The sequence below is a fragment of the Natrix helvetica genome (assembly GCF_964273705.1).
Source record: "Natrix helvetica genome assembly, chromosome: 1".
In the NCBI taxonomy this organism is placed as follows: domain Eukaryota; kingdom Metazoa; phylum Chordata; class Lepidosauria; order Squamata; family Natricidae; genus Natrix; species Natrix helvetica.
In genome coordinates this window covers 31872525-32089050 of record NC_138548.1, presented here as the reverse complement: position 1 = coordinate 32089050, position 216526 = coordinate 31872525, and the positions used below count along the sequence as shown (strand labels likewise).

Sequence of the window (216526 nt, the reverse complement as noted above, 5' to 3'; positions counted from 1 at the left end):
CTAGAGCAAGGCGGGGGTCCCTCCCCGGCCGCCGCCGATCCAGGGGATCCCCCGCGGTGCCGCTCCTCCGGCAGGAGCCTCTGCGGGGCGTCCTGTGCCCCCCAAGGAGTGGGGAGCCCACCGGGAAAGCGCGGGGCGAGCAAAGCTTGCCCGTTGCCGTCGGCCGCCGGAACCAGAAGTCCTTCTCCTTCCACTTTTGACTGCAGAACTGTAACTCTGTTTCTTGTATCCTTACTATTGATATGGTTTCCTGATGGCTTATTTGTACCCTATAACTATCATTAAGTGTTGTACCTTATGATTCTTGATGAATGTATCTTGTCTTTATATGTACATTGAGAGCATATGCACCAAAGACAAATTCCTTGTGTGTCCAATCACACCTGGACAATAAAGAATTCTATTCTATTCTATTCTATTCTATTCTATTCTATTCTATTCTATTCTATTCTATTCTAAAAGGCAGACAAGTCACCCTTGAAGGTGGGTGGCAATTTGTCTGTGTTTTGAAACAAAATGTAACCTTTTCTGATAAAATGAATGCTATCCATAATAGTAAGAGTCAAATTTAACAAATCTGCCATTGTAACTGTAGTAAAACTTACATTTAAATATGCTTTTGTATAAAAATAATGAAGGCATAGAGGTAGTCCTTGACTTACAACAGTTCGCTTAAGTGACAGTTCAAGTGACAATGGCACTAAAAAAAGTGACTTATGTTTTTCACATGACCCATTGCAGCATCCCTGTGATCAAAATTCAGCCACTTGGCAATTGAATCATATTTGTGATGGTTGCAGTGTCCTGGAGTCATGTGATCACTTTTTGCAATCTTCTGACCAGCAAAGTCAATGGGGAAATCAGATTCACTTAACAACCATATTACTAACTTAACAACTGCAGTGATTCACTTAACAATTGTGGCACAACAATTATGTTGTAAAATGGGGCAAACCTCACTTAACAAATGTCTTACTTAGCAACAAATTTTGGGCTCAATTGTGATCGTATGTTGAGTACTACCTATAATTACTATGTTGTAGGAAAGGAATAGGAAGGCTACTAAACATTTACAAAGTGGGGATAGCATGTTAAATGTATAATACTAGAAACAGGATGCATAATTAGTATTCTAGAAGTTTGTAACATTCTCTGATTTGCTTACAGTTTCATGATTAAAATGAATAAAATAATTCTGACTACAGCTGTAAAAAGTAATATCTCAATTATTGAGATTTTGCCTCAACTTCCAATATCTGGAAGATTAATTTGTCTTTTATCTCTTGGTGTATACCAGGTGATACATATTCAAGAGGATGCCATTGTTTTAGACTCTTAGCAACCACATATTCAAGATGAAGTAATATGAAATTTGTCATTGTGAGTCATACTTAGTAACTGTGAACTCAGTGCTTAAATTGATTTACAGGACTTTTAGACTGGATCAACTCATTGTATTTCTGGTGGCCAGCCAAAGATTCTTAAAGGAACCGCTGCAGGCCTGACAGGAAGATTACAAATATAGTTGTCTTTTAGAAGACATTTTAGAGAAATTATCATTTGACAGTTGCTTGTTGCCTATGCTGTACCATATTACCTTGAACTTGCAAACTGTAAATAAAGATATCAAAAAGGTAATGACTGGACATACATTAAAACAAGATTTAATTATTGTTTATTGAAGGTACAATCACTATTTATGCTAAGCCATAAACTATGATTTACAACCTACTCCAACCAAGTTGTGAACCTAGCCCAATTATGACTGGGAAATCTAGACTCAGTTCCTCACTTAGCCATGAAGCTCACTGACAAACTTAGAAGCAGTCATGTTTCATATAACATAGGAATTCATAGGAATTGTGAGGCTAATGAATTGGTAAATGATGCTAAAAGAGAAGCCTATATCACCCCAAGTTCTTTTAAGACAAATTATAAGTGGACTGAAATGGGAAGTAAAGCATAGTAGTCCATAGTGACAGGTTTTGAGATCTCAAAAATCCCAATTACCAATTCCATTTGTACAATTATGCCTGAGCATAATTATTTGCCCATCCAAGCAACAAAAACTCTCGGGGTATGTGAAGTGTCACTTTTATGCCACCAGATGTCACTTTTTCACGTGTCTCCCATTTGTATACTGTAAAATGTAGAATTTTCTAGCAAATTCTTGTGGTTTCTTATCACTAAACCCTTAGTTTATAATGCTTCTACAGGTTATTCACATTTATATTCTGGATTTAATATCATCCAGCCATTTAGGAAGGTCTTTCATGGATGCTAATAGCTATGAATCAAAGACATGTCAGCATTAGCTTTCTCGGCTGCTCTAGGAATTTCTCTACTCTTTGTGATATTACACTGTTCCTCTGTTTAGTGGCTGAGTTGATTTTGAATAAAAGATAATCTTACTATTTACAGTGCTGAAGCTCTGGAAAACATGAGAATGTGTTCCAAGCTGTCTTCTGATTCCTTTTCTCCAACCAGTTTTTCCTATACTTCAGCTGCTTTATAATTACTCATCATTAGAAGCAAACATTCATGTTGGGGAGGGGGAATTAGCAGGCAAAATACATACAACATGAATGAATGAATGAACAAGGAGACATTCTCTGAATGCCATTCTGTTCTTCTATTGGACTACTGAAATGGACAACTGATTGGCTGTGAACTTAACTTTTCAAGATCAAATAGAAGTGATATAATGGGCTTCTAAGAGCCTAGGAAACAGGATAGGAATTCATAAAAGGTTACACGTACAAAACGACTGCACATTCTCTTTGTTGAGAAAACAAGTTACTACCTCCTCAGTGAATTAGTACTTGGTTAGTAAGAGGATCAAGAATTCTCAGCCTAATGAACTCAGAAATAACTTGTGACTTTCTGTGACAGCAAATGTTGAGGTACCCTAAACAGTTCACTAGAATTGTATGCCTGCATTTTTGGCATCTCAACTTCATGCAAAAGTTGAAATTGGATTTCTTAATCATAGCCTTGCTTGTTCCAAAGAGAGCTTCTAATTTCATCTGGAGCCTCTCCACTACAGCTTTGATAATTGAGGCTGAAGCTTAATATATTCTGTATCCTGATGAGCTGCCCTCTATCTAGCTGCTGGCTGGCATTACGGTTGATTGTTCTTCCTCTGAAGCTTACATTTACATTTAAGGTTTTTTTTTTTATTGTCTTGCAGGATTGGTATTCTGAGTCATTTTGCCTCCTGTCAGAACTGATCCTAGAAATCTGTATACGACTGATTCTTTTTTTGTGTCTGGAAAAGTCTCAGGCAAATATAACCTATAGTATAGAGGTGGATTGCTCCTGGTTCAGCCCAGATTGGCCAAACTGGTAGTGGTGATGGGAGGCTCCGCCCACCTGCACAGTCGCTTCTGCACATGTGCATGTCCGAGTGAATCAGTAGCGCCGGGATTTGAAATCCACCTCTGCTATAATAATAATAATAATAATAATAATAATAATAATAATAATAATAATAATAATAATAATAATAATAATAATAATAAATAATTTGAATTTATTAGCCGCTCCCTTTCCAGGCAGGACTTGGGGCGGCGTACAATGGAGCTTATAAAACACAAAACATATGTACAAACACATAAACATACACATATACAAAGACATACATGCATGGAGGAGGTAACAAATTACATCACATTAGACAGTTAAAAATCACCATTAAAATACCCCAATTGTAAAACACAATTTAAAATTTAAAAAATTTAAAAGAACTGTCAGGAGGAGTAAGAAAAATTTACGGTTGAGCCAGGCCAGATAATTGAAAGAGGTGGGTCTTCAGCTGTACACGGAAGGTACCACCTCTGCTATAGCAGGTCCTCTTCTTGTTTTCTCTGTCTAAAACAGATGCCTCCGATATATTCTTCCTTTTTCATTTATTTCAAGGAAAGCATCTCTTCTATAGGAGAATGGAGATAAAGGATGCCAACTAAAGGCTATCCACAATGGATACACTACTGTTCCACAGTGTGAACCTGGAGACATATGCATGATTTTCAGCTCCATGTAGTAGATACTACGATAAGTCCAGTCTCTGCCATAGCTTTTTGCTGGCTCCTTATGTAACCAGGCAGGCATACCTTAAACAAAACCAGGCTGTCACAAGAGGATAGTGGACTATACGGGGCCGGGTCAAATGCTATGTTGACATTGGAAGTAAAGTTTTAAACACTGTCAGAGTGGTGCCTGGGAAGAAAAAGGTTGAAAAAAAATGAAAACATTAGAAATGGAGCGGAAGGTTTGCAGCTAAAATGGGAGCAATTGATTATTGAAGTTGAATTTGTTTTAGTAAAACCCCATAATGGGCTGGTGAACCTGAGTTGCATTAGTATGGAAACAGATAGAAGATTGCCAAAAATAATTGGGCACTGCCCTAAGAAGTCTGGTGAAGAAGAGGAAGCATCAAAGGACCTTCATAGGGCAGAAATCTATTGGTGGAGCTAAAGACTATGGAAGAGAAGAAGATAAAATTATACCCAGAGTAGTCAGAGTGAAAAGTCAGCAAATATTGAGCTGTCAGTATGATTGATGATAGCTAGTATAACCTCAAGCTCTTTCTTAATTCTGAGTTCAATAGTTTTAATATTTAACAATATGGACAGGTAGAGACATGCTAGGCATACATAATATTGTCATGACTTCTTAAGAGATTGACATTGTAAGTGGCTTTGAAACTGAAAGAGAAAGAAACTGAAATATTCCTAAAGCAGGGTCAATGAAAGAAGAGGAGAATGTAAAGCCATTAGGGAAGCCAGGAAAATTAAACTGTTCGATTGTTCTGCTAATGTTTGAAAAAAAATGGCTTCTGACTATCTCTTTATTAAATGAATAAAATCTGAAGTAGAGTCTAACAGCAACTAAAATATTCTATGGGCTCTTAGAGGCAGCATTTAAATCACAGGACCAGTTACTTCCATGTGCATTGTTTATAGAATATGGTGCATTTAAAAAAATGAGGTGCCAGCTGCTTTTGTGAGAGCGATTCAGCATCACTGAATTGGTATGAACTCAGGAGGCCATGGAGGAAAGAAGGAAGCCAAAGGAGAAAAACAATTGCTACACACTATCTTGTAGTTTTGGACATATCCAATTTCCTCCTATTTGCCCAACAAAAAATGAATGTGATGTACTCCAAAAGTTCTTGTTACAATAGTTCTGATAAGAAATAAATTACAGTACAGTTTAGTTTAGTTTATCACACCTAAAATTCCTGTCCTTCAGTATATGTATACAGAGGAAAGAAGTCAGGATCAAGGACACTGCTTATTGCTTAATCTTTTAAAGAGTATGTGGATTTTCAAAAGCTCTTTCTCCCCTTTTCTGTCATTTCAGATTTTACTCTTGGCAGGTCTGTTTTGTTTTGAGGGTTTAGAGATAGCTATTTTCACGATGGTTGGATGAATATACGGCAGTCAGCTTTTCTAGATCAAACATCCTAATCGAACTGTCTGCATAGAGAAGACGTTTCAGCCACAAACAGACTCATCTGAGGACTGACTTCCTGCAAACAAGAGATCTGGGAACACCATTTACTGTAAAAAGTTTCTACAAGTTTGTTACAAAGCAATCTTAACAATTGATTTTATTTGGCTGGGCTACAAAATCTAAATGGGTGGGGGGATGGAAGGTGCAGGAACTCGTAGTTGCTCATTAAATTGAATCAAAGTAAAATTTGAAACAACCAAACTGGGAGAAATTGGCTCTGGAAGATCCCACAATTTAATTTTCCACCAGAATTTTTCTTAGGCAATATTAAGCTGCAATTATGTATAAACACTTCTTTGAGATTTGGTACCAATTCCAGAAAAAGGGGACTGTTGCACCATTTTCAAAAATCATTGTAGTTGGCTCTCACTGATAGCAATAACACATAGACTTATATACTGCTTCACAGCCCTCTCTAAGAGGTTTACAGAATCTGCACATTGCCCCAACAATCTGGGTCCTCATTTTACCAATCTCAGAAGAATGGAAGGCCGAGTCAACTATGAGCCAGTGAGAATCGAACTGCTGGCAGACGGCAGTCAGCAGAAATAGCCTGCAATTCTTGACAGTGGAACAGCTTGCCACCTAGAGTTGTGTGTGAATCATTGCTGGAGGTTTTCAAGAAAGAAAACAGCAAAAAACCAGAAAACAGAACAGAATAACAGAGTTGGAAGGGACCTTGGAGGCCTAACCCAACCCCCTGCTTAGGCAGGAAATCCTACACCACCTTAGACAAATGGTATCTAATATCTTCTTAAAAACTTCCAGTGTTGGAGCAGGATTGAACAACCATTTGTTCAATCCTGCCATGGGCAGAGGTTGGACTAGAAGACCTTCAAGGTCCTTTCCATTCCTATGAGAAGAACTTTTGCTACTGTTCTAAGTGGAAGACCTTCCAACTGTAGTTTGGCAGATCCACCACAAATGTCTTCAAGTTCTAGAACAATAACGGTGAACCTTTTTTCCTTAGTGTGGCCAAAATTCAGAAAATGCCTAACTTGACTCTGCAGGTGTGTCACATGCTCTGAACAAAAATCAAACATTTTTTATATATTCATTTATGTTTTTAAAATACAGTCCAGCCATATGAGTGATCTGCATTCTGCCATTTATCTTCAGGTTGAAGACAATGGGGCAGGGGAGCTTTAATTAATGTTTTCAGTAACTAGAAGGTTCTTTGATGAATGTTTCTATTTCTTGAAGTAACAAAGCAAGCTGTGAATGAGACATGAATAGACCAATAAGAATTGATTCAAAGCAGCCAGACACTGACTTGACCTTTAGTGAGCTGGAAACCTACAATGGAAAAAAACACATTTCCAGACTATTTAATATAATCATTAATGAGATCATACTGTACTAAGAAACTATGGGGTGTTACCAGTGACGTGCAGTCAGGTGAGGCAGGGGAGACACAGCCTCACCACTGTCATCATGAAAAGAAAAACAAATGTAAAAGGAAAAGGGCGAGAGCTGAGGTCAGGCTGAGCTAGTTGCTGCCTCACCTTGGATGATTCTGCTTAACTGTTTAAAAAGCCTCTAAAAAAGCGCCCTCTGCTATGAGGCAGGAGAACTGCATGCCTCATCTAGTCTGACTTTAGGCGTTTTATGATCACTCGAGCAGAGTTAAGCAAGGGTTAAAAGCCTAAAAATTCCTGATGTAGGTGAGGCACACAGTTCTCCTGCCTCATAGTAGAGGGCGCTCGTTTGGGCAGGGCTTCTTCAGAGGACCCGAGGCAAGAACACAGTTGAAATCCTCTCTGAAACAGGTGGAAAAGGTAAGTGTGGGTGGGAGGGAGGGGGAGGAATTCAAACTTCATCCTCCTGGTGCGGGGCTTTGGGCAAAGGCTGGAGGGAAGGACTCTGGCTCGCTTGTGCTCTCCCTCCTCCCCCAAGTGTAGTTTGATTGCAGGCAGAGCCACGTTGCCTTTTCAAACCTGTAATCAGTGAAGCTGGGCTGGATCCTTCCGGGGCTGGGAAAAAGTGTGTGTGCTCCAGTATGGCTCTTTCACTGGCTTCCTGCCTCCTCCTGTGGTCTCCTGGCTTGTGCTCTTCCCTCCAAGCCAACTTTGTGTGTGTGTGTGTGTGTGTGTGTGTGTGTGTTTGTGTGTGTTTGTTTGTTTGGGAGAGAGTGAGTGAGTGAGAGGGAAGGGGGTAGGAGAGATAGTCCAATCCAACTTCTGTGTGTGTGTGTGTTTGAGAGAGGGGGGAGGGAGGGAGAGAGGAAGGAAGGAGGGGAAGGGAGAAGAAAAAGAAAGAAGGAAAAAGGAGAAAAACAAATGCTGTCGCTTTAAATCGGAACTGTGCATGCCTGGCTGTGGAATTCTGGGAGTTGAAGTCCACAAGTCTAAAAAACTTTGAAACCCACCACTGTGTCAGTGCCTCACCAGTCATAAACCTCACCGGTATTTTAAGGGGTATCTGTACAAACTGTATTTTTGTATAACCCACATCAGTTTGGCAGGGCAGAGAAGTTGCATTACTTCACTCAGCAAAGCAACTTCTGCACATATACAGCTTATATGTTGGTGCTCGTATTCACAAAGTGTATAAACCAAACTGAAGCCAAGTGACATGCTTTTGTAAGTTCCTTTCCCACCCTGGGGCAATGGTATATATTATTATAAACAAAGGCTCTCCTTCAGGCAGATTACAGATCTGCACACCCACAAATAAAGTATGATTAGAAGCACATTCAACATTTTCTTTATTCTAACAAGTCAAACATGATTGTTTTTGGATACTGTATTAGAAAATAGCATTCACCATATAAACCAGAATTGGCAGGTAGTACTTAGAGAGATTTGAGCCACTTTGATGGCCACAGGCTGCGTTTAACATTTAATGCAATTATACAAACTATGTGCAATCAAGTCTATTGTAGGACTTGCACTACAGTTGTAATAGGGTTCCTGTCTTGAAATGATAACAGTTTATGCCACAAGTTCTCAGAGATAATGGCCTGAGGCAACTCTGGTAGTTGCAAAAAGAGCCCTTAAGGTCCATAAGTAGCCTGAAGCTGCAGGTAACCCAATTCTGCTGCAGCTGATAAAAAATATAAGCACAATCTATTTAATAAATCTTTTCCCTCATCTATTGCTATTTAATTTAGTTTGTTTTTATTCCATGTTTTCTGCAAGATTTCTCAGACTGCTGAAGCCTAGAGTACCTCTGGTCCTGTTTTTCTGAGAAAAGTCTTAAAACCTCACTAATTTTTCATTTCCTATTCAAAAAGGTATAATCAAGCTGAATTATTAGCAAGATGTAATTGCTAGGTTAAAACCAGCAAAACAGCAACAATAAAAAAGTCTAGACAATTAATAAATGAACAAAGCAGCATCAGCATCTAGCAAGATGGTTTCCAACAGGGGGCTGTCCTTTTTGAGGCAGCTCATCCTGCATGGAATGGAACAATGCTTTGTAACAATAATTGCTGCTTAGCAGGCAGCACAAAGCCACTGTGGTAGCCAGGCCTGCTAAAAATACCAGCAGCTTGGTCCTTCTGCTTTAGTTGGGTTCAGTAGAACAGCAACACCTGTCTACTGCTGCTGGTATTATCCAAGCTCCTGAACTCCAAGCATTTTTTTATTTTAGAAGAGAATATATGCATCTTTGGATTAAAGTGTGGAGTCCTTGATGCTCTCCAAGTTTGGTGTTTGCTTGCAGACATTTCATTACCTGACAAGGTTATATTATTTAGTCAGGTAATGAAACATCTGTAAACAACCAACCAAGCTCGGAGAGCAAAAAAGGACTTCCCATTTCCCTCCAATTCTATAGAAAGTATTCAGTGCCTCTTCGTTCATTTTTTAAATGTATACATGTTTGTTTCTGTGCTTGCTTTAGTTTGCTGTTGATGTACATCTGGTGCAAAGAATACAATTATCTCCAAGGATAAAGAAAATTTTTGGTTTGAAACAATTTCATGGGCCTTGTCATGAAAAAATTTGCATACTTTAGTCATCTTTTAGTAGCCATACAGTGTGTGGTACAAAAAAAGCAGTCGTCAGAATGACCTAACACAATTCTAGCAATGGGATGATATCATGGCTCAGGAGCAGAACACTCCTTTGTTCTCTAGCATCTTCCAGGGAGACTTGGAAGGGACTGTCTGAAACCTTGTGGAGCTGCTCTTTAGCAGAACAGATTCTCTTTGGCTAGATCAGGCGTGTCCAAACTTTAGAACTTTTAAGACTTGTGGACTTCAACTCCCAGAATTCCCCAGCCAGCATGGGAGTCCTGGGAGTTGAAGTCCACAAGTCTTAAAAGTTTCCAAGTTTGGACACCCCTGGGCTAGATAGATCTCCCAGGCACCATTCTGTATCCTACCTATGAGGAATGGTTTACAAATCCATAAGTTTTCTTTTTTTTTAAAAAAAAATGCATTATTTCCTATCTGGTTTGAAATTGTTATAAAAAATTAAAGTTGTAAGTTTATGCAAATTGCTTTGAGAGTGTTTCATAAATAATAATAAAACATTAAACATGTTTAACCCTACATATTACATTTTAATTAAACTTTTAAAGACAACCTGCAAATTGGGAGTGGCTGGGTGTTTGAGCTCAACTGCTCAGTAAAATGTGAAGAGGTGGAGCTATGTGAAAAACCTGGTAGCCAGTGTACAGTGTACTACCTTTTCTATTCCTCTCTGCAACTTTCTGTTTTAAAATCCAGTCCCAGTACAACAGAATATGTTAAAGCCCATTTTTAAAAAAGGGTTTTAAATATCCAATAATCAGGAGTTTAGCTGTATGAGTGGATAAATATGCACGCGTGACCAAGTATCAAAAAACAAGCTTGAAGTATCTCTGTCAGCATAGTGCATTGAGGGTTGTGGCAATGCATGGCGGAACCTTTCACAAAGCCAGATCGTCCATCCGGGGTTTGTTTTCGTTTTTTGTTTCAGCACTCAAAAAGGAACCCGTCTAGGCCTCCTGCCACTGAGACGAAGCAGTTAAACGGGGCAGAGTTTAAAGGGGCAAGCAGCTCTTTCCCTGCTCTGTGATATGCCAGCCAGCGGGTGACGCAACGGCTGGAGACTCCAACTCAACGCCCAAGGTGCACCTGCGTAAAAGGCGCTGGCGGCGGAGGCACAGCCGTAAGAGTACTGCTCAAGCAGCCGTCTCTTCTCCAGGCAGCCGCCCAGTCTTCCCAGAGCGGCTCCTGCAGTAGCTGCCAGCAGTCACACGAACGCACGCCCCGGCGGCCGCCCTTGCCGCCGCCTTCTTTCCTCTCTTCTTTTCCCTCCCCACTCCGCATCCTCCGGTTTTGACGGCTGAGCTAATCCGCCCTGCGACCTAGCTAGAATGTCGTCGCCGCCGCCGGATCTCCAGAGCTCCGAGGAGCATCGGGCTGGTGACGGTGCGGAAGATGACAGTACAGCCGGAGCGTCTCCAAGGCGCTGGGAAGGCGAAGGCGCTCAGGCACCGCCGGCAGCGGCATTCAGAGCCGCCGAGCAACCTCCGCCCGTTGCCATGGCAACTGCATCCACAGGTAAAAGGCGAGGTACCGAAAGATGCTAAACAAAGAGCTGTACGTATCCTGCGCCCATTTCCAACGCTAAGGGCGGCGCAGAATAGGAGCCTCGGAAAGAGATGGAGAGGAAATTTGGTTTCCTTCCAAAGTTCCATAGCGCTCCTTAGAATTCATAACCATGCATTTTAGCCTTTAATACGGATTTTCAGTGCATTATCAGGTGTAATGTTTTAGTTGGAAACATTAACATTCACTCAGTTGTCCGCTGTTGAGTGTTCTGTGAATGGATAGAAGGCATTTCTGAGACGTCAATGTATAATTTATGTTTTATTTAAATCTAGTTTAAATGTGTTGAGCTTTATTTGAGAGAACTGGCTTGTACTGAGTGGTGTACTTTTTGTTCCCCTAGGATATGGCTACTTTCCCTTTGCTCAAATGATTTTTATGTTTAATTCTTTTCTCTTTGACATGGTTGACTGTGTGTGCTAGATTTCTATAGACTGCAAATAAACTCTTGGTATCTACTTCTCTTTGGGATGTTGCAGATGGCCCTCCTCCAAATCTGTAATTTAAAATTTAAAGATTTTCTCGACATTTTTCATAGTAACAGAGTTGTCTTTAACCAAAAGATACTTTGTGCCTTAAATGTTTCTTGTTGTGTTTTTAATTTTCACCTGCCAAGAAATGGTTTATGTCCCTTATGCAATCTTGCAGTACTGAACTTGTGTGAAGCAAGTTGAGCAGTGGGAGTGGCTGGGAGAAATGATAGGACCCAGTCAGGCAATGCAATATATATTTACTACCTTAGGAACTATATTCATGGGCTGAGTTTTTCTCTCCCTGACCTCATTCTGCAAAGAATGCTTAACCGTGATGGAAATGCACAACTAGCTATGTTGTGCTGAGTATCTACACATTGGGGAAGAAGCCCACAACATGATTTTATAAAAAATGATTTTCTCTTTTCATCCATTCTTTGTGCTTATTCTGAATATAATTGTGTAGTAAAACCTATGCACGGATGTGGAGAGATATTCAGCTGTTAGATGAGATGAATGGCCATGTAAGAGGCCAAATTAATTTGCTTTGAGTACAGATTTCTTTTTTTAAAAAAAATATGTTGTTTCGGAACCTCTAATTAGAAATGAGATTCTGCAATGAAGAGGAAGGGGAGGTGACACGTATATTAAAGACAAAAGAGACCTTTAGATGGATTTCATGGAAAGCTAATTGCTAGAGGGTTGGGGATGGAAAGGTCAGAGAAAAAAGCTCCAAATATCTAATGAATATTCCCTTGCATCAGGAAACCTGATACTATCAAAGCCTACAAGCTCATAGAAACTAGGGGAGGTGGTTTTGTAATCTCAGCCTCAATCTCTACAATTTTTTTTAATGCTTTAAAATGTTACAAGGTCTTGCAGTACTTTAAAGACTAATAAACATGTTTTTGGCACAAGGCTCTTTGCTATTTGTGCTGCAACAGATTAACACAACTACCTTTCATCCCAAAATGATTGCTTTCATCCCTCTGATTAAAACTTTCTAAATGGATTCTAAGGAAAGCACTTAAAAGAGACTTATCTTTCGATTCTTTTGGACATTGCTTCTTCAAAGCAATTTGTTTAGAAAATTCTTTATTATATATGAACTAAATCTGAAAACTGGAGATACAGGAGTAATCATTTCATTGCTTTTATTTAAATCAGTGTCTTTTTAAAAAGTCTACTACAGCATCATAGTTTGTTTGTTGTATTTCTCTCTTACCGAGCCATATGGTTATATGTTTACAGAAGATTGGGATGTTATTTATTGCTGTGATTTCTAGGCCTCTAGCATTTAAAACATGCATTCCATTTTTTCCTAGTACCATCAGAATGTATCAATACTTGCCTGTATTTGGAGGAATAGAATAAACCTATTTGTTCCATACTCAAATGTAGTATGTAACAAAACTATAATTTCTATTGTAAGTCCAGAACCCATTGGAGTTGCACAGATAATAAATTTAAATAAATGTGTTTAGTCTCTGGAGAAATGTTCATCTTTGTAAACAAACATTTTTTTAAACTGCTTTTTGAAAGTATTTCATATGTGAGTTATCTCATGATATGAACCATTTATTGATGTTTGGTATTATAAAATGATAGAAAGGTAATTTCTATCATTTTATAAAATCATGTCCTTACATACTTGCATGTATACATGACGACATAAGCAAAGAGTGATGGTAGTATTTCAAACATTAAACCATTTTTTAAAGTAATAGATATTGCTCTGAGCATTATAGTTTGAAATTATGCATCAATAAATGTAGTACTGTTTAAAAGTAAAGTTTCTTTCATACTGCAGCTCTAGTAAAGTAAATTATTCCATTACAGAGCTGATGATGATTACAATAATTTAGCAATTGTTGCTTAGTAATTTAGGATCAGAGTTGTATAGCTTTTACAAGCCAGTGTTTATTATTATTGCTTCACATTTATCTGGTTAAGACACTGTGAGGATTTTATTATGGTTCACATTTAAAGCAGAATATAACTTTGCAAAATAAATAATATATGCTGAGAATTTTTTTAGAGCAAATTTAGTAATCATGCAAAACTAAGTTGGCAATATACTTTTACTCTTTTGCTTTGACGTTTAAGTTGACTGTAGCATTATAATACATTTTTCTCACTCTGAAAAGCTCATTGTTGAAGAGTCTGGCTTCACCATCAGTTGCAACTTCATCATGTCCCTTGCTCTGCCTCCATTATGTTTATGGAGGACTTATCCTTTTTCATAAATATTTTATAATATTTATTTTCATAAATATTTTCATAAATATTCCATGCAGAGCTGTATCCCAAGGCCAGAGCACCTAGATTACATGCAGGAATTTCTAGTTTAAAGGCCCTGGTTAAACTCTTTCCCCCACAGTCATCAGTACCAACCCTCCAAGGGTTGATGGAATTATCCAAGGGAATGATCAATGACTGGGTGTCGAAAGGAGTTCAGTAAGTGGCTGGGCATCAATAGATGTTTAATAGTTTTGTAAGAACATTGATTGGGATCAATTAATCTGGGGGGGGCAGTCATTGTAGATCTCTATTTCAATCCCTAGTCTTGAAGATGAGTTGACGATGTTGGATAGTCAGCCACATTGAGACTGGTCTTGTTGTTGCTGTTGTTGTTAGGCACACAACAATGTAACATTACAGCTGCCAGTTGTTTAGCTGGTGTTGGGCCTTTATTGCATTAGTTCAAATTTATTGCATTAGTTCAAATAGCCTTTATACACATTGAGTCCTTCCCAAGAACCTAGGATGTTGTAATGTATTGAGGATCCAAGCAGTGTGGCCTTTGTAATTGACAAATGGACAAATGGAAATATTATTACTATTATATGGAAAATCTACAATTAGATTCACAGTCAAAGACAGGTGAAAAGTTAATAATTCAAGTCCTGGATTTTAAAGTCCCATGAGATTTTACCCTACTCATCCAAACATTTATTAAATCTAATTTTGTTTACCTTTTCAAGATTAATAAAGAACAATGAGGTACTGCCTATGTATAATATTCTCAGTATTTTGATGAGAGATTTCCCTCATCAGCTTCCCTTTTTCCTAGCCAAGTAACTGATTTTTTTTTGTTACAGACCATATCCAGAATTATGAAGAAATCTACCTTTATTTTTAAAATAACCTTCTCAAGGGGAATGCAGAATCACTAAAATAAGATGTGAAATTATAAAAAATATATTTGCTCCAGTCAGTAAGCAGGGAGTTTGTTGTCAGTGGGGCTATTGCTTGTTTTTAGAGTACTGGCTCAGCAGGTCCAAGATCTCATACTATATGATTTTTAATATTATATTTCTTGGTAATTCTTAAGTGTGACAGTATTAATGAACAGATGTGAAACACTAGAAAATATTTTAATATTTTCCAGACGTTTTCCTCAGTCTACAATTGAAAGCTTGAAGATGTATGTCTGATATTACATCTCTGGAATTACATAAATCCATAATTATGTGAGTTGTTTAGAAACGTTGCAGGAAAATTTGCTTGGAATGGATTAAATGTGTATTCCAGTTAAAACAGCATGTGTTCACTCTGATTAATATTGTTTCAACTGTGCATTTATTTCAAGAGCAGATCTCATTGCTCGAAAATAGGCATACCCTTTAGCCCTAAGCAGCATTTCATGATTTTATTTAGTGTTGCAGGAATCTCCCTCCACATTTTTTAAAATATTAATTTTAAAGAATATAAAATGATCAAACATACAATTTCACCCTAAAACTTGCATGAGCTGGCTCATTCATGAGATTTTAATCATGTTTAATTTTTAAAATTAGATTTTTTTTAGAAAAAAAATAAAGTCCTAATGCCTATGTTTTGATAATTTTGTCTGTGAAACAGGATTTCCCTAAGTTGCAATTTTATATCTAAAATCTATCTGAACAACTTTCTCCTGTGTATGTTCATATGAGAAAAATTCACCCTCAGTACAAAAGTAAAGACCATGATAAATTTGGGCAGTGTTGGGCTTCAGGGTTATTGATTATGGTCTGGACAATATATTTCCCAACATTTCTGCAGCACCTGTGCCCGACATTTTCAGAGGCAAGGTGGTCTGCTATATATAGATCACTGGCAACTGAGCAAGAATTGATTGGGCTCCTGCCTTTGTAGCCCGGTGTCCTGATTTCTGAGATGATTTCCAATTGGTGTAGGTTGGTAATTAATTGGTTCTTTGTTTGTGCCTAATCCTTAAAGGTTATTCTGATCGTGTTGGTTCCATGCCAGCTTCTGATTGGTCATTCTTGGAATGCTGATTCCTGATTAGTTTGTTGTGTGGAATTCTTGTTGATTAGTCTGAACAGATGAGTCCTGGTTGTCTTCTTGTCCAGGCATGTTTCTCATTTGCTCATTTTTGGGGAAGGATTCTGGCTGCTTCTGCTGTGGGGCAGGATCTTGGTGTGGTGAAGGACTTTGTTAACCTTCAGACTTTCTTCTTTCTTGTTGAAGTTGGGATGTTTGTGAATTTCAACCGCTTTTTGTGCAGGTATATGTAATACAGTAGTTTGATGTTCTTGACAACACTTGGGTGTATTGTTTTCTAAAATGGACCGCCATACAGTTCTTTTAAATAAAATAAATAATTTTCTGATCTCTCCCTCAGAGAAACCTTTTGTAGGTGTCCATCATTAATAGTAAAATAATTGAAAGTTAGTGACAGCCTATTTGCTTGAATGTCCCATGCTATGTATATGGGAGTATTTTCCCATGCTATGTGTATTAATGTACCCCATAATATAATTGCCTATCAGGAGCTTTTGTGGAGCAGGTATCGCCACACAAATGTAATTAATATGTGACTTGATTTATTGGACTGTGCACTGTTCTTAAATTTTAGTTAAAATTCTATGAAATGTTGAGGAACTGACATCTATTCCTTCCATATACTGTAGCTGTTACAGAATTAATAAAAAATGCATTTGCCTAATAAAACATAAAAATGTAGCAGACCAGGCGTGAAATTCAGCAGGTTCTGACAGGTTCTGTAGAACAAGTAGCAGAAATTTTGAGTAGTTTGGGGAACCGGAAAATATCACCTCTGGCTTGCCACAGAGTGGGGTGGAATGGAGATTTTGCAATATCCTTCCCCCAGGAGTGGGGAGGGAATGGAGATTTTGCAGCATCCTTTCCCTGCCACACCCACCAAGCCATGCCCACAGAACCACTAGTAAAAAAAAATTGAATTTCACCACTGAAGCAGACAATGCCACATCCCTGCTCCTAAAAGATATCTGATCCCTTTTTTTTTTAGAAAATGGAAATTTCAAGCATAGATTCATTTTCTCTCTTTTTTTTTCTTCCCTCCTCCCACCACAGTGAGCATTTGTTTATTCGAAATGAGAGACAAAAACAATAAAAAGCAGTGTCAGACTGGTCATGCAATTTCCAGAGATTCTCTGCCAGCAACACAGAGATGCAAGATAATTTTCTCTGTGTCATGTTACCCATTATACCATCTGCACTTCAACATTTTATTCAGGGATGGTAATTTTTAAAGAAACACAATACTTGTATACAGGTATTTTCATTCTTTGGAAACTGTTTTTTTAAAAAGTCCATTTATACGAGCTGCTAGTTTGAATAAATTCTATTAGTGAATTCTTACCCGATACCGAATCAAAATATGCTTTGCTTCGGGTGCCTTAATTTATTCTATGAACTAAGTCATTGTGCATTGAAAATGTAAATATCATTCCTTTTGACCAAGGGATTGGGTGTATACTGTAGCACCAATTAAGCCTTAGGCATTTGTTTGTCAGCCTAATGTCTAAACAACATGTTTGTGGGAACTTGGATAGGCATTCTGCAATTAGTGGGAACCAGCATGAGTTTGCTGCAGACAAAATACAGCAGTCTAACATTCTCTCTTTCACAATATTATTAGCTTAGTAGATTAGGGAATGCAATAAACATAATGCACCTGGATCTCAGAAAAGCCTTTAGTAGAGAGTCTCATGATATTTATAGAATGTTGGATGACAAATATATGTTGGATGATGTCATTTTAAATGGCCTCACAGTTAGCTGATGGATCCCACCCACAGATTGCTCTGAATGTCTCCACTTCAACTTGGATATAAGTATTGAGTGGAATGCCACAGGCTCGGTCATAGGTCCTGTGTGGTTCAGCATTTTTGTTAGTTACTTGAATGAGAGAGATGAAGAGACACTTGCAAAGTTTGAAAATGATACTAAGGTAGGAGGCATGACTAACACTATAGATTAAAAAATATTTGAAAAGATTTATACAAGTCAGCAGTGGTTGAAAGGAATAGGATGGAATTTAATAGGAAGAAATGTAAAGTTCTTCATTAGGATAGGAAAATTAAAAGCACATTTATAGGCTAGGGAAAGGTTGGATTGGCAGGGGTGCTGGTGAAAGGGAGTTGGATACCTTTATTTAACTATTGGAGCATGAGTTAATAGTGTGATGCATGTGCTAAAAAGAACACAGATCCCATGAAATAGTTATTTTGCTCTACTCTGATCTGGCCAGGCCTGAGGATTGTGTCCAGTTCTGGGTACTAAAGTAAGAAAAAAAGGCAGTAACAAATTTGAATGAGTTTAGAGGAGGTCTGTCAAGATGGTAAAAGTAAACCCAATGAAGAACAGTTGTAACCGAGGCCTAGTTGCCAAGTGTCAGACATGGCAAAATGGATAATATCATGATGATGATAATCATCATCATGATAGCAGCCTTCAAATATCTGAAAGGTTCTCACATAGTACTTTTATCCATTATTTCTCCAAAGGAGGAACTCACTGCACAAATTGCCAGGAAGTGGAATAAGGTACTACACAAAGTAGAATATGTTTTCTTCAACTGGAGGACTTCAAGCAGAGGTTGAGTGATAATCTGTTCAAGACAGTGTAGTGATCCTGCACATAATTAGGGGATTACACTAGATAATGTCTACAATACTTTCCACTCCTATGAATCTAGGATACTATTTTTGCTTGTACAGTTACTAAGTTTTTACAGTAATATACAGGTGAAACTCGAAAAATTAGAATATGGTGCAAAAGTTCATTTATTTCAGTAATGCAACTTAAAAGGTGAAACTGATATATGAGGTAGACTCATTACATGCAAAGCAAGATAGTTCAAGCTGTGATTTGTCATAATTGTGATGATTATGGCTTACAGCTCATGAAAACCCCAAATCCACCATCTCAGAAAATTAGAATATTACATGCAATCAATAAAACAAGGATTGTACATAGAACAATATTGGACCTCTGAAAAGTATAAGCATGCATATGTACTCAGTACTTGGTTTGGGCCCCTTTTGCAGCAATTACTGCCTCAATGCGGCGTGGCATGGAAGCTATCAGCCTGTGGCACTGCTGATGTGTTATGGAAGACCACGATGCTTCAATAGCGGCCTTCAGCTCTTCTGCATTGTTCGGTCTCATGTCTCTCATCTTTCTCTTGGCAATGCCCGATAGATTCTCTATGGGGTTCAGGTCAGGTGAGTTTGCTGGCCAATCAAGCACAGTAATCCCATGGTCATTGAACCAGGTTTTGGTGCTTTTGGCAGTGTGGGCTGGTGCCCGGTCCTGCTGGAAAATGAAGTCAGCATCCCCATAAAGCTCGGCTGTGGAAGGAAGCATGAAGTGCTCCAAAATCTCCTGGTAGATGGCTGCATTGACACTGGACTTAATGAAGCACAGTAGACCAACACCAGCGATGACATGGCTCCCCAAATCAACGCAGACTGTGGAAACTTCACACTGGACTTCAAGCATTTTGCAGTGTGTGCCTCTCCATTCTTCCTCCATACTCTGGGTCCTTGGTTTCCAAATGAGATGCAAAAGTTGCTCTCATCAGAAAAGAGGACTTTGGACTACTGAGCAACCGACCAGGTCTGTTTTTCTTTAGCTCAGGTAAGACGCTTCTGACGTTGTTTGTTGTTAAGGAGCGGCTTGACAAGAGGAATATGACATTTGAAGCCCATGTCCAGGATCCGTCTGTGTGCGGTAGCTCTTGATGCACTGACTCCAGCCTCAGTCCACTCCTTGTGAAAGTCCCCAACACATTTGAATGGCTTTTTCCTGACAATCCTCTCCAGGCTGCGGTCATCCCTGCTGCTTGTGCACCTTTTTCTTCCACACTTTCTCCTTCCACATAACTTTCTATGAATGCGCTTTGATACAGCACTTTGGGAACATCCAACTTCTTTTGCAATTACCTTTTGAGGCTTTCCCTCCTTATGGAGGGTGTCAATGATGGTTTTCTGCACAACTGTCAGGTCAGCAGTCTTTCCCATGATTGTGATTCCTACTGAACCAGACTGAGAGCCATTTAAAGGCTCAGGAACCCTTTGCAGGAGTTATGGCTTAATTAGCTGATTAGAGTGGGACACTTTGAGCCTAGAATATTGCACCTTTTCACAATATTCTAATTTTCTGAGATTGTGGATTTGGGGTTTTCATGAGCTGTAAGCCATAATCATCACAATTATGACAAATAACAGCTTGAACTATCTTGCTTTGCATGTAATGAGTCTATCTCATATATTAGTTTCACCTTTTAAGTTGCATTCCTGAAATAAATGAACTTTTTCACGATATTCTAATTTTTCGAGTTTCACCTGTATAGTGTAGTGGTCCATCTTTCATGATGTGCAACCTCCAAAGATCAGTTTACAGAGAAGAAACCAGATGTTTGTACACAAACACATATGGGCCAATGGAAGTCCTGAGGAGATATAAAGAAAATTTTAGTTCTCTGGTTCCTTAGTAGTGGTGGTCTTACTTTTTGCTTGTGTGATCTGATAGCTCTAATAAACACCCAATAAGGTGAAAAGTGTGAAATACAAGCTTAATGAACAGCAAGCAATAAAAGTATTTTAGAGCTCAGCATAATCCCCTGAGCAGTCTAGAATCAACATGTCTTCTCTTGAAACCAATAATAAAGAGGGCAGACTTATTTCCCTGGGGTGGGGGATTCAAAAGCTTTGGTGAAGAAGTGGAACAGTAAAGACTACACTACATTAGAAATCTCTTGAGTGTAAAGGCTCATCAATTTTAAATATATACATTTAAATTGCTTTAAAACAGGTTCAATAGAGTAACTTCCCCCAAAGACTCTGAATAATTAAGAGTTATTTCTACAGTGGCCACATATATCTCATCTTCATCCATTTAGTGTTTTGTGCCTGTACCATTCCCAATGGCCATAAAATGCCACCCATCACCTGAGATCATTACTGACCTTCAATATGTGTATCTGATGTTCATTAGCACCAACTTTCTGTCCTAAAGGCATTTCCAAATTTTCTTCAGAAATGAGAATAGAAATAGTAGCTTCTCAGATTCAGGCACAAGCAAGGCCTGGCAGAAAAATATTTTGCTGTCTGAGCGAGAACAGAAAATACCTTTCCTGTCTTCTATCTGGCAGAAATGCCAAGTAGCAAAGTGCTTCAAATTACTTTTTTGGCAGTAAAAAGATCACTCCTAATGAGTTAAACAAGTAATCCTTGGTTTTTGCTTTGTGACTCCTAAATGGTGAGGTTTGGAGGGAGCCAAACAACATTCTTCATTTTCAGTGAAATACCCAGGTTTAATGATGTTAAGAAATAATGTTTGCCTGATTAATACTGGGTACCAGAATATAATTTTAATTTGTTTTCATCTTTTATGCATCCTTATCTATTATGTAATTACTACAACACTGAGTTGTTGAAGTAAAAATACTAGTGCAGGGCTTAAATCATACCTACCGTCTTTTGCCATTCCTCCTGTTGAAGAGAGTTTCATTTACCACTAACAACAAAAACATTATTGTTCACTGAAACACCAAATGATCCTTTAATTCAGATTCAATAGCAAACTGCAATATTACCAGGATGGCCATCTCTATCTACAATTCACTGGTGGGTTCCTATCGGTTCAGCTGAACTGGTAGTAGCTTGGCGGTGTGGGTCACTGGAACTGGCAGCAATGCCCCCGAACTGATTCTCCCAGCGGCGGCACAGGTGGCGGCATCTTGTTTTTGGCTTCTGTGCATGCGCAGAGCAATTTTCGTTGTACTGTGAATGTGCATGCAGCACGCATGAAGTGCACGCATGTGGCACGACCCCGAGCGAACCAGCAGTAGCGGGTGCCAGAACACACCAATGCTGCAATTCAATACTAGTAGACCAAGAGACAATGTACTATTTTTCTTTGGTGATTCTCCTGCATTAATGTGTATTCTTCTTTGTAGTAGTTGAATTTAATTGTAATAAATGAGATCTGTGTGGTTTATGGAGAAAATGATTATAGATACTCCTAGAAAGATTCGTCCAACTATGGTTAAAAGAAGAAAAAATGAATGTATAAACAACAAGGAGAAAAAGAAAATATTGACAAACCCAAGGGTAATTTGCAGGATTGGGGAGGGGAGGAGTTTGAGATACATGTGAGATTGTATTTGCCAGGGAAGACATGATACATTTACTGGAGTAACTGTCTCATCTTTTAAATGTCTGGAAACAAAATCTATCCTATTACTCCTTACAATACTATATGTAGCTAGGATCTTTAGTCGTTCCCCATTGTACTTATTGGTTCAACACATTTTATTATCCATATTTAGATTTGGCATAGAAGGAAAGAAGGAAGAAAGAAGGAAAGAAAGAAAGAAAGAAAGAAAGAAAGAAGGAAAGAAAGAAGAAAGAGAAGAAAGAAAGAAAGAAAGAAAGAGAAAGAAAGAAAGAAAGAAAGAAAGAAAGAAAGGGCTTTTATTATAAAAAACGAGAGAGAAACTGAAATCTTAGGAGTTATCAATTTTCTTTTTTATATGGAAAAGTGTTTGTATATGCATGTGCAAGTGTGAGCGCACACACAAACACAAAAACAGAGAGGGAGGGAGGGAGGGAGGGAGGGAGAGAGAGAGAGCGCACTATAATACCCAAAGTTATCAAACTGGGTATTTCTTTCCAATTTCCAATTTATTTATACCAGTCAAAGGTATAAATGCAATAGTGTAAACTTGGATGTTAGGTTACAAAACTATGTCTTATATGCCTCCAGTGATATCTTGAGAGAGGATGGGAAAGCAGCAAATAGGCTAGATTTGAACAAGTGTAAAAAGTGCAGGAACCATCATGAAGTTGCACTGTCCTTTCCTATCATTTAAAAAAAATACTTTAGAGCAGTGGTTACCAACCATATTTTGACCATGCCACACCTAAGCATCTTTAAAATCCTGATGCCCCCCACCCCATGACATATAATTCTTACTTTACTCAAAAAGTGAACTCTACTCACGTGGAGGAAGCCTAAAAAGCCATTAACTTGGTTTAAACAAGGTTCAAATTGCCCCCATTAAAATCAAATCCCCCCCCTCTTGGCATGGGCCACTGCTTTATAGTCAAGGTACAGTTGATCAAACACACTTCTTACACAGGGTGCTTGCAATTTTTTTTACGTCAAAAAAATCATTTTCTATAATTCAGTAAGCCTGTACTTAATACAAAATATTTTACTTCCTTTGTTTCTTATTGAAAAACACCTAAAGATTGCAGGGGGAGGGAGAAGGGCAACTGTTTATTAGTTGGTTGTATCTTCAAAATGCCTGTTGAAACTATAAAAAATATTAAAGTAGATGTCTTTGTTTTCTATTTTAACAGTTTGTTAAAGAAGCAGAATTAATCATTTAACATTAGCCAGATCAGCAATGAAATTCCTACTATCCACCAAGATTATCTACCTGGATAATTTGTGCACAATTTCTGTGAAACAGGTACCCAATCGGACCAAAATGCCTACAGAAATAATTGTGCTCTCTTAGTCAGAATTACAGTCTGGCAGTGATTATCAAAATTATGAGCCGGAGCTTCCCAGAATGGCAACCAGGAATGAGGGAAGTTGTGTCTCTTGGAAATTTAACATTTATATATGAAAAGAGAAACAAAGGGGAACACTTTTCTTTGCAACTATAGAAATCAGTGGTGGGTTCCTACTGATTCAGACTGGTTCGGTCGAACCATTTGCGGTTTGGCGGCCTAGGTTGCTGGAACCAGTAGCGATCCAGGCCTGCCACATCCCCGAACTGGTTTTCCAGGTGGCGCCATAGGCAGCACCATCTTGTTTTTCACTTCTGCGCAAGCGCAGAACAATTCTTATTGCACTGTGCATGCACGCACAGCAAGCACACGGGGGGCGATGCGCACAAGGGTGAACTGGCAGTAGTGCCTGCTGGAACCCACCATTGATAGAAGTGGAATGTATTATTATCTATAAAATTACAAAACAATTCTAAAAATTTTAACATTTCCTATAATAACAATAAACAAATGATTATTATGATAGTAAGCATAGACCATGGTTACAGAAATGTGTGCAAAGAGATTTTTGATTTTTGATAACTTTCTTTCATCCTCCGCGGAAACATGTTACGGATAAATGCAGGATTCATTCTTGTGTGAAACTAAGTTGTACTATTCTAAATTCACTGGCCATCCTGACCATAGCAACAAAGTGAAAATGACAACGCTGTTGTTGTTACTCTGTATGAAGAAGTGATATGGGTCACATTCACTTTTCTTCCATGTTTCCTCCCATACTTTTTATTAATGTTACTTTGGAATTTATGGGTGTTGTTACTTTGCAACTCAGATAGACTGTATTGGATGTTCAATTGATACAAAAATGTTGAATAAGGTAAGGTAAGGTAAAGTAAGGTAAGATCATTTTTATTGTCTTTTTTTTTAATTGTGAGCGCACTGGTCCATCTTAAAAATGAAATTATATTGCCTGCTCTCAAGAGAAAGTATAACTACCCAAACACATACATAACACATGCTATATACATACATACCATGTTTCCCTGAAAATAAGACAGGGTCTTATTTTCTTTTGACCCCCTGAAATAAGCACTTGGCCTCATTTTTGGAGAGGTTCTTATTATTTTTGAGGTGCAGGAGGCGGCGAGCGTGGTCACCACATGGCTGCTGCTGTGTTGCAATATTTTTGGGGACGGCTTATTTTCGGGGGAGGTCTTATTTTAGTGCACGTGCTCAAAAACCCGATTGTGATTATTATCCAGGGAGGTCTTATTTTGGAGGAAATAGGGTACATACATACATAGATATAGATGATGATATAGATATAGATATAGATGATGATATAGATATAGATATAGATATAGATATAGATATAGATATAGATATAGATATAGATATAGATATAGATACCGGCGCACATGCGCGCACACGCGCACACACACACACACACACACACACACACTAATCACTGTTCTATTTTGAATACGTAGCAGGAAGAGGAAACTTGAGAGTTCACAAGGTTGATGCTGTATGGAACAGAACTGTGACTGAATCTAGATGTTCTGCTTCAGATACCATCAAGCCTCCTCCCAGAAGATAACAAAGAAAACAGGTGGTGAAGAGGATGTGTACCATCCCAAACAATGATGTGGACTCTGCTCAAGAATAGCTTATATGCTAGTATATGTGATCATCATCATTCAGAAAACAAGTTCAACCGAAAGCATTTTGCCTACATTTCAATGAGCAAAATATGCTCTAGAGTGGTGTTTGACTGAGTGAACTCATCAGCCTTCTCCACTTACTCTGAGGAGTTTTAATGGAGACTTAATGTTATCTTTGTGCTTTTTACTAAGCTTGTAAAACTAAATGGATTATGAAAATGTAAGAAGTAAAGAAATATTAGAGTACTTCCTGTTTCCATCATAGTTACATAAATGCCCACAAAGTAATTATTTTCCGTTTCTATTCCATTAACTAACTGGTTGATATGATCAGATATATTTACCCAGCAGCATGGTCCCACCAGTGCTAATGGACAGATGTATGCAACAGTGCTGTATTATCAACGCACTTAGCATCTCCTATCAACAGCAAAAGAAATGAGAAGGAAATAAGTAGAGACAGCAGAGGATGGTTTTAAGTCATTCTGTTAATACTCAAGTCTCTTACTGGGAACATTGAAAGCTACAGAACCCAAAACCAGTCTATTTAACCATTCCGCCACTATTTCCTGTCAGAGTTTGCATCTATTCAGCAAAAGCTGATAACTATTTTTGGGTGATACAAAATAGGGTTGTCAACTTCCTTCTTACTACATGAGTAAATGTCTTTAGGCAAAAGACAGTAATGTGGAAGTTAGGTGTTTGTGAGAGTGATGACATGAGGGGGAAAAAACTCTGTCCAATTGTTATGGCATGCAAAGCCCTTGTGGGAAGAAGTGTCCTTCTGGGTTCAGTTCCAAGTGGGGAGAAAGACACTGGGAACATGGTGGCTGCTTGGAAAGATGGTTTTAATGGTGGACAGGACCACATGGGTTGAGGCCCTAGGGGAAAAGGGGATCACATGCCTTGAAGATCTTGAAGGGAAAAAAAGGAAGAGATGCTGAGAGTGCCCTGGTTTTATGCCTTCTCTGGGCCCCACCTTAGAGTTTCCTGTTTCTATACAAGAAATGTATGCCATTGGCTATCAGACTCCCAGGGGGCAGGGGTCTCAGCTAACTTTGTATCCCAAGTGCCATGTGGTGATTTCTGTTGCTAGATGGGTAGAGTGCTAAACTTATCATGAGGACCGTGTCTTAAATCCCATCATCCTGGAGCTGAAGGGGGGGGGAGGCAGGGAACAGCAGGGAGCTGCTTTGTCTTTAAAAACATGTTTCTCCTTTTCTTATCCAGGGAAATATAATATTCTGCCTTTTTAATATTTCCCAGAATATTTCTTCTAGGAGGAGTGGGTGGGAGCTAACTTCCTACAGCCTATAGCGGCGTCCTGGGGAGGAGTTGAAACAGTTTATGTCCAGGATGTGAGGGATTTGTACATATTTTCTCAGCCCTCTTTCTGGTTTGTGCTACACACAGGTCCGCAATGGAAGGCAGGCTGGTTGCGGGGTTTGTTTGTTTTTTTCAATTGGGAGGTTCTATTGTAATATTTATATTGTGTAAGCTTCTGAGCTAGGGGAGTATTTTTTAACCTTAGCAACTTTTAAGCTGTGTGTAGACTTCAACTTCCAGTGAAGGTGAATCCCATCCCTGGCTGGGGAATTCTTAGAGGTGGTCTACACATCTTAAAGTTGCCAAGGTTGAGAAATACTGCTCTAGCGATAGAAAATTGTCTAAGTTCAAGTGATTTTTAAAAAAATCCTGGATCTGTTACAGAATCCTATCACATTCAGGTGGATTCTGCAGAATACAATTTGAAAACCTCTGCAACTGAGCCATAAACCATAGTTTGCAAATTACATCGGACAGAGTCACAGAATGTAGTCACCATCCCAATATTTCCAACATTCAATCACTTAATCTATTTGTTCTTTCTGCAGGTTGCAATCATAAGTGGGTAATTACAAATCAAGTACAAAAAGGAGAAAATATGCATAAATTGTAGGGTAAGGTGGAATAAACAATCTGTTTATCAAGAAAATCTTTTATCAAGAATTTGTCTGTTAAAAATCTTTAATTCAGGAATACTGCAGAAGCTGAGAAGATCTCTTAAACCACTTCCGCCTTGTAACATTATTGATTTACTCTTTACTAAATATAATCGCCTTGCTTATTTGCTCAAAATAGAATTGTTCTGAACAACATTTCCCCTTGAGGAAACCAGAGAGAGGATAAAAGTCCATTTTAATCATAAAGAAAACAAACATAATGCTGAGGATTGTAAAGATAAAATTACATAATCTTTCAGATTTAAAGGAGATATTTAAGGCATATTTTGTTCATTGACAGGAAGTACCTCAATGTTTACTGTTGAGGTACATATTTACAGTATATTAAACAGATAGATAGAATGTACCTAGGTGTAATAATACTCAGGATGTAGCCCAACAGATAAATTAAAGTGCTTTCCCTCAATCCAGAAAAATAAACTGGCATAAACTCTGCTTTTTTCATGGTGGGAATTTATTCAGCATCACTAATGAGGCCAGTGACTGAGGCTGTGCTTGCTGCTTTAGTATGAGACATTATTAGATTCCCCTCACTTGATTTTCCCCCCCGACAATTGTCACCTGTCAGGAGAAAAACAACCACCAATCTTTTTTTTTTAAAGGGTGGAGGGGCAAGAACCTGGGAGGGCTTAGAATGGCTGGTTTTGATGCCTATCAAATTGCTATTTTGGAACACGGGTGTTCCCCAAATAGACAGGTTTTCAGATTATAGGACGAGTCTGAGATGAAACAGGGGGGGTAATAGTGAATGAGCAAACTCTGCCTTGAACTAGTGCTGGAAGAGAACCAAAAATAATAAAACCAGTAAAACTACAATTGCACAAATCCCTTGACAGCAAAAGCAGCAAGCAGAATTCCTGTAATGCCGTTGTTGATGACAGCAACTGGCAGAGCCCAGCTCTTGTTCCAATTTACACTGCGGTACATGATTATTTCTCAAAAAAGTGCTAGCCTTGTATTGCAAAGGATGTCTAATGTTCTTTCAAAGGAGCACTAAACCAGTGTATATAAAAATACTGATTGCTTCAGAAGATGCTGGTCAGAGAAGTCTTTCTGCAGAAGCCAGGTGGCTAGTCTCCTCTCTAGTCCAATGCAGACTGGCCACAAAAAAGTAGTGACCAGTGATCAGAAAGGGGAGTGACAAGCACCTCACTAGGCACACACAACAAAAAAGCAAGGATTACGTAGTCTTCTTAAGAGGTCGACCCTAAGCCCCCTTACTTGTGGGGTGCCACAGGGGTCGGTCCTCTCGCCACTCCTGTTCAACACATACATGAAGCCGCTGGGTGAGATCATCCGTGGTTTCGGGGTGGGATATCATCTGTACGCTGATGATACTCAGCTGTACATTTCCACCCCGAACCACCCCAACGAGGCCATCGAAGTGATGTCCCGGTGTGTGGAAGCCGTACGGGTCTGGATGGATGACAACCGACTCAAGCTCAACCCTTCCAAGACGGAGTGGCTGTGGGTTCCGGCCTCCCGGTTCAACCAGTTAATTCCATCTCTGGCCATTGGGGGCATTCAACTCGCCCCCGTGGAGCGGGCGCGCAATTTGGGCGTCCTCCTGGATGCCAGGCTGTCCATGGATGACCATGTGACAGCCGTGGCCAGGGGGGCGTTCCACCAGGTTCGCCTGGTGTGCCAATTGCGCCCCCTATTGGACCGGGACGCCCTACGCACAGTCACCCATGCGCTGGTGACGTCTCGCCTGGACTACTGTAACGCTCTCTACATGGGGCTTCCCTTGAAATGCACTCGGAGACTGCAGTTGGTCCAGAATGCGGCCGCGCGGGTGATTATGGGGAGTACTAAGTACTCCCATGTGACACCTCTCCTGCGCGAGCTGCACTGGCTTCCTGTGGTCTATCGGGTGCGTTTCAAGGTCTTGATTACGATCTTTAAAGCGCTCCATGGCTCAGGACCTAGTTACCTGCGGGATCGTATTCTGCCCCATACATCCCTACGACCCATCCGCTCGCACAGAGAGGGACTTCTCCAGGTGCCGTCCACCAGACAGTGCCATGGGGCGGCGCCTAGGAGCAGAGCCTTCTCTGTGGCGGGCCCAGCCCTGTGGAATGACCTCCCCCCGGATATTAGGACCACTACTGACCTCCGCTCCTTCCGTGTAAAGCTCAAGACCCACCTATTCCAAATAGCCGGCCTGGCTCAATCATAACTTCATAACGCTCCTGATGGGTTTTTTAATTCAGTAATTTTATTTAATGGAATTTTAAATTGTGTTTTTTAACTGTCTTTCACTTATGAGTCTACCTCCTCCATGCACATGTATATGTCTTTGTTCTTTATGTATGTATGTTTGTCTTTATCTGTATTTTATCTGTTTTGATTGTACGCCGCCCCGAGTCCTTCGGGAGAGGGTTGCGGCTAATCAAATAAATTATTATTATTATTATTATTATTATTATTATTATTATTATTATTATTATTATTATTATTATTATTATTATTATTCTTGGTCAGTGCTTTCTAATATCAGGATTATTACAATACAATACAATACAATAGTAGAGTTGGAAGAGACCTTGGAGGTCTTCTAGTCCAACCCCCTGCCTAGGCAGGAAACCCTATACCGTTTCAGACAGATGGCTATCCAACATCTTCTTAAAGACTTCCAGTGTTGGGGCATTCACAACTTCTGGAGGCAAGCTGTTCCACTGATTAATTGTTCTAACTGTCAGGAAGTTTCTCCTCAGATTAGGGGTGAAGTACAAAATTTTGGAAACTGCACTAGAATTTAGTTGGTTGTTATTAATTGTGAAGTCATGTCTGACCCATTGTGACCCCATGGACAACATTCCTCCAGGCCTTCCTGTCCTCTACCATCCTCTGGAGTCCATTTAAACTCACACCTACTGCTTTGGTGACTCCATCCAGCCACCTCATTCTCTGTCATTCCATGCTTCTTTTGCCCTCAATCTTTCCCAGCATTAGGCTCTTCTCCAGTGAGTCCTTCCTTCTCATTAGGTGGCCAAAGTATTTGAGTTTCATCTTCAGGATATAACCTTCTAAAAAGCAGTCAGGGTTGATCTCCTCTAGGACTGACCGGTGTGATCACCTTGCATTCCAAGGGACTTGCAGGAGTTTTCTCCAGCACCATAGTTCAAAAGGCCTCAATACGCTCAGCCTTTCTTATGGTCCAACTTTCACAGCCATACATTGCAACTGGAAAAACCATAGCCTTCACTATACGTACTTTTGTTGGCAGGGTGATGTCTCTGCTTTTTAGTATGCTGTCTAGGTTTGCCATAGCTTTCCTCTCCAGGAGCAAGCGTCTTTTAATTTCTTGGCTACAGTCCCCATCTGCAGTGGTCTAGGAGCCCAGGAAAATAAAATCTGTCACTACCTCCATCTCTTCCCCATCTATTTGCCAGGAATTGAGAGGGCTGGATGCCATGATCTTAGTTTTTTTAATGTTGAGTTTCAAGCCAACTTTTGCACTCTCCTTCTTCACCCACATTAAGAGTCTTTTTAGTTCCTCTTCACTTTCTGCCATTAGGATGGTATCATCTTAATGGTATCAATTTAATTGGAGAGTTCATCAATTTAGATTTTCTTTGAATGATCTGAATGTTTTCCTGCTGGATTTTTCCCAGTTGAAACTGAGCTGCTGTTTTCTAGTGATCTTCTTCCTTATCATCTCATAGTTGTTTATGTCCAGCATTTCTTCTGTAAATCTCCCCACAATGTCATGTTTCTGTAACAGCCTACTGTGGCCTACAGGAGCTGGGCAGATCCCAAACCCTCATTGTTTCATCAACCACAGCAATGTATTTGATAATTTCACAGCAAAAGTCGTGATGGGAGAAGAGGGAAAAAGCTACTTTAAGATGGAAACTTGTGAGGTTATCTTTAAACTAGTGGAGATGAGATAAAAGCAATGTTATAGGATATAGCATATAAAAAAAGTTACCGGGCACATTTGTGCCCAATGGAGAGAAGAGGCATGGATGTCAGGTTTCAGAGGTCCAGGCAGGTATCAGTCATCAAGAGTATCTCAAGCTCAAACACACAGTCATGGGGTTGGTTAATATCATGTGAGCCCTCCTTTTGCCTTTGTTAGCCAATTTTTAACAAGAGTTTATTATTTTTGCCTCCTTAAAAAATTATACATTTAAAAAATTTTAAGTCAAAATTTTAACTCTAACATTTTAATTTATTATATACTGTTTTATATTTTGAAGTTTTATTGTATACCGCCAACAGCCCCTATTTGAGGGAGATGGGCTGTTCAGAAATGTGAAACATAAATAAATATCTGTGAACCAAGACTTTCAATGGGATTTTGAGCTGGGAGAAGCAGCAAGGAGCAGGTCAAAAAGAGAGCTTTTTGCCTGAGCCATAGGCCTTTTTCCTTTCCTCCCATTCAAAACAGATCACTCTTCACAAGAAGCATCCTTCTAAATGGTTTGATGGGTAGCAGCTGATGCCTAAGGATTACTTCTGGAACTCTACTCTACTAGCAATTTATCTATTGGCCTCTAATTCTGGCTTGCTTTCCAGACTTTCCCCAATTATATCTGTAATGCTTAATCCTGGAGTGTTTCTAGGATTTGCCAGGGGTTCTGAGCCTGGTAGATCTTTCCCTCTCTCTTTCAAAACCTGTGATGAATCTCTAATGTGACATGTGGTCTCCCTCAGAATTGGCTGACAATGCTTGCCTGTTGGGCAGCCACTTGATCAACAAGGTATAGAATTTCTGTTCTCCTAGATGCACAACGTTAGAGAACTTTCTTTGAAGTTATTTAGGGAACAAGAAAAGATACACAAGAATATTTTTTAAGAAAACCACATACCTTTTTTTTTTAGTTTTGCTTAAAATTTATGCAAGAAATTATTGCTCTGGAAAGGCTGCTATAAATGTGGTCCCAGATAATGTTTGTTCCTAATACAATTTTTTTATTTTCTAATGTTTTGGTTACAATATTATGCCATTATTATGCAGAAATGCCCCCAAAGTTAGCTTTATTTCTGTGTCTCTCAACAAAACCTGAGGAAGAGTTAGAAAAGTTTGGCTGAGAGAGACTGAAAACTGAAACTAGTTGATGAATGTTGAAAATAAGAGTCTCTCTCTTTGTAGATACATGAATACACACACACAATTTTACTGTTTTAATACATTGTAGCCTTTGCGTAAAGCCCAGGAAATCCCTTAGAGTTTGGGCATACTTTCATATATTTTCTGCTGCCTCTAATTTCTTCTTTCATGGATTCCTAGATATAAATATTTAACATATAAACCAACTATATGCTCCAACTACCATTACAAACATACTGTAGGAGATGACCAGACTGAGTTTGAGGGAGGGGTTAAACACATCACCAGTCATGAGCCCCTTCGTACCCACAAGAGATCTAAGTCCAGCCCATCTTGAATTCCTTGTCTACTGCCAAATTGCTTTGACCATTAGTGGTTCATATTCTTGTAGAAAGCTGATGCTTGCAATACATCTTTATACCCGTTTAAATTGCCTGGATCTCCTAATTTCTCTGCTGTTTTACACATACTTTGATGTCTGACCTATCATAGAAGGTCCCTATGCACAGTTATGATTGATATGTGTCCTGCTGTTTTAGACAATGCAGTCCGCTGTTCAATCCATGTTAAAATTAAACAATTATTAGAAGAGGGACTAGCAGTGAAACTGCCTGTAAATATTTACACTTGGACGCTAGGCAGAAACGTATACATAATGACAGCCACATTAAGACAACAGCAAGGATGTGGTCAACATATGGGCATCTTGAAATTGAAATGTAATTTTAGGGTGACACTTGAAGCATGTGGGTGTGAGCAGGTTCATGTCTATGATGTTTATTCTGGTGAACTTGCAGTTCTTCTGGAATACAGTTTTAATTAACTCTATTATCTATACAAGCTCTCTTATTTTCTGTGTGGATTAAGTCTGGGTAACTTGTTTTGGGTTTTAAGGAAGTTTGAGAAAAATATTTTCCCCGTTTGCTATTTTTACTTGATTAACTTAGTTTCAGCTTGACTGTCAATTATCTAGAGATCCTGATTCCTAGACCATTGTGGATACTATTAATGTTTAAGGGAAGATGGAGACAGTATAAGGAATAAAGTATATTTTGAGATAAAGCTTCCCACATGACCAAATATTAAAATTATTGTATCCAAGGTGATGTGACTTTTTTTTCTCTATGATGACCATTCACAAATTTAATGCAAGTCTAATTTCATTGAGAAGAACATGTACATGTAAATTGATCCAGAGGGGGGAAATGTTTTCTTTCCCTGTATTCTTTTTTTTCTGGAGAGGAATGTACCTAAGAGCTTAAATGAAAATCTTAAATGCAAGACATTTTAAACCAGCTATTGAAAAACATACCATCACACTTCCCAGATACTTGCTTTTGTAGAAATAGTATTTCTCCTTCATGCCTTCGCAAGAGAGCAAAGTCAACAATTTTAGAATTAACCAAGTTCTTGATTGCCAATATTTGCTAACAAGAATCAGCTGCAATATAACATCTATTTAAATTGAAAACCAACTGACCATAGCAGTAATAATAACCCTATTGAATTTTTTTCCTCAACCACAGTTAATTTATTCAGATCCCTTAAACCTGAAAAGAAAACCCCAGTAATATTTCCAAACAATGAAAAAACTAGAAACAAAGAGACTAATCTCACACTCCAGAAGTTATGATTTCCCTTTGATCTATCCAAGAAGAATTTACAATGAATGGTTACTCAAAATCCTATTTCTGAATTAAGAAGGCTCCATATGTTAGTGCCTGGTTTTCCAGTCATCGGCGAATCCAGTTTGTAAGACACAGCTTGGTGTCTACAGTTATTGTATCAAAATTTGTCCTCTAAAGCTAGAGGCATCCAAAGTCAAATTATATTTGTCAGCCTTATAAAACTCTGAATTTCTCTAGTGATTTTGCCAGAATAATTTCTTAAAGTAGAACGTGTTTTCTATAATTATAGTACAGCCCATATAATTATCTCTTTTCCCTCAGATGTTATTGTGGCAAAGTTATATAACTTAAAAGAGGGGGTATTTTCTAAGACGCATATATAAGTAGCATGAAGTTTTAAAATATTCTGTCAAGAGTTGTGTTTAAACTAGTGTAATAAATAATGGCACTTAAAGAGAGCTGATTCATTTTGTGGATGCATTGTTTTTAGCGATCCTGAAGTATGGAGCTCCAGTCAATGAAACTCTCTATAACTAAAATGACTTTAAGCAGAGTTTCCTGGTCAAGGAATGGGCACAAGTTACACAACACAGAGTTTTGCAAAAGCCCTGCTAGCTACAGCTTCTGTCTGTTCCTCAGACAGAAAATGTGAGTCCAGGAGTCCAAATTGCCACCAAGTTTGTAGGACCAAATTTGTATGGCCCATCTAGAGCAAGAGATGGAAAGTCCCCAGAACCAGGGGCCCCTAGACGTATGACCACTCACTTTTGCAATGTTGAGCTGTTGCTTTCAATCCACTCAAACACTAAGGCAGGGCCTCCAACATCCCTTTGGTGGCCAGGGTGAAGAGGTAAAGTTAAGCACCATAAGCATACTTATGGCATCTCGCCCTGTGCTGCCAGACGATGTCTCCTGGTGGTTTCGTGCAGGCGTTAAGGAGCAGATAAAGTACCAGACCTTGCTGAACGGAAGGCAGAGACTTTGCCCTTTCATCCATACTGACTGGAACTTGCCCTGGAGGAAGGGAAAGAAACAGCTAATCATAGTGCCACGATGACAAACCTATGGCACACGTGCCACAGGTGGCATGTGGAGCCATCTCTATGGGCATGCAAGCTGTCGCCCAAGTCAGCCCCACTGCGCATGCACGCACATCTCCCGCCAGCCAACTGATTTTAGGGTCTTTGATGGGAGGCACGCATGCATGCATGGGGGTGAGGGGGTCGCATGTGCAGGGGATGGGGGGGTGCGGCGTGCCCTCCATTTTGGTGGTAGCAAGCCTCCCTGAAGCCTCCTGGGACCAAAAACGAGGTGTGGGGGTGTGTGGTGCCCGCCACCCCCTGTTTTTGTCCCAGGAGGCTTAGAGAAGCCTGCTAGCACCAAAACGGGAGTTGCACATGCATGCGTGGGGGGCGGGGAGAAGCACGGGGGGCACGCACACATGCCCGGGGGGCAGGGTCTGGGGAGGCATTGCATTATGGGTGTCAGCACACACGTGTGCGCTGTTGGCACCCGAGGAAAAAAAGGTCTGCCATCACTGTCACAGTGTTACCCACTTCCATCATCCAGGGCCAATTCAGATACCATAGTTGGATTCTAATAGTTTTACTGGGATGTTGTAATAGTTTTATTGGGATATTCTACTGCTTGGGTTATAATAAAATGAATTATGCTTTCCTGTGGCTTTCTTTGTCTATAATTTAACAAAAGGCGGATCTTGCCTTCTTATGTCTATCAGAATAGGGGACACAGAAGATTTGGTTCGTTAGAAATAAATACTAAAGTAAAGCAATTGTTTTTGGGCATAGTCTTCGTCTGGCAACCATGAGAGTATTGATTTAAATACAGTATCGTCTCCTAAAGAAGAAGGATTAAGAAAGAATTCCATCTTCTCCACTTAGTAAACCCGGAAAGTCAGCTGTAAATAAATGCAAGTTTTTTCAAGTAACTGTAGAAGTCAGTCCCCTACAAACAGAAGAAACAGTTTCCAATATCCTGTTTCTCCTAAAGATGCATCACAACTGTGATTGTTCACTACAGAAGAATGCAGTCAGGACCAAGCCCAAAGACTACACAGTGAAATCCAATCGAGTCCAATTCTTTATTCGCTTACACTTTATAGCAGTGGTGGGATTCAATATTTTTTTATTACCGGTTCTGTGGGCGTGGCTTGGTGGGCGTGGCAGCAGAAAGATACTGCAACATCCCCATTCCCTCCCCACTCCAGGGCAAGGATACTGCAAAATCCCCATTCCCTGCCCACCCCACTAACCTGCTTTCCAGCTCCGTTCTCCAGTGCAGGGCAACAGAAGAAGACTCAGCTGATCAGCTAGGACTCCGATCAGCTGGGACTCGGGAGGCAGCAAATAGGTGGGGGCAGGGCCAACCCAAGATGTGGTATTTGCCTGTTCTCCGAACTACTCAAAATTTCCACTGCTGGTTCGCTAGAACCGGTCACAACTGGCTGAATACCACCTCTGCTTTATAGATAGAATCTTGCTAGACTAAAGCTATAACCTCCTAGGCTTCTAGATATATCCTGTGGCTACCCTGAACTTCTTCCTCCCTTCCTCATCCCGTACAGAACTATGCTATCTCTTCTTTTGGGCTTCTCTCTGGAATGTGCTGCCTCTTCCCTGGGAAACTGTGATGCTCTTGCTGAGATCACCTTCCTTCTCCAGGTGCACTTTCTATTACAAGCCAAAAATATAGTCCTGTGATTGGAAAAATGAGTTGTAAATATACTCTTTTCTTTCTCATGTCGCAGCATGTAGCTGTCCCCAGGTGACCTTGAGTAATTTGAGAAAAGATAAGCAAGGGTCTGACCTGATCAGGACTTGAGCAATCACCAGGAAATCCTAGGTTTGCTAGAAAGCAAACAGCATCCTAGAGGTTGACTTAAGAGAGCTTTTACATTTAATCTTTAATATCAATTGTGTTTTTTCAACTTTGTTATGACTATGGTTAAAAGAATGATACAAATTCCTATTGCATGTTTTAATTATTACAAAGAAGAGAAGGAAGCATGGAAACAGAGAGGGTGCATTCAGTGGTACAGGTAGTCCTTGACTTATTACCACAATTGAGCTCAAAATTTCTCTTGAGTGAACCATTTGTTAAGTGAGTTTTGCCCCATTTTACAAGCTTCCTTGTCATAATTGTTAAGTGAATCACTACAATTGTTAAGTTAGTAACACGGTTGTTAAGTGAATCTGGTTTCCCTATTAACTTTGCTTCTCAGAAGGTCACAAAAGGTAGTCACCTGACTCTGGGACACTGCAGTTGTCATAAATATGAGCCAGTTGCAAAGCATTTTGACCATGCGATTATAAGAATCCTGCAACCGTCGTAAGTGTGAAAAGTGATCATGTCACTTTTTTCAGTGTCGCTGCAACTTTGAACGGTCACTAAGTGAATTGTTGTAAGTCGAGGACTGCCAATACTATCATGTCTAGTACCATGTCATTATTCCATGAAGGCAGAATGAATGAATGAATAATACCAGCATTTCTGTCAGTTTCAGAAGAAAACATGCTGTTTCTTTGGAACATTGAAGAAATGCAAACTACTAGAATACTCGAGAAATCAGGAATACTAGAGATAGAAAAGAAAGCAACTGATTTTGAATGAGTTTCAGTAACAAGAGAGAAATTCAAATGCAATAGTCTTGTTGCGGCCTCCCCCAAAGTTTCCAAGATAAAGTTTTTCCGTAGGTAGAGGTGCAGTGAAGCAATCCATTTACCTGTCAAAGTGGATCATGTTGGCAGAACAATGGACTCAAGAATAATTATAGGAATGACATCTTGCCAATCAGTTATCTTTAGAGCATATGCAATATTTATGCCTCTTTTCCTATAAATGATGGAGCTTAGTATTATTACTTTTCTTTTGTCAAAGAGAATAAATACATTCCACTCTCTCTCTAATGCTCCCAGTCTGTTCTTTTATATATTTTTGTATTATTTCCTAAATAAAAACAACTGCTGTATCATTGCAGATTATATTAATTTTTAGTACAGTAGAATTAGGAAAAATTGCTGGGGAAGGGATAAAAAAAAATCTGCACAGCCATAATTGCAGTCTATGCCCTCAAACCGAGTGACTTCATAGAATAATCTCAGTTTTTACTTCTAAAGGAGTTTAATTGCTTGGGGACTTATAAGAGAACAAAAGAGTTCTGAAAAACAGCTAGCTAGATGCATGTATGTCCAATAGTAGAAAGGAGCAGAGGGGAAATAGAAAAATATGGCTAGTCAAATAATTGCCTGAATAAGATATTTAAGCCGTGTTGTCATTTTAAAAAATGATTAATTTAAATGGTCTTGGAATGACTGTATTGATGTCCAAAGTCAGTGATGGCGAACCATTTTGGCACTGAGTGGCCAAACTGGAAAGTACATGCATGCTTGTGCTCCGGAGCACCAGAAACCCAAAGATCAGCTGGCCATTGCACACATGCCTGTTTTTTGGCCGTTTTCCAGGCCGTTTTCCGGCTGTTTTTGGTCCAGAAAACAGCTCGGAAACAGCCTGGGTTTTGGCTATTTTTCAGGCCGTTTTCAGGTTGTTTTCTGGCACCCACAAAGACCAGTGGGCATGTGTGTGTCAATAACCAGAAGAGCAGTTGGCAACAGTGCGCATGCCCACAGAGAGAGCTCTATGTGCCACCTCTGGCACGCATGCCATAGGGTTGCCATCACGGTCCTAAGTTACTCCCACATTCCAGGATATGGGTTAGGGGACTGCTAGGCAGCAGTCCTAATCAGCTTTATTGTAAACTGCCTAAGATGGGCAGTTATAGAAATCAAATGAATAAATAAATAAAATCCCCCAAACATTTAAAACAAAAGTTAGATGGATCTATTTCTAAGGTAGATCATCAAGCTTGGCTCATTACCTTTATGGAAATCACAAGCAGTCTGAAGATCAGAACAAACTGCCCATAATTATATTGTCCACATCAAAGCAAGTCATACTGGCTTTCCTAGACAGATTATATTCCTAATCCAATACTGAAAATGGGTTCTTTTAGTTTGATAGAACAAAATTGTGGAGTGATGGATGCCATTGCATGATCTCACATGTATAAGAGCAATATATCATCATCATCATCATCATCATCATCATCATCATCATCATCATCAAAAACATTTTAAAATCATTCCCAAATTTCACAAGATCATGGTGTCCATGTGATTTTATAGGATCTAATGCCAATTATAAGGTAGAACTACAAGGTAGTTCTCGATTTACAACAGTTCATTTACTGACCATTCGAAGTTACAATGGCACTGAAAAAACGATTGATGATCATGTTTCACACTTATGACCATTGTGGCACATCTATCACCACATTATCAAAATTCAGATGCTTGGAAACGGACTTGTATTTATGACCATTGCAGTATCCCGGGGTCATGTGACCACCTATTGCAACCTTCTGACAAGCTAAGTCAGGGGTGTCCAAACTTGGGAACTTTAAGACTTGTGGACTTCAACTCCCAGAATTCCCCAGCCAGCATAGCTGGCTGGGGAATTCTGGGAGTTGAAGTCCACAAGTCTTAAAGTTCCCAAGTTTGGACACCCCTGAGCTAAGTCAATGGGGAAGCCAGATTCACTTAACAAACATGTTACTAATTTAACAATTCCAATGATTCACTTAACAACTGTGGCCAAAATGGGGCAAAATTCACAAATGTCTCACTTAGCAAGAGAAAATTTGGGCTCAATTGTGGTCATAAGTCGAGGACTAGTAATTGGATTTGATATCTATCAATGTTTCAGCCGTTGTTTTTTTTAAAAAAATGCAAACAACTTTTAATTTGCTTTTGGTGTTTTGTGGATACCATTTAAAGATATTGGCACTATGATTCCATTAAAGTGTTCCAATGAACAATGGCCTAAAAAGCATTCTTTTCTTAATCTGGTGCTTTTCAAACTCTAAGAATTTTGATCCCCTATTAAAAATGTAAATGTTGTACTGTCATTTCCAGCGCCTTCCCTAATTTGAAGGGGGACCAAGAGGGGAAGGGAGCATTGCCAACAAATAGCACCATACGACTTCTGGAATTCTGTGATGACTTGAAGGAAAGTCATTTTTCATACCCCATTTTTTATCATCAATTCATTCCTGTAGACATAGGCAAGCCAGTTGTATGCGTGACCTGTTTCTCGCCCTTGTGTAACAGGAAGATAACTCGGGAGCCAGAAAGCAACACTGTTTGGTACTCTGCCTGCTGCTCCCCACATCCCTTGCTAAGTGAGCATTGGTAGCATTTTCTCTTCCCTAGAGATTTGGCTCTGGTCTCCTTTTTTCCTCCCCTTTTTAATGGGGAGAGCCATTCTAAGCAAAGGAAGACACTTCTAATAATTGATCTGTCTTTTCTACTACTGCAGTGTCTATCCATACAGCTGGCGATGAGCGTCTGTGGGAAAAAGAAGCATGCAATTGGGAAAAAGTGTTTCTAGGTCAGAGAACATTGCATACTCTGTACTTCCAGGTCTGCAGGACAAGGATGAGCTTTTCACTAGATGGTACCTCTGTAGAATTTCATGGCAGGTGTTCTATAAATAGTTCCCAGGGGTTGGAAATTCATGTATTCTTTTCAGAATATAAAACTGAGTCATTTGAAAGCCACCTAGCGTAGGATGTTTAAAATATTCCTGTAATTGCTGCAAGTCTAAGATCACAGTGAAAGAAAAGGTAGGAGTTTCTGGCATTGAACTGCTGGAGAGAAAAAATTCAACCTGTAAAAATATTTTTTCTCAAACATGGCAGGGAGTTGAATGAGGAAAAGGGATACACAATTCATATGCATTAACCCTTGACTTAGTCCAATGAATAAATAGCTTAAAATAATCATTAGTTTTCTGTGCAGATTTCCAGAGTATATTTCTAAAATGCTTCCATCACCATTTTATAGTTCTCAATAAGAACATAGAACATCAAATCATAGGGCTGGAAGGGATCTCAGAGGCTTTCTCGTCCAACCCCCTTTTCAAGACAAGAGACCTTATACTATCCTGGATGATAAAGAAAAATGCACTTGAGAAATGGTGATGTGATGAATGCCAGCCACTGCAGAGGTGGTATTTTGCTGGTTCGCCCCAGTTTGGGTGAACTGGTAGTGGTGGTGATGGGAGGCTCCATCCACCCAGATGTCATCACAGATGCTCTGCACATGCGCAGAACACCATGCACACACGCCCCTGGTTCCAAACCGGTAGCGAAGATTAGAGCATTTCATGCCTGAGTCAGTGCCCTGGTTTGCAACTAGCACCGTACTAAGCCAGGGTTTATTTATCCATAGTTTATTAAGTAAAATACTATTGGATACATTCAAGCAACAAATTGTATGCTTGAGCATGCTTCTGGCTAATAGAATATTTTGACTAGGGGTCCATCTTTACCTTTAGCTTTCATGGTAAAGTAATTTTCAGTTTTATTAACATCTCTGTGTATGTTTCAAAATGTAAAAAAAGAAAAGAAATAATAAATGATGTGAGAATGTTGAAAGATGGTAAAGCTAAAGTAGGCGGCAGTTGCTTATGAAGTTATTATTACATTCATCAGATAATAGAGAGAATCTTATCTTCCTAACTTAATGGAACATTAAAGTTACATTAACGAGAAGTTGATTAAAAAAACAAACCCAAAGATTCAGATCCTCGGGATTTTAAGAAAAGGACAGAATTAGGTAGGAAGGCTGCCACAGGAAGGCTCATGCATTCTCACACACAGAAATGCACAAACAGAAACTCTGACATGTTCAGAATGGATCCACTGAGCACAACATCTATCTTCCCTCAAACCTATTTGTCTCCATTAGAGCTGGTGAGGGACATGCTTGGTATTTTGATATGCATCATTTCCACTTGGAAGCCTGAGTCAAAAAGGTTGCAGTGTGTAAATCAATGAAAATAAATGCTGGAATTTTAGCTCAGGGATTTGAAGACCATTGGTGAGTTATCAAAAAGCAGAACTACAAAAATCTGAGCATCTGTGTCCTCTCCAGCAAAAGCCATGCATCCCATCACATTTGAAGGGCACACAGGAAGAAGACAAATACAGTCTGTCAAAATCTGACCCATCTGATCACCCTGTATTGTTTGAGCTCAATTTTATCACACACGTGGAGTTGGAAATTGAGATAGAAACTAGAGTATCTTAGTCAGCATCTGCAGGTGTTTACCCATCCCATTCATCTTAGCTTGGTGCACTTGGAGGAGAAGAATACTCATTTGCAAATGCTGTTTGTTGATTTTAGTTTGGTGTTCAACACAATCATCCCTCAGCATTTGGTGAACAAATTGGGCCTATTAGGTTTTAATACTCCTTTATGTTTATTGGATTATTGATTTCCTTATTGATAGGCCCCAGTTTGTGCAAGTTGAAAGAAAAGTTTCCAACTCCATCTCCTTGAGTAGATGTCCACCACAGGGCTGTGTCTTGAGTCCACTACTGTTCACCTTGATGACCCATGACTGCTGTGCTAAATCTGCTATGAATCATATTGTGAAAGTATGCGGATGTCACGACAGTGGTGGGTTATAATCCGGGACGACAATGAAGATGCTTATTGGGAAGAGGTGAAGGCTTTTGTGGATTGGTGCAATAAAAGTAACCTGGTTCTAAATGTTAATAAAACAAAGGAGATAATTGTAGATTTTAGAAAGAGCCGGCATAGTCATACTCCACTCAGTATCAAGGATGCGTCTGTAGAGGTGGTCAACAGTATTGAGTATCTAGGGGTGCAGATAACTAACAAACTGAATTGGTCTCTCCACATGTCCTCCTTGGTGAAGCGTGCAAACCATTTCCTATATCAGATGAGGAGAGCACATCTTCTGTCCTGGCCCCTTTTTTACAGAGGCATGATTGAGAGCGTTTTAACAAACTGCATCCCTGTTTGGTTTGGTGGCAGCAGTGCCTCAGATAGAAAGTCCATACAGAGAGTGGTAAGGACAGCCGAGAAGATTATAGGAAGCTCGCTTCCTGTCATTCAGGATACTGCTTATAAGGGCTATGTGCTTAGAGCTCAAAGCATTGTTTGACCCCACACACCCACTTTATGGTCTGTTTCTGAGGTGCCCCTCTGGGAGGAGGTTTTGAAGTATTTCTAGCAGGTCTACCAGATTCTGTAACAGTTTTGTTCCATATACCATCCGTCTGGTAAACTTGCAAGATACATTTGCCTCACCCTGTACATGTATATATCCGAAATAGACTGTGTTGTTTCTCTGTGTCATATAATATGACATATATAATATGGGTATACGCATAATTTTGTATTTACTTATTTATTTATTCATTTATTCATTCATGTTTATGTAGTGTATATTGAAGGTGATCACTCTTTGAGAGCTGTATCCAACAAAATTTCACTTTACTGTATGCTTATTAGCGTCCATTCAAAGTGTCAATAAAGTTATTCTCTTAAGTCATCACAAACGAATACAACAAGCCAACCAGACGGCTACATTAACTGTTATATGTCAATGTCTATGGAGATTCTCAATCATCCAAGTCAGGGTTGTCCCCAAGATGAAAAACCTTTTGCTTCTCATCCAAGAAGCTGAAGAACTGAAGAAACTTCTTGGATGAGAAGCAAAACATTTTCAAAGAAAAAAACCAAGGGAGCCCAGTTGTCTTTTGGAAAAAGCACCTTTGGGACGTATTTCACGCTCGGTTTGCTCATTAATGCACTCAAAGCTACGTGGAGGACTTATGGGGTGGGGGCGGGGCGGCACAACATAATCCTTACTCAATTGCTCTTTCTAGCAACTGGGAACATAACAGGTTCAGATGAAAGAAGTGTTGTAATGGGAGATAACTGACCTTATCTAGGCATAAAAGGTAAGCAGATATACACCTAATTAATATTTGGAAGGGAGAATCCATTGCAGCCTGGACTGAGAAGCAGATAAAAGCAATGGTGATCAAAGCATGTTCACAACCCTTATACACACTTACTTGGGAGCATACATTGACTTAATGTATGTTGTGAAACTGCCATCCTCAATATTCTTTTATCTCCACAGCCATCCTGAACACCTCTGAGTTGTGTCTGAGGAGTTGCATTGTGAGATTTTGTTTGTAAAGATACCACTTGTCAAGAAGGGGAGCAGCTGAAAGCATGGGGGGGTTTCTGCCCGCTTTTTCCGCTTTCTTTCTTGTGAGTTGGCTTGGCAAGTGCTGAGCGAGCAGCAGGCGTTCATTACGGCAAGCCCATTTTTGATAGCACAGCGATAGCTCCCAGTGCTTGCAAAGGGGCTCATTAAAACAGTATGAAGTTGAGTCAGCAAGCATTACTAGCTGATGGTTAACAATCTCGATTTGCAAAATAAACATTGACTACTAAGCTTCGAAATCAGATCTAATAGGTATGGCGAAGTTTGTTAAACATCCAGCAGGGCAATCATTTAGCTAGACAACTTCCACAAACCTCTGCGCTGTTGCAAAAGGTAGGCGTTGGGATTATTTATATATTTACCTGCCAACATTTGTTGCTAGAATTATATAAAATAGAAAGGCCATTGAAATATTAGACATAGTCCTAATGTAAGGATTTAAAATATAAATGCTACAATTCTACACTTTGCTTACTTATGAGAAATCTAGTTGAACTCAATATATGAAAATCGATCATATACTGATTAATTATATTGATTTTAAAAGTAAACTAAAACTTTAAAAACCTCTTTAATCAACACAGTAGCATGCTTACTAACTGTAATACAGAATTTAACACAAACTAAGCCTCTGTAAGGGATACAGCTGGGGATTATGGAGTTGATCTAACACTTTTGGAAGATACTAGAACAGATAAAGTATGATGAAACATTGAATGAAAAACTGATTTAATTGGTACAAAACCACAACTGAATGTGAGTGTTTTGATTAATGTTAGTTAATTAAAGGTAAATGTAAAGGTTCCCCTCACACATATTAGACAGCATCACCACCAGATGGATTCGTTACTGGCTGACCAACCACACTCAACGTGTAGTCCTCAATGGAACTGCATCTACATGGAGGGAAGTATGCAGTGGAGTACCCCAAGGCTCTGTTTTAGGCCCAGTACTCTTCAACATCTTCATCAATGATTTGGATGAGGGAATAAATGGGGACCTCATCAAATTTGCAGATGACACCAAGCTGGCAGGAATAGCCAACACTCCAGAAGATAGGCTTAAGATACAGAAGGATCTTGACAAACTTGAACATTGGGCACTATCTAATAAAATGAAATTCAATGGTGAAAAGAGTAAGGTTCTACATTTAGGCAACAAAAACGGAATGCACAGGTACAGTATAGGTGGTACCGTGCTCAATAGTAGTAACTGTGAGAGGGATCTTGGAGTTCTAGTGGACAACCATTTAAATATGAGCCAGCAGTGTGCAGCAGCTGCCAAAAAAGCCAACACAGTTCTAGGCTGCATCAACAGAGGGATAGAATCAAGATCACGTGAAGTGTTAATACCACTTTATAATGCCTTGGTAAGGCCACACTTGGAATACTGCATTCAGTTCTGGTCGCCACGATGTAAAAAAGATGTGGAGACTCTAGAAAGAGTGCAGAGAAGAGCAACAAAGATGATTAGGGGACTGGAGACTAAAACATATGAAGAACGGTTGCAGGAACTAGGTATGTCTAGCTTAAGAGAAAGAAGGACTAGGGGAGACATGATAGCAGTGTTCCAATATCTCAGGGGTTGCCACAAAGAAGAGGGAGTCAAGCTATTCTCCAAGGCACCTGTGGCAGAACAAGAAGCAATGGGTGGAAACTAATCAAGGAGAGAAGCAACTTAGAACTGAGGAGAAACTTCCTGACAGTTAGAACAATTAATCAGTGGAACAGCTTGCCTCCAGAAGTTGTGAATGCCCCAACACTGGAAGTCTTTAAGAAGATGTTGGATAGCCATTTGTCTGGAATGGTATAGGGTTTCCTGCCTAGGCAGGGGGTTGGACTAGAAGACCTCCAAGGTCCCTTCCAACTCTACTATTGTATTGTATTATTGTATATGTGCTAGTTGTTCCCGACTCTAGGGGGTGGTGCTCATCTCCATTTCAAAGCTGAAGAGCCAGCACTGTCCAAAGACATCTCCGTAGTCATGTGGCCAGCATGACTAAATGTTAAAGGAGCACAGAACGCTGTCACCTTCCCACCAAAGGTGGCTCCAATTTTTCTACTTGCATTTTTACGTGCTTTCGAACTGCTAGGTTGGCAGAAGCTGGGAAAAAGTAACGGGAGCTCACTCTGTTACGTGGCACTACAGATTTAAACCACTAAACTGCCGACCTTTTTGATTGACAAGTTCAGCGTCTTAGCCATTGAGCCACCACATCCCTCATTAGTTAATTAGTGCTAGTTAATTAATTAATGATAATTAATTTGTGCTTCTGATTAATTTTTTTGCTGGATATCTTCAAACTACACTCATTCCAAGCGTGACTACTGTAGCATGCTATAAGTGGGGCTGCATTTGTGCCTGGTTCTGAAATTTCAGTTAGTACAGGGCTAAATGGCCAGGTTGGAATAATTCAAACAGACTGTAGTATGTCATATTTTTCTTAATGAAATAGAAAGCATTGATCTTCTTTTATGTAGTGCTGCATCCAACCCATTCTATGAGACCATCTGGAGAGAGATGCCTATTGCTGCTAAAGAATTAGGCCTCCTTTTCAGTACTCTTGAAGTTGTAAATTATTCCAAGCCTCAGTCAGGGAACTGAGTTAAAAACTACATCTCTACTTGACAGTCAGGTTTTAAAATAAAACCTTTCTGCTGGGAATAATCAACGGGAAATATACAAAGAAAATTAAGTACATATTAACACATCTGCTAACCACAGCTAGAATAGCATTTGCCCAATGCTGGAAACAAAATAATATCCCCTCGGACGAATTAGTGATACAAAAATTTAAGCGAGAGAGAGAGAGAGAGAGAGAGAGAGAGAGAGAGAGGGAGGGAGGGAGGGAGGGAGGGAGGGAGAGAGAGAGAGAGAGAGAGAGAACTGTGTATAAAGATGTGTAAACATAGAAGTGAAATAATATATACATGTACAGGTATGATGGCATAATAATGTTGATATAATGACTGTAAGGTATTGTAGAAGGGGAAAATAATGATAATAATTAAAATAAAATATTATTAAATTTGTATGCTCCTGACTGATAGCAATTAAATCCCTAGTTTGAAATGGGCCCATAATGTACTTGAAGCCAAGACCAAACAAACAGCATTTAATTACAGAGAAAATAGCTAAGACAAAAAAGAAAAAAGAAACAGTGGAGACCATTGCTTTGACTTCGTTCCTGGTTTAATTGCAACAATTACTGTACGGGAAAGGCATTTAGAGCAGAGACTTGTTTCTACTTAAGTTTCATGATTTGTTTCATCCTCTTGGACTTTAGGACAGTGATGGTGAACCTTTTCGGCACCGAGCACGCTCTCATCAGGGTTGCGCTCCGGAGAAACCAAAAATCCAGGTTCTAGCACGCATGCGCATTTGACGATCAGCTGGGCGGCTCGCATGCACAGGCCGGTTTTCAGCACTGCCGCGTGTGTGAAAGGATTGTGCTCTGAAAAAGCCAAACATCTGGATTCTGGCACGCATGCACACCTGACAATCAGCTGGATGATGCGCATGCACCCACTGTTTTTGGGCACTGCCGCATGCACGAAGAACAGCTGATCATCACGCGTGCATGTGCACCAGAAATCCAGAAGACAAGCAGAACAAGGCCACGTGTGCCAGATGACATGTCTTCGTGTGACACTTTGGGCATGCCTGCTATAGGTTCGCCATCACGGCTCGAGGAGAAACGTAAAATGTTAAGGTAAGATGTTAAGGTAAGGTACGAAAGTAGTAGCCCCCGGGCCAATTTCGGAACTATAAGGTATGTTTCAACTCCATTTTTGCTAATGTAGTTATCACTTGAGAGGCAAAAGATGGAAATGAGTGAGTAACTTCCATGGGAATAAGTTTTTAAGAGCAGATGGCATTATGTGTGGGAGGCTCTGGTCTGTTACTCCCTCACTCCCCCTTCACTGTCAACCAACAATAACAAACATTAACTAGAACTGTGCCAAGCATCATAGAGACAGTGGAAATCTAAGCAGTGATTTGCTTTGTCTGCTGCCTGTAAGAAAGGGCCCTGTGTTTGGAAATCCGCTGCCCACTTTGAGCAGCCAGTTGACACAAGGAAAAGCTTTCTTCAGAACCCTGGGATCCATTGTGCAAAGATGAATTGCAGCTCACAAGCTGCAACAAGCTTGTTCTAATGAGGAGGCTGGCATGCTGCAGTGCAGGAAGTTGCTGAGTCGATATTCACTATGCAGCTTTCTCCTCCGGAGCGACCAGACTGTGGATGCTATTTGGAGGCATCTGTGTGGGATGCTGTCACTGCCATTATACCGGGAGGACTGAAGAACATACAGAGACATCATCCAAGGCCAGAACTGAACTGGAATGCTTCTGGGTGGGGGAATGTACCTTTGTATTGTAAGAGTATGCTAATTTGGCAGGGAAGCTTTCCAAATGGTACATTCCTTCTGCAGATTAGCATACATTATATTACAAAAAAGTTAGTGTTCTTTAAAACAGCAAGGGGTTTTCTTTGGTTTCCCTAAAGTTTCTTACTGTACTAAATTTAAAATTGATATATGCCTAGAATCATGTAAGAATAACAATATTAAACCCATTAGATATTTAATTCTTCATTAAATTTATATGCCACCCGTCTCTCTATCCCAGGGGTGTCCAAACTTGGGAACTTTAAGACTTGTGGACTTCAACTCCCAGAATTCCCCAGCCAGCCATGCTGGCTGGGGAATTCTGGGAGTTGAAGTCCACAAGTCTTAAAGTTCCCAAGTTTGGACACCCCTGCTCTATCCAGAGACACATTGGGCAGCTTACAGTGACAGAAAAGCACAAATATAAAAGCATTAAAAGCATTGCAATTAACAACAATTAAATAAAAATGTTAAAAACCAAGGGTAAGGTATTAACATACTGAAAATAATAGAGTTTTTCATGAAAAAAAACCCCAACCGATAAAAAACAATAATAATAATAATCAGTATTTGGGAAATATTTTTGATTTAGCAGAGCTTGGGGTGGGTCTCGTAGGATCCCCAGGGACATCAGAACACACTTTAAGAGGAATGAATCCAGACTGGCTGCATTATTAAGCAAAATGATACTGAGGCAGGTAAGGAAATGTCAGTGAAGGTAGTTCTGGATGTGCTGTGCCACCTGTCCTGTACTAATGATTTGACATATTCTTTGTGCATTTCCTGTGCAGTTGAACATCAAGTTGGGTAACTTGATGAAGTTGGCTAACAAAAGACTAAACCCTCAAGTTGACTAACCAGATGAAACAAGTTTAAGAAACACTGTTCTGATTTATCTGTTGTGGGAAGGACTCACTAAAAATCCTACGATATGTCATTACAGGTTGTATAAATGCAGGTGGAGGGGGCAAAATGAGATCTGCAGGAAATATAAAAATTAGAACAGCATTTCTTAAATGTTTGTTTCTAAACATTTTAAAATATTTTAAATAAAGTGGTGGGGATTCAAATTTTTTTTACTACCGGTTCTGTCGGCATGGCTTGATGGGCCTGGCAGGCGAAGGATACTGTAAAATCTCCATTCCCTCCCCACTCCAGGGGAAGGTTACTGCAAAATCCCCATTCCCTCCCGATCAGATGGGACTCGGAAGGCAGAGAATAGATGGGGGTGTGACCAATCAGAGATTGTGTTTACCGGTTCTCCAAACTACTCAAAATTTCCGCTAACAATTCTCCAGAACTGGTCAGAACCTGCTGAATACCACCTCTGCATCTGAGGTCACTTCAAATTGTCTTCTTCATCATTTTGAAAAGTCACTATAAGAATTTGAGTACCTGACAACATTGTGGGAAATTTGAAGAAAACTAAATTTAAGGCAGACCGTAGCAATTTATAGTCTCAGCATTTATCTGTGCATGACGGATAATGATCCCAGCTTTGCAGTTATCCCAACACCTGCTCCAAACAGATTGTTTACTAATTAGAGAATTTATTAATAGGACAATGTTTTTATAAAGTGTATTTCATTTGTATTATGAAAAAATAAGAAAGCAAGTTTAGAGTTAGTACTGTTAGTATTCTTTGTACAGTAGTGTAGATAGATCTGGTGATTTTAAAAGGAACCTCCCATAAGCTTTTGTTTTATTAATAAGAAAATGGATTTGAAGTCTTTCTGTAAATGGTAGGCGTAACTTTTCCTGTTTGAGTACTCAATTGTTGATTTATCCTTGGCAACAAGCTTGTAAAAGCACTTGATTTGTGGCCATGTTTACTTCTCTGTGCTTTGAAAGTCAAAGAACATGTTGTTTAATCAATAAATGAGAAAATGAAAAAAGTGAGAGATCAAAAGTTATTTTGAAATGAAACATTAGTTTTGATCTCATGCCTATTTGCAATTAAGGACAATTTTGTATGAATTGTTAGAATTAAATGGAGGGAAATAGGAAAGTCTGGAGCCAAAATCTATTTTTAAGGGGATGATTTTAATGAACATTTTAATGAACAATAATGGAATTGTTTTTGGTATGATAAATCCGATAACCCTCCATTTCCAGTATTCATATTTTGAGGGCCATTGTGTATAGGCCAAAGAGAGGAAAGTGTCAGCTTACGTGGAGAAATAGGTTAAAGTTTAGGGAAAAAAATAACAACTGAAGGAAGGAAAACAAATAAAGAATATAGTGTTCAGTGAGCACAAAATGCTGACCAAGTATTGGAGAAGAAAACTTGAAAACCAAGAAATCAAGGGAATAAAATATCTCCCCAAAAGGGGAAATTGACTTGCTGGAAACCTAAATACCCTCATGTCCTTCTATTTTACTAAAGGAAAGGATTAATTTGCAGCTCCAGAGGCATTGAAAATCTCTCCTCTCCTCTTCCTTCTTAGGTAGAAGATAGCTGTTAGTTTTAAAAATTATGGATCCAGTGGAAATATTTCTAAAGTGGCAATTTTCAATTTCTAAAGAGATTGCAATGGGAGCGTGAAATGTTAATCCCACACAGATCATGTATATTAATGGGTGCATAGAGAGTGTATGAAAGTAAGAATTCCTTGCTGGTGCTATAAAGAAGTTTTCCTTGTCTTCTTAATGTGTTGGATCTGAAATCCCACCATGCATGCACATACCGTATTGAGATATACTCTGCAGTATTGGGAGGGACAAAAGTTAGAGGTTGTTCCATCTTTGAGGGTATAAAGTTTGAGAAGACTGCTATATCACATCTGGATTAATAGATTTTTGGTAGAATGACATTTTCACCATGCAACAATAGCTTCTTCTGTTGCTTCTGCTTACAAATTGATCCTGCCTGCAGTCAAGTTTGTATCAATTTTTAAGAACTACATGATGATCTACGTAAACAAAATCTCAAAAATCTTCCAAAATCTGTCTATTTAAAAACTCTTTGAATTGTAAACTGAAAGCCAGAATGAATGGAAGCCCAAGGGGAAATTGAAACCCAAAGAGAAACTCTGAATTTGTTGCTGTTTCAAATAAACTGGAGCAGAGTCAGAGGTGAATCAGTTCAAGACAGGATTCTGTGAGATCATCCGATCCACAGCCAAAAGTAGCATAAAGCAGTTGTGCAGAGGGATGATAGATTTTTCTTTTAAAGGAGGGACAATGATCAATTGTGCACAGCTGGCTGAAAGGTAGGAGACAAAAATCGCCTGAAGATTGGATTCTGCAGTTGTCTTCACCAGACTATTTCCCCATTTTGCAATTTGGACAGCAATAGGAAGGTGTGTTTCCCCTGGCCGTATTATGGCCAGTTAGCCATAATACAGCTGAGGTAGCTCACTGTCTTGGAGCCAGTATCCTTGCATCTGGAAATCCAATACTCCAGAAATAATTATCAATTATTTAATCAATAAACCTGAAAGCGCTCCAAACTGCATGTGTTTGCTTGTTCTTAACTGGGTGACAGAACAATTCAATTCTTTTTGGGGGAAAACAATTCTTGTAAAGAATTTAGAGCTCTACAGAATCTGTGCTTTTCCTGTGGAGGAGAAGGAGTGGTCACGTGTGGGTATTCTCAAAGCCTGATTGGTCCAAAGTCTGAGAGCAAACTTCTTAAATACTCCTGCCTTCCTTTCTTGCCCAGTTTCCTCTCAGCCTCTTGGTACAAGCACTGTTTGAGATTAGCATTTGGGTAGGGAAGTGTATGTTTGTTTGTTTATTTATTTGTTTTTTCCCTCCTTTTCTCTTTTCTTTCAATTGAAGTTTTTTTTTCCCCCTCCTCTATTCAGGGAGATCCTTACCAACCAGTGGGCCCGTCCATCCAATTTCTCCAATCCAGGGAGCAATGACCGCCGTTTTTACAATGTGGAGCAAACCTTTGCCCAGGCCATTCACTTGCCCGTTATTGACACCCCAGTAGCTACTCTGGTCTCTTCTTCCCCAGTGGTATCTGGGGATGCAGTGGATAAGTTAAAACCTGAGGATAAGCGCGCAGAGCTTACCTTGCGGAAAAATTTCAATGCCACTGCCTGGGCTATAAAGTCCGCGGCGGCGGCATCATACTTCAACCGCACCACGGTCATGTGGCTTTGCCAACTCCAGGATCGCATTCCGATCCAAGATGAGCGGCTCCACCAAGATCTCACTAAAATTATTTCTGCCTCGCAGTTTTCAGCGGACGCCACTCTGGACACAGTTAAGTTTGCGTCCAGTGCCCTGGCCACTTCTGTTACTTCCTGCCGCCTGTTGTGACTCCGTAACTGGCAGATGGACAACAAGGCCAAGTGGAATCTGGCGGCTGCCCCCTTTAAAGGTCCCAACCTCTTTGGGGAGGCTCTCGACCCCATTTTAGTCGAGAACAAGGATAAAAAGAAAGTTCTGCCGTCCAATGCTAAGAAATGAGAGACTCGAGCTCACCCCTATCATAGGCAATCTTATAGGGGTTCTGACTTTGACCATCATCAGCGTTTCTCTTCTTTCAGATTAGACAGGCAGTTTTCTCGATCATCCTACCAGGACCGGAACAGGTACCAGCATCAGTCCCGGCGGCCCTTTCGAGGCGGCGGCGGTCGTCCCTTCCACAGAGGGAAGTGACTCGAACCCGAGTCGTCCCATAGGCGGCCGCCTATCCCACTATGCAGATCAATGGGACAAAATCACGTCGGACCCCTGGGTCAGGTCCACGGTTCTTCCACGCCTCAGGTTAGAATTTCTTTCCAACCCCCCGGATCTCTTCAGGTCGTTCCCTCTGTTGCGGAGTCTGGAGCATCGTCGCCTGATGGATCAGGCTATTCTTCACCTGCTCGAAATTCGGGCGGTGGAGGCTGTTCCCCTGGCGGAACGAGGTCGGGACCACTACTCCCTGTTTGTGGTTCCGAAGAGCTCAAGGGGCTGGAGGGCCATTCTGGACCTCAATCGACTGAACCGCTACCTGGTGTACAGGCGCTTCAAGATGTCCTCCCTCAAGTCTATCCTTCAGGGCATCCGAAAGGGGGATTTCTTAGTGTCGGTAGACCTGTCAGAGGCCTACCTACATATTCCCATTCTCCCATCTCACCGCAAGTTCCTGAGATTCTCACACGGGGACTGCCATTACCAGTACAGGGCTCTACCTTTCGGGTTAGCTTCGGCTCCTCGGACATTTACGAAGGTGCTGGCGGCATTGGCGGCTCACCTTCGATCCATTCCAGTGAGACTCCAATGCTACCTAGATGATGTCCTGGTACAGGTGGGCTTGCTACCTCAGGCAGTCTCGGACCTGCATCTCACCATTCGGAATCTTCAATCTCTGGGGTTTTCAGTGAACTTCCCAAAGAGCCACCTCTCACCTTCCACACACATTCTTCACCTGGGGACGGTCATAGACTCAGTGTCGGGGGTGGTCCATCTCTCCCAGGACCGCCGAGCAAGTCTGTGGCAGCTGGCAGGAAAGGTACACAAAAGTCGGTTAGTTTCTGTCCTCACTTTATCTCAGTTACTCGGCAAGATGGTGTCCTATATAGGGATAGTTCCGTGGGCCAGACTTCATCTTTGGCCACTTCAGTGGGAGCTCATTCCGTTCCAGAGGGGACGGATGAGCAACTCTCTTCGGACCCTGCATCCTTCTGTGGGGGTCCAGGCCTCCCTCAGGTGGTGGATCTCCCCGGCGATCCAAAAGGGTTGCTCCTTCTGGGAGCCGGAAAGGGTGATGGTGACCACGGACACAAGCTTATTCGGTTGGGGGGCCCTAGTGGGCCCTTAGTTGGTCCAGGGCAGGTGGACGGCTTCAGATCTCTGGCACAATATAAATTGGTTGGAACTGAAGGCGGCACATCTAGCCCTGCAACATTTCCGGACCTCTGTGGAGGGCTGTCATGTGCTCCTCCGGACGGACAACGTGGCCACCAAGGCCCACATAAACCGTCAGAGGGGGACTCATTCCTGAGCCCTCTGGTTGGAGGGTCTCAGACTCAGCGCCTGGGCGGAGAGTCACCTGGCGTCCCTGGAGTCGGAGCACATCTCTGGCCTGGCAAATCATCAGGCAAACAGGTTGAGTCGGGCGACTCTGGACAACGGCGAGTGGCAACTCCATCCGCCCTTGTTCCGGGGAATCTGCCGGAGGTTTGGCACTCCTCTGGTAGATCTATTCGCCACCCCTGCGAATTCACAGCTGCCGCGTTTCTTCACCTGGTTTCAGTCCCGGTCGGCGGAAGGCACGGACGCCCTCCAGAGCAGGTGGCCGGCGAGCCTTCTCTATGTCTTCCACCCCATCCCTCTGATTCCAGGGACCCTCAGGAAGGTGATAGTGGAAAAGGCACTTGTCATCATGGTGGCTCCTTATTGGCCCAGGAGGACCTGGTTTGCGGATCTAGTCCAGTTATCTGCGGCCCCGCCGAGGTGGATCCCGCAGGAGGAAGTAGTTCTGCGGCAGGGGGTCCTACTTCACCTGGAGCCCCAGTGGCTCCATCTAGCCGTCTGGCTCTTGAACGGCACCTCTTAAGGGCAGCTAGCCTGTCTTCTGGCGTCATACGTCATAGGTACCATAGAGGCTTCTAGGCGTCCATCAACAACCAGGATTTACAACTCCACCTGGTCAGCTTTCGTCAAGTGGTGCACACCGCTTGGTGTTTCCCCTGAGGGGGCGACTATTCCAAATGTTCTGGATTTTCTGCAGAAGGGTCTGGATGGGGGTTTGGCTGTAAATACCCTGCACAGACAAGTGGCGACTTTGTCTTCGGTCTTGGGAGGTGGGGAGTCTTCTTCTCTCTCTCAGGTTCCACTGATCAAACGTTTTCTGAAGGGGGTGGCTAATCTCCGGCCTGCCCCCATTCATAGGTTCCCTACATGGGATTTGCCACTGGTGCTCCAGGCATTGACGGGTTCCCGTTCAAGCCTCTTTGGTTTGTGCATCTGAGACTTTTGTCCCTTAAAGTGGTTTTTCTAGTGGCAATTACCTCGGCCTGGCGTATTTCAGAACTAGGCGCACTTTCATCCAAGGATGACCTTTGCCATTTTCACCAGGATAGGGTGGTGCTTCGTCTTGACCCTACTTTTCTCCCTAAGGTTAACATGCCTTTTCACAGAGTGCAGGAGGTCGTCCTGCCTGACTTTTGTCCGGGCCCATCTTGTGATAGGGAGAGGCTATGGCACCGTTTGGACGTGCGTCGCGCTCTGCGCATTTACTGTATTTTTCGCCCTATAAGACGCTCCGGAATATAAGACGCACCCAATTTTAAAGGAGGAAAATCTAGAAAAAAAAAAGATTTTTGCGCTCAATTGCCACTCAATTTTGGGCTCAATTGTGGTCATAAGTTTTCTTTGTTTGTTTGTTTCTTTCATCTCTCTCTCCCACTTTCTTTTTTTTTCTTTTTTCATTTTTTCTGCCTTTCTTTCTCTTTCTCTCTCTTTCTGTTTCTCTGTGTGTCTGTCTGTCTGTCTCTCTCTCTGTGTGTAGCTCTTTGTCTCTCTCTCCCTCCCCCCTCTCTGTCTCTCTCTGTCATTCTTTCTGTGTGTCTGTCTGTCTATCACTCACTCAATCACTCACTCTCTGTGTTTGTGTGTCTCTCTCTGTGTGTGTGTCTCTGTCTGTCTGTCCCTCTCTCCGTCCCAACTGGAGAACAACCTTTTCTGTCCCCTTACCAGCCCATCCGGGAAGATGAGGAACGCGAGGGGGATCCCTCCCCCCGCGGATGGGCTCCGAACCAGCGGAGCCTCGTCCTTCTTTTTAAGCAGGCAGCTATCAGAGAGAAGAAGGCAGCGCGGCTTGTGCAGCAGCCGAAGATCGCCTGCTTAAAGATCGCCTGCTTAAAGATCGCCTGCTTAAAGATCGCCTGCTTAAAAAGAAGGACGAGGCTCCGCTAGTTCGGAGCCCAACCGCGGGGGGGATCCCCCTCGCGTTCCTCATCTTCCCGGATGGGCTGGTAAGGGGACAGAAAAGGTTGTTCTCCAGTTGGGACGGAGAGAGGGACAGACAGACAGAGACACAGAGAGAGAGAGACACACACACACACACAGAGTGAGTGATTGAGTGAGTGACAGACAGACAGACACACACACACATATACACACAGAGTGACAGACAGAGAGGAAGGGAGGAGAGAGAAACACAGAGAGATAGAGAGAGAGGGAGGGAGGGAGGGAGAGTGAGAGACAGACAGACAGAATGTGAGGGGGATCTCTCCCCCCGCGGATGGAGCCTCCTCCTTCCAATTGGGGGGATCCATGCAGAGGATTTCTCCCCCACCCCCCAATTGGAAACGAGGTGGCTGTCAAAGCAAGGCAGCCCCCCCCTGCAGAAGAAGGAACAGGAGAGGAATTCGCGCCAAACGCCTCTGCAGATGATCTTGAAAACCTGCGAGGTTGCTTTCGGAGGGGAAAGACGGGCAGCTGTGCAAAGGCTTGTTTTAAAGCTGCAGGCTCCAAGGCTGCAGGTGCCCAGGGAGGGCGGCAGGGGCAAATGCTGCCGCCTGCCCCCTCCCAAAGCAACATTGCAGGTTTTCAAGATAGTTCGGACAGGTGTTTTTTAAAAAGAAAACCCTGAAAAAGCCGCAAGATCTGGAGAGAGATCCGGCCAGCCCGAGAAGACATTTCTGAGAAGAGATCTTGCCATTTTTTGCATCGGGGCATGCTGCAAGGGGGGGGGGGAGTGAAGACCTTTTCTAGCTGGCGCAAAGGACTTCCCTTTAGTGAGTACGGGCCCACACCTCCACCACCACCAATCCGGAAAAGGTCTTTGCTCCCTCTCTCTTGCAGCAAGCCCCGATGCAAAAAAACGGCAAGGACTTGCGAGTGAGTGACAGGGGCGGGGCTTCTGGGTTCATTGATCAACCAGCAGAAACCCACCACTGCCCAGGTGGCTACATTCGGCCTATAAGACGCACCCAGATTTTCACCCTCTTTTTTGGAGTAAAAAAGTGCGTCTTATAGGGCGAAAAATACGGTACCTCCGGCGGATGCGGGGATTTGCAAGTCGGAGGCGTTGTTTGTCTCTTTCCAGTCTGGGACGCTGGGGGCCAGGGTGTCCTCAGCGACCATTGGCCGTTGGTTGCGACAGGCCATTGTGGAGGCCTATGGGGTGGCGGGCCATCCCGTTCCCTCGGGGATAACGGCCCATTCCACTAGGAGTGCCGCGACTATGGCGGCATGGGCCACTAGGGCTCCTTTTGAGGACATTTGTCGGGCAGCTATTTGGGCGTCCCTGACCCCTTTCATCTGGTGTTACTGGCTGGATTCGTTTGCCTCGGCGGAGGCGTCGTTTGGTCGGAGGGTCCTGCAGAGGGTAGTGGCAGATCCTTCCCTTGGGCTGTAGTTATTGTTTATTCCCTCCCTGGGACCGAGCTTGGGTATGTCCCACACGTGACCACTCCCTCTCCTCCACAGGAAAAAGAACGTTGGTCTTACCTGAACGTGTCTTTTCTGGGGAGGAGAGGGAGTGGTCACGACCTGCCCTGTTGAATGGGGTGGGCCCAGGGGAGGGCTGGGTTTCCCCCCCCCCCCAGGGTTGTGTTGTGTTGTTTTCAGTTCTGTAGTTTGCCTTCGAGGAAACTGGGCAAGAAAGGAAGGCAGGAGTATTTAAGAAGTTTGCTCTCAGTCTTTGGACCAATCAGGCTTTGAGAATACCCACACATGACCACTCCCTCTCCTCCCCAGAAAAGACACGTTCAGGTAAGACCAACATTCTTTTATTGAAAAATAGAGCTCCAATACTGCCTGCAGGAAATACAGTGGAGAGGTGATGTGAGCTTTAGGCTAATATAAATCTTTGTATCTAGCTTCTTAGAAAGATCAAACAAAGTTTTCCTTTCCTGATTTTTTATTCATCAGCCATTATGGAACTGTTGGAAGAATTATCCATCTGGATAATTAGAACTACTAACGACCTCCGCTCCTTCCGACAGAAGCTTAAGACCCACCTGTTCCAATTAGCTGGCTTGACTGATGTATAGTCCCATCTTTAACCTCCTGGCAAAGATCTTACTGTGTAATTTTTAAGGGAAATTTTAATTATATTTGTATTTTAATTTAAATTTGGTACAGCACATTCTACCTCCTCCGTTTATATGTTTATATATTTATGCACATTTATATTTTGTATCTATATGGTTTTTAATATGTCTGTACACCGCCCCGAGTCCTGTTTAGGAAAGGGCGCGGTTTATAAATAAAAGTTTACTTACTTACTTACTTACTTACTTACTTACTTACTTACTGGTTCAGTTCCAAGCTGGGAGAAAAGTACTGGAGACAAAATGGAGGCTGGAGGCTGAATGGAAAGAGGGTCCATTTATTGTTGAACAGGACCACATGGGTTGTGGTTCTGGTGCAACTGACCATATGAAGTTGAGAGTGGGGGGGGGTATTTATACCTTCTCTTAGGCTTTGCACTTGAGCTTCCTGTTCCTGTGCAAGAACATATATTCTATTGGCTGTTGTCAGGGGTCATGGCTGGGTCTGTAGGTTGTCTGAGCTAAGTTTGGTTGACGTTTGGACTGATGCAAAGAAGGGGCTTGTTGGGCAATTCCTATTGTGGTTGAGGGCTAATCCTACCTTTGTTCAGTTCTTGCTGCAGGGGATTTGCTTGTGAATAGAGCTATCTATCTCTTTATCTCTTAAGTACTGACATCTGCTGAGGGTTATTAAAAAAGGAGGGGGCTGCTTTCCAAGAGCATGTATCTTCATTTCTCCCTTTAGGGAAATATAATATTCTGCCTTTTTAATATTTCTCAAAACATTTAATTCTTCTGGGAGAGGGGTGGGTGCTAACTTTCTACAGAGCCATCTATGCAAAATGCAAATTCTTGTTTCCAGCAGCTCTGTTCTTCTTTGGAAAATCTAGTTTTTTGGAGTTTTTAGTCCATGTGCTCCTGACAACTACACTTTATTATTTTAAAGTATAGGTGGTCCTTGTTTAATAACAGCAACTAGGACTGGCAATTTGGCAGCTGTGCAATGCCTAAATGGAGAATCACAGAACCATGACTGTACTTATAAGTTTACTTCACCTCTCCTTTCCCCCCAATCCCCTACCTTTTGGGATGCTTTTCCTGGTGCTGGGAGAATTAACAAGAAGGGAATGTATTTACATTCATTAGCGAGGAAAAGATTACAAGAGAGTAACCAGGCACATAATGGGGAATATATATATATTGAGAGGATGTGCTAATTCCAATTGTTTGTATTAGATACTAACTTCAGTTACAGTGGTTTCCACCAAGGTCCTCTGTTCCGGCAGGGACAGAGGTTTAATCTCATTGGTCAAAGGGTCTGACAGCTCCCTATAAAAGTGCTGCTGTCAGACTCAACCTTCGCTGGATTGTACATACTTGTTCTGTTACAATAAATAGCTGTTGTTGCCTTTAGCCTCATGTGCCTTTCCATTACCCAATCTAACAGTTTGCTTATGACGAATGACTCTACGCCCCAAGTCACTAAGGATGCAATTGAAAGCTGACTATGTTAAATGATTAAAGTCTTATCGTTTACAGGCTGCTATCTAATTGTAGATCACCTCTTTCAAATTACATCCAATATCTTTTTAAAATTATATTCTTAGATTTAGTGGAAAAAAATATTTCAGAAACAGAAAAAGATCCTGCAACCTCCATCATTTTTTTTTTTTGCTTTATGATATTAACTTAATCTGACACAAGAGACACCATATTAGTTCTTTTTTAAAAAAAGTCTAAATCATCAGTTACTGAGTTTTTATTTTTTTATTCCATAAAGGTCTTGGCTTGAAAAGGTATATGGCTTCCTGTCTGAGCAGGGGGTTGGACTAGAAGACTCTGTTATTCTATTCTGTTCTATCCTATCCTTTTCTATTCTGTTCTATATGCAACTCAGCTATGTATGACAAAGAAAGTATCGTGAAGATGGCAGAGAAAAAAATATTGTGGAATAGGGGATATGAGGATATGCCTTATGCATGTTTTCTGAATTCTATTCAAACTGCCGCACCCATCTGTATATAAATATGGGTAACCCCCAGCAGAATGCTAATATTGTAAAAGAAATAGAATTCTGAAACTGCAGTAATAAAGTATTATTTAAAAGCCTACACACACATATAGTAATCTAATGCGGCATCTTCTACATTATTATCTAATACAGAGAAGCCGCATTTCATATTTCATTATGGAACTCTTCTTCCCTCTCACTGGGGTTTTTTTTTGGGGGGGAGCGGGGGAGTAGGAGGCACATGCAGAGAAACTAAATTCATGTTAGAGAGGCAGGAAATTATATTTTTCTTCCCACAGAGAACTGGGCTTTGTTTTCTAGGTCACTGATGGTGGTTTTGAACAAGACTGATTTCTCCTTCCCTTGGAAGTTGTAGAGTAGATGAGGCAGCTCCTGGCGTGTCTTCAGTGTATATCATCATCTCCTTGCCATCTGGTGAGAGAACAGGCAAAGATAATCTATTGCAGTGGGTTTCAACCATGGCAACTTTAAGATGTGTAGACTTCAAATCCCAGAGTTCTCCAGCCATTATGAGGGCTTGGGAATTCAGGGAATTGAAGTCCACACATCTTAAAGATGCCAAGGTTAAAAAATACTGTTTTATTACATGAGATTCCTGGCCTTCTAGCCTGACAGAGGAAAGAGAGCCTTTGTGAAAAAGAATCTCAGAGAGGCTTATAACAGCAGAACAAAAGGAAAGGATATCTAGCAAAATCTAATTTAACTAGCTCAGTTCCCTGTATTTCTTGCATATCTTCCTATCCTTGCAAATCATTGTTTCAAACCTTGCATACATTAAACAAATTGCACAGCTGCTCCATAAGCAGATTATATCCATATTTTAACTATTATGCCATTCACATCTGCAGATATTGCATTTTAATATTCATTATGATTTCCTTTTCATCATGGGGGGGGGGGGAGATTGACATTTTATTGCACTCTTCAACACATCACTGTCATTCCTGTGTCCCTTTCTAAAATATTCTTTCAAGCATCCTCTCACTTCAGTTTTACTTTAGATCCTTTCATTATTATTTTAATCCCATTAATATATTTGGTGGTTCCTTGTTTTGTCTCTTCATATCCAAAACGTTATAGCATTTCTACTATGTTACTTTGCTTTTATTTAATCTTAACCATTCCTTGTACTTACTGATTATTTCTTTACAACTACATACAACTCTACATACTGTTTATTATACAGTATTTTTGGATAATTTCTTAGAGGCAGTTTTTCTTATTCCCCAGGCTCTTTCAATTTATCATTCCTCCAAGCATCTTTTTTCATGCTTCTGATAACTGCAACACCTCCCATTTCTATGTCATTTTGCAACATAATTCTTTCCCATCTGTTCCAAGCAACTGTCACATCCTCTTTCCTTATATTCATTTTGTATTATCTTGCATTTATTTCACATACAACAGGAGTCCCCAACCCCTAGGCCCACTACCAGGCCTTGAGCCCTTTGGAACCGGGCTGTGGAACTGGTGGGAGAGCGTACATGCATGCCCATCCCCACTTGTGTGAGCATTAGGTAAGCGCAGATGCACGCATGCCCATTGCTCACACAAATGGAGCTGTGTGTGCTTGTGCACGTTTGCCTGCTGTTCGCACAGAACCAGGGGTGGTTTCCTGCCAGTTCTAACCTCTTCTATAGAAGAGGTTCCACAAATCTACAGTGCCGTTTAGAACCGGTTCCAGCTCCTTCCCCCTGCCCGCCTGCACATCATCAAGATGAAGAGTGAGAGTAGGAATTCTGGGAGTTGAAGTCCACAAGTCTTAAAGCTGTCAAGTTGAACACCCCTGGGGTTTTTTTTCTAAAGGGTTAGGGGTGCAAGGGTCTTGTAACTTGACAGCTTTAAGACTTGGGTGCTTCAAATGCCAGAGTTTCTGAGCCAACATTTTGGTTGCTAAGCAAGAGCATTGTTAAGTGAGTTTCACCACATTTTACAAGTTGGCCCACGCCCACCAGTCACATGGCCGGCAAGCCACGCCTGCCCAGTCACATGGCCAGCAAGCCACTCCCACAAAGCAGGCCACACCCACAGAAAAGGTTCTAAAAATTTTGAAACCCACCACTGCACAGAACCATCCCCTCCCCCTTTCCTGGCCAGTCCACAAAGACAGAAAGGTTGGGGAACTCTGACATACAGAATCCACTCAGGGTTTAAATGTTTGTAGATAGTATTTGTGGAAACTCGCCAAGTATTTTGGGAAAGAAATCATAAAGGAAGAGAATAAAAACAATCCAAGAAGGATTGTACATGTTTGATGACATATATACCCTCTTTGCCCCGGACAAAAATCTGGAAAAAGAGTACCAAATGAGGGATTTCAACCTGACAAGCATCATTTCATTAGAGGTTCCACTTGCATCTGCTAATGTTACATTAATTACCCTGTTTATGTTACTTATAGGGAAGGAGAATGAATTCCAAGAAAATCATACAATATCTCTGTAATATAAACAATATACAAATGTTGGAGCACATTGGCATCTTCCAAAAGGTCTATTAGAAGCACATGTCTAATAACTCCTGTCATTAACCAAATTTGCCAAAATTCAGTATAGGTAGTCCTCAACTTACAACCAGAAGCGGGACCAAAATTTCGATTGCTAAGCAATGCAATTGTTAAGTCCTGCCTAACTTTACAACATTTTTTTTGCCACGGTTGTTAAGCAAATCACTGCAATAGTTCAGTGAATCATGCGATCATTAAGGGGATCCAGCGTACCCCATTCACTTTGGTCTGGTACATGCCTGTTTCCAAGCACCTGAATTTTGATCACACACTCATGGGAATGCTGCAACATTTATAAGTCATTCCCCCCACCCCACCCTACCATTGTATCTTTGAATGGTAACTAAACAAATGGTTGTAAGTCAGGGGTGTCCAAACTTGGGAACTTTAAGACTTGTGGACTTCAACTCCCAGAATTCCCCAGCCAGCCATGCTGGCTGGGGAATTCTGGGAGTTGAAGTCCACAAGTCTTAAAGTTCCCAAGTTTGGACACCCCTGTTGTAAGTGGACAATTAGCAGTTAGTAGAACTATAAACAATTAGGCACCCACTAAACGTACATATGTCTCAACTAAAATTAATCCCAATGTGTTTTTTTTCCCTAAAGAGAAAATAAAAAAAGTGTAGTTAACACCAATAGGCTAATTTTCTTGATGGACGATAGGTGGCCTGATATTACTACTGCTGTACCCAATTCATTTTTTAAAAAACAGTTGTGAATTGTGAGCTTCTTCTGGAATGATATTAGTTGCCAGCTGGTGGGTTGCCTTTAAGTGAGGTTAGACACAAGTGATCTTTCAAAATTCTCCAACCAAATTTGAGTGGGTGATTTCTGTGAATATTTCCAAGGCAAGAAGAAACAGTATTTTCTGAATGACAGGCTGTCTGAGAGGTGACAGCAGCTTTACAACTAAAAAAGCCCGTTAAAGGGAAGTTTTCCATGTTGTCTCCTTCCTTGTATTTAATTCAAGCTTGAAATCTATAAACAACTGAAGAAATGGAATTTTCTAGGAATAAAAACCAGGACATTGATATATCTATTTTGGCCATTTTATAAGCAAGCACAAAAATGCACAATCCATGAAAAATTCACTGAAACGTTCTTCTCTGCATATTTTTCTAAAGTAAATTATTCATTCATCAAAAATGAACGAGGAGTCCTGATAGGATAAAAAATGCAAGAGAATTTCTCTGCTGGCCTATATTTTAACTATACAGTTGATTAGATAACTCTGATGCAGTGTAGTGTTGACAGGATGAAAATAGGAATCCCAAGAGGCCATGGGGAATTTAGTACGTAAGTCAGAAATGGTTGCCAGCTGGTTCAAGTTTTAATTGTCTTCTCTCATATTGTTGTGGGCCACTTGGTGTTGTGTTGCAATCAGTTTTGTGCCTGACACTCTTCCACAGAGTTTGTTTTGCACGCAGAAAAAAATATTCCTTCTTTTTCTAATGCAAATTTTAGCTATTCTCTCTACTAGCCACCAGTAGTCATTCAACTTCAGGCAGACCATATATGCTAACCCTATTCCTCCTCCTATGCTTATTACTCATATATTTTTCCCTTTAAGTAAGAAGAAAATGTTGAAGCAGATTGAATTTTGGGCACATTTATTGATTTATTGATTTATTGGGTGCACTCATCAAATACCTGATATGGAGGATTTTCCTATTCCTAGTGAGACTGCCATTAACTGTTACAAAATACCCATTTATAACTAACATTTAGGATGCTCTGTTCTAATGCAACTTTTGTGGCGTTAGTAGATAGTGTTGTAAGTCGAGTGCTAGAGACAGAGGTATTTTTCCAATATGCTAGCTTCATCATTATTAATATTTAGTAAAACAATACTTTAAAACGTCAGGTAGAACAGAATTTCATGCATCCCAAGGATACAGTTGGCACCCACACATAGGCAGGTAAAGACATTCTCAGTGTCTTGTTACATACTCACAATGTCTTAAAGACATACCCAGTGCAACCTACTTTATGATGTCTGCAAGTCCTGAAGGCATTTATAAATTGGTTAGTAAAGTAACAAAATAAGAAGAATACACTTTATTCGCAATGGTACAATACATTCTGCCATTTCATTTTCTTATACTCTATGTGTGGAAAACAAATATTGAGCTATAGTGACCAAAGTCCTCAAAAATGAAATTCTGCAACAATTTAACTTGTTAATATTTAAATTAATGTGGGCTACTCAGCACCTCCTTTAGTTACACAACTCTTTCTCCCTGAGGCTCCTTCAGACACATTGTCTCTTGCCCATCTGCTGTCTTCTACATAGACTTCCAAATTGCTGTCCTACTCCACTTCTTTTTTAAGTGTTTCGTTTTTCAATTCTCTCCCTTCCTAAAATTAAGTGTTTTCTAAATGATTGTCTGTTTTGTTCTGCTTACATGAACCCTTGGGATATGTGCTCTTAGACCCTCAGCCTTCTGATTATCTCTTTTTGAACCTGGTGATGACCCATCCTTTCATGTGGGAAGGATTGGGGACATAGAGGAGAGAATGGCAACAGCTATAGCCACTTTCAAGTATTCACACTATTCATCCGGTGCCAGAAAAGACTGACAGATGGTATATATCATCTATTAAGCTACCATCATTTATACATAGTGAAGTCATTATTAATGTGCTGCATGTGTTTGTCTTCTCTATTCCTCCTTTATTAGTAAAGAGAAAGATGACATCTCCTATTCTTCTCCAGCACCAGTGGAATAGTAATTCCCCGTGTTCTCCAGCTGCATGTAAATGCTCTCTCCCTTTCTAAAAGTCTTATCAATTCCTCACAAGGTCCAGAACAACCTTATAATCTGATGCTCTTAGCTGTATTTAGCTAATTCCGGCTAACACAGCAGCAAATTGAGGAAGGGTGATCCAGAGTTTCTCAGATGTTGATGTTTTCTGGGTCCTGTGTTGTTTTTATTTTTGCAACGTGTTATCTTTGCCATGTAGCCCTGCTGAGGCTTCTGACAATGTGAGTCTTAACTATTGCAACACACTCTACATGGGGCTGCCCTCGAAAAGCATCTGGAAGCTCCAGTTGGTGCAAAATGCAGCAGCCTGCATGGCTTTCTGCAGACCTCTCCTGCAGGAGCTGTGTCACCTCTCCTGCAGGAGCTGTATTGGTTGCCAATTTTCTTCTGGGTGCAATTCAAGGTGCTGGTTATCATCTTTAAAGCCCTTCATGGCTTGGGACCAGGTTATCTGAGGAACCATCTCTTGCCGGTCACATCCACCTAACCCACTAGAGCAGGGAGGCAAGAAATGTTGTATGTCCTGTACCCTAAGGAGATACATCTTGAGGGACGCAGAAGAAAACCCTTCTCCGTAGTGACTCCTCCCTCTGGAACATCATCTTTCTGGAAATTAGACTGGACCCCACTCTGACACTGTTTCGGAAGACCCTGAAGATGTGGCTCTGCCAGTGAGCTTGGGGAACCCAGAGAAGGATGGAGCCCATTAAATGGGTGGTATGAATGTGTGTTGTTGCCAAGGGGGAGTTTTATTATTTTTATTTTGTATTATTTTATTTCTTTTATCTTGTGTTTTTATTTCCTGTCCACGAGCAGGTAGGCAGCAATATAAATTTTATTTTTTTAAAAAATTGTGACTTTCCAGATGTTGTCTGGCCACCCTTCCTATTATCCCTAGCCATTAAACTTATCCCCTGCTCCTGATAAAGTATATGATGTTGGAGCTTTGCCAGAATTCAAGCATCTTCTTCCAGTGGAGCTTCAAGTTCCTGCTCACTTACCCTTAATTTAAATGCTGGCCCAGTCAAGCAGAAGCCACTCTCATGAATACATATTCTATGCAGAGTTCTCTGAAGAACATTTAAAGGGCATTTTTATCCCTGGGAAATGTAGACGTTTCAATAAACGTTCTATGAAATAATAACCCAGCCAGTGTGTAGAAAGCTATCGACAAGCAGGCATTAAGCAGCACTTGGTTTTGATTTATGGCAGTGTTTCTGAATCTCAGCAGCTTTAAATTGCAAGGACTTCAACTCCCAGGATTCCTCAGTCAGGATGCGGCTGGGGAATTCTGAGAGGCTAAAGTCCATATATCTTAAAGATGCTGAGGTTGAGAAACACTGGTTTATCTTGTTGCATGTTGACTTTCCACTTTACAAGAACCATTTTTGTAGGCAAGAGTAATGGGCCAGATTCTCTTGTTAACTTCAAAGCTATAGCTCCATCTAACTCTTTTGCCTTTGATTAGTAACTAAAGATCATAGCAATACTACTTAAATGTTTTAGGCTGCCAACTGATGATCCTCAAGGGATTAGATCACATTGAAATCAATGAAACATAGACACATTTAGATTTCTTGGAAAATGTTTGCTTCCTTCACTTGTCATTTATTTATTTATTATTGATTGATTGATTGATTGATTGATTGATTGATTGAATTTATATTGCTGCCTATTCGCCCATGGTGAGTCAAGGTGGCTTACAGAGTATAAAATCACATTTAAAACAATAAAACTAATAAAAAGAATCAAATTAATATAGGTAGCATAATATAATAAAATCACCCCCACCCTGGTGACAGCAGATCACACGAGCCATTTAATGGGCTTCATCCCGCTCTGGTTCCCCAGGCCCGCTGGCAGAACCAGGTATTCAGTGGGGGCCGTTCTAATCTCTGGGGGAATGATGTTCCAGAAAGAGGGAGCCACCATGGAGAAGGCCCTTCTTCTGGGTCCCACCAGGTGTATCTCCCTCAGGGATGGGATCTGCAGTAATCTCTGCCTCCCTGCTCTGATGGGTTGGGTAGATGTGACTGGCAAGAGATGGTCCCTCATATAACCTGGTCCCAAGCTATGAAGGGCTTTAAAGGTGATAACCAGCATCTTGAACTGCACCTGGAAGCAAATCAGCAACCAATGCAGCTCCCGCAGGAGAGGTAATATATGTGAGCACCGGGGTCTACACAAAACCATGCAGGGTGCATTTTGCACCCGGATGCTCTTCAAGGGCAGCCCCATGTAGAGTATGTTGCAATAGTCAAACTGGGAAGTGGGACTAGGGCATGAGTGACTGTGACTATGTTGGTTCAGGAAAGGACATAACTGGCACACAACCCGCAGCTGTTCAAAGGCCCTCCTAGCCATGACCTCCACCTGCTCTTCGAGCAAGTGTCGTATGTCCAGGAGAACCCTCAGATTACGCGCAGGGTCTTTCTGGGGTAGTGCTACCTCATCCAAGACCAAAGATGGCAATTCTCCCTGAGCCAACGAACCCGAAACCCAGAGCCACTTGGTCTTGCCAGGGTTTAGTTTCAATCCGTTGCTCCCCATCCAGCCCCTAACAGCCTCCAGGCACTGCGAGAGGGAGGACACAGCATCACTTAACTCACCATGGGCTGAGACATACAGCGTTTTTCCTCTCCATATTTTTTACTCTCTCTCTGCTGATTGACTTCATTATTTATCTCTTCCTACCGAGTTGGCATGTCTGGTATGCTACCTCTGAGACTGTGGTGGGTTTCTACCGGTTCGGACCGGTTCGGCCAAACCAGTAGTAGCTTGGTGGCCTGGATCACTGGAATGCCCCAAATCCGGTTCTCCCAGTGGTGCCATAGGCGCTGCCATCTTGTTTTTTTGCTTCTGCACAGAGTAATTTTAGTTGTATTGTGCATGCGTGCATGCGCGGCACTCCCCTGAGCAAACAAGCAGTAGTCTCTGCCAGAACCCACCACTGCTCTCAAATATGGCCAGTGAACATAAACAATGTAGTTTACTGGGCCACAGCAGTGGTGGGTTGCAGGCAGTACGCCTCGGTATGGGCATACCAGAGCCTGCCCGGAGTACTGGGTAACGTTCCGTTCCAGTGCTCTGGATGGCCTACCTGCCCGCCCGAGCTCCTTACCTGTCCTTTAAAGCCTTCAGCACTTCCATGCAGGCGCATGGCATACAGAGCCTGCGCGATACTCCGCCAAGCAGCTGGAGCGTTGCGGAGGCTTGTGGAAGCGTCGCTGGCAGCTACGATGTACGCACGTGCCACACGCGTCCATGTGGGCGACTCCGACCCTGTTCAAACCGTACCGGTTGGAACGGGATCCGGAATCCACCACTGTAACCCATCACAGATACCTGACCGATTCTTCTCTCTATTGCCACTCGGGATCACAGCCTGCTGTGAATGTTTTCTTATAAGGACACTACTCCAAGCAAATGGTCATTATCCTGGTGGCCTTGTGGACCAAATGAATTATGTTTATACTAGCCTTCTCTCTAGCTTGGTAACCATTGATTTCACTCTCACCATAGTTAGATTTAGATCTTTTGCAGGGCTTCTGATAGTAACATTTCTGATCCCAGCTAATTGGTGTGGCAATTCTGAATGTTGATTCGAGCGTTCCGGGAAGAGCTGTATGCAAACAAATTAGTATGATTTTTATAAAAAGAAAACCATAGAAATTGATTTTGCCTGCACCTCATACTTCAATTAGCTTTATTCTACTTTACCTGGCATAGCTTTCCCAAAGTAATTATAATTGAACCTAGAATTTGATGAAGACACTGAATGTTTCCCCTTAGAATTTTCTAGTCCTAAGAAAACTATAATATCCAGAATGACCTAGAACAGGGGTGTCCAAACTTGGGAACTTTAAGACTTGTGGACTTCAACTCCCAGAATTCCCCAGCCAGCCGGCTGGGGAATTCTGGGAGTTGAAGTCCACAAGTCTTAAAGTTCCCAAGTTTGGACACCCCTGACCTAGAAGGTAGAACGATGGTTGTTTTATATTTCATAGATTCATCTTTTATTTATTTTCATCAAGAGAAAAGCTGTAAAACATTTTCTTATGCATGCAGACAACCATAGGTTAACAAAATCTAACCAAATCACTAGATTTGATAAGATTTTTCTGGCGATACTGGCAAAAAAAAATTAGTTTCATCATTGCTTGCAAATAAAAGAGAAATAGCGAACATTTTTTCAGACTGTTTTCTGTAAAAGAACGGCTAGTGAGATGGAATGGCCTTGGGACGTGCAGAGCCCCTGCTGCTGAGATGACAAATAGCTTACAATTATTCCATTTTTCAGAATTGCTAAGTCACTCCCACTTCTTGAGCTTCTCCCCATGTCAGTTTGACAGATATTTTGGGTCATATTTATCTGGGAATCCTGCTTCATTATCATTGGGATAATATTTTTTTCTAAGTCTGCATAAAGCTCCTGGGAAATGTGACTGTAATTTAAAAACACCAACAAGCCATAATGCTTTTCTAGGGTTGTGTTATGCAACAGCTGTGATTTTCTTGTTGTTAGCTGCGAAAGAGCTTTAGTTGCAAATGCTGTGCTGGTTTGTAGTTTATATCTCCAGCTCTTAGGATTGGAAATAAGAATTAAAGAGCTGAGAGTAGCATTTGCTGAAGAAGGCACACACTCACTAAGATTCACTAGGATTTGAGAAGCATATTGGGTACTGTTCTATCTTTTGCAGTTATTCTTTTCCAAACAACATTGTTCTTTGGATGCAGTCGTTTTTTTTCCCTCTCCCACCTCAAGCTTTTAAAGGTTTTTAGCCCATACCATTCTGACCTCTTCACCGAGCATGGGAAATCCGTCTCCAGTTATACCTGGGATGTTATGTTTAACTGGGCCATTTGGAAATTTTACTTGGGAAATTGAGATGAATCATTTTAGCTGCTGGAGAATTCGTAACTGCAGTTTTGGGCAGCAGATATGCTGAAGATTTTCCTGGGACAGTACGGCATTATTGTAAGTAGAGCAGAGAATTAGGGGTCAAAATGGATCTCAAAGCTCATGGAATGTAGAGATGTTTATTTTAAACCTTATTAAATTATGTAGCAATTTTTTAAAACAAAGATATATGAAAAATGAAAGATGTGGAAGCAAATTAAGAAACACTCGATGATGGTTATTTCTCAATAAATGTTTGCAACTTGATAGAGCCAAATGTATATTCGGCTCTTAATTGGAGGGAGGGTGGAGAGGAAAAAAGAGGAGAACATGAGACTGTTCAATTATTGTTGACAGGGCAGAAACAGATAGGCAGAAAGTTAATCTAGTTAATCTGAAAATTAACTGGGAATTTCCCTTGCTTCTTGATTTACCTCTCTGTCTGATTTTGTTTCTCCATTTCTTGTTCTATCCCTTCTCATGTGGATAATTCTCTTCTGATCTCCTGTCTTCTTCCTTGCTGTTGCTGCTGGAAGGTTGAAGAGAAAAGTATTTGCTTTTAGGTGTTCCTGTGCGTAAGAATGGTTTTTACATATGAGCCTGATTTTGTAAATAGGCCTTATTTTATAGGAAATTTAAAAATAGTTATTACCGTAATCAGCTTTTTTTCTTCCTACTCTAATTTTAGAACATGGATTCCAAATGGTATAATATAATGGGGTACAAATGGTACAATTGCATACATGGAGATGCCAGCACATATGGACTGTTTGATCCACACCCACTCATACAGATATGCATGTACCTATATACATATATGCTCATGGAAATTATATTTATTAAAAGAAGGAATTGGTTTCAGCTCGTATAGGCAATCTGTTGATATGTGGGGAAGTTGATCATTGTACAGGAGGATTGTATAGATTAAGCAGCATCAAATCAATGTCAACTCTTTGTAACCATAAGATAGATTTTTCACCATGGTGATCTATCCCTAACCTGGTCTACCCATGTTTTCTAAAGGTGCACCCATGGCTACTATAATTGAGTCAATCTACCTTGTTGATGGTCATCTTTTTCTTCTCTTTCCTTCCAACTTCCTCAGCATCAGAGCTTCTGCAGAGAACGAACTCTTCACATAATGTGTGCAAAATAGGATATTTTTCATTTTTAATGAAGATAGTTTATATTTTTATAATTATTGCTTTTATATTATTGCTTTATTTGGCTTTTGTATGTCTCCCACAATCACCTTTTGTGAGATGGGAAGCCATTTAAATTTGATCAATAAATAAAATAATTTTTCCCTGGTCAGTTGTGCCTCAAGTCTGAGTTGATTTGTCAGGAGTAAAAGTGTTTGAGTGCGTCTTTCTTTAACTTTGGTTTCTATTTGATTTTACTACTACTGGTATAATCAAAATTATTTCATATAGACTCCCAGCAAGTCTTTACCTTCTCAGGGCCAAGTTAAAATGTATTATTTTGCTTCTGAGTGGCATCAGTGGCTTTGTTAAACAGCCTCTGGCTAAAACTAGGCTAGCTCCTACTTCAGGTACCTTCTGGAAATAGTTGAAAAAGAAACTTTCCTGGAGGATGTCTGGGACCTGATGATCATGGTTTCTTTTATATGTTTTTAAGACTATTATCACTTTAAGGCTCATGTATGACCTTGACCAGTAATCTAGAATTATTTGTAGATTTTTATTCTGGATGGGGGTAGCTACCCACATAGAAAGAGGCACTCTGTCAAAACTTCCTTCACTTTTGGTTACAACTGTGGCATTTGCTGACTAGAATCTATTTGGCATCTTGGTTCGTAAAGGGGAAATATGAGGATTCTAGGATATGAAAAATGAAAATCAAGAATGGGCAATGTTTTTGCAGTCAGAAGCTGCATTTTTAGTTGTTGTTTTTTTCCCTCAGGCAGGCTCCAACTTGTGGGCAGCACACTAATGAAACACTAACATCACCCATAGAGCAGGGTGGATTTTTTTGTCCCCTTTTCGTGTTTGCTTTTTGGAGACATGTGGGTTTTCCCCATCAATAAAGTAGATGTCTTATAATCATTACTCTCTCTTCTCCCAAGCTGCATTGAAGGCTGATAAGTACTAGAAAGAGGAGCTAAAGGCACCGAACATATTTTTAGCATCAGACAGATAAAATATGCACAGACAAATAAAACCTGCAGATTTTAAAATTCTGTTTTATGCTGATGCATTTGTTGCTATGCCTCTTCAGGCTGTGTGGCTCCTGTTTTATAGCTCTGAATAGCCTTTGTTTTGAGACGTTTTTCTCCATTGAAACCAAGATGTTACAAACTGAGAATATGTAATATAAAATGAACAAAACGAACACTTCCCAAAGTGATTCGAAGACCAAGTTGGATGTTCTAATCCTCGGAGATTTCAGAACAGGGAGAATGCTTCGTATGTATTTTTCCCTGCAGCACAAAGAGTTGCTTTGTGCAATTTTAGCTGTGAAAAAAGTTGTGGAGGAAAGTGATACTTTTCCATTTCCCCATTATACCCTTTTCAGGGATGGGATGCTGAGAGTATCCGCCTCCTCAGTATATGAAGTGAAGAGGTCAATGGACTGAGTCGTCCGTTTCTATGTGTTTAAGAAGATGTTGGATAGCCATCTGTCTGAAACAGTATAGGGTTTCCTGCCTAGGCAGGGGGTTGGACTAGAAGACCTCCAAGGTCCCTTCCAACTCTACTATTGTATTGTATTGTATTGTATGTTTTGCATTTTTTCTTCTTATAAGGAGGCACTTAGGGAGGCACTTAAGATCATCCTGAGTTGTAGACCACACAGTATGGGTGCTAATGCTGACAGGATTGCCTTAATATTGATTTTTAATCTAGGGTATTATTTGTATTTATGCTTTATTCATGGAGATTTATGTATTATCTTGTGTAGCATTTCAGTCTGTTTTGAATTCTGTGGAGTATCAGTATCAGCAGGTTCTTGAGCTTACCGATTCCCACATGAAATCTGATTGCACCCTAAATCACCATATCTTGCCTCAGCCATGAAAGCAACTTGGTGACTTTGGGCCTGACACGGTCTCTCAGCCCAACAGATTTCACAGGGATGTTGCTGTGGGGAAAATAGGAGGAGGAAGGTGAATTGGATATGTTCACTGCCTTGAGATTTAATAAAAATAAAAAATAAAAATCTTTGGAAATGGTCTGTAAGGGCAGCAATTTTTCGCCATTTATACCTCATGCCCTCCATTCTGTTCTTCAAAAGCTTCAGTTCAGACTAAGGTCCAACTGTGATACTTATTCTATTTACATATCTCATTAGATCAGGGGTGTCCAAACTTGGGAACTTTAAGACTTGTGGACTTCAACTCCCAGAATTCCCCAGCCAGCCATGCTGGCTGGGGAATTCTGGGAGTTGAAGTCCACAAGTCTTAAAGTTCCCAAGTTTGGACACCCCTGCATTAGATGGTTAAAATGTCATTGTGGCTCCTTAATTGTAATTGGCTACAAGATTTCACTTAACATTCAGTCAGGTGCAGAGAAAGTATGCATGGTGCTGCTTTTCCTTCAAGCCAAGAAACAATACTAAGAGCACCATCTACTGGAATATAATAACATGGGATCGTTTCACATTTTTTTCTCTTTAACTTGGAAGTAGAGTGAAGTTATTTTAATTGCTCAAGCATTCTGAGATACGCTCTCATAGCAGCTGTAATTGGTAAGAATACTTTTGATTATGAACTCTTGAGGATGAAATTAATTTTAGGTCATACTCAAAACAGACGAGGCACTAATACAAGAGAATATATTAGTTCAGGGTTGAAAAGTGGGATCTTTGGTGCTCTCTCAGCTCGGTTGTTTTCTTGCAGATGTTTAATTGCCCAAAATAAGATAACATCATCAGTGCATAGGCACAGAGCAGGATGAGGCACTCCTGCTGTATCAGGATGCCAGGCTGCTGCTGCTGCTATTTCAGCTCATGGGGTATGTTTTTTGTACTAAAATGCTACTGACTGAGTCATAAATGCACAGCACTTCACAGATTTATAAGGAGAAAGGGGAGACATACCTGATTTCAGTTTCAAGAAGTTGAGAGATAATAGAAAAGGAATCATAATAGCTTTGCTGGGTCAGACTCAAAGCCTGCCTAGAACACTTTCCAGATCACCCAAAATGTAATATATGCATGTAGTGTGGAACTTTAGAGTGGGGTATCAGGAAAGCTAAAGTTCAAAATAAGCAGTTGGTGGTGGAGGAATTTCAAAACTGTAGAAATGACTTCATTAGGCATGCTCAGAATGGGGGCAAAAGAAAGAATAAGAATACCAGCTGTTCAGTGAAGTTAGCAAAACAAACAGATAATAAAAGATAAATCTATTCAGTTTCTATTTTGGTGCGATGTTGCTGGAGAAGGCTGTACATCAGGGGTGTCCAAACTTGGGAACTTTAAGACTTGTGGACTTCAACTCCCGGCTGGGGAATTCTGGGAGTTGAAGTCCACAAGTCTTAAAGTTCCCAAGTTTGGACACCCCTGATGTACACGTTCCATGTTTGTCAGGTAAAGGTAAAGGTTCCCCTTGCACATAAGTGCTAGTCATTCCCAACTCTAGGGGGCAGTGCTCATATCTCCGTTTCAAAGCTGAAGAGCCAGCGCTGTCAGAAGACATCTCCGTGGTCATGTGGCCGACATGATTAAACGCCAAAGGCGCACGGAACGCTGTTATCTTCCCACCAAAGGTGGTCCCTATTTTTCTACTTGCATTTCTACAATGTTGGCAGAAACTGTAACAAGTAACGGGAGCTCATTCCGTTACGTGGAGTTAGGGATTCGAACCGCCAAACTGCCGACCTTTCTGATCGGCAAGCTTAGCATCTTAGCCACTGAGCCCCCCCCCATCCCTGTTTCTTACAATAATTTAACGTTCATCATAGCATTTCACAAAATGCTTCATAACTGTCTTTCAAACTAGTTAAATGTGGACAAGAACATGATAGTTAAGCTCATCCCTTTTTTAGATTGGCAGACCTTTCAGAAACTCATTCATGCCCAGTAGCCTCATGGCTTGACTACTGCAATGAATATGAGACTTGAAGACTACCTGGAAACTTCAACTGGTCAGCAGTGCAGCAACATAGGCAGTGAGGAGCATGCCTTGGTATGCCTATGAAGTACCTGTTTCATGAGCTACGCTGGTTGCCAGTTTGCTTTTGGGTGAGATTCAAGATGTTGGTGGTTACTTATAAACCCCTACATGATATATGGCCCAGTTACCTGAGGGACTGCCTTTCTCATATGGTGTCAACCTGGCCATCTATCAGGATCAGAAACATGTCTTCTCTATTGAGGTCTTTGTCCTCTGAAATGAAGTTCCTCCTAAGATCCAAGTGGCTCCTGTTAAGTAATTAAGCTCCCCGTTAGGAGAGCGAGTATGCAGAGAAGCGTAATGAGAGTGGTATGGAAGAACACGCATAAACCAGCATACAGGGACACTGAATAGTATAAAAATATAGTAGTTTACTATGTAGAAATATAGAGGTATTCAGAGTCCGGTTAACAGTCCAAGTCATACACGGTTCAGTAATTTAGTTATCAAAATAGTCAGTCTAGCACACAAAATATAGCTAACAGTTACAAACCACAATACCTCACAATACACCGATCAGCGTCTAACAAAACAGAGAGCTAACAGCCATTCTGGCTCTCTCTTATGGCTGCTTGAGGTAACAAACCAATTACATCTCTTAAGCATTTAAAGTAGCAGATACATTTGTTACAATCATAGCTTATATACATTGCCAAGCCAAGCCTAGTGTTACATCCCTAACAGCTCCCCTCCTGATGGTGATTCAGAGGGCCTTAGAAACCTAGTTCTTCCAGGTTTTAGGGTAGAATGATTGAATTCCCTTAGAGGATGCATGCATATTGATCTTGGATGGATTCACCATCTTATTCCTTGGTTTTATTTCGATTGTACATTGTTTGTTTTTATTTGTTGAGCTGCTTAAAGTCAGTTGGAATTGGATGGTGTCCAAGTCAAAGTAACAACAATAACAAAATTAGATATATAGCTAGCTCAGAAATCTTATTTAGCTATATCACTATGTGAGATGGGCAGCTGTACAATGTGATAAATAAAATTTAAAGAGAGCTCATCAGGGTGTTGATGCAAAGTTTGATCCTATCTTATATTCTTTAATATTTTTATTAATAATTTTGATAAAGATGAGGATGGAGTGCTTATCAGATTTGTCATATTCTTTTCCTAGACAAAAAGAAATGAAATTCAGAGCAGTATGATCTTAAATCATATTTTATTTATTTATTTATTTGAATTTATCAAACAAAAATGAGAACAAGAATAAAGGGAAAAATACAATAACAGGATGATAGGCACCTTAGTGCACTTATGCAGAGTCCACAGGAAGAGGACTAAGACATTATAGTTTGGGTATTGTCAGTGAAAGCCTGATGTGGAGCAGTTATACCTATGCCAATGCCTTTTAGTGATTAAAGAGAATAAGATATAAAACTACCAAACAGACTAATGTTCAAATATCTTCAGCCAGGGAATTTCATTGAGTGATTTTAGCCTGATCAGACTAAGTAACATCATGGGAATAATACTAGAGAAGAAAATGCTGGGAGGAGGAACTGACGTCGCGACGACACAACATGTGATCTTGGAGCTCCAAGATTGCAGTCGATATTTCTGCCGCTGGACGGTTCTTTTGGACCTAAACCGTCCTGTAGAGGTGGTGATAGAGAAAAGTACGTCCTGTTGATCTCAGGGACATATCCAAAGTCCCTGATTGATCCAGGAGAAGCTCTTATTTCCGACGACAGAAACGCAGCCATTGAAGCTGCTGAAGTTGGGACAGTTCCGGAATGGAAAGAAAGTGGAAAGAGAAAGGGTGTCGAATTGGTGAGGAAATTTTATTATTAGAAAAGAGACTACCCCCACCCAAATCAAAGCTAAATTAACATTGAAGACAGAAGAGAGTAAGCGGCGAAATTAAGCTACATTAAACTTAGTGTGTTATCTTTTTTTTAATTTTTCTTTTTGTTCCCTATTTTTTAAACTGAATGGATTAGTTTTTCTTCTTCTACTTTTTATTCTTTCTTATATCTATGGATTAAATTTTTTCTTTTTTTTTACAATGCTTGATTGGATTGTTTTCTCTCTCCATTTAAGAATTTTTTTCTTTAAGTTTGGAACATAAAAAAGATATAAAGAGGAATATAAAGAAGGCTGTAACAACAGAGGGAAAAAAGTAACACTGCCATTTAGAGGCTGGAGGCTTGGAAACATTGTTTTTTCTTTTTTCTCTTTGATCATTTGACACTTCAAGGCTTCTCAACTTGTTTACTGAAAGTGATAGTAGGAAGAGCACAGGTTGTTTACACATGTGTTCTTCGGGAGTTCTATCACCAGCTGGATTGCAGGGAATACAAAGCCTTGACTTGAAAGATTATAATGAACTTGCTTGAAATGTAACAAAAAGCCTTGAATGCTATAGTGGCAATGTTTACAAGTTGGAAGAATGGCGCAACAGGAAAAATAAAATTTAACATTGCAAATGATTATGTTTGAAATAAAAAAAAATATTAATAGTAACAGAGAAATTTGAGAAGAGGTTGGAGAATATAGAACACAAAACAGAAAGATTTGATGGAAAATTTGAGGATGTTTATCAAATGAAGAAAGTGGAAGACAGAGTTCTAAAAATTGAAGAAAAAAATGAGCAAAGAGATAAGAAAATTGTGGATACTGACAACAAACTGAGCGTGTTTGGAAATGGCAAGAGCGGAATATGGAAAGGGGAGATAGATGGACTGGAACTTTACCCCACATTTCAAAGTATAGAAGAAGAAAAGAGAGAAAAATTGATGGAGGTAAGGAGAGAAATCTTGATAACCAAAGACAAACTGATGGAAGGAGCAGATGGAGGGTTACAAGACTTACCAAGAAAGTAATCAGAATACTAATGCTACAAATGGCAAGAGACATAAGACTGCACTATTACTGGAAAGATACAGGTTGATGTAATGAAAGTGTATAATAAAAATTAAGTTAAACTTAGTTAAATTTAGAGTATTATGTATAAAATGAAGTGATAATAGTTATAGTCAAATAAATGATTAATAATGATAATAATGGATATATGTTTTCGTAGATTTTCACAGTGTTACTCACAAATGTATTAATTTCCAACTGATTCCAAAGAAACACAATTACCAACCTAATCCAAAAGGAGACACCCCCCAAGAACCAAGACACAGAACAGGACAACAGCATCGCCCTCCTCCCTTACATCAAAGGCACCACAGATAAAATCAGCAAAATTCTCCACAAACACAATATCAAGACAGCCTTCAGCACTCACCAAAAAGTAGCCAACATCTTAAGAAACCCCAAAGATAAGATCCAGCTAGAAAACCAAGGAGTCTATGAAATACCATGCAAAATCTGCCCAGCCATTGGACAAACTAATAGGAGAATAAATGCACGCATTGCAGAACACAAGAACGCAGTCAGAAAAGAAGATAAAACTTCCTCCCTCTTCCAGCACCTTAAAGCAACAGGACATGAAATTGATTTTGAAAGAACCAAATTAATCTCCAAAACTGAACACGTCAACAAGAGAATAATTATGGAAGCCATCGAAATAGAGAAACACCCTCACAACATGAATAAACATGATGATACCTCCCACCTACCAGACATCTGGAAACTAGCCCTAGTCAACAAACGAGTCCTAGCCACGAAAACTGACACCGGACCCAGAACAACACAGGACGCAACCACCAATTACCCTCACCAGATTCAAACCCAAACCCAACCCATAGACCAAATGCAACCACCATCTAGAAGCCAAACCACGGCAGCATCACTAACTGCTGCACCCCCTCCGACCTCCACACAAAGCAAACTGACACACACCATGAACACATGGCCAGACCGCAAACTCGGAGCCAAACCAAAGCCCGGGATGTTACACCTCAGCCATCTGCTCAGGACTTTACATCACATAACTCAGTAGGTTACAACACAAAGGCTCAGGATGTTACAACGCAGCCAACCCCCCAGGAGGTTGCAGCACAGGACTCAGGATATCACTACAATAGAGCTCAGGATGCCATCACACAGCCCATTACCCAGGTCGTTACAACACAAAAGAACAATAGGAACACAGCCAGTACCTCAGCCACACAGGATGTTACGAAACAGCCGACTAATCTGCAAACATCAACTCCATCAACTAATCAAGATGTTACAACACAGACAGCCAATCCGCTTACAGCAACAAATCCAGCACTCCACACCCTCGCCCATCAATATTTATAGAAAGACGGCAGCTCCAATCACGCTTTGCTCGCACAAGCACAAAGCCAAAGATTCGCCATCTTCAGGCAAATAGGAGGAGGAAGATGGTTGGATATGTTTGCCATCTTGAGTTATTTGTAAAAATAATAAAGGCAAGATTCAAATAAATAAAAATAAAATAAAATAATAATTACTAGAGTTTGTGTATTGTTTGCCTTTTCAGCTATTTTTGTTACGTCATCAGCATAGCATAAGTTGTTGATGCTTCCTCCTCCAGTTTTGAAACCATGCTCATCTTCTTCCAATCCAAGTTCCCTCAATATATACTTAACATAAAGGTTGAAGAAATAAGGGGACAGTCTACAACAGGGGCTCCCAAACTTGGCAACTTTAAGATTTGTGGACCAACTCCCAGAATTCTCCAGCCAGCTGGCTGGAGAATTCTGGGAGTTGAAGTCCACAAGTCTTAAAGTTGCCAAGTTTGAAGACCTCTGGTCTACAGTCTTGTTTTACTCTTTTTCCAACCTAGAACCAGTCTGATTGCCATGTTTCATCAGATCATGGCTTTTTGACCTATGTATAGGCTTTGTATGAGGACGAGATGCACTAATGAGGATCCCCCTTTTTCTAAGCACATACCACAACTCAACATGATCAACGCAATCAAAGGCTTTTCTATTAATACATAGGGAATTCTTTTTTTATATTCTTTGGCTTTCTCAATTATCTCAGTAATATCTCTTATTCTTTGGCCTCTTCTAAAACCAGCTTAAACATGTGGCATCTCCCTTTCTATGTAGGTCTCTAATCTGTCTTGGATATCCTTTTGGCTAGCATGTGAAATTAAGGATTCTGCATAATGATTTGCTTACACTTATAAATAATATAAATGTAATAAATAGATAAATGATAGAGATCATGGGGAAGCAACATGCTTCCTTGAACAGGTATGAATAGTGATGGGACCATACTTTGTTAGACAATATTGACAAATAATATTGTCCTCCTCTTTCACCAGTGAGCAGCTTCAAATGATTCTTCAGAAGAACCATTTCACAGAATAAAATCCTCTTTGATCATTGGTGACATTTCTTGTTTAATTGTCTTGGAATAGGTTCATGAATTTCATTCAGAGAGCAAAGGCACCGCGTTTGAATTTTCTCTCAGATCTGTATGAAGTTTATTGCAGGGAATTATAGCAGGGGTGGGTTTCGGCAGGCACTACTGCTGGTTCACTCGTGGGTGCGCTGCGCATGTGCATGCTTGATATGCGCTTTGAGTGCATGCACAGTGCAATAAAAAGTGTTCTGCGTATGCGCAGAAGCGAAAAACAAGATGGCAGCGCCTATGGCACGGCCCAGAGAAACAGTTCAGGGGTGTGGTAGGCCTGGGTTGCTGCTGGTTCCAGCAACCCAGGCCGCCAAACCACTACCAGTTCGGTCAAACCAGTACGAACTGGTAGGAACTCACCACTGAATTACAGACTCTTGCTGATTCAAGTTAGGCATAAAGTATCAGCCTAACTGCTGTACTGTTATTTCCCCAAAGGGATGCAGAACATTTTGCAGCACAGGAGCTTTAAATATTTGCATTTCTTGTTGAAATAGGCTGAGTGGGAGAGAGTTCCCCTCTCCCACTCAGCACTCTTGTTCTTAAATAGTCAAAAGTCTCTTGGGAAGATTATGTCTTGCTGTTTGTTTCCAACTTCAAATAATCAGACCTTTGTTACTGTGGGCCATGCTTTGCACACAGTAATCTTTCTATCTATTATATATTTTTTATCTTCAACCCATCACTGTATTGAACTAGTTACCAAATGTTTTGCAAAGCTTTGTCTCATGCAAGTGATGCTGCATCCAGGAAGGGAATACATATTTTGTTAAGCACTACCTGCAAGAATTAAAATTCTATGGAATATAGGAGGAAAGAGAGTTATTCATATAAACGACCATGTTGTACTGAATGAAGATTTTACCTTTAGCTTTATGAGAGTTACTGGGATAACGTCTTGCAAACATTGCTCTCAATGCAATGCATTCGATCTGTTGTGTTTTAGGGATTGATGAATTATTAGTAGCTGATTAATATTAGTGCTCTTTTTTATTCCCTTTCTTCCATGAGTTGCAGGCAACACCCATGGAAACCCAAGCAAGCAAAGATTATATTGATTAGGGACTGGAAGTTTCCATCAGTTCCAAAGAAGTTTCAAAAGTGGGTGCAGAAGTAGATGGTAGAGAGCAACAAGTCCAGTTAAGTAACTTCTTCAAAAAAGAGTTGCACTCTGAAGGAAAATTAGATCTCTCCTGGTATGGGAATAAGATGAGTCTCTTAGTGATCAAATAATATAATGACTGTTGCAAATATTTTATATTTATTCTTATCCCTTATTTTTTCTCTGGGCAAGGATTTTTTGTTCTGAAAGAGACTGAATCTTGCTATAGCAACAATCTTGAAAGTTTGAATAAATGAGTCGAAATAAATGCTAGAAAATTATTTTCTTTCCTTTTCTTTCTCCCGATGATACTTAGGTAAAGTTCAGAGCAGGCAGATGTTACTGATCTGATTGCAAAGTTCTGATTGGCTGATAATTACTTTCAGGCATTAGATTTATAAACTTGCCCATGAACCCATGACTCTTGCATTCTGATAATCAAAATGGTCGGAATACCCTGGATCAGTTTCAGATGTATTTTAAAATAAAATTAGAGAAGTTGAAAAGCAGAAAAGCTGTTTGTCTGGAAGTGCCTTAGATAAACTGGCTGACGAGTGTATGTGTGTACATTCACACTCATTCACTAATATAGCTTTGTAACTACACTAAATTCTCAAACAAAATGCCTGTAGACAAAGTGTTTCACCCACCTACCACCATGTGATAATATGGATCTTTTTTTTCATATAATAGAATTTTCTTTTGGATTAAATTTTATTTCTTTATCTATTTTTAGGAGGAATGACTTCCTCTCACTTCTATGATTATGGTAGTTCCAAGACATCAGACAGAAGCAATGGCTCCCTTTACACCTCTCTGTTTTCTGATGAACTCTATACAGCACCTCAAGATTCCTCTTATTTCACCGGAAATCTTTCCAGGGAGGACAGTCATGTTACCCCTTCAGAGAGCACGGAGGGAATTCATGCCCAAAGCGGGCTGTTTAGCTCTGATTCAGGAATAGAGATGACCCCAGCAGAATCCACTGATGTCAACAAGATTTTAGCCGATCCAGCGGAACAGATGAAATCAGAATCCTACAAGTACATGGACATCAGTAGATCAGAAGAGATCAAATATCAAGAGAGCTGTGATACAGTCAAGGAAGAGGTGAGTCCTCTCAGCTTGATTAATAAAGGAGTGGAGGACAAGATTGGAGCAAAAGGGATATCTTTTGATGAAAAATACGAGTCTAAAGAGGGCTCATCTTTTCTACTGGACCACCAGTATAGCCCCTCAGAAACATCACCAGTCAAGATTACACTGACGGAAATAGAAACTATGGAGGTGCCTGTATCAAAGGAGAAAACTCCTGAAAAACAAGAAGCTGGTCTCAAACCAAGTCATGAAATAGTTCCTACAGTGACAGTATCTGAGCCAGAAGATGACAGCCCTGGCTCAATTACACCACCATCTTCAGGAACAGGTAAAAATGATTACATACCAGAGTACAAAAAAAAATAATTTAGGGGATGAGGAAGATTTGCAGATAACATACATTAAAAAAGCCCCTCCCTTTTTACAACCCTTAATTTGGGATAGAGTCAGAGTGATGGAACTGAGAATTTACTGGCTGGATGCCCTTCCTGATGCCACATGGAGTTCTCAGCAGATAGCATACACAGTTAAATTTTCTAACAAGAGGACTTTACAGGTGGATGGAATTGGAACTCCTAAATTGTTAGTGATGGCCATGATGGTTGGAGAATTCTGGGTATTGAAGACATATATCTGAGGGTTACTCAAATAATTCATAAATTATACATTGCTCCCTATGATATAGAGAAACCTCAATCCACAGCAACACTCAACTTTTTGTTCCTCCTGCAGATGCCCTGGGTGTGTAGGGGGAAGGTTGGCTGATAACCCACAACTATTTCCTTCCTTTAAAGTATCCAATTTTATATTCTGTGAGGGCCACTACAATGAGTAGTTTTATTGCCATGGTACAATAAAGATAAGTGGTACCGGCAGTGCTTTTAGTATCTAAACCCTTTCTTCTAAATTTAAGGACATTGTTATGTAGAAAAGTTCTATGCCAGGGTGTTCAACCTTTGCAACTTTAAGACTTGTGGACTTTAATTCCCAAAATTCCCCAGCTGGCCATCTTTAACTTTGGCTTATTAAACAGCAGTGGAGATCTTTTTCTCCACTGGTTTGAAAAGATGCTGGAGCTCTAGAAACCATTAAAAGGGGAAGTGAAATTAAAACCAAAATCTGTCCGAAGGGAACATCTCATGATAGATTGTAGAATTGTTTTGTCTCCTTTGGCCATTGGGCCATTGGCCATGGACATTTTTTTCCTGGAAAAGTTAGCCATCCTCATTTAGCAAGCAAGAGAGCGGAAGTAATTGGCAACTGCCCACAAAGTTGACACATTTATTTCATGGAATATAAAATATTAACCTATATGGAATATGACACTTAGCAGCAAAGCCTATACTCAAAAAAGAGAGAGAGAGATGTCTTATGCTTTGTTATGTGTCACATATACAAATTACAGTCCCATTTTATACCAGCTTTCCCCATCTTCAAAGCTTTTATGAGTCATGCCACCTCTATTCTGTTTTCAGCAATATGTTTTCACACATTAAAACACCCACTGTTATATTTTGTACAAACCGTGTATTTTTAAAACTTGCTTATTATCTGCAAATTGTTAAGAGTGAAGTCATGCCTCCTTATGAGGAGAAACATCAGCACTAGACATGAAAAAACAATCTAGAAATAATACAGAAAGCCCATTGTGTTTGCTCTAGAGCTTGTGGGTTGGAGGTACTGTACATGCATAAGTAGATTATGTGATTGCTTCCTAAAGAGATAAAATTGGATTTTTGCTAACCAGAATTTTTATCCTTCTCTTTCCCTCATGTTTATGTTTTCTTTTTATTGCGTTCTTTCTTCTTTCCAACTTGGAACTATCTCCTTGAAATCCCAGAACCTTCTGGTTCTGAATCTCAAGGCAAGGGCAGCCTTTCTGAAGATGAACTTATTAATGCCATTAAAGAAGCAAAGGGCTTCCCATTTAAGCATCCTGAAGGCCAAGGATCACAAACTGTTGCACCAGAGAAACAAGATAAGAAAAACAAGTTGACAGAATTCCCAGCAGGAAGTGCTCCCTTGGATAATGAAGCAAGCAGTGCTGAATCAGGTGATTCTGAAATAGAATTGGTATCAGAAGACCCCCTAGCTGCTGAAGAGGTTCTCCATTCCAACTACATGACCTTCAGCCATGCTGGAGGTCCTCCACCTTCCCCAGCCTCTCCTTCAATACAGTACAGCATCCTGAGGGAAGAACGTGAAGCTGAACTGGACAGTGAGCTCATAATTGAATCTTGTGATGCTTCATCAGCCTCTGAGGAGAGCCCTAAACGGGAGCATGACTCTCCCTTAATGAAGCCCATTATTATGGACATTATCGAAGAAGAAAATCACACTAGGAATGAAGGCACCAGGGCTTCGGATTACAATTTAAGTGGCTCCAAGGAAAGCAGAATGAACAGGGAAAATCTAGCAGACTCAGCCTCCTACTTGAAGTGCTCTTTTGCCGCCTCTAAAGTCCATGCTGATACCGTGTCTCCGTCTACCATCAGCAGTGAAGAAGTAAAGGACAAAGTAGCTCAGAAGAAATCAGCTGAAGTGGCAGCGACTGCTAGTGGAAAGAAATCACCTTCCAAGGATTCATTGACAAGAAGTCCCTGGTCTTCACCACCACTGCCATTTTTAAATAAACAAAAAGGTAATGCTGACTATTTTTATTGCCAAAAATATGGGCACTTTAGCTATGTGGGAATAGATGATGAAAATAGTGGAAGAATCAGGAATAGCAAAGGTCTGCCTCCTCATAGATAGGATTTCAAAGCAAACCATTTATCTGGGGGCCAGGAATATTGTTAAGAGTTGATTAAGACATGGGGTGAATATTGGAAATGGCTATTTGCAATGCAGATATTGCCCAAGTTCAATTTATTGTTGCTTTGGTAGCATGAAACATCACAATAACAGTTTGGTTTTATGCAAGTGAAAATACCTTCATTCACCACATTTGAAAGAAACTCACTTTTGTTATTGGGGAACTTAATATGGAACAGAATGGTTATCTTCACTAATTAAAAATTCAATTTACATCTTATTTTGCACCCTTCCCCATTAGTTAGTTCAAGGAGACTTACTACTGCATTTGTTTAAAAGTTTTAAATACCTATTTAAAGAAGTCTAATAATTATTTTAAAATATATTGGGTAGAATTAAAAAATACAGTGTAGAGAAGTGATAGAAGAATGAATAACCTTAATACAGAGAGAAAATGATTATCTTTAATCAGCATTCCGAATGGGCCAGTAAAAATAATCTTTAAGCACAAAAGGAGTAGATTGAATTATATCTCATTAGATCTGGGCCATAGAAAAGACACATCTAAGAATACAACAATGAAATAGGTAACGCACATAAATGATGTAGAAAAGAGGTCCCCAATCATCAGGCTGTGGCCCAATACTTAGCCGCGGCCTGTTTGGAAATGGACCACATAAGTGGCAGGTGAGCATGTGAAGCTCTACTCGTGTGAGCAGTGGGCACTCGACTCACATGATTGGCGGGTGCTTGGGCTCACATATGAAGCTCCATTCACACTAGCAGTGGGGGCGTGCTCCTACCACTCACAAATAGAGCTGTGCACGCTTGCACGTGCATACCTACCACTCACACAGACCCCCCCCCCCCCGCCCCAATGCAGGGCCAGAAATGTTGAGGAATGCTTATGTACACCCTTATATCAATTACTGGATTTTACTTGGGAAGTACATGTTCAATCTGCATAATTCAAACGTTTCATGCGTTATGGGAGACTTCAAACAAGCCAGAGCACAAAGTGATTTATAAAGCACAGAATGGGGGGGAAAGCTGTTTTGTCTTTCATAGCAACAATGATTAAGTCTGCCGTGTTATGTGGCAAGCGAATGTCTGTTTAAATTCTAAAGTTCCAGAGGACTTTAGTTTTTTTCCTTTTCTACTACTTGTCTATTTTATGACCCCCACCAGTTCTTGCTTGCAGGCAAATAAATGGTATTTCTTGCAGAACGTCCAATGCATCACTGTGGCTGTTTTGTCATGCTGCTTATAGTCAGTCTGTGCAATCCTCTTCTGTCTGTGCTTTTCAATTCCATTTACCATTTGATGTTCCATGGCAATCAAAGCTCAGTAGCAATGCATTGAAGAAATATGTAAAAAATAAAATTCTAGCTTCCTTCCAAAGGGATCAGAAATCACCCTGATTAAATGGGGGGGGGGGAAACCAGATTTGTAAAGCTTTTCTAATGGACTTCAAAAACTGGGCCAAATGGATGTGGGGAATGGTATTCGAAAGTATATCAAAAATAGATCAGCCACGAACAGGCAATAGATATTACCTTCCTCCCCAACAAGAATCAAATAACCTCAAACAGGGCCACTGAAGCCTTTTTAATTTAATTTAATTCACGAGTCAGTTTGAACAAATTTATTTCTAATTTTAGAAGGCTGTGTTATCACAGATATTATTTATTTATTTTTGCTATGTTACAAGACTATTATTTATTTATTTATTTATTTGTTTGTTTGTTTGTTTATTTATTATTTATTTCTGCAATTTTTATGCTCTTTGGTCCAAAAAACCTCTTGACAATAAATAATGCAAACCTAAAACAGGATAATTTTTTTAAAAAAACCCAAACCCAGTACCACCCAGTTTCCTAATTGTGTATCGATTAATTTATATTTAAAAGGCCACCCAACCCCCAATTGACTTTGGGTGACTTACATAATTAAAAGGAAGGAGGAAATGAAGACAAAAAAAATGGGTGAACCTAAACAGAACAGGATGCATGACAAACAATGCACATGGAGCTGAACAGCCAACTTAACTCAGACATGGCTGGTGTGCAGCCATGTTTTAAAAGACTTGTAGGGTGAGAGCTGTTCAGATAGCTCTGAGGGGATGCTATTTCACAGGACAGGCATTTTTAGGGTCCCACTAGATGACATTACTTGATAGAATGGGCCCGGAGTATCCCTACTCATTCCAAACTTATTGGACAGGCAGAAACCATTGGAAAAGGCGCTTAGAATAAAATAACAGAGTTGGAAGGGACCTTGGAGGTCTTCTAGTCCAACCCGCTGCTTAGACAGGAGATCCTATACCACTTTAGACAAATGGCTGTCCAATCTCTTCCTAAAAACTTTCAGTGCATTCACATTCTGGAGGCACGTTGCTTCACTGATTAACCATTCTAACTGTCAGGAAATTTCTTCTCAGTTTTAAGTTGCTTGTCTCCTTGATTAGTTTCCACCCATTACTTCTTGTCCCACCTTCAGGTACTTTGGGAATAGCTTGACTCCCTCTTCTTTGTGGCAATCCCTGAGATACCAGAACTGTTATCATGTCATTCCTAATTATTCTTTTCATTGAATTAGACATACCCAATACCAGTACTTCAAGTAATCAGTCAAAATGGCAGCCGCGACCATGGGTTTAAATTCATCTTTTAAATTTTTTTTTGCCAGTGGTGTGACTTTTTGACCTTCCCTGTAAGGAAAACACCAAGTGCCACCATTCCCAAAGATTTTATAGAAAAGCCAAGAATTGGCTTCTTTCTGGAGTGCCAACATAATTGGTGCTCATCTGACTTTGGATGAAGCACTATTAAATGATAGCAACAGAAAGTTTCTGAAGTCCTGGGTTGATGTACCCATAGTCAGCGTAGGGAATCCGTGGTCCTCCATAAGTTGTTGAACTACAAATTCCAGCAATCTTTACTATTGCCCATGCTAGCTGATAGGATTTCTAGTTTAGCAGTACAGTATCTGAAGGGCCTCCTTCATTTTGTTGCTATTCAAAATAGATCAGGAGCACTCAGGGGTATCCACAGGAAGGGGACAAAAAGTCAAGATGGCAGCCATAACTGGTCAAAACCCTACTCTTTCTTATGTGCATCTATGTAGTTGTGGTAAACATCTTGATTTTGGACTCCCTTCTTGTGGACAACCCTGCCTTATTGCAAAAATGCTACTGTGATCTTCCAGCCATCATATGGTGCCTGTCACCCTATGTTTATCTTGGCTTTTTTTTTTCCTGGGCAAGTAAGTATCTGCCATTTTTATGTATTTTCTAAGAATGCCATATGGAGCCCACATAAGCCGGTGCAATTGTTGAAAATAAAGATGATTTCTCAGGTTGATGCTTTCTTCAGAATCATGCTGACTTCTTATTTTTTAAGTAAATGGTTGGTGTTCCCTTGGTGTTAAGGATTTTGAAATTATGAATTAAGCAAGAGCAAAGCCAAAGGAATTGGAGGTGATGGTTAATAGAAAATATTTGCAAATAATTGTATTTCAAATGCAGCTTTTGTTGTACAATTGTCCTGCTACAAAATACAGGATTTTACCAACAAAACCAAATATTGTAATATGGTATTTGGAAATTTCTTTTCTTTTCTTTATGCAAAATGAATATATTCACAGTGCCTATTAATTGATAATTTTAGAAGCACCCTTAATGTAGATTTTGCTCATAATTTTTGAAATTATGGTTCCCACATATTTATTATTAAGTGTGTGTAATATGGCTTTGTTTAAAACACACACACACACACACACACATTCTTACAGGATTGTCTGTTCTTGGCACTCCTGTTCTTGGCTTTTAAATAAACTACATTAAATTCAGATTACACATAAAACTGAAAGCAGGATACAAAATATACAGGTGAAACTCAAAAAATTAGAATATGTGCAAAAGTTCATTTATTTCAGTAATGCAACTTAAAAGGTGAAACTAATATATGAGATAAGACTCATTACATGCAAAGCAAGATAGTTCAAGCCGTGATTTATCATAATTGTGATGATTATGGCGTACAGCTCATGAAAACCCCAAATCCACCATCTCAGAAAATTATTACATGCAATCAATAAAACAAGGATTGTACATAGAACAATATCGGACCTCTGAAAAGTATAAGCATGCATATGTACTCAGTATTTGGTTTGGGCCCCTTTTGCAGCAATTACTGCCTCAATGTGGCGTGGCATGGAAGCTATCAGCCTGTGGCACTGCTGAGGTGTTATGGAAGACCAGGATGTTTCAATAGTGGCCTTCAGCTCTTCTACATTGTTTGGTCTCATGTCTCTCATCTTTCTCTTGGCAATGCCCCATAGATTCTCTATGGGGTTCAGGTCAGGCGAGTTTGCTGGCCAATCAAACACAGTAATCCAACAGTCATTGAACCAGGTTTTTGGTACTTTTGGCAGTGTGGGCAGCTGGAAAATGAAGTCAGCATCCCCATAAATCTCTTCTGCAGAAGGAAGCATGAAGTGCTCCAAAATCTCCTGGTAGATGGCTGCGTTGACCCTGCTCTTAATGAAGCACAGTGGTCCAAAGTCCGGTTGCTCAGTGGTCCAAAGTCCTCTTTTCTGATGAGAGCAACTTTTGCATCTCATTTGGAAACCAAGGACCCAGAGTATGGAGGAAGAATGGAGAGGCCAATCAAGCACAGTAATCCCGCGGTCATTGAACCAGGTTTTGGTCATTTTGGCAAAACTGTAATCATTTTTACTTATACAACAAAAATTTTTCTCTACTTAACATAAGTTGCCATGTAAGAGGCAACTATCGCTGAATTATTATTTGCTTTTTATTTAATTATCGGAATTAATAATAAATGAATATTTGAAGTATTTATTTCTTTTACTATCGAATCAACTATAAATGGAAGTCTAAAGAATGTGCTTCACAGTAAACAGAACCTTGAAATACCTTGACATCTGATGATAATTCTGGGGGTGCCAAATAACTAATTTACAGATTTAGACAGGTATTTTGTCTTACAACCAGCATTTAGCAACCATTTGAAGTTACAACTGCACTGAAAAAAGTGACTAACCACTGGTACTGCCACTTACAATCATTGCAGCCTCCCTACATGAAGAAAATTTGGGCGCTTGGCAACCATTTTGTATTTATGACGGTTGTAGTATCCCAGGTCATGTGATCACCATTTGTGACTTTCTCAGCTGGACAAGCACCGTCAAAGGAGGAAACTGGACTCTGCAATTCACTTAGCAACCACAGTGATTTGCTTACCAGCCATGGCAAAAAATAGTTGTAAAATCAGGCACACCTCGTTTAAGTACCTTGCTTAGCAATGGAAATTCTGGTCCCAATTGTGCTTGTATGTCAAGGACTACCTGTACTAAAGTTCCACATATATGGGACTGAATTAGATGTAACAGCTAAATCATGGTTTGCCATTAAACACAACATGAAAATGGAAAGATTGTTCAACTAGAAGAGCCCAATACTTTGGACATTTAACACATCAGACAGAAATTCAATAGATTCATCCTTTCTCAGAATTGAGATAGGAATGCTGCATCTGATAAATAAATGTCTGTATCAAGCAATGGTTGAAAGCATATCTCTCATTCAGATTACAAAAACAATAACTCTGTCTATCTGAACTTTGCTGATCTGTTTGTAAACAAACGACACCACAACATACCACATACAACAAACAAACTCTAATTCAAAAAGTTTGACTTCACACTGTTTTGGGGGGGAAGTTTCTACTTTTGAACTGTTAATTTGAGTCATCAAAACATTATTTTCCTTTATCTCCACTATCAAAGATTTTCAGGGAGAGGGGAAAAATATGTACAAAAAAAATTCAGTTTGAATTTAGTAAAAGCAACAATATTGGAGTGTTTGAATTTTTCCTCTTGTTTAAAAGTGTACATGGAATAGTTGCTCAAATTCAAATGTATAATCTGGAATTTGGAGGGATGAGGAATGGGGTTTGCTTGTTACACTATTAAAATGAGATCTGTCATCCTGTACATATTTTGGTATAAGCTTGAATAATGGAACACAATGAATAAAGTATCTTATCCCTTGGGGTAGGGTATCCATTTTACTCCTTGCAAAGCCCAGATTTACCTTTCTCCTGTTAAATCATGCCTATGTTCATGTATATAAACTCAGCAGAAGATGCTACAAAAAGAAGATACTAGGAATATACTAGTATACTAGAAAAACCTTTGCTACCACTGTGTAGTCATGTTGCTATGGAGAAAAAATGCTGCAGCATCATAGTCGGCTTTATTTCAGAGGTTGCCTAAGAGATAAGTTTATTTGGAGTGGATTTTTGTTGTTGTTGTTGCTGCAGTGATGTTGGAATAATACCAGAATCCCTTTCCTGTTAAAAAAAATATATATGGATGGGTTATTTTTGAGAGGGGGAATAGCATGTATTGTTAGAATATTTGGGAAGTGCCAGAGGCTGACTTGTTCAGCTACATCTTTCTAAGCATGACAGCAAAACTCTAATGGAGTCTGAAGCCAAGATCTGTTAGCTTAATTTCATACTGCCATCTGCTGTGAGTGCTCCCTCATTTTGCCCCACCTACCTCCATCTGCCTTATTTCTTTATCATCACCTAATAAACAGCAAAGAGGACCCAATTTCTCAAAAAAGGTATTCAGAATCTCTTTCTTCAGAAGGAGTTCTTTTCTCATTCATGTTTGTATGAGGCCAGTATTAGACCACGCAGGCTGGGGAATTCTGGGAATTGAAGACCACTCATTATCAAGCTGCCAAGGTTGCAATACACTGTACTACAATATAAGGGTGGTCGTAAGTCCTACTTTAACAGAGAACAGGTCTCAGTTTTAGAAATCTATCAATTGCAGTGCATAAAGTTGGTAGACCAGGCCCATCAATGTATCATGGACATTTAGCTTCTAAATCAGCAAATTGAGCAGAGATGTACATGCCATTGGTATATAAACCATTTTGTTTTGAGAGTGAAACTGTAAAATTTTCTTTTGCTAGGGCAAGACAGCTGTCTCAAGTGAAAGACCACACATTGTGAAAAATTCCCAGATGCTCACAATAACCATTCTGTATTTGAGATGGTAATTTTCCCCACACAAAGCAGAATGTTTTGTAGGTCAACACTCTAATTAATTCAAAACAAAATATTGTCTAGATCCCTAGCTCATATGCTTTATAATTGCAGTCTTTTCCTCCATACTCAGATATGATTGTTTCCTATGGTAATTAATGAGTTTGAATGGATTGGCAGACAGGCTGTCCCCAAGTGTTCTATATCTAAAGGCAGTGCTTTCCATTTTTAATTAGCTTTTGTAAATTTCAATAGCAAAATAATCAAATATTTGTTTTAGTCTTTGGAGCAACAGGCAGTAGATTTCTTTTATATGGCAGGTCTTTGAGATGTTGAAGATAGCTGTGCCTTCACTTCTCCAGGCTAAATATCCACCTTTTCCAGCCAACCCTCAAGCACATTCTTGGGTCTTACAATTCCTTGACTGCCATTCTGTGAACATGTTTCAATATGCATCTGTCAGGATTCCAAGTAACGGACCCAATACAATCAAAGCCCCGAGGACAAGGCTCTCCTCAAAGCCCAAATTTATTAGGCATGTCATATTGGCACATCTGATGAAAACTCGACTCTGAAGGTCCCGAGGTTTTCCCCACCCAAATTAAAAATCAAAGTTCTTCCCCCCCAGTTCACATGTCCATCACATGGTCCAACCGGGTCACAGTCCCAACTCCAGTTGGTTTCAGTTCACGCTTTCCCATCACCTGGTGAGGACATCCTTGGTTCCCAGGAGAAAGGATTTTTATTTTGGCTACAAGTCCCCAGCTATCTCTACTCCCCCTTCCCATTCCCACACTCGAACCAGCCTTGCTGTGGCAGCCCTGAAGACGGTCCAAAATGGCTTCTGGCTTGACAGCATCTTGAAAATATAGGACCTATACGCCAGTTGCAGCCTGACCAATGAAGAATCTAGAGTTCTGGACATGATTTGGATGCTGTGCTTCTATTATTTTTATCTTTCAGCAGCATTTTTGGTGCAAAAGGCAGTAAGGTCAGTCCAAAGGCAACACAGGAATCTTGGAGATGCATTATTGTAGTCCTCACTCTCAAATTCTTTCAAACAACTGCTCCTAATTGGATTGTTTTGAGGAGCGACCAGAAATAATTCATAAAGACAGCATCAGTATGCTTGTAAAATAATCAATACTAATGCGGTACTTCTGGTAGCCAATAATTTTAGATGAAGTGAGAGTAGCTCAGTCACCCACTTTCATAATGAATAGGATGTCTGGATGAATAGGTCTAATACTGTAACCCTTTTGTATTGTATGTTTACTCATTTCAAGTCATTGAAAGGCTCTTTTATACATTTTCTGAACTTGTAGAGAAGAGTTCTAACTGATTCAGGCAGAATTTATGCCTAAACACCCATGAATGTATAATCTCTGTATGTAGGCCAAGACTCATTTTTTGTTGAATCTTAATTTGTGCAAGTTGCCAATGTTTGTATAATTTAATCATGTTTATTTAATTAATGATTAATACAATCATAATTGATAGGATAATTCATAGTGATTGGTTTCATATTGAACATTAAGGCAAATCAAACAAACCTCATTATAGTTTAGAGTGATGTGTCAATTCAATCTCAGTATATATATATCAAAAATTGAAGTAGTGTGCTGGATCTTCAAAATTCAAACCCTCTACGTATTTACTGAATATATTAAAAGTTTACAAATTTATTTCAAAAAATTGAAGAAGAAAGGGAGTTCTGTTAGGTAGTCCCAGGTTGATTCTAGTTTCCAGCATTTAAAATGCATCATTTCTCTGATATTGATGCTGAAAAGATACATTAAGACTTTTTCATGCTGTTATTGTTCACTCTGCAAATTCTCAGAAAAACCTGAAAGTGATCTATATCTTAAATTCTGCCAACTTGAAATACTAAAAAATTGCCTGAAAAGATAAAAAGCAAACTAGTGTACCCCAAATTCAATTTTGTAGGTATTTCATTTATATGGAATTATATGGAGCTATTTCATTATATAGTAAAAGGTAAATGTTCCCCTCACACAGATGTGCTACTCGTTCCCGACTCTAGGGGGTGGTGCTCATCTCCGTTTCAAAGCCAAAGAGCCAACGCTGTTCGAAGATGTCTCCGTGGTCATGTGGCCATCATGACTAAACCCCTAAAGTGCACAAAACGCTGTTAACTTCCCACCAAGGTGGTTCCTATTTTTCTACTTGCATTTTTACATGCTTTCGAACTGCTAGTTTGGCAGAAGTTGGTACAAGTAATGGGAGCTCACTCCGTTACGTGGCACTAGGGATTCAAACCACCGAACTGCCAACCTTTTTGATCGACAAGCTCAGCAACTTACTCACTGAGCCACTGCATTCCTCTCATTATATATTAAGTTGAGCTTAAAATAACTCCAGTGCTATTAGAACATTGGAACATATCCTGTGTCATCTTTCCTGAGTCTTCCCTGAGTGGTGCTCAGGACCCTAGACAGCACCCTGAAGTTCGGGGGAGCTGGTAGAGTTCTTTAGAAGAGATTTGGGTTAATGTCAGGGTTCCAAGTAACACCCCTAACAAAAGAAGACTCCGAGGCTTGAGTTTCCTCAAAATTCCATTTTATTAGAGATATCATATTGGCACATCTGGGAAAACCCGAATCTGAAAGCTTTCAAGTTTTCCCACACAGTTGAAAGTTCAAGACCCTGTCCCAACACCCACAAGTCTATCACATGGTCCAATCAATCATTGCCACGAAGGAAGATTTCTCCCATCCACATCCATCCAGGTGCAGGGACAAGGCGACCTTGACTTTCTGAGAAGGAATGTTGTTATGGCTGCATATGACCCATACTCTGTATAATCCCCCCTCCCACTTTTCCACAGTAGAAAATGTGGCAGGCCTGTATTCTAAAAGGTAAAAGATGGCTTCCAGGTCTGACATCCTGAATAAGAGAGAGGTAAATTAGCTATGTACCCTTATCCAAAATATCACATGTATGTGCCATGTTAGCAGCAAGAATCAACTACACCTCTAGCAGGCTTTACCATTTAAAACCTTGCCTTTTAGCAAATCTCAATGTTCTCAAAAATATTTAAAGAAGTTTGAGATAATTTCTAAATACAGAGCTTTATTAAGCTGTTTTTTGTTACAATAGGCATCTTGAACATATTTCCAACTTTCTAAAGGGAAATACACTAAGTCGTTTCTTATAGTTCGGTAGACATATCATATCTCATTAATTGAGCAGAATTCAAATTTTGGAGTCAATACTGTTATAACTATTTTAAAGAAAGATGGAACAAGTTTTTATTAGCATTTTTCCCTCTAATTCAAGGATAGTAAGCCACACTTTAACTCAGAGGTAGAGGAAGACCCAAAGTCATTCTTATATAGCAGAAGATGCAAAGATGTGTCTCTTGATATTAGAGCAACAGGTCTTCTTTTCTTATTAGTTTTCTTCCCTACAAATACAAGCACTGTTGAATTGGTTTTGCTTTGCTTTTCTTTTTTACTTATTGTCTCCCTACTGCATTGCAGTGAGTAGGTTCTTGCCAACTGTTCTCATTTGTCATGGTTAGGGCTAGGGTTTCTCATTCCAAGAAAACAACCCCCCATTTTATTGCCAGAAAGAATGTTATGATATATATACCCACGTTATAGGCATTACAGCTTGAGAAAAATTTATTGTCATTGACTGCCAAAATTATAAAGTTGAGACAGAGAGAGAGCAATTGCTGCAGCCCTTGGTAAGCCAAAAGAAAATTAAAAAAAAAACCACTCCCAAAATACTCTTAGCATAGTTTGCAGCTATAAATAGGATAGCAAATGTGTGAAGGGGAATTTTTTTTCAGCCTCAAAATAAATAAAAGCTAGTCCTCAGTTAATGATGGTAATTGGAACTTAAAGGTCCTGGAACTGGATGTGAATTGGATATTTAAGATTCTGCTTGCTATCATGAGCTTGTCTTCTGGGGTATTGGCTATTCCTGTCAGTTTAGTGTCATCTGCAAATTTGATGAGTTCCCCTTCTATTCCATCATCTAAGTCATTTATGAAGATATTGAATACTACTGGGCCTAAGACGGAGCCTCTGGTACCCCACTACTTATTTCTCTCCATGGGGATGTAGCACTATTAAGGACTATTCATTTTGTACGGTTTGTCATCCAGCTACAAATCCATCTGGTGGTGATGTTGTCTATTTTCTAGCTTACCAAGAAGAAGGTTGTGGTCTACTTTGTCAAATGCCTTACTGAAATCTAAGTATACTATGTTCACAGCATTTCGCTGGTCTACTAATTTAGTCACTTTATCAAAGTATGAAATAACATTGGTTTGGCATGATCTGTTTTTAACAAACCCATGCTGGCTACTAGTTATAACTTTATTTGTTTCTAGATGTTTGCAGGTCTGTTTTTTATTATCTTTTCCAAGGTCTTCCAAGGTATTGATGTTAGACTGATTGGTCTGTAGTTTCCTGGTCTGTTTTTTTCCTTTCTTAAAGATGGGACCTACATCAGATGCTTTCCAATCCTCAGGTACTTCCCCAGTACTCCGGATTTTTTGAAAGATATGATACAATGGTTCTGAGATAACATCTGCCAGCTCCTTCAGACTTCAGGGATGTAATCTGTCCCGATGATTTATATTTGTCAAGGTCAGATAAGATCATGCCAAAATTCTAAGAGCTTTCTGTATCATTGCATCTGTTGCATTACCAGCAGTAGAACTTGTCAAAATCCTAAGAAGAGGCTATTTGTAAAACAAAGAGGGAGATATTCATAAAACAAAAATTCCAGACAACCTCTATATCTCAGTGATGATTTTTTAAAAAGGTGTCCCATTAAGCTACAACCTTTTTGGAATTCGACAATAAAAACATCATAATGCAAAGTCAAGCTGTCCATAAGAGTCATTGTCTACAATGACTGTTTTCCATGCAGAACAAATCATGGTACATTTTGAATAATCTTATTCCAAATGCCAATTGCAATCACTGCATCCAATCAGTAGTTAAGACTACTGCATGATGATAGAGTAACTTCTCTAAGTTGCTGAACGCATCCAGCTTATTCTAGCATTTCCTTTGATCTTGGAAAGCAGCATTCTCATCTACACATTGGGTGGCTAATATAGACATTGTTGCTGTGTCACTGCAGAGATAATAATAATAATAATAATAATAATAATAATAATAATAATAATAATGAGTCATGAGTTTTATGCTGGCAAAGATATGTATTTCCATGTTTCCCCATCTAGCATTTTTACTTCTGCGCCGTACAGAATAAATAGGTAAATTAGTCCTTAGTCTGGTCTGTATCATTTTTGAGTATAATCATAAATTCAATATGCACCTTGTTTACTTTAGTCAACATTTTTTTTAAAAAATCAACTTTTTAAAATTGCATTTGCAAACAGTGGAACATTAGAATAACTATACAATTGCCCATGCTATTTTTTTAAAAAAAATTGTTCTACATATCAAAATGGTCACTGCATTAATCCCAAGAGCATTTTTCTTATTTGTTTATTGTCTCTCAGTAATCAAAGAAAAATCATGTGAATATTGAATACCTCTGAATGAGTCATGCCTGTCTTCTTTTATTCATTAGGGCTACTTTTCCCAAGAGAGTGGCTTTTCAGAACCATATGAGTTTATATAAAATTTCTGATGACATGGCTCTTTGTAGGCCATAAAATAAAAATATTAAGTATCTATGTTATGTGTTGAAGTACCTTTACTCTTCTAGATAATATATCATTAAATTCATGTAAGCAAAATTGTCGTAAGTTCATTGTTGAGTAGATCTTTCAGAGCCTGCATTTTTAACAATGTCATGGTCAACATCTCTTACTGAGATGCTGATTCAGTGGCTGAGATCCCTGCATGCCCTTCTGGCTTAATACAATATAAACTAGCGAATGGAATTTGAGACAGCCCTAACAGTGGCAGTCCAAGTCATTACTTAGCATTGCACTTATTATGTGCCCTTCCTGGGCCTGTTGCAGCTGCTTAAACCTTTGTTTTCTCTTAATGAGGTGGCTCCATGTGACAAATTGGGGGGAGGGAGGACAAGTTTTGAAAAGCACTTCACTCAATTCAGTTATTCATTGTGGCTTAGATTTACGTCTCAGAAATTATAAGAGTCAAAGTTACCTGTATCATGTATTTGCCAGTATACACTTATACTGACAAATTGGAAGATTGGAAGACCAGGTGCTCAGTCCAGCCCAAAGATGCTTTGTCTATCCTACCCAGCATGGATTTGAATGTCCAATATCTCTCCATTAGTCAGCACCAAAGACATTTCCTTCTGAGGAATTAGAATCAGGCCTGTCAAACTGGCGACCTGCAAACCGTCACACGCAGGCCATATCCATCCCGGCTCTGTAAAGGCAAAAATTACATCACAATACGTCACGTGACGTGATCGAGTTTGTCCCTATGAATTAGATGCAAGCTAAATAATGTCCACTAAAATAACCAAAAAAAAAAAAGTTGAGACAACTTGTTCCCCAGGTATACTTGAGTAGTTGAATACTATGCATGAAAAACCAATGGGACTTACTGCCAGGGTGGCTCTTTTGTATTCTCACTTTTTGAATGTGGGTGTTAAATAACAAACCACAAAATCATCAGAATTCTTCCCAGAATATGCTAAAACACCATTAACAAATGATAATTTTAAAGCCAGCCCTAGCAGCCAAATTACGTCTTAGCAGTTTGTGTAAAATAGCCCTGCAAACTATAACGTGACCTGTTTGACTTAACATATTACGTGTATTAAATTATTATGATTCGGTAATGACCACAATGTTAGACCGATTGTATAAACACAGCTATAGAAATGTAAATTTAATTAATTTGATTTTGATGCTGCAAATGATTCTGTGTAGTTCACAATACAATGTATGACACCTCCCCCCCAAAAAACAAAAACAAAAACAAAACCCACCACCCAAAACCAAATAAGAAGTAAGAACAAGATAACCAGGTCAACTGAATATAAGGAATTTTAGCATTCTGGTCTTACAACATTGGGAAAATCCTTAGTAGGTTATGCTAAAATAATACTTCTAATTGCATATATACAGTACTGTATGTCAAAATCTGTTGTGCTAGCTAGAGAGATCTGTTCAGCAAGCCAGAGGTGAGCAAATAAGCAAGCCCTGCTATATCAAGAGATAAATCTCTCTGATCTCACTGCATCCTACACTAACAACTTTCAGATCCAGCCCATCTGGTTTCCCAGGACACCATTTAAATCTCCACTGCTATCTCTAGAATAATTGCAACACACACACAAAAAAAAAACCCCTTGCCAGCTGTCTAACTCCCACCAGTTGCTTTATCCACCCTTCTCTTCTTACTGTGGCAAAATTCATTTTCAACTATTACAGGCAGGGGATGTTGATGTTGATAATGGACAAAAGAATCTGGGAATTCAGCAGTCAACCCCAATCTGCTCTAAGAACAGTTATTAAATTGTCCCATTCCTTTTCATAGAAACAATATGTAAATCTTCACCGGTTAGTAGCCCCCTCCAGGACAAGAGAATATAATGAGCCAATTCTGAGGTGCATAGTGATGCTCCATTTCCACATCTAAGAATGTGGTCATTACAGTCTCCTTCCCCTTTCCTTTCTCAATCCTTCATCTAACCTCCCTTCCCATCTGCTGAGTCACAGAAGAGAGGAGGGAGAGTGGGGAAGAGAACAGGCCCAGATCAAGAGTGTCATACAGTATTCTATAATGTTTGTCAGTATCACAGTGTGCTTGAAAGAGGAGAATGTGGTATTCAGAGATCAATGGGTTACTTCTCAGCCAATCTCAGTTAGGATGGCTAGTAGGCAGGAATACAGAAATGATACTCCAGAAATGCAGATTCCCAACTTTTGAATTAATTGCATAAGTACAAAATCTATGTGAGGCTAGGATCTCGTGCATGTATGAATCAATTCTTTGTATGGGCAAGTTTGTTTCTTTGTTACCTTAAAAGTGGCTGCCTAGAGTTACAATACTGCTAGATCAGGGGTGGGTTCCTGTACCGGTTAGTACTGGTTCGCTTTGTGTGTGTTATTGTGCATCTGCAGTTGACTGTAACTTGTTCTGCGCATGTGCGGAAACATGCCAACAATGCAGGGGTGGGTTCCTGCCAGTTCTAACCTCTTCTATAGAAGAGGTTCCAGAAATCTACAGTGCCATTTAGAACCGGTTCCAGCTCCATCCCCCCGCCCATCCTCACATCATCAAGATGAAGAGCAAGAGGAGGAATTCTGGGAGTTGAAGTCCACAAGTCTTAAAGCTGTCAGGTTTGAACACTCCTGGAGGTTTTTTTCTAAAGGGTTAGGAGAGCAAGGGTCTTGTAACTTGACAGCTTTAAGACTTGCGTGCTTCAATGCCAGAGTTCCTGAGCCAACATGACTGGAGGAGGAATTCTGGGGATTGAAGTCCACAAGTCTTAAAGCTGTCAAGTTTGAACAACCCTGGGGTTTTCCTTTCTAAAGATTTAGGGGTGCAAGGGTCTTGTAACTTCACAGCTTTAAGACTTGCGTAGTTCAAATGCCAGAGTTTCTGAGCCAACATTTTGGTTGCTAAGCAAGAGCTTTGTTAAGTGAGTTTCACCACATTTTACAAATTGGCCACACCCACCCAGTCACATGACTGCCAAGCCACTCCCACTCAGTCACATGGCTGGCAAGCCACTTCCACCTGGTCTCATGGCCGGCAAGCCACTCCCACCCGGTCACATGGCCGGCAAGCCACTCCCACAAAGCAGGCCACACCTACAGAAGAGGTTCTAAAAAAATTTGAAACCCACCACTGCAACAATGGCAGAAGACATTGGGGAACCGGTTCTGCGACCCAGGCCAAATTACCGCTACTGGTTCGCCTGAACCGGTGCAAACCAGTAGAAACCCAACTCTGTGCTAGATACCATGAAATAACTGTGGGAAGTATCTTATGTATTAATTCTAGCTGAATTAGATAAATTTCAGGCTATCTGAAAGAAATTCTGATATTGAGCCAGTAAGCCTAAGACTTATTACTATGGGAAAATACTTTCACATAGAGTATGTAAAGTGTGTTTATATATAGGGCTGTGTGTCGTATACAATAGTAAGGTATATACCTTGGCAATGAACATTACAAAATAGAATAGATTTAATATATGTCAATATGTTATCTGAAGTAACCAAACCGATGTGATGCATGTATAGTGCATAAATGCATTTCCCCCCCATGTTTCTTTACATGCCAGGCCAGAAATAGATTCAAACTATACAGGACACAACCACAGCATGAAAATTTTGAAATTTCTTAATCTCCCAGGGTTTTTTTCCCCATGCCAAAATAAGGTTTGATAGGAATTGTTGTTTTGGTCTTGCTTTTATAAATGAAGCTGTTCAAAACCTGGTAGTCCCCAGGATTCGTTCATTTAATATTAATCAAGTATCACTTGCTTTTTGTGTGATTTTCATATTTCCCTCATTCAAAGGGATGCTCATAAAGTGCATAAAGTTCATATTGTGGTAATCATAATTGTGTTTTTTAAAACCTTTCTCTGGTTCAGGTGAAAGATTTCAATATGGTCCTTCTAATAAATTATGCTAACCTGAAGATATGCATGCCTTGTGGAAAGTACTTTGTACTACCGTTCATCATAGCTACATTCACTCAGTTTCTTTCCTTCCTTCCCAATAGCCTGAAAATAAATGAGAAGTAGCTCAGAATTTTTTAAAAAATGCATATTTGACAGTAAAATTAAGGCCTTGGTGAGTTCCTACCCGTTCAGACAAGTTCGGCCAAACCGGTAGTGGTTTGGTGGCCTGGGTGGCTGGAACCGGCAGTGAATCAGGCCTGCTATGCCCCTAAACCGGTTTTCCAGGTGGCGGTGTAGGCACCACCATCTTTTTTTCCTCTTCTGCGCATGCGCAGAACAATTTTAATTGCACTGTGCATGTGTGCACAGTGTGCATCAAGCATTGTGTGCAAAATGCACACAAGTGAAGTGCACATGAGAGAACTGGAAGTAGTGCCTGCTGGAACCCACCCCTGAATTCATGCCCTCCCCATAACTTAAGGATGGAAAGCATTCAAAAGCAGAACAGCAATAAAGGGCAGAAATTGCAACCCAGTCATGATAGAGCAATGTTTCTCAAACTTGGCAATTTTAAGATGTAGGGACTTCAACTCCCAGAATTTCCTATCCAGCCATGCCAAGTTTGAGAAGCACTGTGGTAGAGACACAAAAAGCTCCTGCAAAAGAAATATTTTTAAGGTTTGGGCAGACAGACTTTCTTGTAAGGCAACTCCAGAAATAAGATAGCTCTGCTAGGAAGGCTTGTTAGTATGTTTTAGTATTACAAACTGGAAGGAGGACAATACAGTCTCTAGCAGAAAAGGGAAGTCTACAACAAAAATAACTAAAATATTCTTTAAAGGTACCCAGGACTGATTATTTGAAGGATGCCTCAACTCACGTGAGCCTTGGAAGATTGGAACTATGAAATTTTCAATGTTTTTTCAATCTCAGCAACTTTTATGATATGTGGACTTGAACTCCCAGAATTCCCCAACCAGCCATACCAAGTTTGAGATGCATTGTGGTAAGACACAAAAGCTGGCTAGGGGATTCTAGGAGTCCAGGTCCACACATCTTTAACTTGCTGAAGTAGAGAAATACTATATTAAATTGTTTCATTGCAATATCCAGCAAATGAACCCGTTTCTAGATTGATTGAATCCTGTTTCTAGGATTAATTGAATCGTACCCTCAGCCCAATAGGAAGCAAACTACACCCATTTTTGTTGAGCCACACATCAAAACTAGTATTTTCTGACTTGTGCCAACTCAGGTAGTGCTGTCCAGTTTGTTTGTTGTGGTACTTTTCACTATTGACTAAGGCCTGTGCTCCAATGGGCTACTCTGCATTATGGCAGAAACACACCCTCCTGTCTGGTTGTTGGTCGCTATCTTCCATAACCATTTGGTTTGCAAGTTTAGCAGTAGAAGGGTGAAAAACTAGACTGTAAAAATAAAACCCCAGTGAAACCATGCCACTTCTTTTTTTTCTAAAACCATGTGCAACTGAAAAGAATTTTACCTAAATGACTGGGAAAATTACAAAACTGTGATTGATTAATAGATTGACTGATTGGACTGGGGGAGGTAAGAAAGTAGATAATCCATCAACAAGGGCCACTGGGAACCTATGCCATACAAACATCAGATTATCACAATGTCCAAAGCAGAGGAAGAGACAGAAATCCAAAAAGGGATTTCTTAAGCTGATTTCATTTCCAGATGGTTTAAGCACAAAAGTCAAGTTTCTTAAAGGGGCAATGCAGAAAAGCATCGAGAAAGCCTACATGTCACTTATTCAACAGCCTTTAATTGTACTCACACATTGTATTAAACAAAAAATTACATCATATTACATGTTCTCACAAGTGGGTACAAATAATAAGCTGGTCATGGCTTGGTCAGTTATGCTTAGTGTGCTACAGTTGTAGACTCTGGCTTTTTCTTCCAGGAAGAAATGGGAGAACAGAACTATGATTTATTTTTTGCTTTTTAATGACTACTTCTGGGAGGGTCAAATTCAGAGCCCCATGTTCATGTCAACCTAAGCTTGGCTAATTAAGTTAGGAGTGGCTCATTAGATGTGCTTACACAGTGCAAGCCAATTAATACTAAAAATATGATTGCATGCTGGAACTATCAGGTTTAGGTGCTTTGTTACTATGGTTTTAAATTTAAGTTGTGATGAAGAGGTTTAGATTTGCATTGATACATAGACCTCTTTTTATAATTCTTGGTATTTTAAGCAAGCCAGACTAATTTCTGTTGTGCTCACAAATAAGCAGAGGTAAAGTTGTCATATTTGGTCCCCTTTTAAATGATGGACAATTGACCATTTTAGCTCAAACCAGGTAGTGAATCCTAGATATGATGTGTTGTGATGGTACTTTAAGAATCTAGATCAGATACACTCTTGCTTTATTGACTTAAGAAGTGGTAAAGTGGTAAGGTGAAAATATGCTGCATGATGTCAGTATCTTTGGTTTAACCTATTTTCATGGATTATGCTGAAAGAAGATGAAACGGTAACAGGTGTATAATTTAATGATAAAAACAAAATCACACTTTAGGAAAAATTGATTAGTATGGTTCCAGATCTGATGTTGAATTTGCTCTGTATTTGCTCCTCTGCCATTCAGTCTTGTATGCTGCAAATATGATAGAAAGGAGAAGCAGAGACAGATAAGCAGGAGAGCAATAGTGAAATCGCAGCCTTGACAAATACCGCAGAAACACTCCATCTTTAAAAATTTATCCCCCCCCCCAAAAAAAGAGTCTGATAGAATCACATCTTTTCCAGCTAACCAATTAATAAAAACAAATAATTTCATGCCTATTGATAAAAACTGTTGGTCAGAAAAGGGGCTTCCCAAACCCTGATTTTGTTGTAACCCTTGATTAACGCAACTCTCTCCTAAATTTATCAAGAAATCTCTGGGAGAAAAACAGTCCCTGTTGAATAAACACGGAGGAAGCCACACCCATCTCCCCACTGCACTTGTCCCTGCTTACCCTCCCCCCATTCCACACCCTATTTGTTTTTTCTTCTTCTACTGTCTGCATTAGTTCGGTCTTTTGATAGCTCAAAAACCTTCAATCAGCACTATTATTATTGTTGTTGTTGTTGATGATGTTGTTGTCGTTATTGGTTTGCAAAGCAGCTGCTGCATCTTTCTCTCCCTCCCCCCTTTAACAAAAGAGACGGGTCCCCAGAGCAATCGCAGCATCCTTTTGCTGATTTGCTGCAGTGGAGACCGCAGCGCTTACAATATGCCCTCCCCCACCCTCGCCTGCTCTGCTTAACAGCATCTCTCCATAGCCAGTATAAGGGGGTGAAAAGCAGCAGCTTGAGAGACCCGGTCAGTCACCCTTTCTATGTTTTGGAATGCTGGAGTGAAGTGGGGGAAAAGGAGAGTGCCCAAGCAGAAGACACAGAGCCGGCCGTTCTTTCTTTGCCGCTTGCAAGATGCAAGCCAGTGCTGATTCTACGAAGATGGATTGTCTCTGGAGCAACTGGAGAGGCCAGGGTAGTTTTTTTTCTGCTCTAATTCTGCATGCATAGAAATATTTGCAAAGGGGATGGCAGAAACACCTCAGAAGGGCTAGTTTTGGTATCATCATCATCATCATCATCATCATCATCATCATCATCATCATCATCATCATTTTTATAACATTTCTGGAGTTTGTTCCTTTTCTGCACATTTTTATTTGGGCTGTTTTCTTCCCCATTTAAAGCAAAAAAAAAAGGTGTGTGTGTGTGGGGGGGAGAAAACTCAACCCAACTCAACCCTCTTTGCATCCTTTTGCTTTCTTTTCCCCATACATCTTTTTTTTTTTTTTACAAATGCTACGTTGCTTCTATCTCTGAGTCAGCCAGCCAGCCTATTGCTGATCTCTTAAGTACCCCCATCGGCAATTTAGGAGATCACCCATCTGAGTGGCTGGGAGGCAGCCATGGAGGTTGGGGTTTTGTTTCTGGTGTCGGCTGTACTGTAGTTTTGTCAGTTTTGGAGTGAGCTTCAGTGTGTTGCGATGGGGGGCAGTGAGACACACCCATTCTGAAATCCCTGCTTGTTGTTCTCCAAAGACCATTGTAACAGTGTGAGAACTCCTCTTGATGCTAAAGCTCACAGGTCTAGCTGTCTTACCTCCTTTTTTTATTCTGTACTTTTGCCTTCATTATTGCCAGTCATTTAGACTATTGTAGATGTGGGGGGGGGGGGAAGAAACAACATATCAAAATATATTGTGATAATTTACAGGGGGAAAAACCAGAAGCAAACAATAATACCTTTCCCTTTTTGTCATACAAGATTTTATTTTGAACACTTCGCATTGGGTGTGGCTGGCTACCTTCTTTTTGCCTAATACAGCTTTTCAGCCATTTTTATGCAGACTTCATTGCTACCAATAACCTCCCTTTGTTTTGGTAATAGAAAAATGCTGTGTGATCTTCTCAGTAATCCTATATGCAGTCTGCTAATGTTTTTAGATCTTACTTTATTTTATGACATTTTATTATTTGGAAAGGCCCTCCTTGTCATTTTAACATAAAGTTCTAATAGCTACTGTTTGTAATGCCTCCCTATTACCAGAATAAAATTTATATTTGGGTTACATGGGATAAATAAGGGCCTTTGTGTATATATTGGCTAAAAATGTCATAACTGCAGAGATAGCAGGGGAAAGATATCACATTATTGACAAGACTATTATTCTCCAATGTATGGTTAAATTGGGTTGTCCTTAGTATAGATATATAAAGAATTCAATTTGGATGTTGCACCTATGGTTTTTAAAAAGTACATTTATTAACTAATGTGTCTCAAGGCAACAAAAGCATGTCCAGAAAATGCTTCATTACTGAATATATATTAATGCCATCTGTTTATAAAGGAATGTATATTTAATATTTGTTTTTATAATATGGGGGTATATTTGAAAAAATATGAATGCACGTGATGTTACATACTGATGCTTTCCCTTTACATATAAGATACTCTTTACTAACGTTTTCCTTAGATTGTCCATAGGGAAGCACGTAGTTATTAAATAAACTGTTGAATTACAGTAACCTTGACTCATAGTATAATACTATGTTTATCTATTCAGAAGTAATCCCTGTTGAGTTTCTACAGGAATTTATGTAGCGCTAGATCTTTTAAATCAAATTTTGCGCAATTTGCTATTGTGAGTGTAAGCCATTTATTTGCAATAGCTAATACTGCTCAAAATAGATTGGATTGCTACAGACTATTCTCTGACTGAAATTGATGAAGTTGGAATAAACTTTTAATACCAAACAAACAAATGTAACAAAAACAGCTGTTTGTATTTTCAAATAGAGCTATAATTTCCTAACATCCCTAGTGATAAATATTAAATTTAACAAAGCAGAATGTTTTAAAACTCAGAGTGAACAAAAAATATATATTTGTTTAGATTTATCGTATAGACATTTTTACAGTCTTTTAAAATATAAATATAAAATATTGGTGGACAATCACATACAATAATAGATTAAAATACAGGATTAAGAGAAATTGGAATTGTGTCTAGAGAGATGCTTAGACAAATGGATAGAGCAAAGAATATATATAACAAAAGACAAACACATGAAGCAAACCAACATTTCAGGATACGTTTTCATCCAAACTGCTCATCTGTTGAAATTTCAGTCTTACACCTGAAAGGATTGAAATAGATTCAATAGCATCCTGGTAGAAATTCTGGTTACATTGAAGTTTGATAGACAGTTTGAGGTCATGAAAAACCTGAATGTGTTATTGCATCACTGAAAAGATTTGATTTAGGATATTCAAGAACTGGATTCAAATGAAAACATCTTTCCAAACATCATTTTTTGTCAGACATCTATATTATGTTTTCAACTATAAGCAAGTTTTAGAATTTTAAGGATCTATAGAAACAAAATGGAGAAGAGATATTTATCTGCAATCAATAAGGACATACTCTATCGCTACATGTACAAATGAAATGAAGTATCTTCAGGCTATTTATGGCACCAGTAAATGTTATAACACACATCTGTCCCGCTTTTCCTTCTACCTTTGTTATATTGAATAGCTTGGGACAATGATTATAATCAGAAGATATCCAAACAGTTCCAAGTTTGCCAAGGCTAGATTAAGTAATTGTTAATGGATGGATTGGTTATTGAAACAACCAATCTTGTAGTTAGCAGATTTTAAAAAATCATTTGCAATTTTCCAAATAATTTCAAAGTGTTCGAAGGAATTGAGAATTTAAAATTAAATAAAAACAGTCATCTATTTTTTTAACAAGTTTCATCCTCCCCAGCCAGATATCATTAATATAATGAAGCCAAAATAATGTCAGTAGATAAAAACCTTAATTCTCAGTCTACAATCACAGCTATTAAAATAGTTTTTCTATAATTAATCTTCCATTGACTAATCCATTCAAATTTAAATGATTAAAGTTCATTTATTGATAGTTCCAAATTTCTACCTTTCAGTGTACATTCAGTGTGTTCTATTTTTATATCAAATTCATATAGTACTGGTTTCCATTTCAGCAGCATGTTATGCAAATTCTCCATATAATGTGATTTTGCAGTCATTATAGGAGGAGAACTGTTAGCTTCTGAAAACCAAAAATCATAACTCTGGGAGCACTTTTCCCAATTAACATTTCTAACTAACTGATTAATATTTGCTGACTAAGTTTTAAGAATATTTGTTAGGAAATGGGTTATCAGTCTCTTTCTGATCATGATTTTATAGTAGCTTTGATTAAACATCTTGGAACCAGTAAGGTAAAAGATAGGATTTTGCCCAAAGTTTGCATAATTGCAGTCCTGTCTTTGCTGAATCCTGTAGACATTAATTTATTCATGCATTGTTAATAGATTTCATAAACTTTTCCAAATATAGGATTTCCAGAATATTACATATTACAATAAAATAGTTAAAACATTAACATTAAAACATTAACATTCTAAACATTAGTAATGAATAACAAGCAATGAATAGAAACAACAAATATCTACTGTTTAAATTCTGAGAAAATCCTTTTTGCTTTTTAAAGTTAATATAATTCTGATTGATCTGAAGACAATTTGTGTGTCTACAATGTTCCAGGCAGTTCTAAAGTATCATAAACAGTAAATCAAACAAAAACCATAAATTTAAGGCTTTATGGCAAATAGGGATGATTGTACCAAAATTGCAATCCATAGAGCCTACAGTTACAATCCATAGAGCCTATGGATACAGAATCTATGACCCATTGGGTGATTCTTTGTCAATATCTATTTACCTAAAGAGGTAAACAAAATGACCACAGATGAAGAAGAAAGCAGTGGGAATGACTTCCAATTTCCTGCTGGCATCCCCATTGACTTTTCAGAGTTGCGCCCCTTCCTGGATCGGGATGCTCTGTGCACAGTCACTCATGCCCTTGTCCTTTCTCGCTTGGACTACTGCAATGCTCTCTACATGGGGCTGCCCTTGAAGAGCACCCGGAGGCTTCAGCTGGTCCAGAATGCGGCCGCGCGGGTTGTCATGGGGGTACCTAGGTGCTCCCATGTTACACCCCTTTTAAGTGGCCTGCACTGGTTGCCGGTTGTTTTCCGGGTGCGATTCAAGGTATTAATTATGACCTTTAAAGCGCTCCATGGCTTAGGCCCAGGGTACCTGCGAGACCACCTACTGCCACCAGTAGCCTCCCACCGTCCAGTACGATCCCACAGAGTTGGCCTCCTCAGGGTGCCGTCGGCCAGACAGTGTCGGCTGGTGACCCCCAAGGGGAGAGCCGTCTCTGTGGGAGCGCCTTCCCTCTGGAATTAGCTGCCCCCGGAGCTTCGCATAATCCCTGACCTCCGGTCCTTCCGACACGCCCTAAAAAGTTGGCTTTTCCAGCAAGCCGGCCTGGCCTGTTAATTTTAACTTACTTTAAATGTATTGTCTTTTAAATTCGGTTTGTTTTTTTGGATATGTATTTAATTTTTTTTTAACTTTTGGGGCGTGTGTCTTTTTTAATGTTGTACGCCGCCCTGAGTCCTTTTGGAGAAGGGCGGCATATAAATCCAAGCAAACAAACAAACAAACAAGGAACATTAGAAATTACAGTGATGTCACTGTGCCTGCCCATGTGGATGCTACAGTAGCAACAACTTTGCAAATATAACTGGTTTGAAGATCCTTGAAATTTCAATTCAGTGGTAATAAGAGGTCCCAGATTTTGTACATATTCTTTAACATAGCAGATTGGAGGTCATTTGATTCAGAAACTGTTGCATTATAATACATTGTTCGGGCTAACTGAAAATTTATTTATTTGTTTAATTTTCACATTTTTGAACCACCCATCTCTCTCAGAAGGGGAGTCAGGGTAGTGTACAATAAAATATGAAAATATAAAAACAGTATATAAAAGTTAAAAAAATTAGAAACAGGCAAGGTTGAATAAATACTGTTAAAATTAATTGAAAGTGAAGGAAGGGTTTTCAGGTTACAAACAGACACACAGCGGAGCTTTAGTAGCAATAGATAAGGATAGATTACTTTAAAAAAGAATTTTACGTCTTGGAGGAAAATCAGAATACAGAGGTAACATAATAGTAATTGCCTAATTATTTTAGCATCTTCTCCAAATACATAAACAGCACTTACTAGATGACCTAAGATTTTCTAAAGCACAGAGACTTTGTAATGATTTCATGTGATGTTCAGACATCGTTACTAGAGTGATTTTAAAATAACCACAGGTAGAATCAATGCATCATCCTTTGAAACTGTTAGCAAATACATTGCTCAATGAGGCATGATTAGGAAAGGATATTTTAATTCAGTTCTTACATTCTTTTCTTAGAAAAATGCATATCTTCTCAATGGTTTCCTCAGCAAGGCAGTAATAGTTTGCTGGTCATTTGTGGGTTCCAATCTTACATGGTTACACTATGTTGCTTTTCTGGAAACCTTTTTGCCTACCAGGATGTACAATAACATTTCACAATGGGTTCTGATGGCAAGTAACTGCCCATAGAGTCACCACAAGTCAAATTCAACTTGATGATACCCTTCTTCCTCCCCAAATAAGAAACAGCTATTTGTACCTTGCTGACCAGCCAACATTACAAATTAATTAATAATACCAGTTATTAATTACTGCTCTCTAGCTCAGTCATAGTTATATTTTGTGCTAGGTATAAGTAAAAATCCATCGTCCATCCGTCCATCTGTCTGTCTCTCTCTAGTAATTTTCAGAGCAGTTTGCTTGTTGGTGTTTTCTGTCTACGCAGCCTCATAAGTTCAGCCTTGTCTCCATGGTACACAGGCTCATAAGAGAGATGAACTTTGTCTGTGTTGTACAGAAGCCTCATGAAGTCCTCTTCATTTCTTCAAATTCATGAATTCACACATCAGAAATGAGACTTGCTGGTATGGCAGGCCTTTTCTCCTCAATTCTGCTGTATGCTGAATGTCGCTTACTGTTAGAGAGAAGGGGAAAAGACCTCTGAGAGCTATTCAACTAGCCCCTCGTTTCTGCTCCAGAAACACTTCCATATGCAGTAGATAACCAATATTAATCTTCTGGTATAGATCTGGAATAAGCTTTTCTTGCTGTGTGTCAAATTTCTGGTAAAGGTACATAAGCTAAAGTGGTAAATAACAATTCTCGTGGTTCCTTTTAATGAGAGTCAGATGCCAAGCTCACTTGCAATGATGTTTTCAAAATATTATCTGTAGTGTAGTGCATCGTATTTGGATCAGGAAAGACCTGATTCAAATCCTTGCTTGACTGTAGAACTCCGTGGATAATTTGAAACTCTTCCTTGTGGCACAGCCAAGATTATGTCATAGAATTGTTACAGGAAAGGATGGGGACACCACATGCACAATGAACTCTCAGAAGGGGGAAAAAGGCTATAAACAAAATAAATAAATTAGTGCCACTTGTTGGACATTGGGGAAGGTTTGACAAAGAAGAGTTAGATGGTAATTCTATGCACTCTTGAATCATTTGAAGAACATAGAACATACATGTACCCACTTTGAGATCTTGACACATTATATAAACAAGCACATGACAAAATCTGAAAAAAAGATATAATATAGACAAATGATTCCGAAATTTTAATGTCATGGAGGTTCAGCTCATGAAAACCCCAAATCCACAATCTCAGAAAATTAGAATATTACATGAAATCAATAAAACAAGGATTGTACATAAAACAATATCAGACCTCTGAAAAGTATAAGCATGCATATGTATTCAGTACTTGGTTTGGGCCCCTTTTGCAGCAATTACTGCCTCAATGCGGCGTGGCATGGAAGCTATCAGCCTGTGGCACTGCTGAGGTGTTATGGAAGACCAGGATGCTTCAATAGCGGCCTTCAGCTCTTCTGCATTGTTTGGTCTCATGTCTTTCATCTTTCTCTTGGCAATGCCCCATAGATTCTCTATGGGGTTCAGGTCAGGCGAGTTTGCTGGCCAATCAAGCACAGTAATCCAACAGTCATTGATCCAGTTTTTGGTGCTTTGGGCAGCGTGGGCAGGTGCCAGGTCCTGCTGGAAAATGAAGTCAGCATCCCCATAAAGCTTGTCTGTGGAAGGAAGCATGAAGTGCTCCAAAATCTCCTGGTAGACAGCTCCGTTGACCCTGGACTTAATGAAGCACAGTGGACCAACAACAGCAGATGACATGGCTCCCCAAATCAACACAGACTGTGTAAACTTCACACTGGACTTCAAGCATCTTGCAGTGTGTGCCTCTCCATTCTTCCTCCATACTCTGGGTCCTTGATTTCCAAATGAGATGCAAAAGTTGCTCTCATCAGAAAAGAGGACTTTGGACCACTGTGCAACAGACCAGGTCTGTTTTTCTTTAGCCCAGGTAAGACGCTTCTGACATTGTTTGTTGTTCAGGAGCGGCTTGACAAGAGGACTATGACATTTGAAGCCGATATCCAGGATCTATCTGTGTATGGTGGCTCTTGATGCACTGACTCCAGCCTCAGTCCACTCCTTGTGAAAGTCCCCAACACTTTTGAATGGCCTTTTCCTGACAATCCTCTCCAGGCTGCGGTCATCCCTGCTGCTTGTGCACCTTTTTCTTCCACACTTTTTCCTTCCACATAACTTTCTATTAATGTGCTTTGATACAGCACTTTGGGAACATCCAACTTCTTTGCAATTACCTTTTGAGGTTTTTCCTCCTTATGGAGGGTGTCAATGATTGTTTTCTGCACAAATGTCAGGTCAGCAGTCTTTCCCATGATTGTGATTCCTACTGAACCAGACTGAGAGCCATTTAAAGGCTCAGGAACCCTTTGCAGGAGTTATGGCTTAATTAGCTGATTAGAGTGGGACACTTTGAGCCTAGAATATTGCACCTTTTCACAATATTCTAATTTTCTGAGATTGTGGATTTGGGGTTTTCATGAGCTGTAAGCCATAATCATCACAATTATGACAAATCACAGCTTGAACTATCTTGCTTTGCATGTAATGAGTATATCTCATATATTAGTTTCACCTTTTAAGTTGCATTCCTGAAATAAATGAACTTTTTCACGATATTCTAATTTTTCAAGTTTCACCTGTAGTTTACTAACATATTAGGAATAGTTAGAATATATTATAGAGAGTCCTCCTATTTCCTGATGTAACATTTTAATGTCCATTTACTCCTGGTTCCTACCATCTGTGTCAGTCCCACCAAATAGACCGACCAAGAATCACCTCCATAGGAAGGCTAAAACTACTTTTATTGAGAATTTTCAAGTCTGATTGCGATGTACTTCCTCCCCTTTTTATACCCTTGTGAATTAAGGAGGTGTCTCAGAACTACATTGCACATATTTGCTACTTAATTTGGACTTAAGCTATATTGTTCTCCTTGGTCTATTTCTGTCCTTGCCCACTGCAATCTGTCTCCATAACAGCTCCTTGGAGTAGCCAAGACAAGAAGCATAAACCATGACTATTAACACTATATTTATTCTAAAGTTACAGTATTAGAATCTTACAAGTCTAAAAGCACTTCTCTGCTCCTTTACTTTCACTTTCTCAAAAAATAGGAAGGACCATTCTGAGATGCTTTCCACCCTTCTTTTCCTTCTGAGGACTGAGATGCCTTTTGCATGATGATTGTCAACCAAGTTGCAGCTCTTCCTCCTATCTCCTGAGGACATTCCCATAGACCAGGGGTGTCCAAACTCTGGAACTTTTAAGACTTGTGGACTTCAACTCCCAGAATTCCCCAGCCAGCCATGCTGGCTGGGGAATTCTGGGAGTTGAAGTCCACAAGTCTTAAAGTTCCAGAGTTTGGACACCCCTGCCATAGACCATTACATTCCTACCTTATTAAAATATAACTTCTAATCTTACTCAAAATTTTGAGCGGAAGATTTTTGTCAAAAGCCTTTTCAAAGTCTAAATATATGTTGTCAACTGGATCATCGCTAATATCATGCCTCTTCGCACTCCCAAATAACATCCACTCTTCCTTGGCTCATTCATTCTCTCTATGCATGCTAAGCAGCCAGTGACTCAGGAGGGGACATGTCTGGTTTGGTGGTGCTGCCTACTACAGGTGGTCCTCGACTTATGACCACATTCAAACCCAACATTTCTGTTGTTAAGTGAAACATTTGTTTTGCCCCATTTTATGACCTTTGTTGCCACAGTTGTTAAGTGAATCACTGCAGTTGTTAAGTTAGTAACACGATTGTGAAATGAATCTGGCTTCCCCATTGACTTTGCTTGTCAGGTCGCAAAAGGTGATCACATGGCCCCAGGACATTGGAACTGTCATAAACATGAGTCAGTTACCAAGCATTTTGATCACATGACCATGAAGATATGGCAATGGTTGTCCTTGTGAAAAGCGGTCATTTTCTCAGTGCCATTGTAATTTGAAATGGTCACTAAATGAACTGTTGTAAGTTGAGGACTACCGGTAGTGGTAGATACCTGTCCGAACCCAGAAAAATGACACTGGCAAGGGGGTCCAGAGTGCAGGCCAGACTAGGCAATCTTCTTGGTCCCTACTCAATCTAGATTCTAGGCAGACAGATGAGTCCGGGATCACAGCAGCAAATAATCTTTAAAATGCCTTGTTTATGAAGATTCTCAGTTATCCAAGTCATGGTTGTCCCAAAGGTGCTTTTTCAAGAGGCAACTGGACTTCCTTTTTTTTCTTTGTAGACATTTCACTTCTCATCCAAGAAGCTGAAGAAGCTTCTTGGATGAGAAATGAAACAATCTTAAAAAAAAAACCCAAGAAAGTCCAGTTGCCTCTTGAAAAAGCACCTTTGGGACATTCAAATGCCTTGTCCTCTGCTTTCTCAGAATTGTTTGCAGTTCTGATAATTTCCAAGGTAGTTCTAACGACTCATTTAGCGTCTTACATATTCCAGATCATTTCCTTGCTTAGGTCAGAATATTTCTCCAACATGATTCTGCTCATTCTCTCAGACCTTCTAGAGTGGACTTCCTCAAGTTCTAACCACCTTGGTGTGTGTGTGTGTGTGAGAGAGAGAGAGAGGAATGTAGATCAGAAAGCAGGGCTTTTCTGTGGTAGCTTCAGCAGTTTGGAATACCTTGCCCTAATGATGCTCTTGATGCCCTCGTTTCTGACATTGCTATGGAAACAATTTTACTCAGGTGACTTTTGAAGTATAATGGTAATTGCCTGCCATTTTTTTCTTTCACGTCTTCCTATGTGATATCTATGTTAGATGTGGATTGGTTATATTTTATATTTATATTTTTATAAATATATTTTATTGTATGAGTTATTTTTATGTTTTTTGTACACCACATCAATCTGATCATATGGATAGTATAGTAGTACATCAATAAATCGATCTAGACAAAATAGTTGGCAGCCTGCCTACCTACCTACCTACCTATCAAAATGGCTGTGTGTGTCTGTGTATATTCCAGCATACCTCTGGAATGCCTTGAGCAATTTCAACCAAACTTGGTACACAGATGACTTACCCTCTGGAAACAAATACTGTGGGGGGTAAGATACCCCAAACACCCCTCGGAGTGTGTGTTCTGTTAAAAGCCTGTTGTGCCTTAAAACAGCTTCTACCGTACTGCCTTAAAATGGATTCTACTGTACAGCACTATGGAGTTGCCATGGTAATGGCTTCCCAGTACTCCATAAGGGGGGTTCCTCTGGTAAGGGGGGAAATTCAACATTAGAAATTGCGGCGACATTCATGGAAGGAGGGTTGGGATAAATAAATACCCAGGGAGCACTAGGTTAACAGCTAGTCATAAATAAATAAATGCACACAATCCCATGTATTTTGTTGTTCAGAGATAGCAGGTCTCTATGTCTTGAAGTAATATTTTGCATGATCACTCGGTATATTGGACAAGACCTTCTCAGGGACACACTAGATTTTCCTTTTGATGCCTTTAGGCGTTAACTAAAAACCTATCATTCTTGAGTAATGAGGAAACCATACAACTATCATACCCTATTGCCCATTATTAACCAGCTCTGTTGCTTATTTCATCTCACTGCTGGTCATCTGATTTATCTCCAAATTAGTGGGTAAAAAAGTCTACCTCATTAAGAGGGGGAAATTCTTATGTATCAGAGCAACTATGGGTAGCTTAAATATGTCCCACTTGTGAGCTTAGGACAGAGTGAAAGCAACATTACTGAGATATGACAGAAAAAGGTTGTTCATAGGACATATTTGTGCCATGCTTAGAACAGATGGAGAAGGGTGGTCATTTAGAGGTATCTTTTGAGGGGACAGTTATCTATTCTTACTGCTGTTGGTAATTGCTGCATTCTGTTCTTTTATTATTCCTTTTGATTATGCTCATGAGGTACTTTGAAGCCCGCGCGAGAGAGAGAGATACTTGCATTTGTGATCCACAAAGTGGATGATTCATGAACATCCTAAAGTATGGTTAGATTTCCTCTAACCAATTTATGGCTCCAGACAATAGGCACCTGCAGTCTTAGTTTCAAGAAATGGCTGGGATGATAAATGTCAGGATGAGCATGAGTGATGTATTCCCTTTGGGTTAATTTTTTTGTAATTCAAATAGCTTTTAATCACAGTAAATCATCCTGACCCACTTTTGCAAATTTAATTCACTGCCATGTGTAATTGTTAGTTGAATTGTGACAGGTAGACAAAACTGCAGACAGTTCATCAGGATTCCTAAGTTAATAGAATTGTTTAAAGAAGGATATGTACCCCCAAAAGTAAGATAATACTTTGCATAAAATGTATATCAAGAAACAATGGCTATGATTTCAATAGAAATCTAATACCATACTGATGCAAATTATGCGTAGTGTTTGCAAAGGTTTTGTAAAGTTATCCCTGCTTCCCCCCTCCCTCTAAATTATTGAATTCCGAGGGATTCACAAAACTTGTTCTGATCATCATAGACTAATCTAATCCAAAATCTGCAACTTCATTAATTGGTTAGTGATCTTTTAAGAGCACAATGCCTCCTTAATGGCTGGCTGGGGAATTCTGGGCGTTGAAGTCCACAAGTCTTAAAGTTCCCAAGTTTGGACACCCCTGCTGTATTGGAACATAGGCTCTGACTGTTTTTTTGATTCAATAATCTCACTTTCAAGGTGCTCTGTCCAGTTAAGTTGAAGAACATCTCTACTCTCTATATTGTTGTTGTTAGTGTACTGGGTCTCCTGCTTTATTCATGTAGACAATGCATTTTCCAACATCCACAAGTTTGACAATTTCATGGTAATTTGATCTCCTCTTATCCATAAGCAGCCAAGAGTTTCCTGTATAAACTTCCCTGAAAGTGTGTCTTGAATTTAATGGTTAAATTTGTATCTTCAATAAAACTATTTCTGGAAAAGCCCCAATCTTTCTTTATTGTTTTCCTGTTATTTTTCCTGGATATTTTCGACCTTAATTAAACAATCTAAATTTACTCCCATAGTTCTTTTTTGGAAAATATGCTAATTTCTAGAACAAAGCAAGTAAATAGCATATTTAAATAGCATATTTAAATAAATCCCTCTAGTTCTTTGTGTTCCTGAATGATTATTGTTTGAAAGCACAGAAATAGTTTGCCAATGTGCATGAGGATTAATGTTCTAAGCAAGCAGAATTTACACTTTTTAAATAATCTTATGCAATAAAGCAGGGATGTCAAACAGGGATGTCTTGTGGGGACACCCTGCAAATAGTGAAGGACTGGTCCATGGTGCCTCTGACAGTGAAAATGGACCCCAGGAGGGCTGTGCGTGGCACTCCTGGGCTCCATTTTCACTGGCAGAGGGCTGCAGGAGGCCATTGTGCCCAAAAATGGAACCTGGGAGGACCACACGCAGCCCTTCCGGGCTCTGTTTTTGCTGGCAGAGGGCTGCAGGGGGATGCCCACAGCCTTGCCTGGGCCATCACAGGTGTTTCCTGACACTAGTGATGTCAAGCTAGCCATGTCCATCTGGCCCTGATGTGGCCCTCAATGAAATCAAGTTTGGCACTCCTGCATTAAAGCATAGGAAAAGAAGAATGCACAAAAAGGTATTAAAATCTTGGTTACCTTACCAATGAAATAACACAAATTAATTTCAGTCGACACAGCATAGGTTTGGACTGCTGGGCATTCGTTATACTTCTATAATCATTTAATCGGGCATGAATTTTTGATCGAAGTCTCTGATGATACGATTGGAAAATTTATTGTTTGCCTTTCATTCTCCAGCTATTGATCTCTTATACTGGCGTGACATCAAGCAGACTGGGATCATGTTTGGAAGCATCCTGCTGTTATTATTCTCCCTAACCCAGTTCAGTGTTGTCAGTGTAATTGCTTACTTGGCATTAGCAGCTCTCTCTGCCACTATCAGCTTCAGAATCTACAAATCAGTGCTACAGGCTGTGCAAAAAACGGATGAAGGACACCCATTCAAGTGAGTGATCTCTGGTTGTTTCTAAGTGCAACAATTGGTAAAAACTTTAAAGTATTTTTAGAGAAATAAATTCCCACTTTGGTCATTACCCATTTCATTCCTTGAATTGACTGAATATAATTGAATTGTTTGCCAACTCAATTAGCAACCACTAGTTTTTCACATTAACCTTTGAGCTAAATATCTATATGTGAGTGTTTAAGATTTAACTGGCCAACTGTTGAGCTTGGTTGGGTGGGATCAGTCAAGTCAAAAGGCAAAAAAGCCTCCAGACTGGTTTTCCTGCCTCATTTATAGACAGCCAAAATCTAAACATTAAATTTGACTGCTTTCATCCAAACAAAAATCGTTAAGGAGGAAAAGCTGCCCAGTATCATTGATGATAAATCTTAAGATCCATCCTTCTTCAAGCTTTTATCAACTTCAGGTGGACAACAATCATATACAATATATAAAATTTGTTGGCAGTATGGATCAGGAATCAGATACTGTACCAGCCCTGTGAATAGCTAGTAAAAATAGTAATTATTTTTATTGCCCCAGGCTTTTCTGGGTCCAATTATATTGCATTTGCCCCTGAAATTATCCTTTATCCTCTTTACTTTTTTGTCCAGTTGAAAACTATTTTCACTAAACAGAATATATGGTATATAAAAAAGAGGGAAATGAATTTAAACAAATAAATGAAATATGATCAAAGAGGCTGGCTGTCCCTATCGTTGGCATGTTTCAGTCTGCAACCTAGGGGTGAAATTCAGCAGGTTCTGAGAACCGGTAGCAGAAATTTTGAGTAGGTCACAGCACCGGCAAATACTACCTCTGGCTGGCCCTAGAGAGGGGTGGGAATGGGGATTTTGCAATATCCTTCCCCCAGGAGTGGGAAGGGAATGGGGATTTTGCAGTATCCTTCCCCTGCTCGTGCCTGCCCAGCCACACCCACAGAACCAGTAGTAAAAGAATCAAATTTCACCACTGCTGCAACCCAAAGATTCTGTATAAGAAAGAAGAATTCAGCTAGTGAAATCTGAGTTAGACTTTTTCTTTTTCAACAGAAACTACTTGGAAATGGAAATGTCTCTCTCCCAGGAACAGATTCAGAAATACACAGATTGCCTCCAGTTCTATGTGAACAGCACAGTCAAAGAGCTTAGGCGGCTTTTTCTGGTCCAGGATCTGGTAGATTCCTTAAAGGTAGGTGAACCACCAAACAAGCATGGGGATTTAGAGAAGGGAAAATTTCAGGTTTGTGATGGAAGAGCTACATTGCCAGAGTTCTCAAATTAATTCCTTTAAGGTTTTCAAAGGATACCATCATGGCTGGTACTGGAGAGGTAAATAAAATATTTATTTTAAGAAAATCAATATATAATTAACAAGTAGGATTTAATGCCATGAGGTATCATAGTGATCAGATTGATGCTTAAAAATAAGATCAGTTTGAAATTATAACAAGTTCTTATTGCAATCAGCTTGAATTGAATCTTTTTTTCCTGCACTGTTTCTTGTTAGCTCTCAGAATGTGTCATAATGTGCTTTAAAAACCTCAGTTCTATAAACTCTGTCATGTAGCAGATACTGACCATTAATTTTGCCAAACTCATTCTTCTTCTACAGAATTTCAGGTAAAAAAAAAGGCTGCAAATCTCCCTTTCCAAACACTGAAAATCTGGCTCAACATACTCTAGGATTTGAGAACCCAGAGTTCACGTCGTTTTTCATTCATGTTCATTTTATTTATGCATGAATAAATAGAACATGAATAAGCAGCATTCCATTTTTTTAAAAAAGTAGCTCAAGGCAGTTCTTAGAGAGTGTCTCCCCCCCCTCTATTCAGGAGATTCTGACCAGTTCTGGAGAACTGGTAAATACCACCTCTGACTGGCCCCACCCACATCTATTCTTTGCCTCCCAAGTCCCAGCTGATCAGGAGGGAATGGGGATTTTGCAGTAACCTTCCCCTGGAGTGGGGAGGGAATGGAGATTTTACAGTATCCTTCCCCTGCCACACCCACCAAGCCACGCTCACAGAACTGGTAGTAAAAAAAATTGAATCCCGCCACTGGCGTGGGAGTCCTAGTCCATACCCACTAGAGCACACTAGCTTTCAGTTAAAAGGAATAAAATTTAGGGCTTTTTAATACAATACAATAGCAGAGTTGGAAAGGACCTTGGAGGTCTTCTAGTCCAACCCCCTGTCTAGGCAGGAAACCCTATACCAGTGATGGCGAACCTATGGCACGCGTGCCACAGGTGGCACGCGGAGCCATTTGTCAGGGCACGTGAGGCGGTGCCCTGTTAGCTGGCCAGCGCGCATGCGTGCGCTGGCCAGCTAAGTTCACCCTTTTTTAAAGCCATTTTTTGCCCTCCCCAGGCTCCAGAGGCTTTATAGGAGCCTGGGGAGGACGAAAAGAGCCTTCCCCGCCCCCCCCCGAGGCTTCAGGGACCATTCGGAACGCTTAAAATGACCCTCCGAGCAAACCGGAAGTCACTTCCGGTTTGCTTGAAGGGTCGTTTTGAGCGCTCCGAAAGTGTCAGGGAAGCCTCCGGACGGTCCCTGAAGGCTTCGGAGTGCTCAAAAAGACCCTCCGAGCAAACCGGAAGTCACTTCCGGTTTGCTCAGAGGGTCGTTTTAAGCGTTCTGAAGCCTTCAGGGAAGCCTCCGGATAGTCCCTGTAGACACTGGAGGGCCTCCGGGGGGTGGCGGGGCTCTTTTTGCCCTCCCCAGGCTCCTATAAAGCATCTGGAGCCTGGGGAGGGCGAAAAAAGCATGTAAAAATAGGGGGTCGCGCCTGTAGTGCACGCATGCGCACTGGAGGGGTCGTGCATTGTATTATGGGTGCGGCACGCCCACACACAACCCCCCTGCGCTCCCCCCACTTGTGGCACGGGAGCCAAAAAAGGTTCGCCATCGCTGCCCTATACCATTCCAGACAAATGGCTGTCCAACATCTTCTTAAAGACTTCCAGTGTTGGGGCATTCACAACTTCTGGAGGCAAGCTGTTCCACTGATTAATTTTTCTAACTGTCAGGAAATTTCTCCTCAGTTCTAAGTTGCTTCTCTCCTTGATTAGTTTCCACCTATTGCTTCTTGTTCTACCCTCAGGTGCCTTGGAGAATAGTTTGAATCCCTCTTCTTTGTGGCAACCCCTGAGATATTTAAAGTGGAAGTTTAAATTTTAGGGTATAATAATAGTAGAGTATTAAACTAATTATTTTTTAGAAATTGGATGAACATTTAACATTATTTAAAAGCAAGCAAGAATTTAAAATATCTGATTTAGAATGCAATCCCAGGGTCAGTTAAATATGTACAAATGGCCATATTATTTCTTGAGATACCATGCTCAAGATAAGCTAACCCACCACCACATCTTCTTGCAATAACACAGAAATGCCAATTTACTTAGTAACACGATAGTTTCATTTCTTCCTTAGCTTGCAAGGGAGAGAAAAATGTGAGGGAAGTATATAGCTCTAATGATTCAGAAAGATAGGAAATGCCTTCCATCCTTCCTTCCTCCCTCCCTCCCTGTGATTCCCAATGTGGATCCCATGCCCCATAGGGGGGCAATTTGATTTTTAATGGGGGCAATTTGAACCTTGTTTAAACCACGTTAATGGCCTTTTATGCTTCCTCCCTGACTAGAGTTCACTTTTTGCATAAAGTAAGAATTATATATCCGGGGGGGGGGGGGGGGGTTGGGGCGGGAGGCATCAGGATTTTAAAGATGCTTAGGTGGGGCATGGCCCAAAAAGGTTGGGAACCACTGTTCTAGACATTCAAGACAAGATTTAGATTTATTCCCTATTAACTACTGACCACAAAGCTTTGGTTACACCAGAATGTTCATCTAAAAATTGAATTAAATGTATTTAATTAAATAATAATGGACAAACTGAAGTATTACATCTAAACTTTCCAATATCACTTACTATTATGTTGGTAGTCTAGTGTGATTGTGGAATTTTAATTATTGTATTATTTCCAATTCAGTTTGCAGTACTAATGTGGTTGTTGACTTACGTTGGAGCTCTCTTCAATGGCCTAACTCTCCTGATAATGGGTAAAATTAATCATTTCTTTTAATTTGTATCACAATAGCTTTGTGGTCAAAATAGATCGAACAGCTTCAGTGAAATATGTCCCTCTCGTCATTTTTTTTTTTAGTAATTTCTTGAAAGTACATGTTTGTTGTTTAACATTTCTGCTACTTTCAAATTTATTTTCATGGCTGATATACCCACAATGACGATAAAAGATTCAGGAGACTCAGATTTTATTCTTATATTATATTTCCAATCTCTTTTTTTCCTCAGTTCCTTTAATCTCAATTTCTAAGATTCACTTATTAAAGTAATTATAATGGTACGAGTCCCTTTTTGGGAGAGGGGGCGGTTTAGAAATGTGAATAAATAAATAAATAGTAAAGTAATTATCATGTTATCACATCCTCTGTACTTGCTCTGTATATTGTTATATTGGATTATTGTACATCTTCATACTTCATACACCACATTGTTTCAATACAGTGATTATTTGTTCAGTATTGATTGAAGATCATTAGCAGTCTAATATTTAGGTAACTTAGACTATTCATTGAAAAAGAGGCATTACATCAATATTAATTGCAGCTTAGGATGTCTATGTTAATTAGCGTAATTTACCATTTTTTACAATAATGTAGCAAGGAAGGGACCTGTCAAATCCTGTGAATTCAGGAAAAAATAACTACTTTTAGATTTTTAGAAATAACTCAGTTACCAAAATAGATAGTAGAATCTTGAAAAGGGATAGTAATCATTCTTCAGCTTTGTTATGCCTTTTAATGGTGAGCACAAGTGTGCACTATACTTGCAAATATGCTTAAAGGTGTTTTTTTTCCTCCTGTCTAGCTGTGGTCTCAATGTTTACTCTACCTGTTGTATATGACAAGTATCAGGTATGTAAGAAAGTTTAATTTATGGATTTCATTTTGGTTAGTAGTACCTATATAAATAGATAAGGAGCTAGGCTAGGGGCAGGATCAGTAGTAGCCATTATCAGTTTGTAATATGCCTATTTGTCCCACTGATACCTTTGTATATGCATAGGTTATTCAAGTTCCTGTGTGGTTTGAAGAGTTGTAAAATCTGTTTAGGATTACAAGGAGAAAAGTGTAAAAAGTGACAACAGACTCATGATGGTGGTTGAGATAGGCCCATAAAAGCCCTGTCATATATATGCATGAGGGAACATGCATAGCCCCAGAGGTAGACTTTGATTGCATTGATAAAATTGCCATCTTCTCTCCCCCCCACCACCAATACATACCTGGTAGATTCCAGGAAATATTATGATAATCTGCTGTAGCAAAAATAGTTTTGTGTCATTTTAAATGTTTCCAGGTTTTTGTTTTGTATCAGCTTTTGTGGACTGAAGTTCACTTGAAAAATACAGCATGATACCTTAAATTGTTGGTTCATGTTTGCATGTGTATTTGTTTATACACACTTCATTGTTGGAAAACATATCTGTATGTCTCTTGTGTTCTTGAAAAAAAGAGAGAAATTAAATGTGAAGATATAAACTATGATAATTATCTTAATGCATGTAAAAAAAATCTCAATTACCATTCACGAAGTAATGAATTAATAGCACAAGCATCCTGGTGTGTGGACGGATAATGGGATAAAATCGTGCTAGTTCATTTTGGTTCATATATGAACTTCCAGATGATTCATATATCAGTAGTTTGATACTGAATGTTTCCTTGAAGTTGCAATTCAGCAATAGTTACCATAATAAGACTATCTGGGAGATTGAAATCTTCTCCCATTAGCTTCTGTATATTGCCATTTTAAGTGTCAATTTGTGAGTTCAGTCTATTTTCTCCCAAGTAAATGATTACAAGATTGCAGCTTCAGATACCAGTTTTTTTTACATTTGTTTATTACCTGCCACCTGGTTCCAGTTTATCCCTGATGCATAATTAATAATTAATTCATTAATAATAATATAATCCATAGGATTGGAAAATAATTTATACTTGATACTGAGTATATTTTTCCCAATTTGATTGATTGTAACAATATTTTCATAAAGGTTATTGCAAATTTTAACTGCCTTGGAGAGTATGCCAGACAAACATGTTAAGAGCTTGGTAAAACCACCTCTATAAAATATAATAATGCATACATCAATATAGTTGATCCCATTGATTTCTTTCTTCTTTCTTTTTCAGGCACAGATTGATCAATACTTAGGGCTTATGAGGACCCAGATAAATACAGTTGTGGCAAAGTGAGTGTTGTAGTCCAGTTATTTAATACCAGGATGAATAGAATGCTATTGCTAGATTTCTATATGATTAGTATTAGGGACACAGAAGTCTGTGTCCTATAGTTAGTTAGGGTAGCAAATGCTTAGCAACAAGAAAATTACTCCTCCCCCCAAAAAAGACAACTAATATAAAGAAAGGTTTTGGATAGCGACTTCTTCCTTACCGCAGCTGAGGTTAGGTATTAAAAAATGTGTATTTTAATTTGAAGTCAGTTTCGCATCTGGCTCCAATTTGCAGTTTGAGTAATGTGTAGAGTACTTCTTGAGGATTTAAAATGTATTCTGTCCTGATTTAGGACATAATGACAATATTACATTAAGTTGGCTATTGAAGGAGTGATATCTATAGCTCTATGGTTGATCATATGCTCCTGCATTGTTCCAGATCACTCCATTATTTTTAATGCCCCAAATTTCCCCAAAAATTTTTGTGATTCACCTTCTTTACAATTATTAGAGATAAGACCTCCTTAAAAAATTCCTTATACATCTATAGCAAAATGTTTCGTATAATAAATAATTAAAATTAAATTAAAATATAATTATTCCTCTAAATTTCATCTGTTGATGTACTTTCTTTTAGGGGTGTGCGATGCTCCAGAAATAATTCAAAAAAAGATTCCTCAGATATTGTGAAACCATCTAGGTTTTAAATAGAAAAGAAGCTCTTTCCATTTATGATGAGTGTAGTTCACAACTAATGCTTCTGAGTGAAAGAAATACTATCTGAGGATTAGGATCAAGCAGAGAAAATTAATTATGTAGTGAAATAGCTATTTTGCGTATGTAATTTTTGTTTTGTTTTTTGCAATCCTATTTTTCAACCTCCAGAATCCAAGCAAAAATCCCAGGCGCTAAGAGGAAGGCTGAGTAAAAGTAGCAGGAAGAATCTATCAACTACAGGAGTGAATGATAAGAGAGTCTGGGATGAAAACAGCTCTGTTCTTTTTACTTATAATTTATTATTCATCTCTCTTTTTCTCGCTTGCTCTCTCTTTCTCTCTCTCTCTCTCCCTCTCTCTCCCTCTCTCTCTCTCTCTCTCTCTCTCTCTATCTCTCTCTCTCTCTCTCTCTGGGTGAAGGCAGATGTAAAATAGAAAAACTCAGTGTTGCAGCATGCCCCACAACCCTAGGTTGAGCCTGGCTTTTTCTGAAATTCACAACCAAAACAACAGGCATAAATGCCACGAAAATGGGCTCAGCCACCTGCCTTTAGTTTCTTCTTCCCTATTCTTCTGGCTGGCTTTCCAGCTATCCAAAATAATGAGAGCACTGCAAAAATGTTCATGATTTTTTGTTCATTACTTTTTTATATAGCTAGCTAGCTATATATCCACACAACATACCACTTCTTTGAAAATGTAAAGTTATTTTAGGGATTGCAAAGAGAACATTTAGGTAACATCATGAGAAAGCAGCCAATCAGCACTGTGCACAGCCAGCTTCTGCTTCAAATTTGCAGAACTATTTTTTTTTCTTTTCCAGTTCCATCCTGGGGGTGGGGGGGAAGGATGTTTGGATTCAATGTAGTGAGGGTGCTGCTGGAATGACACCATTGCTTTGAACATGTTATATTTGTCTTCACTCTTCTTCCTTTCAAACACCATGATCTCAGAGATGTGAAAGAATGAAACAGCTTCTCTCCCCCACACTTCTCCTGCTGTTTCTGTACTATCTTAGACTATTTGCAATCATGTGTGTCAAGCACTAAAGTATAGTAAAGAGAAAAGTGTTTTAGGTGTGGTTCTTGTGTTGCTTCTTAAGTGCATGATGGTGAGAACCTAAAGTTACTATTGAACTTTCTATTTTTTATTATCTAGTGCTTCTACTATTATTTCTTCTATCAGCATCGCTTAAATAACTCTGAATGTTACATGTGGCTAGGGCTTTCCTGCTTAGTGCACTGATGCAGTTTTGCTTCTATGTCCACTGGGTTTGCTGGTTGGCTTTATCTTGACTATTTAGAACAGGGGTGTCCAAACTTGGCAACTTTAAGACTTGTGGACTTCAACTCCCAGAATTCCCCAGCCAGTTCTGGCTGGGGAATTCTGGGAGTTGAAGTCCACAAGTCTTAAAGTTGCCAAGTTTGGACACCCCTGATTTAGAATCATAGACTGAGTCTTCAAGTGTCATTGTTTCTCTTTTGGCACATCTAACTAAAAAAAAAACAAGCCAAGGAGCAATCACTACTTAAACGGCATAATTCACTTTGTATTACTCTCTTACGAAATTGAAAATAAAACCTACACACCCAGTACCTTTCGTTTTGTTTTCTTTTTGGTTTTTTTTTAAATTTGCTCTTCAAGGATCAGTGGTCTGATTACATGTATGGGAAAATTAAAACTTCCAGCTTGTAATGCGTATCACAAATTTGTATGACGTTCTCTGTAGGATTTAATTATGGATTCTTAAATATTTGCACTTATGTACTTGATACTGAATGCAGAAATAAATGTTACTAAATGTTAAAAGGAAGCTCTTCTTGCCATTTTGCTCACACTCATCACATAAATACTGTGAATGTATATATTGTACTGCTTTCTGCCTATCACATCATTGCTAATAGCTCTTGGATTCTGTTGAGGAATTTGACAGGTAACATTTTCTGAGCAGCTCTGGGACTAGATAATATCTTTCACAAATCCAGTTTTATTGATTCCAGTTGCCAAGGGAGCCTGTTCATAACTGGAGCTGGAGATTGCTATTTCAAATGAGATTTTCAGACATACATGCCAGTACAATAGACATGCCCACTTTTATCACATTGGTGTTTTGTGACTCAGTGAGCCCCTGAGAGAAACATAGAATTGCAGTCTCAAGAATATGTTAAATGTTTTTGGAATCATGTCTTTTTAATAAATTGGACAATTTCGTATGTTTATCAAGAAAAAGATCCCATCTTGTAAAATAGGAACATGAAAAATTGCCTTATAAGCCAGACCATGGGTGTGTCTAATTCAGAATTGTTTACATTGACTGGAAGTAGGTTAAAGGATCACTTTTTCCCGATGTTACCTGAAGAAACTGGGGATTAAACTTGGAGTTTTGGAGGGAAAGGATGTAAATCCATTGAATACTGTAAATTCTGTAAACATTTTCCCCAAGTTTCTTCAACTGTATAATATAACATGGTTTAACTTTCAGCCCATGCCCTGGATCACTGGTCCCCAATCTTTCTGGCACCAGACGGGTTTCATGGAAGACAGTTTTTTCATGGCCCGACTGGTCGTGGTTTCGCAAGCAACCTAGATCTTGCAGATACGCAAATGCAGCTTTGTTCACTTGATGCCACTTGTGTGGCCCAGTATCTAATAGGATACAGATCAATCCACTTGTCAGAGGTTGGGGGCCTCTGCTCTAGATTACACACGTCTTGACAATATGGTTACATTTTCTTTACTGGTTATCAACTTCCTTTCTTATCCCTTTGGTTCTTTCCCTTTGGTGGGGAGGGAGAGGGGAACAAAGTTTTCCTGGCAACCAAAAGATCTTCCTATTCTTCTTTCCCTCCATAACCTTCCCTCTATTGGTTGACAAATGGAAGAGATGACAATTTGGTACAGTGGGGAAAGCCCTGATCCTCCTACTTCCAATAGGCAAACAACTCCCCAAAATCATTCTGGAACCAGAACTGGGTCTACTGCGTCCTTAGACGGCCAACAGAAACAGGGCAACTCATCACCAGCAAACGTACCTCCATGCCATTCAGCAGAGATGGCATTAAACGTGTCAACCAGTATAAGGGAGCATCACTGCAGAAACAAAACAGGAAGGCATGTGCAAAAGTTACATCCACGGTAGGATGTAAGTCAGCTGAAGGTAATAAGAAATGTTCATGTCCTTTGTTTCTTGAAGCATCAGCAGTCTTTAGTTAGCAGTTGGTAAAAGAGTCCTGAAGATGTCATGTTGTCTGCATCTGATTTGATATAACCACCAAAGAGGGTGTATTGTGGGTTCCCCCTCCACTGGAGGTACATGAGCTACAGGAATATCCAGAGAGAAATGAAAAAACCAAGATGGCAGCTGTGCCTGCACAACTGGAGCTCACCCCCTTTTAACATGTGTTGCATGCAAAGGAATAAATTACATGACTAGACAGCTTCTTGATCTTTTTGCTACACCCTCACCCATCCCAGGGATGGTAATAGATAATAGACCATCTGAGCCCCAGCCCCAGCCCCATTCTTTCTCTCCCTAGAAGTACTGAAATACAATATCCTACTGACATTCCATAAAGTAGTCAAAGTTATGTTGTTTTGGCAAGCTTTTGGCCCATCAGGTAATTTTAGCTATTATTTTTACCGAGTCTTTTAATAATTTATATTGTTTGTGTTTGACTTTAGGCACACTACCTAAAGATCCTGTTGATCATATTCATTTATCCTGAAGGGCCCCTCGAATAAATTTCTCAAATAAGGTGCCTAGGTGAACCACTGAAGTAACTGTCATTTTAAAACGGTTTTTATGCAAAGTATAATGGATTTGATTGCATTTCTAAAAAGTATCAGTGAAAAATGCATTCAGTTCTGTGCAATGCCCATTTTATCATTTTACAGCTCATTCCTAGATTAACCTTAGAGACATAGGAAATCACATAAACAAGGCTGCAATTTCAGCAACTATCTGGAAACAAAAATGCCTTGTGTACTATTTATTACTTAAGTGAACCCTAATAAAAGTAATTATTTAAACGCAAGAACGGAAAACATGTTTATAACTGATTGAATTCCACGGTTTTTTAATAAAAATATTAAAAGGCCCCCTCTCCAGTATTGAAAAAGCCTCCGACTCCCCCTCCCCCCAAAAAGCATATTGCAGTTTTTCCGTTGCAAATGAAGGGAGGGGAATAAAAAATAATAATTAAAAGACAAAGAGCATTTTTTAAGCCGCCCTTGCCATTTTTTTTTCTCGGCGGCTTTGGAACAGCAACATCGGGCGAGTCTCGCGAGGCACGCGCAGGCCAGCCGCCTCCGGTTGTCATAGTAACCGCCCGCGCGGTCTGGCACCGGTTGGGGTGACGGTGATGGCGCCGCCGCATCCTCCTCCTCACCCGTCCCGCTGTTCCGAGTCTGCGGCGGCGGCGCTGAAGCATCTGCAAGGCGTGGGTGAGAGCTCTCCGCGGTTGCTTTGGCAGAGCTGTGAGGCTCCCGTGTTTCCATTGGAAGCTTGCGCGTGGAGAGTGACTCGTGGCCATGTTGAAAGTGGGAGTGAGAGGGACTCCAACGTGGGAAGGGAGCTGGTGGTGCTCCCGCGGAGAGCGGGAGAAAGAATCGCTGCTTCCTCGGATTGGGAGAAGGGAATGATTCGCCAGTTCACCTTCTCAGCATGTCTTAATGTTGCCTTCTCTCTCTCTCTCTCTCCTGCCTTCCTGTGAAATGTAAACGCACAGCAATAAGGCATTACGTTCTCTCTATTATCTCTGCCCCCCTCCAAGAATTAAACCTGGATCAGTTATACCCTTGGACGACGCCCTCTTACACGTATCTTCCATGAATTCAACTTGCCCCCCCCCCCCACTCCTGGGATGGGCATTTTATATGGAAACACGAGGTATTCTTGATTGCAGGGCTTTCCAATGTTGGGTGAGAAAATATACTGAGATATTTGCAGTAAAAAAAATCTGCAGATTGTGCATGTGATTTATTTTTCAAAAAGATGCGTGGAATTTTAACATGTTCATGTAGCATAGAGTCTCATGTATGCTGTCAAGTTTCTTTTGAATAATGTTTACTCCCTGAGACTAAGCAAAAATGAAATATCCTGGGAAATATTGAAAAGGCAGAATATTATATTTCCCTGGATCAGAAATGGAGAAACATGTTTTTAGGCAGGAAACAGACTCACTCTTAATAGCCCCCACCTTTGTCAGTGAGCCAGTCTATTCTACATAACAAAGGTAGGATTAGCCTTTTACAGAAACTCACCACAAAGCACCTGTGAAAATTACATCAGCCAGCAAGGCAACCAAACTTGGACTCAAAGCACAGCCTAGAGAGTTGCCCCTGCATGGCCCAATGGGAGTCTGACAACCAGTCAGAATTCATGATCAAAGGCCAGAGAGGGCATGAAACCAGGGTCTTTCAGCATATCCGCCCTTTTTCTTCTTCACCCAACATCTTGAAGCATGTGATCACCTTTTTCCCCAGGACCTCAAGCCATTTGGTCTGTCCACTATTAAAACCATCTTTCCAAGCAGCCTCCATGTTTCCAGTGTCTTTTCCCCCACTTGGAACTGAACCCACAAGGTCATTTCTTCCAACAATCCAATGTAGTAAAGATTTTTTTACTTTACATTGAGAAGCTGAAAGGTCCCAGGGTTATTCAAGATTATCAGTAGCAAGAATGGCCTTGTGGTTTGAGGGAATTTTTTGATAAGGCAGTTAAAATTATCTGCAGACAAGGAATTCTACAGGAAATCTAAAATCTTTAAATGATTTTTAAAAAACCATTGGAAACAAATATGGTTATTAGACCATATAGTTGAAAAAAGTGCAGTCGCATATTGGTCAAATGTTTAAAAAGCCTGTAGTTTTTGAGAACAAATTACATTGAAGCCAGCTATATCAAAGCATCATTTCTGAGAACATAAATTTCACATTCAGAATAAGCATCATTTCTGAGAACATAAATTTCACATTCAGAATCTATAGAATTAGGATTAGAATTCAGTTACAGGAAGAGATAACTGTCGTTGCTTCATTTCAGTGGATGTAGCAATTAAAAGTTATAACTTCTGAAAATTACTAACAATGGACACACAATGTGAATGTGCTTCATGTCACATTTCAAAATGTAAAAATTATGACTCATCTCATTAATCACATTATTTTTGCAATGAGAAAAACATTCCAAAGATATAATGCAAACTAATTGTCTAGTAATAATGTGACAAAAATGTGTAGCGAATACAATTTTGTCTGGGTCTCTTTGAGCTACAAAGATAATTTGCTAATTAATTTTAGGTTCCTCTTCCTCAACAATCTGACAATGAACTAATTAGAAAGCTTTCTCATTCCTTCTCTTCTCATTGCCTTTATCCTATGCCTTTCTTTGCTGAACCCAGAAGTCTTGATCCTCCAACCATATATGGCAGTGATGGCGAACCTTTTTTGGCTCGCGTGCCACAAATGAGGGGAGCGCAGGGGGGTCGAGGGCGGGCGTGCCGCACCCATAAAGCAACGCGCGACACCCCCCAGTGCGCATGCGCGCACAACGCGCGACCCCTCTCCCATTTTTACATTTTTTTTGCCCTCCCCAGGCTCCAGGGGCTTTATAGGAGCCTGGGGAGGGCGAAAAGAGCCTTCCCCACCCCCCCGGAGGCTTCAGGGACCGTCCCTGAAGCCTTCGGAACGCTTAAAACCACCCTCCGAGCAACCCGGAAGTCACTTCCGGTTTGCTCGGAGGGTGGTTTTAAGCGTTCCGAAGGCTTCAGGGACGGTCCCTGAAGCCTCCGGGGGGGCGGGGGAGGCTCTTTTCGCCCTCCCCAGGCTCCTATAAAGCCTTTGGAGCCTGGGGAAGGCGAAAAATAGCTTTTAAAAAGGTGAACTCAGCTGGCCAGCGCGCGCATGCGCGCTGGCCAGCTGACAGGGCAGCGCCTCACGTGCCCTGACAAATGGCTCCACGTGCCACTTGTGGCACGCGTGCCATAGGTTCGCCATCACGGATATATGGTATACTTGATGAATATATTGTCACGTAGAGAGACATACTGTAAATCAAGTCTTTATTATACTTTAGATGTTGCTTGTTCTTATTTAGACATCGGGGAATATTAAAAATGCAGATTTGCAGTTATTCATTATGAACTAAATTTTTCATTTGCTTACTGAGATGCACATATTCCCATATATATTTCACCAGTTTACATTTTCTGACCAGACTAAATGCATTATTGTTAATTATTTGCAATGAGACTTAAGCATTAAATTTCACAAGCATGGCCAGTGGTAGCCTAGTGTTCTTACTATGCTTCCTGACATTTTGCACGAATATTATTTTCTCATCTAGGTCATAATCTCTTGCTCTGAGAACTTGTGTTTGAAAACTGTATTTTGTTTTGTCTTTAAAGTCATCTTTATTCTGATATTTTAATTGCTGCATATGGGGAAACCTTTCAAAACAAAAATGTTGCCTCTATGGCAGGCTTTGAGTCTCACTTTCTCCATTTTTTCTTGCACTGACCATCAGGAAGCACCATAATTTCATCCTTATTGAGAGCTTTCATACATGGACAGCCAACCGTTATTCTGTGGACTTCAGACTTTCCACTTAGAATTGAACTCAAAGATCTTGACACTTAAATGAATATATACAGTGCTTGAGCTTTAGGAACTATTCAGAACTACTCAGTGGTTTGCAAGAAAAGGTACATAGAAGCTATCAGAATGGTATATATATATATAGTCTACCTTCCCCTCAGCTCTCAGAGAAGAGAGAAATTACATCATGTGCCATCTGGGGATTGAAGGCATATAAAAACGTATACATGGAGACGTGGATGACATTAAATCAGACTTTTGTCACAGTCTAATGATTTCTTGGTCAACATTGTCAATACCAAAACTGATGTCAAGGAGTGGAGGCGCAACAATTACGTTGACTCACCTCAGATATCTTATCAGTCCATTCTAGTAAGGTTTAAGATATTTTCCTAGCAATGTGGTAGGCCCCATCCCAAGTCTATTGTGGGAATTCAAATTTTGCTGAATACCAGAATTCAACAATCTCTGAATTCTAAATTCCAGAGTAACAAAGATTGGTCCTAGGTGACCATTCTTTGCTCTCAGATTCTGTGGTGCTTGCTGGTTTGCAAAGAAGTTAGGGAAGCTGAAGGAGCAGAAGCAATACCTAGAATAATGGAAAAGAAAAATAAGAAACATAACTAATCACAGGTTTTCATACACTAGAAATCATGTTATGGTAATGAGCAATGAAGCGTCAGCATTTCTCTGCCCTCATGAGAAGAGTATCATCCAATGATCCTATTAAAGGTGAACTTTCTGAGAGGAATTGTTTGCATTTTGCTAAACAAATTGCAAATTTGTTTAAACAAATTGCAGTTCAAAACACATAAATGCGAGTAGATTAATAGGTACCACTTAAGTGGGAAGGTGTACAGGACGCTGTTACCTTTGGTGTATAGCCATTCTGGCTACATGACCATGACCATGGATAATGTCTTGGGAAAACTCTGGCTCCCTCATCCAAGAAATGGAGATGAGCACTGTTCCCTAGAGTCAGACACAACTTTTCAGTGAAACCTTTATTTTTATTTTAAAGAAATTGGTCATAGTAGTTCAGTTCTTGACATCTAGGATGTTTTCAGCTTATAGACTTCTAATATTGTAGACAGGCTGCATGACTATTGCTACCTCATTTTTTCAAGCAATAAGGAGTGGGAGTGAGCTGCTGGATTCAAAAGACAATTAGTGTCTCTGAAAGAGGGAGTGGTGTCTGCTGTCTTGACAATAATACTGGTATCCCCCCCCCTCTTAATCCAAAAATAATAAGCAAATTGAACAAGTCTCCATCTTTATTTTTTTAGGGAAAGATTGGGAAAAAGAGGGGAAAAATTGGGCTGCAGATGATAGCAATAGCCCGTATTTATATACTGCTTCACAGTGCTTTCCAGCCTTCTCTAAGCAGTTTACAGAGCACACTGCCGCCAACCATCTGGGTCCTCATTTTACCAACCTCGTAAGGATAAAAGGCTGAGTCAACTTTGAGCCTGGTGACATTCGAACTGCCAAATTGCTGGTGATCAGCAGACGTAGCCTGCAGTACTGCACTCTTACCACTGCACCACCTTACGGCTCTTATGATCCAACCTTGAAGAAATAGAGTATCCTTGGCAGATAGGGTTCAGAACCAGATATGAAACTTGAAGCTTGCAATGATCACTTTTGTGGCTGACTTACTTCAGAACATAAATGGAGGGAATGTGGTCCTGGTCCTTTCAGTTCTCTCTCAGCAACACCCTATACAACTGACCAAGGCATCCTTCTGAATGATTCACAAGAGCCCTTCCTGAATTAGATACTTAAAGGGGAAATTGGTTAAGTCCTTGGCCATAGCAGTGTCAAGTGCTGCATGACTCAGTCCTCTCTCCCATGTGCGAAAGTTGTATTTCATGGTTTCTCAATATGTCAGTAAAAACTCTGTGAGAAGTGTATTCCCCGGGGGGGGGGGGGGATTAGTGGTTTACTACATAGTTAGGAAAGAAAGAAGGTTAGAAACTTGTTTCTATAAATAGGACTTGTTCTTGAATCACTGAAATTCTTCAGTATTACATATTCAGAATTCCTTGATTTTCTTTTTTTTAAAGTTTTTTTATTTTTTATTTCAAAACAAACACAACTTATCCTCCTTTACATACTGTAGAAAGTGTATCAGTTGGTTACAAAAAGGCTTTCGTGCATCTCTTCCATAGTCAACAAACATAATTCATATTAACTCAAGTATTTTAACTCAGATATTTATACATGTTACCATCATCATACCTCCATTTTCATTTGACTATAATTGTTTGAACGTCCTTCATTATAAAATATACCAAGATTTAATACATAACCACATACTGGCATTTCATTTACTATTTCTAAAATCATCCAATAACACTGAATCCTTATGTCCTATTCTAGCTAAACATCCATAATATTTAATAACAAAATTTTCTAATCCTTCTTTCCAAATCATTGTTTACAATTTACATCCAATTTCCTTATGTTTTACCCATACCTATATATACATTGTTATCATTATCCCTCCTTTATTTAACTATATCCTGTATCATAACATTTCCCCCCTAATATTCAAAATTTAACTATATCTAACTTAGTTCTTTTTTATTAACCTTTATATATAATCCAAAAGAATTTCTAATCTTCCTTTCATGGGTACCATTCAATATTCATATCCCATTATTGCTTATCGTGACACTACATATTGTATACATTATTATCATTATCAATTATTTATTTAACTATATCTACTGTCACTAAATTTCACTGTTTAACTAGTTTTAAATTATACACTTCCATCTATCATCCTGTATCTTTCCAGTAGCAAAACAGTCTCTCATCTTCTGCCATTTGTGGTGTCAGTCATCTAATCATCTCCTTAATCAACTTTGTATGGACTCTTAGCAACTCTTTGCTTATAAAATCTCTCATGTAATTTCGATGCCCTTCTTCTGTTTCCTTAATCAACTTATCTTTGATTTTCGGTGTTATCAAAGCTATTGCTAATAAGATTTCTCTCTTTAAATCCATAAATTCTTTTATTTTTTCTTCTTCTGTATCTTGCCATCTGGGGTAAGTTTCCCCTCCATTTAATTCCTCTTTCAGTATTCCACACTTTCCATTTTCAGAAACAAACCAATCACCATAAATATCAGCAATTTTAATTTCTTTATGTTCATTTTCCTCTTTGATTTTTTGGATTTTAACCGCCACTTTTTCCATTTGATGAACATCTTCAACTTCTTCGTCATATTTTGCTGTTAGATGCACTAAGTCTTCCAACTTCTTCTCTATCCTCTCATGTGTATTTGATAATTTCTGTATTTCTGAGAATATATTTTGCAGACTTAAAACTTCTTTCTGCTGTTGAAATTGTGCCATTATCTCCAGCTAACAAACACTAGCTTAGAAGGTTTTAAAAGATTAAGCATCAATTCACAATAATCATTTCATTTTCACCTTTCTCTGGTTAAAAATATACTTCAAAGGAACATCTGTGTGCTTTTCTTCTTATCACTCTCTATAAATAAGCAGTAAGACCTTGAAGTGCCAAGCCAGAATAATCAGTGAAAGAAAATAAAAGTGTTTTGTTTCCAATACACAAACCTCCAGCCTCCGAGTAGCAATGTTATTGTTACAATGTTGCAATTTTCTTTTTGAATCTTTTTTGTATTTCAAGTTTTAAAAAGTCCGATTCTTAAATGAGTTAGAAAAACACCCATAGTAATGAAAGAGGAGAATTTTAGCCCATAGGTTACAAAGAATAATAAAAGGAAAAAACTGAAGAAGAAAACTTAATCCATTCGTTTTAAAAGGCTTGCATAAATTCCATCCGTGAAGATAGCATTTTTAAAAAAAGATAACCCAGTGTCCAAAACCATTCCAAATTTAATTCCGCCGCTTCTTTCTCCTGTTCTCCAATTTAAATTTGTTTTATTTTTTTTTATAGGCAGTCACTTTTAAAACGGTAAAAATTCCTCAACAGCTGGAAACACTTTCTCTTTCCATATCCTTCCGTTTTGGAGCTGCTCCGACTTCATCAGCCAAATGGCTGGATTTTTTGTCACCGGCTTGAAGAACTTCTCTTAGATCAATCAGGGACTTTGCGATTTTCCTGAGTTCAGCAAGACGTATTCTTCCTGTTCACCATCTCTGCGGGATGGTTTAGGTCTGTTTGGACCACCCAGTGGCAAAAGTATCGACTGCGATCTCAAAGCATTGAGATTGCACGTCGTCTTGTCACGACTTCGGCTCCTCCCCTCAGAATTCCTTGATTTTCTTGTCGATTTATCAAAATATATTTGAAAGTATAAAGCTTGACAATATTATTTAACATACAGTGTATATGTATATGTGTATGTGTATGTGTATGTGTATGTATATATATATATGTATATGTATATGTGTATGTGTATATGTATATGTATATGTATATGTATATATATATATACACACACACACACACACACATATATATATATATATATGCTGGTTTTGTTGTATTCGGGTCTTTTCCCGTGTAAAGTTGCACCACAGATAAAATCAGCAAAATTCTCCACAAGCACAATATCAGGACAGCCTTCACCACTGATCAAAAAATAGCCAACATCTTAAGAAATCCCAAAGACAAAATCCAGCTAGAAAACCAAGGAGTCTACGAAATACCATGCAAAATCTGCCCAGCAATATACATAGGACAAACAAACAGGAGAATAAATGCACGCATCACAGAACACAAAAACGCAGTAAGAAAAAAAGAAAAAACTTCTTCCCTTTTCCAGCACCTTAAAGCTACAGGACATGAAATCAACTTTGAAGGAGCCAGGTTAATCTCCAAAACAGAACACCTCCACAAGAGAATAATCATGGAAGCCATCGAAATAGAGAAACACCCCCACAGCATGAACAAACGTGATGATACCTCCCGCCTACCAAACATCTGGAAACCAGCCCTAGCCAACAAACGAACACCACCCACCACCCAAGCCGTTATAATACAAAACAACAATGCACACGCAGCCTGCACCAATCTGCACCAATCTACCAATCATGATACAACCACACAACCAATCATTCCACTTACTGAAACAAAGCCAGCACCCCATCCCCTCCCACCAAGACTTACAGAAAGACGGCCTTTTGAGTGTGCTGGCTTGGTCTCCTCTGTCCTTACACAGTAGGTCCCATTAATGATTATTTGGCTGAGAACTCCCGAAATTCACTCTGCAACTAAAACATGAAACTAATAATAGTGAAGTTAAGTTCCAAGTTGCAAAGCATTATTTTACTTAATGTGATTTGAAAACTGAAAAGTGTTTTGAAGTCACATTTCCTTGTTCTTCCTTTTTGCTTAGAAAAACAGCTTCAGAATAAAAGACTCCTATTCAACAAAGAAACTGTCCAGCACCTTGAAGATGCTGTCAAAGCCATTAAAAAATTGGTAACATCTTTAAAAGCATTGCTTTTAGATATTTAAAAAGTACCATGTGATTACAAAATTTGGGTTAGACTAAATAGTCTTTCGTTGACTCTGTGGATGAATATTTGTGTACTGGATGTACTGTTATTAGAGTTCAGTGTTGCTGTAAAGAGAAGATCTGTGCTAGGATAATGGGCTTAAAAAAATCTTGCACACAATGTACCTTACAACTGATTCTCTCTCCTCTGCCCTCCGTTCAACGTGCTTTTCCAGGCAGTGCTGGATTCAAATTTGATTTCAAAATCTCAACATTCTATTAAGGTTGCTGAGAATATTTAGTCATGCCATTATCTCCCACAGTTGTGGGGGATGGGGGGAGGAAAGAACACAGGTAATCCTCGACGTATGACCGTAATTGAGCCCAGAATATTGTACTCATCATTCATGGTAGTCATTAAGCAGGTCACTATGTGGCCGCACCTGATTTTATGACCTTTTATGTGGCAGTCATTAAGCAAATGCTGTGGTCATTAATCGAATGGCATGGTCATTAAACACATACATTTTAGCCAATGGACATTTTTTTGATGGAAACTGGAAATAAATGCCAGTTTCGGGGGGAGGGAGTCAAAAATCATGGTAATATGACTATAGGATACTATAGATAGTTTGTAAGCGTGGGCCAGTTGCCAAGTGCTCAAAATGTGATCATGTGACCTTGGGGAGGGGCAGCCCATGGAATTTCAAAACTGGGTCATAAATAGTTCTGGAGAAGTCCACTGTAACTTCAAATTGCCTTGCCTCATTTACTGAAATTTATTACAGATCTAAGCAATGATTCTTTTATACAAACTTTATCACTAAGGAAAAAGAAGTCTGTACCTACATTTAGGAAAGATACAGCCATCAGATTTTTTTCCTTTGTCATATATCTGTTAATTTTTAGGAAAAGGAAAGAAAAGATACAATTGAATTGTTGGAAGAAGAGACCATAAAAAACTGTAATCTCCGTATCAGAGTCAAGAGTTTCCCGGCAATTGTTATGAAAGAATTTGAAGGTATTTTTAAGATAATCCATTTTATCTTAAAGTAGTGTAGTATAGTATAGAATGCAATATATGCTTAATATAATTTGCTAATTATGATAATTTATTTTAAGAACTATGCAGTTTGACAGACAGCTTTACCTTACTTGTTTTGATTAATAGTTGGATTTGGATCATAGAAATTGAGTTATAATTTTTAAGTATAAAAAGAGGAAACTAAGAAAGAATATATAAATAGTTTTACTATATTATTTATACCTGATTTAGAAAAAAATATGAAACCAATACGTATTTGGGGTTTACATACTACTTAATCCCAGATTCCCACTAACATCTCCAAACTGATCTGAAAAAAAGGATTTAAATTTTAATAACCTACTGTTCAAGGCAGCAACTTCTTTTAAACTCTTATTAATGAACTGAAAGGATGAATTCTGTAGAAGACCAGAGAAAGTTTGTGATGGAGAGCCAAGAGTGAATTATGTTTGGCCTTAATGCATTTAAATATTACCAAGATTTTCCAAGTATTCAAAGTATAGGAATAAATCTATGGATCCTTTGCTTATTTGCTTCAATCTTTGGCCGAAGAGGTATTAGAATAAGTGAAGGTGAATATGGAAAAATAACTTTGCTTTACAAGAGCACCAAGAAATTCATGGAACACGAAACATTGTTTACCATGCTGCATATATTTGAAGCTCCATATGTGGAATTACTAGATCATTCAATATTATCTGGCAAATAATAATAAAAAGTTACGTTTTTATATTTCAGCTTTCAAGACATCGGTATTTTGAAGGACTTGTTTCTGTGGGAACAGATCTATGCAGTATAACCGAAATATCTAGATAGAATGAAGACTCAATCCAAGTATCACTTCAGTGTGGCTAGGCTTTAATTTTATCTGGGCCTTGTTTCCTTTTGATTACTATAATTTGTAGATGATTATTTGGCACTTCAGGTTATCACAGCTCTGGTCATTTATAGAAAATTGAAAATGGATTTAATATTTTATTTCTTTCTGTTTTAAAATCCCTTATTTTAGAACTTGTAGCTGCTGCCCATCGATTTCATGTTAACAAGTTAAGAGAAGTAGAAGCTTCTATGAATGAAACTATTGCTGCAGTACAAGAGGTGTACACAAAGCAAATGTTCTCTGAAGAACAAAATGAAACACTGTGGTAGGCATTATGTGGTAAAAATGAACAACTGTAATATTCAATTCCTTACCCTAAGGTCTATATATTTTCTACTGTTATTTTACTTATCTAAAAGAATTTGTACAAAATAAAAATAATGAAACATCTAACTGAAAGCTTCAACAATTGGTTTCAGTGTTTATGAAATATGTGCAATTGAGAGACAATACTCTCTTATTTCTGCTAAATTTAATAAGGAAGTATCCGTAATCCACTGTTGGGAAAAGTTATTTTTAATATTTTTGGTAGCTCATTTGCATAGCAAAATTGTGCGAGCGCATGGATCTGGATGACAAGAAACAGACTCAAAATGAATCCCTGCAAGAAAAGTGGCTTTGGGTTTATGATTCCAAGAAATACAATCTTTGACTATGAATGAATTGGTATTTCTATGTTCAGAATTGGTTTGCACTTTGGGTGGGTGGGGAGGTGTCCTACTCAATCAACAGATAGTACTTGTGGCCTGGGAGATTTTGTACTATTATAGGGTGATCTGTTTTAGTCAATCAGATCTTAAACATCTCTTACTTGGATTTTTATAATGTGCTCCACATAGGGCTCTCCTTAGAAAGCATTTGGAAGGTACAATTGGTACAAAGTGTGATAGTCAAACAATAGTGAGTATCCCAATTCAGTATAATCAGATGAATCCCCAGTTTTGGGAATGTATTGATTACTATTCATTTGAACTTTCCTGTGGCTGATGATTGGAGCTGCTGGCTGGAAGTGGGGAAAGCAGAGAGACAAAGAGGAGTAGGTAGTGGCCCTTTAACTCCATTTCATTTGAACTTTCCTGTGGCTGGTGATTGGAGCTGCTGGCTGGAAGGGGGGAAGCAGAGAGACAAAGAGGAGTAGGTAGTGGAATCATATATCCATAAACCAAAATAGTAATAATACATTCTGGATTAGTGCACTTGAAATTGTGATTTTATTTCATTTCAAAATGACCGGTTTAGTTCAATGTAATAGCTGTCTTGCACCTGTCTTTCACAGTACTCTTTTCAAATTTGGATACTGTCCCCTTTGTAAACAAATTACTAGTCTACATAGACAGATTACCTATCGTGAACATTGGGACAACCTTTTAAATATGAGCCAGCAGCATGCAGCAGCTGCCAAAAAAGTCAACACAGTTTTAGGCTGCATAAACAGGGATAGAATCAAGATCACGTGAAGTGTTAAGAGTGCAGAGAAGAGCAACAAAGATGATTAAGGGACTGGAAGCTAAAACATGAAGAACGGTTGCAGGAACTGGGTATGTTTAGCTTAAGAGAAAGAAGGACTAGGGGAGACATGATAGCAGTGTTCCAATATCTTAGGAGTTGCCACAAAGAAGAGGGAGTCAAACTATTCTCCAAGGCACCTGGGGGTAGAACAAGAAGCAATGGGTGGAAACTAATCAAGGAGAGAAGCAACTTAGAACTGAGGAGAAATTTCCTGACAGTTAGAACAATTAATCAGTGGAACAGCTTGCCTCCAGAAGTTGTGAATGCCCCAACACTGGAAGTCTTTAAGAAGATGTTGGATAGCCATTTGTCTGAAACGGTATAGGGTTTCCTGCCTAGGCAGGGGGTTGGACTAGAAGATCTCCAAGGTCCCTTCCAACTCTGCTATTGTATTGTATTACTATTTGGCTTCCAGATCGTTGTCACCTTGAAGGCCTTTCTTGGTTCAGGACTAGATTATCCGAGGGTCTGCTTTCTCCAAATTATTTTTTCCATTGAATCAGATTAAATAAAGTCAGTACTGTCTAAGATTGTTACCCCCACCCCCCCACCCCCATATTTTGTAATTCTGTCTGATCTCCTTCCACACTGAGTTCAGAAGAATAATTGAGCCTTGGTTGTTTTGTCTAGCACACCAGAAGGGCATGTTGTGAATGAAGGTTGAAACTGAAGGACACTTAAGTTTATATGTTTTCTGTACATTATTTTGATATTGCCAATTTTATTTATACACTAAGGTTTATATTTTGATGGTGGCAATTTTGTTTATATTATGAGCGATTTTATTATTTTTAAGGGGGTAGTTTTTTATTTTGTGCTAATCTTGATTGTTAGCTATCCAGAGCCTTTGGTAATGGCTGACATATTAACTAGGTAACAAGTTAGTTAACTGGATGGACAGATGGATGAATGTTGGCTTATGTTTACTGTCATTTTTAAGATTTCTTCACAATTTTCTTTTGGCAGTAAAGAGCAAGATCAAACATGGGAGAAATATAATGAAATTGTGCAATTACTAAACCAACAAATGGCTAAAAGGCATTCCATGAACATTAAAATAAATGAACTTCGTAATATGGCAAAAAAAGAGGAAGACGAAACGGCCATGGAAGAGATTGCCATTGAAAACCTAAAGCAAGTAATGGTTACAGAAGCCCTTCAGTTTAAAGAAAAGAAAGCAGTGTTACAGCTAGAGGTACAGTTTTAGGAATTGAACCTTAACACTGCATTAATGAAAGCATCAGTCTTCCATCCAGTGGGTTTTCAGAAAAATTCTCCATGGTTTAAAATTAAACTAAAATTAAAATTATCTATATAGTGTAATACATTGGAATTGAGTGTGAAGCTTTGTGCTTGATCGTGTGAATGTAAAACATTTCTGCTCATTATAATTTAGGGATTTTCCTATCTTAAATCTAGGCTGCCTCTATATAATTTGCTAAAATATATCCATGAACATAAATCCCAACATTTCTGAAACAATTCTTATCTGTTTTAATATCTATCCAACAATGCTGGAGGGTTCCATAGAAAGTGCTAAATAATGTACAGCAGTTTTAATTATATTAAAGTTGGTTTTGACTGTAGATTGAAGAACTTCGGAAAAAACTTCAGATGAGAAAAAATGAGGCTGCGGAAAAGAAGAAAGAATTTGAAGAGTTGCTTAAAATACTATGTCGTTTACAAAAGAAAGTTTCAGATCTTAATCGGGTAAGTTGAATTGTGCCTTTGGTAATGTGCCATTTCAAAGTCTTATCCACTGAGCACTGTCTTTTTCCGATATAAAATGAATTGAGACTATATAAGTACAGGGATTAAATATTGAACATTTTATTTACATATTTATTAAATTTGTAAAGCTACCCGTCTATCAAAGAAACACTACAAAGATATCAGTAATGGCTATCCTTTTTGTTCTCACGTGCTGAAATCGCACACCCACACCTACAATGCAATGTGCCCACCCCCTGTGCATGCACACATGAACTACTCAGCCTCCTGCACGGCCTACTCAGTCTCCTTCCCCATGCCCGCGGGGAGGGGACATTTTCACCCTCCCCAGGCTCCAAAGGTTTTCCTCAAGCCACCAGGAGGGCGAACGGCCTCCTCCAGGCTCTGGAGGCCCTCCCGAGGCCAAAATCAGACCCATTTCCAGATTTCCGGAACTTCCTGAAATCCTGTTTTGTGCCCTCCCCAGGCTCCAGAGGCTTTCCTCAAGCCTCTGGGAAGGCGAAAACATCTTCCCCTGGGCTCCAGAGGCCGAAAACAGCCCCGTTTCTGGAAGAAGAGATTTCTTAGGGGTTTTTTACAGGGGCTTTTAAACCAAATTTTAAAGGGGGTGAGGGTTTTTTTGATTCAGATGGCTCAGACAGGCTTGGGGGGCACAGGCCAGAGCTAACTAATGGGCGCGGGTTGGGAGGGCTGGGAAGGGTTGGGATTCCGGGGGAGACGCTAAGCCATTCCATTGGGGGGTTCACCATCTCTACTGTTTGTGGAAGAGGCAGATATGGTGGGGGCTGAGGGCCAAATGATGTTCGGAGGACGCGGGTTTGCTGTTTAAGAGCAATCATGCGTTCCGACCCTCATCACCCTTCTCGCACCCCCGGGTGCTCGGGATTACAGGACCTGGTCTCCGGCTGGTGTTGCTTAATGCCAGGTCCGTGTGTTTTTTTAATGTTGTACGCCACCCTGAGTCCTTTTGGAGAAGGGCGGCATCTAAAATTCAAATAAACAAACAAACAAACAAATTTCCGGAACTTCAAGGAGGCTCGATTTTCACCCTCCCCAGGCTCCAGTGACTTTCCTCAAGCCTCTGGGAGGGCAGAAACAGTCTCCCCCGGGTTCCGGAGGCCCTCCCTGAAGCCTCCTGGCACAAAAAACAGAGTTTGAGGGGGACGCCAGACACTCCTATGCTCCCCCCATCCGTGCATGTGCGCATGCCCTCCCCGCCCGGCAGAGATCCAAAAATCAGCTGGCCAGCGGGAGGTCTGTGCGCATGCACGGTGGAACTGACCTGGGCGACCACTTGAGAGGGCTCCAAGTGCCACCTGTGGCACACGTGCCATAGGTTTGCCACCATGGCACTAGACAGTGATCAAAAGTAAGACACAATAACCATAAAACACTTCTCAAAAAAACAGATCAATTAAACCAGATTGCCGATTAAAAATCTCAAAAAAATGCCTCATACTATACATCCATGCCAGAGCTTTAGAAATTAGTAGTAGCCTTCCACAAAGCTGGTAGCATTGGAGTCATCTGTATCCCATATCATCGTGGAGAAGAAGATTGTTACTTTGCAATGCCCACAGTTAGGAGTAAAATAAAATAAAAGAATACAATAAAATAATTAAATAACAATTTATATAATATCTACCACATAAATGTGACTCAGGTTAGCTTACAATGATTAAAAAAATATATTTTCTGGCCATCAACACAAAGTGGGGCCTGAAAACAGTATTCACCAGTCACATGAATTTAAGGGTTAGAAGTTGAGCAAAGTCAGGGCCATCCATACCTCAAATGTATCCCAGAGGGCAGGTGCAGATATGGAAAAGTCATGCTTCCTGGACCCTACTAGATGAGAGTCTGATTGACAGGATGCAAAACCTGCCTCTCCTTCTACCCAACCTAATAGGAATGTTAGAAATGCTGGGAACAAGGCAGTCCTTCAAATCACCTGGCCCAATGCCACGTAGGACAGAGGTAATAACTAGCAACTTGAATTGTAGCTGGCAGCAAACTGAGTCCCAGTGCAGTTTGCAAAACAAACGTGTAATATAAGGATAATGAGACAAATCCATAACTTCTGGACCAAACGAAGATTCTGGATATTATCGAAGATCAATCTCATACAGAGTGCATTGCAGTAATCCATTCAGGGGTGATCAAAAAATGATTAGCTATAGTCACTACCCCAATCTAAGAAGGGGTGGAATTGGTGTATTACATGGAGTTGTGCAAAGGCCCCTTTTCCATAACTACCACCTGCTCTTTGAACAGGAACGGTGATTTCCCGAGGCCCTCAAAATTTTATGCTGGCTCAGTCTGGGATATTGGAATGGGATGGAGAATTACCGGATTCAAGAGGCCCTAACACCCAAAGCCACTTAGTCTTGGAAGGGTTAAGAGGAAATCTGTTTATCCCAATCCAAATCCCCAAACTTTCAGGCCCTGAGATAGAATCTCCATAGTGTCAGTGGGCTGGCCTGGGATGGAGTTATACAGCTAATACTTTATCTCAGTTTGCATGTGATATTAAGCTCTGGATTAATTTAAACTAGGGTTTTCATATCAAAGCTAGCATGTGAAGAAAGAAGTATTGGAAGGTTGCTTAATCCCAGACTCAGTATCAGCTTTTTAAACCATGACTTGATAGTTAATCATCCAAATTATATGTCATCTTCAGGTTGCGACCACTTGTTTGTTCAGTGATTGTTATGATGACACTAAATGAGTAGTGTACTTAGGATCAGTCCTCAAAGTTCTGGCCATGCAGTACCCCTGCAGTCATTTTATCCCAATCCGGTCCTCATTGATCCTTGATCCATGTGGTTGTGATTCCCCACATTCCCTGCCAGCTTCTGACAAGCATAGTCAATGGGGAAATTGTTGGGAAATCATAAATCACACCTACCACTTTTTCACCTGCTGCTGGCAACCTCTGGGGGACCCATGAACTCATATGTGCTTTGTAGCATGTCCTTGCAGTGTCCCCCACAGCACCTGCACACCTACCCAAACTCCATAGTAACTGACCATGGCAACTTCTTGTGGCACCCATGTACTTTCCAGCTGCTTGCTTGAAAGCCCCCCCCCCATCCCATTAAATAATCTGGAAGCCCTGGAGTCATGACAGCAACTGGGACTGCCATAATTACTGTTGCTAATTGATGCAGTCACATGAAGAAGATATACATTGCTTAGCAATGGAAATTCTAACCAATTGTAACAAGGACTCTCTGGACTTCAGTGCTTTAATACTTTAATAGGAGCAATATGAATTTTACTAATTACCAGTATCAGTATAAAATGCGTTTTTTTATATAGTTACATACTAATGTTTTATTTGTATTTTTCGTAGATTGTTACTGATTTGAAAAAGGAGTTAGAAGAAACGTTAAAAACCATCAAAAATCTAATACAAGAGCATGAGAGGAAAAAGATTGAGAAAGAGGAGCTTATTAAAAAAAGGTAAGCCAGATGTACTTTTCTGTTGCCATTGCACTTGAGTCTTTTATCTCTTTTGTTGCTAATATATATACCGGCATATAAATATATCATGTAGAAAGCAGGCCTACATGTTATCCAGTTCTGACTGGATTCTAAAGGATATAAAATATTATAGCAAATAGTAATTAGAACATGATTTACATTCAAATTAATTTATTAGCTTAATTTGAAAAATGTTGACTCAGAAGTTGTGTTTTATGAAGCATGACTTACCATATGTGAACTGGGATGCAATAACTTGTTCAACAAGCCAAATTTTAAAATCATGATTTAGTACAATGCAACACATGTTGGTGAAAAAGCTTTTCAACATTTTCTTACTTAATCCTTTTACACAGGAGATGGCAGCATAAGTTCTCCTTCCATACAGTTGGATTTTGCTATTCACATGTAACGTATTAACATGTAATGATTAACATCAAAATGAGTTCAGTAATCCTGGACACATGAGTGCACTTCACTTTCGATTGATTTTGGAAAGTTATCTAATACACATCTATTGCTTGCCAGCTTCCACATTAACAAGAAAGAAAAATCAATAATGGTACTTATGGGAAAGATCTTGGAATAATAGTTGATTGCAAAGTTAATATTAACCATCAGAGAGATATGGGTGCAAGAAAGACAAATTTTAGGCAGCATCAGAGGTGGGTTCCTCCCGGTACAGTCCGGTACGCCAGAAGAGGCAGTGAAAATCTGGCGGACTGGATCGGACCAGTAGTAAAGTTCTCCCATCAGAAGCTTTTTGTAAAAAGCTTTTTTCCCTGCTGGTTCAGGTAGGGTTCTATGTTTTTGAAGTTTTGGGGTTTGTGCAATATGGGCTTTGTGTTTGGATGATTCCCTGCTTGTGTGAATGGAGCCAAACTTTCTATAGGCTCATTATCTCATTATCTCTATCTGGCATGAATGTGGAATGAGCCTCAGGCAGGTTTCTTTGTTAGCAGCTTGATTTTTCCCTTTCTGGGAGCCTTATGAGTAATATTTTTTTGGGGGGGGGGGGTTGCTTCACACAGGGAGAAGGGAAAACAGAAAAGAAAAGAAAAACAGTGCAGCAATATAGGGCTAGAAGGCTACTCGGAGGTCATCTAGGCCAACCCCCAGCTGCAGCAGGAAACCTTACATGGTCTGAATTATTTTGGTGCCTCTAACAGAGAGGAAAATTGCCGGAAAGGAGAAGGAGTTTACTAGGACAAGGCTGCCATGCAGAGGAAGGCAGAGACATTTCTTGACTTATGACTACAATTGAGCCCAAAATTTTGGTTGCTAAGCAAGAGCATTGTTAAGTGAGCTTCACTACATTTTACAAGTTGGCCACACCCACCCAGTCACATGTTTACCAAGCCATGCCCACAAAATAGGCCAGAACCCACAGAATAGGTAGTAAAAAAATTTGAAACCCATCCCTGGGCATCACTATGTATAATTTTCAACTAATGGGAAGTCATTAATCCTTTTCATTCAGCTTTGGTCAGATGGACACCATTTCAAATTATATATTTAGCACAACATTTATAGTATTCAGAGGATTTGGAACATGCCTAAAGAATAATCATGAGTATGATTTAACAGTTTAGAAACATGTCCTATGAAGAAAGATGTAAAGTACTGCAGTGGTGTGTTTCAATTTATTTTACTACCAGTTCGCTCATGCACCTGCTTGCGCAATGTTTCTGCGCATTCGTGTGGGTGGGCAGAACCTCCCGCCATTGCCACTACTGGTTCACCCGATCCGTGGAGAACCCGTAGAAACCTACCTCTGAAGTACTGGATATATAAGGCTTTGATAAGAGATGACTGGTAGGGAGACATGCTAATACTTTTATCTGCTTTAGAGATTATCATATCACAGAAGAGTAGCTAATCAATTAATTAATTTGGATTTCTGCGCTGAGCATGAAGTAAAACTCAACTGTTTAAATGTTACATTTTCTGTTTTTTATAAAAGCCTTCAAGGTACTTCTGGTTAATGGCAAATCCAGGATGAATGTAATGTCCAGTATTTCCCTAATATCATATGAGTTTATTTAATTTGTAGATGTTGCGTATTTCCATTTGTCACTTTAGGCTGCAAAAGATGTAGGGGGGGCATGTGTTTTAACCCTGTTTTTTTTTCCAGAGGCCAAAGGACTTGTTTGCAGTCAACCTGTTGTTAGATTTACATTTTTATGAATTTGTACAGTAATGCTGTGAGAAGCATACAAACAGGATATGGGGGTAATACATTTCCCTCAGTTTCCCACCAGCAGATATTCAGAAGCTGCTGCCTTTGATTATTGAGTAGTATCCTACCATCATAACTAACTATCACTGTGAATTTGTCTGCTTTTCCCCCTAAAATTCCTATAATTATATCTTGCAACAAGATTAGTTCATCTATAATATTAAGAAGGTGATCAAACCGATCAGTCCTAGAGGAGATCAACCCTGACTTCTCTTTAGAAGGCCAGGTCCTGAAGATGAAACTCAAATACTTTGGCCACCTAGTGAGAAGGAAGGACTCACTGGAGAAGAGCCTAATGCTGGGAACGATTACGGGCAAAAGAAGAAGGGGATGACAGAGAATGAGGTGGCTGGTTGGAGTCACTGAAGCAGGAGGCGTGAGCTTAAATGGACTCCGGAGAATGGTAGAGGACAGGAAGGCCTGGAGGTTTGTTGTTCATGGGGTCACGATGGGTCGGACATGAGTTCGCAACTAACAGCAATATAATATTAAGAAAACCCATTATTGTGTTATGTATACAAATATATAGCATCAGAAGCAAATGGTGCGAGTGCTTGTATTTTTAGGCAGTGGTTCTCTAGGAATTACTTGTGATTTTTTTTTATAGAATCTCTCTGTTAGATTGTGGGAACAGATGAAGCAGACTCAGGCTTCAGTAACAACGTCTCTTTATTAATGACTCAGAATCCAGCAAAGACGCTATCCGGCAACAGCCCTTTTATAGGGCTCAGGCAGGGCCTCCGGCCAATCAGGTTTGAATGAGCTCCTGCTGGTAACAGCAGACCTGAGTGAAAACTACTTACAACGCTATTTACATGTAGATTACTCCAAGTACTTAACACTCTCTGTTGACATTTTTATACAACTGTGGTAACTTGATTTTTCTAAAAAAGAAAAATGTTGGTGCAAAGTATGTAAAGTGACACAAGATAAACTCTGCTTGATGGCTTCTTTCTCTGTATAGAACAAGGTGCTTTTATTTGATTACTGTTTTTCAGGTTTCGTCTTCGGGGCAGTATAGTTTCATTAGATGAAGACTTTGATGAAGAAAAAGAAAATTTGCTACAGCAGCTAGAGGAGGTAAAAGAAGAGTTCATGCTACTGAGTATGGAAATGATGGATAATGGAAATAAAGAATACTGGTCATGGCCCTCAGTGCCCATTTCTTAAAACCCTATTTTTGTACTGATTATTTAGTGGGAAGAGGCCAGGGTAGTTCTGCCCCATCCTTTCATTGAAGTGAGCAGTATAGGAGCTTCTTTTATATGTAACTATGTCACATAACTGGTTGCTAACAGAAACTTTTGCTTAATGAGAGTTTCTTCAATATCAATCTATTGTATGCAGTAATGCGTATTTCTTAACATTATCTTCTGACTTCATTCTTGAAATATAGGCATATACGTAGGTGAATAATTGTCATGGTTTCTGCAACCAAAAATACTAAATAATAATAATAATAATAATAATAATAATAATAATAATAATAATAATAATAATAATAATAATAATAATTTATTAGATTTCTAGACCGCCCCCTCTCCCCGGAGGGACTCAGTGTTTAGAAAAATCAGTAGGGAAATAATATCCATACTATTGCTGCTAATGTATGAATTGACCCTAATTTCATTTACCTGAGTAGAACTAAATTAATTTAAGAATAATATTTGGTGAAATTAAGCAGACGTTAAGTCCTCCATGTGCCTGATTTCATTTTTTACACTTAATCTAAATAAATAAATAAATAACTTGGTCCTTGTATATACCAGGTGTATATATCTTGGTCCTTGTATATACCAGGTGCACTTTTAGAAAATAAAAAAGGTTAAAGCAATAACCTAAAACTTTGTTGTGATCTATATATATATAAAGTGTGTGATGTGTGTGCGTGTGTCGGTGTCTATGTCTGTGTTCCCGCATAACTCTGGAACAACTCGCGCAATTTCAACCAAACTTGGTACACTATTGACTTACTCGCTGGAAACAAATCCTGTGGGGGTAGGACACCCCTAACATCCCTCAGGGTGTGTGTTCTGTTAAGATGCAGCCTGTTGTGCCCTAAAATGGCTTCTACTGTACAGTGCAGTGGAGTTGCCATGGTAACGGCTTCACGGTACTCCATAAGGGAGCTCCCTCTGGTAAGTGGGAAAATCCAACATTAGAAATTATGTTTGGTCTGGACATTTCCCCCCTATAAATAAATACCCGGGCAATGCCGGGTTATCAGCTAGTTAGTGATAAAGAACAACTCAGTTTGCATTTTCTTTTGTGATTGGCCTACCCATCATGGCAACTATTTTGAAAGAGTTAGGGTTAGGATTAGGGATAGGCACAAAACTATATCTAAAATTTCAAATATACTCCAAACCCTAATCCTAATCCTTGCTCCAACAGTTTGAATCTTTTGCATTAGATGCTTTGCTACATTGCTGTTGCTATTTTGTCTTTTTGTAGTGAGATTGATTCTCAATACCCTTCAAGAAAACAAAGAAGTGACTGATTTCAGCCAAGAAAATTAATTCTATAATAAAATTAATTTTTTCCATGAAAGTCAATATTTTTCTTGCTCCTTTCAATTTAAAATATGTATTGATACTTTCACTCCTATATCAACTACAGAATGAGATATTTATTTTTAGTGGCTTTACAAACATTGATAGTCAAACTATGTCAAATAAAATGACAGGAATGAAGCTAACAATGAAATTATCTGTTAATAATGTCATGCTCACAATTATTCAACATATCAGAATGAAACTGATTTTAAATTTATTTTTACTGAATTTTATTAAACCATATATCCCTTCAAAGTCTACAAAATTAGTTTCATATACCTTAACTGTGACAAGATTTGATATGCTTCTTAGTGGTAAGGCTGTTTGATTCCTCCCTTAGAAGGATGGCTAAACTGTCACTGCGTTAATTGGTTTGTCAACTTGTGCTTATATTTTGAGTTATACAGTAGACTGAATTGTTTCTTATCTGACAATGATTAATGCGCATGTCTCATAATACGTCACACATTCTTTACTTTCCTTCTGATCTTCCGTTCGCCTGCCAAGAAGGTGGGCAACATAGCTCTTGCCAAAATGTAAGATTTAGATAGCAAGTTTTGTATTATTATTTTCTTTTATATTAAAAGTTTTTTATTAGAATATGTTTTTCGGGTTTTATTTTTCTGCTTATTCAGAAATATGCTGCTTGGAAAGCCGACGGTCCACACCTCATTAGTTCAGTGTGGAATTTCCCCTGACATAAACAAATTGTGGGAGTATTCTTTGATGTCCAGAATAATAACATAATTTAAAAATAAAACTGATATAGAATTCAATTTTAACTGGAAACCATTCTGTATTATGACTTAATGCATGGATTTGTACTTCACTCAAAATTAGGTTTTTTCTATGTAAGAAATCTATATTTCAACTTCAAGGGATGTTCCAATTAAAATAGATTCTCAGTATTGATTTGGTTTATTACAGCTTATAATATCAGTCAGTTATTTGTACTAAATTAACCATGGTTCCTAATGTATATTCTTAGCTTAAAATTTGATAGTGTTTTTACCTTTTAAAATTAGTACAAACATTCTTTGTAATTCCTAAATTTAACAGAATAGCAGAATTAGAAAGGATCGTGGAGATCTTATAGTCCAACCCCTTGTTCAAGCAGGAGATCCTATACCATTTCAAACAAATGGTTGCCCAATCTCTCCTTAAAACTTATATTGTTGGAGCACCCACAACTTCTGGAGACAAGCTATTTCATAATTAATTATTCTGTCAGGAAAATTCTAGGTTGGTTCGCTACTTGATTAGTTTCCATCCATTGCTTCTTGTCCTGCCTTCAGGTGCTATGGAGAATAGGCCGACCCCCTCCTTAAATATTGGAACACTGTTTTTTTTATTGGCTGATTTCTTCAGTGTACAACTGTCCAAAACAGTAAAATTAGGAAAATAGGTAATATTACATCTAATGCATGAAAATGTGTACCACCCAAAGTCATCAAAAAAATTGGACAAACTTAAAACTTTCAATTGAAAAACATTTTTAAACAATTACTAAGTTTAAAAATCTATTTCTAAATTGAAACATCTCTAAAACATTGTGAAGTGTGGCTGTGATGTTGAGTTAAAATTACTTGATTGATTGAATTATTGATTGATTGATAGAGAAAGCTTGATATTACTGAATTAGAAATGGGAGCCTGTGAGTTCTAATCTTCCCTTAAAGGCGTGTTAAATCACTCTTACCTAGTCAAATTTACGTCATAGGGTTGAGGTTGTGGGGCGTTTTACTCCCTTTTAATCATCTATGTTACATCAGATGCAGATACCTTTGTAAAGAAATATGGTATTTTTAATGTATTGATGTTTAATTTGTACATACAGTATATAAAAGTGGATTAATTTAAAACTTAAATGGTTTATTGACCAATATCTTTTTTCAGTGGGTAAGACTTGCTTTAATCATATTTTATAATCCTTTGGAAGTCATAGGAATGTCATAATGTTTTTAAAACCATTAACCTTTTTAGTTAAATAAATCATTCTGGGATTTTTTGTAGATTGACCGGAAGCTGCAAGAACTTCAGGAAGTCTATCAAAAAATCAAAGAGGAAAATGATATTCTTACTACGCAATACCAAATGTTAATAAGTGAAGAAAATTTTTTTCGTTCTGAAAGAGACAAACTAGCAGCAGAGTACGTTAATCCGTCAATTTATTTTTAATTCCATAATACTTAAAATTATAATCCAATTTTTAGGTGCTTTGGAGTAAACAGCACACATCTCAATTGCATGATAACCTAAATAGGATCTCACCAAAGTACAAGGAGTGTTATTTTTTAAAAAAACTTGTATGTCTGAAGTTATCGAAAATATTTTAGCATAATTATTTTAGAACACTTCATATATCCATCTTGTTCAAGGAAAAAAAACCTTTGATCAAATTATCCAGGGTTAGCCATTCTATGCCTTATATTAAGTGAGTCAGTAATTCAACCTAAGCAAACACTCCTACTTTCTATTAGGAAACATATATATCCTATAATTGCCCTGTTTCCACAAAAATAAGACCTCCCAGGATAATAAGCCCAACCAGGCTTTTGAGCGCATGCGCTAAAATAAGCCCTCCCCCTAAAATAAGCCATCCCTGAAAATATTTAAATGCCTGTGCAGCTGGTCCCTGCCATTTCCTGGGGGGAGGGGGGACATGCCCCATGCACCCCACATGCACCTGCCATCCACGCAGAATGGCGCCACAGAGGCTGCTCCTGCGACCCTAGCTCCTGCGCCCCTTCTCTTAGTGGTGGCCGCAAAAAGAGCGGCAGACCCAATGATGGTAGGGCTGGCAAGAGTGCCAAAAATAAGGCCAAGTGCTTATTTAGGGGGGTCAAAAGAAAATAAGACCATGTCTTATTTTGGGGAAAACATGGTGTAATCTTATTGTTATATTTTGATAATTTTTATAATTTCAAAATGTTTTAATCTTAAATTAATTGTGATTTTAATGTTAATTTTAGAGTTAGATAATTAATTGATACAGAACATTTCTGTACCCAGCAATCTAAAATTAATAGGGTTATCGGTGCATGTAACATAGATGTTTGTGCGGGTAAGATTATCAACTTTGCTGTTAAGCAAAACCAAGCATTTAATAGTGAGTGCCATACCATGTGCACTAATCAAACAGGGAGCAAAAAAGTAGGTGCAGTCAGGCACAACATGTAGACAATAAACATAGGTTCCATCAAAATGGACTCAAATGTTTATACACCAATACACAAAGTATGAGGAATAAACAGGGTGAATTAGAAATTCAAGTAAATGAGGGCAGATATGATATTATTGCAATTATGGAAACTTAGTGGGATGAAACCCACAAATGGAACATTCAGCTAGAGGGATTTAAATTATTTAAAAGAAATAGACCCAATAAAAGAGGAGGTGGAGTGCACTATATGTAAGAAATAACGACATCTCTACAGAAATAGAGCACAACAATGATGAAAATTATCTTGAATGCATTTGGGTCAATATTAAAGGGGGAGAAAATGACATTACCATAGGTGTATACTACAGGCCACCCAACCAAACAGAGGAAATAGCTGAATTTTTTGGCTAATCAGCTAACTAAGGTATTTAGGAAGCACATCACAATAGTAATGGGGGATTTTAACTACCCTGACATCCAACAGGTTTCTAACAAACCTAGCAGACAACTTTGTTTCCCAAAAACTAGAGAACAAGGGGATCAGCCATATTGGGCTTAATTCTCACTAACAGAGATGAAATGATGGTGGTGTTGAAACTACAGGAACATTGGGGGCAAGTGATATGCAGTATTGGAATTCAACATTATGCAAGCACAAGCAATAGAACAAAGTCAAACTAGAGTATTAGGCTTTAAGAGAGCTAATTTCAATAAACTTAGAGAGAGCTTGGGAAGGATTCCATGGATGAGAATCCTCAAGGGGAAAATAACTCAAGAAGCTTGGGAAAAGTTGAAAAGTGTGATTGTAAAAAAAATCCTAGTCTAGCACAATACCAATGAAGAAGAAAAATAACAGCTGTCAAAAGAAACCAGCATGACTGCATAAAGAACTCTCTGACAAATAGAAAGACAAAAAGGACAAGTATAAAAAGTGGAAAGAGGGGCATATAACTAAGGCAGAATGTCAGCAAATAGCCCAAGCCTGCAAAAATGAAGTGAGGAAAGCTAAGGGTCACAATGAACAAAGGCTTGCGACAAAAGTGATAAATTAACAAAAGAAGCTTCTTCCAACATGTTAAAAACAAGAAAAAAGTAAAGGAAACAATAGGTCCATTGCTGGGAGAAAGTGACCAGAAGGTGACAAGCAACGGAGAAAGCAGAACAACTTAACTCGTTTTTTTCTATCTGTCTTTACATAAAGGGGAAAAAAACAGTCTAACCTATCAAAAACAGCAGCACAAAAATCAGATTACAAGTTAAACACAAGTTAAAATAGGGAAGAAAATGGTAAGTGAGTACCTGTCTACCCTAGGCGAGTTCAAATCACCAGGACCAGATGGATTACACCCCAAGGTTCTGAAGGAACTGGCAGATGAGATCTCAGAATCACTGAATTATATATCTTTCAAATATCCTGGAGCACCGGAGAACTGCCAGAGGACTGGAAAAGAGCTGATATAGTTCCCATCTTCAAAAGAGGGAAAAAAAATAGATCCAGGAAACTACAGACTCATCAGCCAGACCTCAATACCAGGGAAGATTCTGGAAAAGATAATCAAGCAACGAATCAGCGAACATCTAGAAGCAAACAAAGTAATAACCAAACGCCAACATAGGTTTGTCAAAAACAGGTCATGCTAGAATAATCTTATTGCATTCTTTGACAAAGTGACAAAATTAGTGGACCAGAAGAATGCTGTTGATATAATTTACTTGGACTTCAGTAAGGCATTTGATAAAGCGGGGATAGGCGTCGGTGATCCCCGCAGCCTGGAACAGTTGATAGGAGATATTCCAGGAGCAACTGCCAATCAGCTGCTCGTGTTAAATCAGGCTGTGCTGAAGCTGACGACACTGTTTGCTGCTTGCTGCAAGGAGGCAAATTGCTGGGAGGCAGAGGCAGATTTTTTTTCTTGTTTTCCTCCCCAAAATCTAGGTGCGTCTTATACTTCAGAGCGTCTTATAGTCTGAAAAATATGGTAAATTCTGTTGCCATTGCTAACTATACTTAGCATTCAACCAGCGACAGTATTTTGTTAATGTTGGATGATCCCCAAAAGCTAAGAGTCAAACCTGGTTAATATTTGACAGGATACTCAAGAAATTCCAGGTCTGTAAGCTAAATTGGAATGCCAAAGGACATCCTGGGTGGAAGCCAGTGGCAAGCTACTTTCATATAGTAATATAGAAGATACTTGGATTATCCCATGTGATTATGGGCAATCTTTACCGTTTAAATAGTTTTAACATGGAAATTGATTCCCAAAAGAAAACTCTGTTCTTCTCCATAATATTTTTTTTCAAAATGGGCTGCTGGTAATTCCAAGTTAATGTGTTCTAACTGTTGAATATTGCTAATCAGACTGTTAGTTAAAGATGGCCCTGAAGGCAGAGTTGTTGAGTCCGAACAGCAATAATTGTCTCCAGTAGCAACTGGTAGTACTACTGCTAAATGATTTCATCTGAGTCCTTCTTCCATGTAATAATACCGTATTTTTCCGAGTATAAGACACACACCTTTTTCCCTCAAAAAAGAGGCTGAAAATCTGGGTGCGTCTTATACACTGAATACAGCATTTTTTGCATTCTGAAACCCCGCCCCCTTCACCAAAATGACAGTGCATAGCCTTATGGAGGCTTTCAGAGAGCTCCTGGGGGCTGGGGAGGGCAGAAATGAGATTTTTAAAGATTTTTATTGGAATCATTCTTTTCTTAATCTCAGTTTTTATCTATATATTGGAAAGCTACCCTAGAAAAGTACATTTTTCATGATTGGCTAGCCATTTGTTTAATAAAATGTAGACATTAAAAAAATTATATATGTGTTTGTGTGTGTTATAAATATTTAATTAAGTCTCACTTTTTCAAATAGATTTGAAAAGTTATCCAATTGGCTCACAGAAAAGCTGGACTATGTGGCAAAGCGTGTGATAGAAACAAAAAGTACACAGGAAGAGCTAGATGACATGCAGGAGATATATGAGTAAGTTATTTCATATTTACAAAATATCTTGCTGAAAAGTGATTTTCTATATCAGGTTTTGATAACAATCTTTAAAGCGCTCCATGGCTTAGGACCTAGTTACTTGCGGGATCGTATTCTGCCCCATACATCCCTGCGACCAATCCGCTCGCACAGAGAGGGCCTCCTCCAGGTGCCGTCCACCAGACAGTGTCGAGGGGCGGCGCCTAGGAGTAGAGCCTTCTCTGTGGCGGGCCCAGCCCTGTGGAATGACCTCCCCCTGGATATTAGGAATACCTCTGACCTCCGCTCCTTTCGTGTAAAGCTCAAGACCCACCTTTTTCAAGTTGCTGGCCTGGCTCAACTTTGATCCAACTATATCGCTCCTGACGGGTTTTTTATTTGGGGTATTTTAATTGCATTCAATTTATTTAGGGGTTTTTAAACATTGTGTTTTTACTTGTTTTTATCTATCAGTTCACCTCCTCCTTGTATATGTCGTATATATGTCTTGGTATATGTTTTGTTATATGTATGTCGATATATTTATTTCCTATGTTTTGTTGTACGCCGCCCCGAGTCCTTCGGGAGAGGGTGCGGCTAAGAAATAAATATTTATTATTATTATTATTATTATTATTATTATTATTATTATTATTATTATTATTATTATATCTAATTAAGCTTCTGTGAATCAGAAATGTAACAAGAACTGATATACTGTAACTAAGGGGAAAGATTTGCAAATCAAGTTGTTATAAAACTAGATGAAAATTCGGGCAAAAGCATAATTTAGTTTCATGTAGGTGAAATAAATGTTTAGTTTACAAGATTGTGTGCAAGGGGTTCCAGATAAAATATAAATTCTTCTTTTACTTGAAATCAGGAAATATACATTTGATTCTTAATTGCTTTTTTTTTTAATTTGCTGCTTGGTTGTAAACATGAAAAATGCAAAACAACACTGTATGATATCGCACATATTGCATCATTATATATTGCTGCAGATAAAATGAGATTTCAACCTTTTTGTTGAAAAATAAAGATACTATACATTCCATCCATCTATCTAAGGATCCAACTTTGGATATCTCATTGCTACCAGTTAATGAACAGTTGCATTTACCATGAAGGACTGTAGTCAGACAGCTGACAAATTAGGCAGACAGCAGTGACGTGCGGTGAGGTTTATGGCTGGTGAGGCTGGTGACGTCATCAAATTATCATCATGAAGGGAGGACTGTGACAACTTTCTCACTCTGTGTGTGTGTCTCTCTGTCTGTCTGTCTGTCTGTCTCTGCCTCTCCCCCCCCTCTCTCTGGGCAGCGTGACGTGATTAAGGCCGTTCTGCTCCTCCTTTGCGCTTCTTGCCCACGGGCACGTGCTGCCTTCTCTCTGATAGAGCCCATCCGCGGGGTGAGGGATCCCCCTCGCGTTCCTCATCTTCCCGGATGGGCTCCGGACCAGCGGAGCCGCTTCCTCCTTTTTAACCAGGCGGCTATCAGAGAGAAGAGGGCAGCACGTGCCCGTGGGCTTGTACAGCAGCCGAATCCTCGCCTCCTGTTCTTCGGCTGCTGCACAAGCCCAAGGGCCCGTGCTGCCTGGTGCTTGCTGAATCCAGCGTGGCTTCAGAGAAAGAAGGCGTGCGAGAAAGTCCCCCCCCCCCTGCCTGAACGTTTGAATAAAGGAGGCTGCAGGCTCCTTTGTCCTCGGCTATGCGATCTCCTTTTGTTCTCTGCTGCCCGAACGAGTGAATGAGGCAGAGGGAGAATAAAAGGAGATCGCGTCGGGCGGGGGGAGTGAGCCAAGCATTGAAAAGATGGATTTCTCCACCCCAATTGAAACGAGGCGGCTGTCAAAGCAAGGGGCCGCCCTGCCGCCCCGTGTTTTGCTGGGCAAGTCTGGGGAGGTGCTTTGGCTGGCAGCCAGGCCACGCCACGCAAGCTACTTCCGCCCTGCCGCCCCGTGCTTTGCTGGGCAAGTCTGGGGAGGTGCTTTGCTGGCAGCCAGGCCACGCCACGCAAGGTACTTCCGCCCTGCCGCCCCGTGCTTTGCTGGGCAAGTCTGGGGAGGTGCTTTGCTGGCAGCCAGGCCACGCCACGCAAGCTACTGCCGCCCTGCCGCCCCGTGCTTTGCTGGGCAAGTCTGGGGAGGTGCTTTGCTGGCAGCCAGGCCACGCCACGCAAGCTACTGCCGTCCTGCCGCCCCGTGCTTTGCTGGGCAAGTCTGGGGAGGTGCTTTGCTGGCAGTCAGGCCACGCCACGCAAGCTACTGCCGCCCTGCTGCCCCGTGCTTTGCTGGGCAAGCAAAATACCCCAGGATCACGGTGGCGGGGACAGCAACTCCTTCCACTGCGCTGCGGAGAAGAGCCACAGGAAGGAGGGGAATGGGCCCATGTGTACAGGAGGCAGCCCTTCATGATTCAATTTCAATTTTCAATTTATTAGCACTTATAGACCGCCCCCTCTCCCGAAAGGGACTCGGGGCGGTGTACAGTCCATGTCAAAGAACAAAATTAAAACAATTAAAATTACTAAATGGACAATATATATATACAAATATAAAATAAATGGATAAGAGGAGGATAAAAAATGTGCAGGACTGTATTGCTAATAAATAATTAAAATAAACAGACATTAAAATCCCAATACCCAATAAAATTAAGTTTACAGAATAATCCCCTTAAAAACCAGTAAAAATATAAATGCCAGGAGATAGGCGTTGAAATTATGCCAGGCCAGCCAGTCGGAACAGGTGAGTCTTTAATTTCTGCCGGAAGGAGCGGAAGTCAGTGGTGGTTCTAATGTCGGGGGGGAGGTCATTCCAGAGGGTTGGGCCCATCACAGAGAAGGCCCTACTCCTTGGCGTCGCCCGCTGGCATTGCCTAGCGGACGGCACCAGGAGAAGCCCCTCCCTGTGAGAGCGAATTGGCCGCTGGGATGTATGTGGGAGGACGCGATCCCGCAGGTAACTGGGCCCTATGCCATGGAGCGCTTTAAAGATGGTGGTCAAAACCTTGAAACGCACCCGAAAGATGGCTCAGGAAGGAGGGGAATGGGACCACGTGTGCAGGAGGCTCCTCAGCGCCAGCCTCAGATCAGCGCAGCCGTGGTCCCCTTCATGTTGGCTCAGGAAGGAGGGGAATGGCACCATGTGTGCAAGGGAAGGGGACTGCGGCTCGCGCTGATCTGAGGCTGGACTCTAGAAAGAGTGCAGAGAAGAGCAACAAAGAAGATTAGGGGACTGGAGGCTAAAACATATGAAGAACAGTTGCAGGAACTGGGTATGTCTAGTTTAATGAAAAAAAGGACTAGGGGAGACATGATAGCAGTGTTCCAATATCTCAGGGGTTGCCACAAAGAAGAGGGATTCAAACTATTCTCCAAGGCACCTGAGGGCAGAACAAGAAGCAATGGGTGGAAACTAATCAAGGAGAGAAGCAACTTAGAACTGAGGAGAAATGTCCTGACAGTTAGAACAATTAATCAGTGGAATAACTTGCCTCCAGAAGTTGTGAATGCCCCAACACTGGAAGTCTTTAAGAAGATGTTGGATAGCCATTTGTCTGAAATAGGGTTTCCTGCCTAGGCAGGGGGTTGGACTAGAAGACCTCCAAGGTCCCTTCCAACTCTGCTATTGTATTGTACTGTCTTCTTTTTTCATACACACAAACATGCACACATATCCACAAACATGTTCTCCTAACTTTATCCCCAGTTTTCATTATCCCCAGTTTTTTCATGTCACATATCCTTCCAGTTGGGTCCCATACATAACTATTTCTCCATGCCAGGAGAACCATTCTAAATACTGAATAGATTAGTAGGTATTATGATCTCTGGTGGTAATACCCGGCCTAGTACCTATTTGGTCATTCATTTAACTTGAAGATTTTTGAAGAAATTATAAAACTTACATAATTAACTTTAATAATTAAATTAACCTTATTGGCCATTTCCCCCCAGAACATATAAAACAAGAGTCACTTTCTAAGTGAGATGGGTGGCCCCTAATTTTGATATATAAATAAACTAAAATGGTGTAAAACAATACAGAGATACATATGGCTTCTTAAATGTAAATATATCTGTTTATATAAGTACTGAATTTATTAAGGAGGGTTGATTTGGCTTAGTTTGATCTCTGTTTATTTATTCATTTAATCTGTTTTTTTTTAAATTTTCAATGTCTTGTTGATCACACTATATTGTAAAACTTAAAAAATATACTTCTTGTTTCAGCACTACACATAATGCCTATGCAAGAGAACTGGCAATTTTAGAAGCAACATTGAAAAAAGAAAGTGATAAAAGGTACAATATTGTGTGAAAATTGTTATGAAGTAAAAGTAAAATTGGGGTCAATTGCCAGTATGGCGAAAAAAAGCATACATTTGCAATTCCCCGCATATTGCCAAATAAATGCTATTTATATATGTATATATGTACTTACCTACTTACTTTATTTGTATGCTCTCTGTCTTCTGAAAGCTCTGGGCAGCTAACGATCAGAAAGATCACCAAGCAACCTTCCTAGTTAAAAAATAATAAACTGCCAAGTAGAACATGAAGTAAATTGAGCCTGTTTTGTTTCCAATTGTGCACTTCAAAAATGGCTTCTGCAAAACTGAGTGTTTCCAAACAATAATATGAGAGACAGAGTTTATCAAAAACACAAACTGATCTATATTTAAATGGAGGGAATCCTGAGCCATGTCAGCACAATGCCTATACATCCAAGTGTGGCAGAATGTAGGCAAGATAATATTGGTTTGCAAGGTAGCCCTGAACTAGAGATCCTGGCTTGCCTGCAGCAGCATGAGTCTATTTGGGGCGAATGTCTTGGTTGACTGAGTCATAATACATGGTGGAGACTAATATCGTGGGCCTGTCTGTTGATGACCATGAGATATGAAAATTGTGACTTGGTGTGTTAGAAGAGTATAGTGTAAAGAGAATGAAATAAAATACGAATAAAGTTTGTAAAACTAAGAGAAGTGGGTAAAGTGCATAGAACTCAATGAAAGTGGTCAGATCATGTAGAATAGAGTTGATGAATGGAAGTGAAGGTGTAGATTTAGTTATGAATATACAATTAATTTTACACCGTTAAACACCACTTAGTTTACAGTGTATAGTGTACAGTGTACAGTGAAAATACAGGTAGTTCTTGACTTACAATCACAGTTGAGCCCAAAATTTCTGTTGTTAAGCGAGACATTTGTTAAGTGAGTTTTGCCCCATTTTATGGCATTTCTTGCCAAAGTTGTTAAGTGAATCACTGCAGTTGTTAAGTTAATAACACCGTTAAGTGAATCTGGCTCCCCTATTGATTTTGTTGTCAAAAGGTTGCAAAAGGGGACACAGCAATGGTCATAAGTATGAGTCAGTTGCCAAGCATCTGAATTTTGATCACACAAGTTGTAAGTGTGAAAAACAGTCATAAGTCACTTTGTTAGTGCTGTTGTAAATTTGAATGGTCACTAAATGAACTGTAAGTCGAGGACTACCTGTACTACTACTATGCAAGACATACACTGCAAAAATCATATAAAATCCCATATGTGGGCGAGTGGCATAATACAACATCTGAATTTCTGCTCTGTGAGCTTAAGGAAAGGTGGGGTGTATGTACCATTCTGATAGCATTTCTAATACGCTTCTTCCTTCCCTGCGAAAAGAATAATGAAAAAGTTTGCTCACTATTGACCTATTGTTAACATGATGTCACTGTCTCTTTTCATTTATTCAGTGATTATGAATTGTGTTTTCTCCTTTGCTACTAGAGATGTGCTTCAGATCGAACTTGAAAAAATGACAACCTTATATGAAAATTTACTGGAAGCCCATGAACTATTTCTGAATGAGTCAAAGCAAAGCCTTGAAGCTATGAAAAAATCCTACAACAAATTAAAAAAGGAGGTATAGTACCTTATTAGGGTACTGACACCAAATCACACTGTAATATAGATTTTCTACAGATGTGGCATTTTGGAGCCATTTCATTCATAAAATGGAGGCTTGTATCCTCTCTTATCTCAGTGTTGCTCACTGAATGGTACTTGGAAATCCCCACCCCCACCCCTTTATTTGTAGAGACTACCTTGTGTTTATGCATGGTTGAAAAAAAAAACCTGTGGATGAAAGGTTAGAATCACATTTATCAGTGTAACACACAAGAAAGGATTTCAGGGAAAGGTCAGGATTCATTTTGGATCCCGTGGAGAGTAATCAAAGGACTTAATGTATAAGCCAATGAACAGATCCTAACATTTAAAAAACATTTATTGTTGGAATAAAGGGAGAGGTAGACAAGATTATAGCTGTATCCCCCTCTGCACTTTTTCTGTAATGCTAGTTTGCAGCATTTGGATGTTTGATATCTGATATAAAAAACCTAAAATTTGATTTAGAGTTGCTTGCAACTGCATGTAGGGGTCACCTCATACCTACACTGTGAATGAGTTGATAAGTAAGCATAGGTTGCAGATGGCCGCAGATGGCCTGATGCGCACACCCAAAGTGCGGAGGTGCAAGTCCTGTGTGCTGATTGGTTGATCCAATCACTTCCTGTTCTGTGTTTTGCTATTTGAATGTCTCCTAGCCAGAATATTACATTGGCAGTAATATAAATGAAACCATCCCTGATTGACAGACATATATGTTCCTTGGCATGCAGTGCAAGTCTGCTCGACCCTTAAGTTGAATGAAAATTGTTTAGGCAATGAAGAGACAAAATCATCTTCCATTTGAATCAGTGAAGAACTCTACTTTCTCAGGAATAGTCATATGAGAAGTAGGTTTTGCTCCCCTTTTGATGCCTGTCTTCATTTCAAATTGTTTGCTAGGCTCCCGAATAGGCCTGAACAAAAACTTAATGCCATTGTAAGGTCTTGTCTCTTCCCAAGAAAGCAGGACTTTTGAAACTGCAGTGGTTCCAAAAGGGGCTTTTATTGGAAGGTTTGTGATAACAAGAGATCTAGGCAAGAACTAAAGCCTCTCACTTAAAACCAGCCATTTAAAGCAATGCTAACCAAACCCCTTCCACACTACATCGTTGCAGGGAAACAGAAACAGAGACTTCATATAGAAATTGATGCAGTAATACAAGAAAAACAAACTTCATATAGAGATTAACACAATGATGCAGGAAGCAGAAACTTCATATACAGACCACTCCATTCCTCCCCCCTTTCCTCCCACCAAAATGCCAGCATCCCTATAGAAATATCTGGCACCGGACAGCCATGATGGCACGAACAAAGTACTTCAGTTTGTACATTAGAACTAGAGTATATTCTCTCTCAATATTTGATCATTGAAATGAAAACTGAAACACAGAACAGAATTCATAGCAGAAAAATCTTATTAAATATTGTTTCCATAGATGCCAAACCGAACTGAAATCTCAACATCTGCACATTCATGTACACCTGCAAGTGATTAGAACAGATTTATGTTGCCTCTTTCTCATGTTTTCTACAAATAGAATGAACGTCTCGATAAAGAAATAAAGAAGTATACTGAGCGTCTGAAACATCTCACTTCCAAGCTGCAAAAAAAAACAACCTATTATAAGAAACATGAAGCTGACTTAACAACAGAAATCGGAAAAATCGAGGCAAGCAACCTGTATTTTAATACATTTTTGTAGCTGTCTTATGTTATAAAATACATTTGACTATAAATACATAAGTAAATATATCCAGCCCATTTAGAATCAAAAGGGAATAGAAGTAGTTTTTAAAAAGTCAGATTGCTAAAGAAGGTGGTGGGAGAATGCGCTTGCGAATCAAGAGTTTGCATTGATTCTAAGTTACTGAAGTGACTTGTGTTGGTTGCTGTGGGCGGCTAGGAGAAGTCAAATTCAGTTTTCTGAAGCACTTTGATGTGAGGCTTCCTTTAGATAAAAGCTTTAAAGTAAAAGCCATGCATTTCTTAGATGCCAAAGTTGACGCTAAACTCAAAATGACTGGAGAGAGAACTAGAGAAAAGAAGGTATAAAGGACTACTAAAGTTAGGTAGAAATCAGAATAACAAATAGCTGTAATTTATTTACTTTAATCAGTTTGCTTTATTCAGATATAAGCACAAATGGTACAAATGGATTTTGAATGACTTTAGTTTTTTTCTGTTTCATTTCAAATCCAGATTATTCCTCTAACATATAAGTCAGAAACAACTGCTTTTTTCTGTTTCAATTCCCAGTACACCAGTCAAGCATAATAACTGACTCCAGCCGGGAATGGAATGGAGAGACAGTGGGTTCAATGAGGAAAAAAAATCAAATTGGTGTTAAGATAGCAGGAGAAATTTGACTGGTCAAGTAAGAGATTTTTAGAAGACAAGGATTTGCTTGTGGATAGGGGAATGTTAAACATGGTGACAGGTGGGGAAGCTACTATTGCTTCTAGGTAGAGAAGTGAAGAAGTGCCTTGTTGGGGATGTATCCAAGACATCTTCTGGAAGAAGGAACAGCTATGAAATATAGGTAATCATATTGAGCTTGAGTTCCAAGGATTCTGAATCTAGCATTGTTCTGCAGGCTGGAATTCACCTCACAGGTGATTGCATTGCATACCAATAGGCTTGCAGCTGCATTTCAAAGTGATGCTTATCAATTACATCATAGGGCCAGGTTATCTGAAGGGAGTGCCTGTTTCCTATGGTCTCTGCCTGTCTAGTAAAATCAAAATTGCTGGATTTTTTAGTCTTGTTTTCCTGTTTTAAATCATTTGTAAACTGCTCAGAGTTTCTGGGAGTCAACATATTACATTTAATAAATATTAAGAATAGAATTCGTATGTGTGGGATTCCCTCAAAGGCACGCCTTTCCTGTTCTGATGCCTACCCTTAGAAATAATATCCCCAGCAATCTGTATATCCCATCCTGATGACGTTCCACAAGTCTTCAAAAACTTGATTATGTTCCTTTTAGGATAAAGTATATATGGAGTCCTAGGGTGGTTGGTTATTTTGTTGTTGTCCAAATGCCTAGGTTCTTTTTATTGTTTTCCTATTTCAAGCATAAGCCACCCAGAATCAACCTGCTGTTGGGTGGTTTCTAAATCTAATCAGCCAATCAGTTGATAGACAGAGTAAATATTAATCAGTTGTTGTATCATGTTAGAATACTAGGATGCTCATTACAGTACCACTCTATGTATAAATTGTTCATTACGCTTTCTTTCCTAAAAGGAAGAATACGGTTCTAAAACAAAACGTGTGGAAGAAATTGAAGAAAAACTACAAGAGAATGCTCCCCTCGCAGAAGAATTACAAAAAGAATTACAAGAATTAAGCACCAATTATGCAAAACAAAAGGAATTATATAATGGTATGTGTAGGAATCTTATCTATGTCATTCATCAAAGTGCAAAAAAGTGCAAAAAAAAAAAGAAAAGCATCCAATTTTAAAATAGTTTTCTTCTTCCAGCTGTGAATCTTATTTTCCAGACTGTTGGAGTTTATGTTCTGCCTGTCCCAGGGTCAATACGTTGCCATCTCTCAATGATAAACCTAGATTTTGCATAGTGGACAAGTTAATTTTAAGAGTTGTAATTTTATTATTTTTATGGCACATAGGTTTCATTGAGTATTTTCTTTTCTTTACATCAGAGAGAAAAGTCAAACTGTAGACCCATGTCAGTCCTAGCTGGTCAGGGCTTCCCAGGAAGTCATCAGCCACTTCTACAAGATTCTGTTTCTGTGGCTTAATCAGAAAAACAGTGTGTCTTTAGTACCAAGTTTGATCTACCTTAGAGGGCTACCATGCAAGTCTCAATGCACTTCTGCACTCCCTCCCTTTTTCTTCATGAGAACTAGAGAGAATCATGTCCTAGACATTTTTGCTAATTACATTTCTGTTCTCTGGACTCAAGATTTATTTTATCTGATATTATAATATTATATATTATTTTATCTGATAGTATTGCTGTATCTTTTTCTCCTGTTCCTTAAATTTCTTGTTTCTGCCCATTACATTATGGAACTGTCTTTCTCCTCTGGTTTCTTCTAACTGATAAGATATGGAGGAATTGTTGAGGTCTAGGTCCCAGCTTTAAACCAATGCCATTTTGTAGGACCTAGGAGACAGGCCTTGTGTGCCTATCCTATAGAATTGTCATCCCTGAAATCCATATGGCTCCAACCTTGTTGATCTTGTAAAGCCTAACCTACCGCATTTTTTGGAGTATAAGTCGCACCAAGGTTTTGAAGAGGCAAATTAAAAAAAAAGTTTTTGCACTCTGCAGAACCAGCCCAAAACCAGCCTGTTTTTCGCGAAAATGGGCCCGTCCCCCCCCAAAGGCATGAATAGCCTTTAGGGGGCTTGCAGAGTGATCCTGTGGGGTGGGGTCCCTCCCCAAACGAGCAAAAAATGGCCCACTTTTTTGTCAAAAAAATTGCGTGCATAGCCTGTAGGAGGCTTATAGAGTGCTCCCGGGGGCTGGAAGGGCAAAATTGCGTGAAAAATGGCCCGCTTTTCACTAATTTCTGCCCTTCCCAGCCCCCAGGAGCTCTCTGAAAGCCTGCTGTATTCAGTATATAAGATTTTCAGCCTCTTTTTTAAGGGAAAAAGGTGTGTCTTATACTCCGAAAAATACAGTATCTCCAGACACTGAGAGACAAAGAAGGGCTTATTCCCTGATAGTTATCAAGCACAAAATATGTCTGTGTTATTATCTCCTGATGCTCATCATATATTCTATGGAAGATTGCTATTTGATTTTGTTGGCATTTTACTTGAGATTTTAAGCCTATTACATACATGCATGCATACAAACAGTGTTAATACCACTTTATAATGCCTTGGTGTAAAGCCACACTTGGAATACTGCATCCAGTTTTGGTCGCCATGATGTAAAAAAGATGTGGAGACTCAAGAAAGAGTGCAGAGAAGAGCAACAAAGATGATTAGGGGACTGGAGGCTAAAACATATAAAAACAGTTGCTAGAATTGGTTATATCTAGTTTGATGAAAAGAAGGATTGGGGATGACATGATAGCAGTATTCCAATATCTCAGGGGTTACCATAAAGAAGAGGGAGTTTAAGCTATTCTCCAAAGCACCTGAAGGCAGGACCAGAAGCAGTGAGTGGAAACTAACCAAGGAGAGAAGCAATCTAGAACTAAGGAAAAATTTCCTGACTGTTAGAACAATTAATCAGTGGAACAACGTGCCTCCAGAAGTTGTGAATGCTCCAACACTAGAAGTTTTAAAGAAGAGATTGGATAATCATTTGTCTGAAATGGTGTAGTGTTTCCTGCCTAAGCAGAAGGTTGGACTAGAAGACCTTCAAGGTCCCTTCCGACTCTTATTCTATTACATTCTATACATAAGTTACTGAGAGACATTTTATGATGGAGATGACATACAAGTCAACAGATAAATAACCCAAATATTAACGACATCAAAATGCATTTTCTGAGTGCTTCCTTTCTGAATCAAGTTGGGTAGTTTTCAGTGAGAAGACTTTGGTTGTGTCTGATGCCTATTTACTTTTATTTGGTGCCAAATGAAAATCTTTCCTCCTTCCCTTTTAGTAGAACTTATCACACATTTAGAATTTGTGAGATTTATGATAGTGCTAAAAGAGATAGCTACTAAAGAGAAGTGGCTGTATTACCATGTTTCCACTACTTTTATTTTAGATGTTGCAGCAAGTTCTATATTTAGGTTAGATATTGTGGGCACGAGTGTTTTATTGTTTAGTAGTTTGGTCAATAATTTTCACTAATAAGTAATTTATAAGTATTCTAAGTTATTTCCTTCTAATCTTGTGGGTCGTTTCCTGAACCCTTCTAATAAGCTATGTTACTGTATAATTTATTTTTTTCTCCTCTGCTTATTTATAGACTTACAAGATGAAGAAAACGCACTTAAAGTAGGCATAGAGCATTCATTAAGGGAAGTTCAGAGACTTGAAAGGCAAAAGGTAAGCAGGCATATGTTTTTCTTACAATACGTTACTTTCTATTTCTGTGTGACCACTTTTGGTGGCTAATGGTTCCACTTAAACCTTTTGTTTTTTAAAATAATTTTCATTAGAGATTTTAAAATTAGTCTTAAGTATTATAAATTGAAATAAAAAAAATGAAAAATGAAAAGTACAGACAGAAAAAGAAAACGAGAAAATTAAATGGAAAAAAGAATATTTAAAGAAGTGCATTTCAATCTTTTGTTCAATAAGCATAAGAATAATTAGTATTTATTTACCTCCTTTGATGTTATATTACATAAATAACTTATTTCCGTATTCTAATCCTTATCCAACCACAAATTCAAAAATCATTAAATGTTTTGGTTCAGGATCAGCAAAGAGTCCATAAACGGTTCTCAGAACGTTATAAAAATATTTATTTTAACCCTGATCAAATAGGTTAATTCTACATTCTTTTACATTAAAATGCTAGGATTTTACCTCCACTCAAATTTTCATTCTTTCATCTAAGAATTTTTTTGTGACTTTAACAACCCTCTTTTGCAAATCCAATAATCGACCATTACCGATTATTGTAACTTCTTGGGTTATCATTTATATTTCCATTTCCATTTTTGTCTTATAGTCTATAACTTCTACTTAATTTTCTGACATTTCTGCTTCATAGGTTAGGATTTGTCAGTCATCCTGTCAACCTATACATTTTTACAAATTATTCTCCTTCACGTCTTCTTTAACTTTTTTTTGAATAATGCATTTGCATAATCAGATATTGTTGCTATCATTTAACTATGTGCTTCTGTCCCATATCTTCACAAATCCTTCGAAGTGACTCCAATGTAGTATCACAGTTATTTTTGCAAATGTCATTGCTAGTCCTCAAATTCAAAAATAAAAAAATAAATAATCAAGCAACGAATTTGCGAACACCTAGAAGCAAACAAAGTAATAGCCAAAAGTCAACATGGATTTGTCAAAAACAGATCATGCCAGACTAATCTTATTGCATTCTTTGATAATGTGACAAAATTAGTGGACCAGAAGAATGCCGTTGATATAGTTTACTTGGACTTCAGTAAGGCTTTTGATAAGGTAGACCATAACCTACTACTAGATAAAGTAGAAGAATGTGGGTTAGAGAGCATCACCACCAGATGGATTCGTAACTGGCTGACCAACCGCACTCAACGTGTAGTCCTCAATGGAACTGCATCTACATGGAGGGAAGTATGCAGTGGAGTACCCCAAGGCTCTGTTTTAGGCCCAGTACTCTTCAACATCTTCATCAATGATTTGGATGAGGGAATAAATGGGGAACTCATCAAATTTGCAGATGACACCAAGCTGGCAGGAATAGCCAACACTCCAGAAGATAGGCTTAAGATACAGAAGGATCTTGACAAACTTGAACATTGGGCACTATCTAATAAAATGAAATTCAATGGTGAAAAGAGTAAGGTTCTACATTTAGGCAACAAAAACGGAATGCACAGGTACAGTATAGGTGGTACCGTGCTCAATAGTAGTAACTGTGAGAGGGATCTTGGAGTTCTAGTGGACAACCATTTAAATATGAGCCAGCAGTGTGCAGCAGCTGCCAAAAAAGCCAACACAGTTCTAGGCTGCATCAACAGAGGGATAGAATCAAGATCACGTGAAGTGTTAATACCACTTTATAATGCCTTGGTAAGGCCACACTTGGAATACTGCACTCAGTTCTGGTCGCCACGATGTAAAAAAGATGTGGAGACTCTAGAAAGAGTGCAGAGAAGAGCAACAAAGATGATTAGGGGACTGGAGACTAAAACATATGAAGAACGGTTGCAGGAACTAGGTATGTCTAGCTTAAGAGAAAGAAGGACTAGGGGAGACATGATAGCAGTGTTCCAATATCTCAGGGGTTGCCACAAAGAAGAGGGAGTCAAGCTATTCTCCAAGGCACCTGTGGACAGAACAAGAAGCAATGGGTGGAAACTAATCAAGGAGAGAAGGAACTTAGAACTGAGGAGAAACTTCCTGACAGTTAGAACAATTAATCAGTGGAACAGCTTGCCTCCAGAAGTTGTGAATGCCCCAACACTGGAAGTCTTTAAGAAGATGTTGGATAGCCATTTGTCTGGAACGGTATAGGGTTTCCTGCCTAGGCAGGGGGTTGGACTAGAAGACCTCCAAGGTCCCTTCCAACTCTACTGTTGTATTGTATTATTGTAAAAAACAGATTTTTCTTTCTCACCCCTCTGTCCTGAGGTTTTTAGTCCCCACTAGTACACTCACTTTTGTATCATGTAGTCTGCCTCAATTTGTTTGGCCTTGGTTAAAAATAACAGCCTACCATCCCTTCTGTGAAGGACTATAACAATTGCTGTTCACACAGTTATTTTTGTTTTAATTATTTAAAAGGTTTTATAGCAAAAGTCACAATATTTCAAATATTAAATATTTCCAGTTTGTCTTTCTGCAATTAATTTTTCCTTTCTTTCTGGAATGAAGGATCACTCACCTGATATTTTTTCACACTTACTGCTAGAAAAATCATTTTGAATGTTAAAAAAGTTATATTCAAAACGTAAGAAAGTGAAGCTTGATAAATATAGGTTCCATACATTCTACACTGTGCTTGAAAGCTTGATTGTTTTCCTTGATTGGCATTCAAACCCACAAATTGATTCCTATGGTCTCCTCATAAGGATAACCATATGGAGCACAGGTGGGCGATTTCTCATCCTCTCCTTATTCAGAAAGTCTCCACTGGACCAGATTTGTTACTGTTCTTGACCACAATGTTATTTTTGTTCCTTTAGAAAATTTTTACCTTGCCATTCTCTCACTTGGAAGTTGGCTCCACTTACACTTTTTAAAAATTAAGGGGCCACAGAAGATGGAATAATGATGCAAATTTGGTGAGGCTATTCCCCCTTTTACTGCATGTGTGGCAGAGGTGGGTTTCTGCCGGTTCGACTCGGATCGGACAAACCGCTAGTGGCTGCGAGGGGAAGCTCCACCACCCACCCGGATGCTTCTGCGCATGCACGTAGTGAAATAAATTGAAACCCACCACTGATGTGCGGTTTATTTAAGTTAAATTTACTATCGAACAATTTTTATGCATAGCATGCCTGCAAAATATCAAAAATTCTGCCTCCAATTTTCAACAAGAGTGGATCAGTAACTGTTCTGAGAGACTCCAAAGAGGCCTCAGGGCACACCTGTAGACAGAACCAATTCTTTCTGGCAACCTACACTCAGGTAAAGTAGGGATTAACATAAGGCAAAAATCAGGCAGAAAAAAATAGCCTAATCAAGGAACTATCAAAGAGAAAACTACATTACCCATCAAAACTGGCATGGCAAACTGCTGCATATACGTAGGAAACAAATTCCACTCTTACTTGCATTGGTGATATTACCAAGTTTGGGTAATGAAATATTTGCAAAAAGTTCAGAGAGCGCCAAGGATTCTATAAACTAAGTACAACAAAGCGACTTCAAGGTAGCATCCTTCTGTAAATAACTTTTTTTGCTGATTGCAAGCTACAGCTTGGCAAAATATTGGAGAGGATATTCAGCCTTATTCTCTGTCACTTGCTATTAAGTGTGTTGATTGAAAAACTGACACGGATCGGTATTGGGAAATTGTATCAATGGTGATTAAAACTAAGTACTGTGTTAATTATTACATTAATCAGGGATATGGTGGTGCAGCGGCTTGGATTTGCTAGCCAGAGAGAGCACTCCAGCGGTTCAAGCCCATGGCACCGCATGGTGGAGTGAGGTCACATCATTTGTCCCTAGCTTCTATCCACCTAGCAATTCGAAAGCATATAAAAATTTAAGTAGATAAATAGGTGCCACTCTGGTGGAAAATGATAGCAGCACTCCAAGTGGAAGCAGGAGCTGGCGCTGAACCTGCTCAATGCAAGGTGAGGTCAGCAAAAGAAAACTCAAAGGAACTGACATCTCCCACATGCTGCTAGCCAGCTGGTGCAAAGCCCTGTGGTGCACCATGGGTAGCACGCATGCATGAACAAATGAACTAGTAATCTTAAGCTTCCCAAACTACTCCGTGGTAAAACGCATTACAGACTTCCCTGGCTATGTATGCCATACACTATTTTTTTCTTTTACCTTAATCATTTAATTATTTAGGTTAATTCATAATTCAAGTAATTAGCGATTCAGTAAAAGAATTACAAGCATGAATCCATAGTCAAGAGTTCTATCTAGTAATATTTCAATTTTTTCTTCCTTCTCCCAAGCATTCATCCAATCAGCAAGAGTTTTAAAAAGATTTATGATACAAATATTTTTGTAAATGTTATGAAATCTTAGTGCCGGAATTTGTCTGATTGTTATTCTTAGCACTCTTTCCTTGGTATCATGTTCCTAAGATTATAGCTACATAAGATGCATCAATATTTGCCAACAGGAAATTGCCAAGACTGAACTCCAGATGAGCAGAGATACAGCATTTGATCAACTGACAAATTTGACATATTCTATTAAGTTTATTGAGAGAGACAACTATGAAATAGATAGAATGATCTTCATTTTGAATGGAGAGAATGCCCGGTTAAGAGCTGTGAGTATTTCGAGAAAGGAATAGTTCTGCAAGTCAACTTTTGGCAATCTGGCAAGACACTTAACAGTTCTGGAATGGCTGTAGAGAGCAGAAAGACATTGTAAAAATGCCATTTTGTGCCCATTGCTACTTTTTAGTGGTTTGATTTATATAAGAAAAAAAGTATTTTGCATGGGGTTGCTAAACTAGAATTATTGGCTAAAATGATATTATAGTTTATGCATGTTATGACACTTGATTATCTATGCTATATGCTCTTTTTTCCAAGTAAATTAATTCTACAATATTTGAGGTTTTTTTAAAAATGTCAGGAGATCTTAATTATTTGTTTAGTATTTCATAGTACAATGTTTACTTTTAGGAATCTTTTGAATCAGATTTCCAAAAATTACTGATGTGTAAATCTTGGAATTCTACAGGGACTGCTTGTTAGATGGGATGGGAGGAGCAGTTTCTATATCAGAAGAGAGGGGCATGGATTGCATATGATTTGCAGCCTATTTTTCCCAAGAGGTATATAGACAGATCAGGATTATGTGGAAGCAGGGGTGAAATTATTCTGGTTCGGCTGAACTGGTAGGGACAATTGTTATTGGTTCTGTGAGCCAGTAGTAAAAAAAGGCTTCCGAGGATCGCACGGCTCAGCTGTCAGCCGCATGATCATCAGAAGCTTCCCCCCCTCCCCTTTTTGAAGCATTTTTCCTGCTGGTTCAGGCAAATAGGCAAGAAAAAAAATGCTTTAAAAAGGGGGGGGGGAGGAAAGCTTTCGACAATCGCACAACTCACAGCTGATCCACGCTATCGTCACAAGCCCCCCCCCCTTTTAAAGTATTTTTCTTGCCTATTCACCCACACTGGCAGGAAAAAAATGCTTTAAAAAGTGAAAAAAAGTTGGCCACGCCCACCCAGTCACATGACAACTCCCACCCACCCCAAGCCATGCCCACAGAACCGGTGGCAAAAATTTTTAGATTTCACCACTGTGTAGAAGATATTGATATTGCTATCAATTCCACTCCAACTTTCTTCTGCAGTTCACTGGCTTTGTTTGAATAATCCATTAAAAGCTGTGCCCATCCTCCTTGCAGAAATAAAGCATATTCTTTGGTTATAATTATTTAATAATCTGGTTTGAAGATTACAAGAAGTGTCTGGGAAAACAGAGAATGCAAACATCCACATGAGATGTATTTAGATTGATAAAAGAAGAGTAAAATGGGACTATCTTTTGTAATAATGGAATGAAAGCATAGCATAATTGGGAGGTTTTAAGATTAAAGAAAAAAAAAGATGATTGGTAGGCAGTCCTTGGGAACATGGGAAGCACTGTGAAAGTAATTCAAGAGAGAGTAATTGAGTGTGAAGGGCCCCTCCAGCAGTCATTTTGATGATCAAATGATGTTTTAAGAAGTTGTAATCCACCTAGGAATGGGCGGTATATTAATTTGCAGCAGCTGCCAAAAAAGCCAACACAGTTCTGGGCTGCATCAACAGAGGGATAGAATCAAGATCACGTGAAGTGTTAATACCACTTTATAATGCCTTGGTAAGGCCACACTTGGAATACTGCATTCAGTTCTGGTCGCCACGATGTAGAAAAGATGTGGAGACTCTAGAAAGAGTGCAGAGACGAGCAACAAAGATGATTAGGGGACTGGAGGCTAAAACATATGAGGAACGGTTGCAGGAATCAATAGCTTCTACATGAATGTTTTGTTTCTTTGGCTGTATCCTTATAGGGCATTGCATATTTCAAAGAAGATATATCCACAATAGATGGGGAGGCAAAGACCTATCAGTTAAAGAGACAACAAATCCAGCAATGTACAAAAGATCTTTACGGTGAGTATTATGTGGCAGGAATTTCTACTCCAGCTGAAATGAATTTTTTTGTGTAAAAATGAATTAAAAATGATCCACAACAAGACCTACATGTGGTTTTCCTCAGAAAATTCTAGGGTATGGCTTCCTGACTATTTTTCCTAAATTTAATAGAGGTTTAGCACTTGTACCCATAGAACTTTAGCCCAAAGGGAAATGGACACACCGCATACATGACTGGTGGCAGATGTTTGCCAGTGTTGTGGCATCCCCTTTTCGAGGTATAGCAATAGCACTTAGACTTATATATTGCTTCATAGTGCTTTTACAGCCCTCTCTAAGTGGTTTCCAGAATCAGCATATTGCCCCCAACAATCTGGGCCCTCATTTTACCCACCTCGGAAGGATGGAAGGCTGAGTCAAACCTTGAGCCGGTGAGATTTGAACTGCTGAACGGCAGCTAGCAGTCAGCTGAGGTACCGTATTTTTCAGAGTATAAGATTCACCTTTTTCCCTCAAAAAAGAGGGTGAAAATCTGGGTGTGTCTTATATACTGAATACAGCATTTTTGGCCTCACGAAACCTCTCCCCCTTTGATAAAATGGCCATGCATAGCCTTTAGGAGGCTTCCAGAGTGCTCCTGGGGGCTAGTGAGAGCAAAAATGAGAAAAGAATGGGCCGTTTTTTGCTCATTTTTACCCCCCAGCACCCAGGAGCACTTTGGAAGCTATGCATGCCCTTTTTTGACAAAAAACATGCCCGTTTTGGGGAGGTCTGCAGAGTGCAAAAACTTTTTTTAAAAATTTGCCTTTTCAAAATCTTGGTGCGTCTTATATCCGGTGCATCTTATACTACGAAAAATACGGTAGCCTGCAGTACTGCACTCTAAACACTGTGCCACCCCGGCTGTATGATGGTTCCTTAATGGATACCTTGTAGTAAAGCAGTTTCCCACAGAAGAAACTTAATGAAGGGTCTATATACACATATGCAATTGTTGGGGAAATTCCCAATTAGAAATCTAAGGAAAGATTTCATTATTAAGAACCAAACAAGTATTTGATCCTGGATCGATCGATTTGTGGTAAATAAGAAACCGCTGTAGTATTTCTACGAGTAAATTACACTAACAGACTATTAATAGAGGGCCATGAACTTTAGCTTTGCTGTTGCTTAACCTGTTAACTATTTTTTCTTTTATATATGTAATGTATGACAGGTCAATTGGATTGCAAATACATGTAGAATCTTATAAATTTTGGATCTGCTTTACAAGGGGAAAAGCTATTATTGCTGCCGTAGATTTGTCAGTGTTCAACTAGGGGGCCTAATATGTGTTTTGTTTTTTCTCTTTTTTAATTTACATTTTTAATGTTTTGTTTAGTTTTCTTTTGTCTCTGTTAAATTGTTTTTTTTCTTTTGTATATTAATCTTTTGAATAAAATAAAATTTTCAAATAATGATTGAATCTGAATACAATCATGGAATCTTAAGGGGAAAAAAAGACATCACTGAGAAGTTTTTTCCTTGCAGGAAGGAGTAAAAGATGTTAAAAAGGAACTGAAGCTGAGGGTGCCATCAGTCTCTCAAAACAACCCCTTCTTTAACTGCACTTTAAGCAATTAGATGTCTTCCTATAGACTCTGATATCATTTAAGAAACACCTCTTATGTTAATTTGCTTTTTAGAAATTCTGGATGTCCTACAGAGTTAATAAATGTGGTTTAAAATGTCATATAATATGTTATTGCATATTTAAACATGCTATTTATTTCTTTAAAATATATACTGTCATCTATTTTTATTTATACTATCAAATTCTTGTTTTAGAACTGTTTATCAAGAAATGGACAAAGGATGAATATCTGCAAGAGGTATATTATGATATTACCTGGAGGTGGTGGAGGTTTGGATAGGGGACAATTTATGGTTAACATCCTAAACATGCATTGATTAATGTCTGATTTTATGGATGGAAACCAGGAGGATGTGATATATAATCCCAGTTACATTAAAATGCACAATCCCATTTCTGTGGTACTTCATGTATTTAGTATCAAGGATGCAAAATAATTTATATTAAAAAAGAAAAATAAGAGCCATAGTTTCTTTCAAATGGCAACCTTTCACACGATTAAAAATAAACTTTTAGTTTAGCATAAACGGGGGCTAAATTAGGGCTGCAATACCATTTGACTGGAGAAAAAAAACAACAGTAAAATTTAATTCTGCTAATTTGGTAGCCCGTGATGCCTCAGTGGTTAAATGCAATCCTCACCTGAAAAGCTGACAGCTCAGGATCAGGACTTGAGCACCGCAGCATGCGGTGAGCTCCCGTTAACTTGCTTCAGCTCCTACTCACCTAGCAGTTTGAAACCATGCAATGAAAGTGGATAAATAGGTACCACATTGGTGGGAAGGTAACAGTGTTATGTGTGCCTGGACATACAGTCATGCTGCCCACATGACCATAGGCGTGTTCTTCAGACAACGCTGGCTCCCTTGGCTAAGAAACGAACATGGGCACTGCCCCCTAGAGACAGATATGACTGAACAGTAAAATCCTTTATTTTTACCTAGCTTGTTACATATTCTGTTGCTCTTCATGATAGCAAGAAAAAAAATGCCCCCCCCCTCAACCAGTGTGGCTTTGCTGAGACTTAACGTACAGCTACTGTTTAAGAAAAAGCCATTTATGACAGCTGCTTTCTCTTTTTAACAGCTTTAACTGATTAATCCAATTAAATAGAAGGCTCTTTTAACTATTCTAAGACTTGGGATCTCATATAATTTTAAATTTAAGGAATCATTGTGCTATACCTCTCCACTATTTTTATATCAAACTTATTTACTTAATGTACTTCCCCCCAACTCCCATATAATTCATGCTAAATATTTTAGAAGAGTCTAAGTATGTTTTTAAAAAGTGAAGAAAATCCAGGTGGTCTTTCTGCAACAGAACATCTATTTTCTCATTGTTGTCATTCTATTACAGATATTTCTTAAGTACCGGCATGAGCTCTTGATTATTCTGGAAGAATATGTCAGAAGAAATAGAAAGAGAAATATTAAGGTTGACTACGTTCATGAAGGGCTACAGCTAAACTATGAAGAGATGGCTTCTCTGTTAAGAAGCAAATCTTTGGAGGAGGCTGGCAAAGTAAGCATTTTGGGGAAGTGCCAAATGTTTGTTAAAAGTACCGTATTTTTCAGAGTATAAGATGCACTTCCCCCCATCTCACTCCCTAAAAGAGGCTGAAAATTTGGGTGCATCTTATATTCCAAACATAGTTTTTTCTAAGCTTTTTTTCAGCCCTAATGAGGAACTAACGAATGAAGCATCTTCTGTGTTTTGCCTGCTTTTCTCATTGCTTCTCTCTCTGATGATCAGCTGTGCTTTAGAAGCAGTTTTTTATCCCCAACTAGGGGATAAAAAGCGTGTGCACTCAAAACCAGCAAACTTACCTGCTGAAGCTGACCAGATTAAGGATGCTAACCAGATGAATACTTGATAGACAGAATTTCGCCTGCCCCCCTATTTTCCTCCCTAAAAACCAAGGTGCGTTTTATACTCCGGTGTGTCTTATACTCCGAACAATATTGTATGTGTTGGAAAAGCAAAAATTACCTTCTTCAAAACAGTTTCTTCACAGTTTCTATAGGTCACAGAGTGCTAGAAAAAAGGGTCTTACTCTGCCAAGTTTAGAATGCCAGATGCTAGTTTTCCAGCGCTATTTTTTTATTTGGGTGTTAGGACAAAATACGATATCCTTCATTAGCACATTGAGAAAGAAACACAAAGTATGCAAGTTGGTTGCTACTAAGCGTTTTAAAAAATTATCTACCTGACCAATAAAACTATACTTTTTCATCTCTAGGAAGAAGGGGAAAAAAAGGTAAAATCCAATCATGGGTAAAAATTAAGTTGCTTTTAACACGGTTTCTCTAATAAAAACTCTGGAAATCCCAAGAACTGCATAAATGGTTGCTTTGTTGCTTTGCAGAGTTTCTTCTGATTCTAAAGAAATTTTGAAGCAAGAAATGCAATAAAAAAGTAGAATATAATTTTTTAAATAAATCCTTTTATATATTGTATATGAAAAAGCTTTGTTCTATTTATAACTAATTTCTCCAGCTATTTCAATTCTTAAATATAACAATTGCCTTCAACTTCTGGCAATTTTATCTATGCAGTTTTCTGAACAGTACTGTGGAAATTATTTTCCTGGGATTTTTTAAACTTCCTAATTTATTCAATAGCTCTGGGATTTTCTGATGTCTTCAGTACAAATACTATTTAGGTTGAACTCTGCTTAGTTTTTGTTTTTCAAATAAAAGGTGGCTCACAAAAACCTTGCTTAATTCCACCTTAGAGCAATATAACTTAAAGTCGGTACTAGATACTCAGTTGAATTTCTAAAATATGTATCTTAAAGTAACACCTTACAGGAAGCCAATCATATTCTAAGCTATAACTTATTTTTAAAAAAGGAAAAACAGATGAGACAAACTGCTTTAATCATTAGACAACCTAAAATCAGTAAATTGTCATTTCCACATATATACCTAAAATCTGCATGGACTTCCAAGATCTATTAATCTTTTAAAAAACATTTTCTGTAGCTGAAAACAATCCTCACACATTTGTTTCAGTAGTGGCAGACAATCATTTCTTTCCTGTTTATTATACTTGAGAGGTTTTTTTTAAAAAAATATCTGAGTAAAACTGCTTGTGGATTTAAATGTGAGAACAATGTGCAGAGTATCAGATGAAGAAGCCCACAACCCATGACAAATTTTTAACAGGCTTTATTTATTTTTTCATTTGTCAAATTTATAGACTCCCCAAATTCAGAACTCTTAGCAGCTTCACAAAATTAAAAATAAATTGTTACACATAAAACAACACACAACATAATATAAAACATAACTGGCATATCTGGTTATTCACTACTAGAAGTGGAACCGCATAAATTATCTAGTCCCCGACCCGGAGAAAGAAAATATTTTTAAAAGATCACATAACTGAATCCTAGTATTCCTTTTTAAATGGAAATTCTGTCAATGTCTTTGTTGTAAAAAAGGGACAGGTGTTTCATTGGCTCTTTCAAACTTGAAATATTTCACAAACAAAAATTCTTAATGCAGAGCATATTGCTGCTACATAATTTCTATCTCATATAAATGCTTGTTCAGATAAGTGTTTGCAAAATATGTTCTGTCATTTTTTTTTCTAGGATAAAACAGACTTATAAACTGAAGTTAGAATACTGAATCTTTTATTCTTCTACGAATACAGGTTCAAACATGTAAGAAAATACTGTGCTGTGAAATCAATAAATAACACTATTTTCAAGTATGCTGTACAAATTATTTACACATAACCGACAAATGTAAAACAGACTTAACTGCTAAAATCAAGGGCTTCTGCAGCTGATAAAGAGTCTTAAGGCATTACACACACTGGGTATCCACACTGTTTAGAAAATTTGCCTTCTAGTCGGTACAGAGTTGTCCAGTTTTGATCCTCAAAAAAAGAAGTTTTATTTGAAAGTTGATCCATAACCAACTAACAATTAAGGTAAGAACAGTTGGATCCAAGAAAACTGACTCTCTTCTATATATTACTTACTCAGACTATTATTAGTTACAATTAACGTCCATTTGCTCCCTCAGATAATATCCGGGATGGCTCGGTGTATTTTGCAGTTAGCAAATAAAAAAGGGCTGGTGCAGGCACCAAGGCCAGCAAAGGCAAGTCCTGGTAAATGTTGCTCAGCTTGGAAATGGAGATAATTCCATAGGCATGCAGCAGCCAATGGCTAAACAGAACGATAAGCCTTTTCTTCCTGACAAGCAGATCTTTGAAAGTCTTGAAAACAGAAGACAAGATATTTCCATTAGTTTCTATTTTTATAGTAATCTACTTACAAGTACAACTGGAATGTGAGATTCAGGGATTCTGTTGGAATAACTTTTCCATCCTGATAATAAACTGTCTCAGCAAATACTCTCAAAGCAATAACTGATTAGCTTCAGTGATCAATTAGAATCATTAAAGGAGAAAACTCCTCAAAATACTTTAACCTTTTATTCATTTAGGAATTTTGATGGAAGATTGGGTTTGAGTGCACAATCTTCCTCGGCACAACAGGCTGAGAGATCACATTCTTGAAAACTGAATAAATTTTAAAGGCTTCTTTAAAATGTTTGTAGATTTTTTTTCCTAGTCAGTGCTGGTAGGGCAAGGTATCCAGCAGCTTTATGAAAATCCTAACTACTGGAGAGAGAGAGAGTTTCTGTTCAATAGATCCAGCAGATTCAGTAATTCATTTTTTCTCAGGTGGTGCCTATAGGATACTAAACCAACCAGCTCCCAGAACCTCACAGCCTATTGACAGTTAATAATTTTGCTAGTTGCAGTGATTTACTTACTTCTACTTCAGAAGCTGATAGATAGACAACTAGGGTAACAAGAGATAACACTATGATGATATATGGGAAAGCATAGTCTGGAAGAAAAAAGGAAGATGTTATACACACTTTTATCATCTTGGTTAAACAGAACAGATAGGTAAGCAATTTGTTTTCAAAATACTATATTCAAGAGGAAATCCCATTGGATTTAGTGAAACTGCCCCCAGTAAAATATATCAGACATCATATTCTGTTGTAGTTCTCATGTGATGCATTGCATTCCTAGCCTCTGATTTAAGAATAAAAACTCTAATCTCAGTATTTAAAGACTTTCTCCATGTTTTTAGGATGCAGTGAAGCTCAGAATCTACCTACCAGTAACACATTTACATTCATGTTTACTACACCTTTTATAAGTATCACCTGGTTTACATATAATGGTAAATGTGTAAACATTCCATGATTTGTTTGGTTTTGATTTAATTTGTGGCGGAAACCGAGGCCGTGGTAGCTTAGTATGTGGGAACTGATGTCTATTTTTTTAATATAACAAGATGTTTATTTCCTGCCACTTCGAAGCTGGGCTGTGTGTTTCGTACAAGAGGGAATAGAAAACAACTTACAGAGCAAGCCACCTCCAACAGCCTGAAGCACAGTCAGAATTGGGAAGAAGTAAAGAGCTGCGTAAATGCTCTTAAATCTATCTGACTTTCCCAGCCCACAAGCAATCTTCTTTACCAGCAGAGGACGAAGCATCATCATCAACACTAAACAGAATGCGTAGTATATAAATACAATGGTGTAGCTGAAAGAGAACGTTGTTAAAATTAGCACCCTGACCTCAAATTCCTAGAACTAACAGTTGGATAATAAAATCACTGACAATTTCTTTTCAAATTGTGGAAATAAGACAAACTGCCTATCCTAGAAGCTCACTACCTCTTTCCTTTCAGCAGCTTTCTAGATCTTCCCTATAGCCTTATATCAATATTCTACTTTCATACTAGAGCCAGGCTTGTGCCTAGAGACAGATCAGAGTTCTTGATAAGGTCACTTCTTGTCCCCTTCCATGGGAAAGGGGCTATCTATTGTATTCCAACAAATTTGTTTTTTAATCCTATTCCCATTTTCCTTAATTGACAACCCCAAACAGATGAGGAACAGCTGCAAATTTGTTAAAGAAAAGTACTGCAATAAAGTTACATTGTATATTGCTCATAACTCAAGTTTTTAAAAAACAAACAGAAAGAGTCTCATGTTTGTTCCTCTGGCCATCAGTTATTACACTGAAAATCAACTGCAGTAGTAGTGACAATAATTAAACTTACAAACCAATGCCATTTTACTTAGAAATAAACCACACTTAACCTAAAAATTTTTTGTGTCTGATAGAAATCATTAAAATTGAATTAACTTGACTGTTGCAATGAAAAGGTCTTGCCTTTTGTTCAAAGGATTAGGAGATCAGTACAGAGGTTAGACGTATATACTCACAGAGGATAGACAGCTTCGTGGGTACAGTGAATGGTGGTAACATAATCAGGACTTGGATTGTAAAGCATGGTATACCAGTCAGAAAGCATCATCACTTTGCATGAGCGGATGTGCAGGGAGCCCATGGGGTCACTTACAAGCAGGGTAACAATTGCTGCCACACTGCATTCAATTAAAGCAGTGATGTGCTGGAAAAGAGCACTGGAACTGTTAAGAAAAGATAAAACAAAACAGCTGAGTGCCATAAAACATTAATTCTCTTATCATTCTTGGGGAGTGTTGCAAAACCTTCAAGATGAGGTCTCTCTCATAAGTAGCAGGCAGGATCTAAGCTTTTTTCTCCATGTGAAGGAGGTGCCTTGGCTTTCCAGATTTATTTGTTTTATTATAGAGAACTTTGGAGATTGAGTTAACTTTTGACAAATCGCTCAATATTTTCAAAAATAGATTCAAAAATCAAAAATGCCCAGAGTTTGAGAGAAGATTGGTGACTATATGAATGTTTTAAATAGTAAATGTGACATTGCATCATATAAATAAATGTAAAGGTTCCCCTCGCACATATGTGCTAGTTGTTCCCAACTCTAAGGGGCTGTGCTCATCTCTGTTTCAAAGCTAAAGAGCCAGCGCTATCCGAAGAAGTCTCCGTGGTCATGTGGCCGGCATGACTAAATGCCAAAGGTGCATGGAATGCTGTTACCTTCCCAGCAAAGGTGGTTCCTATTTTTTCTACTTGCATTTTACATGCTTTCGAACTGCTAGGTTGGCAGAAGCTGGGACAAGTAACGGGAGCTCACTCTGTTACGTGATGCTAGGGATTTGAACCACTGACCTGATCAACAAGCTCAGCGTCTTAGCCACTGAGCCAATGCGTCCCCATCATATAAATATATGCATATGAAAATACAGATAGAACATCACAGCTGTAAGTAATAACAGTGGTAAATCACCCATATGACCAACCCAATTTTACAAACTTTGTGCAGCAGTTAAGCAAACACTGAGGTCATTAAGCAAAACCAATGATTCCCTATGGGGCCAAGTTTGCCAAAAACTGAAAATAATCCCTTGTTTTCAGCAAAACCATCATGAAACATGATCATGTGACCATGGGACACTGCAAATGGCTGTAAATGTGGGCTTATTGCTGAGCACCAACAGGTGGAAGGGGGGGGGCAGCCATCAAATCTTCATAACTAAGTTATAGGGAAGTCCGCTGTAACTTTGGTCACAAAGCAACCAGTTATAAATCTAGTTCATGCATTAAAATAATAATACCAGCAGGTGGCAGCACAAGGGACACCTGGCGGGGCTTGGAAACTAAGCTGAATTAGGCCATACTAGAATTTGTATGGGAAATTTAGACTCACAATTGTAGGCGAGAGTGAAAAACTGAAAAAAAAACTGAAAAAAGCCAATGCATATTATTTCTGCACTGTTGCAGAAGTACTTCTGCAAACTACTACTGCACTGTTGCCAAGAAAACTGCAATTGTATTTTTATAGCAAGTGAGCTGAACTAAAAATGTCTTTATATTTTTTATTATAGTATTGAATTTCACAATGTGGTGGGTTATATTTATTAATTTGACTTATACACCACCCATCTCACTGTCTAATAGACTCTGAGCAGTTTACATTATAATAAAAGTATAAATATAAAAATGATTAAAATGAACAAGAATCAAATAGAGGCTAAAATCCAAGAGGACAAACATATAGATATGTAAACATCTCTTTATAAATAACTGATTTTTTACATATTCAGTTGAGAAATTAGTGCATTTTAAAGTTAAATATTATTAAGCTAACACTTTATTTTGTTTTAATATTTACCTCTTTTTCCCTGAATACCATTCAATGAAGAACCAATGCAGAATGAGAGGTAGCATTGCCATAAAGCCAAGATAAAGCCAATCATAGCGTTCTGGGGAGCCCATACATTCGCGGCAGATTTTATAGGGATCACTTCTTTGTCCTCTGGGACATACCTGTAAAGTTTTATCACAATCTATTTTATAAGCCTTTACTTCATTTATTTAAAATGTTTTACCTAGTTTTCCTATCTATTTGATTTGATAATATTATTTGATAATTATGTAAATAATTACATAAAAACAATTCATGCATTCAGCCCAACCTTTTATCTAGTTATGTCCAATAACAACATACCCTTGTTTTAAATATTTAGAAAAATTGCCAAAAGTGCAACTCACCCCACAATCACCATGAATTTCAGTTCCATTTATAATTTCCAATGTTCTTCCACAATAGAGTCCAAGGCAGTCTGGCTGAATTTCTACAACTTGCACCAAAAATAGTGAATAATTCTTGAATCTTTCTATGACACTTTTTATCTATAAAATCTCACCTGATTTTAATGCAATTTTTCATATACCATAATTATTAGATAGCTTCATAGAAATTGCACTCAATCAGCCATCCTAGTGCTGGTCATTGCAAGGCTTTCATATACAGTAACGATTTTAATAAATTAGAGAAAGCAAGACTAGGTTAACATATTTAGTTGACCCTGTGCTATGTGTTGCATTCTCTGCTAACAAGGACAATACAGCATTTGTAGATTTTGGCCAGAATGCAATAAATTCAATCGAACACAATTACCCCACATTAAAATTCTATGAATACCCAGATCTCAGTTCTTGAGGGCGGGGCAGGGCGGGGGAGAGAGCCAGGTCTTCACAGTCTTCCAGAAGGCAAGCAGAGGTGGAGCTGCCTGTATCTCAGGAGAAGGTTGAGACAAAAAATACAACAAAGAAAATGTTCCTATTGCCTATCAAATAACACTGCTTCATGGACCAGAAGTATGCCCATTCTGCTCCATCGGATGGGATAGGCAGAAACCATGTGGGAAAGACAGTGTCATATGTAACTTGGCCTCATAAAGGGGGACAATCAGCACCTTGAATTGCAGCAGAAATCTATTGGGAGCCACTGCAATGAGATATATGGCTCTGAAAATTAATATTTCAAAGACAAGATAGTGAACAACTGCACATACATGTAAATGAATGGGGAAAAACTAGAAACATGTATTTCTTATCATGGTGAAATTTTATCAGATTAAAGAATGAATAGAGAATTTTTAAGACATGCAAATTCTTGCAGAAAAGTACTGGGTAGCATATGAAATTGTTTAAAGAACAAAAAAGAATGCACAAAGCAATCCTGGCTGTGGTGGAAGCAAGGATGGTTTGGGAAGATAGGCTGGTATTGGGACCCAAATTTATATTATCTCTGAAATAATAGAAAATATATTACCTTTCCTTAATTCCTACTTTACAACCCTTTTTGGCTTATTTCTTACCCTTTGTCTAGATTTTTCTTGATGTTGCGCAAAGGGAGTGCCATGATGGCATCTATGCATTTTCTTATTTTACTGGTTTTATGTTTACCTTGCCCTTAAGTCACACAATGTCCAGGTATACATAGTACCTGATAAATAGAATCCCATTCTAATTATAAAGATCAGAAAGAGGAAACAAATCTCCAAAAAGCCCCGATATAATGACAAAATTTAAGGAGAGAGAAGGAACAGCATCAGAAAATCACGCAAAGCACCACTTTTCGCTCGGCGGTGAAGCAATCGACCCTTTTCTGTAAGGCGATCTTCTCCGGGGATATTGGGAGGATGGTCCTCTTTCAAATGAGGAAGTGAGTGGCGTTCAAGCCACTCGTATAAGCTACAAACAAACCCGCTGCTATTGTTCCTAATAAACTAGTCGGCCTGGCCTGTGGGACTACAGGCGACATTAATACTGGCCACAACCATAGCAAGACCGTCTCCGCAGCTCAAACTCACCCATCTTGCTCCAGTCCGGCCACGACGGAAGTACAACAAAGACTCGGGATTTTGACAGCACACAAATATTCAGCCAATCAGCTGCCGACTCAGATGCCGCAACCCTTGCTGATTCGATTAACTGCTTGCCCTTAAGTAGGCGGAGAAGCCAAACCCACAAGCTGTTATTTGTATTCCACCTCCTAGGTCATGTGACAATATTCACTTCCTGCGCCGGAGGAAACTTAACCGCGAAGGGCGGAAATGCCCGAGTAAAGATGTCGTACTCTTATTGCCTGTAGAACTAGAAATAATGGAGACGCACTCCCTTAAATATATGAAATAGCTGGAAAATCAACCTCAGCCAATTTTTCCTCTAGACCTGTAAAATTTAACCTGGTGAAGTTAGAATATTTGAGCGTTTTTAAACTAGTCTACTATTGTCTAGTGTAGTGTAGTCTACTTTCTTATCTATCTATTCAAGTGTAGTCTAACAAATTTATGTTGCCCAATAATCTATGACAGCAACTAGGAATTATGGGTGGATAATTATATAGCTTTGTTTCAATATCTTGTCATATCATTCAGGTCTTGTGTTATAATATTATAAACGAATTCCCATTTATATGGTTTAAGAAAGGACTTGTTTTTATTAAATGTGCAATAAGAATTAGAAGGATATTTAAATATAAATGAACATTCTGAAAGTGTATTGCTCTTTTGGGACACTTAGATACACTGGATTTTTATGGTTTATGCTTCATGAAAAAAAAGTTTTTAGGCCAATTATAATTTTTTTAGCATGCAGGATGGCCTACATTACATAGAGAATTGCATAACATCTTTATGATTGCTAAATAGGAAACTAATTCCCCCTATTGGCTTGGCACACAATAATCATATTGTATAAAACAAAATTACTGGGAACTATTTGAATCAATTTCAACAATGTGATATTATCCACAGGATTAAGGAATCAGACTTTATTCGGCCAAATGAGTGCCCATTAGAGATGTAGGAGATGAATGCATCATAAGTCTCTACAGTCGATAGTAGTTCATTAACTTGTTAGATAAACTAAAAGATTATAAAAATAAAGCAATAGGTCCCAACCAGCGGAGCAGCCCAGCAGGAAAGGTCTGGCTGGGACAGCAATCTTTTGGAATTTCCTGATGCTGCAGCAAATCAGAGTTGGGACTGCTGCTAGAATGAAAGAAAATCATAGAGACCATCTACTCTGGTGGGTATGGAAAATATACATCCAAGGTGCATTTGTAATCGGTTAAAGTCCAAAGAGAAGGATGTTATCTGCTCCTGTACCAGGAAACAGTGAGTGACAATACTGCCAACAGGTCAAGCCACAACTGCACACCTGCCTTAAGATATGGGCTTGCTTCTCCATTGTCTTGCTTTGGTGCGATATCCATAAACCTGGATAATAATAATAATAATAATAATAATAATAATAATAATAATAATAATAATAATAATAATAATAATAATAATAATAATAATATTTATTTCTTAGCCGCACCCTCTCCCAAAGGACTCGGGGCGGCGTACAATGAAACATATGAAATAAATATGTGGACAGAACAAACATATAACAGAGACATATACCGAGACATACACAAGGAGGAGGTCGGCTGATAAATAAACAATTAAAATACAGTATTTAAAAACCCCTAGATAATTAAATATAATTAAAATACCCAGTAAAAACCCGTCAGGAGCGATATGGTTAGATCAAAGTTGAGCCAGGCCAGCTGCTTGGAAAAGGTGGGTCTTAAGCTTAATACGAAAGGAGCGGAGGTCAGAGGAATTCCTAATATCCGGAGGGAGGTAATTCCACAGGGCTGGGCCCGCCACAGAGAAGGCTCTACTCCTAGGCGCCGCCCCCCGACACTGTCTAGTGGACGGCACCTGGAGGAGGCCCTCTCTGTGCGAGCGGATTGGTCGCAGGGATGTATGGAGCAGAATACGATCCCGCAAGTAACTAGCTCCTGAGCCATGGAGCGCTTTAAAGATTATTATCAAAACCTTGAAACGCTGATTAAGATCAATGCAATTCTAAAGAAAATGTGAATGTATATTTTTGAATTATAGAGTTAACATTAGGATTATAACTAGGATTATAACTATATAAAGAACTATGGCCTGACAGAGGCTAGGGTTGAGCAAAAATTGTTACAGTCGTTTTTGGTGTTGGAAAGGGAGATCTATAATCTTGGATCTCAACAACCTTAAGATACGTGGAAATCAACTCTGCAACTGGGCAGAGGCTTTGCCTTTCCTTGGACAGTCACTTGTCTGAAATAATAATAGTCTCCTCTCCTGCTTGAGCAGGGGGCTGGACTGGAAGACCTCCAAAGTCTCTTCCAGCTCTATTCTGATTGATTGAAAATAAAAATTCTCATTCCAATGACGGCCGCCCCATTCGTGACGCGTTTAGCGGGCGGGCCTCGGGGAAGGAGAGCGGCGCTGGCCTGAACCGAAGAAAAGCCGTTGAAAATGTCGGCGGGCGATCGCGGTGGTTGGCTGCCCCCCAGCGCGCTAGGCAGCCCGGCCATCCGTACGGTGGAGATGCACGCGGGAGGGGAGCCGCTCCGGGTGGTGGTGCCTGGCGGGCTGGGACTGCTGGAGCCCGGGCCTGAGGGGCCTCTCCTGAGTCGCCGGCGTCGCTTGCTGGAGTCCCCGGAGCTGGACGCTGTGAGGCGACTGTTGATGCACGAACCCCGCGGACACCGCGACATGTACGGCGCCCTGGTGGTGCCCAGCGAGCTGCCCGAAGCCGCACTGGGAGCCCTCTTCGTGCACAACGAGGGCGCGAGCTCCATGTGCGGCCACGCCGTCCTTTGCCTGGGCCGCTTCGCCCTCGACTACGGCCTCTGCCAGCCCTCGCCTTCCCCCGGCGAGACCGCCGTCACCATTCACTGCCCCTGCGGGCCCGTCAAGGCTTTTGCGTCCTGGGACGGGCAGCGCAGTGGAAGCCGCGTCCGTTTCCACAGCGTGCCTGCCTTCGCCGCGGCTACCGGTAGGGATACGGTGGCGCTACTCTGACCCGCTCTTGGACCGTCTCCCCAGTTAAGGCATCTTCCAGAAGTAGGTGGACTTCTGCTCCCAGCATTCCTGCCAATAGCCGAGTTGACTCGGGAATTCCTGGGAGTTGGAGTCCACGGGTGTGGAAGATGCCTGAGACACGTCGACTTAATTTTTTCCCTTAAATGTCTATGGAGTTTCTTCAGTCGTCCAGGTCATGGTTGCCCCAAAAGTGTTTTTTCAAGAGGCAACTGCACTTTCTCTTTCTTTTCTTTGAAGACATTTTGCTTTCTTATCCAAGAAGCTTCTTCAGCTCTGAAGCAGCTTCTTGGATAAGAAGCGAAACCTCTTCAAAGAAAAACCAGAAAGTTTTTACTGTTAATTGACATTTTAAGGGTGTGATGTATTTAAGATTATATAGCTGCTCATCTCACATGACTCTAGGCAGCTCACAACTTAAAACGACGAAGATACACTTGCAATAGTGGCAAATATCTGTAGCTGGCGTGTGGGATGATACATTGGTATAAATTAAAATATAAAATCCTAGGAAAGTGTCAGTTTACAGTTTATAGGCAATACAATGCAACCATTTTGCAAGCTCCCTTTGTCCCTGGGATGCCTTTCAGGCTTCCAAAGATCAACAAGGCTGGGACCAATGTAACCTTGTGTGGGATACAGTTCCAGAAGACAGGACAACAGAAAAGGCTTTCTTGGGTTCTGTTGCATGGAAGATGCAGCCTCTAACCAGGGGTGAAATCCAGCAGGTTCTGACAGGTTCTGGAGAACCAGTAGCGGAAATTTTGAGTAGTTTGGAGAACCGATAAATACCACCTCTGGCTGGCCCCAGAGTGGGGATGGAATGGGGATTTTGCAGTATCCTTCCGCTGCCACACCCACCAAGCCACGCCCACAGAACTAGAAGTAAAAAAAATTGAATTTCGCCACAGCCTGCAACATGCCCCTTCTGATAGGGACAGATAGATGTAACGGGCTTTATAGGTAATAACCAGCACCTTGCAACCAGAAGCAAATTGGCAACTAATGCAGTTTGCAAAACTGAGGTGCAATGTACACTGATCTTGAAGTGCACATAATTTTCTGCACCATCACATTTTGTACTAGTGCAGATTTTGGATGCTTTTCAAGGGCAGCCCCATCTAGAATGTGTTACAATATTTTATCTGGGAAATGACCAGGGTTTGAATTTGGGTTTGCTATATTAGTCAAGGCAGCCAATAGAAATCCACTGTTTTTCCTTTTTATGAAGAAAGCAAGCATTAAATTCAAATGGAAAGAAGGTGGTGTTTAAAATCTGTAGTGTTTAAAATGGCTAGAGAAAGAACTTGATTGTTCCAAATGTTAGTAATCTTTCCCAATTTACTAGCTGTATATATTGCCATTACTAGAACTGAGCTAATTTGTCAACTTCAGTTTTTTGGTTTTTACTCAGTTTTTCTTAAAGTGTGGTCCTCCTAGGACCCCAGAAGTTTTCCCCAAGATCCTCTTGGGGATCTGTGGTTAAAATTGTTTGCCATCATTTGTTGAAAAATAATACAATATGATAGCATCAGATATGTCAGCTTTAATTTTTTTAAAGATAAATATCAATAAATGTAACCCATACTAACAAATGCCTTTTGGGGGTCCTCTATTATTTATAAAAGTCCTGAGAGAAAATGGTTTAAGAAACAGGTATAAATGCCTCTATAAGTTATTCTTACACATAACCCTCCCATTCCCCCCTAAAGGACCATAGGAGCTAAATACTGAGAGTAGAGTAAGGCATCTTATGTCAAATGTTGGCATCATTAATAATATACCAATCCAATCATTATTTGGTCACAGATATAAAATTTAACTGATATAAAATGGTGTAGCTCAATTGGAAAATTGAAAGCTTGCTTTCTGACTTGCATGTTTTTGGTGATTGATAATGTAAATCTACTGTAATTAACCTCTTTTCTGCTATTCCTTAGGCTTTAACTTTGATTCATGGAAGGAATCCTTCTCTGTACTACACTGCTTCTCATGATTACCTTAGTGAAACTGTACGTTTTGTTTTTTAAATGCATGTAGATCCCTGTATTAATCAAATCACTCACAGTTACCCCCATGTATGTTGTGTCATTGTGATTATAGTTATGCCATTTGATTATAGTTTCTATAATCACGGTAATTTTTATTTACTTTCTGCTCTTGAAGTTCTTGTGAAGATGAAATACCTTGTACCTCAGTAATAAATTAGAAGTAGTATATAGTATCCTTTCACCAATGTAATTTCCTCTAAAAATAAGGTTGAATAATGGCACTAATAAGATTGAAACCAGAAAAAGTTGACAAAGACACAAGAAGGAAATATCACTATATTTGGGGAATCTTCATATATTAGTTGTAAGGAAAGATGGGGATCTAGGTTATAGATTTTTAACGTTCTTTTTTGGGGGGGCGGTTGCCTTAAGAATGAACTATTAAACAAAATAAATGTAAAAATAATACTGTTGATATTTAAATAACCTTTATCTCTTGTCTCTTCCTTCCCTTCTTTTTTTTTATCAGATATAACCATTGATATTCCTGGCTATGGAAAAGTCATCCTTGATGTTGGCTATGGGGGTGCTTTCTATGCATTTCTCAGTGCTGAACAATTAGGCCTTGATGTATGTTCCTCAAAAATTAGGGATCTTGTAGACGCAGCATCTGCAGTAACAAAAGCCGTAAAGGCTCAGGTACATTTGACATGGCTTTGTATTGTATTTTCTAGCTAAATGCATCGTTTTGCAGATCAGTGAGTTGTTATTTGAAATGAAAGAAAAAATGTAATTAACCTTTTCAAAATACTGGCAGCAGATGAGAAATACTTTTTCCAGAATAATAATATATCAAATAACTTTGCTTTAGAAACAGATTCCTGTACTCTGGCCATTTTGAATGATTACAGTGGGGGAAATAGGAAAAAATGTAAATTGGGGAATTAACTGTTAAGATGCCTGAATCATAAGCTTATTTAACTACTAACTCTTGGGGAATGTTAGAAGATTGCTATTGGTACAGTAGCTACAGTTCTTTGCATTTTTTAATCTATTGATCAGTCACCCTTGACTTGATGGCTTTGGATTTAATCTTTCAGAGCTCTTCTTATATAGAACAATAGATCAAAATTTAAAAGTGTTCCAACAAAAGCTGAACTATGGTATATTCAATTATAATTCCTCTTCCAAACTCTGACTAGAAGGTTGCTATATTAATATTCTGATATCTGATTCCTTTTTTTAAAATACAAATACAAAACCTGGCTCACAATATTTCCAACTAGTTTTTCATGTAAGAAATTACAGTGAAGTACTCAAATCTTTCCTGAGTAGGGACATTGATACTATGTGAAGGTCTAATTAAGCAGTTAGTTAGATCCTTTCTCTGGTTACATTTAATAAATGTCTCTAAAACGTTTTGTTTCTTCTAGTTCAAAGTTCACCATCCTCTTATTGAAGAGATGGCTTTCATTTATGGAACTATACTGACAGATGGAAAAGATGAATTTAATGATGAACCTACAAGTAATATATGTATATTTGCAGATGCACAGGTAATAAAAGCATGGATGAGGAAAAACCCTGAGCTTTATCCTGAGATCACAAAAAGTAGCCCTTAATTGAGTAGCCCTCAACTGGATCCCTGTCCACCAGAGTCCTGGAATAGCAGGGGTGGGTTGGATATAAGTACCCATCATGACTCTTGCTAGAGATGGGGAATATGTAGAATCTGCAATGTGAAAGGCAGGAGAGCCAGACCTGAATGTCTGCTTTTATACATTAAAAATTCTATTTGTTGTAGAATAAAATCAATACAGTATGTAATTTGATTGTGGTTGAACAGTAATGTAGGTGAACCTAATCATAAGAATTTATCTCCCAAGAATTCTATGCTCGAGTTTTCTATTCTGCCAAGAAATAAAACTGGTATTGGCAATGTCATTAAAGAAGAATGGCAAATTTGGTTTTAATTAGTCAAGTATTGCCAGAGCCTGTTTGGTCTATTAGTTAAGGCACCAGGCTAGACACCAGAAAGCTAAATTGACATTGGGCCAGGTACTCTCAGCTCAAGATGTCAGGCTAAGTCAACAAGTCAGTTGGTCACGTTTTCCCCCACCAACAATGGATCAAGATTTGGTTGATCTAAAAAAAAAAGACTTGCAGGAAAATCCCAGGAAGAAAAAAAATATATTGCTAGAAAATAACAATTCCTGAAAATTTACTCAATTTCAGATTGCTCTTAAAAGAAAGGCCAGGAAAGTGACTGCACTAATACTGTGCTGGGATTCCCAGCCAACTGTAACTCCCACCTGATAAGTTCAAAAAGCAGTGAAGGGAATGTTGTGGGGAGATTCACTGCTAAACAGCAGAAAATGGTTGGAAAAAGTTGCAAAAAGTTGAAATGGTCCTTTGAGACAGAGGTAGGTGTGTAGCCTGTTTAGCTTATGTGTATAGCAAGCCTCTATTTAGCTAAACAAAGGAGCTATAGTATCTGTTCAAGACCAGCCAGTGGTTTCCCTCCTTTTGGCTGGTTTTCCTGCTGATGTTAAACAAAAGCACAGGCTGGACAGGATTATCTGGAGGGCTAAGGGCTTTGAGCACGATGCCCCAGCTTTAAATACTGAACTACAACTTGTAAAACCCACCCAGCATGATGGTTGGTATTGAACTTCAATATCTACAGTATCATTGCTATCTCCCTTCTGCACAGACTTTATAAAGATAGAATTCTAATTTTATGGGCACAAACACTCTCCGTATTAGTACTGAATAATAAGATGAAGTCAATATTATTTTAGGGGGGATTATTGTTATCGTGCAGACATTTCATTACCTACCTAGATAACAACTTCAGTACTAGAGGGAGAGAGATTTTCTGTTTATTTACAGGAGATTGCCTGTCACTGTATTCTTACCCAGTCAGCATTATTCTAGGATGTTTTAATCCTAAACATAATTATTCCCAGCATATTTTAATTGGAATGATGAACTCCAAAGGGAAAGTAGACAGTATATATATGAATACCTGTAAAGATGAAAGTGAGTAGGCATAGATAGGAATATAATTGTTGATTTGCATAATAAAACAATGAACAAAAATACAGCAGGTCATATATTTCTAAAATAGGTTGATCGAAGTCCTACAGGATCAGGTGTGACTGCTCGCATTGCCTTACAATACCATAAAGGATTAATTCAACTAAACCAGACCAGGACCTTCAGAAGCAGTTCAACTGGTTCCTTGTTCACTGGAAAAGCAATAAAGGCAAATACCAAACTTTTATTTATTTATTTGGGGGGGGGGAGTAGTTTGTACAGGTTTTTTTTTTTTTAAGAAAATATGGAATTAGCTGACTGAAAGGGTTGCTTTTCCTTTGGTACCATTAAAGTGGATTCAAAATCTACCTCAGTTGGGATTAAATTGAATTGATTCTCCCTCAGAGTTGTGGGGGTCGAAAGCCACTTGCAAAACAGAACTTTGTCTTTCTCTGAAGCCCACATCCCTTCTGGGCAGCCTTTCCTGAAGATGAAGGAAAGGCCTACAAGGCTTTCCAAAAAATGTGACATGGATTGCAGCAGGAGGAAGAAGTTATCTAGTATTAAGAGGAATAGTTTTGTAGGAACAATGCAAGAACCCCAACTTGGATTTTTTCCAACTGCAGCCCAATGCAATTTTTAACATTCAGAGAATAGGAAACAATAGGCAGTGAAGGAAAAATATTACGGCATGAGTTTACCTTAATTTCTGGTTGCATAATATTGGGGATTGTCCAGTGTTGAGAAGACATTTTTAATTATTACTTAATATTTCATTCTGGGTATATAGGTCTCCTCACATATTTGCTATTTGCAAAAACCTATAGACTGTATTACTGAATTAATGAGCAGGCTTATTTTTTTAACCTGAAATGCTTGTTTTTCCAATCCAGGAAACAAAATGTGGTGAACACAATGCTGTTATAGTAGAAGTCTCAGGAGAATCTTTTTATACCGGAACATCAACTTTCACTTTTGAAGAAAATGATCCATTGAAATACGGTTTCTTTCTCAAGTAATTGCTTCCTTAATAACTCCGATGAAAAAGATGCATCTTTGTTTAGTTATCGATTATAAAATATTTTGTTGGCCAATAGGAACATGATGGCAGTGTAGTAAGTCATAAATATTTTTTCTTCGCATCAGGAAAGTCTTTTATGGGACAAATGCAGTAGGAAATTAGAATCATGTATGATGATTGTTAATAAACTTGTGACAGCAAAATGCTGTAAGTAACAATAAATTAGAATTGCATTAGTAGTTAGTATTTAATAACAACTTACAAAGAAGTTAATCAAAGATTTCAGAGAATAACTTCTTTTTTTGAAATGTGGGAATTTTCTTGATAGACTTTGTGTGTATGTAGGGGGAAGGATACTTATTTGAATACAACATGGATATCAATTACAAAAGGTTATTTTTTTAAAAAAAATGAAATTCTTAAAGGCCTTTACTGGGATTATAACTCATTAAGTTCACTGATTTAATGCTGAATAACTGCAAAATTAAAATTTGTTCCCCCCCTCCCGTTGTTATTTTTGACCTTTTCTTACATAGCTGTACAGCTATCCCTGTTAAATACGGAAAACAATAATCTTCTTAAAATTAACTGAGTATACTGTTAAGATTGATGGCCAGCACATGGATTTATTAAATGAAATGCAAATAAAAAGGTCGTTTTTGTTACATTTTACGTACATACTGCTGTTAACCCACCCACTTATACCTTAAAAATCTGCAACTCCTGCTAGAGCTCTGCCATGCATTGCAATGGAAGTAGGGAAACTGCCTTATCCCAAATGTGGCTGAACATCTATTTCCACATCTCTCCGTGTTGGCCATCCTGGCTGAGTTCCTGGGAGGTTGTAATTCATCTGGAGAGCCAGAATCTCTCTGCCTGAACCAGAGTATCAGATTAGGCAAGGATGCTAGGAGGACCACTCCACTGCTACAATGTAGTGGATGAGGAAACCCAACCAAGAAGAATTTGAGATGTGATTCTGCGTTTTTCCCCAATGATTTTTAAAAAATGGTCATTGAGAAACCTAATGCAGAGACCAGCAGTTTCAGATCCTGCAAAGTTAGAAGACTGAAATCCTGTTTTCTCTGCATTTGTTCAGCCAGTCCAACAAGAAGGAGTTGGTACTTCTGTTCCAAAAGATCCTTGTTCATGTTCTGACAAACTGAACTGGGCTAACGTGGCGGGAATAAGTAATTTTGCCAACTGTTGGGGCCAACAGAAATGGTGTCAATGCCTTTTTTGACTGGTGGATTGTAAAACATTTAAAGGGGCCACTTGCAGCCCTGCCAGGTCGCCAGTAAGACCTCGGGATGAAGTGGGAAAGATGCAAAGCGGAGGTGGGAACTGCAGCGGTGCTTTCTGCCCCGAGCAGCCGTCGGATGGGAATAAGATGGTTTCCCCGGGCAACCGTCTGCGGAAACGTCAGCGGCCCTGAACGTCTCTTGCTCCGAATAGGAGCCAGCCAATTCAACGCACCACACGGCTGGTTTCCGTATGGCGCCCGCCGAGTCCGGGCTGGCTGAGCAGCTCGGCAAAGGAACCAGCGAAAGCTAAGCATCCCCAACGCTGCCGCCGGCCGGTTCCACCCCTCCCCTCCTCAGCCTGCCCGGGAAGGAGCGCGCGTCCCTGGGTGAAGGAAAAGCGGGCAGCGACCCAAAGCATCCCCGTATAGTTCCGCTTGCCTTCCCGGTTGCCGCGAGACAGCCGACTTCTCCGTCCCCAAAATGCAGCGGGAGCCCAGCCTTCCAGGGCTCAACGAGGCCGGAGCCACCTAGCCGCGCCGAAATCCAACACGCCGCTCATCCCGGGCGCCTGAGGCGGCTGTTGCTTCCCACCGTCCCCGCTTGGTCCTTTTGCGAAGGGGCTCGCCTTGCTCGGGCTGGGAATGCGCCTTCCTGCGCCAGCTGCCTATGGAGGAGGTGGCCTCGCTGAGCAACGCTTCTGCCGCACCCGGCAATGGAAGCGCGGGGAGCGGGCAGGGAACGGCGCCTTCGGACCTCGTGGAGGAGGCGCGGTGGGGCTGGTCGGCGGCGGCGCTGGTCTCGCAGGGCCTGTTGCTGCTCGCCATCTTCGCGCTTTCTACGCTGGGCAACGGCGCCGTGGTGGTCATCATCGCCCGGCACCGGCAGCTCCGGACAGTCACCAACGCCTTCGTGCTGTCGCTGTCGCTGGCCGAACTGCTGGACGCCCTTCTGTGCCTGCCCTTGGCCTTCGTCAGCCTTCTCAATGGGCGCCCACACGGGAGCTGGATCTTCGGGCGCCGCCTCTGCTTGGCCAGCTCCACCCTCCACGCTGGCTTGGGCATCGCTGCCACCCTGACCATGGCCCTGCTCTCCTTTGACCGCTACTGTGCCATCGTACGCCAGCCGCTGCATAAAATGGGCCGCCGGAGAGCCACGCAGCTCCTGGTTGCTGTGTGGCTGGCCGCTCTGGGCTTCTCAGGGCCTTGGTACCTGCTGGCCCAGGAGGAGGAGGAGGAAGAGGAGGAGCAGCCTGTTGGGCCAGGCCCCGCTGCTTCCTATCATTGCATGTATGTGCTGCCTTGGGGCTCTTCCCATTTGGGTCCCCCTTATAGTGCAACTTTGATTGTCCTCTGCTATCTGCTGCCCTTTGCCCTCATGTGCTTCTGCCACTTCAACATCTGCCGGGCAGTGCGACTGACCGAGAGCAGGGTGCGCCCACTCACCACTTATGGGCACCTCCTGCGTTTCTATGGTGAGATGCGCACGGCCACCACCGTTCTGATTATGATCGTCTCCATCATCTGCTGCTGGGGCCCTTATTGTATATTAGGCTTGGCTGCTGCCACGGGACACTTCTCCTTTTCCCCAGCCGTAGACACTGTGGCAAGCTGGATGGCCTGGGCCAATGGTGCCATCAACCCCCTCATCTACGCCACCCGCAACCCAAACATTTCTCTTCTTCTCGGGCGCAATCGGGAAGGAGGCTATCGGGCTCAAAAACCTGTGGCTGCCTATTTGGCAGTTGCCCAGGGTCATCGGCTGGAGAGCAAGAACCGGGCAGAACGCTATGCCAGCTATGGGCATGGCAGTGGGGGCAACGTAAGGAATAACCTGACCTGCTCCAGTCCAGGCACTGGTAGAGAAGTGGCTATGTGGGCTTTTAAGAATCCAGCGGTGCTTTTCTGCCGCGATGCGCAACCTGGTTCAGCATCTGAAGTGGGCTTGCCACACAAATCAGGCAATGTTGATACTTGCCTGTGAATCAAAATGGCTACATGAATTGGAATTAATTTGGTTTGCAAAACCTATATTAATCAAATGTATGTCACCTGACTGGGAGAATAATAGATCTTGGAAAATGGGCATGTGAAGCAAAGGGATCAAATTAACTCCTGGTCTTCTGAATCTCACAACTTCTGCTTTTTAATGGCTTATTATGGCAATTTGATTTCTGCTATGTATGGTCTCCTTGAGAGCAAGAGTTAAAAGCTATAGGCAAAGCATGAAATAAAATGGGTAACATTTACTAGGTGATAATTTAACAATGCTATATGGCTGTGTCCATAAGAGTACTGACTTGCACGCTAGCCAAGCACATGTTAAACTAGTGTGTTGTGTGAACTTCAAAACTGGATTGAGAAAATCATGGCTTAATATGTGGGGTAAACATAATCTGGGGGAACTAGCCAACTAGCACTGAGCTAAAGGATAAATCAAGAATAGACATTCTAGAGAAATTAGAGATGTCTCATTCGCAGAATAACAAAAGAGGTGAATCACTTGGGAAAGATGAGCATTGTAAAATCACAGTACTAGACTGGATATGTGAAAGAAAATATTACTCATCATTAAGCCTGCTGTCACAAACACCATTGAGTAAGCTGGCCTGTTGATGATGAAGTAGCATGTAATGAAATATCACAGAAAAAATGCCCTTCTAAAATTTACCCATTTATAGTGTGCTTTTTTGACAGTTTATTGCTAATGTACCTTCAGAAAATATTTTGTGTAGTTGAAAATAAATATAATACTATCCAGCAAAAATTTGAACCCACTGATTAAGCTTCCAGTGATTTCAATAGAGACATTTGCAGCACAATTCTATGCCTGTTTCCTCAAAAGCCATATGTGTATTAATTCTCATTGAAATCAATGGGACCTGAAAATTGCTTATGTGGATGATGCCATTTTCAGAGTATTTTCTTTGAACTCTTGTACTGTCTAATATCAAGTCAGAGTCAGTTGTAGTCTGGTGTCATCTAAGTCAGATTGAATGAATGAATGAATGAATGAATGAATGAATGAATGAATGAATGAATTGAATGTTGGACTAACCTGTAAGAGTACATCCAGGCCTGTAATGCTATGATTTTTAAGAACTCGAATTCCTATTTGCAACATTTTTGGATTTACTGCACTGTAATTAGTTTGTCTGGAGTGAACCATGGATTTTTCCACAGAAGCATTTTTTAGCCTTAGTTTTACATAACACAGTGTTCATTATATTGAGAACTTCATTGAATGGATGGATATGATTATGAGTATTATCCTTTTAAACCTTCATCTTTTATCCCACTTCGTTTGCACTGTACTTGATGAAGCTTGACTAGGCTAATCTGAGCAAGCTACAGCCTATATATACAGGTAGTCTATGACTTACAGCCATTTGTTTAGTGACGGTTTGAAGTTACCACTGCACTGAAAAAAGTGACCATTTTTCACACTTAAAAAGGTTCCAGCATCTCCATGGTTACATGATCAAAATTTGGATGCTTAGCAACTGGTACTTATTTATGACGATTGCAGTATCCCAGGGTGTCTCTGTGTGTGTGTGTCATGAGACCCTTTTTACAAACTTCTGACAACCAAAGTCAATGGAGAAGCCAGATTCACTTCGCAACCTTGGTACTGATGTAACAACTGCAGTGCTTCACTTAACAAATGTGGCAAGAAAAATCGTAAAAGTCAAAACTCACTTAATAACTCTTTTGCTTAGCAACAGAAATTTTGGGCAAAATTGTGGTTGTAGGTTGAAGACTACCTATAGCTGCCTATTTTTTATGAATTACACTAAATGCCATAAAATAAACACTGATTAGGAAAAAACCCTCTTTGATGCCTGCCTACTTATTGAGCAAAAGGATCTTGCAAGCATGCCAAAAACATGCATATTTTGACACATTTGTGGAACGGTGTTGCAGAGGGCTCCTCAGTTCAGCAAATGGTTCACCAATCTGCTTCTTCCATTGAGATAAATTAGACAGCTGCTTAAAAAGGCGGCTTGCCAAATGCATGGAAAAGATCGTATGTCTGCAACATTGGAGACAGACTTTGAGTGGCTGTAGAATCCAATGTACAAATAAATCTGCAAATGGGTTGTATTTGATCAATTGTGCATAGAACTCTGCAACTCTGCTTTTTCCACTGTGTTAAGAGCCTTGTCTTTTGTTGGGTAGTTTGTCTGGAAATCAATTTTACTAACTAGATTGTTTGGAAAAAGAAAACCACTGAAACAAGGTTTAATGTGTTTTCCTATACCTTATTGCTTGAGAGTCCTATTTTGGGTTTTTCCTTGAAAAGCATTTGAACTTCATTCAAGAAAAATAGCTTAGTTTTGGTATTTTCTGTTACACATCTTTTTGCTACCTTCTTCAGTTTCCATGGCTGCCTGACGTTCTTGATTTGAAAGACTGGGAGGAGTTATTTTGGGTTACATTAGAAGTAAGGGAGGCTTGCAAACCAGTGGTGAAATTCAATTTTTTTTACTACTGGTTCTGTGGGCTTGGCTTGGTGGGTGTGGCAGGGGAAGGATACTGCAAAATCCCCATTCCCTCCTCATTCTTGGGCCAGTCAGAGGTGGTATTTGCCGGTTCTCCAAACTACTCAAAATTTCTGCTACCGGTTCTCCAGAACCTGTCAGAACCTGCTGATTTTTACCCCTGCTGCAAACCCTTGATGGATCATCGTAAAATGAAAGATAGGATATTCACATATACCCTTCACCACACCAAACTCCTCTTATGCCAGTAACCACAGTGCTAGCTTATCCTTTAACAAAGAAATTTCAAAAGTAAATCCTCCTTCATCAAATTGAATTAAAATGTAGAAAAATGCATCTTTTCTACAATTCGTATTCAGTTTGACAGCATATCCACACAATGGCAGTTGTGGCACCAACTGCAACTTGGTGTTGCAGTTTTAAATATAATGTCTGGATGTTGTGGGAAGATTTTATTGCCAATGTAATTGCTCTCAAAAGAGGCCAACATGGATAAGCTGAAATATGTAGCTACAGGTTTTGTGAATATTACTTTACTTATTTTGTGTGTATGAGAAAAAATGTATAATTGTTATACAGGTTTTGCTGGCAAAGATAAAAAAAAACATTTCTTAAGGAAAACCAAATTACTTTTAAAGTGCACCATGGTAAAAATTTCCAGAGATAATAATTGGTTGTTAAAGTCATTGCCTTTGAAGTACTTTTATAACTTCAGAAAGGAAAGGAAAGGGGAAATGATTTAGTGATAAATAGATAACTTTCATTCTGAAAAATCAGGCCTGAAATCTTAATTAAGAGAAAACTCTTAGAAAATTGAAGTACTGTTAAAGTACTGTTGCAAAGCTGTAATTTAGTAAAAAATAAAACCACCACCTGATATTTATTTAGTCAAATATGTAACATTATAAAGAAGTCTTTTCCAGAAATACAGGGGATAGGTTTGCATTGATTCTAAAAAAGACGAATTCATTCCAAAATGAAGTTCTTCAAATCACAATGTACATCAAACCTGCCACAACTTAAAGTCTTAAATAGAAATTATCCTTAGCCCCATTTGTTGAGAAAGATATAGTTTTATTAGAAGTTCAGCATATTGTAGTAATGCAAAGCCAGAACTGAAAATTGCACACCAAAATCCCTAAGTTCAACTTTTCCCTTTCTTAGTTACTTCCTATCCACCCACCCCAAGGCAACTAGTCAGATTCAGGCAAGGTGTTTTTGTAACTATCTGTCCAAGCACAATTTGGTATGCAGCTGGTATGTTGGGTAACCTTGAAACAGAGTCTGGAGGAGATGCTTGTTTTGTTTGTTGTTTTATTGGATTTATATGCTGCCCTTCTCCCAAAGGACTCAGGGTGGCGTACAGCATTAAAAAACACATATTACAAAAGTTAAAAGGAAATTAGAAACAATCCAAAAAATAAACCCAATTAATATAACTTAATTTTTATTAATTTTATAAATTAATTATTAATTTTTATATATTTAAAAATTAGATAAAATTAACAGGCCAGGCTGGCTTGCTGGAAAAGCCAACTTTTAGGGCGCGTCGGAAGGATTGGAGGTCAGGGATTATGCGAAGCTCCAGGGGCAGCTAATTCCAGAGGGAAGGCGCTCCCACAGAGAAGGCTCTCCCCCTGGGGGTTGCTAGCCGACACAGTTTGGCCGATGGCACCCTGAGGAGGCCAACTCTGTGGGATCGCACTGGACAGTGGGAGGGTACTGGTGGCAGTAGGTGGTCTCACAGGTACCTTGGGCCTAAGCCACGGAGCACTTTAAAGGTCATAATTAGTACCTTGAATCGCACCCGGAAAACAACCGGCAACCAGTGCAGGCCGCCTAAAAGGGGTGTAACATGGGAGCACCTAGGTACCCCCATAATAACCCACACGGCTGCATTCTGGACCAGCTGAAGCCTCCAGGTGCTCTTCAAGGGCAGCCCCATGTAGAGAGCGTTGCAGTAGTCCAGGCGAGAAAGACGAGGGCATGAGTGACTGTGCATAGAGCATCCCGATCCAGGAAGGGGCGCAACTGACCTACCAGGCGAACCTGGTAAAAGGCCCCCCTCGTCACGGCTGTCAAGTGATCTTTGAAACTAAGCCACATGTCCAGGAGGACTCCCAGATTGTGGGCCCTCTCTGAGGGGACTAAAATTTCTCCCCCTATCATCAAAGATGGAACAAGATGCACAAATCGGGATGATGGAAACCACAGCCACTCAGTCTTGGAGGGATTGAGCTTGAGCCTGTTCTTCCCCATCCAGATCCGCACAGCCTCCAGGCATCGGGACATCATGTCGAGGGCATTGTTTGGGTGGTTTGGGGTAGAGATGAAAAGTTGGGTATCATCAGCATATTGATGATACCGTACCCCAAAACCACGGATGATCTCGCCCAGTGGTTTCATATATATGTTCAACAGGAGGGGTGAGAGAACCGACCCCTGGGGCACCCCACAAGTGACGCACCTTGGGGTCGATGCCTGCCCTTCAGTCAACACGAACTGCAACTGATCCGACAGGTAGGAGGAGAATCACTGTAAAATGGTGCCCCCCACTCCCAACCCCCCGAGTCGTCGCAGTAGGATACCATGGTCGATGGTATTGAAAGCCGCCGAGAGGTCTAATAGGACCAGGACAGAGGAGCAGCCACTGTCCCGGGCCCGCCATAGATCATCGACCAACGCGACCAATGCCATCTCCGTGTTGTACCCGGGCCTGAAACCTGACTGAAACGTATCCAGGTAGACAACTTCATCCAGGTACTGGGGAAGCTGACGTGCTACCACACTCTCAGCAACCTTTGCTACAAAGCAAAGGTTGGAGACCGGACGATAGTTGGCTAAAGAAGCTGGGTCCAGGGAAGGCTTCTTAAGGAGGGGCCTCACCATCGCCTCCTTCAAGGCGGTGGGAAAGAACCCCTCTCTCAATGAAGTGTTGGTAATCGCCTGGAGCCAGCCTCGTGTCACCTCCCAGGAAGCCGAAACTAACCAAGAGGGACACAGGGCCAGCACACAAGTGGCAGCACTGAGTCTCCCCATAATCCTGTCCATGCCCTCGGGGGTCACAGGGTCAAACTCATCCCAGATTGTCTCCACAAGATTCATCCCCATCGACTCGCCTGAATCTACCCAGTCAGAGTCCAAGCCTGTCTGGATCTGAGCGATGCAGCATTTACTTTCATTTTCTCCCAAGCCTTCCCCCTTACATTCCCCTCCCTCCCCATAGTTCATGGCAATCCATCATCATATAGCAGTTAAGCACAAGCCAGCATATGGCGGCAGCTGACAATGTAATTCATATTGGTTTAGCCAGAGCTCCTTTCTAAGGCAAAAACAGAAGTAGGCATTCTGCTTCTGATCCATAATAATCCAAGATGTTCTGTTTTTTTTCTGCCTTGGAGCATACATCCAGATCAGAGTACTAATCTAGCTAACTCAATATTGCTTACGCTGGTGATTCTCAAAATCTCTCTTCCCACAATACAAGTGGGAGAAATCATAAGAGTTGAAATTTACCACGATACCAAAGCAGAGCATGGGCATGCATCATTCTTGTTTTCTGGAATCATGGCCAAAAGTGTATTGTGGGGAGTCAAGAGTAAAAAAAAACCTGTCCTTAATCAACTGTCCTTGGAGAAAAGAGTCATTGACTGCCGATCACCCCAAAACAGTCTAAAATGCTACTTCAGAGCCCTGGTCCTCCCATTGTTCTATTCCATTATTCCAGGGGAAGTCACAGCAAATGTTTGGCTCGAGGGTGTGTGAGGGACAGCAACCTATTACAAACAGAATTTTAATCATCCTTTGTATACTTTAGAAATTCAGTACATTGATTATGTGATAATACTATCAAACATCCACATCTACCTATCTCAGGTCCTTGGGAAGGACTCAATGGATGGATAAAAATGCTAAACCCACTGTGAATATTTGGCTGACTGTGACAAATCATAATAGCATCTCTTCCCAAAGGTGCTTTTTCAAGAGGCAACTGGACTTTCTGATTTTTCTTTGAAAATGTTTTGCTTCACTCCATGAAGCAAAATTCTTCAGATCTAACTGGATGGTGGTAGGGAATGGAATAAATCCAGTCAGAGCTGAAGAAGCTTCTTGGATGAGAAGCGAAATGTCTTCAAAGAAAAACCAGAAAGTCCAGTTGCCTCTTGAAAAAGCACCTTTGGGACAACCATCACCTGGATGACTGAGAATCTCCATAGACATAATAGCCGACACCTTATGATATCCTAGGTTTTGGGGAAGAACTTGATGGGTATGAAGGCCAATCACCAGCTAAAGAACTGGCAGGAGGACTTCAGATTGTTGTGAAGAGATAATAATAACTTAGTAATTTATAAATATGTATGCCACCCGACTCTCACTGACTCTGGGCATCTGACAACAATCAAAGAAATTACAATAAGAATCAATAAAAGATGGCAAATGTGACAGGCCAGATGATATCAAGGGATCTCTCCTTTCCAAAAGGCCTGGGTGAAGAGCCAAGTCTTCATTGCTCTTCTGGGAAAATGTTCCAGTGAATGTTACAGCATCTATTTCCAGGGAGACACACATGTTGAATTGCTGCCTACTGCAGCAATAGGATTAGTGACATTTCATTGTCATGCAATCAATTGTTGTTTCCTCTTCTGTTACTTCATCAAATGCTGGGTTGTAAACACCAGGAGGGCAAAGACACTTGAATCAACCCAGGGGTGGGATTCAGCCGGTTCAGACCGGTTCGAGTGAACCGGATGTTAATTTTAATTTGGTTCGCCGAACTGGTAGTTGCAAGGACTGGCTGACCCCACCCTCCCCACCCCACCTCTCCCAGGAGTTTCAACGCAGAGTTTTGGATGCGAGGTAAGTGCAGGGCCTGTGCGGAGTCTCAGGGAGGGTGAAAAACGAGCCTACTGAAAGTACCGGATGTCCGGAAACACACCTGTTTCGGGCCTCCGGAAGGTCTCTCGAGCCTGTAGGAGGCTGTTTTCGCCCTCCCGGAGGCTTGAGAAAAGCTTCCGCAGCCTGGGGAAGGCAAAAACATCCCTCCCCACCATGGTGCAGGAAGCCGACTAAATCATGCCCCCATGGCCACGCCCACACAGCAACCAGGAGGGAACCGTTTGCTAAAAATTTTCAATCCCACCCCTGCATCAACCCTATTGGTGAATGTTATTAGTATAGATAATTGATTATTAAAAGGCCCAAATGAACTACAGGTAGTTCTCCACTTACAACGCTTAGTTTAGTGACCGAAGTTACAACGGCACTGAAAAAAAGTGACGGCTATTTCACACTTATAACCATAGCAGCATCCCCGTGGTCATGTGATTTATATTCGGATGCTTGACAAGTGGTTCATATTTATGACTGTCGCAGTGTGCCCGGAGTCATCTGACAAGCAAAATCAATGGGGAAGCCAGATTCTCTTCACAACGGTGTTACTAATTTAACAACTGCAGTGATTCACTTAATTAACGTGGTGAGAAAAGTCATAAAATGGAGCACTTAACAAATTTCTCACTTAACAACATAAATTTTGGGCTCAATTATTGTCATAACTCAAGGACTACCTATATTTTCCAAAAGATCAACAGGGCTGAGAGATTGTTGCATTCTCCAGTAGATGGCAGTGCTGCATTTTTTTAAAGATAGAAGCCTATATAACCTTGTTTCAATTAATTTTCCTCTCTCCATTGGGGCACACAATCTTCCAAGTTTTTCTTCATCCAGCCCAGAGGATTCTCCTGAGAAAGTAAAGGAAGTTATGGAGGAAATCAGCTCATTGTTTACATACACCTTTCTCCTCAGCATGGGCTGAAAGGAAAACCTCAAGAACTCATGTGAAAAGCCCTAGGGATACATTAAGCAGGGCCCCTAGGTTGAATTTACAAACAGAGAGTTGGCAGCTGTTCTGTAAGCAAGCCAGAAAGAAGATCTGATCCCAGGTCTTGAGGGTGTCCAAGGCCACACCAGCCTTTTCTTCACTCTTGAGATGATATGTACCAGGCTTCACTCTGACAGTTCCACTCCTGGCCCCTTTGTCTTTAATCAGGGGAGCAGGATAAAGTCACTGGCTTCATACACTACATATTGTTTGCACTGCACATCTATCCGGTCAAGCTAGTATTGGAAGAAATGTCCTTCTGGATTCAGTTCCAAGTGGGGAAAAGACACTGGAAACAAGGAAGCTGCTTAGAAAGATTTTAATGGTGGACGGGACCACATGGGTTAAGGTCCTGGGGAAAAAGGTGATCACATGCTTACAGATGTTGGGTGAAGAAGAAAAGAGGCAGAGATGCTGAAAGTCCCTGGTTTTATGCCCTCTCTGGGCTTTGAACCTGAGCTTGTATTCTGATTGGTTGTCAGACTCCCATGGGGCCATGCAGGGGTAACTTTGTAGGTTGTCTGTGTCCCAGCTTGGTTGAGCCTTGTTGGGTGATGTTGTAATGAAGGGGCCTTGGGCAATTCCTACTATGGCTTTGCCTGAAGGAGATAGATCTTTGTTCTGTAGAATAGACTGGCATAGGCCTTAATGGTCCATTAACAAAGGTGGGTGGGTGGGGGCCAGGGGTGGCTTCCTGCCAGTTCTAACCTCTTCTATAGAAGAGGTTCCACAAATCTACAGTGCCGTTTAGAACCGGTTCCAGCTCTCTCCCCCTGCCCGTCCGCACATCATCAAGATAAAGAGTGAGAGGAGGAATTCTGGGAGTTGAAGTCCCCAAGTCTTAAAGCTGTCAAGTTTGAACACCCCTGGGAGTTTTTTTCTAAAGGTTTAGGGATGCAAGGGTCTTGTAACTTGACAGTTTTAAGACTTGCACACTTCAATGCCAGAGTTCCTGAGCCAACATGACTGGAGGAGGAATTCTGGGAGTTGAAGTCCACAAGTCTTAAAGCTGTCAAGTTTGAACACCCCTGGGTTTTTTTTTTCTAAAGGTTTAGGGATGCAAGGGTCTTGTAACTTGACAGCTTTAATACTTGCATGCTTCAAATGCCAGAGTTCCTGAGCCAACATATGGTTGCTAAGCAAGAGCGTTGTTAAGTGAGTTTCACCACATTTTACAAGTTGGCTATGCCCACCCAGTCACATGGCCGGCAAGCCACTCCCACCCGGTCACATGGCCAGCAAGCCACTCCCACCCAGTCACATGGCCAGCAAGCCACTCCCACAAAGCAGGCCACACCTACAGAAGAGGTTCTACATTTTTTTTGAAACCCACCACTGGTGGGGGCTGTTTCTTCCTCCCTTTTAGGGGAAATATTCTGCCCTTTTAATATTTCCTAAAATCTCTCATTTTTCTAGGAGAGGGGTCGATGCTAACTTCCTACACTAACATTAGGCATCTCGCGCTACAAACATGGGCAAACATGCTGTGAACATTGTATTTGTATTTGTAGAGGATCCAATAACATCTGCAGCTTTCCTTGACTTACTACTCAAAGACAACTTTGAGTTGCCCTTTAGAATTGCTAGAAACAATTAGAATTGTGTAGCCTTTGCAATTGTTTTCACTTGGAACTCACAGGGAATGTGCACGGTTCAAAAAGGATTTGAAATAAGTTCTTGGGGACATTGTGTGAGTATAAGCACACAGCATCCCTCTGTTAATGTAAGCAGCCTTTCTTTTTCATACTTTTTCATGAGCTGATGAAATATTGTTGCTTCGAAGAATCCACTTAAATCAAAATGATTGGGCGCCTTTTTTCGGGTTCATAAAATCATAAGACTCCGATTGCAAAGTTATAGAGTTGAAAGGAGATACCAGGAGCATCCAATCCAACACTCCTGTGGAAATTTGGAAAAAAACCCACCACTTTACTGCAGAGAGGAATTGTGCTCATGGGAGAGGCAAGGCATACCTTCCAAATCATGTTGATTATGTGCACAGAAAGCTCTTCTTATTGCTTCTTATCTCCAGTTTAGAGAGACACTTGGCAGCAGAGAAAGTCTTCCAGAATTTAACAAGGGATCTGGAAGGCATCAACTGGACTTGCCACTGGGACATTGGAGTTCCTTGTGCCTTACAGAACATATGCTTTCCTTACACGTTGCCAAGTAAATCAGGAAAAAAATTCTGCTTGCTTGGGATTCTGTGTGACTAAAGCAAGACTGATGAGCTAGCAAAGGCAATGACCTATGTTTGTTCTTAAAACAGCTTTCCTTAACCCAGCATTTGCTGATGTATGGGAATTCCCAGAAATCTCATACAATATGGGCTACAATAGTTGTGACTTCTGGGGAAATTTACAGATTTTAATGCCAATGTGTCTCAAGAACAAGAGTTAAGAAACCCTGATTTAAAGCAAATAATGGATGGAAAGGACTTTTTCTCATTGATGGGTAATAATTTTTCTAAGCAAAAATTATAATAGATGTTATCGATCACATTATTTGCCCAGTGAAAGCAACAGTGGGTTGGATCTTTCATATAGTTGCCTCTGCCAATCCAGCCATGGAGGGTGGAGGACGGAGGAATGAAAATAGCTTTAGCTTTTCTTTCTTCTTAAGAACTTGATATTCTTTGAACGTAGAACCATTTGAAATCAATGTGAGGTCATTATCTAAAGTTTATAAAGTTTATCAATAGATAGATGAAATATTATGATGATAGATAGGTAGGTAGGTAGGTAGATAAACAGAAGAAAAAAATTAGGAAAACTGATGGTAATATGTAGGAATTCTACACCTCAAAAGACAATATAGGCAGTTACGCTTTATTTAGTATGATGCTGGATTTTAATGAATGTGCAGTTTCTTCTCTGCATACAAAAAGGATCTTAAGAGTTTCTAAATTCTTATAGGGCATTTGTGGAAAAGGAACCCATAATTGGTTATAAGAAAATAAAGTTACCCAGAGTCATAAAACTGGGTGAACAAATAAGAGTTGATAAAATAATATGTATGGGGACCTGAGATCAGAAAAAAGGATTCCTGACCCTAAACTCACCATTCAGTGATATTGATGATACTCTAAATAATGTAGTACAGTTTGGAATGATGAATAAAATTTCATTTTGATCCAACTGTTTTGGAAACACAACCAGAAATTTTCATAGAGGCCATTTCTATGATCAAAATAGATCTGAGCTCACACCAAGAAGAAGGAACAAAGCTATGTTAGGCCATATGGCTTATTATAAAAGTTTATTGAAAATCTGTTGGTGGGTTGGTTGATTGATTGATTAGATTTGTAAGGTCTCCCAATTGAGAAACAAACTGTAAGAAGCAAGGATTTTGTTTTCTCAGCAATAAGTCCAAATGCTTATGTCATAGATAGAATATCTGTAGTTTCAGCCACAAAATATGTCTGGTTCTCACAACTGTTGTGCTAGTTGGGTTCCTGCTGTCATTAGTGGCAGGAAGTTAAACAACTGGATCCCACCCAGTGTCTTGATCCAGATCTCTTTGATGATGGGACACAGTCATACTGCTGCATTCCCACTGCTAATGGAAGAGATATATGTAGCAATAACATGTAATTGATTATAGGTAGTCCTCAACTTACAGCTATTTGCTCAAAGTTACAACGGCACTGATGGTGACTTATGACTGTTTTTCATACTTACGACTGTTGAAGCACCCTTTGTCAGGTTCCAAGTAATGCATCTATCACAAATGGAACTCCGAGGCATTTTGTTTCTCAAAGTAAAAAATTATTTAGATATACCATATTGGCACTAACTGGTGAAAATCCAGTATTGAAGTTCCCGGGCTTTTCACTCCAATATAAGTTTCAGATTCTCAAGTTTCCAAAACAAACAGTCACATTGTCCAACCAAGATGGGAGCTGGTTGCTTGGCGACTTTCCTCCTCCTCCTCCTCCTCCTCCTCCTCCTCCTCCTCCTCCTCCTCCAGTCACCCAGCCATTGGAATGTGCTTGACTCATTGGCTAGTTATGATGATATGACTGAAGGGTCTATCCCAGTGGTGGGATTCAATTTTATTTACTAAAGGTACTGTGGGCATGGCGTGGCTTGGAGGGCGTGGCAGGGGAAGGGTACTGTAAAATCTCCATTCCCTCCCCACTTCAGGGGAAGGTTACCGCAAAATCCCCATTCCCTCCCAATCAGCTGGGACTCAGCAGGCAGGATAGATGGGGGTGGGGCCAGTCAGAGGTGGTATTTACCAGTTCTCCGAACTACTCAAAATTTCCGCTATTGGTTCTCCGGAACTGGTCAGAATCTGCTGAATTCCACCTCTGGTCTATCCTTCTTCAGCTCCAAACTGTGTCAAACTGAATTCATATTAGAATACCCAAAGATGCAAACAATCCCATATGCAAACCAAATTCAGGCTTGTCATCCTTGTGGTCTTGTAATCAAAATTTAGACGTGTGGCACCTGACATATATTTATGATGGGTTGCAGTGTCCTGGGGTCATATGATCACCTTTTATGGCCTTCTGAGAAGCAAAGTCAGCGAGGAAGTCCGATTCACTTAACAACTGTTACCAACTTAACAATTGCAGTGATTCACTTAACTGTGGCAAGGAAGGTTGTAAAATAGGCAAAATTCACTTAAGAATTGTTAAAGCAACAGGAATCTTGGGCTCAGTTGTGGTCATAAATCTTTATGAGAGACAAAGTGTAGGAAAAGATGCTATCTATGCCCATCAATGGATATATGAGTATGGTGTTCTGACCGAGGCTTCCCAAGAACATGAAGCAAACTCCCTGTCCTGACAAAAATCCCTTTTATTAATTTACTGTGAATTCTTCTAATTCACATCCAACAAAGTCTTTCGAGGGAGGATTTACAGTCACAGACCTTATCTGGTTTGGAGAGCTGCCGAGCCGATATCTTCAAAACCTGGCAAGGAGTCTTGGAGAGTCACGAACCAATTAAGTTAACTAATTGTCTCCTGCAAACTCCACTCCCCTTTCGCTCCTCTTTTATTTCCTCTGGATGGGTCCATTCATCATCCACCTGTGGCCTTACTCCCAAGTCAACCCCTATTTTGTAGCTGTTCCCTTCATGTGGCAACTCTGCGCATGCACACAATGGCAACAGGCTCCAGCTGTTCATCTGCCTCACAGATGTCTGACTCAGAAGGCAGCTGATAACTGGCATATGGCTCTAGACCTCTCTCTGCCTTTGACACAAAGCCCTCATCAGAGTCTTCCGCAGACTCCAGGACTGGCCCATGTTCCTCCCCAACCTCCTCACTGTCCAAATCTGCTGCCAGTTCTGCTGGTAGGTCACAACATATGGGCATGAGAGCAGCTGTATGCAAGCCTTCTTATAAATCCCCTCCAGCTTCTTTTGCAGCTTTGAGGGCCAAAGGGAGCACTTGATCATTTCATTGGTTTACATCCAAATATAAAGGTTCACCATGTCCTAGTCTACTAGACCTCCACTGGGAAGTCTCTGGCATGCTCTCTTTCACCTCCCCCACCAGAGTGCTGGGCAAATAATCCAGCAATGTTGTTTGTTGTTTGTCAGCAATGGGTGTTCCTTCTATTTTCTCTTCTCTTTTAATTAACATCCAAGATCTGATCTACTTGCTCTATAGAAGCTTTTTTAGAAGAGCGGTTCCACCCAATGAGATACACCTCTCCTTTGCAAAAGAGCCAGAACTGCTTTGAGAAGCTCACACGTTGATGCCACTCAAGCTTCCATTCCAAAAGGTGTGGTGCTCCCAGTTAACTCATTTGAGTTGACTCAACTTTTTTTTTGCAAGGCCTTTGAAACACCCAAAAGGCAAATGAAGATGCCGTAGTTAGCCAGACACCTGCTCGCTCTAGGCTAGCAATTAAAGAACACTGCAAGAATGCATCCAAAAGCCAAGGAAACCAGGGTGGAAAGGCTAGACTGCAGAAGGCAGTGTGCCTAGCCAGGAATAGCCAAAAAGAAATCTAAAATAGGTTAGCTTTGTAATGAAGTCTGGCACCCCATCAGTCTGCAGTTAATATGCAGATACCACAACTTGCGGCAGATTGAGTACACTGAAATCGTTCCCATGATATGCAAGCTTGTTCTCCTGTTTTGCTCCCAAGTTACAGTTGTGCTCAGCTCCCACTCTTGGAAGAGCTCCTCAGCTGGTCTTCTGCAATCATACATGTGATACGTTAAAAAAACCATGGATTTTATTTCCCGTTTTACTTTGCTTTTCCTTTTAGCTGCTTCAAATCCCCTGTGGATAGAAAGTCAGTCTCAAGTGAAATGTTAAAATAACCAAGCAAGTAGACAAACATTAGTGCCTGGTGTAACCATTTGTGGATCTCCCAATACATCCAGAGAAATTAAATAGCAATAGCACTTAAGCCTTATCTACTACTTCATGGCGCTTTTACAGCCCTCTCTAAGCGGTTTACAGAGTCAGCGTATTGCCCCCAACAATCTTGGTCCTCATTTTACCCACCTCGGAAGGATGGAAGGCTGAGTCAACCTTGAGCCTGGTGAGATTTGAACTGCCGAACTGCAACTATCAGTCAACTGAAGTAGCCTGCAGTACTGCATTCTAACCACTGCGCCACCTCAGCTCTAAAAACAAAAATAAATAAGTAGCAATAGCAATCCTAAAGGAAAGCAACCCTGATCGTTCTTTGGAACGACAGATACTGAAGCTGAAGCTCCAATACTTCAGCTACCTAATAAAAAGAGAAGACTCATTGAAAAAAAACACACCCTGATGTTGGGAATGATTGAAGGCAAAATGAAAAAGGGGACGACACAGCATGAGGTGGATGGGCAGTGCCATTGATGCAATGGACATGATTTGTGCAAACTCC

The 216526-nt window shown here is 39.7% G+C and overlaps 5 protein-coding genes across 12 annotated transcripts; 4 read left to right on the top strand and 1 right to left on the bottom strand.

Annotated features, from left to right (window-relative positions):
* Positions 1 to 10511: 10511 nt before the first annotated feature.
* On the top strand, positions 10512 to 128079 carry RTN1 (reticulon 1). 3 transcript variants are annotated; one of them, XM_081936993.1, is made up of 9 exons: positions 10512 to 11011; positions 82609 to 83298; positions 84811 to 85611; positions 119081 to 119288; positions 120341 to 120479; positions 123284 to 123353; positions 124183 to 124229; positions 125511 to 125569; positions 126440 to 128079. In XM_081936993.1, the coding sequence occupies exons 1-9, from the start codon at positions 10825 to 10827 to the stop codon at positions 126480 to 126482; spliced, it is 2244 nt and encodes a 747-aa protein (XP_081793119.1). In that variant the 5' UTR covers positions 10512 to 10824; the 3' UTR covers positions 126483 to 128079. The 3 variants fall into 3 exon arrangements, with proteins under 3 accessions (XP_081793119.1, XP_081793120.1, XP_081793121.1); XM_081936994.1 differs by lacking the exons at positions 82609 to 83298; positions 84811 to 85611 and having other exon boundaries at positions 10559 to 11011; XM_081936995.1 differs by lacking the exons at positions 10512 to 11011; positions 82609 to 83298; positions 84811 to 85611 and adding an exon at positions 105607 to 105891.
* Positions 128080 to 130415: 2336 nt separating this feature from the next.
* CCDC175 (coiled-coil domain containing 175) lies at positions 130416 to 182557 on the top strand. The gene is made up of 20 exons (XM_081937134.1): positions 130416 to 130713; positions 139203 to 139288; positions 140214 to 140325; positions 141359 to 141494; positions 143705 to 143933; positions 144326 to 144448; positions 147825 to 147934; positions 151193 to 151274; positions 154762 to 154898; positions 158784 to 158894; positions 163115 to 163186; positions 164659 to 164794; positions 166362 to 166493; positions 168071 to 168209; positions 170729 to 170808; positions 175241 to 175393; positions 177133 to 177235; positions 179045 to 179088; positions 180210 to 180374; positions 182452 to 182557. Exons 1-20 carry the CDS (start codon positions 130632 to 130634, stop codon positions 182467 to 182469), a joined length of 2250 nt encoding a protein of 749 aa, XP_081793260.1. The 5' UTR covers positions 130416 to 130631; the 3' UTR covers positions 182470 to 182557.
* On the bottom strand, positions 182011 to 189144 carry JKAMP (JNK1/MAPK8 associated membrane protein). Of its 3 annotated transcripts, none has more exons than XM_081937136.1 (7): positions 188948 to 189144; positions 187341 to 187429; positions 186961 to 187115; positions 185126 to 185332; positions 184255 to 184436; positions 183650 to 183726; positions 182011 to 183086 (listed from the first exon to the last, which is right to left on the bottom strand). In XM_081937136.1, the coding sequence occupies exons 1-7, from the start codon at positions 188949 to 188951 to the stop codon at positions 182868 to 182870; spliced, it is 933 nt and encodes a 310-aa protein (XP_081793262.1). In that variant the 5' UTR covers positions 188952 to 189144; the 3' UTR covers positions 182011 to 182867. The 3 variants fall into 3 exon arrangements, with proteins under 3 accessions (XP_081793262.1, XP_081793263.1, XP_081793261.1); XM_081937137.1 differs by having other exon boundaries at positions 187341 to 187423; XM_081937135.1 differs by lacking the exon at positions 188948 to 189144 and adding an exon at positions 188581 to 188941.
* A 1343-nt stretch (positions 189145 to 190487) lies between these two features.
* On the top strand, positions 190488 to 198720 carry L3HYPDH (trans-L-3-hydroxyproline dehydratase). 4 transcript variants are annotated; one of them, XR_014176683.1, is made up of 6 exons: positions 190688 to 191960; positions 194525 to 194694; positions 195429 to 195551; positions 197126 to 197263; positions 197928 to 198149; positions 198181 to 198720. XR_014176683.1 is itself a non-coding variant. In XM_081969170.1 (5 exons), exons 1-5 carry the CDS (start codon positions 191438 to 191440, stop codon positions 198051 to 198053), a joined length of 1080 nt encoding a protein of 359 aa, XP_081825296.1. In that variant the 5' UTR covers positions 190689 to 191437; the 3' UTR covers positions 198054 to 198720. The 4 variants fall into 4 exon arrangements, 1 of the variants encoding a protein (XP_081825296.1); XR_014176684.1 differs by lacking the exons at positions 197928 to 198149; positions 198181 to 198720 and adding an exon at positions 196231 to 196418 and having other exon boundaries at positions 190488 to 191960; positions 197126 to 197254; XR_014176685.1 differs by lacking the exons at positions 197928 to 198149; positions 198181 to 198720 and adding an exon at positions 196231 to 196418 and having other exon boundaries at positions 190488 to 191960; positions 197106 to 197128.
* A 948-nt stretch (positions 198721 to 199668) lies between these two features.
* GPR135 (G protein-coupled receptor 135) lies at positions 199669 to 204409 on the top strand. The gene has a single exon (XM_081969159.1). The coding sequence runs from the start codon at positions 199966 to 199968 to the stop codon at positions 201277 to 201279; it is 1314 nt and encodes a 437-aa protein (XP_081825285.1). The 5' UTR covers positions 199669 to 199965; the 3' UTR covers positions 201280 to 204409.
* The last annotated feature ends 12117 nt before the right edge of the window (positions 204410 to 216526 follow it).

Excerpts from the sequence above, each read along its gene's own strand:
- RTN1 (XM_081936993.1), top strand. The coding sequence starts at position 10,825 with ATGTCGTCGCCGCCGCCGGATCTCCAGAGCTCCGAGGAGCATCGGGCT. Across the intron at positions 119,289-120,340 it reads GATGAAGGACACCCATTCAA|AAACTACTTGGAAATGGAAA; the intron begins GTGAGTGATCTC and ends CTTTTTCAACAG. Across the intron at positions 123,354-124,182 it reads CCTAACTCTCCTGATAATGG|CTGTGGTCTCAATGTTTACT; the intron begins GTAAAATTAATC and ends CCTCCTGTCTAG.
- GPR135 (XM_081969159.1), top strand. The coding sequence starts at position 199,966 with ATGGAGGAGGTGGCCTCGCTGAGCAACGCTTCTGCCGCACCCGGCAAT.
- L3HYPDH (XM_081969170.1), top strand. The coding sequence starts at position 191,438 with ATGTCGGCGGGCGATCGCGGTGGTTGGCTGCCCCCCAGCGCGCTAGGC. Across the intron at positions 194,695-195,428 it reads CAAAAGCCGTAAAGGCTCAG|TTCAAAGTTCACCATCCTCT; the intron begins GTACATTTGACA and ends TGTTTCTTCTAG. Across the intron at positions 197,264-197,927 it reads TCACTGGAAAAGCAATAAAG|GAAACAAAATGTGGTGAACA; the intron begins GCAAATACCAAA and ends TTTCCAATCCAG.
- JKAMP (XM_081937135.1), bottom strand. Across the intron at positions 184,437-185,125 it reads CACGAAGCTGTCTATCCTCT|CTACACCATTGTATTTATAT; the intron begins GTGAGTATATAC and ends GTTCTCTTTCAG. Across the intron at positions 183,087-183,649 it reads TATCAGCTTCTGAAGTAGAA|ACTTTCAAAGATCTGCTTGT; the intron begins GTAAGTAAATCA and ends TCTGTTTTCAAG.
- CCDC175 (XM_081937134.1), top strand. The coding sequence starts at position 130,632 with ATGGCGCCGCCGCATCCTCCTCCTCACCCGTCCCGCTGTTCCGAGTCT. Across the intron at positions 147,935-151,192 it reads GAGGAGCTTATTAAAAAAAG|GTTTCGTCTTCGGGGCAGTA; the intron begins GTAAGCCAGATG and ends ACTGTTTTTCAG. Across the intron at positions 154,899-158,783 it reads AGAGACAAACTAGCAGCAGA|ATTTGAAAAGTTATCCAATT; the intron begins GTACGTTAATCC and ends TTTTTCAAATAG.